The sequence below is a fragment of the Kogia breviceps genome, chromosome 3 (genome assembly GCF_026419965.1).
Source record: "Kogia breviceps isolate mKogBre1 chromosome 3, mKogBre1 haplotype 1, whole genome shotgun sequence".
NCBI lineage: Eukaryota > Metazoa > Chordata > Mammalia > Artiodactyla > Physeteridae > Kogia > Kogia breviceps.
In genome coordinates this window covers 12,848,438-13,116,506 of record NC_081312.1, presented here as the reverse complement: position 1 = coordinate 13,116,506, position 268,069 = coordinate 12,848,438, and the positions used below count along the sequence as shown (strand labels likewise).

At 50.0% G+C, this 268,069-nt stretch overlaps 3 protein-coding genes across 8 annotated transcripts; 1 reads left to right on the top strand and 2 right to left on the bottom strand.

Annotated features, from left to right (window-relative positions):
- The first annotated feature begins 24,536 nt into the window (after nucleotides 1–24,536).
- DGLUCY (D-glutamate cyclase) lies at nucleotides 24,537–78,026 on the top strand. Its single transcript, XM_067027601.1, is given in 16 exon segments — nucleotides 24,537–24,648; nucleotides 29,063–29,216; nucleotides 32,849–33,047; nucleotides 35,759–35,909; nucleotides 37,278–37,355; nucleotides 37,358–37,399; nucleotides 39,722–39,929; nucleotides 43,424–43,488; nucleotides 43,491–43,658; nucleotides 49,141–49,244; nucleotides 52,827–52,974; nucleotides 56,256–56,382; nucleotides 63,607–63,757; nucleotides 70,490–70,635; nucleotides 70,725–70,783; nucleotides 77,779–78,026. Coding segments are annotated over 16 exon segments (2,160 nt in total).
- On the bottom strand, nucleotides 75,900–103,190 carry GPR68 (G protein-coupled receptor 68). 2 transcript variants are annotated; one of them, XM_067027896.1, is made up of 2 exons: nucleotides 103,066–103,190; nucleotides 75,900–79,253 (listed from the first exon to the last, which is right to left on the bottom strand). In XM_067027896.1, exon 2 carries the CDS (start codon nucleotides 79,153–79,155, stop codon nucleotides 78,040–78,042), a length of 1,116 nt encoding a protein of 371 aa, XP_066883997.1. In that variant the 5' UTR covers nucleotides 79,156–79,253; nucleotides 103,066–103,190; the 3' UTR covers nucleotides 75,900–78,039. The 2 variants fall into 2 exon arrangements, with proteins under 2 accessions (XP_066883997.1, XP_066883996.1); XM_067027895.1 differs by lacking the exon at nucleotides 103,066–103,190 and adding an exon at nucleotides 93,801–94,022.
- A 2,546-nt stretch (nucleotides 103,191–105,736) lies between these two features.
- On the bottom strand, nucleotides 105,737–230,574 carry CCDC88C (coiled-coil domain containing 88C). Of its 5 annotated transcripts, XM_059059318.2 has the most exons (30): nucleotides 230,404–230,574; nucleotides 229,570–229,670; nucleotides 222,678–222,786; nucleotides 180,325–180,394; nucleotides 167,306–167,364; nucleotides 166,217–166,300; nucleotides 163,674–163,814; nucleotides 163,114–163,298; nucleotides 162,411–162,492; nucleotides 161,916–162,074; nucleotides 154,324–154,470; nucleotides 153,533–153,677; nucleotides 150,276–150,460; nucleotides 145,653–145,790; nucleotides 143,076–144,116; nucleotides 140,437–140,564; nucleotides 139,223–139,364; nucleotides 138,619–138,807; nucleotides 137,328–137,489; nucleotides 135,909–136,186; nucleotides 132,615–132,758; nucleotides 130,264–130,450; nucleotides 128,345–128,490; nucleotides 125,649–125,738; nucleotides 124,064–124,302; nucleotides 118,923–119,111; nucleotides 115,004–115,072; nucleotides 112,486–112,554; nucleotides 111,392–111,681; nucleotides 105,737–108,024 (listed from the first exon to the last, which is right to left on the bottom strand). In XM_059059318.2, the coding sequence occupies exons 1-30, from the start codon at nucleotides 230,461–230,463 to the stop codon at nucleotides 107,032–107,034; spliced, it is 6,021 nt and encodes a 2,006-aa protein (XP_058915301.1). In that variant the 5' UTR covers nucleotides 230,464–230,574; the 3' UTR covers nucleotides 105,737–107,031. The 5 variants fall into 5 exon arrangements, with proteins under 5 accessions (XP_058915301.1, XP_066883992.1, XP_066883993.1 ...); XM_067027891.1 differs by lacking the exon at nucleotides 105,737–108,024 and having other exon boundaries at nucleotides 111,536–111,681; nucleotides 112,452–112,554; XM_067027892.1 differs by lacking the exons at nucleotides 105,737–108,024; nucleotides 111,392–111,681 and adding an exon at nucleotides 111,992–112,023.
- Nucleotides 230,575–268,069: the final 37,495 nt, after the last annotated feature.

Sequence of the window (268,069 nt, the reverse complement as noted above, 5' to 3'; positions counted from 1 at the left end):
GCCTGGGCTCTCACATGACTGAGGATATCTGCTGGGGTCAGATACCTCACAGGATGTGCACATCAGGACCTGGGAGGTTTGCAAATGACAAAGCCGACTCAAACTGACACATGCAAAAAAGATGAATTTACTCACTCAAAAGTCTACAGGGAGATCTGCATTTAGACGTGGTTCTTTGTAGGTCCACGGGTGGCATCATTGAGACCTGTCCCTCCCCTTATACTCCTATCTCTGCTTACTTCTCTGCAAGCTCCTTCACGGGCCAGCTCTCTCCTGTGACTGTCTTAGTCTGCTTGAGCTGCTAAGACAAAAATAGCACAGACTAGGTGGCTTAAACAATAAACATTTATTTCTCACAATTCTGGAGGCTGGGAAGTCCAAGATCAACACAGTGGCTGATTTTGTGTCTGGTGAGGGCCCAGTTCCCAGTTCATAAATGGCTGTCTTGTCATTATGTCCTCACATAACGGAAGGGGAAAGAGAGTTCTCTAGGGTCTTAGAAGTGCACTAATCCCATACATGAGGGCTCCATTCTCATGACCTAGTCACCTCCCAGAGGCCCCACCTCCTCATACCATCACACTGGGGGTTAGGATTTCAATATATGAATTTTGCGGACACATAAACATTCAGTCCCTTGTAGTGATCGTCTCCAAACCAAACACTGTGATCATGCGGGTGAGGTATTTTGATTGGTCACCTAGGTCTAAGATAGTGATTGACAGCCCTGCCAGGGGAGGAACAGTCTTAAAAACGTCTGGGCATGTATCAGTCTCTTCGGGCTGCTGCAACAAATCACCACAAAATGGGTGGCTAGAAACAACAGAAGTGTATTATCTCACAGTTCTGAAGGGCAGAAGTTCGAAATCAAGGTGTCCGCAGGGCCATACTCCCACTGAAGACTCCAGGGTATAATCCTTCCTTGCCTTGTCCAGCTTCTTTGGCCCCAGGCAATCCTTGGTTTATAGCAGCATCGCTGCAAACCCTGCCTCCATCTTCACATGACTGCCCCTTCTGTGCTGTTCTGTCTCTCCCCACTGGATTAATCCATAATGATCTCATCTCGAGACCCTGTGCTTAATTATATCAGTAAAGATGCTTTTTCCATATAAGATCACATTCACGGGTGCTGGGAGTTAGGACTTGGACATATCTTTGGCCGGGGCTGCGGGGAATAGAGGCAAAATTCAACCCATTACAGGGCAGAAAGAGTAATAGATAGCCACTACACTCTGCTCCTTGACTTCCTAGCATCCATCTGTGCCCTTTTCCCATACAATTTCAGAAATGCACCCCCTGGAACATGGTACAGGCTATCCACATAAAAGCAAAGCTAGCGGATATACATTCTTCTTGACCAGGTCTGGATGTTGCTCTTAATAGTCTGTTAACTAACAGCTAAATGATCGTTTCAAACACCCCTGGCATTTAATAGTGAAGAAAAGTAAGATACTTGGAATAAAAACCACTTGCATTTAGTAAAGGGGAGAAGGGGAAACATGAGGCTCCAGTCACTTGTCCGACATCCTGCAGAAGAGGATTGACAAGGAGCCACTTCATATCCCTGAAAGATGTGAGTTCCTCAATCAGCCAGGGGTACCCAGGCCTCTATCTCTGGAAGACTCTTCCTTGCCCATGGCCCTCCATGGGTGGATCAGAGAGCATGTCCCTTCTGGAAACCGTAGACTCTAGCAGGCCACAGTTGGAGGATGTCAGTCCAGAGATCTGGGTCTGGCCCCAGTGGTTGTGCAATCTTGTGCTGCGGTTTGCTAGACTGAGACGTCTCTGGCAGTATGACTCTCTCAAACTCTTAGATAGTTGCTGGGAAGTTAGTTTTTTGATAACTCCATGAGCTGGCAACCAGAGCCAGAACCCAGACAAGTCATGCTCTGGAATCTGGACCCTGTCCTCACCACGTCAATACCCTCACAACCGTCTCTCCGCTCTGCTCTCTCCCAGCTTTCATTTAGACTTTGTCCATTTGGCCTCTGACCTGGACATACTGGGTTGGGGGAGGGGGAGGCCATTTGCCCTCAGGCTCTTTCCCAGTGCACAGCTGCCTACAGTGGTGTAAAAGGCACTTCACTCAGGCAGGGAGAGCCCATCAGGAGCTGCTGGAGGGGGAGAAGCCCTCTCCAGGGTCCCTCACCGATCTCCCGCTGTTTCCTTCTCCCAGCCTATGCTTGCACCAGCTTTAGCCTGGGGCAGGAATTTGACTGTTGCAATCCTAAAAATGATTTTCTGGCTCTCAGCTCAGTTGAATTACAGGCCACAGCAGAAAGAGTCTTTGTTTTTCTCTTTCCCTGCTTTCAGAAAGGCCCAGCTGAGACTCAAGTATATCTTTTCTTATAGACTCTCACTTAGGGCTGAAGAAATGGCTGACACACCCCAGTAACCTGGCTTTAAAATAAAAAAATAACAAGTCGTCTAAATTTCCAGCCTCACCGGATTCAACAGGAGAGAGTTTAGCAACTTTGCTCCACTTAACAGATATGGCTTACTTCCTGGTCACGAAGGGGAGGCTTCACAATGCCCTGCTCTCCACCCCAACACGGCCAAATTCCACAATCCTGCTCCTGGTCCAAAATCTGTGCTACTTAGGGCACTTGATTGCAGCTGGATCTGCAACTGTCTACTTAATGGGAATCAGGAATGGCTGGATCCAGATACTCAATGAGGACGTTGCCTCTCTCTCTTAACCCCTCTCTTTGCCTTTCTGTGATTCTCTAGTCCTCCTTTCTGCCTTTCTCTCTGCTGGCTTCATTTGCAGGCTGATTTTCATGGAGGTCTAGGCTTACCATGCACTCATTTACATATAGTAATCCCACCTCTTTCTTGATTGCTCCAACAGAAGGACAGGGATGGCTCTGATTGGGCTGGCTTGGGACCTCTGCTCATCCCTGTAGTAGCCACTGAGGCCAGACAAGTAGAAATACTCTAGCTGGCCTGAGTCATATACCCGCCATTGTTGTGCCACATGAATGACAACCCTTCTGGGTTGGGGGAAAGGCAGTTTCTGAAAGGAAAAAGGTGCTGGGGAGACAAAAATAAGTGTTGAGGGGCTAGGCCTCTGAGCAGGCTCTTGATTTGCATTTTCCAGTTAGTCAAGAGCATGCAGCCTCCCTAGTTTTTGCCTTCACCCTCAGGGGATTTGACCCTCTTCCTGCATTCTTAGCCATTAATTTTTTTAAAAAATTGTGAGATATGTCATACATACATATAAACCATATGTTCAGCTTAAGAATAGTAAAACAAACACCTGCATCCCCACCACCCAAGTTAAGAAATAGAACAGTGTCAGTTTCTTCGAAATATCTGAATTCTCCTCTCCAGGCACGTATCCTTCTATCAGGTGGAAACTATACAGAATTCTGTGTTCATCATCCCATGATTTTCTTTATAGTTTTACTACACACACACACACACACACACACACACACACACGCACGCACGCACACCTGCACACACACGCACACAAATACACTTAAATCTCTAAGCAGTATATTGTTTGGTTTGGCAGGGTACAGATGCCTATTTTTAATGCTGTATTTAAGAATACAATGTATAGGGCTTCCCTGGTGGCGCAGTGGTTGACAGTCCGCCTGCCGATGCAGGGGACACGGGTTCGCGCCCCGGTCTGGGAAGATACCACATGCCGCGGAGCAGCTGGGCCCATGAGTCATGGCCGCTGAGCCTGCGCGTCCGGAGCCTGTGCTCCACAACAGGGAGAGGCCCGAATACAGCAAAAAAAAAAAAAAAAAAAAGAATACAGTATATATTCTTCCGTGACTTCTTTTATTCAACATTATGTTTTTGAGATTCCTTTGTGTTGATGCAAGTAGCTGCAGTTCACTTTTCACTGCTGTGTAATCATCCAGTATGTGATTATCTCACATTGCATGCATCTATCCTGCTCTTTAGAGTACATACCTATGAGAAGAATTGCTAGGTTCAAATGTGCTCACATCTTCAACTCTACTGGATATTGCTAATTATCTTCCCAAAGGGACTATAACAATCTACACTTCCACTAGCAATCGATGATAGTATTTTGGCTGATCTCATTCTTGTCAACTTTAATTTTTGTCATTCCAATAGGTATGGTCTGTGTCTCATTACAGTTATAATTTGCATTTATTTGATAAGTATTGAAGTGAAGAATCTTCTCATGTTTACAAACTGTCTGTTTTTTACCTCTGCTGTGAAATGCCCATTTAAGTCTTTTCCCGTTTTCTAACGAGCTGTTGGTATTTGGCAGTTGATTCGTAAGAACTCTTTATATAGTCTGGATTATAATCCTATGTTAGTTTTTATGTGTTCAGATATCTCTCAGATATCTCCTTTCAGTTTGGGATTGCCTTTGCATTTTTTTATGGTGACTTTTGAACAGAAGCTCTTAATTTTCATGTCAAATTTACCTTGTCAAAGAAAACTTTCCCAACTTGAGGTCACAAAAATAATTCTTTTTTATTCTCTTCTAAAAACCTTTTATTTTTTCCATTATATTTAGTATTTAATCTTTCATGTTTAAGCCTTTATTCTACCTGGATTCGATTTTTGTAACTGTTATAGGATAATAGACTTCCATTTTTACTTTTCCCCTCACTTATCTGCAATGTCCTCTGTCACAAATCAAGTTCCATATACGAGTGGTTTTTTTTTCCTCTGAACTCTCAAATTTTCTGTGTTGAACTCCAGTTTTTCCCTTAATCCATTGCAGATCAATATTTTTGTAGATATAACAAAAATTAATTACTAAAAAAATTTAAAACATGCATAAAATAAAAGCCTCAATTATTTATTATTAGATTCAATGGGCATAAACTTGCTCTGTAAAATTGCTATGAAAGTTTCTAAATGCTTACTGTTCACTTCTGTACTGATCATGGGCCCATGACAAGGAATTCAAAGACGGTAACCAGTGTACAGATCACATTTGAGTCATGCTAATGTGTACTGCTCTACTGATATGTTTGTTTATTCCTGCTGTACTATCACTCAATCTTTTTTTATTGTGGTAAAATATACATAATATAAAATTTACCATCTTAACCATGTTTGGGAATACACTTCAGTGGCATTACATGCATTCACATTATTCTATAACCATCACCACCATCCATCTCCAGAACTTTTTCAGCATCCCACATGGAAACTCTTTCCCTATTAAATGATAACACCTCATTCCGCCCTCCCTCTAGCCCCTGGTAACCACCATTCTACTTTTGTCTTTATGAATTTGAGTATTCCAGGTACTTCATATAAGTGGAATCACAAAGTATTTATCCTTTTGTGTCTGGCTTATTGAACTTAGCATAATGTCTTCAAGGTTCATTCATATTGCAGTGTATATCAGAATTTCATTCCTTTTTAAAGCTAAATAATATTCCATTATATGAGTATACCACATCTTTTTTGTCCATTCATCCATTGATAGACATTTGGATTGCTTCCACCTTTGGCTGTTGTGAATAATGCTGCTGTAAACATAGGTACACAAATATCTGAGTACCTGCTTTTCATTCTTTTGGGGTATGTATTCAGAAGTGGAACTGTAGTTCAATGTTTAATTTTTTGAGAAACTATTATACTGTTTTCACAGAGGTTACACCATTTTATATTCCCACCAGCAATGAACATGGTGTTCCAGTTTCTCCACATCCTTGTCAACATTTGTTATTTTCTGGTGGTTCTTTTTTTCCTTTTTTTTTTTTTTTTTTTAAATAATAGCCATCCTTATGGGTACGAAGTGTTGTCTCATTGTGGTTTTATTTGCATTTCTGTAATGATCAGTGATGTTGAGTATCTTTTTATGTACTTTTTGGCCATTTGTATGTCTTCTTTGAAGAAATGTCTATTCAAGTCATTTGCCCATTTGTTAATTGGATTTTTTGGTGTTGTTGTTGCTGGGTTGTAGGAGTTCTTTCAATCTTAATTGCCATGGTGGTATAATATATTTTGATATCTGGTAAAGGAAATGCCCCCCCCACACACACACTCTTGTTGGTTGTTCTTTAAATATGACTTGGCATTTCTTGGCTCTTTGCTCTTCCAAATAATCAGCTTGTTGAGTTCCTTTTAAAAATCTTGTTAGGATTTTGATTGGAATTGCCTAGAATATATGTATCAATTTGGAGAGAAATGATATATTCACAATATTGTCTTTCTGTCATGAACATTTGTTTATGTCGTTTTTTAAAAACTTGCAGTAAAGTTTTTCTCTAGAAAGGGCTTTCACATGTTTTGTTATATTTATTTCTGGATATTTGATATTTATTCATGCTATTATAGGTGGTATCTTTAAAATTGTATTTTTTAGCAGTTACCGGTAAATAGAAATAGAATTTACTTTTCATTGATTTTGTATCTAGAAACCTTCCTCAGCTCTCTTACTAATTTTAATAATTTATTTGTAAATAATGTTGGGTTTTCCATGCTGACAATCACAAGACCTGCAAGTTTTTTCCCTTCCTTTCCAATCCTTACACATTTCCATTTGCTTTGTTTTTCTTGTTTTACTACACAGACTGGTATAATGTGGTGTTAATAGGATTTCTTAGGCCTTGTTTCAGCTCTTAAATGGAATGTTTTCAACATTTCACCATTAAGTATGATGTAAGTTTTTTGTCCTTTTTTTTTCTTGCTAGATGTTCTTTATCAAGTTCTAGGTCAACCTGAGTTTAAAAATTTTTAATACCATGTTAAATGCTATTAATTTTTTTCTGATTTTATTGAGGTGGTAAATTTTTTGCCTTTAATCTGGTAATATGAATTCTATTAACCACTTTTCTAATATTAAACCAACCTTTCATTCCTGGCATAATCCCAACTTGGTTATGATGTACTAACTTTTTTGATACATTGCTGGATTTAGTTTGCTAATATTATGTTTGGGATTTTTGCATCTATATTCATGAGTTAGATTAGACTGTCACTTTCCTATCCTGTTCTGTTCTTGTCTTCTTTTGGTCCTGAGGGTTTCTTTGATCCAGATAAGCTTTTTTTCCTGCCTAAATAAGGATAGTAGATCAGTGGTTTTTGCTGACTTGGTAACACACCAACAGCATATGAGAATTTGTGTTTTGATGGAGCATGATTTTGAATTATATTCAGACCATGTGCTGAAGAGTCAGCTCCTGAGTTGGCTTGATGAGGGCTCAACAAACTTTTATGCAAAGAACAATAATAAATATTTTAGGCTTTGTGCAACACTTACATCTCTGTATTAGTCATGGTTCTCCAGAGAAACAGAACCAATAAGATATGCATAGATATATAGATATATGGAATTGACTCATGGGACTATGGAGGCTATGAAGTACCACAATCTGCTGTCTGTAAGCTGGAGACCCAGGAAAGCAGTGGTGTGGTTCCAGCCCAAGTCCGAAGGCCTAAGAACCAGGAACACAGATGGTGTAAGTCCTTGCCAGAGGACAGGAGAAGACCAATGTCCCAGCTCAAATAGTTAGGGAGGGCAAAGTCTCCCTTTCTCTGCCTTTTTGCTCTATTCAGGCCCTCAATGGATTGGGTGATACCCATTCACTTTGGGGAGGGCAATCTGCTTTACTCAGTCTACTGATACTAATCTCATCTGAAAACACCCTCATAGACACACCCAGAAATAATGTGTAACCCAATATCTGGGTACCCTGTGACCCAGTCAAGCTGACGCATAAAATTAACTGCCACTCTGTTATTATTTCTCCTCCCCTTCTCCTGCTTTTTAACAACCTTAAAAAATATAAAAACCATTCTTAGCTCACAGGCTATGCCAAAAAACTTGCCAACTCTTGGTTTTTTAGACTGTCTCCCAATATCTACATCACAATTAAGTTTTGTTCTTTTCTACAACATAGTGATGCTTGTGTGGTTTCCTAAAGTAAATAATCATGAAAATCAGGAGTCAGATAGACAGCCACCACCCACAATACTAATGTACACCCACCCAGTGCGTGATCCACGCTACCAGACCTGCATCCACCAAACTTAGTATCTTTTGAAATTAGTACCAACCTGGACACACCAAGTAAATGCCCCTAACTTGTAAGCATTGTGATTCAAATAGCTACAGAGTTAGTCTCTGGCTCTCTCTTGCTGCCCTCTCCTGGCTGGCCCATTGCTGAGGTTCAGAGGAGAGTCCTGGTGGAGTTCATATGGCTCATAATACCTTCAGGTCTGGTTGCTTGTCTGTAGACTTGTCAAAACCTGCTCCAATAGAAAATACAATCAAGGATCTTAACACTGGTTGTGATGGCCAAGTTTATTATTTCTCTTAGGGTCCTAAGACTTTTTGAAGAATTATCACATAGTGAACGTTTCGTATATGCCAAGCATTGCTAAATATGTGTCATTTCATTTCATCCTTATGACAACCACATGAGCTCCATATCCCTTGACTGTTGAGCGTTCCCTTTGTACAGGTGATGAAATTGAGACCTAGAGAGGCTAAATACCCTGCCCAAGGTCCTAGAGACATTAAATACCCTGTACAGGTAGTACATAGTGGAGTTGGAGCTCGGAGTTAGTCCATATATATCTGACTCTAAAACCCATGTCCTTAACTGCTACTTAAGGTTCTCAGTCTTTCATACTGAGTCTAATTCAGTGGGAATCTATGGAGCCAGACATTTGCATGCACTCCTGGATTCTGATGCGGGTGTCCCGGAGATCTACACTTTGAGAACCCTGCCTCCCATAAATAGAAACTGAACTGCTTCCAGCAGAAGGATCTAACTATTCAACACCAGAAGCTTCATTCTTGGGTGGAACAAAATGCTGGGCCTACCCACATTCTTTGTGTAAAAGGGATGAGAAGAAGTGATAAAATGTACAGGAATCTTATCTCTTCCTGTCCCTCAACTAAGCCCCAGAGAAGTGCTGCTCCATCAAGTTTACCTGAAGAGGTGTAACAGTCACCTTTGCTAACAAGCAGCCCTGAGCAAGTATCAACTGGTTGTGTGATAACACTCAACAACTAAGGGAAGCCTGGCTCTTCTGACGAACGATTGCACATCATCATTGAAAATGTGTACTGAGCTGCCCAGCAAATCCCCTTTCCTTTCTTTAATAAGTCAGACCTGGTACTCAGCCTGTCAGATCTGGAACTGTTCATGGCTCACTAGGCAGACAAAAGGAAAAAGGCTTAGTTATAATCTAAGCACAATGAATTTGCAATGAAACAAAGCAGCCTGGGCTACAACCATTCCTGGGCATGCTCTGGCTTTCTAGCAGCAAATCTATGTTTGGCAAGGAATGGGATGGAAACTTCTCCCCACCTTGTGGCCAGTGTTTTCTTGAACTTCTATATCTCTTTGGCTCCTGGGTGGGGTTGGACACCATCCACAGAGCAGAGGTTGGGGGTACACATGGCCATGAGGGCCAGCCACTAGTTAGTGCCCAGCGAAGAAGAAATATAGTGGAGGAAAGAGCAAAACTGTGCAAGGAATTTTGCTGGGTGTTTGACTGATATGATTTAATCTTCCAACACCCCAGAGAGGTGTTGGGATTATATCAGTATCTTCATTTGACAAATGAGAAAACAGAAGCACAAAACTCAAAGTAACTTGCCCAACACCACTCAGATAACGAGAAGTAGAACCAGGAATCAAACCCATAGTCCTGTCCTTTCCACCTAGCCGTGTGCCACTGTAAGGCACCACTGCCCTCTGTGTTTATCCCTCAAAATAGGTCCTCTACTTCCAACCTAAACAGGTTCCACTCACAGGCCTTGGCGAAAGGCCACTCGCCCTTGGGTCCAAGAATAACATTAATACAATGAACCATGTTTTTAAAATGAGATTACGTATGTAAAGCACTTAGCCCAGTGCCTGGTACTTTTTAAAGTACTCAACAGACCTCCGGGCATTGTCAGGCCTGAGTCAAGTGTGTTCCAGGCTGCAAGAGTTTCCCTTGACCATTTGGTAATGAACACTTCTCAAGTTACTACAATGGATGGTCAAAATAGGAAGAAAAAATAGCCTTGGACTTAAGAACTTTGTAATCTAACTGGAGTATTGAAAGAATTGAATATTTAGAAAAAAAATCAGAACTTATTAATAGTTTACGTATCATACAGGGTTCTCATTTCTAGTTGGGATCTTACTCACTGCTGGATGTGTAGCCTTGCAGAAAATGATTTCACATCCTTTTGGACCTCAGTGTCCTCTTTGGAAAAATGGAGACACTACCAGTCTCAAAGGATTTTACTGTTAGGGGCACATATATGGTCAATACTTAATAAACAGTACACAGGGTCTGGAGATAAAGGAGGAAATAGAATTAGGTGGACTTCTTTCAAGATCTAACTTTGGAATTGAGCTCTGAATGAGGTGAAGGCCCTGAAACTATAGAGAAGAAGTAATGTTCCAGGTGCTTTTTATCCTCATGTTATAGAAAATCCGACTGAAATTGGTTTAAACACAAGTGGAATTGATTGACTCATAGAACTAAGTAATTCAGAGATAGGGCAAGTTTGAGATGCTCTAGGTGTTGATAATATCATCATGGTTGCAGCTATAGTTCTTGGCAGTGCTTTTGTTGGTACTCTTCATGTGCAGTTTTACCTAGTGTCTGACTTGACTTATGATAGTCAAGTGACTGGAGAAACAGTCCAAGCCTCGCACCTATAGCCCCTGAGGACCTTCTGTCCTCCATTCTCAGGAAGAGTGCCAAGAGCCATTCTGATTGGACCAATCTAGACCATATGAACCAATCCCTGCACACAGGAGGTTGGGATTATGTGATTGGCTCAGCTGAGGTCACATGTTCCATCCGCAGAGCCTTGGAGTAGGGACCAGTTCCTCGGAAGTACATGGCTCCTCAGATGGAAATCGGGCACTGACTGTTGAGAGGTGGGATTTGGCAGGGAGAGACACAATGCCCTCAACAGGGAAATTGCTTTTATCAAGGAAAAAGGATCGAGGGAGCTGTGGATAGAGTGAACCCACAGACTTGTTGGGGGGAGCAGAGCATTCTCCAGAGGGAGTTGTGAGAAATGGAGCATCTGAGAGGGAAGTGGGGGCCCTGCAGGAGGCCATGCCAGGCTCTGGGGCCTGGGCCCTTGTGTGAGCCTGGGAGTTTTACTGTAGCGTATCCCGGCACCACCAGCAAATTCAGGAAACGAGCCTGTTTCCTTCTATTATAAAGGCTAATCCTTTACGCATGAAACAAGAGTATTCACTCCACCTGAAAACGTTCAGTGTTGGGATTAGAAGAGAGGGAGACCGCTACATGCTGACTCTGGGTAGTGGAGTTTCCTTTGTGTTCTCCTTTAATAATGCTCCCAATCTCCCTCTGGGACAGGAGGCTTTACGGCCTTTGCAGATGGGAGAGGGAAGGGAAGTGACCTGTCCCGAGTCACTCAGCTGAGAGGTGGCAGTGGGGAACCTGGAGTCCCCAAGGCTGCTTGACTCCCAAGCCCACAGCAGGGCACCAGGCTGGGATTTTCTCCACTTCCTGAGAATTCCGCTGTCCTGTATCACAGCAGCGCCTGGGCTGATGACCCTTTTGCATGGTGACACCTGCTTCAGAGCACAAGCTTGTCCTCGGCTACACTGGTTGTGCCCGAGGACCCTACTGAATGTGGGAGTCTGGAGGCAGGGGGCTACTCATGAACAGAGTCTCTGTACCTTCCCCATCGGACCAAGGACAGGAAGTCAGGCCCAGGAGAACGGGGGGCAGAGGGGGTGCTGAGCATCCTTTCCGGAAGTCATCACTGTCCTCCTCCTCCTCACAGCCTCCCCTCCAGCAGCTATGAGTGCTCTGCTCGCTGCTTTATGTATAGCGTCTGCTCGAACATCACAGATTTTCCTAGATGAGCAAACCAAGGAACGGCCATGACAGCTGAGGTCACAGCAAGTGGCTTGTGCCTGTGGGTGTGTCTTCTCATCCCCATTTTACAGATGAGTACATTAACCTCTGGGAGGTTGCCCACCGATCTCACATGGCTGGCAGGTGACCGAGTTAGAATTTGAACTCAAGTTCTGTCTGACTCCAGAGACTGGATTAAGTGCTCTGCTGTGAAGGGTGACCTTGAACTTAGGGAAAACCTTCAGTGAAGCCGTTTGGCCTTGTGGATCCCTCCCCAAAGAGAACGTACTGCGCTCCCTGGAGAGCGTCTGATCCACGTTGTTGGAATAAGCACAGATCCTTTCTTGGGTCACCTGTGTACACTGATGTCACCATCCCTCTCCCCTACTCCCCACTTCTTCCCCCCTCCCCCAATACCTGAACAAGCCCCAGAGGAGTCACTTCCTGTGCGGGCTCCCTCCACCCCAGGAATTTTCTATCTGCAGCAGGTAGAGTGCAGACTTCCCGGAGCCTCGGGACACATCCCCCCCAAGATGATGCTGATGCTGATAGTAAGCCTTTTATTTTTTAAGGCCAACTACAACAAAAACACGGAAACTGGGAATGAGCTAAGTCCACGTGAGCAATCACAAGGTATAACAACAGCTGCGGGAGAAGGTGACTGCAGGGAAGTGGATTGCCCCCCTTTTCCTTGGGTTCTGTTTTTAGCCTGTGTTTTTCAGAGCAAGTAGGTGCCATGGTGATAGGTGCCATAGAAATAGATGGAGCACACCGCCCAGCGTGGGGCTGCCGAGCCAGCCGTTCCCATGGAAATGCACCGAGCACACGGGGAAGAGCCCAGGATTCTGCTGTGTTCTGGCTGCAGTGCGCAGCAGGCCCCCTGCAGGGCCCGGCTCCAGTCAACCACGTGACCCTGCTTCAGGATGGCCCCTTGAGGCTTCCAACTCTCTCACCAAGTTTGTCCAAGGTCCCTGATAGCACACCCTCCGTCCGAGGGCACCCATGGGAGCTTCTCTCTGAGTCATACCAGAAACTGTCACAGCAGCAGCTTTGGCTTTGCCCATCTGGGCCAATAGTAGCCTCTAACACTGCCCGCGTTCCTGTCCCCACTGTTGGGAACACCCTGTTCCCATCCTGACTAGACGTGGAACTGTCACTCGTTTTATGCGATGGTAATAAAGAGCTTTTACCACTGGGATTGAGTCCCAGACATTTGGTAACCAGGAATACTCAAAAGTGAAATCTCAGAGGATCTCAGCCTGAAAGTAGAGCCGAGGAGGGCATAATCAATCACATCTGAGGTCGTGCTTTCGGCTTGTGAGCCCTCGGACGGTGCAGCCTCAGGCCCAGCCTCGCAGCTGTTTCCGCATGCAGCTTTAATGCACTGAAAGACCCTTTGAAACAAGTGCTCTAGCTGTCCCATAGCATTTATATAACCACCTCAGCATCGCTGTCTGTAGATGTATGTAAATGATCCTGTTGGAGCTTAGCTCGTTTTTATTTGGATTTAGACCAATTACACATCTTCTGAAATATAATCCATGTGTACCCACACCCTTTAAACCTAACTGTTTTTTTTTTTTTTTTTTTTTTTTTTTTTTTTTTTTTTGCGGTATGCGGGCCTCTCACTGCTGTGGCCTCTCCCGTTGCGGAGCACAGGCTCCGGACGCGCAGGCCCAGCGGCCATGGCTCACGGGCTTAGTTGCTCCGCGGCATGTGGGATCTTCCCGGACCAGGGCACGAACCCGTGTCCCCTGCATCGGCAGGCGGACTCCCAACCACTGCGCCACCAGGGAAGCCCCTAACTGTTTTATATTAGGCCTGGCATAAGAGGGTTAAGTTTAAAGGACATATGTTATAATATCTGTTCCATCATATTTCCTTCTGCAATGGGGCTCCATTACATATACTTGTTTCCATACATTTATACTATCAGATGGCATACATCCTTCAGGGCAGCGCAAGTATAATTCTGGACTAAAGTATAGTCTTGAGACCAGTAATTCTAAGCATTGACCAATTGAAGTTAATTTTACTCTCAATTAAAGAAACACATACACACATACCCTTAACAAAGGAATTTTTTTTTTAATTAATAATCCATACCACCAGCAACTCATGAATTATTGCCCAGGTAGTTACAGGTTGGGAAAATCATAGCACTAAAAGCAATGTCTATCCTGGCATATCTGGCATTTGACATGAAGACACTGAGCCCCGAAGAGTCGAGGTGCTTTGCTGTTTAGCTCAGCGTATCTTCTGTATATGCAGGCTGTGTGTCAGGTCATTACCACACGGCCAGCCCTTTCCCAGCAGTGGAAACGCACGGAGTCTCCCACCCCTCCAACTAGCGAGTGGTGCTCACAGTGACCTTGAAGTAGGCCTGTAGGTCATGCCATTGGTGGAGCTGCGCAGTAGAAGGGTAGCCAGACATTAAAGCAACTTCCTGGTTTGTCCCTAGGACTCATCCGTGAAACCATGTCACTCCACATTTACTGTTCGTAGCATCATACACGTAACCTGCATCTGGGTTCTGTATATCATGTTTTGTGGTTACAGGAATTTGGTGTGACCGAGCATGGCAGAGCCTCTGAATTAAATAAGCAAACACGTGTGCTCTAGTTTTACAGGCGAAGCGAACTATGAAACAGAAGGGCTTGCCTTTCTTGCCCATAGCACTCTCATACCTTGGAGTTTTGCCACTTGGTTGGATTGCTTTATTTGGCCTAGTAACGAAAAGCAGATTTGCTTTGAAGAACAAGGCTCTCAAATCTTCTGTAACTCTCTAAGAATGGACGTTCACAGTCATGTTTGGCAGACAGAGTTTTCCCAGATTTTCACAGAGTCATAAAGTTAATGTTTGGCCATGCGAAGCATAAACAAAGAAACCTTCCTTTCCTAGATAAGCTCCTTTCCATGGAGTTGGAACAGGAAGCCTGAATTAGAGAATAGTTGATATTTAATTCAAGAGACACACAAACCCTTGTGTCACTTTTCCCAACAATATGAAACTAAACATTTAATGTGAATGCACCCTAACAATCACGGTTTCCTTTTTAAATTTTAATTTAAAATTTTTATCGTGGGAAAATATGTACAACACAAAATTTACCACGTTAACCAGTTTTAAGTGTACGGTTCAGTGGCGTTGAATACACACACGTTGTGCAACCGTCACCACCATCCGCCTCCAGATCTTTTTCTTCATCCTTATCTTAAAATCTGTCCCCATTAAGCACTAACTCCCTATTCCCCCCTGCCCCCCAGCCCTTGACGACCATTGTTCTATTAATATTTTCTGTCACTGTGAGTTTGGCTATTCTAGTATCTCATATAAATAGAATCATATGGCATTTGTCCTTTTGTGGCTGACTTATTTCACTGAGTATAATATCCTCAAAGTTCATCCATGTTGTCACATGTGACAGAATTTCCTTCCTTTTAAAGGCTAAATAATATTCCATTGTTTGTATATACCACATTTTGTTTATCTACCATTTAACTTTTCTATAGTTTATTTCTATTTTTTTAACATCTTTATTGGAGTATAACTGTTTTACAATAGTGTGTTAGTTTTTCCTTTACAACAAAGTGAATCAGTTATACATATACATATGTTCCCATATCTCTTCCCTCTTGCATCTCCCTCTCTCCCACCCTCCCTATCCCACCCCTCTAGATGGTCACAAAGCACAGAGGTGATCTCCCTGTGCTATGCGGCAGCTTCCCACTAGCTATCTAATTTACATTTGATAGTGTATATATGTCCCTGCCACTCTCTCACTTCGTCACAGCTTACCCTTCCCCCTCCCCATATCCTCAAGTCCATGCTCTAGTAAGTCTGTGTTTTATTCCCATCCTACCACTAATCTCTTCATGACATTTTTTTTCCCTTAGAGTCCATATATATGTGTTAGCATACGGTATTTGTTTTTCTCCTTCTGACTTACTTCACTCTGTATGACAGACTCCAGGTCCATCCACCTCACTACAAATAACTCAGTTTCATTTCTTTTTATGGCTGAGTAATATTCCATTGTATATATGTGCCACATCTTCTTTTTTTTTTTTTTTTTTGCGGTATGCGGGCCTCTCACTGCTGTGGCCTCTCCCGCTGCGGAGCACAGGCTCCGGACGCACAGGCTCAGCGGCCATGGCTCACGGGCTTAGTTGCTCCGCGGCATGTGGGATCTTCCCGGACCAGGGCACGAACCCGTGTCCCCTGCATCGGCAGGCGGACTCTCAACCACTGCGCCACCAGGGAAGCCCCCACATCTTCTTTATCCATTCATCTGTTGATGGACACTTAGGTTGCTTCCATGTCCTGGTTATTGTAAATAGAGCTGCAATGAACATTTTGGTACATGAGTCTTTTTGAATTATGGTTTTCTCAGGGTATATGCCCAGTAGTGGGATTGCTGGGTCGTATGGTAGTTCTATTTGTAGTTTTTTAAGGAACCTCCATACTGTTCTCCATAGTGGCTGTATCAATTTACATTCCCACCAGCAGTGCAAGAGGGTTCCCTTTTCTCCACACCCTCGCCAGCATTTATTGTTTCTAGAGTTTTTGATGATGGCCATTCTGACCAGTGTGAGATGATATCTCATTATAGTTTTGATTTGCATTTCTCTAATGATTAATGATGTTGAGCATTCTTTCATGTGTTTGTTGGCAAACTGTATATCTTCTTTGGAGAAATGTCTATTTAGGTCTTCTGCCCATTTTTGGATTGGGTTGTTTGTTTTTTTATTATTGAGCTGCATGAGTTGCTTATAAATTTTGGAGATTAATCCTTTGTCAGTGGCTTCATTTGCAACTATTTTCTCCCATTCTGAGGGTTGTCTTTTGGTCTTATTTATGGTTTCCTTTGCTGTGCAAAAGCTTTTAAGTTTCATTAGGTCCCATTTGTTTATTTTTGTTTTTATTTCCATTTCTCTAGGAGATGGGTCAAAAAGGATCTTGCTGTGATTTATGTCGTAGAGTGTTCTGCCTATGTTTTCCTCTAAGAGTTTGATAGTGTCTGGCCTTACATGTAGGTCTTTAACCCATTTTGAGTTTATTTTTGTGTGTGGTGTTAGGGATTGTTCTAATTTCATACTTTTACATGTAGCTGTCCAGTTTTCCCAGCACCACTTATTGAAGAGGCTGTCTTTTCTCCACTGTATATCCTTCCCTCCTTTATCAAAGATAAGGTGACCATATGTGTGTGGGTTTATCTCTGGGCTTTCTATCCTGTTCCATTGATCTATATTTCTGTTTTTGTGCCAGTACCATACTGTCTTGATTACTGTAGCCTTGTAGTAGAGTCTGACGTCAGGGAGCCTAATTCCTCCAGCTCCATTTTTCGTTCTCAAGATTGCTTTGGCTATTCGGGGTCTTTTGTGTTTCCATACAAATTGTGAAATTTTTTGTTCTAGTTCTGTAAAAAATGCCAGTGGTAATTTGATAGGGATAGCATTGAACCTGTAGATTGCTTTATAGTTTATTTCTTATCATTTTAAAATTTTGAAACAATCACAAAGTGACAGAAAAATTGCAAGGGCAGTACCAAAAAAATAAATAAACCTCTTTTTTTCTTGAACTCTTTGAGAATAAGACACCCTGATCCTCATCATTTTCCCATACTTTCCTGTGTTTTTCTATAAACAAAGACACTTTCTTACCTCACCACAATGCAACCACCAACACCAGGAAGCTGACACAGATTCATGACCACCATGGAATCCTCAGACTCTGTCCAAGGTTTGCCAATTATCGCAATAGTGTCTTTTCTCACAAAAGGCTCCAGCTCAGAATCACTCTTGCATGTACGGATGTCTTTTTGTCTCCTGCAGGCTAGAACAGCTCTTCAGTCTCTCCTTAACTTTTATGACCTTGACACTTTTGAAGATCACAGACTTTGTAGAATGTCTGTCTAAGGTTTCCTCATGGTCAGATTCAGGTGATGCATCTCTGGCAGAAATATCACAGCGGTGACACTGTGCTCTTCTTGTACCCTGCTGAGGGGTTCACCATTGTGATTTGTTTCTATACTAATGATGTGCACTTTGATCCCATGATTAAGGTGGTGTCTAGCAGGTTTCACCACTATAAAGTTAGTCTTTTCCTCCTTTCTGATTAATAGGTATTTTTATGGGGAGGTACTTTATTTATTTAGGCTGCACTGGGTCTTAGTTGCGGCACACGGGATCTTCATTGCAGCATGCAGGATCTTTTAGTTGCGTCATGTAGACTCTTAGTTGCGGCATGCATGCGGGATCTAGTTGCCCAGCCAGGGATTGAACCTGGGCCTCCTGCATTGGGAGCAAGGAGTCTAACTCACTGGACCACCATGGAAGTCCCTGGGGAGGTACTTTGAAACTAGGTAAATATCCCATGCCTCACCAACTTTAATTATTTTCTATATCCGTATAGACTTATGGATTCCTGTAGTAGTGAGTTATACTCCATTCCCGTCATTATTTAAAGCACACCTTGGCCCCGGTTTGACCAGTGAGAGCCCCTTCAATCTGTGTCCCTTCTGTATGGGCCCATCATTCTTTGAGCACATCCATGTGTTTTCTGGCATGACAAGATGTTCAAGGCTTATCTTCTGTTCTTGCCCCAGTTCTGGAAATCACCCTCTTCTCCAAGGAGTCTTAATTCATTTTAATGGAAAATGGTATTTAGAATCCAAGATCTGGGCAGTAGATGTGCTCATTCCTAGTGAGATGTTGCTGCTCCCAGGCAGGGCTAAGGAATATATGTTTCTCTGCAAACACACACATACACAGATACACTCCTTACCCTCTGAGACCATTTGCCAGGCTGCCATTCCCCAACCCTCTGAAGAATCCCCCCTTACCCTGATCAGGCTGTGACACCACAGGCCAGGCCACCCTCTGTGGGGATGTCCTCCTCATTACTTGGCTCTGACCCCCACCTTGGGCCTTCATGGCTTCCTGCCCTCCATCCCTGCCATGGACTCCTACCTCTCCGCTCCACCTAATGACTTTAAGGCCAGATTGTTTAGGAAGAGGAAGTGGAAGGGGCCACCACTGACTTTGGTTGAAAGTAGTTGTATTGCTAACAATCCTTTGCATATTGGGAACACTTGTATCTGACCTATTAAATAGGCAATTCTAATCATGACTGCCAACATTTCCCCGATCTTTTGTCTCTGTTATTGTAATAAAAAATTTTTTATGAAATATTTATACAGCCAGGATGCCTTCTTCCTTACAGCAACATCTACTTTGCAAATTCGCAGTTGTATTTAGGCTGCCACCAGCAACTTTCTTGGCAAACACTGAGCAACTCCCACCACAAAAATTAATGAGTGAAGACAAGGTCTGTACACCTACTTAATTCCATGCTTCCATTATCAAGTTATAGGACTCTGGGGAGGTGATCCAGGGGACAGCTACAGAAACCAGAAATGGAGTTTTGCGACACTGTGAACTGCCTTGTAGTGAATAATGAGATCTTCCTGGCTGGACTGTGAACATCAAGGAAATGGGCTGTGTCTTCTACTATTTTTTGTACCCCTCAAGGTCAGGTCCTAAGTATGATGTGTGTACGTACATATGTGATGCTTCCCGGGCTCGCTGGCCGAGAGAGCTGTGATGGCTTCCTCACGGTAGTGAGGGAAAAAGAGCACGCGTTACAAGATCCGACGGACGCCGGTTGGGCTTTATCTTCCCTGACCTCCGTGATCACAAATTGTTCTTTAAGACACTTGCTTCTTTGGCTGCTGAGCCGTATCTCCTGCCTCCCTGGCGGCCTCGTCTTCGTTGCCTTTGTACTGATACACCCTGTTTGCTCTGCCCATCCCCCACCTCCCCGACAGAGAACATTTATTGGGTGCCTTCCATGTGCCAGGCATTGTTACAGGTGCGGAAGATACTGCGAGGAATAAAACAGACCAAAAGGTCTGTCCTGGCAGAACGGAAGGGAAACAGAAAACCTTCTCCCTTGTGTGTGTGTGTGTGTGATCCCGTGGTCCCACTTCACAGAAGCAACTTCCGCTGAGCACTGGCTGGTCCAGCAGGGCACACGAAGGGTTAAGGCAGCCTCTCTCCTGCCAGGTTCTTTTTTTGGGAGGGAGGCTTTCTAGATGCTCATCTCTCTGGCCTGGCCTCCTATCTCATCTGCCAGCTTCCTACTTTGTCTGCCCTGCAGTCCAGTCTGCTACCTGCAGCCAGAGCCATCTTCATAAAAGGCACATCTTACCAAGTCACTCTATATATTGCTGAAAACCTTCGTGATTTTCCATTGCCCTGGGGACAAATCCAAATGCCTTTGGGAGCTGGCCTCTGCCTACCCTCCCAGCCCCTGCTCCGGACACCTCCTCCCATGCAGTGTGTACTCCAACAGCACGGGAAGCTGGTTCCCTGCACGTGCTTCCTTTGCCCTGCCTTCGCTTGTGCTGTGCCCTGGCCTAGAGCACCCTTCCTCCCCACCCTTCTACTAGCCTGACCCCTACTCTTTCTTCTAGACTCAGCCCCTTTTTCTCCTCCACCCGCAGTCCACGTGGCCCAGGAGCGCTCAGCACATGAAGTTATAGTTACCTATTTATGTTTCTGTCTCTCCCCGGGAGACACACAACGGTAATTATGTGTTTAATGTCTGTCTCCAGGGGATGGTAAACCCTCTGTGTGCGTGGGCTGTGTCTGTCTCCTTCCCACCGGATCTGCAGCACGCTGAGCTGGGCGAGGAGGAATAAACATACACAATGCTTGCACCTTGCTACCTGTGGGCCCGGCCAGGAATTGTTCTAAGAACCTCACAAGCGTCGCTAAAATCCTCACCACAACTCAATGAGGAGCAAACGGTTATTAGCCCCTGTTTGCAGGTGAGAAAAACTAGGCACAGAGCATTTAATGATTCCCTCTTAAGTGTAGAGGCGGCTTAGAATCCAGACAGTGTGCCCCCAAACTGTGCTCTGGACCACAGTGTGTGTTGCATGGATGGGTGGTGGATGCTGCCTGGACCCTGGGCAATGAGCAAGCCCTCGGTGAATGGCAGCCGTCGTTATTATCACTGTGGTGTTCCCACTCCCAGGCATCCATGCCTTTCAAATGGCACTGAGATCTGTTTTACTCACCTCCGTATATGCAGCATACCCCACATGGTTGGGACTAAATAAATATTTCCTGAAAAGGTGAAAACCAAGTGACCCAGATCCTCAGAAGTATAAGGGAGTGCCTTATTTTATCATAATGACCTGATTCTACCTTCCTAATGTGTGTTTAAATTAAATTCCATTTTTTATTAGGTAATCCTTACATGCTGTGCTATTCACAGTTGCAGAGTCCCTCTTCCACCGGGGCCACCCCGTGGCGCAGCTCCAGAGGCCGCCCTTCACATAAAACCGTGTAGCAGCCACTGCTCCTGCTAAGCCCCCACCTGCTCAGTTTCCCTTTCTACAGCCACCACTGACACCAAGCTCTTCTCCGTCCTTCCAGAGCAGGTCTCTGTGCATTTGAACTGATCGGTTGTGTGTGTGTTATTCAATACAGAATTCTTCACCTTGCCTTGTTCATTTTACATCTTAGGGAGATTTTTTTCATTTGAGGCGTATAGAGTAGGCTTATTCTTTTAATGGTTACATATTGTCTATGTATGGTTTAGATGGATGGTATGGATGTACCACAGTTTAGCTACTCCTCTACTTAACCAGTCCTCCATGTATTTAAGCAGCGTCTATTAGGTTGTTTCTAAATTGTTTCTATTATAAACAGTGCTGCCTGTGTGCTGGCACTATCTCATCCACTTTTGAACACATCTGGAGGTTATATTCCCAGAATTGGATTGCTTGGGTAAAGCAGAGGAATGACTTTCTAATGGTAGAATTTCAGTCATCTGTGACAGGCACACGTAAGACATTTTTACACTGAGGCTTTGGGTGTGTCAGATCCTGCTAAGGAATTGATTGGCCATGGGTCCTCCTCTCTGGCATATTCGATACCGGGGAATGATACTTGTGGGTCTGATAGTTTGTTATTCTCTAAAGAGAAACGAGAGACCTCACAGCAGAAAGGTGGCTTCTTAGAGTCTGACCAAGTCTTACTGACTGGATCCCACCTTACCTTACTTCTAGACAATGCAACTTCTAGACAATGCAACACCTGGGCCACTCAGCAGTGAGTTCACAGAGGTCCTGAGAAGCCTGAGTTCAGGGATCAGTCCACAGAGAAACATGTGTGAACTCTGGCCCCAGAACCACCTTGTGGGGAAAGAGACAAGGCCTCTGATGTTCCTGAGGATGTGATACCTATTAGCACCACAGGACAGATGATGGATGGGTGGGTGGATGGCTGGAAGGTTGGATGGATACATAGATACCTAGAAAATATCCATAGATAAATAGGTATTGATCAAGCAAGCATGAACTTAGACTTGCTTTTGAATTGGGGCTCTGCTACTTCCTATTTACGGAACTTCTTTGACTTCCCTGAGCCCCAGTTTCCTTGTCTATAGTGGGAATGTCTTCTCTGTGGGGCAGTGGTGAGGAGCCAGTGGTTGTAAACCAATGAGGGTGAAGGGCCTAGCACAGTGCCTGGCCCACAGTGGTCTCCCCTATGGGGTTGTAGCTGCTATCATTTATTTTATGACTGACTTGCTCTGGTTGGTTTATTGAGGGCATTTCTTTGGCAGGAGCCAATGAACATGTACTTCATGCTCTGTTTGGCCCCTGCCTTCAAGGGAACGACCCTGATGAGTGGGGGTCCTCGACCTTCTTTCCCTCCCAGCGTGCACGGCCAGTGACATTCAAGTGCCTGGCACGCTCCCCACATGCATTGCACAGGGTAGGATTTCTAGCTACGCTCATCTATCTCCAGGTTAGGGAAGTAACATTGTTATAGGAATTACCTAGATCCACTTACATTTATATTAAAACAATAAATAAATAAAGGAAAGAAAAGGCATTTACCCTCAGATTTGGGTCTTCTGGCTACAATTTATTTGCAAAACAGCATCCAGCTTGCATCTGCCACCTTATAAAGCAATAATGGGGAGCGAGGGCCCACAGATACCTGTGGGGCGTCTCATTTCATTGGGTTTGGGGTAAACTCCATTCTCTCCTCCAGATGTGAAGTGAGGTCAGTTATCAGAGGGGTCTGGCCACTGACCCACATGGTTATGGAATGGTTCTCTCTTCAAACTTTGTTGAGTGCCTGGCTGAGGTGCTAAGCCCTCCACAAACCTCAAGGGAACACAGACATCCAGGACCTTAGCTGGTACCTTGGATGCTGGGCTGAAAGGTCGGGCCTGCCAGGCCCAGCAGGGGCTTGACCTGCCAAAGCAACTGCTTTAAGCCTCAGTATCTTCAACTGGGGTATGGAATCCAATCTCACCTGACCCTCCCGGCACCCCTACCCCAGCCCATGGGGACCGACTGTCCTCTCCTCTGTGCCTCCATGGCCCTCTGTTCCTGCAGCTATGAAAGCACCTGCTTGTCAGTTTCAAATGTATCTCTACCCCTTCCAGGACAGTATCATTTATATTTTTTGTGTTAGAGATTTTATACAATCTCAAATTCTTCATGAAAAGAGCCGTGCGTTTTACATGATCTTCTGTCTGGGAGATGGGAGTTGAAAACACACATTGGTGATTTGGAATTCCACTGGGCTCGTCTCTGTAGATAGAAAGAACTGTGGAAAATCAGGCTTGTCCAGAACCTTCACTATGGACACTGCCCTTGAATCCTGCTTTCATGCAGCCTGCAGTCAGTCATTCAACAAACACGTATGAACTCCCACTTTTGTGTCAGGCCCTATGCTAGGCACGTGGTATATTTAGATGAGGAAGACATGGGCTGTGCCTTGGAGGCCAGCACAACGTGGCTATCTAGCCCTAGATTTTGCTGACATATTGATGCCTCTCTTTCTAGAGTATAAGAAGTCAATTTATAGGATTACTTTTTGAGCATATTTTCCTAGAGCTTTGAGACTATCTCTGTATTTTAAAATTTACAGTTTTTATTCATTCACCAAAAATCTGTGTAAGACACTGTGCCTATTGTAGTGGTGAGAGGAGGGGATATAAAGAAGAAAACATAAAATCTCTACCTTCTAGGTCCTAAATCTAAACAACAGAAGTCATATGTAGATAGACTATCTAGCCTATTAATTCCTTTGTGAGTTCACGTGGTATGCGTTCATTTCTTCACTTACTCGTAAGTAGGTTTGGTGTGTGCTACGTGCTTAGGCTGTGATAAGTGCTCTGGGGGCTGAGGAAGAGACCTAAGTTATGGACTTACCCTCTAGGCACTCGGGTTCTCCCTGGGAGAGAGAAAGGGGGTTCAGGGTCAAGTAGAACATCCGGCTGACTGTAACTCCAGGCTAAAATCAGTGGCTCAAAGAATGTTTTGGGGGCAAGGCAGCTCAGCGCCAGCCAGCACGAGCCTGTCGGGTACATCTTGGAGGTAGAAGATTCTGAACCAGTTGTGAGGAATGGAAAGGCCTTCTGGGAGGGAGGCAGGGAGGACATTCCAGGCCAGAGAGAGAGCATAAACAAAGCTCTTGAAGTGTCAGGAATTTCTCATTAGAAACTGAGACATGAAGGGGATAGGGCTGGGGGAGAACTTGCTGCAAATAACAGCCACCCCAGGACAGGGCCAGGAGCAGCCCTGGGCAGGTCGGGAGGTAGTCCTGATGCTGGATCTGCTGCCTTCCAGGGATCTGTGCTGTCTCATCTGTCCCTCTCTGTCCCATAATCCAGATCCTCTGTGGCCCATTCAGGGATGACCTTAACACTCCACCTGAAGTCCCGCCTTCGCTCTGCTGTGAGGAGTTTGATTCTACAGAAGAAACCAAACATCAGAAACATGTCCAGCATGGCAAGGGAGGAGTGGTGCTAAGATGTTAAAAAAATATTCCCTGGAAATACCAGCCATGTAGGGCCCAGGAACTCCTGAGACGCCTGGCTTCTGCATGGGAGACAGAAAGTAAGAGCCGAAGGAGATTCTCGCTGGCCACTAATTAACTTCCCAGAAGGAGCTGGCACCTTGGACCAGACTCAGGTGTGAAGTCCGTTACCAACCAGCTCTGCTCGGTCCCCACAGCTCCATAGGGAGAACCGCCAATGACCTCCGGTGATAGAAAGGTTTTCCCTTCTGGGAAGAGTGCCCCCATATTACTCTGCATTTTAATCTGCTTTGGATTCAGACCAAGTCTCCCTCCTTGGACTGGTCTTCTTGGACTGGTGGCACCCATCTCCCTACTACGTCCCAGGAGTGACACCCAAGGCTCTAAAAGGTCCTGCAAGAGAAAACGGATATCCAAATTGTCACTGACCTGAATCCCAGCAAAATTGCACAATGAGAAAGACTTTTCTGGTTATGGTGGAGTCACCAGCAACACAGATTAAAGTAGTAAAGCCGGACAATTTTCCTTGTTCACGGACGTGTCCGGCCTCTGTCACTATTTGTGGGCCAACAATTATCTAGTCTTGCCTAACAAACCACCTCAAACTTAGTGCTTTAAACCATAATTCTGCCCTGAGGCTGGGCTCCACGGCTGGCTCTTATGCTCCACGTGGTGTCCGCTGGGCTAGACCACCAAGATGGCTTCTTCCTCACATGTCTGGAGTGGCCACTGGGATGGCTGGAACCCCTGAGCCTAGCCTCTCATTTCTCTCTCTAGGAAGCCCTTCTAGCGGTGGAAGCCAAACTTCTTTACGGAGTAGCTCAGGCCTCCGTGGGAGATATTCCAAGAGGACAAGCCCTTAATGCACAAGCACATATCAAGCCTCTGCTTGCATCACACCTCCTAATGTCCCGTTAGCACAGCAAGTCACGTGACCCAGGCCAGCATCAAGGGGGAGGGGGCTCCCAATGATGTGAATACCGGGAAGTGTGCTTTACAGAGTCAGCAAGTTAACAGTGGACCACAACCCTTCGTACCCATGACGGACCAGCAAACCCTAGCTCAACCAGGTCGACCCTGCTCACTAGAACCTTGGGGGGGCCAAGGGCGCAGGGGGCTCCTTACTGGCTGTTGCCGTGGGCAGACTGTGTGACCTCTCTGAGCCTCATCTATTACCGAAAGTAACCACAGAATCTTCCCCACAGAGCTGATGTACATAAGGTGTGGGACCCACGTTAGCTGCTGTCTGTCGTGGATTCTCCCCAAGGAAAGCAGCTCCTTTTGTGGAACAGCTGGAGCTCTCCAGCTTGGGACTATGTCTTCCAGGGCTTTAGATCAGATTAGAAACATTTAAAGGCTTTTGCTTCTTCTTCTTCTTCTTCTTCTTTTTTTTCTCTTGTTATTAAGTTTAAAAAAAAAAAAAAAAAAAAGGAAAACATTGCTTTTTGGGTAAAAGGACTCAGAGGACTCACTTCATTTCTCTCCACGAAGAAGAAGCTGTCGTGACCTTAGATGGAGCCCGAGAGAGCAGACCGTGAAGTAGCCCCACCTCGTGTGTCCACCGCCCCTCCCAAAAGGCACCACGGAGCCTTCTATTCCACGTCCTGTTACTAAGGGGGACGAAGCGGGGACTTTCTATGACCAGCAGTGGAGATGAGCAAAACCAAAATACAGTGCCTTCTGAAGTACATTTAATTAAAAAGGAAACAGAGAAGCTTTGTGTACATAATACCTCATGATTTATGGTATTAATCCAGTTTGCTCTTGAAACAGGTTTCGGAGGTGAGAAAGGGCTGGGTAGGGGATGGGAGGCCTCTAGGCTGGCTGAATTCCCTTCCCTCACTCCAGATTATTTTTGGAGCATGCTGGGCTTGCTTGAGCCGTGCAGCCAGCTTCCTTGAGCTTTCGGCAGCGGGGGGTGTTCAGTTTGACCTCCTTTGGAAAGTCTGTAGCATTGGCAGGCTCTGTAGGGTTTGAGGTGATGAGTTCCAGGCAGTTAGAGCAGGAGCCAGTCCCAGACTTTCCCTGCAGAGGGTCACATCTGCTGCACTACCCCATGCCCAAGGAGGAAGATGCTGGAGGTGGTGGTGGACCCATCCTGGGGAGGCCCGTGCCCGCAGCCCAGTGGTGACCTCAGAGGGACACAGGGGTCATCGGTATGAGGCTTGAATCCTGGCTGTGCCACATACCAGCTGTGTAACCCTGGGAAAGTCACTCCATCTCTCTGAGCCTTACTCTCCTCTTGTATAAAATACAGATGATTGATTACACTTGTAAATTACTTGGCACAGAGATCCTGGTACATAATAAGCACTCAGAAAATATTAGCTGACAGTTATTATTGCAGAAAAGAAATGTCCACTTGTTGATAGAGCATACCTGGCATTTAGGAGATCTGTCACCAAGGTTATTTCTCCAAAAGAGTATATTTTTCTTTGGGATGATCTTTTTTTCTAAGAAAATAGTCCTTTTTTTTTTTTTTTTTTTCTTTTTTATTATGTGGTAAGTGGGCCTCCCACTACCGCGGCCTCTCCTGTTGCGGAGCACAGGCTCCGGACGCGCAGGCTCAGCGGCCGTGGCTCACGGGCCCAGCCGCTCTGCGGCACGTGGGATCTTCCCGGACCGGGGCACGAACCCGCGTCCCCTGCATCGGCAGGCGGACTCTCAACCACTGCGCCACCAGGGAAGCCCTACCATAATTTTAAATGTCTATACAAGATTCGCTGAATGAATGTAACTCCAACCCCTACTTCCCAAATACCTGTGTGTTAGGTAATTTACACACAGGAAAGGACTCAAGGAGTTCTCTTTGAGGTGGGTATGATTACTGCCATCTTATCCATGGAACAACAAAGCGCAGGGTCACAGCACTGGCCAGAGGCAGAATCAGGATTCAAACTCAGGTTTGTTTGCCTCCAAAGCCAAAGGACTTCCCTTTCCGGAAGTGGGCTGGTTGCCCCACAAGGAGATGGGGAGTCTTCCTGTAAAACTCCACTAAGACTATCTCTTTGGAGGAGAGTCGAGGAATCCAAGCCTGCTCAGTTAAGAGCCTGCCCAGACAAAAGAAGTGAACAGTCTCTTTCCCCAAAAGGATACCCAAATGGCCAATAAAGCGTACAAAAAGGCACTCATCTGCATTACTCATCAGGGGGATGCAAATGAAAACCACGGTTCGATGCCACTGGAAAGGCTGGAATGAAAAAGGCAGGCGATACCAAATGTTGAAGAGGATATAGAGCAACCAAGAACTCACACGCCACTGGTGGGAGTATACATCGGTACAACTGAGATAGGCTGGGACCTGGGACGCTTTGCTGCAGTGCTGCAATGCTTGCACCCGGACAAACGTCTCCTTGAGCTACAAAATGCAAAGAAACCATAAAGACTAAAAATAACTGTGTGCGTGCGCAGTTGGGGCAAATTCTGGACAAAAGATACAAAAAGACCGAAAAACCCAACTGCCACTTCTGAAGAGCTGGGAGCAAAAACAGGGTGTCAGGAGCAAAAGCAGGGTACTGTGCATGCCCCCTGCACTCAACGCCACCAAAAGGGTGGGCAAAACACCTAAGCCACCCTCCGGCCCAGCCCCTGGACACACCCCTACCCTCACCCCATGTAAGGAACCAGCTCACCCTGCATCGGGGAGCGAGCAAGGGAAGCCGTTACTTATTTTCGTTCCCTCCTGCGGCCGCAGGGGCCCCAGTAAAGGGGCCAACCACCAAACCCAGAATGTCTTGATTGACCTCTTATCAATTTCTATTGATTGGGGAAGGCCAAGAACCCTGGTCGATATCACAACCACTTTGGAACCTGCTTGGCGGCATCTACTAAAGCTGAGCAATCATATTTCCTACAACCATAGGTATGTGCCAAACAGAACCGTGCACACGTGTGCCCCAAAATGCATGTACTAAAATGTTCACGGAGGCACCATTTGTAACAGCCTGACACTGGAAGCGATTCAAATATCCATCAGCAATAGTTTTAGGTAAATGCATTGTAGTCATGAGTATACCACAGAGCAATGAGAATGAACCCACTATTGGTGAGAGAAGGAAGGTAGACTCAAAAGACACAGAGCTGTATGATTCCGTTCTAGGAAGAACATGTACGAAGAACAGGCAAAAGTAATCTGTGGTGTTAGAAGTCAGGGCGTGGCTATCCCTGTGTGGGGGTGTGGAGGATGATGACCAGGAGGGGCACAGGGGGTCCTGGGATGCTGGTGACACTCTGTGTCTTGACCAGGATGCCGGGTCCATGGGTGTGTTCATTTCGTGAAAGTTATCAAGCTGTACACGTACATGCGTTTTTCTGTGTGTATGTTACGCTTCAATTGAGTTAAATTAAAAAGCCTCTACAAGAAGGAACTGACTGCCTTCTTCCCTTCTCTCACCAAACCCAGGGCTCCAGCCAGCCAGTGTGGTGGCCCTGCCCAGGTCCCTTGCTCCGGCCTTGGAAAAGTTCTGCCAGGTCAACAGTGGCCCTCTGCCGCTGCTGGGCCAAAGTGAGCCAGGCAAGTGGACATTGCCTGCCCTGGATGCTGTCCCAGGTACCAGGTAAAAAAACCTGAGTTTTCGGGGGTTAAAGCTTGGGAGTGGCCAGATGCTGCAGCCAGGTGTGTCTGTCACCAGGGACCTCTTTGTCCAGCCTCGGGGAGCCCATGGTGCCTGACACGGAGCCTCACTCATGACTGTTGCTTTGGAAGGGGCTGCCGTCTTCGCATGTCCACTCCTACCCCTGTCCCCTGCCCCTGCCCTGGGAAAAATCGTTGGGACTACGGAGAAAGTCCAGCCCTGGACAGATCCCCGTCCACTTCATCACCCAAGCTAGAAATCTGACTCCACAGGATTAAGAAGGAAATAAAACCACCTGCAATTACGTCCAGAGACAGACATTGTTAATACTGTGATGAATGTTCTCCCAGACTTTTAAAATACAACATACGGAATAAATGACCCTACTGATTCTGCTTCCATAGTAGCACTTGGGGAGCCCACATTTCTCCTGCCCTCCTAGCTCAGGCTCACATCTCTCTCCTAAAATCCTGTGACGTCTTAACTGTTCTCCTTGTCCCACTCTTTCCCTCTCCTATTCTCCCACCCCATCCCCATCTTCTCTCCCACTGGAATGACTCGTTCTACATCTGATCACGTGACTCCCTCGTTTAAAGTTCTTCGGTGTAGGGACTTCACTGGTGGCGCAGTGGTTAAGATTTCGCACACCCAATGCAGGGGGCCCGGGTTCAATCCCTCGTCAGGGAAGTAGATCCCACATGCATGCCGCAACTAAGGAGCCCACGTGCCACAACTAAGGAGCTCCTGAGACCCAGCACAACCAAACACATACATAAATAATTTTTTTTTTTTTTTTTGCGGTACGCGGGCCTCTCACCGTTGTGGCCTCTCCCGTTGCGGAGCACAGGCTCCGGACGCGCAGGCCCAGCGGCCACGGCTCACGGGCCCAGCCGCTCCGTGGCACGTGGGATCCTCCCGGACCGGGGCACGAACCCGTGTCCCCTGCATCAGCAGGCAGACTCCCAACCACTGCGCCACCAGGGAAAGCCCCAAATAAAATTTTTTTTTTAAAAAAAGTTCTTTGGTGCCTTGCCGTGGCTTGTACCTTACTTGATATCAGGTCTGTAGTGACCAGGCCCTGGCTCAGTACCTACCCGCCTCCAACAGCCCAGTCATCCCCAACCGTCTCCTCAGAGAAAAAGTTCCCAGGAACATTCTTCTCTTATCATTTGTGGACTCCAAGGGTGGGAGGGTCCTTCAGAGGCCCCCCGGGTCCGAGGTCAACGCCTTTACTAGCCCCTCCCATGCTGCCCTCTCGGCGGCTTTTAGGGGCTGGATGCCTCCACGCTGTTCACATGCGGCTCCTCCTCTGCCTAGGATGCGCTGTCTTCCTTGCCCAACCGGTGAACTCCTATTCAGCCTTTAGGACCCAGCTCCAGCATCTCCCCATTTGTGGGAGAGAATGGATTTCTCCCTTCTCTGAGTCACTCCTCTAGCTAGGCAGTGAGCACTCACTGCTCTGTATTGCTAGCATCTGACTTCAATGGAGTCTCGCCTGCCGGTGTAGGATTTCCAGATTCTTAAAGGCTGGCCGTTATCCTCTCCATCACTATAGCCCATGACCTGGCCTGTGCCTGGCACGGAGGAGTGACTCAGCAAAATGGTTTTGGAGTGAATGAAGAATAGGCTTATAACTAAAGACTTTCAACCCTGTGGAGGAGTTTCTCTCAGAAAGCAGAGAAAGGCCTCTCCACTGCTAGCACTGAGAGCTTCCTTGCCCCTTTGGTCTGCAGGCCTCGCCTCGATGGCAGAGAGGGTGCCATTGTCTTTTTCTTGCTGGTTTGGCTGGTTTCCGGTTGAGGTTACAGGAAATATACTAGGGTAGAGGCAGGGGCTACAGTATATTCATGCTGGTTTGATAGTTTCCAGTCTGGAAAGGCTGAAGGATGTTGAAGGGTGCCAACCAGGCCCCCTGCCCAAAACTGTGTTCACCACCTTGGTGCTGCTTTCTGAAATTTTAGCCCCAGATGTCCTCTTCTCCCTCCCCAGTCCTTTTTTTTTTTAACATCTTTATTGGAGTATAACTGTTTTACAATGGTGTGTTAGTTTCTGCTTTACAACAAAGTGAATCAGTTATACATATACATATGTCCCCATATCTCTTCCCTCTTGTGTATCCCTCCCTCCCACCCTCCCTATCCCACCCCTCTAGGTGGTCACAAACCACCTAGCTGATCTCCCTGTGCTATGTGGCTGCTTCCCACTAGCTATCTAGTTTACATTTGGTAGTGTGTATATGTCCATGCCACTCTCTCACTTCGTCACCGCTTACCCTTCCCCCTCCCCATATCCTCAAGTCCATGCTCTAGTAGGTCTGTGTTTTATTCCCGTCCTACCCGTAGTCTCTTCAGAACATTTTTTTTCTTAGATTCCATATATATGTGTTAGCATACAGTATTTGTTTTTCTCCTTCTGACTTACTTCACTCTGTATGACAGACTCCAGGTCCATCCACCTCACTACAAATAACTCAATTTCATTTCTTTTTATGGCTGAGTAATATTCCATTGCATATATGTGCCACATCTTCTTTATCCATTCATCTGTTGATGGACACTTAGGTTGCTTCCATGTCCTGGCTATTGTAAATAGAGCTGCAATGAACATTTTGATATATGACTCTTTTTGAATTATGGTTTTCTCAGGGTATATGCCCACTACAAAGCTACAGTAATCAAGACAGTATGGTACTGGCACAAAAACAGAAATATAGATCAATGGAACAGGAGAGAAAGCCCAGAGATAAACCCCCACACATATGGTCACCTTATCTTTGATAAAGGAGGCAAGAATATACAGTGGAGAAAAGACAGCCTCTTCAATAAGTGGTGCTGGGAAAACTGGACAGCTACCTGTAAAAGTATGAAATTAGAACACTCCCTAACACCATACACAAAAATAAACCCAAAATGGGTTAAAGACCTACATGTAAGGCCAGACACTATCAAACTCTTAGAGGAAAACATAGGCAGAACACTCTATGACATAAATCACAGCAAGATCCTTTTTGACCCACCTCCTAGAGAAATGGAAATAAAAACAAAAATAAACAAATGGGACCTAATGAAACTTAAAAGCTTTTGCACAGCAAAGGATACCATAAACAAGACCAAAAGACAACCCTCAGAATGGGAGAAAATAGTTGCAAATGAAGCAACTGACAAAGGATTAATCTCCAAAATTTACAAGCAACTCATGCAGCTCAATAATAAAAAAACAAACAACCCAATCCACAAATGGGCAGAAGACCTAAATAGACATTTCTCCAAAGAAGATATACAGATTGCCAACAAACACATGAAAGAATGCTCAATATCATTAATCATTAGAGAAATGCAAATCAAAACTGTAATGAGATATCATCTCACACCGGTCAGAATGGCCATCATCAAAAACTCTAGAAACAATAAATGCTGGAGAGGGTGTGGAGAAAAGGGAACCCTCTTGCACTGCTGGTGGGAATGTAAATTGATACAGCCACTATGGAGAACAGTATGGAGGTTCCTTAAAAAACTACAAATAGAACTACCATACAACCCAGTCCTTTTAAAAAATATATTGTCAAGAGTTCATACCGAGTCTGGGGGCCTATGAGCTTTCCCTTGTGTCTCCAGGACGGGCTGTCCCCCGTTCTGGAAGTATGAGTTCGGCACCTGCACAGGCAGCCTGACCTCGCTGGAGGAGTCCTCAGAGCAGCTGAAGGACATGGTGGCCTTCCTCCTTTGCGGCAGCTTCTCCCTGGAAGGGGCCTGGGAGAAGGGGGGACTCCCCCTAAGGGACTCAGCAGGCCACAGCCACATGGGTGCATACAAGGTAGGGACGCAATCCACTGGGGCAGAAGGACTTGAGAATGTGGGTCATCTTGTATTTTCCTGCAGTGGGGAGAACAGTGGTGCAGGAGGCAAGAGACTCCTCTGGCCACTTTCTAGCTGGGCAACCCAGGACAAGCGGTTAACCTCTCTGGGCTTTTTTTCCTCATCTGGAAAATGGGACCACCACCCTCTCCCCTGCCCACCTCCGGGCATGCTCTGAGCACCCAGCATGCCCTTGGGAGTGCGAGTCAAGCCCTTCCAGACAAATCATTGTGCTGTGCGAACCAAACCCGTTTGGAATTTGGCTCCTTTAACTTCGGGCACCTCAGTGAGATTTTTGAAAAAGCTCCCTGGCAGCGGGGAGAGCGTGCCTGGCTGGGTAAACGCCCAGGGATTTGTGGCAGAGCCTTGGCCTGGCTGTTAGCTGCTAGGTCATGTCTCTGTCAGGAAAGCTGGGTCATGTTCTTGGCCAGAGGTGGCCGCTGGTGGTCACGAATGCAGAGTGGCTGCCTCTCGGGGGACGTGCCCGCCATGGGGCCGCCTCCCTGCTGTGTCTTTGAGGTTTTATTCCAGCCACTGCTTGTCACAGGTTGGGGAGATGGGGGGAATGGAGAACCAGATCCCCCATTCCTCTGACCCCTTCTGGACACTTGTGTGAAGCCTGGGAACGTACTCTGCTGGATGGATGGGCAGCCGGTGTCAACAGCCGGCCCCAGGTTTCCTTACGGAGGACGCAGATTGGAGATTTCATCTTGGGTCTGAGACACTTATTAAAACTTGCCTGGTTTGGGCTCCTGCCAGAGGGGCCCAGGCTGCCTCTGATGAGAAACAAGGCTGCCCACAGTGCGTGCTGCTTTTCATATGCGAAGTATGTGTCTGAGAGGTTTTCTTGACGGTTAGGAAGGGGGTTGCAGAACCACAGCTGCTGGCTGGGCCCCTGCAGGGCTGGCCCTGGAATACACTGCTGTCTGTGGCAGGTAGGAGCTGGGAGGGCCTCGCGGCTCATCCTGGCCAGCCTTTCATTTTAGATGCAGAAGCTGAGGTTCGAGAGAGAAAGGGACTTGCCTAAATCCCAAAGCCAGGCTGGAGCCCAGGACTCCTGGCTCCCATCTGTAAAATGCCCATAGTGGAGGTGTGACAATTACAAGATGCTTTGCACAGAGGTGCTCATCGCTGCCCAGAGGAAGTGCTCTGCAGAACCATGGTCTGGCCACACCTCACCATCCCAGTGGTTACCAGAGAGCTTTCTGTTTAACATGGACGCCTCTGCCCATTGGCTGCTGGGAGAAATGGCCAGGCTGCCATCATGGATTCAGTTGGCGGCCTTGAGGGGATGCAGGGAGTCCCCCAGAAGGAGGCGCCTTGGCCTTGAGGAGTGCTGCCGGTCTCTTGTGAGTGTCCCTGGCATATGCTCCCTCCTGAGTGCTGTTCTTCAGACATCAACCGGGCAGGCACACCAAGGTTTCATCCTGCTGCTGACAGGGTGCTAACAGCACACCCTTCAGGCAGCTGCCAAGACTGTCCCCGTGGTATATCCTCCTGGCCATGGCCTGAAGCTTTCATAAGCCCCACTACAGGGACCAGAAAACATTCGGGGTGGTGGTGGGGAAACCCCAACATAAGCAGGGAAAGTCACACAGGTCATCCTGGGCAGCTTCTACTGAGGCAGGAGGATTGAGCAGGGCTCAGTGGGGTCTGTGGACTCATGGGGCCTCCTTTGAGGTTCCCACTTCCTGGGGACCCTCTGCCTCTGATTCTCCTAGAGGTCTTCATTTGTGTTCACGGGCCCCTTGAGGTCTGCGGAGAAAATTCAGAGGGTCTATGAAATTGGGTGGGAAAACATTTGCATCTTTATTTTCATAGCCTCGAACTGAAATTGAGTGTTTCCTTCCATTATGATTGTAAAAAAAAAAAAAAAAAAAAAAAAAAAAAAAAAAAAACAGCACCACGTCAGCAGACCCTGTGATTTGGTGGCTGCCCAAAGAAATCACAGACATGCTCATGTCACACTGCAGTCCTTCCTGACACCTCAAAAATATCCTGTATGTTGATCACTACTTCAAAATTCCAAGGGTAGGTCTGCCATCTTGTTCCTTGCTTGAGTGGCTAATGAAGAAGCGTACCTATCACCGTATCGTAGTTTTTTTTTTTTTTTTTTTTTTTTTTTTGCGGTACATGGGCCTCTCACTGTTGTGGCCTCTCCCGTTGCGGAGCACAGGCTCCGGACGCGCAGGCCTAGCGGCCATGGCTCACGGGCTTAGTTGCTCCGCGGCATGTGGGATCTTCCCGGACCAGGGCACGAACCCGTGTCTCCTGCATCGGCAGGCGGATTCTCAACCACTGCGCCACCAGGGAAGCCCAGTATCGTAGTTTTTTCATCATTTGATAACTGCATTTTCAGCATAATTGGTTTCCTTTGTAATCCTATGCATTTCCTTTTACACAGCTAAAGATACTACTTCTATGCAGGTCCATAGCTGCACCAGACTTCCAAAGGGGTCCCGGGTGAGTACAAAATTAAGACTCTCTGTTTTAGACCAATAATTACCAGCAATTTTCCTCATCTCTATGTCACATAAAAGTAAAATCTGTATTTTTATGATGGCTACTTGGACTTCCTCCTTCACTGAGCTGCTTTGAACTTTTGGTCTTGAGGGCTTTGATCTGTGCGAATTCTATTTTTTAACATTTTTTCACTTCATTTCTTGGCAGGCAGAGGTGCCTTGTGCCACCACTGCTGGCTTTTGCTGCCCCCTGGTGGTCACAATGAGGCCCGTTCCCAAGGACAAACTGGAATGGCTGGTGCAGGCCTGCTGCTCCATGGGGGGTGGGCATGGACAACCGGTTCACATTGGCGACCCAGGTCAGTGTCCACTCCCGTTCATGATTCTGACAGCTGCACGTGGACTTCTGCCCGAGAAGACGGGAACTTGCTGTGTTCCTGAGTTCCCCTGACTTGACCTCATCTTTCGCAGCGGTCCCGGGGGTTAAGGCCCTGGACAAGACTCAGGTTCCTGCAGTAGCACTAGGGCTGGGTTTGCAGGTGCCCTTCAGGTTTTTTCTTTGTTTTGTTTTGTTTTTTGCTGTACGCGGGCCTCTCACTGTCGTGGCCTCTCCCGCTGCGGAGCACAGGCTCTGGACGCGCAGGCCCTGCGGCCATGGCTCACGGGCCCAGCCGCTCCGCGGCACGTGGGATCTTCCCGGACCGGGGCACGAACCCGCGTCCCCCGCATCGGCAGGCGGACTCGCAACCACTGCGCCACCAGGGAAGCCCTGCCCTTCAGGTTTGAAGGTGATGCCCTTGGCAGAATAGCCAGCCTCATCCATTAGTCTCTGTGAACTTCAAGTGAGCCGGGGGTGGGGGAAGCAGGTGTTGGAGGTTGTCAGCGGAGCTCTTTGTCTTGAAATTTGAAATCATAGTAACTGCTAATCTAGGCTATCGTTCAGTGGCATATCTGGGCAGGGGATGGCTTCCTTCCCAATGTTAACTTGAACCTAAAGCCATTGATCCCCAGTGTATGAACTCGATCTGATGGCAAGTGAGCAGATCTAAGTGTGGAAGCTTCCCAGGCCTCTTGGAGGCTCTCACAGGGCCTGATGAAAGCTTGGGATTCAGTCTTGGGTGGGAGTCAGAGTTCAGAGTAATTGAACTCACTCAGCTGCTTAACAAACAAAATCAGACAAAGCCCAGCCTTCTGTAAAAATGCAATCATCACTTGTCACCTCCCTCACAGAAAGATGGTCTCAGGACCACCCAAAGCAGAGTGTCGGCAGTTTTATCATTAGTGGAATAAATTGATTACATCCATCTCTGCTGTCTTCATGAGCCCTCTGATATCTGGCCGGGGGTAGGGATGCTGTTGGTTGTCAAGCAACAGAGTTTCTGTCTAGGTTATGTGACTCGGTCTGTACCAAGATAAACTCAAAATCGCAATCTGTATGATGACAGTGTTAGACTAAATGCCCCCTGGTCTCCTCCAGCAATCACACCAAGCATTTAAGATTCCATGCTCTGAAGCTATGCCCCTCAAAATGGACTAGAAGTCGGCAAGCATTCTGGGTTGGTAAAGTCCCGATTCCTGGTGTCCTCCCTGAACTTCTCCAATTGACAGTGGTTCTGTGACTAGAGCTGCTCTTGGAGAAAGAACCATCAACTACTCAACATGTTCAAATCAGATAGTACCAGCCAGTGCAGGACCCAGTGGAATTCACTTTCTTCTTCCATCTGCAGAACTGTTGGGTATCAAAGATCTTTCCGAACCTGACTACGGGGAAGCTGTGGTGTGTCAGCCAGGGCATGTTCCAGTGTTCTGCCTTCTCAGCTGACCAGTCTCGAAGCTGTCAGCGCCTGCAGTACGTCTGGGCTTAAGGGGGCTGGTACTCTGACCTAGGAGGGAATTGGGTGGGTTTCCAGTTCCTGAAGGCATAGGCTTATGGTGCAATGACTTAAGGAATAAAGTCATAAAACACAGGCCTGTAGCCCACAGCAAATATCCCTCTGACTGCTTTCTTTGCATCCCAGTGCTGGGTCTCACCAGAGCAGCTTGTCTTTCAGCTCAAATATGTTTTGATTAAATATATTTCTATCAGTGGAAGCCTCACAGTCCAATCTAACAGAAGCGCCAAAGTTTTGCTTGGTATTTTGAGACATCTTGGCGGTTAGTGGGGCTTTGAAAGCAAAGGTGAAGGCAAGCAGCTCAATTAAGCAAAGCATTTCACGTGGTATTTGCCAGGTGTTTGAAAGCAATGCTGTCGGTCCATTTTTTCAAAGGCTGAGGGTGATATTACACTGACGCGACACACGAGGGCCCCCTAACTAGCACACAGTAAGGTAAGGACGTGACAGAGACATTAAAAATAACTTGCAGCCCATTGTTGCAGACAGAGGAAGATTCTAGCCAGGTCAGCCCGGCTTGGACTACAAATAATAGAATTTAGTGCTGCTTTCAATTTATTTTTAAAGCATTCATGGGCGCTTAGCTATTAGAATGGCCTCATGATAGGGGAAGATTATCTCTAATATGGTGATAGGGCATAAACACCAAGATCCAGGGGATTCTATTCGTTTATTCACACAAATGTTTTGGGAGCCTGCTCTGTGCCCAGATCTTAGGAATAAAATGCTGCAGGAGACAAGATGCAGTTCTCAGGGACCTTGTGGTCATTTACAAGTGTGTGTGTGCTCACGTGTGTACACACATCCACACACCCACAGTAAATATCCTCCCGCACGATGGTCTCAGCCCTCTCCTGTCCCCTGCCCGGGGAACGCCCTGCAGAAGAGCTCTCACTTCGGCTGGGATCCCAGCACACGATAGCCCTTCAGTTCTGACTTGCGATAACATATTTGATTGTAAATGAGAACAAATGACATCATTGGTCAGGGACCACCTTGAATCGTTCTAATTTGTAAAAATCATGCTCAAACTTCAGTATTTAAACTTCTATTAGCAATAGATTAATTGCTGCACATCTCACAACAGATGGGCCAAAACCCCATGTCACACTTCGAGCTGACTGTTCTAGTGTGTGATGGCTTTAGAGTGACCAATTTTAGGTTCTGCCCCAAACACAGAAAAACAATTGCATTCATCAAAATCCTTAGTTCTTCCACTTTTTTATCACAGCTTAAAGTTAAGTTAGAATGCTTGACGCATCTGTAAGTAGGTTTTCCCTCTGAAGTGTTGGCTGACTTTGGCTTTCTGTTAGATCTGAGAAATTTTACAGTTTCCTGTGAAATCCAAGACGTTGTTACTTACTCAGTTCATGTCTACATTTATTGAGCACTTATTGTGTGCACTTGTGAGATGTGTAGGCAATGGTCCCTCTTCTCTGGGAATATACGGCTGAGTGGGGTTAAAGCACTCAAGGATCATAATGACACTGAAGAAAGCAGAAGGTCTAAATTAAGTTATAGTGAGGATTAAGCACCTAACAGGCCAGGCACAAGGACGTGAGAATGGATAAAATACAGCACCTGGTTCAATAATGCAAACCATCACTTATACCGAGGGCTTACACTAGACCAGGCACTTTCCTAAACCCTTTTATGTGCATTTTCCAGTTCAGTTCTGACAACAACCAGATGAGGCGTTATCATTATTTTACAGTTGAAGAAACAGGTTTAGAGAGGATAAAGTCACATCTCATGCTCAAGTGTGTTCACCGTGCAAAGTCATGTCTTAATAACTATGCTACAGTGCATCCGTTGCCCAGCATCTAGTGGGGGAGAACAAAGTTAGCATAAACCAAAGCCAAATACACGGGACATGAGAAAAATAGAAGCTATGTTCAGAGAGAACTATTTGTTAGCAGATCTAACAACTGCTGCAAAGTAAAGCAAGATGGCTTGATGCGTTGTAAGTACTTTCTGATATCCATGGGATTGCATTGATGGAAACTCCTAGAGCCCCAACTGTAGCTGTGGGTACCTCACTTCGTTGCCCACACTCAACCCAATCTTCACTTTCCTAAAAATCAGGGGCCCCCATTACAGTGGAACTTGATTTAGTCGTAAGCCAGCTTGTTCTGACCTGGTGCCAACAAATGGTTAAGGAGTGCCGTTGGCTAAGTCAAGGCACGGGCGCCATCTTTCCCATTAACGGTGGGCTAGATGGGCATGGACAGGGTTTGATAAAGTGGTCTGGGCTCAGACCCTCCTTTTGTGTGCCTTAGAGATGCCACTGGCTTTCACCAGCACACCGGGTTGCACAGTTATGACTGACCTGAAGGGTACAGCAGCTCCGGCCAGATGTCTCACCCCTGAGGGAATGCCAGAGGTCCATCACATTTCCCAGGATCCTTTGCACTGCAGCACGGCATCAGCTTCAGTCTCTCAGAAGATGAGAGAACTGGAGATGATAACTGCCATCGACCCAGGTAAGAAACCAAGCAGTCACACCTCAAGGACCTGGAGAAGTTCATCAGTGATGAATGTTCAGGGGAAAAAGCAGCATGCCAACTGTATCTACAGTATGGTTTTTTTTTTTTAATGCTAATACTGTGTATGAATCCGGAAAAGAAGTAAATTCACCAAAATACTAACAGTGATGATCTCTGGATAGAGTGATTGTGGATGAATTTTGTTTTCTTCATTTTTTTCCCCCAAATTTTCAACACTAAACATATGAGGGAGTTTGGGAGGTGGGCACGTTCCCATCCAGAACTAAATTGGGGTTGAGTAGGGAAGAAAAAGGGAGGAATGGTTCCTAGGTAGTCGACTGCCACCATTTAACCAAAGTCATCCGTCATTCCGTAATAATGTCCCTAATCGTCTTCTTTTGTGCCATTGCCCGGGGTTGGGCGTAGACCAGATTTTGTGTACCGGGCAGCGGAGATAGGAGTGGGGGGTTGGATTGCTCCTCCTTGGCGGATCCTTGGTGGGGCAGGACCCTGCAGAGACAGCTTCACAACAGTTTGCAGCCGACGTGTATATTGTATTTTGTGTCTCAGAGGATAGCCCTTCTGTGATTTTGAGAGCCGCTGACCTTCTAGACATGAGACAGGGCTGGTGGGGTCCAGTAGGGGTCTGCTGGTTCCAGTTAGGAGGAGGTTTGCTGAAAGCTGCTTGTCTGTTTGTTAGGTTGTTCATTCATTCACTCATTCATTCATTCATGCTGCAAAAAACACAGTTTCCTTTACATGCAAACACACAGTAAATTTGGGATATCTGCTCATTACAGATGCACCTTTCAGGACACACACATACATAGAGTCGTGGCTGTGTATACACAGAGTCTCTGACATAGTTGGTCTCCTTGGTGAATATTTTTTAAAATTCTGCAATACTTTCTGTCTCACAAACATTCTTACCCAGGCTGACGGCTCTCCTGCTCAGTACAAGCGTCATGAGGGAAGATGTATTATTAGCTCTGCCATTAGCTCGGATAAAAAAGTATCTGGGAAGTAAATTTAGTGCAGACACGGTGCTCCTGTTGTTTTAATCAGAATGATCTGGGAGGTCGTCCACTGCAGCACCCTCAGTGCTGGGGTGAACTGTGTGTCAAGGCTTGAAGCATGAGGCTCGGGGGATAGGCCGATTTATGACTTTCCAGAGGTGCCAATATTGTTTATCAAGGAACGTCTTTAACCCTCAAGAACAGCAGAGGCTTCTGATTCCCACTGTATTAAATAAGCAGGTATAAGATTGATGACCATATATTGAACACCAGTCACTGAGCATAATAATAGAGCAACTCAGTCATTTTTGAGAGGACCTCAAATGGCTGGCATTTGAGGTGCCTGCAGAAGATGAAGAAATGCAGGTTTATAATGGTAATGTTTGTGCTAATAATAACATCATCATAGATGGATGGACTGCTTTCAAGTTGACAAAGGTCTCTCTCCCCTCTTCTCTCTATCAGTGCTCACCACATCCTGTTAAATGGGATTTAAATTTTTATTAATTTTATTTATTTATTTATTTATTATTTTATTAAATGGGATTATTATTATTTGTTTTATTATTATTAAATAATAATAAATAATAATTAAATATAATATAATAATAATAAATAATAATTATTATTATTTATTTTATTAAATGGGATTCCAATTTTTTTCTTTTAAGATGTTGTTATTCTTCTCCCCACTTGTCAACAGTAATTCGTGTTTATTGTAGAAACATCAGAAAACATGAAAGAGGCAATAAAAATTACCAGGATCCCATCACAATTAACCATTATTAACAGTTTTATGTTTGCCCTTAAAGTCTCTTTCTTCAGTCTTGAACCTATAAGACTGAATGTGTGTATATATATATATATAATATATATATACACACATATATATGTATATTCCAATATATATATTGGAATCATACTGTGATACTATTTTAGGACTTGCTTCTTTCCCTTTTAAATATATTGTGAACATCCTTCTATATCATTAAATATCACCACAACATCCTTTATGGTGTTTGCGTAGAATTCTATTTTATGAATGTTCTACCATTTTATTAATAGCCTATTATTTGACACCATAAACAACGCTGCAGTGAACATCCTTATGACTACATTTGTGTACATACCCATGATCACTTTATTAGGATAAGTTCCTAGAAGTGAATGGCTGGCTCCAGGGGAGTGTACAAATCTAAGGTGCAAATCACCCTCCCGACAAATGTTCCTGTTTCCACTCCCACGAGCAGTACGTGAGGGGCCCTTACCTCACAGCCTTCCTCCACCTGGACCACCCCCAGCTCCATGTAGGAAAACTGATGTTCAGAGCAATCAAGGGACGAGGCCAAGGTCACACAGCCGTGATGTGCCAGTGCCGGGACTTGAATGTACGTTTCCGGATGCTGAATCTGGAGCTGTTCCTCCGTAACCAGAATCCACATCCTGTGTCCCTCCACGTTGTCCAGGTACCTCGAATGCAAGTTGACGCCCCCCGCGTCCCTTAGGCCCCCCCCTCTCATTTCAGCCGCAGCTGGGGTGGGAGTTCTAAGTCACATCCCCCCCTTCCACGGCACAGATACGCCCCGAGGTGGCCTGAGCATGGACAAAGGCACAATGGTATGTGATGAGAGTCCGGAGGCTGTGCTGCCTTCTGGGACTGGCTTGGCAGCCACGGTGGCATCTGTAAGATGCAGCTGGTGCCCGTCCCAACCCACCCCCCACCCCCACCTCCACCCCCACCCCCGGGTTCACTGCGGCTGCAGTGGGCGGTTCCCAGCACATCAACTTCCCACCTGGGCCTCGGGTCTCTCTGTTTCTCAAGGAAAACAGGCGCAGCCCAGAAGTGCCGGGGAGTCAACGCCCCAACGGGCAGCCTTCACCCAGTAGGGGGCAGAGCTGGTGCGTACTGCTTGCTAAACTGCTCTAACACATGACCCCAAGAGGCTTTGCTCAAATACAGCAGAAATGTGTGCCTCTCTCACACAACAGTCCAGGGCGAGTCCTCCAGCGTGAGTGTTCTAGCTCTGCGGGAAGGGGATCTGCTCCCCCGCGGTCACTCAGGGACCCAGCAGCTCCGCATCCCATCGTGAGACCCCCAGGGGGCGCTGGCTGTCAACATCCCAGCTCCCAGGAAGCGAAGAGCTTGGAGTAGAGCCTGGGGGCGTATGACCAGGCCGGGGGGGGGGGGGGGGGGGGGGGGGAGGCCACATCACCACTCCCACTCCCTTTCCACTGCTCTCCGATTGTCACATGGAGAGGACCTGGTCTCGAGGCCACACTGAAAGAGGGGCTGGTGGGCCCCTTACCCAGTGACCCTTCTCGACTGGACCGGGAGGGGTCTGCCACACCTTCAAATCCACTTCTGAAACAAAAACAAACAAACGAACAAAAAACCAAGCTACTGTCCCCATAAGATGCTACTTGAAACACAGTTACGTGATTTTGTGATTTTATTTTGTTTTTGCATAATTTTCGGCAGCCGGGGGACCGGGCACCTGCTCTGTCCAGGTGAGCTGCTGCGGGCCTCCCCGTCTCCGTCCTACGCCTGCGCAGCTTCCCCGCGCCTCTCAACCACGAGCCTCCGGAAGAGACGGACGGCCCGCCGGGAGCCGCGGCTGCCTTCCTGCAGGCCTTGGAGAAGGGGGTCTCCATGGTCGTCGACCAGAGAGCCTTGAATTTGCACAAGAAGCTTGTTGACGAGGCTGTACGGCGAGGTGAGCAGGGAGAGGAGGGGAGCCCCTTTACCCAGATGAGGCTTCGTGGGCGGAGGGTGGAGGGAATCAGCGTTTGTGGGACTTCCTCCGGGTGCCCACGCACAGTGCTATGCGCCTGACACGGGGCGTTTTCCTTAACACTCAGAACAACTCTTTGATAGAAACAGCATTATCCCCATTTTATAGATGAAGAGACTGAGGCTCTGAGAGGGCCAGGTGATTTAACCAGTTGCGGATGATGAGCTGGAATTTGAAGCCGGGTCCACCAGGCCCCGTGATCTCACCTGTGCACGTGCTCCCCCCCGTGAGAGGCAGGGGTGACCTGCAGAGGACACTGAGCCACCCGGGACAGCCCTGGACCCCCGAGTTGGGGTCGAACGGTCGAGAATAGACTGGCGAAGAGGCTGAGACAGCCGTGTCCCACAATGCCCAAATGGGCAGGATGCCCCACGCTTCCCAGGTTCCTGGAACACCCAGGTGGGCATCAGGGCCGAGAGTGCTGATCGCGCGAGCCTGGGATGCTGCTGTCAGTGTGTCAGGACCGGCCTAGGGTGCAGGGTGAACAGCTGTTCCTCATCTCTCGTCGTTCTACGGGTGTCACTCAGGCGTCAGCCGGGAGCCTGGTGACTCTACCGCGCTTCCGACTGCCTGTCTCTCTGTGTCCCTCAAAATGCATTCTTCAGGGCTTCCCTGGTGGCGCAGTGGTTGAGAGCCCGCCTGCCAATGCAGGGGTCACGGGTTCGTGCCCCGGTCCGGGAAGATCCCACATGCCGCGGAGCGGCTGGGCCCGTGAGCCATGGCCGCTGAGGCTGCGCGTCCGGAGCCTGTGCTCCGCAACGGGAGAGGCCACGACAGTGAGAGGCCCGCGTACCACAAAAAAAAAAAAAAAAAAAAAAAAAAGCATTCTTCAGAGAAGTACTTTTGTCTTCTTAGCCTCTAAAAAGGCTTCCACCTCAGGAAGGCATATCCTAAAGCGCCTGCTACGTTAGAAGTCGTGAAAAGGCTATGTCTGGACATACAGAATCCATTTCACACGATGAGTGTGTATTGAGTACCTAACATGTGCCAGGCGCTATTTAGGGCTCTTGAGATCCATCGGTGAACCAGACTGACAGCCATCCTGCCCTCATGGAGCAATGGAGACAGTAAACAGCGTAGGAAAATAATACAGTGCATCTATAGTGTGTCACGGAGGTGATACGCTATGGAATAGAGTGGCCCGGGACCAGGGGAACGGGGAGTGACGGGCCAGGCGTGAGGGGAGCGCGCGGGGGTGGGCTGCTCTCTTAAACAAGAGGGTCGGGGAAGACCTCCCGGACAGGGTGCCATGTGAGCAAGGCTTGAAGCGGGTGCAAGAGTGAGGCCTGGGCTGGCTGCGGGAAGAGTGTCCCTGGCTGTGTCAATGGCCATTAGGTGGAGTGGGGGCCCGGCAGGCTTAAGACAGGGCAGCAGCCAGCTGACCGGCCTGGAGCTGGTAAGGAGAAGAAGAGCTGGATAGAGGACAGAAGTCACAGTTAGGTTTTAAAGGATCCCCCAGGAGGCCGCAGGGACAGGCGTAGGGGGCAGGAGATGGGCCAGGTTACGGCAGGCGGGAGACGAGGCTGGTGCCCTGTGGCAAGTCCTTCTCTTCCCCCACTGATTTCAGCCACAGCTGGGGTGGAAGCTCTGAGTCACACAGACGGCCCAGGCATGGAAGTATGGGGACTAAATGCCTCCAGGGCCCCCTCAACCCATGGAGGGTGGGAGCTGCTGCCCTGCCTCCCGCCTTTTGGAGACACACAGGTCCCGGAGGAACTGAGAACCCTTTGCCTTGAAAATGCACAAACCCTGCTGCTGGCTTTTCCTCCTCCCCGCCTTCACTGTCCCTGTGCCCTCCTGGGATCATCTCCCCAAGAAACCACCTGCACCCAAGTCTTTGTCTCAGACTCTGGTTTCAGGGGACCCCAAAGAGATGAATGGTAGAGATGGCGGTTGTGAGAAGCCGCCAGATCTGTCTGTGTTTCGAAGGTAGAGTCGTGACTGCTCTCATGTTTGGGGCGGGGGCCTGAGAGAATGGAGTCGGCGTGGCCTGGGACAGGGAAGATCATGGCGGAGCAGGCCTGACCTTGCACCCTGTTGGTGGGGTTGTAACATGGGGCGGCCGCTGTGGAAAACAGTATGGCAGTTCCTCAAAACAATTAAAAATACCATATGATTCAGCAACTCCACTTCTGGGCATGTACCCAAAAGACCTGAAAGCAGGGACTCAGACAGATATTTCCACACCCGTTTGCACACCCAGCAGCATTGTTCACAGTAGGCAAAAGGTGAGAACAACTCAGGCATCCATTAACGAATGACTGGATAAACACAGTGTGGTCTATACATGCAGTGGAATGTTACTCAGCCTTAAAAAGGATGGAGATTCTGACACATGCTACAACACAGATGAACCCTGAGGACATTATGCTGAGTGAAATAAGCCAGTCACAAAAAGACAAACCTGTATGACTCCACTTATATGAGGTAGGTAGAGTAATTAAAATCATAGGGACAAAGGGTAGAATGGTGGTTGCTGGGGACTGGGGTCAGGGGAAGGGGGAGTAAGTGTTTAATGGTTACAGGGTTTCAGTTTGGGAAGATGTGGAAGTTCTGGGGATGGATGGTGGGGATACTTGCACAATGATGTGAACGTGCTTAAGGCCAGAGGACGGTACTCTTAAAGATGGATGAGGTGGTAAATCTTATGTTAGGTGTGTTCTACCACAATTACAATTTGAAAAAATTTATAAGAGTGCAAGTTTGAGCCTGGGTAACTGAAAGTGTGAGTACTTATGAGACGTGCAAGTGAGGAAGACAGCAGACAATCAGATCCACGAGTCGAGTTCAGGAGAGCCGTCTGGGCTGGAAAAGACACTGGAGAACAGTTGGCATATTGATGGCCTCAAAGTCAAGACACTGGATGACATCATGGAGGGAATAAGTGGAGACAGAGAGAAGGACCTGGATTGTGCCCTGGGACGCTCCACGCCCAGAGGTCAAGGGGAAGAGCAGGGTCCTTCGTCCAAGAAAGATCAGCCCTGAGGAAGGAGGAAAGCCAAGGACCGTGTTGTCGCCAAGGAGAAGGGACAGCCACCTGTGGCCACTGCTTCACAGGCCGGCAGTCTCTTCCATCTGGCCACCGCCCTGCTGGGTGGTTTTTTTTTTTTTTTTTTTTGCGGTACGCGGGCCTCTCACTGTTGTGGCCTCTCTCGTTGCGGAGCACAGGCTCCGGACGCACAGGCTCAGTGGCCGTGGCTCACAGGCCCAGCCGCTCCACAGCATGTGGGATCTTCCCAGACCCGGGCACGAACCCGTGTCTCCTGCATTGGCAGGCGGATTCTCAACCACTGCGCCACCAGGGAAGCCCTGCTGGGTGGTTTTTGCTGCCCACTTTCCCAGAAGTCGACCTGCCCTCCTGCTCTCCTGACCGCCGGCTCCATGCTGGACCTCAGCTCAGCACTGGGTCTTGCCCACACAGTGGCTTGGAATTTGGAATTCGCTGTATTAGATTTTGCAGAACTTTCTTTACATGTGGACAAAGAAAGTAGAAGCAATTTGGCCTTTTAATGACAATGATTTCAGGTCTCTTTATAACTGAAGCCTGGGAAATGGTTAAAGAAGAAAGCTCAGTCATTGATTCCCTGTCTTGAAGATAAATTGGTAAGTTGGTTCTTTATAGCTTAGGTGCAGGGTCTCCTCTTGCCCCGACCTCCCTTGCCCGGGATTCTTTCTCTCTGTGTGCCCCCCTTGGGGATATGCTACGTTCCCCACCCTGTGTGGCTCCCTGCTGCCCCGTCGTACTAGTATCCTGTATCCTCAATCCAATGTCAAAGAAATAAAGAGCCAGGCTTTACTCAGCACCTGCTTTGTGCCAGGCCTCCGGCTTGGTGCTTGGCAAACATCACACCATTGCGTCCACAGCAATCCTGGGAGAGGGCCTGATTAAGCCCATTCTGCAGAGGGGGAAACCAAAGCTCAGAGAGGTCTCGTGGCTTGCCCAAGGTCACACAGCCAGGAGTTGTTGTTTGGTTCTATTCAACCCCCTTGCGGGGCCAACAGCCTGCCCCTCACAGCACACAGAGGGGCTGGGTCTTTCGACCTGTCATGACTGCCCCCCATTCCCTGGGGTGTCACGTCACGCACAGAGTGTGCCTCATGAGTATCCCTTGATGGACCGACTGCCCTCCACCTGTCTTTCCCCCTAGGCGCTGGGTGGAACTGGAGAAGAGGGGTTGGGAGAGCCCCGGTAAGGTCACTTTAGGATCTGTGACAGTGATCTGGCTCCTCGCCCTCAGCTTGCCCCATCGACCCACTGGGGTGGCCGCGACAGCTCCCAAAGGGCTTGGGGTGACAACATGGGGAGGTGGGGTGGGAAGCAGCCGTCTCGAGGCCGTGTGGTTTTAACATAGACAAGGTGCTTATTTGGGTTGGCTTTATGTGAGGGGGTGAGGGGCTGATGATGGAGCGTATGGGGGTGACCAAGGCTCCCCCAGCCGCCCCTTGATACTGCTGCTGGGCCACAGAGCAGTCCAGGAGCTCCTGCAGAACCAGCGGGACCATAAGTGCTTGGTCCACCATCCCCGTCCCAGGCCCTCTATTAGCCACTGGATAAGACTTCGTCCTGGGCCGGCGAATATGCAAAGATTCTACCTCAGATGGCTCTGAGGGGGGTTAGTTAATGGAAACCAAATCAATTTTATTTTATTATGGGATTTGTGTATGTGTTCCACATATTCTACAATAATGCGTATTATTATTATTATAATTAGAAAGTGTGCTATTTTTAAGAGTCAAATTCACTTTGGAAATCACTTGATGCCAGTAATTAACTCAAGACCCAGACTCTGGGATTTTTCCTCTGTTTTCTTGAACTTGCCTGAAGATAGTCAAGGGGGTGGGGTGGGGGAGCAGATGAGAACTTAAGTTGGGAACTAGTCACGACACCAATCTACCTACTTGGCTTTGCCCAAGTCATTTAACATCTCTGAGCCTCAGTTTTCCTCCTCTGTAAAATGGGGAAATAATGGTTCTTATCACACATAATTGTTGTGAAAGTTGAGAGTCTGCATGTCACATGCTTAGCAGAGAGCTGGCTCGCCGTCACCACGGGCACCTAACCGTGTCCCCAGCACTCACGATGGGAACGGGCCAGGATAGGCCTCTGGTCACATGGTACTGCGGGCATCTGTGTGCAGCATACTTGCTCACCCACAAGACTGGTGACACTAGCCCGATTCCACTCCCATGCTGGCCAGCTCTAGGGTTTACTCAGGACTGAAAGTAAACTTCAGTATCCTCTGTGTCTAGGTCTTGGCTTACCTAGCAAAGTATTCTACGGGTAGATGTCGTTCAATAATGGTAACTAATGGATACTTTCCAAAGAAGCTCTTGAAAAGCCAAAATGAATTCCCCAAACGCGGCACTAGGGTTGATGGCTCCACCCTTTGCCTTTATTTTCAAGGTGTTCTGAAGAGGCAGATCCCAATATTAACTTACCAAGGCGGATCGGCGGAAGCTGCTCAGGCCTTTCTGTGCAGAGATGGGAACCCCAAGTCACCCAGGTATGTGTGTCCCGTCCCAGTTTAAGTGACAGTGGAGAAGCCCACGTGCCGTTAACTTTGACAACAGCATTTCTGCACACCTCAGTCCCCCAGAGAGGACAGAACCAGGAGTCCAGTGTCCTGATGGGCCAGACTCACCAATGAGGCTAGGGGGTTTCAAGGTGTCTGGGGCCTTTGCAGAGGATTTCTGGAAGTAGCAAGTCCCTGAGAGATGGCATGTCTTCCTGACAGAGGGAGCAGATCGGAAAATTATAAAATAAACAAAAACTAGCAGTTTCTCAAACTCGGTTATGACCCATTAAAGAGAAGTGAAATCATTTCAGTGGGGAGTGACCAGCATCTTTGGAAAATGAAATAGAAATAGAAATATCATTGTATTTCTTGTATAGTAATGGTAAGTACTCTCTTGTGAAACTGTGTGTGTGTGTGTGTGTGTGTGTGTGTGTGTGTATTTTTCACTGTGTGCTGTGTTCAAACGTTTTTAAAAAATACTTCTTGGGCTTCCCTGGTGACGCAGCGGTTGAGAATCCGCCTGCCGATGCAGGAGACACGGGTTCGTGCCCTGGTCCGGGAAGATCCCATATGCCGCGGAGCAACTAAGCCCGTGAGCCATGGCCACTAGGCCTGCGCGTCCGGAGCCTGTGCTCCGCAATGGGAGAGGCCACAACAGTGAGAGGCCCGCATACCGCAAAAAAAAAAAAAAAAAAAAAAAAAAAAAAAAAAATACTTCTTAATTATATGTAGGGATGTATTTCAGATCTTGTAACTTTTAAGAGTGTTTTGCAAACTTTTTTGACAACGATCCACAGTAACACATTTTGCATTGCAAACCAGTACACACATACACATAACTAAAACAGAAATTTCAAAAAACAATATTTACTCTTGCTATGTTCAATATACCCTGATATATTCTATTCTATTCTATTCTATTCTATCCTATCCTATTGTATCCTGTCCTAGTCCACTTTTCAGAAAGTGCTGACCTGGCCTAATAAGTTTTTTTCACATAAGCAGAAACACACCATTGTAAAGCAATTATACTCCAATAAAGATTTTTAAAAAAATAATGTTTATTTCACAACCACTAACAAGTATCCACTTCAAATGTTCAAACACTGCTTTAAGAGGCCTGGAGGGCATAGCTGCCCTGCAGCTCCCAGCAGAACCTGGCGCTTATAATGAGGACCCTGAGTCAACAAGGCAAAATTTGATGGGGGATCCGACATGCCATTTAAAGCTGCCAGAATGTGTGTGGCACGTATTAGAAATGTTTATTTCTCCAAAAGGTTGGCATACAAACAAGGCTGTGGCAACTCAGGGAGAAACTAGAAAATTCTCTTGGGTGGGACCCCTGCTGCCAGATAACACAGGTGTTGCTCTGTTTGCTGCAGGGAGGGGGGTGAGCCTGATCTGACTGTGCAGAGAGAGGATTCCGCTGTCTTAGGAGAAGATGCATTAACTCTTCCCGAGGCGTAGGCCTCCCAGGACTGGATTACTTCCCGCTGTAGCTCAATGGACCCTTATGGCCTAAAGCAATCAATCCACCGTCACAAGGTATGTAATGAGTTCCCCTGGGGGAAAAGTCCAGAGCAGAGGATGTATTCATCTCAACTGGAGCTCTTGTTCTGAACTGCCTTTTCGTCGCCATTGATACAGGTCTAGAGGAAATTCAGCGTCAACGCTCTTTCCACTTCCTGGTTCTGCTTCTCAGAAAAAGTGATTGCCTTTTCCTGCACTGAGCATGTAGCCTCAGGACCACATTCTAACACCTACTCCGTGGCCTGCCATCCAAGCATACGAGGTGCACCACCTCCTAGCACAACCAAATGACATGGACAGGCACGTAGATTTTGATTTTTAAAACATGTACAGCAAAAGCATTCAGAGTGAAGGGGTTTCTTTTGATATTGTGGTAAAACATGCATAACATAAATTTTACCATTTTAACCATTTTTTAGCGTGCAGTTCAGTGGTAATAAGGTATATATTCACATGCCTGTGCAACTATCACCACCATCCATCTCCTGAAATTTTTCATCTTTCCAAATGGAACTCTGTCCCCATTAAATAATAACTCCCCATCCCCCCGTCTCCCCAGCCCCTGGCAACCACTGTACTACTTCTGTCTCTAAGGATTTGACTACTCTAGTATCCCATATAAGTGAAATCATACAGTGTTTGTCCTTTTGTGACAGGCTTATTTCATTTAGCAAAATACGCTCAAAGTTCACGCATGGGGCTTCCCTGGTGGCACAGTGGTTGAGAGTCCGCCTGCCGACGCAGGGGACACGGGTTTGTGCCCCGGTCTGGGAAGATCCCACGTGCCGCGGAGCGGCTGGGCCCATGAGCCATGGCCGCTGAGCCTGCGTGTCCGGAGCCTGTGCTCCACAACAGGAGAGGCCGCGGCAGTGAGAGGCCCGCGCACCGCAAAAAAAAAAAAAAAAAAAAAAAAAAAAAAAAGTTCACGCATGTTATAAGGTGTCAGAATTTCCCTCCCCTCTAAGGCTGAATAATATTTCCTTGTATGTACAGACCACATTTTGCTTCCTTGTTCATCCGTCAGTGGACTGGTTGCTTCCACCGTCTGCCTAATGTGAATAATGCCACTATGAACATGGTTGCATAAAGACCTCTTTGGAAGCCAGCTTTCAATTCTTTTGGGTCTCTACCCAGAAGCAGAATTGTTGGATTATATGGTAATCCTATTTTAAATTTTTGAGTAACTACCGTATAGTTTTCCATAGCAGAGTTAAGATTTTAAAGAACTCCATTTTGGGGGGATTTAGAGAGATATAAAAGTACAATTTTCATGTTCTAAAATTAGATTTTCAAAACAGTATTCCTCCTAATCATGATAGCAGCCACACCAGTAACTCTTACCGAGCCCTGAGTAGGTGTGGAGCTCTGTGCTAAGTGTCTCTTGTGCATTTTCTCACTTAAGACTTTTGACACAGTATGAGACATGTACTGTGGTTAGGTCATCTGACAGATGCAGAAAATGAGGGCTAGAGGGTTTAAGAGACTCACCCAAGGCCAGCAGCATCAGGACCTGAAACTGTACACAATCTGATTCCACAACCCACCTTCTTACCACCATCCTATCCGTGCTCTTTCTCTATCTCCTGCTGTCTAAATAAGTTTATCTTGTGTTAGAGTCATTTGTCTTCTATTTCGATTCCTTTTTAGTCTGTTTTGTGTCTGTAAAGTGAACAAGATCCTGGGAGAGGGCAGCAGTGGGCCAGTAGCAGCCAACACTCAACCCACTGGGTGCTGGTGGCCCCTCTGGTTAACGGAGACCTGGGCGGGGCACCAGCAGCATCTACCTTGGTGACCCTGACCGTTGGCCTTCCTGCTCTCACAGCCTCTGTCTCTAATGTGCTGCTAAAGATTCTGATACTGTATCTTTAAATGATCTGAGAGACCAACCCCCAGCACAGGCTCCGGCACACAGTGGATGTTCAACCAAGTTCTGTAGGAAAGAAGGAAACGAAGACGGAAGGGTCCTTTACACAAACACAGGAAGGCGTGAGCCAGCCAGGCACCTGGCTCTCCATAACGACCCTGTGCCCTCACCCCTGGCAAGTTTGACCATCTGGTGGTGATCGAGCGCACAGGAAGGGCTGTCGATGGCAATTACTACAACGCAAGGAAGAGGAACATCAAGCCCTTGGTGGACCCCATTGACGATCTTTTCCTTGCAGTGCAGAAGATTCCTGGAATCTCATCAGCTGGTAAGCAAGGGGCACTGAGAATGCGACAAGAACATGTCAGCACTAAAAGCCTTTTTTATTGACTGTTGAACACATGACAAAAAGGAGTTATATGGGACCATTGTTTTCCACGTCAGAGATGGTCTTTGTTTATTCTGGTTGGTATAGACAATAACGATGCTGACACTTAGAAATCCAGCGTTCCCACGAGCAGGAAAGGGACATGACGCTTAACTGAGCATATTCTATTTGTCCAACTCTAAAACATCAAAACTAATAATAAAATAATGACAATAATAAGATCAAGCCATGGTATATTATTTTGCTCATACAGGGTGAACGTACCGTATGTATTCTGTATCATCTTATGAAGTTTATTCATTTTTAAATATATCTAGAATGTATGATCAGTGTGATATTTTGATTGCTAATAATGTGATCACTCATGTTTGTATAGAAATTTATGGTAGTCAAAGAGGTTTCACAATCATTGTATTGTTTAAGCCTCTCTTAAAACCTGTAGGTAAGGGCTTCCCTGGTGGCGCAGTGGTTGAGAGTCCGCCTGCCGATGCAGGAGACGCGGGTTCGTGCCCTGGTCCGGGAGGATCCCACATGCCGCGGGGCGACTGGGCCCGTGAGCCATGGCCGCTGAGCCTGTGCGTCCGGAGCCTGTGCTCCGCAACGGGAGAGGCCACAACAGTGAGAGGCCCGCGTAACGCAAAAAAAAAAAAAAAAAAAAAAAAAAAAACCTGTAGGTAAGGCAGGTATAGTTTCCAAAGGTGAGGCCTAGGGAGGTATCTCGAGGTTGCCTAGTTAATTAGGAGTAGAGTTCAGACTCCCAGGGCCCTACCTACTGTGCTTTTCATGGGACCGTGTTGCCTTTATGAATTTCTGAAAGGCTTGATGTGACTGGGACGCCAGCATTCCTCCCCTGGGGTGGGAACCAGAGCGTGGAGAAATGAAGGCACATTTGTCGTGTTCCATATCTACTTTTCCTGTCCATTCAAACACTTCAGAGTGTTTCCCAGGCTCATTCGTTGCCTTTGGCTTTGGGGGTTTTGATGAGACAATGAAAGCCTTCCTGGCTGAGTAGAAAATTTCTGCAAATCGCCCTGGTCTTTCCCAGAAGAGGCCCTGGGTGTGGTGCCTCCAGTGCGGCTGGCTTCATGCTTCCTGCCTCTCTGGGCTGGGGAGGCCTCCCAGGATAGAGCAGAAGGGCTTTCTGTGTCCACACGGGCCAGCAGGGTCCAAAGAAGCTGTAGAGCAAACACTCTTCCCCCACTGAATGGACCCCCGATCTGTGCTCTTCCCCCTAACGATGCCTGCAAGATCCCAGAGGAAGCAGGTGGAACCGGCTGTGCTTTCAAGCTGCCCCCTTTGTGGACCCCTGGACCCTTCTCTTGGCCTCAGGAGCCCGAGCCCCTCCAGTCCCCTGCTCAGCAGAGTTACCCCCCAAACCCTCCTTTCCCTCCTCTGCTCCATCAACACCCCTATTCCACAGTTCCACAGGCAGCTGCCTTGTCAGGGAATCACACTCAATTGAGAATCAAGACACCCATGTCCCACTCACTACCCGGGTCCTGCCCCTCTCAGAGACTCTGTAAAGTGAGGTCAAGTCCACAGACGGGACACACCTGAGGAGCGAACAAGATGAACTTCATAAAATGTTAAAGGGCAGAGACAGAAATAGACAAGATACCAGTGCTAGGTGGTGTTATTTTCTTTCATTCAGTGGACTGTCATGGATCTCGAAAGCTGTTCTGAGGAAAATCCTCAGGGTGACGACCTAGGGCATCTGGTCAACCACAATCATCCAATTCTTTTGGCCGAGACCAGGTCTCTGATGCCCAAGGTGAGTCAGCTCCAGGCCCCGCTCCACCATCACGCAATGAGTGCTTGCCTCTGGTGTAATTCTTCCACATATTTGTAGAAATAGACACAAAAACAGTCATACAACCTTTCTGTAGGCTTGAGGGGCCCAGCCCTCTGTCCTTGGGTCACTGGGATAATCCCCTTGGTGAATGGTTATCTTGAGGCAGCTGCAACCATCTTCCAGAGGCAGATTCAGCTGACCTCTAGTCTACAGAACCCTCCAGAAACACCCGGAAGCAGGACCAAATGGTGTTCCTAGGGCACCACCTCAAAGGGCACAGGCTGCAGGGCTTGTTAGAGTTTTTTTCATCTTGTTCCTGCAAGGGTGGAGTTACCTGGTAATTACTTCTAGCCAATTCACCTCTCTTGAACACCACTTATTACACCAATGAATTAAATAATTTCTGACAGGGCTTCCTTGGTGGCACAGTGATTAAGAATCCACCTGCCAATGCAGGGGACACGGGTTCGAGCCCTGGTCCGGGAGGATCCCACATGCTGCAGAGCAACTAAGCCCGTGCGCCACAATTACTGAGCCTGTGCTCTAGAGCCCGTGAGCCACAACTACTGAGCCCACATGCCACAACTACTGAAGCCCGCATGCCTAGAGTCCGTGCTCCACAAGAGAAGCCACCACAATGAGAAGCCCACATACCTCAACAGAGAGTAGCCCCCGCTCGCCACAACTAGAGAAAGCCCACTCCCAGCAATGAAGACCCAACACAGCGAAAGGTAAATAAATAAAATAAATAAATTTTTTTTAAAAATTTCGGACATTTACTTATTCTAACATATTTATTCTACATTTATTATGCTGAATAATTAACAAACCTTCTGGTGCCTAGCAGATTGGCCTTTATTCTGTGGTCTCTTTCAAATGCTAACAGGCCACCCCTGGGGTGTGAATTCCTCATTATGCTGCTTCACATATTAACCAGGTGCCTATCTGGTGTAGATTAAAATTAACTAAAATGACACACAAACATTTCACATACTTGAAACAGAAGGCTTTAAATTACAGAATTGACTTTAACAACCTATACCCGTTCCCTTCTGCCAATGGAATGCTGTCTGGTCACAGTAATGAGACTCAGGGCCTTGTGGCCCCTCCCTGAGCAGGAGTTACTGGCAAAGAGAGGAAGTCCTGGGTGTCACCATCTCTCATGGATCTGGCGCCCCATCTGTGACTGGAGAACGTGACCCAACAGTGGACACGGCCACACTCTGCTGAGTTCCAAACCTTGACTCATTTTTAACTGGAGAAGTTTTTAGAATACCTGAAGAAGTCCAGCATCTCCTGGTAGTGTGAAAATGTATCCAGAGCCAACCCCTTTCCCCACCCTGAGGCACATGTGAAGGGGCTGCTCTGCCCCATAACCACGCCACATTTTGCCTGATCCTGTGCCCTGACTCAGTTCCCTTCCCTCCAGGGGTCGGTGATGGAGGCAACGACGAGCTTGGGATGGGCAAAGTCAAGGAGGCCGTGAAGAGGCACATACGAAATGGGGACATCATTGCCTGTGACGTGGAGACTGACTTTGCGGTCATTGCTGGTGAGTGCTCAGACGGCCAGCCAATCAGGCAAGGCTGCCCGGGGGAGGGACCTGGCTTGGAGCCTGTCCAGCCAGAAACTCATCTCCTCCATGAGTGGAGTCTAGAGGGCACCAGGGTAAGAAGGGGACCTGGTTCTTAGCCTCTGGCCTCTCAGTCAGTCATTCAGCAAACATTTGCTGTGGGCCAGACATTGCTCTGTGTACTGAGGCTGGAGCAGCAAGGGCCCTGCTCCAGAGTGCCTGCTCTAGTGTTGGGAGATGGACAATGGGCTGTAACAAAGAATATACCAGATGGTACTAAACAGTGAGAAGAGCTACAGGTAGATGAGAGAGAGTGACAGGCAGCCCACTTTAGATCAGTGCTCTGAAGAGGGGTCATCTCTGCTTTTATCTATACCTCCTGTGGGGTGGAAAGGAAGAGTACAATCTGGCAAACGTTTGGAGGATGCAGGAGGCTTCACACTCTCCTTTCACTTACCTCTGCCCCAGGCTGCCCCGCCCCTCCCTGCAGCTGCCCTTCCCATCAGGACCAACCTTTCCTGTGTCTGGGTCCTTCCAGGCCCCACCCTTCCTCCCTTGACTTCATCACAAGTTTCAAGAATTTTGGCCAATACCTGAGAAAGGCCCTCTCCCTTTACATCGTCAAAGTCAAAAACAGCCACGGAGATAAGCAGAAATCTCTAAGGGTACCAGTGCCTGGGTAAGAAAACCTGAACTGTAATTGACAAGTTGCTAGAAGCTTCGTGTGGACAAGTCTGAGAGTTAGAAGCTCTAGGGGGACCTAGTCATAGGAGGCTCCCACCCTTCTGTCAGCTTTACCTTCACAGGCTCTACCAGGTCCACACTGAATATTAGAGAAAAATCTCCTCATGCTTTAGGTAGGGGAGGGGAAAGTGAACCATTTTTGAAATACACCAGAGCACCTGTTCTTCTGAACATGGCCTGCCCTCAGAAGAAACTATTTTACCACAGCCTAGCCTGCTAGGGTTTTTAACAGAGCCTAACTTACCTAGGGGAGAGAAATACCCCAAAGTGGATAACATGCAATAACAGATGGATAATGTAAGCAGAGAAATGGAAATTCTAATAAAGAATCAAAAAGAAATGCTAGAGATAAAATATACTTGTAACAGAATGAAAAATGACTTTGATGGGCCCATTAGTAGATTAGACACAGTTGAGAAAATAATCTCTGACCTTGATGATATGACAATGGGAACTCCCTAGACTAAAAAGATAAGAGAAAAAAGACTGAAAGGAACAGAAAAGAATATCCCAAGAATTGTGGGATAACTACAGAGCTGTAACCTATTTGTAATGGGAATCCAGAAGGAGAAAGAGAAAAGAAATATTTGAAGCAATAATGACTGAGGATTTTCTCCCAAATTGATGTCAGACACCAAACAATAGATCCAGGAAACTCAGAGAATACCGAGCATGATAAATGCCAAAAAAGCTACACCTAGACATATGTTCAAATTTCAGAAAATCAACAATAAAGAAAATATCTGGAAAGAAGCTGGAGGAAAAAAACTCTTTACCAACAGAGGAGCAAAGATAAGAATTATATCCAACTTCTCCTCAGAAACCACACAAGGAAGAAGAAAGTGGAGTGAAATATTTAAAGTGTTGATAGAGAAAAATCACCAACCTAGAATTATGTATCCTGGAAACTTTTCCTTTATAAGTGAAGGAGAAATAAAGAATTTCTCAGACAAACAAAAATTGGGGGAATTTGTTGCTAATAGACCTGTCTTGTAGGAAATGTTAAAAGAAATTCTAGGGACTTCCTTGATGGTGCAGTAGATAAGACTCCGTGCTCCCTGGGTTCGATCCCTGGTCAGGGAACTAGATCCCACATGCTTGCCACAACTAAGAGCTTGAGTGCCACAACTAAGGAGCCCTCCTGCTGTAACTAAGACCTGGCGCAACCAAATAAATAAATAAATATTTAAAACAAAAAAAAAGAGAAATTCTAGAGAGAGAAGGAAAATTATATTGGTCAGAAATTCGATCTACACAAGAAAGGAAGAGCATTGGAGAATGAATAAATGAAGGTAAAATTAAAATTTTTATTTCTCTTATTCTTAATTGAGCTAATGGATAACAGTTTGTTCAAAATAATAATGGCAACAATGTGTTCAATAATATGTGCTTATGTGTATATATGGGCATATATGTATTATATATATATATGAAATGAATGACAGCAATGATACAAGGGATGAGAGGGAAGAATTAGGAATATTTTATTATAACATGCTTGGCTACTTGTGAAGTGCTTACTTGAATGTGGACCTGGATTCATTGTAAACATATATTGCAAACTCTAGGGCAACCACTAAAAATTTTTTTTTAAAAAGAAGTATTATTGATATGCTAAGAAAGGAGAGAAAATAGCATCATATAAAGTGTTCAATTAAAACCATGAAATTCAGAAAAAATGTGAAAGACAAAATAGGAAAAAGATCAAGGGCAACAAATAGAAAATAGCAACAAGTATGGTAGAGAGTAATCCAACCATATCAATGATTACCTTAAACGTCAATGGTCTAAATATTCCAATTAAAAGACAGATTGTCATAGTGGATAAAAAAACGAGACCCAGGGCTTCCCTGGTGGCGCAGTGGTTGAGAATCCGCCTGCCGATGCAGGAGACACGGGTTCGTGCCCCGGTCCGGGAAGATCCCACGTGCCGCGGAGCGGCTGGGCCCGTGAGCCATGGCCGCTGAGCCTGCGCGTCCGGAGCCTGTGCTCCGCAACGGGAGAGGCCACAACAGTGAGAGGCCCGCATATCGCAAAAAAAAAAAAAAAAAAAAAACGAGACCCAAATATGGTTGTCTCAAGAAACCCACTTTAAATATAAAGAAATGTATAGATTAACAGTAAAGGTTTGGAGAAAGATATACCATGTTAACACTAGTCAAAAGAAAGTAGGAGTAGCTATATAAATTTCAGACAGAGCAGACTTCAGAACAGTTCAGGAAAGTTACCAGGGTTAAAGGGACATTACATAATGATAAAGCGGTAAATACTCCAAGAGGACATAACAATTCTTAATGTGCATACTCCTAAAGTGTCAGGCAAAAACTGATAGAACTGCAAGGAAGAATGGATGAATCCACTATCATAATTGGAGACTTTAACACAGCTCTATCAGAAATGGACATATCCAGCAGGCAGAAAATCCGTAAGGGCATAGTTGAACTCAGCAACACCATCAATCCACCGTATATAATGGACATCTTATGCCCTACTTCATCCAACAACAATAGCCTATGCATTCTTCTCAAGCTCACAGGGAACATTCACCAAGATAGACTACATTCTGGACCATAAATACCACCTTAACAAATTTTAAAGACTAGAAATCATAACACATCTGCTGTCAGATCTCTATGGAATCAAACTAGAAATCAGTAACGAAAGATAGCTGGAAAAATCCCCAAATACTTGGAGATTAAACAGCACTCTTCTAAATAACACATGAGTCAAAGAAGAAATCTGAAGAGAAATTTTAAAATATTTTGAACTCGATGAAAATACAATTTATCAAAATTTGTAGAATGCAGTGAAAGCAAGGAAATTTATTATATCAAATATGTATATTAAAATCAGTAATCTAAGTGTTCACCTTAGGAAACTAAGAAATGAAGAGAAAATTAAATCCAAAGAAGGAAATAAATAATATCAATTAAAGCAGAAATCAATGAAATTGAAAACAGGAAATCAGTAGAGAAAATTAACAAAACCACAAGCTGGTTCTTTGAAAAGATCAACAAAATTGATAAGCCTCCAGCCAGGCTAACTAAGAAAAAAAGAGAGAAGACACAAACTACTAAAAATAAATGAGGGCACATCACTAAAGATGCCATGGAAATTAAAAGAGTAATAAACGAATGCCATGAACAGCTCTGTGCCCATAAATTTGATTTAAAATGACATACTTAGGTATAAATATAACAAAATATGTACAAAATTTAGATGAAGAAAACTGCAGAACTCTGATGAAAAATATCAAAGAAGTAAACAGAAAGATATTCTATGTTCATGGATTGGAAGACTCAACATTATCAAGATGTCTGTTCTTCCCAACTTGATCTATAGACACAATGTAATCCAAATCAAAACCCCATGTTGCTCTGCCCATGCTGCAGAGCAACTAGGACCGTGCGCCGCAACTACTGAGCCTGCGCTCTAGAACCCATGAACCACAACTACTGAAGCCCACACACCTAGATCCCGTACTCAGCAACAAAGAGAAGCCACCACAATGAGAAGCCCGTGCACCGCAACAAAGAGTAGCCCCTGCTCACCGCAACTAGAGAAAGCCTGCGCACAGCAACGAAGAGCCAATGCAGCCCAAAATAAATAAATAAATAAATCTATTTTTAAAAAAAATCTGTCTCCTTGGCGTGAGGATTAATTTAGGATGATCTTTAAAAATTTTTTATTGGAGTATATTTGATTTACAATGTTGTGTTAGTTTCAGGTGTACAGAGGATGATGATTTTTAAGAAACAGAAGACTCAGGAAGTTTTTCTTTTTAGCTCCCCCTTAACTGCATAAAGAATTTAGTTAAAGGGCCTGTTCCCAGAATAGAGCTATAACCAGAGGTATCTGCAGAGAATACGGGCTAGGTGTAGTGGGGGAAACTCAGCATGGCCTAGAGATCAAAGTCCACCCTGTGTCCTGTTGTCTCTACATGACCCAGCAAACATTTATTTGCCAAACATTTGCTTTTCCATCTCCATGTGCATTGCCTTCCTCCCCTTTGAAGTCCCAAACCAGTACCCTCGACGTCCTCTTTTGTCTTTAGCTGAGGATGGTATTTAAGATGAGGGCTTTGGCCATTTGGGTGAATTTTTCGGTTCTCCTGGGCTTCTCCCATGTATACATGTTATTAAACTCCTGTTTTATTTTCTCCTGTTTATCTAACTCATGTCAATTTAATTCTTATACCAGCCAGAGGAACCTAGAAAGATGGAGGAAAATTCCTTTCTCCCGGACAGGTGGCATAATCAGCGGGATTTCCCTTTACTGGCTGGATACTACTCTCCCTGAAGCTGCTGCAGCTAAGAGATCCTGGGACAACTGACAGAAGCCACAGACGATAAGAGTTCTTACCTGTCAGTCAGTCTCCCAGATCTCTGCTTGCAGGGTCTATTGGAAGCTAGAGTGGTAAGAGCCCTTTATTGCTTTTCTAAAGTTAGATTAACAGGAGAAATATTTATGGAGCTAGTTCCTTGGACCCAGAGACTCTTGTTTTGAAAACTGGCAGAGTACTCTTGATTTGTTGATCCTTTTCCTCCCAAAGATGGTTATTGTTTTTCTTTATCTCTCTATTGTGTTGTTGGTCGGAAGCAGGAAATTCCATAGGGTAGGACGCAGGCATAGGTCCATTGAGCTTGTTGTACAGGCTGGCCCTGCAGACCGGTGAGTTTGCTAGTCTCACCAGACCACTGTCTGTTTAGGCAAACTACGCTTGGTGAGTTAATATGCATGAGATAAGAGCTACTGCTAAGGAATGTCTTGGAAGTCACAGCTGCACCACTGGTGGGCAAGCGTTGAGGATATAGGGGCCCCCAGGGCGCTCACCGCCTCAAGCAGGCACTCGTGAAAGGGTAAGTCGGTCATGGAATGGGTTAGATCAATACTAGGTCACCCACCAACCTCAAGAAAATTTCTGTATCACGAGGTACACTGTAAAATACCTCACAATCCTCAGCCCCACAGTACATCCCTCTTAGGTATTAGTTTGGCTCCAAGAAACCCAAGACTTAGCTTAAAGCTGTTAAGGTACATATAAGAAAAAAAACAAAACTGGATGAGTTTTTTTCCTTCCATCTTATTATACATCCTGAAGAGCTTGGTTTGCTGACCAGTGAGAAAACTCTCTCTGGTCTCTGCCATCAGAAGGGTACACATACTGGTATGCATTTTGCAGTCAGATAGACTGGGATTCCAAGCAGCTGTAGCCAACTGGTCAGAAGCCCAGGTAACAATCCAGGCTTCCGACTGGCGTCTCTTTGTGTGGCCATGCCAGCTCTCAGGGGAATTTGTCATAAAGGGTCCAGTCCATAAGGGGCCTTTGTTGGTCAACCTTTGTCGCTTTATTAGTGATGCAACAAAAGTCTCCACTTTCTTAGACTATTTTGGGGAGTGAAATTTCTGGATCTTGTTAGGGCTGTGTCCTTTACATTCTTGTGGCATGCCTCTTTCATCCATGGTTAAGGCATAAAAAGACTTACTGGTTTGTGTTGCTATTAAGATACTATTCATCAATAGCAGATGATGGATCCTTTGAATTGGAAAAACTTCTAAATTGGTAAATTTTTTGAGAACTCTCATTGTAAACAGCTGTTTTATTGGCACTGTGGAAAGACCAAATTAAAAGGTGGAAACCAAAAAATATAATGGCCAACCCTAAGAACTCCCTTAATTAAAAAACAAAACAAAACAAAAAAGATTTGGGAAACCTTATCAAATCTGGTGTCTCAGCTTCCCCTCATGGGTCTTACAGATGCTAATAAAAGCATTCAGTTAATTAACAAGAGAATGGGAAGAAACCAAGGGGAAAGTCAAGGTACTCTTCCCCAAAAGGTAGAAATTGTTAAAGGGTTATTAAGAAGGTAAATAAAGCAAATATTGAAAGTTGCAGAATAAAGAGGAATCAGAAAGGAACTCTGAGAAAAGTTTTGTGTGTGATCAGGACTGGCAAAGATTAGAATATATTCAATTGAGTGAATGAATTTTAATATTAAAAGTAAGCTGATACAAAATTAGAATCTTGTTTTCTCTCTGTGTTAAGAAGAAAAAAGTCTGCTCTTGATAATTTATAAAATGTTTTTCTTTACCTTTGATTAGTCTGCCTATAAAGAAGGGATTTTATGTTTTATCAAAATAATTTCCTATGTTGTTTTTATTAGGTCTCTGATTACTGGTTTGGTCCCAAACCAATGCCCCTAAAATCCTTTTTTCTTTAGCTGATGATGGTATTTAAGGTGAGGGCTTCAGCCATTTTGGTGAGTTTCTCTGTTCTCCTGGGTTTCTCCTGTGTATACGTGTTATTAAACTATTGTTTGACTTTCTCCTGTTAATCTGTCTCATGTCAATTTAATGGTTAAACCAGCCAGAAGAACCTAGAAGAGTAGAGGAAAATTTCTTCCTCCCAGGCAAATGACATGACTTTTGCGATCCTATGATGGAATCTTTTTTTTTGTTCCAGGCGTTCTAACTGGGGAGGTTATGCCTTGGTCTGTGCGCTGTACATCCTGAACTCATGTGAGGTCCACAGACATTATCTGAGGAAGGCAGTTGGGCCCTTCAGAGCACCTGGAGAACAGAACTGGACTCAGGCCCTCCCATCCATCACTAAGGTAACATAGCCCAGCAGGCAACTCTCATGGATGCAACTTTTTCCCCAGATGAGGAGTAGACACGGTATTTCAATCCATAAACCAGGGGCCAGCACCACTGCTGCCCATCAGAAGCCAGAGGCAGAGCCTGCCTTGAAACAAAGGTCTCCCATCAGGCAACCACTGGACTGGACTTTGACCTACTAGTGACTCTAAATCATTACGAAAGATCTCATACAAATGACCATTTTCCTTCTAATTTGACTTTAGGCAGGTTGCTTAACCTCTCTGAACCTCATTTTCTTCCTCTGTAAAATAGGGGCAGTCAGCATTCTTGGAAGAACGGAATACCTGACCCATGGTAGGCACTTCATAGCGGTAGCTGTAGGTGTTCTTAGCATCTCCCTCCAAGGAGTTTACAACCCAGCAAGGGCACTGAAACCTCTGCTGGCACCGGCAGCCATCCTACACGGCGCTAAGGTGTGAGGGCCCAAAGTGGGAAGAGGACCCTTTGGGCTGAAGGCTGGGAGGGATAAACCCAGTGGAAGGGGAGGCATCTGGGCAGGTGGAACGGCGGGAACAAAAGCTGGGAGATGGGGACCAGCTTAGTGCTGGTTTGGGGAGACTGCTCTTGAGGTTGGCGGTGGCAAGCCAGGGTGTGATAGGAGCAGAGGAGGGCTTCTGACCCCAGCAACCCCAAAGAGGGGGCCCACAAGTCCTCCGAAACAGTTTGCAAAATTGTTTCATACATGGATTTTCCTGGGCAAGAATCCCTAGTTTCATCAGAGTCTCCAAGTAATCTGGGGCCATTAAGAACCCCTGGCAGGGGAGGTCACATTAGCCAGATGCAAGCAAAGCACGACTCCTGACTGAGGCTTCTACCTGAAGGGTAATAGGGAGCCACGCGAGGGCTCTGAGCGAGGAACCCACCCGGTTCCCACTGGGTGGCTTTTGAGTGAGCGCCTCTGACTGCAGAGCCAACTGTGAAGGGCTGTGTGCGGTTGCAGGCGTTCCCCATAGACCAGTGCAGAGGCGGGACACCGCACACGCACACGTACACACGCACACACACGTGCACACGCATGGCTGACTTACGTGAACTCCCGTGACTTACGTGACTTACGTGAACGTGCGGGGAAAACAAAAAGAGAGAAGGCGAGCCGGCCCTTTAAGTGGTTCCAGCGTTCTGCTCCCGGTCCTGGAGCCTGAGCAGCGAGATGGCCCCTGGAGACTCGGCTGTTCCCACCTCAGGCCTCAGTTCCCGCGGCTCTCGCGACACCGACCGCAGGCTCAAACCCCCTCCCCAGCGGGCGCTTCTTGCAGAGCTGGGACCCGCCCACCCCGGAGAGAAGTTGGTGGCGCGCGTCTAAATCCCAGGTCACAGGTGACTTCACCTGTGAGCGGACAGCTTCGCCTGAGGGCAGGCAGGAGGGTGGGAGGGCTGGGGACACCTGGAGAACAGCAGAGGCAGCTGGGGTGTTTGGCCTGCTGGAGAGAGGATTTGGGGGGGGGGGCGGAGATCTCAACAGCTTCCTGGGGATACCCTCCCCGGCTGCCTGAGAGACAAAAGCAGGCCCGAAGGCAGAGGTTCTGGTTCAATGTGAAGAAGAGCTTGTTCTCCTCAGAGCTACTGCCCAAGCCCGTGAGGAGGGAGCTGTCGGACACAGGGAACGGGGCAGGGTCGGGGGAGAGGTTTCTCGAGTTCCGTCAGGCTGACCACAATGTCACTCCCAGACAGTCCAAACAGCCTCCTGAAACTTCAGGTTTCCCCAGTCTTATTTCCCCCAAAGGCATAGATTGCTAAATGGGGAAAAAACAAAGCAAAAAACCCCTCCTGGAAATCAGGAACCAGGTCTTTCGTATCTGCTTTCCCAGAAACTAGTGGAGGGAAACCCAGTACTTGGTAAATCCTTGTTGAATGAATGAGTGTATGAAAGAATGAATGAATGAATGCCGTGTTTTATTAAAGCAGTGATTCTTCCAAGTTTAGAGGCATCTAAAGGACCTTCCAGACAGCAGGAATCACCTCAGGGGCATCTTAAAGCGCACAGTGGGGCCCACCCCAGGGTTCCTGATTCAGTAGGTCTGAGATGGGCTAGAGAATCTGCATCTCTGACAAGTTCTCAGGCAGTATTGCTGCTGCTGCTGCGGGGACCACATTTGAGACCCTGGACTAGAGGGTGGGTTCTCAGCATCGTGGCAGAGGCTGGTGTGGGGAGATGGGAAGGCGATCCAGGAGACGGGAAGGTTCCTGAGCGTTGAGCCTGGAGACACCAGCTGAGATGGGGCTGGTGCTGTTGCAGGTCGCCCAGCCAGCCAGCAGCTGAGGTCCTGGGGCCCCTCGCTTGTGCGAAGCATCTCCATCCAGAGCCCCTCCTTGCCTCCTTCCTGTCCTTCGTTTACATTGTCTTGCACCCTTTCTGCTCCCTTTTTCCTTCTGCCTCCGTGTCTGTCTCCCTCCTGCGCCCGCCCCCATTTCTCTCCAACACCTCCCGGATTGGTTTGACATCCCCGCTTTACAGAGGAGGGGGGCTGAGGCTCTGAGAGGGAAGGTAGCTTGCCCAAAGCCACACAGCTAAGAGGCAGAGCTGAGTCTAGGCTCTCTGGCTCCATACTCTGAGCTCTTCCTGGTGTGGCTCAGTAGTTTCCTAGTTTCTGGCAATGCCAGCGTGCAGGAGAGGAGGGAAAAGGGGGAGTTGTGCAGCTAAAGTGACATTTTCAGGGGAAATGGTCTGCCCTAAAGGGGCCCAGAGAGCCTTCTATGCTTTCTTTACACTGGATCTGAATTGGAAAAAAACACTCAGAGGGCCGCCTCACACATGATTCCTGATTCATGCAGACACAAAAGACTGAACCCAGCCAAACAAGTTCATGCAGCCCCCCACGCTTACCCTCCGGGGATGGAAATTCTCCTTCTGCATTTTCACCCAGTCTTCATAAATATATTAATAATGTACCACCCTTATAAAGAAAATAAAAGGGAACATCATTAAACCAAAATTACAAAACACATGTTTGTATAGACCCTCCTCTGGGCCAGACCCAGGCTTGTTCTGGGAGATAGTGAGGGGTAAAGAACCCAGGGTCCACGGGGGAGGTAATTTCAGGAGCTGGGATAGAACTGTGCACACTGCTTGTGGGGACACAGAGAACAGGTGCTTGGCTCATTCAGAGAACTCAAGGAAGGCTGCCTGGAAGAGGTGGCACTGAACTGGGTCTTGGTGGGCGAGTAGGATATAAAGAGCCAGGTGAGAGAGGGTGGGAAGGACCTTCCAGACAGCAGGACTCACAGAAGCGAAGGTGCAGAGACACGAAGCAGTGAGTTGTGCAGGGGATAAGTAGAGTCGTCATACTGGTGTTCAGTAGGTCACTCCATGGAGACCCCTGGGTCATCAAGAGATGCCGGACAGAACTGTGGCCTGAGTTTTGGCGAAGTTTGGCTGGTTAGGAGCAGAGGAATGTCCCTCATCTCTGTTCTGTGTGTTGCTTATGAGAAGGGCCTCCCATATTCAGGGGACGTGATCATGACTGTAGCAGGAGTGGGTACCATGTTGAGGAGCCCAGGGAAGGTGGCCACCACCATCCAGGGCACACACTGCCCACTCTGGCCCTTGGCTGTGCCCCAGGCGTTTTACTTGAGGGCAAAACAAATTGTTGGAGGACATTTCCCAGAGCTTATCAGGAGCCAAGAGCTGATTGATGACACCTTACAGGAGGGCCTAAGGATGGATGGATGGATGGATGGATGGATGGACAGACTGCTGGTAGGCTGGCTAGCTGGATGGATGAATGAACAAATCAATGGATAGATCAATGGATAATGGTTGGATGGATGACACAGAGAGGCAGGAACGTGACTTCTGGCCTCAACCTGGCTACCATTCTCTTCCAGCACTTTCACCCCACTCCACTTTCTTTATATTTTTTAAATTGAGATATAACTAACAGAGTAAAGCACGTAAGCTTCAGTGCACAGTGGTGAATTTTTATACACGTACACATCCATGCAGCCACCACCAAGATCACAATGCAGAACAGTTCCAACTTCCCAGGAGGCCCCTTTCTCCCAGCCCACTCTGAACAGCAGCGTCACCTGAAAAATCAGCCCATTATGCTCCAAGCATGAATCAAGAGAGGCCACCCGCACACTCAGCCTGGACACCAGGACGTCATCCTGGGGCCTCTTCCCATATCCACAATGAACTAGACCCCGGGCCCTTCTCTCTCTGCACACTTCAGTCCTCTGTCCTTCTCCTCCTGCCCCCCCTCCTCCACCCCCGTCTCAGCCTGGACTGCTGTGGGAGCCCCCAGGCCCTCTGTCTCCAGCCACTCCCTGGTCAGTTCTCCTCCCCGCCCCACCACCTCCTCTTTGTGGGGCCTCCTTGAAGACGGTCTGCTCACGTAGGGATTCCTGGGAATTTGCAGGCAGTCACCGTTGGCCCAGCTGGTCCCTGTGGCTCTCGGAGGCTGAGCGCCAGCCAGTTCCTAAGCTGTTGACTGATCTCATGCCCCCTGAGGACCCCCAGGGCTCTGCGGGGACCCAGAAGGTTGTGAGTGGTGGGGGCAGGCAGTGTGCTCGTGGGAAATGGACCTGTGGTCCCAGAAGCCTCGCCCCATAAAGAGAGGATATGTCCCAGTGGAGAAGAGAAATGAGAGAATAAAGTCCAAACAATTGACGGAAGATGCCATTCTGGGCTGGGTACCCCTGGGAAGGGACTCTTGGACAAAGGGCTTGCCTGGAAATGCTCTGGGCCTCCCTCCTACCTTGGGCCCCAGGGAAGAGTGGAAATGCATGTTCTCAGGCCAAGTGCACGTAGAGGCAGGTCCTAGGTGATATTTGCCAACACTTTCTCCCTTGTTTTGAAAAGTTTTCAGTGAGTGCTCTCCATAGCCCCTGGCTCGGCTCACTCCTGCTCTTGTCACCTGTGGTCCTAGTTGCCCCTCCTCCAGAAAGTCTTTCTTGAGCCACTTCAATAAATGGGGTTGGGGGCCCCTGCTCTGTGCCGTGATCCCCATGGACTGTGCCTGCCTGATCAGTCTTCTAGAATGTGACACCCCCGGGAGTGTGGGTGGGCAGGGAGCATGTCACATTCACCACTGTATCCCTGGTTCAGGTTCTGTCACAAAGCAGGTGCTCAATAAAACTTTGATGGGTGATGGAATGAATGAGCAAATGCCCGAGCAGGAAGATGAGAACCTTTCTCTGGTCTGTCATGATCCTCCTGCTCTAGATCCTTTTGTCTCCTTCCTTTGTTTGTAGAGGAGAAGAAGGAGGTTGTGCTTGACTTCTGCCCCTCGGGCACCATCCTCTCTCCTGTGTCTTCACCTAAGACCCACCTTCCTCAGGGAGACCTGAACTGTTCAACAAGGGACAGACACGTTAGTGGCTTAGACAAGTGGTTCTTTGGCACCTTGCTTTTGGAGGGAGGTGGAAGAAAGCAAATCAGATCACTTTTAAAAAAAGAATCAGGAAGTCAAAGGAAGAAAGCTCTGGGCTGAAGACCAGGGAACCCAGACCTGCCAATAATAATCCACCTCATTTCACGAGCACCTACTGTGTGCCAAGGACCATACTAGGTGCTTTACTTGCATTTTCTCTTTTTTTAAAAAATTAACTAATTAATTTTGGTTGTGCTGTGTCTTAGTTGCGGCCTGCGGGATCTTTAGTTGCGCCATGCGGAGTCTTAGTTGCAGCATGCGGACTTCTTAGTTGTGGTGTGTGAACTCTTAGTTGCAGCATGCATGTGGGATCTAGTTCTGGGATTGAACCCAGGCCCTCTGCGTTTGGAGCACGGAGCTTTACCCACTGGACCACCAGGGAGGTCCTGCATTTTCTCATTTAATCCTCACAACAACCTTCTAAGGAGGCAATGTTATTATCATCCACCTCCCCATTATACAGATGGGGGCACTGAGGCACAGAGAGGTTAACACACCTTCCAGGAAAGACCCAAGTCAGATCTGTCTGATTCTAAACCACTCTGCCTGCTGGGCCCAGGATGGGGTTGCATTTTCTCCGTGGCTCTGCTCCCTCCAGATTCTCCCACAACCACACCGGGTAAAGTCTAGAGGGTGACTGAAGTGGGGCTAACAGAAGCTAATAGCCAGGAGGAACTCTCAGGAGGAACAGGGGCCTTCCTGGCACAGAGGCCATTGGCAGATAATGCAGAGCTGGGCAGGGCTAGGTTGGCAGGAGGTAGCCAAGCTGCCCCTGCAGAAGTGAATCTTTAGTGTCTGTTAAGAAAATGCAGATTTCCATAAAAAACATACTATTTAGTTACATGAAGCAACAGCCCAAACTGTTCAAAGTAGCAGCTTCTGGGGAGTGGATTGGGGAGCCCATGAGGTGTGATGTAGGACACTGTTACTTTTCACTATGAGTCTTCCAGTGGCGTTAGTATTTTTAACCAACATTTTATTTTTTAAAAAGAGACTATGTCGGGCTTCCCTGGTGGCGCAGTGGTTGGGAGTCCGCCTGCCGATGCAGGGGATACGGGTTCGTGCCCCGGTCTGGGAGGATCCCACATGCCGCGGAGCGGCTGGGCCCGTGGGCCATGGCCGCTGAGCCTGTGCGTCCGGAGCCTGCGCTCCGCAACGGGAGAGGCCACAGCGGTGAGAGGCCCGCGTACCACCAAAAAAAAGAAAAAAAGAGACTATGTCAAGTCAAACGTTCTTTTTCCACTTATAAATGTATGTATTTCTTTCTTTTTCCTCCCCCTCCGCTGCTTCTATCTCTGCCCCATTTCTTTCCAGGAAGAAAAAATGTTGGGCGTCCTGGTGCAGCGTGGAGGCCAGAGCGGAGTCTCGGGAACCCTAGGCCTGGAGGTGGACGGGCTGCCCTTCCGTGGCACTCACGCCCAGAGGATCCAGAAGCTGGTAGACGTCACCATGGCGCAAGGGTGCCCATGCACATTGCAGGCGTGGGGGGTGCGTACTAGAAGGATCGAGGGAGGAGTCCCCTGAGGGCCCCGGCTCTCTTGTACAACAGCCTCGCAAATAGACGCTGGCCCTGCGTGATCAACGTGCTCCTCACGGGCCTGGGTCACGGTGTGCCCACCCCCTGGGTTGGGGTTGGGGGTGGCGGGTAGTGCCGGTGATGTGGACCGAGGAAAAGAGTCCTCTGGGGTCCGCAGTTTGGGCTTTTATTCCTCGGTGCCAGGAGGCATTGATTTCAACCCCCTCACCCTGGCTTCTTCTGGCCACCCATGCGGTCTGCTCTGAGAGTCTTCTGACCAGTCACTAATGGGGACGCCAGTGAGCAATGAACTTCCAGGCAGACACAGAGGGTCCTGAATAATCCCCCAGGCTTATTAAGAAACAGCAAAATGTACAAATGTGTAGTGTATATTAGGAAGCTCTGGGGCTTCACTAAAGGTTTACTCATCACCACCACCAACAAAATATTTATACCTTCGAAGTGCTCTTTTTTTCAAACAACATTCTGTTTATTTAGGCAAAAGATTTATCTTCATCCTTACATTTATCTCCATCACTTCCCCTGTGCCCCTCCCCCTCCCTTAGCCCCTTACATCCTGATCCTCCGCCGCAGAGCCTGACACCTCTCCCACCTCCTCCCCATCTGCTCACACACACACACACACACACACACATCCGCTCCAGAGCCAGACCCTGCCCTCCTTGCATAGAAGGGCAGCCACATTCCCGGAGCCCGGGGGTGGGTCAGGACCTCCCAGGACTTAGATCACTCACGGAGTCCTCTTGGACAACTCATCAGTTTCCCCTTATCTCCTTCAGAACCTCCCACTGTACATTCCCCGACAAAATCCAAAGTGGAATCACTGACCACATCCCATTACATTCACATATTGAACCAGTACAGTATCTTGTGCTGGATCATCTAGATGGGGTAATGTAAGCAGCTTTTGGCAAGAAAAAGCTTTTGTCTTGTCACTTGAGCAAAATTATATTGTAACTAGCCTTAAACCAGGCACCCCCTCGCTCTACTCATCTCTGGCCCAAGCACACCTTTCAAATCTTTTGCTCACACAATACCATGCCTAAGCAGTTGGTTCTTTCTGTAGATCAAAGAAGTAAAAATGAAGAATAATTAACAGATGACCAGATCTCTTCTCTAGCTTCCCCTTCAGTGATCTCAAGAACAAACTATTTGAACGAGGTAGCATCTAAAGAAAGATCACAAGGAGTCAGCGAGCCTTTCATGCAGTGGGAGATGTCAATGAGTTTGATCCCCTATCTCAATGATTAACTGAGATTACTTTCCCTTTTCCCTTTAAAAACTTTCAAGGCCAAGCAGAATCTTTGGTGCTGGTTTTGGGGACACTAGTCCACCTTCTCCCCAGATAGCAGGCTTTCTGATTAAAAGCAACGTTTTTCATTTCTACCAACACTTGTCTCTCGAGTATTGATTTTTGAGCAGCGAGCAGCTGGACCTGAGTTCAGAAATAGTCGCCCTGCTTCCCAGCTATGGCCCCAAATGTTTATTGTGCCTGTTTTATTTCCTTAAGCATGTCAAGTTTGATTCTTTTAGGGGCATACGTTGTAAAGCATGGAACACATACTATAGAAATCAAATTGTACACTCAACAGCAAAACCTAAGTGTGTAGTTCAGTGATCTGGGGTTAACTTCCAGTGCTCCCTACACACGGTGTGGTGAAGCCTTTGGCCAGAAGTAGCTGGGGTGGGTGCTGTCCTGACATCCTTTTGTCATTCTGGTGGGGAGTCCCCACCTACGTGTCTGTGCTCCTGCTGGTGTGTCATCAGGGCCACTGTAATGTGCTCACCGTCCCTCTACATTTGTGACTTCTCACAGATCGGTGAACCCACCTCAGCTCTAAGCCTCACTGACCAGGTCTCCTCCAGTTACAATTTATGTCCCTGATTTGGGTCTGCAGAGCTCCACGTAATGGGGGCCTCTGATTGAGAGTGCATCCTGGCATTGCTGAAATCTTGATGGATAGAGAGAGATGAAACATCATCTGCTAAGGCTCAGGACTTTTCTGACTCATATTTTTCTGGGAATACACGCTAATGGGCCTTTGGCTTTGCAACAGTAATAGCAGAATTCTATTCTGGCATGAAGAAGTTTGAAGCCTGACTGTAATAGGCTTCAGTTACTGAAGATAACTGTAATAGGTTATCTTCCCTGTGGGCAGAAGTTTATGGGGAGAGATTTAAGTCGTTTGGGAAAGAGGCTAAGACCTGGGTGGAACCCAAAGAAGGCTGAGAGTACAGGTCCTAGTTCTGGAGCAAAGCATTCAAAGGTCCCCCTGCAGGGAGAGACTGGCCTGTGGCCCTGCGGCAGGAGCTAAGGTGCAAGAAAGGGCCAGAAGATCCTTTAGCAGGATCCAGCCCAGGGACCACTGGAGCTCTGAGTTCTAGGATCCAGTCTTATGCTTTTCTGTCTACAATATGATTCCCGCTTAGGCCTTTAGTAAAGTTATGCTCAAGTTCACTCTAGTGTTGGCTGTCCTTTGGGGAAGGCCTGTGTCCACATCTGAGGCGGCATGGTAGGCATGGCTCTAACCTCGAGAAGCTGGTTACAGGGGGACAAGAGGTGACCTACAGGAATAGTGGGGAGGCCCAGGGTGAGAGATGGGCTGGGGTATCCACCAGGATGGATTCTTGAGGCGTGTGAGCATTCCTGGGCATTTCTAGGAATATTGAGAGAGGATCCTGGTAAGCAGTACCTGGCATGCTCTGTGGGTGTTCAATGGAAGGGTGTAGACCTTGCCCCACATGTGTGGGGCACATGCCCCACAGACCCTTCAGGTGGGATTAGAAGTTAAGCGAGCCAGGAAGGGGGTCAGGGGTCCTTAGCCCCTGGCTATCCTCTGGCCAAGTGCCCCCCTCATCGCTCAGCTGGGCGAGTCAATCCTCTGAGCTCATCTCCTGCCTCTCATTGCACAGGCCCTGCTGACCGCCAACCCCACCTTAGTCCAGCCCTCTGCATTCTACTACTTCCTGCCCATTCCATGTGGCTTCCACTGGCTCCACAGAGTCTAACTCTCAGATTCAGAAGACCACTGCTCTAGGCAGGATGGAGGTGTGGCTTAGCAGCAATTCATATAAACTCAGTATATGTCAGTGACGTGATGTGCTTGCCAGAAAGGCCGTTACGTCAGTAGAAGCACAGTGAGGTAAATGGTGCCCTTCTCCCCAGCACAGGTTGGACAGATTGTCTCACTTCAGATCCAAGCACCACAATTGAAGAAGTGGGTGTTGTTCAGATGAGGTACAAGAGGGTGAATGCTCAAACACTAAGTGGAGGTGGCTTGAAGATCTGTATGTCAGAGGCTGGCTGGATGCTCACTAATTCTGCTTCCTCTTCCTGCATATATAGGAAAGCTACATTTCCCAGCCTCCCTTGTAGTTAGGTTGGGGCTATGTGACTGGGATCTGGCCAATAGAATGTGAGTAGCAGGGATAACAACTACTTCCAGACTTGGCCATAACCCCCCTGTGAGATTCTTTCTGTGCTGCTTCCCCTTCCTCTGTGGATGGAAGGGGAAGACCCCGAGATGATGGAACCTCTTGATGGACAAATCCTGAATCACTGCTATGACATGGGAAAAAGACTTGCCGGAAAGTAATTGCTCTTCGGACTCTGCATGACCAGGAGATAAACTTTTATCGTTTTAAGGCAATGTGATTTGGGGGTATATTTGTTACTGCAGTATAATCCAGCCCTGTCTAATACAAGCTTGGAGATTTAACACTGAGAAGTAGGATATGAGACTTTTCTTCAAATACCAGTACCTAAAGGGTTATGTCTTTCGCGAGGCCAGAACTAAGGCCAGTGGAAAAAGTGGTTCCACTTTGGCTCATTCGGAGTTAAGATTTTCTGCCCAACCTTGGAATAACTTGTCTTGGGTAGTAGTGAATTGGTGTCATTGGTGCTACTTGCAGAGAAACTGGGCTGTCGTTTTGGGGAGATATACAGGGGATAATTCATAGGGAAGGAATTGGAGATCATGACCTCTGCAGGACTTTCTAACACTGATATCTAATGTCTAATCTACCAACGTCTTCCTGATAGCTGTTGAATTAAAGCAAATGGAATCGACACACCATTTCCCCAGAGCACTGGGCACCATTGTGACCCCAGGGTTATTGTCATCAAAGACCATCATCTTGCCAGATGAATTCCTGGAGGCGGCAGGATCATGAGCTGCAAGAAGCACATTTTCCAGAAAAGCATTGCACCAAGGAGGTCCAGATTCTGGCTCTTTCTTGGTTGTACCAGCCAGAGAAAAGCACCAGATGGGGATGTATTCTGTGCTGAAAATTTCTCCCACACTTGTCTGGCCAAACCACAGACCAGTGTGTATAAACAGGAAGATGAGCCCTCATCTTACTAAGCAACAGTGGTGAATGAGAAAGGAATCTAATTGCTTTTGCCACCTTCAGTCCGAACCAGATGGACCTTTTCTTCCACCTTTTATCTTAGGAAAGAAAGGAGTCTTAATCCCCAATAATATCCTTATTTAGTCTGTTTGGAAGAAGGATTGATTCTTCCAGAGCACTCCAGGACTCCAGAAATCTGACTCCAGAGAAGGATTAAGTGACTAAAACCAAATTTACATTTTAACAGGATGCATTTAATCCTTCATGATAAACATGGAGGTGCCACTGCTGAGAAGATGCTCCAGCTTAAAAAGGCTGATCACTAAATGTGGGGCTCCCCAAACACAACCCAAACAGTAAGAAGAGCCCCCCAAGGGGTGGGTACAACAGGCCTTCCTGTTTTGGCAATCTTCACTAGTGATGAGGGGACTGATCAAGCCCTCCCTCTCCGTGGGGAGCAGCTATTCAGGGGGTTGAAGGGGTCCTGTGTCCAAGGACAGGGAATGATATTTTCCAAACTGCAAGGCTGAGTTCTGTCTTCAGAGGGGAGGTGGCCAAATTAAGTCCCAGAGTGGATTTGCAACAATGTGCTGCAGAGCTCAAGACACTTCACGAATCTCAAGAGGAAGAAGGCCCTACTTCTTCTGAAGGCTTCATCCTTCTTGGCCACTATTGGATAATCAAGGACAAATCCCCTAATTGCCGTTCAAGTTTTCTCTGAGAATGTCAATCCCTGGACCTTCCTGACTCTGTTGGGTATTTCATGGGCCCTCTAGATTCCCCCTGGTGTTAGAAGACCCTCCCTCCCCATAAGAACTGCAGCACACTCCAGCTGTGGCTGGTTACTTTGCTTTATTTGCAGACTCAAGTTTGCTACATAAATCCATTGCATGGTCCAACACACGTATACTTGGCATAAAAGAGAGGACAATACAAAAATACAACTCTTGATAGTAAATGGGACTGCCCTCAGCTCATGCCAGTTTATCCCAATGGGAATGTCCATGTTTAAGATCAAAACAGGAGGAAATTTGGAATGAGGAAGCATGGAGGTCTCGACCAGTGTCATTGCCCTTGTAAGATCCTGGTCTGGGGCTGGGTGGCCTTTTTTTTTGCTACCTGCAAACCTAGTCAGTTCCTCCTCCGTGAAGGGGAAGAGAACCTCCTCGGGTTATGGAAGGCCATCCAGAAGGAGTTGGAGCAAACCCTGGAACCCCACTTCCTTAGGGCACACCCACCCTGGGCTATCAGTCTCTGGACACCTCTGATGCGAGGGTTAAGAAACTCAGGGTGAATCTACCTCTGGGAGAGGGGAGGGGAGACATGAAGAGAGATTGAAAAAAATGTTCTCCCTGGCAGCCCTTTAACAGATTCCAGAAATCTTCTACTGATGCCAGCTTCTATCTTCCCATCCCTGGTCCCTCCCCGGGATTAAGCCCACCTAGCCTCTTAGCTGTGAGAGCTCAAATCCCAGGTCTTTGGGGGAAGTCAGAACAGGCTCCAGCCCACCGACCAGGAAATCTGAAGGGCTAGCATTTCGAAAAAGGTGGGCAGGTCCCTGGAGGAGCAAGAAGCTCCTCTGGTCCTTGGTATATCCCCCAGGCAGAGGCTTAATATGATTGGGTACGAAGTTGCAGGAGCCCTGTCACCAGCCTTCCAGGACAGAACAAGAGACGGCGGTCAGTACCCTGGTCTGCATGTGGCCCGTGGGCCCACTGTCACTCTCCAGGTGGGTGGGGTGGGACGTCTGGCAGAGGAGCAGTGCTGAAGGACCAAGGAGGCAAGGCGAGCCCAAGGCCCCCTCCTCTTCTTGTCACAGGGGCTATTTAAACCACAGTGGAGCTTCACCCCGGGGCTTTGGGCTGAGAGATAACAAAGCATGCATCTCCGTGTTGTTTGTTTTGTTCTAAGAACTTGGGGAGAATGTCATGCTCCTCTCTGAGACTGCTAGGCACTCCAGTCTGGGTGGCAGGGGACACTGCCAGCAGCCACATGACCCTAGCCTCAGTGGCTCGGGGCAGAGCTGTCATGGAGACCCTAGCATTTTAACCGTGGACACACACACACACACACACACACACACACACACACACACAGTTGCAGGATTCTGGGTCTGGTGCAAGGCAGATGGAAACAGAAGATGAATTGAGGCGAATCTGTGTAGGGAACTCAGTTGGACATCCTGCTTTAGGCCTCTGTCCTGATCCTTGAACTTCAGTGCTGACTTTAAAGAACCACAGACATCGCCCTGTGGAGCCCCAGGATTTGTTTTCCATCAGCTCTGGAGCTTCGGGAATCTGCTCAACTCTCCTTGCCCGTGAAACTGTGACTTGGCTGCATCTGGTGCCTCTCCTCCTCCTGTTACTCCCCCACTGTCCCCCACAAACACACACTCTCAGTGCCCCCAACCCCTCCCAGCATGCCTTCTCCCCGTCCAGCCTCCGGGCCCACTCACCTTCCTTCCCACCCCTTCACGGAGTGAGGCTCAAGTATGAATGATGACAATACACTTTCGTGTGTCACCTCCCCCGTTTACACCAGTGCACTTGGACCGGTGTCATCTGTGACAACGGCATCGGAAGGCCCTGGCAGGTGTGCCCCCAGCTAGCCACTCTCATCTCCCAGGCCCCTCTCTCCATGTCCTCACACTCTGCGTCCCCCACCCGAGCTTCCCTTTGAAAACCTCCTGGAGGTGAGCAGGCCTCCATCCCACCAGCCGCCCAGCTGGCAGCAGACGACCCCCATGCACCGTCGGGGCCTATCCCCACGCTCAACAAGCAGCCCCGTCGGACTCGGCAGCCACAGCAGTTTCCCTGGAACCGGAGAGGTTGTGCTGCGGCCCAGACCCAGGGCCCCGTGGCCCAGGTCCGTCGTCCCCTCCAGCAGCAAGAGGCACCTGCCTCGGCCAAGTGGGCAGCGGCTGTCGAGCAAGCTCAGGCCTTGCTTCGCCCCGCACCTGGGTGACGGGGCGACGCAGCTAGGCCAGTCCGCCCGCTGGGGACCCTCCCGCTCCGGGTGGTTGAGAGGTCTGGAAGGCCGGGTGGAGCTTCGTCAGCACGTTGGGCTCCTCATTCTTCCCCGAGGGCTCGGGGGTGCCCAACGGGTAGGCCTCCCGGGCCCGGCCCGTGCCGGCGCAGGTGAGGAAGGCCAGGCAGGCCCCGCGGAGGCGGGCCAGGTCCCTGTGCGTGGTCTCGCTGACGAAGCAGTAGAGCACGGGGTCGGCCACGCAGTTGAAGCTGGTGAGGAGCAGGGAGAAGTGGTAGGCGTTGAAGACGCCCTTGGCGAAGTGGCAGCTGGACTCCCAGAGGCTGCGCACAAGCAGCAGCGCGTGGTAGGGCAGGAAGCAGGCCAGGAAGATGACCACGGTGCTGAGCACGAGCCGCTGGATCTGGTCCTTGCGGCTCTTCTGGGTGCCGTGGCTGCGGCGCACGGCCCGCAGGATGCCTCGGTACGAGGCCAGTAGCAGGCAGATGGGGAAGAGGAAGCCCACCAGGAAGCGGTAGTAGTTGATGCTGCGCTGCCGGGGCTCGAGCGGGTAGTGCTCGAAGCAGACGCGGTGCCGGTCGCGGTCCTCCACCACCTCTTCGTGTATGAGGAAGTAGACGCTGGTCAGCAGCTCCTTGGCCCAGATGAGCACGCTGACTCCCACGGCGGCCTTCAGGGTGCGGAACTGATGGAAGCGGAAGGGGTGGGCCACGGCCAGGTAGCGGTCGATGGAGATGCAGCAGAGGAAGCCCACGCTGATGTAGATGTTCTCGTACAGGAGGATGCCGCACAGCTGGCAGGACAGGTCACCGTGGGACCAGTTGTCGTGCTGCAGCACGTACTGCAGCCAGAAGGGGAGCGAGCAAATGTAGAAGAGGTCGGCCACTGTCAGGTTGCACAGGTACACGCCCAGCTCATTCCGGGCCTTGATCTGCAGGTAGCCGAAGTAGAGGGACAGGCAGTTGGCTGGGAAGCCCACCACCAGCACCGTGACATAGACCACCGGCGCCAGCGTCTGGTGGATGGCGTGGTCGATGGCACAGCTCAGCGAGCCGTTGTCTCCAGTGATGTTCCCCATCTTTGGGCCTGAAGGGGCCCCGCCCCTCATGGGCTCAGGAATGCACCAGCCTCTCTACCGCCATCTCGTTTCTAGGATGTGGTTCAAGCTGTAGCAAAGGCTGGGCCTCACTGCTGATGGGTAAGGCCCTGAAAGTCAAAGGTGGAAAGGCTTAGGATAAGAGCAGCTAACATTTACATAGCACCTACTGGATGTCAGGCACCCCTCTAAGTGCCTCACTTAATTTAGAAGATGGATCCAGCCAACCAATTCCAACTCAACTGAAATGTGATTTATGTCTCCCCATCCCCCTTCCCTGGCTCCCTGTCCCTCATTTACTCTGCTGGTCCCTCAGTGCAGCAAGCAAGGCCTGGAGCTGGCTCCGGGGAAGCTCCAAGGGAAGCTCAAGGTGAAGAACAGTTCCAACCCACATAACAGCCAGTCTCTTCTGCAGCATTCAGCACCATTCACATTTTTCCTACTTGCTCACAGGAATGCACCAGGTCAGTAAACTCTGAGGCCACAGCCCCTCCTCGGGGCCTCTCCATACAGCACAATAGAGGCCCAGCCTGGTCCACATCCTGCTGTGCTCTGGCAAGAAAAAAGGCTAAGCTTCCCGCAGGGCGCTGCTACCTCACCTCCGTGGAACTGGGAACCTAGCACAGGGGGCCAGGCACCGACAGACATGAGCACCGGGCTAGGGTCAGCCGCTCACAGGCTGCGCACGTCGTTTACACTTTCTTAGCCTCAGTTTCCTCATCCATAAAATAGGGATATGGGAATTCCCTGGCAGTCCAGTGGTTAGGACTCAGCGCTTTCACTGCTGGGGCCTGGGTTCAGTCGCTGGTTGGGGAACTGAGATCCTGCAAGCCGTGCCACGAGGCCAATAAATAAATAAATAAATAAATAAATAAATAAATAAAATGAGGATGAAAACACCTGCCCTCAGGGTCAGTATCAGGGCCACATAAAATATGCCAAGACTCATGTCATTGTTTTTCCAAAGGCAATGAGGCAGAATAAAAGATGGTAGTCTTAACATTAGCGATAAGTTCACATTGTTGAGAATTTAACAAAGAAAATGCTACTGCTATATATACAAATACATTTGAACAAGACAGAATGAAAATGTTTTGTTGTAGGCCTACGTTATAAATTAATATATCAAAATGAAAGGACTGAGCTGCTCTATTGATTTAACATTTCTGGCTCAGATGAAAACTCTCACTGTGTCTAAATTAACTTTTTTGTTGTTGTTGTTGTTTGTAATCATCCTTCCAAGGAGACTTTTTAGACATTTTGTTTCCTAACCACCTGCCCCCATGAAATTTGAATATCCCAGATGTATTTCATATCTGTTTATGTATCATGGGCTTTTGGAGGATGAAAAATCACTATAATATCTAAGATTTTTTTCACCCCACCTAAGAACCAATTTTCACCCCACCTTGAGAACGCATTGTCTATCTGGCTGCAAATTCCAAATGAATGGGGTCTGCATTAACTTGTTGTGAACTTGTGGTATTAGCAGATCAATCTTGCCCTTTGCTGTCTCTTCACCATGAAGCTGGGACTCACGGACCAGACGGGAAACCCCTTCCACAACCAACAACGTCTCATCACCTGCTGACCAGGGTCCCTCCCTCCGCAGCCTCCCTCCTGCTGGCTCCTGACTGGCCCTGTAGGCACCAGAGCCCGGGCGCAGCCTGGAAGTTGGCAGAACCTTCTGGGAAGGGGCCCAGAGATATTCCAGCCCAGCAGTTCCAGTCCTGGGGTTCACGGAGGATAAACCTGAGGGCTTCCCCCGAAATCACAGGCTCAAACTTATAAATATGTAAGTATGTGCGTTTTTCCTGGAAAAGGGTCCTGTGGCTTTCATAAGAGTCTCTAAAATGGGCGAGAGATGGGTCTGGCCCAAAGCTGCCCCCTCTCACCTGGACTCCCTGTGGCTCTCTCCGGGGCCAAGCCTCCCCCCGACCCCAGTGCTCCCCCACACACGTCCCTGACCATTATCCCCCCAGGCAGCCACAGCAATCTTTCCAAAATACAAACTGGACCTCCTCTTCCTTGTTTAAAACCCACTGAGACGGTTTCACAGTGAGTTATCACACCCACAGTAAAACTCCCAGACTCTTCCAAGACCCAGCATGATCCGGGCCCGGCCCCCCCCCACCTTGTCTGCTGCCACCACGCTCCAGCCTCGCTGGCCAGCTTTCTGGGCCTCGTCACCCGGCCTCGCTGCAGTCTCTCCTGGAGCTCTGCCCCCTGCCCTCTCCCCACCTCCACCTCCACCTCAAGGCTGCTCCTTTGCGGCCAGGTCTCAGCTGAAACACCACCCCACCCCTTGTGAGGCTCTCCCCGACCACCCCACTAAGGCAGCCCCTCCCCCATCACCATCGCGCCTTCCTGTTTCATGGCTCCGCAGAGTTCCCATCAGTGTCTGAGATTTTTCTTGTTTATTTACTTGTCTGCTTGCTGGTGATCTGTCTCCTCCACGAGGATGTAAATTCCAAGGGGGCCTTGTGCACCTTGAACAGTGCCTGCCTGGCACACCACAGGCACCCCCGAGTACTTCTAGCATGAATAAGTGAATGCCACTTCCCCATTTTACAGATGAGCAAACTGAGGTTCGGAAGGGGAAGTGACTTTTGCCCAAAGCCGGTCTAAGGAAGGAAGCATGGGCATTAGAGTCCAGGTCTCCTTTCTCCAAGTCCCGCCTCCCTGCCACGTCTAGTCCCCACCTGAGCCTCCCCGCACCCTCTCGGTCCCTGGAAGACGGGGACGCCTAGGAGGGCTCACCTCCCCATCCTCTCCAGGATACAGGCCCGGATCTCAGTGTTGGTGGTGGAGGGAGGGGCTTCTTGTTGTCGTTTTCAATTATGGTTTGATGTATATAACATAAAATTTACCCCGTTAACCATGTTTAAGCGTGCGGTTCAGTGGCCTTAAGTACATTCACACCGTTGTGCAGCCATCACCTCCATCCACTTCCAGAACTTTCTCAGCTTCCGTAGCTGAAAATCTGTACTCATTAAACACTAACTCCCCATCCTCCTTCCCCCAAGCCCTTGGCAACCACCCGTCCACTTTGCGTCTCTATGAATTTGACTGCTCTAGGTACCTCATATAAATGGAGTCGCGCGGAATTTATCTTTTTGTGGCTGGCTTATTTCACTTCGCGTAACGTCCTCAAGGTTCATCCACGTAGCAGCATATATCTGAATCCTTCCTTTTTAAGGCCCAATAATATTCCATTACATGTATAGACTGCATTTTGGTTTTCCATTTATTTGTCAGTGGACATTTGGGTTGTTTCTACCTTCTGGCTGTCATGAAGAATGCTGCTGTGAACATGGGTATATACTACTTGGGTCCCTGCTTTCCGTTCTTTTGGGTGTATACCCAGAAGTAGAATTGCTGGATCATATGGCTGCTCTATTTTTAATTTTTGGAGGAACTGCATTCTGTTTTCCACAGCCGGCTGCACCATTTTACATTCCCACCAAGAGTGCACAGGGGTGTTTTCCTGTTTTTTGCTTTTTGTGTTTTTGTTTATATGTTTTGATGGTGAGAGGAAGGGGCGAAGGGGCAGCTGGGGCCTGTGACCCCTAAACTCTGCACGGCCCCGCGAGTCAAAATTTGGCCCCATTCGTCCTCCTCTTGCCAGCCCTCCTGTCCCTGGATCCAAGGCCCACACCTGAGCGGTCGCCCAGGGACACCCACCCAGGACGTCCGTGTCTCTGAGTTTACCTCGGGTTCTCCGCAGTCCACATAAAATCTACCCACAGGAAGATAAAAATTCATTCATCAGCACAGGCTCCCAGGCACTAACAAAATCAGGCAAAGGAAACCAAAGTGAAAACACGTCCTGCCAGGTCTTAGGAATTTGTTGAGAGTCACCTGGCCGAAGCCTATCGTTTGCTAGTGTTGAGTGTACGCATGTGTGAGGTGGGCTGGTGTGACCGTTTGTGGGTTCCTCTTTCCCAGGCCGATGATAAGCGAATTCCGGCCGAGCAAAGTCAGAAACACTCAAGTCTGCAGGGCAAAGAAGAAACACATACGACGTTTAGATGAAAACACCTCCTCCACACACACGGCATCGCCTCTGTGCTTTCAATGCCGTCAACACTCTGATGACTCCCAGACGTCCTCCTCACCCCCAGGTGGAAGGCTGACAGGCCCAGCTTCCTTCCGCTGCACAGGGCATGCTCTGTGAGGCCCACCCTGCTTTCATCATTTTCTCCACTAGTCCGTTCTTGGAGGTGGCGTCTCCTCCTGCCCAGTCACTTGTGTTGGATGGCTGGCCTTCAGCTTCCTCCCTCATCTTCGTCCACGGCATCCACTTGATTACTCAGTTCTACCATTTCCAGCTCCTAAATATTTCCCACATCCGTCTCCTCCTCTTTTAGCTCCCTCCCCAGTGCCCCAGATTGGCTTGGTCAAGCCTTCCTCCCCAGAATCAGTGCACGGCCTCCTATGGGATTCCCTGTCTCCGCCTCACCGCCCTCAAAGCCATCCTCTAAGGCAGGAACCTAACCTCATCACTCCTGCTTCAAACCGTTCAATGGCTCTCCAATCATCCATCCATCTGTCCGTCCATCCATCCACTCATTGACTTATTCGTTGTTACAGCCAATACTTATTGAGTGTCTGTTATTACATGGAAGGCACTGTACTAGACACTGGCCCCTGGCATAATTCAAGTTGCTTTTAGTCTCATGGGAGAAGAAAAGAGAGGATCAGCTCCCAGGGAGAGTACAGGACATTAAGGGAGCTCATAGGAGGTGAACTAACCCAGCTAGAAAAGCTTCCCTGAGCAGCACTTTACTCAAAGACCAGAAGAAGGGGTAAAGGCAGCCAGGGAAGAGGGGAGTTTCCGCCTGTGGAAATAGCGCATGCAACAGGCCAGATGCCAGAGAGAGAGAGAAAACGGGCACCCGTGTGGAACTGAGAGGAGCCTGGCACAAACAGCTAGGGGTGAGGAGGTCGTGGCCAGAGAGGGGACAACAAACAGCTGTAGAAACTGCCAACTAATGAGAAGGAGCTGGGGACAATCAGGGACAAATCTGAGATGTTCTTCAGTGCTTGGTCCTCATAATCTCCCCCGAATTATCTGTTAGATGGATGGATGTGTGAAGAGGTAGGTGGGCGGGGGAGTGGGTGGATGGATGGATGGGTAGGTGGATGAATAAGTGGAAGGATGAGGGGGTAGGGGGATAGACGGATGAGTGAACAGGTGGACAGATGGATGAATGGGTGGGTGGGTAGGGGGTTTTGAGGTTGGGTGCTGGGACAATGGAAATATTATTAATAGAAAAGTGAGAGGGAGGAATCACTGTGGCCTCCTCTCCAGCCCCCTGGCATCTGCTTAAGCTGCCGGAGCTGGTCGCAGAGGGCCCTGCTTTTTCACCCGGGCCTCAGCACAACCCGCCCTCCCTTCTGCTACTCCCTGAGGACAGGCACCCCTCCACGGAAACTACATCTTGCCAGGAATGTCCCTTCTCTACCTGCTGTCCACGGAAAGCTTGCTCCCCCAGATCAAAGGCTCAGTGGGTGCAAAGTGTTCTATAAATGGAAACACTTAGATGGGATGGAAGGACCAAGCCATACCGAGTGAGAGCCCTCCACGTTCCAGGAACGTTTTTGCACATTCATTCTCTCACCAGCACCCATTTTACAGATGAACAAACTGAGGCTGCTCAAGATTCTGAAACCAAGTGAGGCCCTGCAGGGTTCCTGGGCATGGAGGCCTTTTTTTGTCCCCTGTTTCTTGAAGGCATGACTCCAGCCTCCATGACTTTCCCTGAGTTCCAAAGGGCAGATTGGAACAGTTGCTAATCAAGGGAGGAGCAGCCAAGAAACCACCTGAGACAAAATTAAACGGACCAGAGAAGCTCATCAAGATTAGGAGACCAGGGCTTCCCTGGTGGCGCAGTGGCTGAGAATCTGCCTGCCAATGCAGGGGACACGGGTTCGTGCCCCGGTCCGGGAAGATCCCACATGCTGTGGAGCAACTAGGCCCGTGAGCCACAGCTACTGAGCCTGCGCGTCTGGAGCTTGTGCTCCGCAACAAGAGACGCCCGCACACCGTGATGAAGAGTGGCCCCCGCTCGCCGCAACTAGAGAAAGCCCACACACAGAAACGAAGACCCAACACAGCCAAAAATAAATTTAAAAAAAAAAAAAAAAGATTAGGAGACCAACCACCTGAGACAAGATTAAAGGAGTGCAGGCCCTACACCCTTATCTTGTCAGAGATCCCACCCTTGAACCATTGCTATAAAACCCTTCATCAGATCCTCTGGGATTGGAACACATAGTTTTTCGAGGTGGGACCCTCCCCCGCCCCCCGCCACCCCACCCAGGGTCCCCCTTTGCCTGGCAAAGTAATAAAGCTATCCTTTTCTACTTCACCCAAAACTCTGTCTCCAAGATTCAATTCGGCTCTGGTGTACGGAGAAGCTGAGCTTTCAGCAACAATTCCACAGCTACGACGTAGGCCAGGTTTTGAACTCAGACTGGTCCACACTTTCCTTCACACCGTGCCGTCTTTCTGTTTATCACAGTTGTTACAGGGTGACCACCCTCACCTCCAGCCTTTGCCAGGCTCCAGTCCATACATATGCCACCACGAGGCCACCAGGCTTGGGCCTGGGCCAGCCCCCTGCACCTGGCAGGTCAACCATTTCTTTCCTCATCACCCATGGAGGAAAACCTACTGTGTGCCCGGGGCTGGGATCCCCAAGGTGGAGGGGATTGGGGCAAAGAATCAAAACACAGAGCTGCTGCATCCACCTCATTGTATCATCCAGCTAAGAAACCGAGAGACTACACAGGAAGCAGCACAACACTAAGAGCAAAACTGTTAGACAAATGCCCATCAGCATAGAGGACTCCGAGGACTTGAACGTCCAAGGGCAGTTAAGCTCCCAGAGGCGTGAAGGGCCCCTGACTCAAGCTGGGAGCCGCCTGCACATTCCAAACCAGAAGGCAGAGGTGCCCAGTGCCGTTCAGCTGCCGCATAAACAGTGGTTTAACCTGTCGCCTGTCTCTCCCCAGTGGTGGCACACCGGCCCACACACACAGTTAGTCACTGGCCCGTAGGCCCTGCTCAGGGGAGCCCCCAGCATGGCTGAGCTGGGGAGTTTCCTCAGTGTGTTTAAACACCTTTTAAACGGGGCTGTTTCATTTCCTGAAAGTACCCTTTTCAGAGGCTGTTGATGTTTCCCTCTGGGGTGGGTGTAGAATCAGGCTGCATTTTCCCCTTAGTCCCCAGTTTTCCCCTAAATGGCCTCAGTCCTGCAACAGCAAGGAGACAATCTCATTTCTAAAGCCCTCATAAGGGTCTCAGAGTTCAATCCCATCTGGGCTCGCAAAGTTGCTGTGAGTCGACGGGGCTGACACTGTGAACCCATTTCACAGAATCTGAAGCCCAGAGATGCTAACCTAGTTGCTCAAGTTCATACAGTAAGTGGGGTAGATCTAAATCCAGAACCCAGGCTTCTAGGCACCAACTCGCCGCCTTTGAGCTCTTTTGACCACAGGCCACGGTGAGGAATGCACTTGTCACTGTGACCAGCACAAAGAGACACACACACACAGACACACACAGACCCAGAGCAGTACTTACCCTACCACTTGCCACGCACTCTCATCATTCTACTCTATTTTGTTTTTCTTAAGGGCGTGAGCTGCTACATTGATTTCCTGAGCCGCTCGTGGGTCATGATTCTGTTTGGAAACAGCTGGACTGACCCCCGCCTGCTCAGGGTCTGGACCCCAGGAAGGGGACTGGGGTTGCCGCCAGGTGCGGGAGGAACAGCCTCAGGGGGTCTGGGTCCTCTCTGACTCTGCCCGCCCGCCCAAGCTCTGCCCTCAAACCTCAAAGAGCCCGCTTCCTCCCAGGGCTCGCGCGCTCGCAGAGGCCTGGGGAGGAGACTGAACGCCCCTGGCCCAGCCCTGGCGGACCCCCCTCGGGTGACCCTGCAGCCAGGACCCAAGCTCCCCGTCCTGCGATCTCCCGCTGGCCACTCCTCCCAGTTCAGACTAGAAAGTCCCCGCTGGAGGCTGCCCATGAGGCAGAATCATGTGAACTCAGATCTGGTGTCAGGCTGGGTGGCTGTGAGGAACGCTCGCCAGCCAGAGGATGAGGGCGGCGGGACAGCTCCCTGCAGGCACCTCGGGCCTGCCTTCTGCACACCCCACACCTTGCGGGGAGTGCTGAAGCCTGAGTTAGGGGCAGGGACCCCAGGGACTTGGGGGATGCGGGAGGAGCGGGGTGCGCTGATTCTACCCATCCAACCACCTTTGAGCACCTCCAAGACACCAGGAGATACAGGATGTTGAACCCCTGAGCCAGGGGTCTTGACTTGAGCCAGACAGGCTGACACTCAGAGAACTAGAAAGTACCATGGACACAACAGCAATGCACACCGGCAAGGGCGGGGGGGCGTTTCCACTCCCCCCAACCCCGGGCAGTCACCCTTCAGCGGCGAGCAGCCAACATCTGGGTCAGTGGGTCACAACTATATTAGCAAATACCCGGGGAGCTTATAAAAAATAACACCATTGCCCAGGCCCCACCCCAGACGAATTAAATCACACTCTCTGGAGACAAGGTGCCAGTGCCAGTGTTTTTAAAAGCTCTCTGGGCGATTCCAGAGGGCGGCCAGGAGGAGAAGAACTGATGTGGAGGCGGGTGGATCCTGTTCTGCAGACCAACAGAGCTACTGGCATCAGCGGACTCGCATCAGAGGAATTCTCGCATCAGAGGAATTCTCTGGGTCGTGAGTAAGGCGAGCGTCAGTGTCTTTATAAACAGCGTGGTCCAGAGCCGGGGAGCAAGGATGGGGCTCTGGCCTCATGGGGTCTTCTGGCTCTCAGGACTGTTTCCTAAACTCCCTCAGCACAGCTGGGCCGGTGGGACCCCTGGAGGTTACCTGGCTCATCCTCCTCATTTTACAGATGGGGAAACTCAGGCCCAAAGGGGCAAAGGCCCTAGATAGGGTCTTACAGCTAAATGACAGAGCTGTGATTCTCCAAATCGGCTGCGGTGCTATTTCGGCGTAACCTCCTCCCTCCAAGGTGTCCCCTTGGAAGCTGACCGTGGGAACGTTGCTAGAGCCAGGAAGCCAACGTCCACCATGAGCGGGGCTCACTGAGGATGTGCATTGTCCCTATTTTGTTGGCTGATCTGTGGTTTCATCTTCTCCAGAGAGTGAATCACTACAGTCCTGACGGGGTGCTGTTTTGGTAGGGGGCCCAGGAAAAACCCCCTCTGCGGGGCCTGGGCCTCCCAGCAAATGCTCCTCAGTCACCTGCACCAGAAGCCTCTGACTTGTTACAATGCAGTGGTGCCTGTAGACACAGAGGCCATTTTTTTCTTTTTTCTTTTGGCTGTGCAGCGCGGCATGCGGGAACTTAGTTCCCCAACCAGGGATCGAACCCGTGCCCCCTGCAGTGGAAGAGCGGAGTCTTAGCCACTGAACCACCAGGGAAGCCCCAGAGGCTGTTTCCGAGCGTAGAAGTCTGTGGGCTCTCCCTGATGCCATACGAAAGGACAGGAGTCGTGCGGGGAGGAGCGCGGGATCGGTTCAGTGGTGAATGCCTGGCTACCCCCAGGACACACCGACCAGAGAGCACACCCCCGGTTCTCTGTACAGGGCGGCCCAGCCTAACAGGACTCGCACACACAGGCTGTCTACACCACCAGCAACTATACCTGTGGGAACCACTGATGGCACTGTGTCCCCCCCGCCTTTCCCCAGGGACAGGGACCCCCCCCTCCACCTCCCTTCCTATTTGGCCTTTGGAACTGCAGATGGAGAGATGAAGGTGACATTGAATCGGCTAGCCCAGGTCCTCTGTGAAACGCCCACTCAGGAAGAGAAAAGGGCACCCTTACTGTGTTCTACTTTGGTGCTAAGGTTTTTTTCTTTAATCTAAAACAGGAAGGAAGGCCTAGAAACTGGGAGGAACTAGGATGGTGGTGGCGGTGCTGGTGATGACACCACCCCCTTGGGCTAGAAGGTCCTGCCCCACCATCCGAGTCTCCCTAGACAGGGTGAAGGATGGGCAGGCCAACTTGGTAGGACGTTTGTTATGGTGTCCTACTGCACTCCCCATGGGTACTCTACTGATTTGGGGCTAGTTGGGGTGAAGGTCTTGGGGGCTCCCAAAGGGCTCTGACAAATCCAAGAAATGCCTATCCTGAGCCGTCTGCTGTTTGACTGCAGGGACCTTCACTGACTTGCACACTGAACGCTGGCCTTGGCCTTCCCAGGCCTTACACATCAGCACGCACCGCCGTCAGAGGAGCCGATGCAAAAGGCGCGCATTGCTGCAAGTTCCAAAGCGGCCAGGTGTGAATTAGGAGGCCTTTAAAAACCCAGAGGAGGGGACCAGCAGGGGACCTCCCAAAGTGCCTGGCGCTGCTGCCCTCCCTCTTGGCGTCAGAGACGAGGTGGGAGCAACTTGGGCTCAGGGGGCAAAGTCATGGCCGTTTTGGGAGTACGTGCTGAAAGCCTTCCAAACGTCTGCTGTTTTAACCCCCACCTCAACCCTATTTTGTAGGCAAGGCAACGAGACTCAGAGGGCGCCAGCATCTTGCCTAGGGTCACACAGCAGGGAAACTGCAGAGCTGTTTGACCCCAAAGACAGGGCTCTTGACTAGTTTCCTGTTGCTGTTGAAACAAATTACCACAAATTTAGCAGCTTAAGACAACACGCATTTCTTTTTTGTGTGTGTGCGTGTGGTACGCGGGCCTCTCACTGTTGTGGCCTCCGCGGCATGTGGGATCTTCCCAGACCGGGACACGAACCCATGTCCCCTGCATTGGCAGGCGGACTCTCAACCACTGCGCCACCAGGGAAGCCCTCTGCGCCACCAGGGAAGCCCCGCATTTCTTATCTTACAGTCTGGCAGTCAAAAGTGGGTCTCGCTGGGCTAAAATCAAAGCGTCAGCAGGCTGCCATTTCTTCTGGAGGGTATGGGGGGGAAATCCATTTCCCTGCCTTTTCCAGCTTCTAGATGTTTCTGTCACTCCTTGGCCTGTGGCTCCCTTCCATCTTCAAAGCCAGCAGTGGCAGACTGAGTCCATCTCACATTGTACCACTCTGACCTCTTGCTTGCATCTTGCCATCTTGGCAGCCACAGCAATCAAACACACAGGCCTCACCGCTCAGAAGCCTCAAGCTGGCCAGGGAGCTGGGACCAGGACTCTTCATACAGACTGAAGGTGGCCCGTGAGATCCGAATGACAAGTGGCACTGGACAAGGGCACAGGGGTGGGTGCTTACGTGCTGTGAGCTACCGCAACGTACAAGGCACTGTGCTTCCATAAGCTGCCCTGATGGTGCCTAATGCAATCCTGCAAGGAAATTATTATTATCCCAGCTTTACCACCGAGGAGACCAAGGGTCACCGGGCTGGCAAGTGGCAGCTCTGGGATTCAAGTCAAGGTCTGAATTGACTGTATTTTAATAATTCTCAATGCAGTGCATGGAAATTCGTATGATTGTGTGTCAGTGCCCATCTCCCCCCTCCAGACAGTAAGCTCCGTGAGGAAGGAGGAGCTGGGTCTATTTTGTTCTCTGTCAGAGAGAAGGTGGTTTGGCCCCAAATGCACAACAAAAACGTGTTGAACATTTGAACGAATAAATGAATCTAAACTCCATTGCTTTCTGCAGCCCCGCCTGGAAGGCCCGTGTGGCTGAAATTGGGAGTTAGGAGCTAACAGACTGGGGGAGGCTGTCAGGATATGGGATGAGGCAACAGGAAGAGGGTTGTTGATTCTCAGGGCATGTGGGTGGGTGGCCACGTGTGAAAATGCATTGCAGCAGAAGCCTGACAGACTTTGGTATCTCTTTGGAGACTCTGTGGTCTGTCTGAGAAGGTCTGAGCTGTCTGGGGCATCCTTCCTGCTCTGAGGCCAGGGCACGAACCACAGGCCCAAAGGTTGCCAGGGCAACCCCCCTCCCCACCTGCCACCCCCACCAGTCTCCTGCCTCCGGCCCCAGAGTGCTCCAAGCCATCCATTAATAACCGAATCACTCCAAACACCCGGGCGGTGACCCTCTTGAGAAACAGACTTCTCCAGTGAGTAAGAGCTACAGAGGTGCTTGTTACGCTCAGCCTGGGCCACCTGCTAAAATCTGGTTTTCTGAATTCAAACTACTCTCTCTGGCTTCTCCCTCTTGTTTGAAAGGCATGGGGCTCGCAGAGCTGATGACTGAAGCCTGAGGTTCCAAGAAAACCGACACTAGAGGAGCTGTCATGTAGCACGCCTGCTCCCTCAACCCGGAATCAGACCCAGAGAAACTGATCCTGACCAAACAAGCTCTGCGATAAGGCCCTAGTCATGGATATTTGTATCTCTGCTGGTCTTCTCCTAGGAGAAAACCTATGTCCTCTGCCAAGATTAATTAATTTGTTACCATGGCACCCAGGGGGAAAAAAAAAAAAAAAAGGAAAAGGAAAGGCTTTCGAGTTGTAGTGGATTCAAGATGGTTGGAAATTGTTTGCTAATCTTCTCATGGAGAGGTGGGGTATAAGTCCCCTCCCCTTGAATCTAGGTGGGCTCTGTGACTACCTGACCAATAAAATAAAGTGGAAGCCACACTGTATCAGCTTCCGAGTCCAGGTCTAAAGAGACTGCAGCTCCCAATTCCTGCCTCTTGGGATAGTTGCTCTTGAAACCTAGGTGCCACGCTGTGAGGAAGCCCAAGAAGCCTCAGAGAGGCCCACATTGAGAGGAACCTAGACCCCGGGCGACAGCCCCAGCTGCCAGCCAGGGTCCACTGGCTTACCACACGAGTGTGTGATTTTGGAGAAAGACCCTCCCGCCCCAGCTGGCTCATCTCAGCTAATGCTGAAAGCAGAGATAAGCTATCCCCACCAAGCCCTGACCAAATTGCAGATTCATGAGCAAAACAGCTGAGCTATTTTAAGCTACTATCTTTTGAAGTGGTTTGTGATGTAACAAAAGATAACTGGAACAAAAGTGGGGTTTTTTTCTCCAAAATCACATGAAGGCTTATCACTCTGTGTGAGATGAGTGTAACAGTCTCCATTTTTCCCATGCGATACTAAGGGTCCGAGAGGTAAGGTACCTTGTTTGAGACCAGCCAGATGGGAAAGATGAAACTCTCTTTTTCACTCTTTGTTTGCTGTTAGACCAGTCTTCTTTCCCTACAGTGTGTCCTGTACCCAGAAGGGTGCAACACAATAGTAATAACAAGAATACTCAGGACTAATATTTAGGGGGCACTGCAAGGCTTTTAGGGAAAGATCTTTACCTGCATGATCTCAAGCTCTAGGAGGTATACTCTATTATCATGCCCATTTCACAGATGGTGATACTGAGGCTTAAAAGAGGGTATGTGGGGCTTCCCTGGTGGCACAGTGGTTGGGAGTCCGCCTGCTGATGCAGGGGACACGGGTTCGTGCCCCGGTCCGGGAGGATCCCACATGCCGCGGAGCGGCTGGGCCCGTGAGCCATGGCCGCTGAGCCTGCGCGTCCGGAGCCTGTGCTCCGCAACGGGAGAGGCCACAACGGTGAGAGGCCCGTGTACCACAAAAAAAAAAAAGAAAAAAGAGGGTGTGTGACTTGCCCAAGGTAATAGCTCTAGGTGTTAGAGTCCAGATTTGAACCCAAGCCATCTGGTTCTGGAACTAGGCTCTTGAGTGCAGATACTCTAATCTATATAGTCTAAAGCAACCACATTGCTCCAGCCGTGCTTCCTCTGTTAGGCTCAGGAATTCTTTTCCCTCATTCCTTCTTTTGGAAGCTTATGTGTGTTGCTGGGCATGGGGGTTGAAGTCAAACCTAACCATATCATCTCAGCTTTGTAGAGTTTCAGACCATTCCCACATCTCTTGTCCCACAAGCCCTCTGTGAAGTGGCGTGGCCAGTATTAATCTCCATTTAACAGAGGCCCAGCCACAGCAAGTGACCTGCCCAAAGCCACACAGCCTCTGGCTCCAAGTCAGCGCTTTCTCCTCCGCCCTCCACTAAACCCCAAAGAGCCTTCCCCCGTGGTTCTCTGTTCTCCAGCTCCAGGATTACCTGGGCCCGCTTGATTGCAGGAGGGGCGGGGTGGGGTGGGGGGCGGCCAACCAGCCACCCCACCCGGCGCTCCTCTGTCCAATCACGGAAGCTTTCCCCTCCCTCGGTGGCAGGGGGTCTTATTCTGGCCCCTGTATCCCGCCCTGTGCCTGAGGAGCTGCCCTTCGTGTGAGAGGGACCGTGCAGATTTGGGGCAAGGAAAGGAAAGCCTGGCCCACACGGCATCTCTGGATCACCTGTGCCTTCGAGCTCTAGGAGGAGAAGCGTTAGCTGTCTGACTTTTGGGGTGGGGGTGGGGTGCGGGGAAGGGAAGTAATTACCAGGTGGCCACGGAGCCAGCCAAGGGGGTGGATGCTAAACCCGGCGGCATCCGCAGGCAGAGACATCCCGCCCGGCGCCTCGCCGCTGCCGCGCCTGCCCGCCGCCGTCACGCACCTGCGGGGCCCGCTCCCGGCGCCCGCCCGGCGCGCACCTGGAGCCCGGTGCTCGCACCCTCGCCGCGTGCCGGCGGGGCCGCGCGGGGGGAGGCGCGGAGCTGCATGCTGGGGACCAGGGCCGGCCGCTGCCCGCACCACGGTGGCGAGAGGAAGAGGACTGGCCCTGGGGATGGGGGTGGGGGGGGGCACGTACCTGCGCGGCGAGAGGCCGGGGCGCCGGCCGCGGTCACCCCGAGCGTCTCCCGCGTCCCTCCTACGGCCGGCGCGGGGCAAGCGGGGGTGGACACCGCGTCCTCGGGCTGCCGGCCGGGGTGGTCTGGGGACGCTGGCGGCCCGGTTCCCGGCCAGACTCCCCTCCTCCTCTTCGGAACACGGAGCCACAATGTGCCCCGATTCCCGCCCCCCTCCCCGCATTCCTCCCGTCCCCAGCCCCGCCCGTCAGCGCGGGCACACCCAGCCCCGCCGTCAGCGCCCTGCCTTTCGCTGTGACCACAGCCCACAGGCTAGGCGCCGGCCAGGAAGAGCCGCCGAAAGTGGCGCAGATCCGGCTTGGACGTCCAGCTCTCCCGGGTCCCGGGGACAGGCTCCGGTGCTGCCAGTGTGGGCTCACTCTGGGCGTGGCTGCAAAAGGACCAGGGTCCTTCTCCAGCCACATCAGAACCTCTAGGTAAGGAGAGTCCATGAAGCGACCTTTCTGTACCGTTCACCTCTGTGTCCCCAGCACCAGCACATCAGTAGCCACTCAGTAGATGCAGTGTCCTTTTGCTGTCAGGGCCTCTCTCCGCCTCTCCCCGTTGCTGGACCTCAGTGCCGAGCCCAGGGGTGGGGGGAGGGGGCGATGGGCAGTGAGGTGGGTCTGCACTTAGGTTCGCTGTCTCCTGGATCCCTGCTCGGGTGCCTTCCAAGGCCTGAGTGGGCCTGCAGCAGAGGTGGCCAGGGACAGCACAGGGGACCTCCTAACGGTTCTGCTGAGAATGCAAGGAGGCTTTAGGGCCCTCTGCCCCACAAGCTCACAGACAAAATCACTAACGACAGTCACAGCTCTGAGTGTTTGAGTACTTACTGTGTGCCAAGCACTGTTCTAAGCACTTAAATGCATGAACTCATTTGATCCTCAGCATACTATTCTTATCCCCATTTTACACATGGGGGAATGAGGCACAGAGAAGTCAAGTAACCTGCCCAAGGTCACACAGGTAATAAGTAGAGGCAATGAGATTCAAACCCAAGCAGGTGAGTCCAGAGCCCTCATCACCACCTGTATCCTATCCCAAGCCACCCTTTGCTCTACCCTCAGCACTTTCTACTCTTTCACATCTGCCCACCTTACCTCCTGTGTCCCTCTCCACTCAAAAGGCCTCCTGCCCCCATGTCCAAAACCCTTGCCGCAGTTTTAAGACGTCAGAGTCACCTCCCCTATCAAGCCTTCTTGGTTGTCCCAGGCAATTTGTGCTGAGCCCCCTCCCTGGTCCCTTAGCTCCCTTCTCAGCATTCTCTGCACTGCCCACTGGGGTCACTGGCCCACAGCTACCCCTCTACAGGACCCTCGTTCCGGGTCCAGTGCCGGCCTCAGAGCCAGGCGCCCTATTCCTGTTTGCGAAGCGAGTGTCTGGGACTGGGCGCTGCAGGAGTCTGCAGAAGCTTGTGTGGCTGGTTGTCAGGACAGACGGTCGGTCGGAGGTTAGGGCTGCAGGGCGGCTGGAGTGCAGGTAGGAAGGTAAAGAGGCAGGTCGATGGCTCACCTTCTGCTGACTCTTCTGGGCGCCTCAAAGCTCCACACTTTGTGACGCGGCTGCTAGGTGAGTCTCTGGAAGGAAATGGGCAGTGGGCAGACGGGCAGAAGATACCCTGGAAGGAGACGAAGAGGGAACGGGGGGCGGCAGGGCGGTTTGCTTTTCCTGCTGGGCACATGCCCGCGGCCTCCCGGCAGGCTCTTCTCAGACGCTGCATCAGCCTCTTCTGCTGGCCCTCATTTTGAAATTCCTCCTTGCAAAATCTTCACAAATGGAGTTTTCTGGATTAACTATACTCATGCCATAAAAATGCACAGATACTTTTTAAAGATTGCCATACTGAAAGTAGTTGTTGTGAGTTTGGCTTGGACCAAATCCAGAGTGCCTGAATTCCAGAGTTTGAATTTCAGCTCTGCTACCTGCCTGCCAGTAGGGTGACCTTGGACAAATCCTTTAACTTCTCTGTGCCCGGTTCTTTGTGTGTGAAATGGGGACATGGAAATACAGCTAGTGAGGAGCGGCCGCACAGCACAGGGAGATCAGCTCGGTGCTTTGTGTCCACCTAGATGGGTGGGAGGGTGGGAGGGAGGGAGACGCGAGAGGGAGGAGATAGGGGGATATATGTATATGTATAGCTGATTCACTTTGTTATACAGCAGAGACTAACACACCATTGTAAAGCGATTATACTCCAATAAAGATGTTAAAAAAAAAAAAAAGAGGTTGAGATGATTGCATAAGTTAAATCAAGTAAAGCCCTTAGCTCAACACCCAGCACTTATTAGGGTTCAACAGACGTTAGGTGTTATTATTGTACACTCCAAATACTATAGCTCTTATCTTTTGAATGTTTACTGCAGTTTTATTCTCTGCATTCCGCAGATCAGGAAACTGAGGTTCAGTGAATTGCCTAAGGCCACTCAGTTCTGAGTGTCTGAGCCAGGACTTGAACGGAGTCCCAGCCGCAAAGCTGCTTCCTGCAGCAATTATGTTCTGCCTCCTCCTATCCCTCCCGGAAAGAAGTGGGGTGTTAAAGCCCATCATCAGTTGCTAGATCCAGGATCGGACTCTCAGGGGTACAGTGCCTGCCGTGTAGAAAGTTTATTACCAAGTGACTCCTGCCAGGGCTGCCACATTGCACAGTTCCAAGGGTGGGCCTGTACACATTGTAACCTATCAGGCGGTGGCCTCTGGAGTTGGGGCCGTGTGGCAGTACTTGGTGTTCCTCTCTCCCTGCCTCTCTTTTACTAGCCTGCAGTCTCTGTTTACAGATGTCCAAACATATCTAGAACCTTCCGCAGTCTAAACAGTCTTCAATTAAAACAAACTCTATTTTGACTGACACTTCATTTGTTAGAGACGGAACAGCATGGTACCTATACCACTTACTTAAAGATTCAGAATTGGCCTGTGGAATAGAAGGTTGGCATCTCTGGCTATGTTCTTCCTAAGAAAATGCTAGATTTGGAGAAGCAAAGAGATTCATTGCACTGCCTGCAAAGTCACCTTTTGGCTAGACTTTGCTGTGTCTCTTGGTGTCAAGATGTCCAGTCCTTGCCAGGGCCAGCAGAATTTGTAACAAAATCTGGCATTGGCCATATAAACAACAAACAGCTTATTTAGTTAATGTGAAGCATGTACTGTTTTCCAGAACCTTTAGGGACCTAGAGAATGGTAAATTATGGCCCATGCTCATGGAATGCTGATTTGAAATGCTGCACTAATAACTGTCTTTCTCGCCCACAGAAATCCTCTCCCACATTCGGCTGGGCTCCGGAGACGTCAGAATTTCTCCATACCCAGCACAAGTGACAAGTATGTCCATTTCTTCTTTTCCAGTCTCTTGTGGGTTTTTGGTCTTGGCATTTGCATTTTACCAGTGTCAAGCCTGAGGAGGCACACAGCAGGGGCTCAGAAATGGCAGCTGATGGAAAGGATGGAAGAGCTTGTTGCCTGAGGCTGGAAGTGTGGGGGGCGGACTTTTTATTGCCCCATCCAGATCCACTCTTCACCCTTCCCCACCTACTCTACTGACTGTATCACAGGGTTCCTTTGCCCTCTGGCTTCTGTTGGGTTTGGCCAAGGGGAAGCACTCACTGGGATCAGGGGATGGCTGGGGAGTGGGGCTGGGGGCGTATTTATCCCCCCGCCAGTGTTGCTTCCGGCTGGCTGCCTCTCTTTACTGAAGTCGTCTGCTCCTGTTGGAATCTCTCTCCTGCTCTTCTCTCCCCGCTTCCTCCTCCAGGCCTGGGGACAGTAACAGCTCCCCAGAGATGCTAGTCCCCGAGGTGCTGCACCATTCTGCGTTGATTCCCTTAACCCTATCCACACCCTGGAAAACCATCCCTGTGTTAACCTCTCCCCAGTCACCCCGCCTGAGTGGCCTCTGCTTCCTACAGAGACCCTGACTGATGCAGAAGTGGATGTCGCCAGATGCATCTTCACAGCGAACTCACACTAATGGGAGGATGTGTGCATATTTCACAAGGCATACAGATTATCTACTTTAAAACACGACTATTTTTCCAGTTCATTCTTCCAATTAGCACAGCTGGCCAGACTCACAGGAAATCTCTCCTTATCCCCCAAACGACAGAATGAGTCCCTACTTCCTCACTCGGCTCCAGCGCCAGCTCATCTCTGGCACTGCTCAGCCCCAGGCCTCCTCTTGCAGATTCCCCTCTCCTGGACTTCCCATCACCGAGCGCTTCCTAGTTCCTCATTCAGGTGGACAATTTTCTTTTTGAGAAATACTTGCCACTGCTGAGTCAAGCAACTCCCACGATAGTTTCAGGCAACAAGGAGCTGGTTTTTCTGAAAATTATCTTTTCTGGCATCAACCACACTCCAGCAGGCTCGGGCCTGAGCTGATTAATCAGACTACTGACCTAACGCCACAATGTTTCCGCTCCCACTCAGATAATCTGTGGGCTCTCAGACAGAGTGTGACTAACGTGGACACCCAAAGGCAGGAAACTCTGAGCTCAAGTCCAGGTGAAGCATAAGCACACACACCTGGAGAGCTGGGGAACCCGTGTCGTGTTCCTGGCTAGGCTGCGGACTCCTGGAGGAGGACTTCAGGCTGGGCTTCTCAGGCTGAGGCAGTTGGGAGATGCAGTAGCATGTGAATCTCTGGGTTCATATCCCGTATCTGTTGTGCTCTGGTTGTTAGAGCTCTGGCAAGTTACTCAGCCTCTCGGAGGCTCAGTTTCTTCTTGAAAATGGCGTTAATAATGGAGATGGGTATAAGAGTGAAATATAAATCTGGTTGACACAGAAAGCAGGAGCCCAGCCTAGCGGGTGCAAAGACAGTAGGTTATGCTGGGAAGGCACAAAAGAGGGCTTGGCTGACTGAAGTTGGGTGCGCCAGGCCAGGCTGGGGTTGACCAGCCTCTTCCTTGGTTCTCTTGCTTATGGAGAATGGATCAAATCGTGGCTCTTCACACTGGCTGTGTGACCTCAGAAAGTCACGTGACCTCTCTGTGCCTCAGTTTCCTGATCTGTGAAATGGGGATAACAACAGTACCTCACAGGGTTGTTGTATTAAATGAGTTAATAAGAATAAATCTCTTACAACTATGCCTGCCTTTAGTGGGTGCTCACTAAATGTTAGGACACCCTCTTCATCCAGTGCCTGCGGAAGCCTTACGTGTGCCCCTCCGGCTCAGGTTCCCTGAACTCTCCCAGCCTTACTTGTCCGGAGCCCCTAAAAGGAACACTTGGAAGCTCCCTTCAGCTTCCCTGGATAAGCTTAGGTGCCTCTGATGGGGTGTGGGTGGTAGGATGGTGAGAAAGGGCTGAAATGAGAGATGACTGGCAAACAGTTCGTAGCCTATATGGGGTCTCACCCAGAAAATCTTAGCGAAAATTCTCCCTCTGTGTCGGGCTTCACAACTTGCCTGGCCTGCTCCCGGGCTGTTGGCTAGTGTCCTGGGGGTATAATGGTGCCAGAGAAGCCACGGAGCCTCAAAATTAGGAGATGTTCCTTGGAACCAGACAGCCTGGGTTCAAACCCCAGCTCTGCCACTTGCCAAGTGATTTAACCTCTTAGGGCCTCATCTGTGAAGTGAGGCTGCTAAGAATGGCACCTACCTCACAGAATGTTGTGTAACGTGCCCCCAACAGTTCCTGGCCCAGCGTAAGTGCTCGGGAAATGTCCGCTACTGTTAATATACCACCAGCCACAGTGCCCTCAGACTACCACGGGACAGCTGTTGTGGTAGCCAGAATAATGGTCTCTGTCAAGGATGCCCGTGTCCTAATCCTTGGAACCTGTAAATATGTTGCCTTACATGGGAAAAGGGACTTTGCAGACGTGATGGAGTTAAGGATCTGCAGATGGGGAGATTATCCTGGGCTACCCAGGTGGGCCAAATGTCGTCGCAAGGGTGAAAGATGGACGCAGATGAAGGAGAGCGTCAGAATGATGTAGGGTGAGAGACACCAGCCATTGTTGGCTTTGAAGATGGAAGTCGGCCCTGAGCCAAGAAATGCAGGCGGCTTCTAGAAGGTGAAAGAGGCAATGAAATGGATTTTCTCCTACAGCCTCCATCGAGGAACTCAGCCAGGAATCCCATTTCTGACCTCCAGAATTGTAAGATAATCAACTTGTGTTGTCTGAAGCCTCTGAGTCTGTGGTAGTTTGTTACAGCAGCAACAGGGAACTCAGTACAGCTGCTGAGACCCAACACAGCCGCATCCTTGAAGGAGGCACTATGTTGAGTCACTCCACGGTAGTTATTGAGTACCTGTGGTGTCACCCATACTGCTTTCCTTCTGGACGTGTGGGGACACACTGGACCCAGGAACCGAATGTCCCCTGGGCACAGGCACAGCCAGGGAGGGCCCATTCAGGGGCAAGAGAGCTCAGGGCAGGCTCAGTGGGTTGAACAAGGCCTCCTGGAGAAGCTGAACCCTCAGCAGGGCCTTGAAGGATGGAGGGTGTGGGGTTTGGACAGGGAGGAGGAGGAGGAAGGTAAGGCATTACTGGAAGCAGCCCCGTGGGACCAAAGTCAAGGAGGTCAGCCTAGTTATTCATTCATTATTCATTCATCTGTTCATTCAACACCTGTGCTCCAGGCCCTGCGGGGGGTACCTGGACAGTGAAGTGAGTGAGACAGACCTGGTGGAAGCCAATATGCCATTATAATAAAACACGAAAAGCCTTACAGCAGGAGGTATGGCTTGTACAAAGGGGCGCATCAGGATGGGCTTCCTGGAGGAAGTGACCCTTCATCACAGGATGAACTGAAGGTTTGTTCTCTATTGCTTTGGGCTCTGTGCGGTGCTCTGCACTCAGCAGGTGCTGACTGCTAGGAGTTTAGCCATATAAAGTTTGTTATCCCCACTCCAATTCTGTCCTAATCCATTTTATCACACTAAGGAGACAGTCTCAGGTGGGTGCCATTATGTCTCGAGCACCACTTTAATTCTTGCTAATCTCCCTTTGTAACCTAGAGAGCCAGCCTCAGGCATATTCTGCAGGCAACAGGTGCTAATTAAAGTTTCATACCATGGCTTGGTTTTTCTTGTTTTTATTTGTTTAATTACCTTCCTTTTGTGTCGGGGGCACTGATTTTCTACTTCTGGGAGTAGATCACAATTTCTATTAAAATTTTATTAAAAATAAGTGTATTTAAGTATACTAGAACCATGAGTTGGGGGTTCTTCCTCTTGCCCTGGAGTTGACCACTGGGGTCCAGTTGAAGGCAGCGTCCCTCAGCGATGGGTCTGACCACTCCTTCAGGACCTCCCCATTCTAATCCCCACCCTCAACACACACACACACACACACACACACACACACACACACACACACACACACACTCAGTACTGGGGACGGGGGAGTGGGAATTAGGATCTGAGGTGAGCACTGATTGGCTATGAGATTCTGCAGGAGAATTCTCCTAGAGCTGTGGGGGGTGGCTGCTGCAGGGAGAGGAGCCCAGGGGACAGGGTCTGCTTAGGCAAGGGATGTGTTAATCGGCTCGTGTGCCTTTTTGGACAGGAAGAAAAGCAACCTGGAGGGAGACAGGAGGCAGCCAGTGGACAGTGAGTGGCCTACACGCCCTGCAACTGTCATACAGGGTTATGTGGCTGAGGGGATGAGGAGGAAAGAGCTGACAGCTCCCGGGAGGGCTGTCCGATGGGGGTGGGAGCTGGCCAGCAGGGAACCACTGAGGAACTCTGCCTTGTGCCCCTGAGGAGCCACACAGGGGGCAGCAGGGCCAGCGCAGGCTGAACAGTGAGAAGAGATGACCCAGGGCAAGAGGACCTCAGTGGTGGCAGGCTGCATCATGGGACACAAACTCCTGTCCCTCTCCCTCCAGTCCCCAACACACCGAGGGAGCCAGGCCCTGGAGGAGTGGAGAAGAAGGAGGGGCCTTGGGCCTTGACCTCTCATTAGAATGTGGGTTCTTAGACCCTCTTTGTCTTCAGCTGGGGACCCCAGGGGTCATTCTGAGGTATCAGGGTTTGTATCCAAGGTACCAAAACAAGTGATGGACTCTGCCCAAGAAGCTGTCGAGGAGCACAGGGGAGATCGGAAAATAGTGACGGCAAGTTTCAAGTTTCTATTCCCTGAATAGAAGTTCTGCAGTAACCCAGTCTCCAAAGTAAAATATTCATAGAAAAACATCATGCATATAATAAAATGGAACTTGAATGGCTGAGTTTTTGAAACTCTGATTTAGAAGGGAAAACTGGGATTGACACAGCAATTACAATACTCCGATAACAGCTGTGATTGGAGGGTGACGCGGCAGGAGGAACCACGCTGTGGGAGTCCAGCATACAAAAGCACCTGATCAAGAGCAGGGCAGTCAGGGTAGCCTTCCTGGAAGAGGTGATTTCTCAACTGAAACCTGCAAGGGGACTAGCAAGTATCCTGGGAATCCTCCTAGTGACTGGTGTGTGGATACAGAAGGGGCCCTTTGAGCACTGATGGCGGGGGTGTAGGGGTTGCTAACTAGTCCAGGGGTGTGCTGCTGGGGGCAGGTGCTCCCAGTCAGCTTAGCCTTTTGGGGCAAGAAGGAGAAGCAAGGCGGACCTCCCCCCAGTTACTTCTTGAATTACAGTCTGCCTCCCCAGCTAGAGTGTGAGTTTTCTGGGCAGAGACAGCTCCCTCCACCTGAGGTGACCGCCGCCGAGCTGAGGGCCCATTTGCTGAAGGTCTAGAATGGATGCAGGGATCATCTGAGACAGTTCAAGGAGAGGAAGCCTGAGAAGCGCCAGGCACCACCAGGAGCTCAGTAGATAGGAGTTCCCCCTACCCTCCTCCCCCTCAGGAAAGCCAGGAAAGCACCCAGCCTGGGACTGGGTCTTTGGACTCCTCCCCCAGTGCTCTCCCCTGGACCTGCCAGCAGGTACCCAGGGGCAGGGCATGTCCCCAGGGGACCCGGACGGTGTTGGACTTGCAGATCTGCCTCCAGGGGCCCTGGGCAGGGCAGGGCAGCCCCCTCTGGCCCGCAGCGCCCCGAACGCCACCGTTGCGGCACACCCTCTGCGAGGCAGGACCCCAAAGCACTATCAATTTGGACTCTGGAATGACAGGGACTTCCCTCCCGGCCCTTCCCCCTCTCCACTCCCCACAGAGGCCTTTTTCCGAGACTGGATTTTGAATTTTCTGTCCCAGGAGGGGGCGGGCCCGGCCTTGCTGAAGGTCGGTGGTCCCCTGCGCCGCCCGCCAGCTGTCCAGGCCCCACCCGAGCCGACCGGCGCACTCACCTCTCTCGGGTCCCGGTGCCGGAGGCCAGGCCGCGGCTCCGTCCGGCCCCGCTGAGCCGGACGCCGGCGGACGGGAGGGGAGGACGGCGGAGCGGCAGCGGCGGGGACCAAGGACCGGCGGGGGCGTGGCGCGCTCCGCCTGCGCGCCGGCTCTCGCTCAGCTCGGCCCCCCGCCGCCCCGCCACCTGGAGACGTTGGAAGGGGTGGAGGCTCGCGGCGGACTCGCCGCGGAAGGAGCAAGGCGGCCTCAGCGGCCTGGGCAGGGTGCGGCTTCCAGAAGGGCTCCTAAGTGCCATTGCGCTCCCGTGGGGAACACGGAGGGGCCCGGAGGCTTCTTCTCCACCTGCTTATTTGGGGTCTTTTGGGGAAGCAGGTGGCCGGTTTGCCACGTGACTCGGTGAACTTGACCTCAGTGGGCTGGGCCCAAAAGGCAGAGCTTGGAAAGGGGAGGACATTTCTGAGTCCTGCCATGACCCCCACCTCTTCCCGGGCCTGCCAGGACCTCTCTTCCCTCCCCGCCCCTCCAGGCTCCTGCCTGACCTCTCTGCCCTGCGGAGACCTCTGCCCCCGTTACAGATGGAGAGGTTCCCCTGGCTCTCGGGTCTGTCAGCCGCCCCGGGCCCACCCCTTCTGCCCTACTCGGTGGAGAAGGGCAAACAGGGAAAGTGGAAGCAGCGAGAAGCCTGGGGCAGAGTTTCCGGCCTCCAGACTCAGCCCAAGTGGCCTCTGTGTGCCCTGTGCCGAAGAACACGGTTTGCGCACAGCAGCATCCGCTAGGCTGGTCAGCTCTGCAAACCAGCTGTTCTCTTTCACGTTCCTCCTCCTTGGCCCCTTCTCAGTTTTCTGTCTGTTTCTTTTCAGCCCATCCCTAAAAGGTGATGCTCCCAGTGGTGCGCTGGAGCCAGCCTGGACTGGCTTGTGAGAGCAGATTAGTGAATTTCCCGGAATTTCGCAAGTCAGCTGTTAAACACAGCCGTCATTAAAAATGAATTTATGTAAACGTACGAATAATTCATATGAAAAACAATGGTAAACACTCAAAACGTGCCACTTCCTAATTATTTTACTGTTACCTGTGCTCTTGAGGTTATTTACACCTGTTGCATCTGTATGGAAGCAATATTATATAACAGGGTACACTGCACATCTCCTTCCACCTCTGTGCTTAGGGACACTGGCGGCAGCTTGAACTCGACCATGGTGAGAGTGTTTATGCCACAGAAATTGGCAAGTGTTACCAGTTAGGGCTTGATTTATGTCTTCTGCAGTATCTAGAGTCTCTTGACTTAATTAAGAAAGTGATGGGGGAAATGTGAATAGTGCAGATTAAACTTAAAAGTGTGTCTTGGGTGAATATTCCAGCACGTAAACTATGTCTAGTTTTTTTTTTTTTTTTTTAAAGTGTGCTGTGTCTCAAAGCCATTACAATGTGAACAGCACAAAAAAATTGAGGAAATTTGGCCAACAATCAGAAACTGCTACCTGACTGAGCAGTCACTCGCATCATCAACAGATGAGTGAAGTTCTGATATACATCTTTGGCTTGTTTCATTTTCATCTTACTTGCTAACATAAAGAAAACATCGGGCCCGTGAGCCGTGGCCACAGAGCCTGCGCGTCCGGAGCCTGCCCTCCGCAACGGGAGAGGCCACGACAGTGAGAGGCCCGCATACCAAAAAAAAAAAAAAGAAAACATCAACCGACGTTCACATTGGAACTACGCTCATTCGTCAGTTGCAAGAATAGGTTGGCTATAAATACACAAGTGTGGCTGGAGAAGCCAGGGAGAGGAGTTGAGGAAGCCTGCCGTCCAGGCAGGGGCTCTGAGGGCCAGTCGGTACTCCGGGAGCAGGGTGGGACCAGCCCCGGAGGGGTGCAAGGAGGGAGAGGTCTCGAAGGCGCAACCTAGGACTTGGCAAACAGGACGCTTCCAATGACTGTCTGTGGAAGGAATGAGTGAATGAACGAGAGGCCGGCAAGTCTGAGGGCTGAATAGCCATCCCACAAGGGGGAGAATCACGAGGCAGAAACAGGGAGTTCCCAGGGGAGACTGGCCAGGGGTCAAATGCTGCAAAGGCCACAGGGAATGAAGCCTGCAAGGTGGCCGCCGTTCATATGCTGGAGGAGCTCTGCTGAGTGGTGAGACACCCAGATTGCAGAGGCTCGGGAAAGAACGGGTGAGGAGACAAGAGGAGACCCTCTCGAAAAAGTCTGGTGAGAAAGCAAAGGAGACGCTGAGGCAGCAGCTGGACAGAAAACTACTAGAAGAAAGATTTTGACATGTGTTGATACTTATATGCCTGCCTGCCTTCCTCCTTCCCTCCCTCCGTCTGACTTAAGCCTCCGATCTGAGGCCCCCAAGCTCTAAATTCCAGGTCTGGCACTTCCTAGTACAGTAGCCTTGGGAAAATCCAACGGACTACTTTAAGCTGAGCTCCTGCCGTGACACAAATCCCATATCAAAACAGCATTCAATTTACACTAAGTTAAAATAAATTCGAGTCTGGAAAAAAGCTGCTGTAAAGAGAAGAACCTTGCCCTCCACATTCTCTGATGACCTAGTGGCCAAGGGAGCTGTGGATTCCAGTGACTGGTGCTGAGGCAGGGACCCTGAGCCCCCAGAGCCTAGTCAACGCTGCCATAATGTGCAGTGAGGAAAACTAGGACTCAATACTGTTCCATGTCCTTTTATTACAATTGTCCTTGTGTTCCAGAATGAATGGCTATTTAATACACAACCCGAAGCACTCCTAAAATTGATCTTAGCTTCCCATTTCTTTCTTATATTGAATCAAAGGGAAAAAAAATCTTCCAAAAAAAAAAAAAATCACCAGGTTTAGTGCATCCCTGGAAGAGCACCTTTACTAAACAACAGGAAACAAAACGTGCCAGGAATCTGACCAAATACACAAAGCAGCAGGTGAGATTCCTGATAGGAAAGAGTGACTCCCCATGGAACATAAATAGACCCCCTCAAAGTACATATATTTCACATGAGTGTGTACATACATATGTAATATATTAAAAGAAATTTGGTTTCTACCACGAGAAGTTACTCAGCAATAATAAATCAACATCTCACCTGAGACAGGGAAGTGGGGACACTGCAGCCGTGTTATAAACCGAGGCGCACCTCACTCCTGCGCACACCGCCCCTCTGTACGCTGTGCACACTTGCTGGGTGGTGGGCGTCTCTCTGCCCGGCCCCCTAGGCCCAGCAGATCCAGTGTTTGTAGCAAAGCGAGTCAGGGAAGGCAGGTGGCCCTGTGGCCTCGGAGCCCACCCTACAGAGCCCAGGAGCTGGCTGCAGCGGGGAGGCAAACCACCCGAGGCCACCGCCGCCTGCCCGGAAGGCAGCTTAGGCTCTGGGGTGAAGGGAAGCGCTTGGGACCCCAGCAATGGCACAGCAGCGTGCCTGGTTTTCAACAGCGGGCCTGCCTCTGAGGTCCACCCAAGGGCCTCCAGATCTTTGTAGTTTGGCCAGTGGGGGCTTCCCCTAGGGTCAAATGGCTTTGGGGAGGGGAGTAGAGTTTCCAGAGCCACCAGGTCTCAGCCCCGTGAGTGTGTGTATGTGCGTGTGCCCACGCCCCCATACACGCGTGCCTCAGTGGAGGTCAGCAAGTTGCAAACGAGTGTTCTACAGGGGTGCGCTCAAATAGTGTCTGCTTTGGGGTCAGTTTGTCACTGAGTTCTGAGTGTCCCCATGCCAAAGTGGATTTGTTCAAAAGATACCAGTTGCTGGAGGCTACAGATACAGAAGATATGTCACACAGCGGGGGGAAGCTGCAACCCTCTCAGGGCTTGGCACGGTGTTTTAGTAACAAAACAAACAGGAGAAATGCACGGGAACCTTTTCCTCACTGTAAAGCCCTTTCCAGGCACCACAGGCTGACGGGGAAAGGCCATCACCATGAGCAGCTGCATCGGTAGCTTTCAGGTTTAGGAGCTGACAGTCCAGGAGGCAAGTCACACGCAGCCGTACTCGTACCACACGGTCTGCTGGTCCCCAGCCGGCTCGGGGGATGCCGGCGTGCTCTTCGAGCTGCTCCCACGACTGAAGTCCTCGGAGGCCCGGCTGCCGTGGGAAGCCAGGTCGGGAGACCTGCCCGGGCCCTTGGCAGGGAGGCCCTCGCCGTGGCCCTGGCCCAGGACCCCGTCCCCCTCGGAGGGGCTGAACCCCGCCCGGAGCGGGGCGACGGTGGCCGCCTCTCCCGAGTGCGGGGAGGTCTGGGGCTTAGTCCTGGCAGCCGGGGCCGCCGCGGGTGAGCAGCGCTGGAACTGGGGGTTGCCGCCACCTCCAGCGGCGATGGCTGGGCACGTGGCAGACTGCTGCAGGGGAGCCGGCCCCTCCTCCTTCGGGGGAGCCAGAGAGAAGCGCCTGGCATCCGGTGGCCGGCTTCGGGGGCCAGGGCCCTGACAGGAGCCGCCGGCCTTTCCCACAAGCGGGGTCCGCTCCCGGGCCAGGCTGTGGGAGCTGGGAGGCGTGCAGCTCTGCGGGCTGCGGCTGCCTGTGTCTGTGCCCGCCGACGCCTCGGGACCCCCCGGCTCCTGCTTGCAGGCCTCTGGCCCGCTGGCCCGGAGGAGGTCGGCGGAGGCCAGGCTGAAGGCCCGGCTCAGGGATGCACTCCGGCCAGTGGGCGTGTGGGAAGCGGGGGGCATCGCGGCCTGCCGGAGTCTGCCCAGGGACAGGCTCTGGGGCGGCTGGGCCTGCCTCTGGGGGGCACTGGGCAGGGCCTCGGCCTCAGCGGGTCTGAAGTTCGGCTTCACGTACTGCCCGGGCTTCAGCGGCTTCCCCTCGGAGGTGGTGGCGGGCATCTTGATGGTGGGGGCCACGAAGCTGGTGGGCATCTTGGCCCCTTCTTTCCTGGTAGGTGGGCCTGGCTGGCCTCCGATGGCCAGGAGATCGCTGGCCTTTCTGAAACAGTCACTTAGCAGGTCATCCCGGCAACTGGGAGCGTCCTACAGGGAAGAGAGGAAGAACTGAGTGAGGGCCAGAGGGGCCTTGGAGACCCCTCCTCCCACCCACGATGTCCCCTGTGCCGCCCGCATGGCCAGGACTGAAGTTTCCCGCTCGGCCTGTTGAAGGCCTAACTTCCCCACCATACACACTGCTCTGGTCAGGGGTTGGGGCAATACATGGCTCATCAGGGAGCGGACCCAGACGCCACTCAGTAGCCCCCTAACTCTTTTCTTCTTTTTTGGCCGCGCCTTGTGGCACGTGGGATCTTGGTTCTCCGACCAGGGATCGAACCTGTGCCCCCTGCCGTGGAAGTGCGGACTCCTAACCACTGGACCGCCTGGGAATTCTCAAATAGCCCCTTAACTTGACCAGTAAGAAAGCAGATCCAGAGAGGAGATGACTTCCCACAAGGCTCATCCACCTTATGGAAGGGTCAGGCCAACCGTTTCAACCTGGTTCCCATTTTGTCACCAAGCCGAGCAAGTGGCAGAAAGCTGACCTGCAGGACCGGACCTTCTTTGTCAGCCCACCAGGCTCAGACACACTGCAAGGGCCTTACTGTGGGCCGCAGAGAGGAAGAGAAACAAGACCAGCTCCCCCAAAGCCGGAGTCAACCACACTCAGGACCCTCACTGCCTCTCAGATGTTTCTCCTAATGTGAGAGGGGGGAAAAGGAGGCGCAGGGGTGGGGGGAGGGGGGAGGGAACCAGAAAGGTGGGCCGTCCAGGAGAAGAGGGAGGTGGCCCAGCCCTCTCGACTGGCCCCCTCAAGCGGCTGCCCCCTGCCACGGAGCTGCCACCTAGCTGGGCTTCCCCTGGCCAGGGAACTGGTGTCCTTAGCCACCATCGTGGGGACAGGGAGAGCCACCAGGGGCCAAGCCCGATGGCCGCGTTCAGGCTCACTTCAGCCTCCTGCCAACACCTCACAGCCTAGAGGAGCCACGCGGAGGTCTCTCCTGAGGCCGACGCTGCAAAACACGGAAGGGAAGTGAGTCCACGTCAGCGATGAGATCGGGGGCCGAGAGCTGCTGCAATGAGACCCCAGCCCGCTGTGACCTGTCAGGGGGCATCAGTCCGCAGCACGGGTCAGCAGCTCAGGAACCACTTGCCAACAACTCCGGGACCCTGACAACACCTGGATGCTCAGCTTGGCGGGGGTGCAATCTGTGGTTTCGTGCTAGTTTGAAGCCTCACTCTCGGCGTGTGTGTGCAGTAAGACCCTGGGTCATCAACATGGACGAGAACCATTTATCAAGTGCTTCCCACACGCCAGGTGCTGTGCTAGGAACCAGGGTATAATCGCAAAAAAACTTAGTTTAACTTTGAAAGCAACCCTTGTAAGGGTTGCTTAAGGTTGTATTAAAACAATATTTAATATGTAAGAAAACTGAGGTCACAGAGGATAGACAGCTAGAGAGTGGCAGGTCGGGCATTAGAACCCGCGGCTGTCAGACTCTGCAGCTGTTTTCAGCAGCTCCTGGTCCCTTTCTGCACACTTCTCACTTCTTTAACACCCACCTTCAGGGCCACCCAGGGAGCCCATCTTGTGACAGCCCGTCCCCCCAGCATCGTCAGTGCTTGGGGAAGGGGGGCATGCGTGGCTTCTCCAGGCCTGCTCAGAGGAGGGTAGGGGTGCCAGGTGGGGCTATGGGGGTGAGCACCTGGGCAGAGGGGGAGAGGAGGGGTGGCTCTCAGAGGGCGAGCATCAGCTTCCAGCAGGGACAGGTGAGCAGCGGTGAGTATCTGGACAGGCCTGAGCTGAGTGCGGAGGGGCCCTGCGCCTTGCCTAGGACCCACCCCCTGAGATCTGCCCAGAGAAAGGAAACTCACGGGGACCGGCACATAATCAGAAAAGGACTGAGAAGAGGAACCATCCAGTTGCAGGCACCCCTGATTTCTGGACGTTCTTGTTTATTCCATTAGATCAGTGCTTCTCAGTGCGTGATGCCTGGACCCACACTGACGGTGAGAGCGTCGTCTGCGAACTTCACAGAGATGCAAAATCTCAGGAACTCTGGGGTCCAGCTTGTGTTCTGCCAAGCCAGTCCGATGCACACTGGAGTTTAAGACCCACTGCATCAGACCGTAAACTTCTGGAGTGCAGGTTTTCTGTCTTTCCCACCTTGGGTTCTCCAGCTTCTAACACACAGTAGGTGCTTGATACATAGAAAACCACAAGACCAAGCACCCAGCAAGTATGCGATAGAAATTTGCCCATTAACGGGTTTGCTTTGTTTTTTTCGCTCAGGCACCACGCATACTGCCTCACACGCGGTAGCTGCTCAATAAATATCTCCCAAACGAATATTTTGCATTCCGTGTCACTGTGACCCATTAATGTGGGTCACAGAGTTTACTATATGGCTAGAGAAAGTTCGACTGTATTTGTTTAAGGGAAATGAGAGAGAATCACTGAAGCATTAAACCTTAAAAGGTCTCAATTGCAAGACAGTATATGTGTCATCTGTTGAATAACCCAATAGCTCATGGGACTGAATTTATTTTAGAGTGTGTAAAAGACAGACATGCAGCTTCAGAAAAGCTAAATGGAGACGCTGGAAAGGTGACAGCGGAGGGAGTCCTAATACAGGTGATGTCTGGGGGCTAGAGCTGCAGAACAGAGGTCAGCAAACCAGAGCTACGGGCCAGGTCCAGATGGCCGCCCATTTTTGTATGGCCTGCGAGCTAAGAATAGTTTTTACATTTTTAAATGATTGAAAAAAATTTTTTTTACAGAACGGTCTTCTGGGACATGTGAAAATCATATGAAATTCAAATGTCAATGTCCATAAGTAAAGTTTTACTCAAACATGGCCATGCCCACTCATTGACAGATGGTCTGTGGCTGCTTTCCCGCTTAAAGCAGCAGAGTCGAGTAGTTGCAGCAGAGACCGTCTGGACAGGAAAGCCTAAAATATTTACTATCTGGCCCTTTATAGAAAAAACTTGTTGATCTCTGCGGGTGAAGGCTCAGGGGGAGTGGGCATTCTGAGCTCTGTCGCAAAACCTAGTGAGATGCTAACGCCGTGAGTGGGGGGGCTGGTCACTCTTCTCTCGAGAAGCTCCCAGCGGGGGGCGCACAGCACCCCTGCCCTCCATGCCGGAACCACGGTCTGCCCACTCACTTCACAGATGGAGAAACAGCCTCCGAGGTCCGGGGCTGGCTGCTGGCACCCGGGCATCTGCTGGCTCGCGGGTCTGCTCCCCGCCCAAGCAGCCCTGCACCTGGGCCACGCCCCCCCACCCCCCGCCCCGCCCCGTCCCTTTCTGTGACTTTGCCGCCACGGTTTCTGCCTACCGTCCCAGTTTGGGAGATGGCCAAGGAAGAGGGATTCGCTGTGTCCCTTTGAGCCCTGGGGCCACTCACGGAGGAAGGGGAGCCCCGGTTGCTCTCCTCCAGGAACTCCTCCAGGGTGACCATCTCACTGCTCGGGGAGGCTGAGCAGGGCCGCACCCCGCCATGGGGCTGGGCTGCGCCCCGCTTCCGGGCGCCCTCTTGGGGGAGAGGCCCGTTCCGGGGTGGGGGGTACTCATGACGGCTGAGGGCAGCGCGCCCCGGGGTGCTGGCATCCCGCGGCAGAGTGGCTGTGTCCCTACTAGGGATCAGGTCTTCGCTGCTGAAGCTCTCGGACCTGCCGTGGAGCTGGTCGGAGGAACCTGGGGTCGGGGCGGGCGACACAGAGAACACACGTGAGTCCCCCTCTCTGTCTCCGGGGGGCTCTGTGCTGCCCCCAGCTCACTTAAGACAGAGAGGACGCTGCCTGAGAACCCAGGGCGCACTTCTCCCAGGCTGGGATTTTGGATGTTAAGAACACTCTGGAATGCTTAGAATTCAGAACAAAGTAACTTGAGATAAAAGTGGAAAAGCCTCTGCTAAAGTTTCAATTGTTAGGAGCTATACGGCACCACACTCATTAGCTCTCGTCTGTTCACATAGTTAAAAGTTTACTTAGCACCTGCTACGTACCAGGTGTTCTTTAGAGGCTGGTCATGTGGACTCTGGGAAGTGAAAACATTTGCGTAAGGGTTTATGGTCTTGGGACAGCAAACACATTCTTTTCAGATGTACAGGAAACACTCATTAAGACAGACCATATTCTGCACCATAAAATAAACTTCAAAAAACTTTAAAAGAATCAAAGCCATCCACTATGTTCTCTGACCACAGTGGAATGGAACTAGCATCACTCTCTCCATTCTAAAGATGAAGTAACTCGGATTCAGAGGATGGGTGACTCTCCCAGGTGCCCAGAGCCTGTCAGAGGGGATGCAGGGATTTGAACCCCAATCCATCCAAACTGCGGGCCTTCACCTGAAACCGCGTGATGTGGCCTAGGAATGCAAGTGCAGAATGCATGGAGGATCTTGGGAACTGCATTTTAAAAATTACAAATATACTATAAGCCCAGAATCAAAGATCCACATACACTGCAAAGTGCCCAGAAGGAAAGGCCGGCTCACCTTTCAGGTTAAGAGGTGAGCTGTCGCTGGATGCATTTCTACTGCTCTCCAAGCTCCCCGGCCGGGATGCTGAAAGGAAACGCCAACATATAACCTAAAGGCCGATGGTAAACCATCTAATCTGAGACAAACTACGGAACAAAGTAACTCTGTGCCAAAGTGAAGCTGAGCACCCCCAGGAAGGACGGGCTTCGGGATCCTCTGTGCTCTCCCATGAGGACAGCTAACTCCCCTGCCAGGCGTGGCACCCAGTAGACTGTCCAGAAATGACAGCCTATGGTATATATATATTTTTTATTAGGTCTAGGGCTAAAGCAATTTTGTTAACGAGGAAAATCTCGTGCAGAACTGAAAAAGCAGACAACAGAAACGGCTGCTCTGGGTGAGCCAAGGGTTGGGGTGGGAATGCCCACCCCTATTACTGCACAGAGCTTTCTGGAACATGTGTGAAAATCTCCTGCCTAGACCATGACAAGTGCAGCTCGGTGAGGGTGGGAGCCAGGAAACGGCCGTGTGTGCACATGTGTGTTATGTGTGTGTAAGGGAGTGTGTACCCGTGTGCAGGTGGCTTCAGCTCCCTGATCCCGGGAGTGGGAGCTGGGACCCTCAGCAGGAGAGGGGGCACTTGCTTTTCCCAGCTGTTTGCTGTCCTTCGGCTCATCCACGTCAAATTCACACCTGCCCCAAAGAGAAAACCTGAACTTTAAGGTGACAAATGCTGGAGGGGACCAGCCCTCCCGGCTGCTGTCTGTGCCTGAGTGGGTCTGCGGTGGTGGCTCTTGGATCCCAGGGTGAATAACCAGGTCCAGGGAGGGACCCCACCCACACGGCACAGGGCAGGCTGGGTCTTCAAGGCCTGCAGGGTACCTCTCCGGGTCCCCTCCGCCAGCAGCACTCAGCATCACAGCCCTCATCAGCCTGCCCTGTGTCAGTGTTTGTCCTGCTCGACCAGGAACCCCTGGGGGACGGGGACTGTGTCTCTGTCATCTCTGCACCCTCCCAGCACACAGCTGGTGTTAACTGCACTGAGAACTGGAGACACACTATTTACAAGCCACCTCCCCTCCTGCCTGCAAGTTTGCTTTTGTTTTTCTGGGTCCTTAGGGCACCCAGTTCCCAAGTGCTGATGTGTTCTTGCAAATAGAAGGCATCTGGAAAACACTTACTAGCAAACGGGGTTTGGGGATGAGCCAAAAAATACATGGTTTTCGTGCATGGTATAAAAGCAGAATAAGTCCTCTCTTTCAGAAGGGAATATTTGAAATTTAAAAAAGCACATCCCTGGGCTTCCCTGGTGGTGCAGTGGTTGAGAATCCGCCTGCCGATGCAGGGGACACGGGTTCGTGCCCCGGTCCAGGAAGATCCCACATGCCGCGGAGCGGCTGGGCCCGTGAGCCATGGCCGCTGAGCCTGCGCATCCAGAGCCTGTGCTCCGCAATGGGAGAGGCCCACGTACCACAAAAAATAAAATAAAATAAAAAAAAAAAAAAAAAAAAAAAAAGCACATCCCTCTTTAAAAAGGAAATAAGTTTCACTAAAAAGAAAATTGTGATAAAAATCAATGGGACCCCAAAGCACTTTTGTTTATCTAAGCATTGCATCAAAAACCCCTTTCCCTTCTTTTTCCCGATAAGAGAAGCTCAAGGAATCAGAATACTTAGGAAGAAAAGCCTTTTGGTCAGCTGACAAGCATAAATTGGGCTACTCAGGTTTACCAAATGTTGCAGGAGACCCCTTCTGTTGTGTTATCCACCACTCAATGGAAAGACATAAGGGCGCCCTGTGTCAAACTGTTTCATCACAGAGCCTGTCTTTACTCATGTCAATTGGAAATGTCTGTATTTGTATCATAATACTTTTAAGACAATGGATAGGGTAGAGATAACACTGTCGATCAGAAATAAACTGAATTCAATGTAAACTTTGAGGTTTTTTTTTTTTTTAAAGAATTACCTTCCAACCCTTCTATGACTTTTTTTTTTGCAAAAATTAAAAAAATACCCAAAGCTGTCTATGATTTTTGAGAAGGTTGGTATAATTCCTGGCTTCCCTTCTGCCTGAATTTACAATATGCCTGAATCAAATGGCAAGTGCTTCTAACAATTTCTAAGAGTAAATATAACTTGGAGCCACTCTGGGCAACTAAAATCCAAGTGAGGACAGTGAGAGATCTTCCTGAAATCAACGCTCCCTGTGTGGGTCACCAGAACTTCCTGGCAAACACGAGGGGTGCTTTAAAGCAAAAGGAATTAAAGTCTCCAGAAGTGGGATGCTTGATAAGTAGTGATTTCCCCGTCACTGGAGGTATGTAAGAAGTCACATGCTCAGGCCCCGGGGGAGGGCAAGGAAGGAACCTGGAGGAACTGTGGGCCCTCCATTCCCACTTCATAAAACAACTTCACTTTCACCTGTTTTGTGTGTTGGACTTCCATACAGGACTTAGCTTAAAGGAAAAGCACTGTTGATGAGAACAAGACTGAGAACCCAGGCGGAAGGGGACATCGCACTGACCACTCACCGTACTGCCTGTGGGGAGCGAACTCGAGCTCCAGGGACGGTTCGCAGAGGCTGTCATCAGAATTATAGCCTGTGGTGAAAATAAGGTGGTGATGCAGGGGTCCCGGAACACCCACAGGGAAACACGGGGTCCTGTGTCGGACGGCCACCTCTGACTGGCACCTGAGCCACGGCAGCGCCCAGCCCTTGGAGGCGAGGGAGGGACGCGTGGACGTGCCTCTTCCATCCCCCCCCCACTCCTCCTGCTGGCACAGCCCTCACTCCCGACTCCTGTTAGATTTAACTTCAAATCCCATTTCCACCTGTGCAGTGACAGGGACTTGAAGACTAAAGCAGTGATCTTGGCCGAAGGTTTACACAGCCAAAGGAGGTGAGTATTCAGGGCCCTGGGGAGTGCCTCCCAACCTCCAAGGCCAAGCCGTGCCAGCAGTTCTGGTCTGGAGACCACACCTGTCTTCAGGAGGCGGGAGGAAGGCAGAGGAAAGAATCCAGCACCTGAGGGGAGAGGCTGACTCCCTGGAAACAGCCCTGCCGCAGCAGCTCCTCACCCGAAATAGACCTGGAAGCACAGGCCACCCGCCAACTGCCCTCTCCCTGAGAGGGACTCAGATGCCCTCTGCCTCAAGCCTGCTAACTTCTCTCTGACAGGAGACCCTGGGTCCCACCAAATGGCAAGAGGGTTTCCACCCTGTCCCCAATTCCTATTATAAAAGTTCTGGCAGTGAGATACACCCAAAGTTAGGTATGATTTACACATAACTACGTATCAAATAGGGAACTGATAAGGACCTGCTGTATAGCACAGGGAACTCTTCTCACTAAAAAAGAGTGGATATATGTATATGTGTAACTGATTCACTTTGCTGTACAACAGAAAGGAATACACATTGTGAATCAACTCTACTCCAATAAAATTTTTTTTAAAAAAAGTTAGGTATGATCTAATTGCTTCCTTGGCAGGTTTTGTCTCCTGGAGATGAGGGCGGGACAACTCCTTTTTTTTAACTCATTGGAGGCAGGAGAATCCTACATTTTGGATTCTCCCCTAATGCCCAACTCAAAGTAGTGGCTTAATGAAAACTTGCTGCCTTGATTACTACAGTATAACATGGCTAGTGATATGGAGGTTATGGGTCGTTAAACCTGGCTAATATCAGAATTTTCTGGAAAACTTTTTAAAAATATGGAACCTTATTTAGGAAAAGCATATCTGTATTTGTCCTTTGACCCAGCAATTCTACTTCTAGGAATAAACTCTGGGGACTGGTTGGTTGAATGAACTGTCATACCACCATTTTAATTATTATGCGCCTCTTAAAAGGAGTGAGGAAGATCTCCATGACATATGGCTAAATGAAAAAAAAAAAAAATCAACGTGCATTATTTTGTTTATTTTTGCAAAAAGAAACACTGGAAGTATAAACAAGGAACCAAAAAAAAAAGGTTATCCATAGGGTGATTTTGGAATGGAATGGAGGGGAAGGGGAGAGATGTGAGACTTAGAAATCTAAGCATGCCTTCCTGCATAATGTAGCTTTAAATTACATAAATATTTTATGTACTAAAAAGCAGGATTAATTTTTTAAAAAAATCTAACACTGAGAACAGAAATAAATGAACCTTACTGTATATCAAACTGCTAATATAACCACCTAGAGAAATTCCAGTGAATTTTGAATATAAAACTCTGTGCATCCTTAGTGAGATATAATCTCAGAATTAAAAGAACTACAAGAAAACGAACATCACTTAGTAATTTTATTGTTAGTAATATAACTTTTTTACCATTATTGCATATTTTCAGGAAAAATAAGTAGATGTTTCAAGAGACAAGACTTCTGTGTAAAAAAAGGACACACGCGGGCTTCCCTGGTGGTGCAGTGGTTGAGAATCCGCCTGCCGATGCGGGGGACACGGGTTCGTGCCCCGGTCCGGGAAGATCCCACATGCCGCAGAGCGGCTGGGCCCGTGAGCCATGGCCGCTGAGCCTGCGTGTCCGGAGCCTGTGCTCCGCAATGGGAGAGGCCACAGCAGTGAGAGGCCCGCGTACCACCAAAAAAAAAAAAAAAAAGGACACACGCATATGAAATTAAAGAAAAAAATCCCTGTAATGTTCAACTGGAACTGGAAATATTGATAGGAACTCATAATATCCACGTGTCCTTTCTTTACTGAAAGGGTCTAAAAGTAATGACAACTCGGTAGTGTCCAGATCTTGACTATTAAATTCTGCTCTAAAAGGAACTAGATTTCTTGAAGAAATGCTGATTCTAAGGGCGGCGGGGGGGTTCCATTCTGAAGACGGTTACATGCCCGCTGGCGATGGCCACCCCGAGTGTGAGAGCTGGGCTGCCAGGGAATCGCCATGGCCAGTGCTGGGGCTGCAGTGTTGATGGACCCTCATGCACGCTCTGCAGACGTGTGACTGGCCAGGGATGTTTCCAGGCTGGGGGCCAGACTGAGACAGCCCAGGGTTAGCCTGGAGGGCTGGACCTTGAGCCACACAGGCCACCGGAACACCGAGGGGAGATGGCGTTCCCAGCTCTTTCCCAAGACCAGGCAGGGCCTCAGTACCCCAGAGTCCAGGACACCAGGGGAGGCTGATGACTGTGGACAACAGACACCCTTGCCACGCCGGGCTCAGAGCACGCCTGTTCCACGCAGCACACGGCGCGGCTCCACTGACCTCCAACAGTAAGTGACTGCGCCCGCAGTGTCTGGCCAGCAGCGGGGAAAGACTGTCCGGCTGCCCTGGGCCCACCCAGCTCACCTTCACCCCCACGGGGCTTCCTACCTGTAAGCAACTGGGACGAGGGCAGGGACCCTGCCTGTCTTTGCTTTGCTTTGCTTGTCAAACCAAGGTCGTGCAAGTCCCTGGTTTCAAGAGCCAAGTGGGCGGTATTATTATGAAAAATAACAACCATTTCTTGTTCTCCAATTTCTAACACCCCAGAGGCAATCACTTTCAGTTCTTTCACCTGTTTCTTTGGAGGGTTTCATATCGCTAACTTATCAGCAGAATGTCTTTTTTGGTTTTAAGCTTTATCTTTTCCCCTCTGTTGGCATATTGCAAATTTCCCAGTGCTTGCTCCACCCGCCCCTGACTGCTTTTTTGGTAGCATCCCATTCTTGTTTCACGGGTGCAACAGCTTGGCTCATCTCTGATTATGTATTAATGACGGGCATCGTAAAGCTGTCACCTCCGTGCTTCTGTTTACTCTGTTGCATCTCACACTGGTTTTGGTCTCTGGTACTGGAGGCTCTCCTCAGGTGTCCGTGGGCTTCACCTGGCCAGATCTGACGGGGACCTTCAACTGGGAATTCCTTAAGCTGATCAGATGACCGGAAGAATGTTTTAATCTCACATCTAAAGATGTGAACACACATGGTTACTGGCAACCTGGGAGACCTTCAGTTTGTAAAGCCTTCCCTGCAACCGCCTTGTTTTTCATTTGGGAAACTTGCCTTCCACTTTACTAACCGACCTCCAGTTCAGAGACCCTCTTGTGTATCCTCCGTAGAGAATAAACCTCCAGACTTCTACCAAGTTGGGCTCAGGGAGGCTGCCTGCTTTTAGCCCAAACTCGGACCTCCCTTCTGGAGCTGCTTGGGGTGCCACCAAGTCCTGCACGGTGGTGGTGAGAGAGGGTCCTGGGGCTTTCCCACCAGTGGCTTGGGATCAGGCCTCTAGACGGTCAAGTTGTCTGTCCAGAGTCACCCACCCAGCTGGCAGGCAGGGCTGAGGCCTGAACCCGTGTCTGTGGGACGCCAGAGCCAGCCCACAGCTTAAGCACTCTGCTCTCCACCTCTCGGCCTGAGACCCCTCCTGGCCCCGAGAGCCTGGGGTCTTTAGGAAGGAACCTGAGCCCCAGATGCTCGGCCCTCTCGTTTCTGGACAAGGTGAGGGGCCCACGACTCACCTTTGGCGCGGCCTGGGTGCCGCGAGATGGGGGTGGAGCTGGAAGGGGTTGTAGTGATGGCTGAGGACGAACAGGGCCGGGGGCCCGGCTCCATGGGCCAGGGCTTCATGGCTGGGTCAGCAGAGGCATCCTTGCGGTCAAGGCTGTCTCTGTGCGGGGACCCTCGCTTTGGCTTTAGGTCCCCAGGACCTGGGGCAGAGAAGGACACTGAGAAACGGGGCTGCAGAATCCTGTGCTCAGGCTGGGCTACAACACGGAGGCCTAAAAGCAGGGGTGGTGGGGCACACGGACCACAGGTACAAAAGCTGAGCTGCCCACCTCCCGGGCTGTGGTTTAAACAGGAGGGCCCTGGCTACAGGCCTGTGTCGGAGGGCCCACCTCCAATGATGGGCCAAACTGTGAGCCCTGAAATTTTGGCTGGGAGGAAATAAAGGAAAAACTCAAGAGGACGAACAAAATGTTGGTAAAAGTCCAACATATTCACTCTAGAGCACACCTGCTGCATAGCACTGTATGTAACTCAAATCCCTGATTTAAAAAGATCCTGGCCGACGTCTGCTCAGGATCACTCGGATCTGAGGCTGAGGCCCTGAAGGTCCAGGACATGCAACTTGCCAACTGGCTTCACTTATAATCTGCGAAAAACATTCACTGTCACCTTAACAACAGGGTAAGAAGTCTTTAATCTCTGTATGGTGAGACTGACTACAGGTAGGATTTTTACCTTGTATCTTATGCTTTTCTGCGGTCTCTAAATGTTCTACCATGAAGACATACTCTTGTCAAAGTTAAATAAAATCCTACATGAAAACATTAAAAAAACACAACCCTCCAACTATCTAGTAATAAGAAAGGGGATGGGCTCTCCAAATACGAGACAAAACTTAATGCAGTTGGAGTTCCTGTTAGCATTAAGACAGGGCTGTTTTGCATAACGTCTCACTCTACGCACCCCCGAGGCTGCAGACACAGAGCCACGACCACTGTCAGGATCTCGGCCCCTCTCCAGCCTCTTCCACGGACCTTACCCTGTCTACCCCTTAGCCACTCCAAGTCTGGACTCACTGTGAAGTTTTAAGCGCCTAAATCTTATGACTTGAAATCAACGTAAAATTTGGATTTTGAAAGATAACCTTGATGAGAAGCAAGACTCAAGTCTGGTGGGATGGATGGGACAGACATCCAACAGGTGAGGTTAAAACGAGGAGTAGAGGGGAGGCGGAGATGACCACACAGTTAGCACGAAGAGCAGAGAAACAGCACCATTCCAGCAGCATGCTCGGAGGACAGGCCTGGAAGGCCAGGACCACAGCAGCCCAGGGTCCCCAAGGCAGGGCGCGTGAGATGAAGTCATTGCCACGTCAGCCGACTTCAGCGGTTTAATATGTATGTATTTATTTTTTCTAGTTACCTTATTTTTACGGTACTGGTTTTTCCATTTACAGTACAGGGAATAATCTTTCCTTTTAGGATAAATTTAAGTGGAAACGGTGAGTCAATTCAAGGGAAAATATGTAAGTAACCACATAGGTGATGTAAAGATGTGGCCGAAATCATGAAGATGGTACAACAATGACTGCAGACAGAAAAGACGGCAGTAGCTAAAGGCCTCTATCGACCAGCCTTTCCCTCGCTCTGGGTGTGACTGGCGTGCTGATGTTCTTTCTGTCCACTGCTGCTTTAACTTCAGCATCCAAGATGTCAGAGAACGACAGTACAGTCATAAAACTTCATTCTGGACTGCACTCTGGCTGGGCAACATCGATGCAATCATTCAAAACGCTTGAATGGAGCACAATAGATCCTTCAAAACATACAGCACCTCTAAAAAGGACCTTATGGGCAAAAGCCAACCATTCAGGGCTCTGACAAAGAAAGAGGAGAAAAGGGCAGCGGTTTTAAATTTAGATGCTTAAAGGTAAGTCTTAAAAAAACTCACTCGACAGAGGCTGTATATTTTAGGAAGCATAGCGACAACAGACCAGCTCTGCTTTACACGCGGGCGTGACAAAAGCCTGCAGGTGCGAGAGAAGGGGGGCGGCACACGGCCCCTGGACTTACTCAGCACGGACATCCTGGCCCAAGGACCTGTGCACAGATGTCCCGAGGCTCCCCTACAGCTGTGCTGTAGCGGAGAAGCGGTCCAGAGGGTGTGACAACTCATCTTCTCTTTTGAAATCAGAATCCACGCTGGCTACTTTAAGTTTGGCTTGGAACTGGGGTTAGGAGGAGGGGTCCGCTATAGGTCATCTGGCCTTTAGGTACTGTTTTTTGTTTGTTTGTTTGTTTTCGTTTGTTTGAATTTCAGAAATGAAGGAGGATACACGATGAAGACACATGGTAAAGGAAAAGGATTAGAAATCTCCAATCTCTGAAAAAGGGAGAGGCTCATTAGAAGAGGATGGGATGTCAGAGGAAGACCAGAACCGCAGGTGTTTAGAGAGAGCCGGGTGGGCCATTGGAGACTTGTCTTTGTCCTTGCTTTTGCTTCTCAAAAAGGGACTCTTTTTGCGCTGAGTTGCTAAATCGTTATCCCCAGGATAACCCGAGAGGAAGGAAAAAAAAAAAAACAAACACAACAAATAAATGAAATGAATAATAACAAATGACTCTAAATTAGCTCAATGTACTTAGGAAATCAGAATCCTGTCCAGCCCAGGAAAGACGGAAACAATAGCCACAAGACCGGAACCAGGACTCAGTGAATCACTTATGCTCTGCCTCAATTTAATTAATTTAGCGGCATCTTAAGTGCCAACACTTTACTTACTTAGCACGTGAAGAGAATTACACATCGCTCAAGGAGCCGAAGGGCTTAGACAATTTTTCAGTTTCAAATTGTGAAATTATAAATAAGAATGTTTATTAATTTAGGACCCGTCTTCTCTTACTCATCCATTTTAATGACCGACTCCCTGACAATTTGGCTCACATGCTACACAATACGTTTCTGGCCTGCTGTAATGAAATAGTCTACCTGAAGTATTCACTAGTAATTCTTGTATATCTGAAATAACCTCTTTCGGCAGGATGAGTTTAAAAATAATGGAAGTACCTCTTTCTCATACCCCAAAGCCCTCCACACCAAGAATTATTATATGCTTTTAGATCTCCTATACATCTTCCGATTCATGACCTTTAACTCACAGAGTCTTATCAGAGCAGACAACTGGTCTAACTTTTTGAACATGTCCTACAGAAGCAATCAGTATATCCAACTTCGGATTTAGAATTAAATTTGGTACCAGAACCTCCATTATTTCTTCCTCTATAGCACCACCTGGTGGCCGATGCTCACACCACAGGATAAGGGACCGACTCTACGTGATGCTGGGGCCCATGGCTCTGCTGGGGCCCCTGGTTAGGCAGCATGTTGGTTCAGCTTTAACTGCAGGCAGTGCACTTGCTGGTGAAGAGCTCAGGCTCCAGAGTTGACAGACCTGTGTTCGAATCCAAGTTCTGCCACTTACTATATCAGCAAGTGTTTCGCCTTGTCAAGCCTCACTTTCTAAGCTCTGAAAAGGGGATGATTAATTAATCATGCCTACCTCACGGGGTAGTTAGGACTAAACCCAAGGCAGATAAAGTAAATTAGCTGACAAGGTGCTGAGCCCAAAGAAAGCACCCAATGCATGGCTGCTGTTATTGATAATCATCACTGACTTGCTCATTCATGGATGGGTACAAGCATATTTTTTCCTCTGAAAGTTCTCCTGACTCAATTAGGCTGCTTATAGTTAACTAAGTCAACTTTAATACAAATTGAGGTGATAAATGTCAAAACATTTAAATAGTCAAAGTGAAAACCTGGGGTCACAGATCCCCTCTAGATAAAAACCAATGTTAAGCTTCATTATCATTTACCTGCACAAGAGCCTTTTACCTAATCTGACCTCCTGTAAAGAACAGGAGTGCAAGCGTTAGTCCCCAAACAATGTGTGCGTGAATGCATTTTCTTCTGTGCATTTGAGAGTGACACAGCAGTACCTGAAGTGGTGAATGTGGCCTCCTGAAAGGCTTGTACACATGTCACACTCAGAGGGTGGCTTGTCACAGGCCCTTAGTGCTATAATGTCAGCCACCACCCCTGACAGTGTGTGGGTCTCAGGCATAGGCCTGATCTTCAGAAAGTCCTGATGTCTTTCATAAAAATTTAAATTATTCAGGCTGCAGTTTTGGCATAAATAATCCATGAAATGATATGTAAAAGTAATTGGAAATTTAACCTTGTTTGAAGTAACTGCTGCGGTTTAATCGATTCTAAGATGCACATCCCCACCCCCCACCCCCCCCATCTTAACATCGCGGAAACCAAGGATGCAGCTTCCACAGTGTCTTAGAGTCACCACTGGGGCCAGATGGAACAGTGACAGAACTGTCACTGCCGTGACCAATATATTTTACTCATATTTTCCTTTTATGTGTGTACACAAAAATCTGTCTAATTAAGTCTTTTAGAAGAGCTCTTCAACAAGAGTATAATAAAAATTCTAAGTGGTAAAGCATTGCATCATTTGATTGCCAGTGGTATATAAAGTAATTGGGCAGTTTATAATTGATAGCCTCTTAGAGTTTGACAGAATAAAGCACATTCAACTGGAAATCCATTTCAGAACCCCTGGCAAACTCCAAATGACAGCCCTCATGGAAAGGTAAGCCGGGCCCCCTGGCTGGTAAGACTGGAGACCAGGTCAGGCTGGAGAAGAGAACCTGACTGCCTATTTAAGTGCTAAAAAGACTGGAGTCACACGTGGACTTGCAAAAGATCGCACATATGCACATTGCCTGTTAAATGCGCCGGAGATCTCCCTACAGAAATAGTCTCCTCTAAATCTCTGACACGTACGAGGAAACCCCCAAACATATGCTACTGAGCTTGCCTCTGGTGCCTGCGTGGTTACCAGCTTTGATTTGAGTCCCTCCCACCATCTACAGGATTAGCGATGCTTCTCGCTCGACATGGGTTTGTATTTTCTTGGTCATTGACACATCTATGGAGGCAGATGTGCGTGTAAACAGCACACCCCCTTCACGCTCTTACATACACACACACGTGTGCACACCCACACGTCGTCTCCCTCTACCCGGTCCAATGAGAGGGTCCCTTAGACCACCCCCTGCAGCCAGGTCAGCCCGCCTACCTTTTCCCAGGGTCCCGTTGTGGATCTCACGCTCTTCTGCACAGCTCGAGCCCAACGGGGTGGCCTCGGGGTTCTCTGGCTGGGGTCTGAGCGGCTGAGAAGTGGATGGTGAGGTTGGGTCTGGGGACTCCAGCTGCCGGGGAGGACTGTCTGTAGTTGACTTCAATCGTTCTCTGGAACCCTCTTTCTTTGGTTTGATGAGCTTGACTAAAGCTTTGGCTCCAATCCAGTGGTTTTTCCTAGTTAGGAGTAGATTTTTAGGACGCAATGAACCCTCACTGCCCCCTCCAGCGGGTTACTATTGGGTGCCCTAATGTGGGCTGGGGTTCCCATCACCAGCCTGGGAAGCCGGCCAGTAACCACCACCATGACCACCGTATTTGCGGTTCAGGAGGTAGCACAGAATTCTCGGTCACGCGTGCGCTCGGGGATAGTTAGAAGCGTGTATCGGGTCAGAAATTCACACTAGTCTCTTGGGAAAACAGAATGTCAAGTATGCCCATTAACTCTTGATCATCTCTGGGAAATAAAGGAAGTAGTGCTCTGCTAATGTGATCTATTAGATGGCAATTTTTCTGCCAAAATGCCCTTTTCAGCGTCACATTCCTCCTCATCCTCTGCTAAAGTTCACAGCAAGCATAATAAGCTGGCATTCCTTGACCACTCCCGGCACCGAGGAATCCGGGCGAGGTGGCAGAGGGCAGGGAGGAGTGTGCCGTGTGAATTAAAAACAGGGAATTTAATGAGTAAGCGATGAGGCTGTAGCTAATGGGAAATGGAGGCTCTGCTGTTACAAAAAGAGAACCGCACCCGAGTTCTAGTCCTGCTCTGAACTGAACGGCACTGTGTTTACACAAATCACTCCGTTTCCTCGTCTGGACCTCAACTTCTCCATCTGTCAGAGAAGGCTGAGACTGAGGTTCTGAAATTCTGTAGTTGTGTGATTTCAACAGAGAGGCCTTGAAGGGTGCACAGTGATCTTGACTTTGAGGCTGGGCTGGGACAGGACCACGTGCAGGGCCGACTCCTGGGGGAAACGGTGCTGGGCAAGGCTGGCCAAGTCTTGGGGGATGGAGCCAGCCCTGAAACCCACTGCCCTCTGGAGAAGGGGACATGTCTGTGAAGCCGTCCTGGGGTTCAGTGAATCCAGAGGAATTTGCATACGGCCAAAAGGTGCCCCTGTTTGAAGACTGAGTGCTGGGCCTGGTGTCCTAGCCAAGGTTACTTCCCTAAACAGAAATATGGTTTTCTACACTCCGTTAAATCCCGAGAAGAAGCCGACAAGGCAACCCTTCCCTACCGCTTTAATGGCTCCCAAACCACGGACTCACCGCCCCCTTGAAAGGGCTGTGGCTCGGTTAAGCCTGTGTCTCGTCAGGGTCAGCCGGCATTTGCCACCCCTCACAGGACGAGCACGAGGATGGGGCCGAAAGAAATGCTAAGATTTTTCCGCTGTGGGAGGGAGGCGCACACGGCTGACCTGTCACTGTGGGAGACGCAGGCCCTCCACAAAGTTTCACCCTGAGCGCGAACCAGGAAGGTTTTCTGTTCTGTGTTCAAGTCCCTGAAACTTAAATCAACTCACTTCTTTGGAGCAGGATCGTAGAACTTGTACTGATCCATGATTTTTTCTTCCAGTTTTTCCTTATGTCTTCGTAAGGCATTTAACTTGTCTCTGTGGAGACAGGGAAAAGACAGTCAATCAAGCCAGTTTTACATAAAACAAATGAACTCACTCACCAGCTCGGCCTGGGACCTGGCGCTGCGGACACAGCAGCGCTCGCGGCCATCATGGTCGCTGAGTTGGGGATACGCGAATGGAAGCATCCGACGTAGGTCCAGGAGCCCTAACACCTCGAAGAGGCCTGCTGAAGCACCCAGGATCTAGCTGTGAGTGAACCCAAGGGAGCAAACCCATAAGCGTCTGACAACCCAAGCTCAGAAGCAAGGATTCTCTGGACAGGCTATTCAGGATGTGGGACACCCCAGGGTCAGCCGCGAGGCCAGCTCCTGGGCGTGCACAGCAACAATACCCTGGGGGTGGGAGAGGTCTGCCCTCAGGGAGTCAGGTGGGCATCAAGGTTGAAAAAGTCAGTTCAGCAAATTCAGGCCTCTGACCTGGACCCATTCCAATGCTGGGTTTCTGAGAAAACTTCCATGGGAACAAACCCCGAAGATTTTAGGGTCCAGAGAGAAGATAAGGAGCAAAGCGGGCCTGGAAAAACCAGAGCGGGTGGCGGGGACTGCGGCCCAACCGGGCCACCGCAGCAGACCGCTGCCTGGGGCGCATGTAGACCGTCCCATTTTTCAGAGCAGCCAGAAACTCAGACCGTGGAGCGAAATCTCCTGACTTGTAAATGCTGGAAACCAGTGTGTATATTCAAAAACACAGCAAAGACCAAAGAGATACCTCTTGAACCCTGGGCTGACAGAGGGCACCTCCGCTTCCCGGGAGGAAAGTTCTGGCCTTCCTGATACGAAGGGTGTGCTTTTGTTTTATCTCAGGGAGTCAGGCAGGTGGACTCCATACAACACTGCCCACAGGGCCACCAACTCCTGTCCCCTCCAGCCTCTCACCACCTGTGCTGTCTTTACAGCTCGGACCCTTGGCTTCCTCACTGGAAAACGAAGCCTCTGGGCCAGAGGCAACTTTCTGCTCAGGCTTCTTTCTGTCAAGAAGCTGCCAAGGTTCTACCCAAACTGGGGACTTTCCCAGGAGCCCCCCCCCACGAAGGGGGCACGTCATGCAAAGGGGGCAGCTTTGCGAACCACTGGGCCCCGACCCCCAAGCCCCAAACCCTCGCTGCTCCCAGCCTCCTTGACCCGACGTCTGTGATCTGTTATTCTGTCCTCACGGCCGTGCTGCCCCGCCTTAAGCTCGGAGTGCTTCGCGGCTGGGTTCGCCCCAGAGATACACACACACTCAGAGAACAGGTCCCGTGCCCCTCCTGGCCCCCAGCACAGCGCGCGGCTCAGGGCAGCCTCCGGGAAGCCTGCCAACTCCTGGCCCTCTGCAGACGCCCTGTAATGCAGAACTGTCATCCAATCATCCCCCTGGGGTCCAGGTACCTACTCTTCTACTTAGCACCTGGCCCAGTGTCTGCTGGCAATTATTATCAGCGGGATTACAGAGGGCCAACTTCAGGCAGCGGTCATTTCTATCCAAAATTACAGTGCGGTTTTCAAGGTAAACCAGCTCCTGGTAGATGGCGAGCCACCTCTGACCACGTCCCTCTGCAGCCTGTCTTCTCTTGCCTTCCCCACGCTGGCCAGCCACTCCCACCCGCGAGCAAGGACAGTTCAACCACCACAGCAGAGCGGGGGAAACCCCCCGGATCCACGGATGCATCCTGGATCGTTTAACCTCCAAACCACAAGGTTCTCAGTGCCAGGCTCTTCCTCTTGACCTCATCTCCGGCAGCTACCTAGGCCCTGCGAGACCAGCACCCTTTAAACACTTCCCGATGAATCCTGACTCGTTAGCCAGGCACGGGTGGCCTCCTCCGCTGAGGCTCCCGCACGATCCCTGCACCCAGACCCCTGCTGTGCTCCACCTTCATGTCCCCCCATCTGCCCTGCCTTCGCCCCATCCTGTGTCAGCAGCAGAACCCCAACTCTTCTTTCCACTTCTCCATGAAGCTCCTCACCCTCTGTCTGGTATGCCCACATCCCATCACCCCCACCGCAGGGGCCACAGCAAAGCCCACATAAACAAACACTGCGGCACACAGGTAACCCACCGCTCCAGATGATCAGGGAACACAGCCACAGGAGATAGAAAGAGATTGGGTATGGCACCTGTGCTCAGCCTCCGACGTGAATTCTTTCCCTTCTTTTCTCTTGCTGGCACGGCTGTATTTTTAGAAGTGCACTTAATTCCAAAAGCAGACTAAGAAGCTTCTGGCGGTGGGCAGTGCCTTTAAAATGCAAATGAAAGCCAACCCCCACCACTTGCAGAAACCCAGAAACAGTCCAGGGAAAGAGAAAGAAGGACAGGCTGTTAAGAATAGGCTCTGGGGGACTTCCCTGGTGGCGCAGCAGGGGACACGGGTTCGTGCCCCGGTCTGGGAAGATCCCACATGCTGCGGATCAGCTGGGCCCGTGAGCCGTGGCCGCTGAGCCTGTGCGTCCGGAGCCTGTGCTCCGCAACGGGAGAGGCCACAGCGGTGAGAGGCCCGTGTGAATAGGCTCCAGGGCTGTTCTTGCCCAGAACGGGGCAGCTCTTGGCCAGAGAAGCCAGGAGCACTGTGTCGACAGGCGTCCCCCACCCGGGCCTCTTACATGTACTGCTTCTGTTCCTCGTGGTACTGCTCCTTGTTCTCCAAGTTCTGTTCTAGAAGCATTTGGTTCTGCTGGCTCAACAGCTGGATCTGGCTCAAGAGGTGATGGTTTTCTTCCTCCAGGTTCCCCTTGAGGCGGGAGAGCAGCTAAAACACAGACCAACAATGTCTTAAATTCCGTGTGACCCTGTGAGTCTGCTGCTGAGAATCTAACTTTCAAAAGAAGGCAAAGGCCACGTGCGCCAAGATGTCCATCTCAGTACTATCTGCACTCGTGACAACTTGAAAGGACCCAAACGGCCGCTTCCCTTGGCAGCTACGCTGTCCAATCCGACAGCTGCGGGCAACGTATGGCCGCTGAGCACTTAAAACGCAGCTGGCCCACGATGAGGTGTGCCACAAGGGCGAATACAGCTGATCCTAAAGACTTAGCCAAAAAAAAAAAAGGATGTGAAATATCTCATTAATGAGTGCTTTGTGGTTACATGTGGAATGACATTTTAGATATACTGGCTGAACAGAATATATTACTTAGAATTAATCCCACCTGTTTCCTTTCACTTCTTTAATGTGGCTAGTAGAAAATTTTAAATTACATCTGGTGGCTACATTATTATTTCTAGCGGCCAGCTCCGTCCTAGACGAGGGTTAGCTCACTTCTCCTGTAAAGGGCCAGGGAGCCAATATTTTAGGCTTTCCAGGCCAGACGGTGATCTCTGTTGCAGCCACTCAACTGTGCTGTTACAGCAGGAAAGCAGCCAGAGACAATATGTAAATGCACAGGTGTGACCGCGTTCCAATAAAACTTGACTTATGGACACTGACATTTAAGTGTTATACCATTTGCACTTGCCACAAAACGTTTTTTTTCACTTTCTCAACCATTATAAAATGTAAAGGTCACTCTTAGTTCACGGCCGTATGCAAACAGGTTTGGGGGCTGGATTTTAGTTTCAGGCTGAGGGTGGCCAACTCTTGCTCTAGAATACATTTATCACGGTTGGTGTAGCAGGAAAACGGCAAGCTTTGGCTTCAGACAGGCTGGGCGGCAATCTCTTACGGCAGGCCCTGGCCTGAGGTCCCCTCGGAAATCCTAAAGCACCGCCCTGTGAGGCACAGCCTGTGGTGATGGCGCTCCCTCGGGCGGTGTCTGCCTGCGTCCTGGCCCCCACCTCCTCCACGGGGCCCAGACCCAGCTCAGAGGGGCCTTTGGGCATCTCAGAACCATGGCCTCTGCCTCATCTGTGACGCCCCGCAGGGCTACCGTGAGCTCAAAGGAAAAGGCTCCCCAGAATGTTTTTCAACAAACAAAGGGCAAGAGGGGTTGTGTCCGGGGTCCTGGCTGTCCCGGAGCTGGGACAGGACCCAGCTGCCCTTGCCTGTGCCATCCACTTTGACTGTCTTACTTGTCCCGGCGCCTGCTGCTTCAGAAGGTACTTTCCAACCTAGCGCACCAGAAGGCAGAGCTCTGCCCCTTCGGCAACCGGGGGATTTGTGTGCACGTTCCATCCCGACTACCCCGGGATCAGAAGCCAGTCAGCCAAACCCAAGCACGGAAAAGAATCCGTGACATTTCTCTAGAACAGTGCAGCTGCTCCATGCAAACAGATGGAAGAACCGGGTGGACACGGCCAAGAGGACGGAAATAAAAGAGCACTCAGCTGTTTCCGTGAGCCTGCCTTGACCCTTTGCAAAGAGCAACGGTCGGATGCCAAGGTGTTTCCTAATGCATCCCTAGCAGTCGTGGTGTCTGTCCCCCTCTCAAACGCCTCTGGTCTCCTCTCGGCCTCCGTACCACCTTCACACAGTCTTCGCGCACAGACGCCGAGAAGGACCCATCGCGACCCCCCCGGGCCCAAGGCTGTCCGCCCGGGGGCCTCGTCCCGCCGCCCCGAGACCCCGCCCAGCCCCAGGCCCCACCTCGCAGTGGTTGTCGAGCTTGGTCAGAGAGATGTCCATGCTCTGGTGCTGTTCCTTCAGCTCGTCGAACCGGGCCTGCCAGCGGTTCAGCTCCAGCTGTGAGCTGTTCAGCGAGGTTTTCAGCTCCTTGGTGTGGGTGTGCAGCTCCTCGTACTCCCCCTTCAGCTGATGGTGCAGGAAATTGACCCTGGCGGGGTGGAGAGCCGCAGGGCTGAGGCCTGAAGAGTGCTCCCGGGCCCTGTCACAGCTGTGCCACCTTAGACCACACCACAACCTCTCCGGGCCTCACAATGGGGGAGCTGAACAAAATCAGAGGCTTCCAAACTGGATTCTTTGGGGTTCTATGAAGGTACCTCTGCTGTGCCCACCTTGCACTGGGGGAGACAGAACAGGCAGGCTCGGCCACCCACTTCAACCGGGCATCACTGTTATGATCTCTTATGTATTGAAAGCTGTGGCATATCTGCCTACTTGGAAAAAAAGGTTCTGTTGTTAAAAAGCTTTCTTTCTGGGCTTCCCTGGTGGCGCAGCGGTTGAGAGTCTGCCTGCCGATGCAGGGGACACGGGTTCGTGCCCCGGTCCGGGAGGATCCCACGTGTCGCGGAGCGGCTGGGCCTGTGAGCCATGGCCGCCGAGCCTGTGCGTCCGGAGCCTGTGCTCCGCAACGGGAGAGGCCACAGCGGTGAGAGGCCCGCGTACCGCAAAAAAATAAAAACAAAAAACAATAAAATGCTTAAAAAAAAAATGAGATGCTGGGGTATGATGTAAATCCACTAAAATGATCACCATCGTAGTAACTATTATCCAACTGGGCTTTCTCGGGGGAAGATGTGTAACAGAAAGCTCCAAGTACCAGGGGCTCATGGACTCAATTTAGACACAGATGTGTCTTGTTTGGCTACAGTGTTTTATAAATGAATGAGTGGGTCAACATTTAAAATTCTGCAAGTTTCACATCAACATTCCAATGTCCAGCTTCTCTTAAGAGAAAAAGCATAAACAAAGGGAGCATCTGGTGGCCCCAGGCCTTCCTCCCAGCTGGCAACTGTTAGTGTATGTTCTCCACGTCACTCACGTCTGGTCTACCACTGGCACTCTTCACCCACGTGGCCTGACCTGCCCGGCCCCTGAGTCTGCAGCCCCTGGTACACATGAACACAAGCAGGTAGGGAGGAAGCGGCACCCATGGCCGTGCCAGAGACAAGGCCAGCTTCAAATCCTGACTCTGCCATTGACTACAAGCATCCACTCTGAACAAGGCCTTTAATCTCAGCCTGTTGCTTCATCTGTTTTAAAAAAAGGATAGGGCCTTCCCTGGTGGCGCAGTGGTTGGGAGTCCGCCTGCCGATGCAGGAGACACGGGTTCGTGCCCCGGTCCGGGAAGATCCCACATGCCGCGGAGTCAACTAAGCCCGTGAGCCATGGCCACTGGGCCTGTGCGTCCGGAGGCTGTGCTCCGCAACGGGAGAGGCCACAACAGTGAGAGGCCCGCATACCGCAAAAAAAAAAAAAAAAAAAAAGGATAATAATTCTGTAGATTCTCGTTACTCTTGGCAGTAACATTCTGTAAGGTCCCTGAGACACTAAATTAGCTCTTGGGGGAAACACACAGGTGGGTTCCTGTTGAGTCTGGTCACACAATTTTGTCAGCTGATCAAGACACACCTCGTTTTATGTGGCTTCTGTTTAAAGACACCTTATATGATGTACTCACCGCCGACAGCACTGCAACTCATGCCTGAAGGAAGCTTATCCACCTCACTCCTACATATTCTCCGTAATGTACATCACGGCCTCGCACTTAAGAAGACGAGACCGCACTCTGCTCGTGGGCCATTTTAAACAGCGAAATCCTCACCCCAAAGCACAAAATCACGAAAACCCATGGCACCAAACAGGCCACGAAAAGGACACTCGTTTGCAGAACGAGCTGCAGGGGTCGAACGCCTCGCTCCTCCTCAGCTGGAAATGTGTGCATCAGGCGACCCCAAATGTCTCGCCACCCAAACGTCCCTGGTAGCTCCACGAGCTCCGATTTGGGGCTTATAGATCAACGTCAGCAAGGAGGTGAATTCGCAAACAGGGAACCCATCAGATGACGAGCGTACCCGTGGCGGACACAGCCCTCGGCATCTCAGGGCAGGAGGAGAGGACCACCAGCTTAGGGGAGGCGCTTTCCCTGGGGACCACACTGGTCCTTCCAACCCAGCGCCACCCCTCTGACCTCACTACCATCCGGCTGTTAGCATGACAGGGGCCGTATTACCAGGCTGACCTCCGCTCAGCGCGGGCAGAGTGAGTGAGATGCTGCTGCCCGCGGGCAGGCGGGGCCCCTGGGCCCCGGCGTTTACCTGTCCAGCTCCTCCTGCAGCCTCTGGTTCTCGCTCGCAGCCACGGCGCTCGTCCTCTGCTCCTGCTGCAAAGCCTCCCTCTCGGCATTCAAAACCTTCTCCAGCTCATCCAGCTCTGCCCTGCGCTTCATCATGTCGCCGTGCCTGCGGGAGGGGACACACCGCTGGCAGCCCGTCCCGGGCCTCCTTTTCCCACGGGCGACGCACACCCCGGGAGACCGCGAAGCCTCCACAGAGAAAGCAGGGCTCGTCTGGCGGCTTCTCTCTGCAGAGCTGAGGGGGGGCGGGCAGGGGGCAAGGCTGCATGGCAGGGAATCGGAGGGAGGTGGCTGGGAGAGGCGCCGGGGGTGCAAGCAGCGCCTAGGCGGGAAGGCTCGGGGTCTCCTCCGGCCCCAGGGCCGGAGGCCTCTTCCTCCCACCCGACACGCCCCCACGGCCCCCTCGATTCCGTCACAGTAGCCTTCCTCCCTTGGCCCCCGGAGCACAACGTCCTCTGAACCCCACACCCTCCTCTCAGGGAGTGCAAATGACTTAACGGGGGGTTCACTCAACACAAACCGATCTAAAAGAAACCAGGGAATAAACAGCTGAATTCCACTGCACATGACAGCTAATCTCACAGCAAATCCCTGCTCACTGGGGATGGGGTGAGCCCTCCTCTTCCTCGGGAGCCCTTCCTGCTCCTGTCAGACCTCGAGTGGGGGGACCAGGCAGCTGCCGGGGGACACACGCATGCACACACACCCCCCTCCTTCCCGCCCTTTCGTTTTCCTCTTTGTGTTTCCTCCTCTGGCTCTCTGTATGGGGTACTGCACAGCTATCTCTGGAGGGCAGCAGAGCACAAGGACAGAGGCCCCGATAAGCCAGGCTGTTCCTCCCACCTGCTGGAACCTTCCAAGCTCACGATGACTCAAGAGCCCCCAAGTCCAGGGGCTTCCGGCCTTCGTCTCCAGACCTCTCCCCTGACCCCACCCGTCCCCGTGCAGCTGTACTCGCACCATCTGACTGGAACCCGGACTTGTGCTTCTGTGGGAATCAAGCTCAGAAACCTGCTCAGGCAGCTGTTTACAGACAGACAACTGTGTGGCCTTTAGCTTCAGAGCAGAGGATCCCCGACATGGTTCTGGGCGTGGGGCTCTGCCTGCCTTTCAGGGGTGACCTTTCCCATCCAGATTAATGATTCTGGGAAAAGTCATCCAAGGTCTGACAAATTAGGGCCTCTGGCTGACCATCAAGGTCCCCCGATTCCTGCTTCCGTGCTGTAACGTCCTGGAAAAGCTCACTGATCCAGCATCTCTCTGACCCTTAGTAAACTACACCACTGCAGAACAGGACCCGGGCGAGTCTGGCTCACCACCGCGCCCCAGTATGAGGCACAGTGCTCAGTAAGCATCTGTTAAGAGAACGAATGAGTCAGTGTCTGATTTAAGTGTCAAATGAAATGAATGTAGAGCCATCACCCCTGTGTTCCAGGTACCCAGACTCCTGAACGTGTAGCCCTGCCGCAGACAGACCCAAGGGGCCTCCAGCCTCTGTCCAACAAAGTACTGGGTAACACAGTGGTTCTGCGCTGTACTGAGCAAAGAATTACAGGGAAAGCCACAATGAACCCTTCCTTCAGAGCCAGCCCGAATTCCACCTGCAAAAACCTTCTCCTGCTGGGCAGACATGAAGAATATCATAAGAGGTTATTATAACACACAATAGGACACCTGAGTGCTGGTGAGTGCTGGGCGCTGTGCTAGCTTTAGAGTTGAGCGAACACTTCTCACTCCACATCATTAGTCAACTGGATGCCTCTCCTACCACAGCTAGACACGGCACCCTGTACACAGTAGGCGTTTACTAAGTGTCTCATGGATCCAGGATGGGTGCGGGAGGAAGCAGAAGATGCTCACTTGGGCTAGCAGCCCCTGAAGGACAGCGGTCCACGTGGATCAAAGGGGTGGAGGACTCCAGACAGAGGCAGAAAGGAAGCACCGGGTGAGTGGATAAATGAACGTCATCACCCCGTGCCCACAGCATCATCAGATGCCCTCACGAGGCTCTGCTGGCCCAACCACCCCCCCGGGTCTGTGATGAAAGGCCCTGCACTTCAGCTTTACTTAGCATCTTGAGGCTGAGTCAAGGAGAACACTGGCAGAAGGACCGTCTCACAGCACAGGACAAGGACAATTGCTCTTCCTTCACCTACCCACCCACCCATGCCAAGGGTTTGAGAGCCTCCCTCTCCTGCATTAGAGCCATGTGCACACCACACCTGCTCCCAGACTCTGGGTCCTGCAACCCCTGCCCGGCGGCCTGGAACAATCAAGGATCTGCCAGGGCAGGAGCTCAGGTGATGCTGGTTGACTGAATGCACACAAAACCCAGGACCCCGATTTGTCAGGAGTGCAAAGTTAAGACTTGTGCATTTCAAGGTATGTAAATTTTACCTACAAAAAAAGAAGAGTGTGGGGCTGGAGAACGGGAAGTAAAGATGAAACAAGGGTGGCAAAATAGTGATAAATGCAGAAGCCAGTCGTTGGGTATACAGGGGTTTCACTCTACCATTCTGTTTACTTTCTATATACTTAAAATTAGGGCTTCCCTGGTGGTGCAGTGGTTAAGAATCCGCCTGCCGATGCAGGGGACACGGGTTCGAGCCCCGGTCCGGGAAGATCCCACGTGCCACGGAGCAGCTAAGCCCGTGCGCCACAACTACTGAGCCTGTGCTCTAGAGCCCGTGCTCCGCAACAAGAGAAGCCACTGTAGTGAGAAGCCCGCGCGCCGCAATGAAGAGTAGCCCCCCGCTCACCACAACTAGAGAAAGCCTGCGCACAGCAACGAAGACCCAACGCAGCCAAAAGTAAATAAATAAATTTATTTTTTTAAAAAAATTAAAGGTTAAAAAAAAACGCAGCCCAGACCTTGACAGGCAAGAAAAGAACTGAGAAGCCAGGGTAAGACGTGTCATTGTAAATTGGCAGCTGTGGTGAACTTCCTCCTTATTCTTAGTTTGGAGAGAAAAGGGAGGAGAGAAGAAAATCCTTAGGGTAGCGGGGACCCCACACCAACAGCAGGTTTCCCTGAGCCAAGACTGGCCATGACGCCCCTTCTCCACCCGGAGATCCACCGACACTGGGTCTCCAGCTGCACCAACTCCAAATTGCTAAGGGCGACTTTGATTTGCTTCCCTTTGGGCAAGTTCCGGTGCCCCAGACGGTGTGAAGCTGCAGGCCAAGAGGAGACCTGAGGGGCACGGAGCAGAGGCGGGGACAGGAACCCAGGGGAGCCCGCCCCGCCCGCACGTACCTCTCCCCGAGCTCCCTGTGCTCCAGCTCCAGGTTGCGATGCAGCGTCTTCAGGCAGCCGTGCTGGCGGATGAGGGCCTCGTACTCCGCGGACTGCCGCTCGTGCAGCGCGCCCAGGCGCTCGTGATCCCGCAGCAGCGCCTGGTAGGCGGCCGCCAGCTGTTCCTGCTGCCTCTGCAGGTTCTCCAGCTCGCTCTCCTTGGCTGTCTGCTGGCTCTGGAGCAGCGCGTACTGCGCGGTGAGTGAGGCGCTCTGGGAGCCCAGAGTGGAATTCTCCACCTGCCGGGACGGAGAGGGGGCTGGAGGCTGACACCGAGGTCACAGGGACCATCGGCGCAGGCAAGACGCAGCTGGGACCAAGGACAGTTCTACCAGGACTTAAGGGACGGCTGGAGGAGGCCAGACGGCATCAAGAGCCTGTTGCGTGGCGCTTCACTCCTGAGCCCCTCTCCGTAGACGTGACCTTTTGGGGCAAATTAGGTCCTCTCTCTGAATAAGCTCCTTGTATACCCTCTTTGAATACTTCTAAAAGCCTATTTTTAAAAGATAGACCATCATTGAGGACACAAAATACCTAAACAACCTACCTTAACCTTAACCTAACAGACGCTTACAGAACATCCATCCAACATCCAAAATTATTAGAAATTTAGGAGACGGGAACACTTCCTATCTCATTCTGAGGTCAGAGTTACCTTCATATCAAGACCAGACAAAGATATGGCAACCGTAACCAAAAACCCCAACAAAAACAAAACTACAAACCAACATCCTATTTGCCTGTTTTAATAGAACAAATCCCAACCTCTTTGACAGTCTCCTATTTATTGTCTCTGACCCACACGTTTACATATTTTCAAACACCTTTCTCAGAAACTGCAATAAATGATCATTTACTTTCCCACAACCTATTAATGGTAAATAAAAGCCAACATCCTAAAATGCGTGGTCCAGAACACTCTTTCGGCTAGATGCTCTCACCAGCCCGGGGGCTACTCCATGCCTTACTTCACTCGGAGAGATCAAAAATTCACATTTGCTTCAGAAAGGCTCTGCCAGGTCCTACAGTGAAGCAACGTGCTGAACTCTGTTCAACCAAACTTATTTGATCCCAGAACCTCTTTTCCAAGTCATTCCTAACAGCATCTCAAGAAACAGATTTTGGGAAACAGACAAGACTGCAACGGAAAAGCAGGGAAATAAACTTTTTTTGCCTGGGCAGCCGTGTTCAGTCACTGGAAACCAACTTCAAAGATGCTGAGGCTAGGCACCTCGGTTTACAATGAGTCTATCAAAAATAAAACAAAACACCGAACTCTCCCATGCTTTGTCTTCCTGATTAGGAGTCGTCAGAGTGCTGGGGCCAGTCTCTAGGAGACACAGAGCGTCCTCCCCAGGGGCTGCCCAGCCATGCCCTCACCTGCAGCTTAGCCGTCTGCGTCTGTAGTGTGCTGTTGTGCTCCTGCAGGAAGGCACTCTGCTTCTGCAGCGTCAGGATCTGACTGCTGAAGGCCGTGTTCTGGGTCTCCAAGTGCTGCAGCTGTTCCTTGAGCAGCTGCTTCTCAGCCTGCAGAGCCGCGTTCTGGGGGAGGGGGAAGCATGAGACCAATCGGACACCGGCTCCGTACCTGCTAACCAGCCGCAGAGTTGTTAGGAACCCTTTGGGGGCCAAAGCCAAAATCCGCCGGATGAGAGACGTTAACATTTTCCCTCTTGGAAAGACAACAGAATTGGAAAAAAATTTTTTCGTACGCGCTTTCCCAATAGGAGTGAATACACATGACGGAGATACTGCAAAGAACCTGAGCATGTGAGTGTGAGGCAAGGGCGAGCCGGAGTTAAAGCGGCTTCACCCTTTCTGTCTTTTGTGCTCTTCTCTGTTTTCTGTTGACCACCCCGAGAAAGCACGTCTGTGAGCTTCTCGCACAGAACAGGGAGCCAGAGCGTGCCCTAAAGCCTCACCCAACTCGGGTGACAGCGGGTAGGAGAAGGCGGTTCATGCTCCATGAGACTGATAAAGGCCGAGCAAGATACTCCACCGACTGGGCCTGGACGCGTGGGGTGTGGTCTTGCGCTCTCCCTGACCAGCATGGGGCTTAGGGTCAAGTCTCTTAAACTCGGTCTCACCCGTCTCATCTGTCAAAGGAAAATCGTCACTACCCACCGCATAAGGCTGCTGGGAGACGTCAAACAAGATCAGGGGTTTAGACACGAGTGGACAAAGTTGCTCTGTAAAGGGCCAGACGGCAAATATTATTTGGGGGTTTGCCGGCCATAGGGTCTCTACCTCAACCAATGACCCCTGCCGTCGCCGTGGGAAGGCAGCCCCACACGGTATGTAAGCAAAGGGTGTGTCTGTGGGCCAATAAAACCTTATTTATGAAAACAGCGGGAGGACCGTGGTCTGTCGACCCCCAGGAGAGCACCGACACACAGCACACCGCGGAAACAGTGCGGGTGGAGATGCCCCAGACCCAGTGCAGGAGGCACAGAGCAAGTCCCCGGGGAAAAAGGGGACCTGCCCCTTCAGTCAGAAAGGTTGAAGGGACCTCAAGTGGCAAGGAGCAAACGGGACTCGCCAGGAAACTCAAGAAGAGGCCAACGAGACCTGGAGAAATCTCAACAGCTTCTGACACCCTGGGTCCTTCCCGGTAACGGGAGTTCCCGCTCCGTCTGCGGGACTGTCGGCGGGACGGCCCCTCCCCACTCACGTTGCGCTCCAGCTCGATGGCCCGGTCCTTCACGCGGAGCAGCTCCATCGTGGCCTCCTTGGGGCTGGGCCCCCAGTGCTCCTTCCCCGGGTGACCCTCGACCAATGGCCCGACAGGGTGTTTGAAAGAGTTCTGCACCTGCTTCCCCTCTTCCTGGTTCTTCCTGAGGATCTCACATTCCTTCTTCAACTGCGGGTGCGGGAACGGGAAAGCAGACTTGGGGCAGGAAGGGGCTGGGCTCGGGGCCCCGCACCAAACCCATTCTCCTCAGCATGCCCGACCCCTCGCCCGGCACTGGACCCGCCAGACTCCTCCTGCCTTTGCTCTTGGGGGGAGGGCACGGGACCTCCGTCCTGCATGTTGCCCCCTCCCTGCAGAGGTGACCGCCAGGCAGCAGCCGGGACCCAGTCCCGACTTCATAGCCACGTGACCGCGGCCAGTCTTCTCCCTCCCCTGGGCCTCAGGGGTCCAATCCATCGACACTTGCTCCAGAACACGGGCAGCCAGGCCGCCCCTCTGCTACTCAGGTGAGGGGCTGGGAAAGGCGAGGTCAGGGACCTCACAGCCAGGACCCACGGCCTGACCTTAAGGGGGCTGCTCTTACCACCTGGAGCTCGTTCTGTAGGTGGTGATTCAGGCTGGCTTTCTCTTCCATCTGTGCTTCTAAGAACACAATCTTTTCTTCTTTCCTGGCTAGTGTTGTTTTGAATGCTGATTCATTTATGCTCTCCAAAATCTTGTATTTCCTGAAAAATACAAATATACAGTAGTATTCATCTGCCTCTTCTACCCACAAGCCCCCAGTCTCCCAGCTGCCAACACATCCCTCCTCCGCTAAGCCGGCTTCCGCATCACGCTGCAAGATTTGGCCCAGAAGCACTGCAGGAGTCAAAAACCATCACCTAGAGCTGTTCCCCAGGCTGTTGGCATAGATATATGTCTGGGGTGCCGTCAATGGAACATCACTGCTATGGTTTTCCAGGCGCCGTTTCATGTATTGTTATGGCCATTTTACAGATGGGGAAACAGAGTCTCAGAAAGGTTAAGGAATCCATCCAAGACCACAGTGCTAGGTAAGCGGTAAATCTGTGTGGCCTTTTCACCACACCTAAAGGACATCACGTTGGTTACAAGTCCAACAAAAGTCCAAGATGTTGGATTTCCTTGAAAAGCGAGATGATTTAGAAAAGCACTGCTGGCAAAGGCAGCCAAGAGTTAAAATTTTAAAAAACTAAAGGGCTGGTGGAGGGAGAAGGGAACGAACAGGTGGAACACAGATGATTTTTAGGGCAGTGAAAATACTCTGTATGACGCTATGGGGGTGGATACAGGTTATCATACGTTTGTCAAAATCCACAGAACATGCAACACCGAGAATGACCCCAATGTCAACCGTGGACTCTGGGTGATGATGAGGTGTTGGTGTAGGTTCACCAAGCGTGATGCATGCACCATTCTGGTGGTGGGTGTTGACGGTGGGGGAGGGTACGCATCGGGGGCAGGGGATCTACGGGAAATCTCTGCACCTTCTCCTCACTCTTGTTGTGAAGTTAAAACTGCTCGAAAAAAGCCTAACTAGAAAAAAGAAGCCCTTTCATTGGACAAAAGAATCTCCTTCCACTCCTGCCTGGGAACGTCCAGGAAGGAGGCCTGGGATATAAGGCACCACGTGACAACAGGCCCTCTGGTGTGAAAAGTAAACTGAGCTCCGGGGCTGGGGCTGGGGCGTGGAGCCTGCAGGGTGCGGGGGGGGGGGGGGCGCTGGGACGCAGGCGTGAGCCATGAAAGCCTGCAGCCACCCAGGGAGGGGGTCCTCACGTGTCACTGTTGCTGCTGTCATCCCGCAGCAGCAGCTCCTTGTGGAGGCCGAGCTTCTCCAGTTCCTGGTTCAGTTTGTCCAGCTCACTGCTCAGCTGCTGGCTCTTCAGCTTCTCCTGCACCAGGTCCTGTGGGGACAGTGAGGACGAGTGTGGGAAAGGAGCCCAGCAGAAAGGGCAGGAGGGCCGGGCGCAGGCCAGTCTCAGGGCTGAGCGACCACCTTCTCGAGCCGCGGCCAGCCCGGGTGTCTCGAGGGCCGGGCAGGCGGTTCTATGGGGACGGTGAACCTCAGGGATGCCTCCAAAGGGAACGGATGAGCACACCTTCCCAGCCGCCGGAGTTGAAGACACCAGAGCACGCGGCAGCGTGTCCAGGAAGGATCGAACGTGCTCCAAACACATCCAGACAGGTGTCTGAAATACCACTTACGGTGACCTTTGAGGAGCGGGTTTGAATTCTGTGAATGTGGTTGCCTTTTCCGCAGAGTAATGGATCAATAACTATTTAGTTAGCTCATTGCAGAGAACTCAGAGCAAAGTATAAAGAGAAGAAAGATTTCACTTTCAACACTGGTTTTGATTTACTTCTCAAAAGTGGACGTTGACCTCATTTCGGGGTTCACTTACTCTAGTCCACACCTCTGTAGCTCTCCAGGTAGTTATGCTGCTTTTTTGCCCAGTGTCACAGCTACGTGCACACACGAGGACCCCCTACCACGCTCCAAGGGCTGGAACGGCAGTGTGACGGAGGGCGGTGCTCGCCAAACGTTCCGGGGTCGCTCCCTGGCTGCAGCGTGGAAGGGCCAGTGCGTGATCTTCCAGCTGCCTCTCCCCTGCCCTGGGAACTGCCCGAACCCCACGTTGAGATGGTGGAGCCGTGAGATCAAAGCCGCCTGGGATGCTGAGCCCCAGCACAGAGGACAGGCTCTCCAGAGAGTCACCTGGACTCTCGTGAAAGAGAAACCAGCCTTGGATATGATAAGCCCTGCGATTCTGGGGTCATTCGTTACTGCAGCATAACCTAACCTGTGCTTACGGAGGCAGGGGCTATGGGTCAGGTTGGTGTCTTGCATCTCTCCCCAAGAGTGTACCAATCTGCCTGCACTGACCGTCAGTGATCTTCTTTTTAATGTGGAGACCTCTCCGTGGTCACCAAGACTATTTATTTTTCTTCCTCGGCACACAGCTGGAACACATTTCCCAACCTCCCTGGCAGTCAGGTGCGGCTATGAGACCATATTCTGCCCCATGAAGTGCGGTCCTTCTCTTCTTCATCTAGCTGCTGCAGGCAGAGGAGCCAGAAGAGGGCTCCACCGTGGGACAGCCGGGCCACATTATGGAGGGCACCAGGTGTCTGTGAACAGTCACACGGAACTTCCACACGTGTGGACACTCGGCTTCTGTGATGGGCCACTCAAGACGCTGGAGTCGTTTACTAGAGCAGTGACTCACCCTGAGGCGCTGCAGGAAAGCCTGGAGGAGCCACGCAAAAACTACCGGGGAAAAGTAAGACACATATTTACCAAGAAACCGTAAAACAGTCATACCCTTTCATTCTGTAATTGCACTTCTAGGAACATATCCTAAGAAAATAAATACATTCGTGAAGGTGCATGTGTGCAAGGACGTCCAGTGTTTTTCTAAAATTTATTTATTTATTTATTTATTTTTGGCTATGTTGGGTCTTCATTGCTGCACGTAGGCTTTCTCTAGTTGTGATGAGCGGGGGCTACTCTTCTTTGCGGTGTGCGGGCTTCTCATTGCGGTGGCTTCTCTTGTTGTGGAGCACGCGCTCTAGGCACGTGAGCTCAGTAGTTGTGGCATGCGGGCTCAGTAGTTGTGGCACGTGGGCTCAGCAGTTGTGGCACACGGGCTTAGTTGCTCCGCGGCATGTGGGATCTTCCCGGACCAGGGCTCGAACCCGTGTCCCCTGCACTGGAAGGCGGATTCTTAACCACTGCGCCACCAGGGAAGTCCCAGTGTTATTTAAAATAGTGGGAAAAATCAGAAACAATCTAAATGTCCAGAAAGCAATCACAGTAAGTCCATAAAATCAATACCTCACTGCCATTAGAAATCATGGCTTGAAACCTATTTAATGTAATGAGAAAAAGTATAGTAATAGAGAGAAACAGAACAGGGCTAGGATGGAGAAGGTAGCGTATCAAGTGTGTGTACACACAAACGCACAAGGAAAAAGAAGAAATAAAATACGCTGGACTGGGCTTCCCTGGTGGCGCGGTGGTTGAGAGTCCACCTGCCGATGCAGGGGACGCGGGTTCGTGCCCCGGTCCGGGAAGATCCCACGTGCTGCGGAGAGGCTGGGCCCGTGAGCCATGGCCGCTGAGCCTGTGCGTCCGGAGCCTGTGCTCCGCAACGGGAGAGGCCACAGCGGTGAGAGGCCCGCGTACCACACACAAAAAAATACGCTGGACTATTAGCCCTGGTTATCTCCAGGCAGTGAGATCGTAACGGGTGATGTCTACTTCTTCTTTATGCTTCTGGGCACCATTCTGTTTAGAAGCAGGGGACAAATGCCAGGGGCCTCTCCCTGTCTCACCTCTATTCCAGAAGCACCTGCCGGGCAGCACGGTGACCCTGCCAACACCCCACTGAAGGGGCCGCCCGCCCCCGACTCACCTCCCTCAGGGTGGTCAGCGTCCTCGTGTGCATGGTGACCTGCTTGGTGAGGTCCCTGTTGCCCTTCTCCAGCTCCTTCAGCCTGCCAGCTGCGTCCCGGCAGCGGGCCAGCTCCCTGTCCAGCGCGCGGCTCTCCCTCTCGGCAGCGGACAGCTTGGCGGAGCTGTCGTCCAGGACGGCGTCCTTGAGCTCCACCTGCTGCCACAGACGCCGGGCCTCCTTCTCCAGCAGCTTCTTGTCCTTCTCCAGCTGCGCCACCTCCTGCTCCAGCGCCTTCCGGTCCTGGCCGGCCCGCTCGAGCTGCCTGTTGGCGAGCCGGAGGGCCTCCAGGTCGCGCTGCAGGGCCTGGTTCTCGGCCTCCAGCTGCCCCAGCTCCCGCTCTAGGGCCTGAGCCTTCTGGCCGCCGCTGTCCAGGCTCTGCTGCAGCCGCAGGTTCTCGGCGCTCAGGCTCTGGTAGCTGAGCTCCAGGCGCTCTGACTTCTTGCCCAGCGCCTTGAGCAGCTCCACGCTCTTCCTCAGCTCCTGCTTCTCCCGCTCCAGCTCCTGCTTCTCCCGCTCCATCTGGGCCACCTTGGCGCCCGTGAAGCGCATGGCCTCCACCATCCTGCGCAGCTCCAGGTTCTCCTCGTCCAGCTGCCTGTTGTCCAGCTCCAGGCCGGCCAGCTGCACCTGCACGTTCTGCAGGGCGTCTAGGGACTTGCGCAGCTGCCGGTTCTCCAGCGCCAGCCCGCGGCTCTCGCGCTCCATGGCGTCCGCCCGCTCGCCCGCCGCCTGCAGGGAGCTCACCCTCTGCGCCAGCCTCCCCTTCTCCTCCTCCAGCCGCCGCAGCTCCCGCTCCAGCTCCTGCGCCCGCCCGGCCTGCTCCTGCGCCCGCTCCAGCTCCAGCCTGCTCAGCCGGCCGCTGGCCTCTGTCACGGTCCCGTGCGGGGCTTTGCTCTCCTGCTCGTCCTTCGCGCGGGCCTCACTGCTGGCCTGCGACCTCTCCCGCAGCGTCCACACCGTCTGGTTGAGATGGTCCTTTTCTTGTTCAAGGTCCCTGATCTGCGGGAAGACACGACAGGAGAGACAGCGGCTGCTGCACAAACGTATTTCGGTGAGTTGGGGCTAAAGTCTGATTTAATCTGGGGGACCAAAGCATAGGCCCTAAAAGACCATCCCATCATGTACCCCCAAAACATCCTAACGGTCCTACTGTATAGCACAGGGAACTATATCCAATAACTTGTAATAATCTATAATGGAAAAGAATCTGAAAAAAGAGTATACACACACCCCTGAATTGCTTTGCTACACACACACACACACACACACACACACACACACACACACACACACACACACACACACACACACACACACCTGAACTGCTTTGCTGTACACCAGAACTGAACTATACTTCAATGAAAAAAAAAAAAAAGAAGTCCTAACGTTCCCAGGGGTTAATATGGACACAAGATGAAGAGCATGGAGACCCCTATGGAGACAGTTCAAATTGAAATGCCTTCACAGCGGCCAGGATGATTTAGAAACAAAAACCCCATCTCTCTCCCTCCCACGTAAAACGACGATAGTGATTCCGTTGGTACGTTGATCCTGGCCGCCCACTCTGTGGGCTCCCCTTACGCCACTGCCCTCCTGCCGCCCCTGCACAGGATCCTCCCTCCTCCCTGCCCCCCCCCACCGGTCTTCAGCATCACTGGCTCCCCCTCCTTCTCCAGGGCTCGGCGTGAGCAGCTCCTCAGGAAAGCCTTGCACCATGACTCCTCGGCACCTGCACCCGCAGGATTCTCTGCGTTACTCCCTCAAGAACACACGTCTGAGACTGCCTTGCCTGTCGCCTGTCCTTCTGCCTCTACGTAAGCCGCATGTGGGCAGAGGCCCTGCCTGTCTTTTCACCCAACGTGGCACCATCCCATTCCCCCCATTTTTGCTCTCCGTCAGAAGCTGAAAAACTCAAATACTGGATACCCCAGGCTCCCTCGCAGGTAGCGGTGGCCATGTGTTGGGTGTGGCCGATAAGACGTGACAGAAGGTCCCGGGAGGGTTCTCCTCTGCCCCCTGCCCTCCAGCTTCTTCTTCCCGTTCCCTGAGGGCGTGCGGCTGCCACTGCTCAGACCGGGAGGAGCAGGAGGAGAGGCCTGGCCCCTGCACGGCATCACAGAGCCTTTGCACCAGCGCTGGACTTGCCTCCTTTCCGGGAGGCAAGCGAACCTCGGGCGCTCCGTGTGACGCTACAGACGTTTGGAGCTGGATCGTTCTTTGTCACGCGGGGCTGGTCCTGTGTGCTGCAGGACGTTCAGCAGCCATCCCCGGCCTCCACCCGCCACATGCCAAGAGCATCTCCTCTCTCCTCCCCAAGTCATGACAATCAAAATCGTCCTCAGGAACTGCCAGTGTCCCCTGGGGGGCAAGTGTGCCCCCCACAGCTGACTGAGAGCTGCTGGTTTGAGCTGCAGCTAGGCTAGGTAGCTGGTAATGCACGTTTCCCCGACGGACTCCCAGGAAGTGGCTAAATCCTGGACTCTCCCTCCTGCAGGGAGGGGTTCCAGGGGAGGGACCTGCTCCGGAGGTGCCTACCTGCCGGGCTTTGTCAGCCTTCAAGGTTTCCATGTCGCTCTGCAGCTGTTCCTTCTCCCTGATCAGCTCCTCACTCAGGGTCTCCAGATCCTGGCTGCTCTGCTTCTCCCTCTCCAGCTGGGTCTGTAACTTCTCGATCTGCAGGCCCAAAAGACCCAGCGGGCAACAGCTGGCTTCACGAAGTGAACGACGTTTTAAAACAAATCCCACACTCACCAGCCCCGCAGAACACTTTAACGGGCCTTTTCTCAAGGGACAGTGTCCAGGCGTCGCTCTGAAGGGACCTCCCTGCCCACTCTACCCTCAGCTCCTAACCCACGACTTGCATCTCCAGCTCACGGGCACCATCGGTCAGCCTCCTCCCAGGCCACCTCTCCTCACCCTCACTGCCACGTGCCCAAGTGCCTCCGGGCTCCCTGCTCCCATTCTCAGGCCTCGTCTGCTTTCCCAAGGGTCAGACCACATGCCCGGGGCCACCGCCACTGGATGTCCCACGGATTTCCCTTGGTGACACTCCTATTCGCCCAGCTGCTCAGAGTGAGTGGTCTTCTGCCGTGTCCCTCCTTCCTCTCTCACCCTCCCGTGACTCTGTCCCCAAGTCCTGCCCTCTCTACCCAAGCTGCTCCACCGCCACTGCCTGGCTGGGGCCGGGCCACCTTCCCTCTGGCCTGGACAACCATCCAATCACCTCCCTGACACCGAGCTCTTCTGCTGGGGTCACCCTGCCTGACCTTCCTAAAACATGAACTAGCTTCTTCATCGCGTCTAACACCTGGATGAGGTGGTGAATCCTGACCCTCGCTCGGGAGGTCCAGGGCAGGGCCTGAGATTGGGCTCCTAGGCAACGCCCGTGCTGGCGTCTGCACTGGGAGGGCTTCAAGGCTGCTGTTCCCCTTCCCGCCAACACCAAACCCCTCAGCGTGGGGGACTGGAGTTGGGAAAGAGGCATGACTCTGGTGTCACAGGGACAGAGTTCAGAGTCCAGCCCCTCCCTACTAATGACGTCACCACGAGGAAGTCTCTGTAACTGACGCAGGACCAGCAGCAAGCATCCTTGAGAGCTTCTGTCACTGCGTCGCGCTCAGCACACGCCTGGCAGGCGGCGGGCGCAGCAATGTTCGCTGGCCCTCCCCATGAGAGCTGTGGGCCCGGCCACCCACAGAGCTCCTGACTAGCCGTTCTGAATTCTGACATGGTCCTAAATGATCCTGATGTGCTGGTTCGGGATGGCTGTTCTGAAAAAAACAGATGGCAAAGACCAGATGGTTCTCGAAGCTCTGAAAGATCTTGGACCTCGGGCCATGACCCCGAGATGCCCAACGACCCCCGTGAGCAGCAGGTCTGAGCCGAGGCCTCGTGCGGAGAGCTTTCCAAAGCTCCCGGAAGGATGGCTGCTCTAAAGCAGACTCTGAGTACTTGTCCTTGGGTGAGGGGCGGGCACGCTGCCTTCCTGGCTCACAGATCTGGGAGGCTCTCAAACCCTCACAGGAGGAAGCAGCAGGCAACACTTCTTCCCCTACCAGCGGGGAGAGCTGGGCCGAGCTCATACTCCTACCGTCCTATCACATTGTCAGCACCTCAACCCCCTGCCCCAACCCGGGGACCCCAGGACTGGGCAGCCCCACCCAGCTGGGGTCGACAGGAAAACACGCTGTAACGCGGCAAACATCTGAGTGGTTCTCAAAAGCAAGAACGTATTTCTAATCCTTCCTTATCTCTGCCCCACTTCCCGGCACAAGGCCTGGGACTCGGCGGGGCACCGGGGATCACCTCCGACGGTAGAGCCTACGCGTGAGACAACGGCCTTGAGGAATAAAGGCAACGAGCAGTTGCTATTATTAACCGAGTACGGGCCCAGAGGGGGCTCAGCGACTTGGCCGAGGCCTCGCGGTGAGGACGGGACAGAGCTGGGACACACCCCCGTGGCCGACGCCCCCAGTCCTCACTCACAGACAGGGGGACCTGCTGGCTTACCCCCAGCCTTACTGTGAATAGCCTGTCCCTGCTGCCCCTTCTCTCCCAGAGAAAGGAACATTATTCCGACCTTTGCATTTCTCGTCGCTGTTGCTTCTGGTCCAAAGATGTGATCTCCCCAGGTCCCACACCCGCGCCATCTCTCTCCTTTTCTGGTCCTTTTCGCCATGGAACCAGAGCCCATCCCTGAAGGACCTCGGTGCCCCTGGGGTGAACTCGCTGGGCTGAGATGTTGGGCTGGCTGCAGGCCTTCCAGCCCCGAGAGGTTTCCTGTCCTTCCTTCCTGAACACCTGGCTCGGGCTGCAGGTGCCACTCCGGGATCCAGAGCGTGTGGGTGCCAGGGGGGCCCGCCTCTCAGCCCCAGGCTGCTCTTTCCTTCTAGTAACAGGCCCCCGAACAGCTGCCCCCTTCCCCTGAAAATAAGGGTTCTTAACTTCTCGGCTTAAGGAGTAAACTCTTGTGACATCAACGCAGATTCACAGTCGCAGGAAGGAGGCAGCTTCTCTAAGGTCCATGGAAGTTTTGCAGGTTAGAGGGGAGGATATTAACTTCGGGGAACGAACCAGGGTTTCTACAGACATTTCGGACCTAAGGAAGCTCGCAGCCTGGGCTACGCCTGGGGTGTGGAAGAGCCAGGCTGGCACCAGTGGGACCTGGGGGTTCACTGATTGACTGAGTGTCAGCTGCAGCCCAGACAGGACACGTGGGGAGGTGCCGAGGAGGGTGGGATGGCTGAGGCTGGAGGAAGGAAACTGGGGTGAGCTGGGCTGGATTAGGGGCCGGTGAGCCCTCCAGCTGGGGCTGAGGTGTCCACCCATCCAATGTTAGGGGGCGCCGTCAGTGCTGGGCTCTGGGGGGAGAGATCAAAACCACGCCTGCCGGGCCAGGACAGGTTCGGTCAGGCCGCGGGCAGACAGAGCAGGATGGGGAGAGGCGCTCTGGCGGGCAGAGGGCCGCCTCCCAGGGGTCCCGGCACCAGACACAGGACAGCCTGGGAACTGTGGTACCTCCCTCCTGCCAGGGATTCTATGCCGAGACATGCCTCCTAAGGACCGCGGCAGGAGGGGCTGGTGTCCCACCAGGGAACTGACCCCGAGAGGAAGGAGGAGGGTGGGGGCCCACTGCCATCCTGTTCGTGCAGAGGAGGGGCCAGAGCGATTCACGAGGGCGGGGAGAAGCGCGAGCGGTCATCTCAGAGCGCTGCTGGGAGCTGGGCCAGCGCTATTACATTGCAGGCTTGCTGCCGCAGACCCGCGAGGACCCACGGAGTCAACGGCTCTCATCTTTCTAAAGGCTGGTTCTTTTTTATCTTGGCCGAGGTTGAAGTGCCACTTATAAAGACATTTCCTGGGCTAGGGCCATGTGAACCTAAAAAAACCTAAACTGTCTAGCTGCCTTCCCCATGCTGTGCTACACAGAGAGACACGGCATGAGATGGGGTGGGGTTTTCTATTGTCCCACGAAGACGGGACAAAATGCTTGTCGGCTGAAATGCCGCACGGCACACAATGCTTCAAAGGGACGAGAAGAGCGAGTCATCAAGCCTGGGAGGTCCCATGAGGGGGCTCCAGAGACCAGTTCAAAGAAGGAGGGGCCTGTCCCAAGCCTCACACAGAGATAAGGGACCAGAGCAGCCAGGACCAGCGGAGCCCAGGTTTCTCCCTGCAGCCCGTGTCCCTCCCACCGCCTGTGCAGCGGTGAATGACACTGGCAGGACTCTGGGACACCCGGAAGCACCAGGCCTGCGTGGCGGTCAGCAAGCAACGGGGCTCGTGTCCTCTTCCTCAGCTGGACTCTGGCAGCTGGTGTGCTCGGAGCCCACGATGCAACCGTGCCATCGCGATGTGGCCTAGGCGTTCTGAGGCCCTCTGACCTGGAGTGACCGAGACTTGGAGGCGATCCCTAGCCTCTCAACGGCCCCTTCCTGCACCTGAGACTGAATCCCCAGTGCAAATGGCGGGGCGGTGGGGGGGTCCTCCTAACTGTAGAAGGAAGACTGCTCTGTAAGCCTCTGTCTGTTCTCCCAGATGTCTGGGTCCTCCTGTGCTCCTGCGAAGACCCAGCAGCTGTCCTGAGAGGCAAATACAGTTCAGCCATCTCTTCTTCCCCATCTCATAAAGTGAGAGGAAGGAGTGAGCACTGACCCTGTTTTGCCACCAGCAGCGCCCTAAAATGCCCGTCTATGGTCCCTACTCCCGACACACGAAGGTATGTCTTACATCATTGCCTCCTCTCCCTTATGACCCATCTGATGCTTTTTCACAGTCCACTGGTTTCTTTTCACTGAGCCCTTACCACGTGCCAGACTCCTTACCTACACTAGCTCATACAGTGCACGCAACATGTATCAGGTGGGAAGCCCACTAACCCCATTTCACGGATGAAGACAAGGAGGCACACAGAGGTCAAGTACTGTCCGAGACATTCCCTCAAGGCAGTGCAGGCCCAAGCCACGCTGCCTCTTGACTCCTCTCACAATTTCTCTTGTTCTCCTATTATTGTATAATTAACCGCGGCTGCCCTGGCTTCTGCTTTTCTCCCAGCGGTGCATCCTCACGGACACCTGACTGCCCTGCCCGGCCACCGACTAGTCTCTATAGGGCAGACCGGGCTGGGGGAGGGGTTTCCACCCGCCTAGGCCGGGTTACCTTCTTGTTGAGCTGGCGATTCTCCTTCTCCAGCTCCCCACACTTGAGGTTGCTCTCCTCCAGCGCCAGGGACGCGTCCTGCAGCCCCTGGATGGTGCTCTGGAGGCTCTGGTTCTCCTTCTCCAGCTTCAGGATGCGGCTAGAGGAGCACTCGTTCAGCTCAAACACAAACGACTTCCTGGAGGCTGAAGCACAAAGTTGAGTCAGGCCCAGGATCCAGGAGCCTCTGCTTCTGGCCATGAGCTGGGGCCATTGGACCCCCATGCCCTGGGTTTGAGGGGCCTGGGAAGGGCTCCCATAGGTTGGGTGGGTGCCCCCCATTTCACATGCTGCCATCGCTGTTAGTGCCTGAAAGTCCCTCAGGCAGTTTCGATCCCCCTGCTGGCTCAGCTGGGCCCAGAGCTTAAGAGGAAAGCAGATTACAGTGAAGAAGCCAATGCAAAAGACTGTGTTAACTGCTGGGAACTGTTTTTTTACCAAGCTGCTAACCAAGTTGACCGACGGTACAACTCAAGGGTCTTAGAGCCTAACAGAGATGGCAAATAGGCGACATTTTCTGTGCCAGCTCTGAGAGTAGTGGGAGTCTGGGTGGCTCAGCAGGAGGGGCACGATAATCGACTAGTTATGTCTGCCACTGGTGGCAGAAGGCTCTGTGGGCACGTATGCCCAGTACTTGCCATCCCTGAATAAGGTCCTCTGGACAGAGATTTCATTTTGTAATTTCACGATTACATTGACAAAAAATGAGATAGTATATGTAAATTGCTTTAAAAATTCTAAGTGCGATGAAAATATAAGCTAAAGATAGAAAAAGGGAGATCATCTACTCTGCTTTCTTTCAAAGAGCTCGAATACAAATGGAGAAGGGGGCATGGACCTGAGAGTCAGGAATGGGAGTTCTTAGCTCCTTCCTGCCACCAGCGGGTGCATGACTTTAGGTAAGTCATGGGGCTTTTTCAGGAGGAGAAAGGAACGTGTTTGAAAGTCCTTGAAAGAAGGGGTTGGTGTTATTCCGTCCCCGCCTGTCCCATCAGTGCCACGGACTCAGCTCTGGGAGGTTTATGACACTGCTAAGAGGGCTATGCCCCGACCTGCTTCTTACTCATCACCCCAGGGGCAGGGGTACATACAGGACGACGGCTTCCATAGTGAGCCCACCAAGCTAGAAACAAGTGTGTGTGTTCAGATCCTCTGGGTGATCGTAAGGACTAAAAGGCATGTGCCACCCTCTCTGAGTTCTCATCTTCCACCGAGGATAGCAGTTCAGACCCAACAAGACTGAACGTCCTCAAGACCCCAAGCAACAACAGGCAGTGAAGCAGTGGAGGTGGACGGAGTGTCCGCCGCTCTGACCCAGCCCCAGCGCTGACGCACATAAGCACCACATGCTTGCAATATATGAAACTACGCTACAAATGAAACAAACCTCAACTAAAACTCAGCTCATTCTCAGTCTGGGATCACTGGGACAGTACCTCGGCAGCATTCATGAGAAAAGAACAATTTCTAATTGGGGTGAAATATATTTAACATAAAATGTACCATTTTAAAGTGTACAGTTCTGTGGCATTAGCTATATTCCCACTGTTGTGCAACCATCACCACTATCCACCTCCAGACTTTTTCATCATCCCAAACTGAAGCTCTGTACTCCTGGGGACTAATTCCTAAGGTCCTACAAGTTAAACAACAGCGCTGACCACAAGCTTCCTTTCTTCTTCCATAAAAGCCAGTGCTTCAAAGACTATCACTATGACACAACAGTTTACTACTGAGTGCTATGCTCATTAGCACCCCAAGCAACCAGAGTGATGGGATGTATTAGCTGTCCCTTCTTGCTGGCCGTGGGCCAGGTATGGCATCATGTTTCACTGTCTCCTCCTATGAGGCAGCTTCATTACCCCCATTTTGCGGATAAGGAAACTGAGGTCTAAAAGAAGTCACCCAGCTAACCTCCAGTGGAGGAGCCAAGACTTGAATCCAGGTCTTTCTGAATCAAGAAGGCGGCACGCCACACACGCAAAAGTATATTCAGGCTCTGCCTGCATCACGCCTTCATTCAAGTCAATGTTCGTTAGCTCCCAGCTAAGCACCGGGAGTTGGGAACACCGAGAATAAATCATGGTCACTGACCTGAAAGGGCCCACAAACTATACTGAGTAGTCATCTGAAGGGGTGAGGCTTTCTGACCCCAAAGGTCACCCTGGTTTCTAACAGAAACACTCTCATTTGGTCTGGGACTGTCCCAGGAGGCCTGCACCACTTCTCTGCTCCGCCAGGGGGCAGTGGTCCTCCCCGATGGACCTGTACTCCTCCCAGAGCCGGGAATCAGGGTGACCCCACCCTCAGCCCCCAGCACAGAGGGCGGGCACCGAAGCACAGATACGACGAACTTCCCTCACAGATGAGCAGTTTAATAAGCTGATTTTTTTGGTCTGGAACTGATGGGACCCCTCGAAGAGAAGACGTTTCCAGCTACATTCAACGACCTTGCCATTATCTGAGGGGGTGTTCATCAGAACTGAAAAAGCAGCCCCCAAACCAGCCAAAAGCCCTATCTCGCTCTGTCCAGCTCTAAGTAAACAATAACTCGCACCATCGGGGGCACGTGTGCTATTTCTGAACACAGGAACTGCCTCATTGTTTGCTGGGCGCCGAAGCTTCCTGCTGTGGTGCTGACTGCTGCCCCACCCACGTTCCCCTGGCCGACACCCCATCTGTCTGCGCAGGGGCGGCGGTGCAAGCATAGGAGGGAAGAGAAGAGGCGTGGGTCCTGTGAGAAGCAGCCTCGTAGCAGCTCCCACCCAGAGAGACAGAGGACAGACTGCATCCGTCTTGCCCAATTATGCAAATGAAAGGAGGCAAGAATGCCCAAGGTACATTTCTAGTGGGGGTTAGTGACCACCGGGGACGTCTCCTGCCACCCAGAGCTTCCAACCGTCCACAGACGGGCCTGTGATGTCCTCCGGTGTCAGCGTGCTGTAATCTGGAAGCTCCTGGGACCGTCCATATGGGAACTGGGAAACCTGGCAACACTTGATTTGTGTCTCATGTCCTGACATCAAGGCTGCCAGAGCCCTCATGTTCTCCCTGGGGAGAAGGGTAATGAAACAGTTCCAAACGGCACTTGAAGGAAATCCTACTTACTTAGGGTGAATGGATGGCCTGACGTGGAAGGTTTAGAGCCGAGGGCTCCGCTCCTTAGATGAGGAAGCGGCCTCAGCCAGGCTGGCTCCCGGGCACCGGGCGCCACCTACCGTCGGACAGGTCTGCATTCTTGGACAGCTGCTCCAGCTCCCGGCCGAGGTGGGCGGATTCATTCATGCTCTGCTTCTGGGCAATCTCGAGGACCATGTTTTCTTCCAGCAGCTCCTCTATTCGCTTCTTATCCGTGTCCCGGTCCTAGCGCGGGAAGAAGGACGGAGTGAGAACGTGGCCGGGGGGCCCCCTCTGGACAGGCCCCGGCCCCCGTGCATCCACCCTCATTCCCCGAGGATGGATGGACCCCAGGCACCTGCTCACTTCCCTGCACAGAAATGAGAGCAACACAGGGCCCAGCTGTGAGAGTGACAGCCGCCGAAAGATACCTTGACTGGCAGTGGAGGTGATAAGAGAGCCGAGGTCTCTAACTGAACGCTGTCTGAACAAAGTGACTTACGGCCCAGGGCTTTAGAGCAAGTACCATGGTGACAGGTGGCTTCGAGGCTCTAGGGCGCCTAACATGCCTTGAGAAGCCTGTGAAGAAACTCACAAACCACAGCTCGGCCCACACCGTAAAAGCCAGCAGAGACCCTTCTTGCAGAAGACACACACGTCAGCTCATCTGGACAGAAAAGCAACCCAGACGTACCATCCTATCCGTCTGTAGGCGTTCAGTGGTGCCCACCCGAGCCCGCTGAGCTGAGCGAGCTACTCTCTGCAGTCAGCGAGCCGCTGTGTCGGCAGTGGCACCAAACCCAGTGACGGGAAAGCCAGAGAGGGGCGCGGCACAAACCCGAAACCTCCCCAATCTGTTTAGACACATCCGAGTGACACCAGCCTGCCGTACCAATTCCAGGTCGTGAAGCTTTGATTTCAGCTGCAGGTTCTCTTTCTCCAGCTCGTGCACTTTATCGCCCCGGGCTCGAGCGGCAGTCAGCTGTTCCTCCAGCATGGCCTTGGTTTCAATTAAAATGATATTATCTTCTCGCAGCTCCTGGGCAGCAAAAACAGACATGAGCACCATCAGATAAAGGCAGCTGGTTCCGGACGACAGGGCTCTGAGACCAGAGCTCCCCCGGGCCTCTGGACCAAAACAAACAATCCAGGGATAAGGCGGCGGCTGCTGCCGCGAGAGTTCTGTCTCCACTTTTGAGCACCGCCACCTTTTTCCCCGGGTCAGGCCAAATGGACTTTCTCGACTGAAAGAAAATATTTAAATCCGGGAAGGTAACTTTTCCTATGCCAGCCACAGTGCAAAGGCATGTGACATCGATAACCTGGGCTGGTCGGACAAGTGGACTCCACTGACAGATCCGGGACCTCGCCGAGCCTCCGTTTCCTTAACAAGGAAGGGGTGGGGCTAAGAGGCTGTCCCAGGTTCAAGGACTGAGTCCAGTCCTCTCGATGAATGTTGATTCATTCCACTGATCAGGGTCTTGGGGGAAAAACAGCTATTCAGACAAGCTTTCGTTCAATGCGCAGCCCGTATCTGAACACTTTACACACATACTCTTGGAAAAACAAGTTCTCAGCGATGTTCTGGAAACAGGGAGTCTTTAAGACGGTGAACCTCATAAATAAGTCCCTAGGCCTCCTGGGTGCCGGGCACGTGCTGGGTGTAGAATATGATGGCTGTTCCCTTGCAGGGTCCCTCACAGGCAAGGGGTCCGAGGAACTCTTGGTCCTGTGCATGCAGCCCAGCACACACAAGGGATTCCGATCTTTCACCTCATCTCTGCTGCCCTCCCCCACCGGTTAAGGGGCTTCTTGGTTTCTCCTCTCCCCAGAGTCCTTCCAGCACCACTCAGCATCTCTGGGGGACTGAGATTCCGCGGAATGCCTTCAGCTGGTGAACATGCTCACAGGGGAACGTGTCCGTTTCTCCCGGTGGGCAGTGTTCTAAGGCTTGCCCCGCTTTGGGGTTCTAACAGCTGGGAGCCAGGCTGGGAGCTCTGCTTATCCACCACCCGTTCATTCGCCCTGCAAAGGCCAGAATCTAAGATACTTGGTAGAGAGAAAACCGCAAGCCTTCCAGTCAGCGGACACAGTTCTGATCAAAGCCGTAAAAGGTATAATCATTGAAATTCTAAATTCCCTGGGCGCCCTCTCTCTGCTGGAGATGACGTCCGCTACGTGGCTGGCCCTGCACTAGGCACTGGCCGTCCCTGCCCTACTCACTCTTCACAGTGGCCCCTGGGGGAGGTAGGAACAGTGCCTTCCTATGGAGGAAGAGGCGGATTTGGGTAAATTAAGGAATAAGCCCAAAGTCACAAAGCCAGCAAGGGGTGAAGCTGGGAATCGAACCTGGGCCAGTGTGTTCTCTCCACTGCCCTCAAGCTGCCTGCAACCCATCCTCAAGGGGCTCGTGTGGATAAGAGGCCCAGACTATCAATAACAGTGTGAGCCACAGCAAACAGAGGGGTTTCAAGCAGGAAGAAGACCTGGTCCCCCCTCTCTGGCCACCGTCCCGTCCCCACTGTTGTCACCTGGCATTCCAACAGGTCTACACACCAGCACTCCCAGCCCTGAGCTCCCACAGCACAGGCCACCCCTTCATCCTCACGACCAACTCCTATTCAACCTCCAAAGCCCAGCCTGAGTTGGCTCCTCTGAGAAGTGGTGGCAGATTCTCTCTGTCCCACCTGCTGAGTCAGGTACTTGGGCTCCCAGAGCACCCTGGGTAGGCTGTGAGGCAATGGTGAGCTGGCCTGTCCTTCTCCCCCAGACTGTGAACTCCTGGGGGCAGGATACTCCACTCCTCTTGTGGGCCTCACGGAAGTGTTCAATGAACACCGGTCAGCTGAATCATGCCGTGAGGGGGAATCGCAGGTGGCACGCGAGGTGGGCCTTGAAGGCCTCAGAGATTTCCAACAGGCAGGGCCAGACAAGGGTGACCAGGAGCAGAAAATAGCACTGGGTAGGATGACTTCTAACCATCAGTACTATTCAAAAACATCTCAACTTTCTGGTGGTATCAACTTCCACCAAATATCAGGCGACAGAAATAACCAGCCGTGCACACCTCACTGCCTCAGAAGTTAGAAGCCAGATCTGCAAGAAAGTGAGCCCAGGCTCCCGCAGCAAGCCCAGGGCTCCGCCCCCAGGGAGACGCCCGCCTCCTTGCCTCCCGACAGCTGCCTGAGGCCAGCCCGCCGCTGAGGACCTGACCCCAACTGAATCAGGTGGCTATTTAAAGGCCTGACCCAGCCCGGCAAACAGCTGAGGGGCCACGTTTAGGAAGTCACAGGCCAGGCCTGACGGCTTGTCCCCAGGTGGCTCGAGAGCTGCCCCTGCTCGTCTTCGTGCTGACCATGAGCAGTGACTGGGAAAGCGGGCCGATGGCTCCGGTCCCCCGCCCGCCACATGCGCTACCAGCCGTGGCGTCGGAAGCAAACGCATGTCTCTCAACCATCGATCCCTCGTCCTCTGCTGGGCACGAAACCAGGGCCGAGGTGGGGATCAGAGGCGATGTCGCACATGAAGTAGTCCGTGCACGGGGCCCGAGGGCCAGTAAGCAGGTTGGCTGCCGTTATCACCATCTTGTCACGCCCCCGTGAGACACCGTTCAGGGCAGCACTCACTGAGCATCGCCAAGTGACAGGCTAACAAAAGCACCAAACTCCAGGAGGTGGGGCTGAAGCAAAGAAACAGTGGGCTCCTGCGCACCGCACTGGGGACCACAGCACCCAAGCCCCCCGCTAACCTCCGTCTGGTTCCGCTGCAGCCCCTGAAGCTTCATAGAGCACCAGCCTGCTTTTAAATTTCTGATTCGAGGAGCGTGGTGGACTGAACCATAAACCAAGCATCAGGTCTGTCCTGCTCTAACGTCTTCTTCTACTGAATTCTATCAAAACTCCTTAAAAGTCATTAGGAAACACAGAGGTCTCCCTACTCAAGGTGATCTTAGTTCCCGACATCTCAACACTCTCGGCTTACAACGTGATGTCCAGGCGCTGACATGAACTGCCAGAGGCCGGGCGTCCCTCTAGCCCCCACGGCGTCTGAGGCAGTGGCCGACGTCACCCTCTCCCCCAGCTCCCCTCCGCTGCACCCCTTTTGTCTGCGTGACCCCACCCCTTTTATTTCCTCCCTCCTTGGCAAGGCTGGGGTCCCAGAGGTGGAGAGAGGCATTTCAACGCCACCTTGGTCCACCTCTTCACCCACTGCGATTCTGGGCAAGTTATTAATTTATTCTCTGTTTTGTTATCTGAGAAAAGGAGAGGACCTAACGCTGGCTGCTCAACCTCACCAGGCCACCAGGGGGCTTAAATGGGATGATACGGTTTGAGCTTAACACAGTTAGTTCCTGGTGTGCGGAAGAAGCTGCATAAACACACAGTTATTGCTGCTCATTTAAAACCTCACTGCACCTACTGTGGGCCAGATCAAGGGTCTGTAAAGGGCCAGAGAGTAAATATTTCTGGCTTCTCGGGTCCTAAGTCTGTCACGAGGACTCAGCTCTGCAGGCACAGTTCAAAAGCAGCCACGGGCTGTGTGCAGGAGCAGGCGTAGCTGTGTTCCAACAACACACTTTACTTATAAGAGCTGATGGTGGGTCGGACACCGCCCCGGGACTGATGGTAGTTTGGCCATCTCTGAGCTGGACAATGTGGGCACCAAGGACTCAGACTCAAGGTCAGGAAGGCACAGATCCTGTCTTCAAGGAGCTCCCGGTGTGGGTGGGAAACAGGGGATGCATCATGACGACCCAACACGATGAGTCTGCCTGGGGGTAAGAAGGGGCCTAAAGGAACGGGGGGGCTGGGCTGGGCATGCAGCCCGCAGAGTGTGGCCTGCCCACCCCTCACCGGCCCTCCCTGTGTCGGGGAGATGCACTGGGCCGAGGGGCCTCAGGGGGCACCAGCGGACCTGAAGGGGACTGGGTTTGGCAGGAGCAGAGAGTTCCACGGGGACCGGAGTGGGTGTCAGAAGGGGTGGAGTGTGGACTTTACCCCAAGAGCAACGGGGAGGTGCCTGAGGAGCTCTGAGAAAGGCCACGCTGGCAGCAGCCCAGGCGGATGTGAACGGGAAGAGGCAGGGGGCAGAACAGCCAACTCGGATGCTTGTGGAGGGCATTCTGGAATAAAGATAATGTCATTCCTGCGCAGGCGCTGGAATAACGTGAACAAGCAACAATGGAGAAGGCCGGCCAGGCACCGGGACTCACTCTCCAAACATCCGCCTCGGCCAGGGACAGGCTGGGAGGTGGGGAAATGGGCTCTGGAGGATGGAGAGCACCTGGGGCTGCAGGAGGAGGTGGAGAAGAAAGAAGAATCAAGGCCGAGCCGGCTCTGGCTTGAGTACCTGCCTCGGTGGATGCTGAGTCCAGTCGAGAGACGGTATGGGTGGGTTGGAGGGAGGGAGGGACACTGGATTTGGACACGCTGACCTTGAGACAGACCGAGGTCTGGAGTGCGGGAGAAGCCTAGCCCAGAGATGAAGATTTGGGACCTGTTATTCTGTACGTGCCAGCTAAAGAAGGGGCAGAGGGGCAGAATCTGCCTGCCAATGCAGGGGACACGGGTTTCAAGCCCTGGTCTGGGAAGATCCCACATGTCGCAGAGCAGCTAAGCCCGTGCGTCACAACTACCGAGCCTGCGCTCTAGAGCCCGCGAGCCACAACTACTGAAGCCCGCGCACCTAGAGGCCGCGCTCCTCAACAAGAGAAGCCACCGCAGTGAGAAAGAAGCCCGTGCGTCGCAACGAAGAGTAGCCCCCACTCACTCCAACTAGAGAAAGCTCGCGTGCAGCAAGGAAGACCCAACACAGCCAAAATAAAAAAATAAAAAAATAAAAAAATAAATAAAAGAAGGGGCAGAAGGCAGAGAAGAAAGACATCATGGAGAAAGGCCAGGGCTTCCCTGGTGGCGCAGTGGTTGAGAATCCGCCTGCCGATGCAGGAGACACGGGTTCGTGCCCTGGTCCGGGAAGATCCCACATGCCGCGGAGCAACTAAGCCCGTGAGCCATGGCCGCTAGGCCTGCGCGTCCAGAGCCTGTGCTCCGCAACGGGAGAGGCCACAACAGTGAGAGGCCCGCGTACCGCAAAAAAAAAAAAAAAAAAAAAAAAAAGAAAGGCCAGATGGTAGAAGCAGAGCAAGGTGACCGCCACCCGCATGGGCCCAAGAAGACGGAGTTCGGGACTCAGGAAAGCCAGGCGAGTGCGGGGTGGAGGGTGGCGGTGTCCGAGCCCACGGAGAGGGTGGGCAAGGGAGGCTGGGAAGTGCCCACTGGGCTGGCCCAGGAGTCGTGGACCCTGATTCGCAAGCATGGTTCCAGGTGAGTGGAGGTAGAGGCCGACCTGGAGGACTGGGTGAGAAGGTGAGGCAAGGAGGGACACAGCTGGTGGTGCTCTCTCCTTTCAAACAGGCTCGGAGAGGGACCGGGCTAGCTCGAGCGGGTCGGGGGAGAGTGGGATGGGTTTGATTTTCTTTTTAATTACAGGTGGAAAAAAAAAAAATTAAAGGTGAGAGCATCTTGAAGGATCCCAAGGATGGGACTCAAATCAACAAATGTTATCTTGAGCACCTCCCCCTGCTGAAGATGATAGAGATGCAGTTTCTGACTTCACGAACTGTATTCTGTGGGGAGAGCTGCTGGAACCCCAGAGCGCAGGTGAGCGACCCTGCCTGGGGTCGGAGGGGCTTGGCCAGGGCGCAAGTCGAGCTGGGGCCCCGTTCCCCAGGCCCAGCCGGATGGGCAGGGCAGACCAAAACATAGCCCGTCTCCCCTCCTGAACCTGGGCACCGCGGGCGGGATGTCATAAGAATGCGATGTGTGTGTGCACCGCACCCCAGGACTGACCATTAACCCAGATCCCGACTGCCTTGCCAACAACCCAGGAATCACTGCATGGATTGGTTCCAGGGGCCCCCATCTCTGTGGAGAGGGGCTTGCTAGCGTAAGCTCACTGGAAACGTGCTCCTGTGTCACGAGACGCCAGGGCACAGGGGTCTCAGAGACGCCCAGACCACTCCTCCTTTCACAGATGGGGACAAGACTTGCCCAACACCCACCAAGTTGGTGTGGCAGCTAGGACCGTGCCCTGCTATGTCTCTGCCCCTCAGACTACTGTTTCTCTCAGAGCCGGCACAGACCAGGAAGCTATAAATCCCAGTGAGGAGCGGAGACAGGCCCACCTTATCTTCAGCCAGGACGCACACGGCAACAACGCGCCTGTCCTGAGTGTTGGGAAGGAATTTCAGACAACGACGAAACATGGGACAAGAGGAATCTCCCAGGCAATCTTTCTGCCTCTGTCCTCCTCCCACGCGGCCCCCTGGACAGCGGCCCCCGTGCCCCGGCAGCAGTGAGGTGCGACCATGCTTTGCAAAAGCAAGTCAAGGACCACTCCATGCATCCACCCCACACAGTCCCACTGTACCGAGGGGTGCCCACGCCGCTTTCCTCTCCTTGCTGTTTTAATCCTTACGTAAACCGGACTAGGACCCACATGAGAGCCACCGGAAGTTTAAAAACAAAACATGGAAATTCGTGCTCCATATTATTCTAACCAAAATTAACCTCGCCCTCGCCCTGAATCCCCATCCTTTACCTTTCCTCCCACGTGGCGCTAATGCATTCTTCCTTCCATGACACGCAGCTGTTTCTCAGCGGTGAGACTGGACAGGCTCCGGGGCAGGACAGCTGCGCCGCGTGCAGAGGAGCGCCCCTGCATGGCGGCCGTCCACGGCCGCGAGCGAGCCCGAGAGCACGACCATGTAACTCACTCTGCCCTGACGCCCGTCACGCCTAACACGGTCTCGCTCCGGAAGAGACAAAAACTCATGCTTCTTCCTTGCCCTCAGGGCTCTAGGTCCACACGAAGCCCCTGGCTAAGCACGGCGGATGGCACTTCTGCAGGTGGTTTGCAAGGACAACGCGCCGACTCCAACGTGCCACTAACATTCCTCAGGGAACAAACACTCCTTAAGGAGGTCTGAGGAACTAACGGGCCCTGGAGCACAGCCTTCCCCATCCCACCTCCGCCAGCCCAGGGGCCCCAGGGCCCCGTCTACGGCAGGGGGAGCATGTCAGGGCCAAACAGCCGTCCCCACGCACGCCTGCCAGCAGCTCGGCAGGAGGCCTTGAGCAGGGAGAGGGCAACACAGGGTCCCCGCGACCTGCGTTCAACCCCTTCAACAGCCACGTAGGTGGTGAGAAGAGACTTGGGGGTTATTTCTTACCGTCAGACGGGCCACTCAGTACGTCCTGATATCCTGATCTCACCCCGCTCGTTAAAACCATCTCCAAACCCCAAGATTGGCAGAGGGTGCAAAACACCTCATTTCTCAGAAAAGAGAGTCCAGGATCCTGCAGCTGACGCGAGGCAGTCAGGATTGGTGGGCAAAGCATCAGTGACCCCACCTGGATCCTGGTCTCTGTGCCCCCTTCAGCCCCGACAGCCTCCCCTGCATCCACCCGGAGGCTGGGCGCGTACCTCCATGCGGGCCTTGTAGAAGTCCACGTCGTGCAGCTTCTCCCGGCAGCGCACCAGCTCCATCTCTAGCCTCTCCACACGGTTGGCCTTCTCCCTCAGGGAATCGAGCTCATCGCGGTAGGCCCGAGCAGACCGGGCGTCAGCCGCCAGCTGGATATTCTGGGAGACAGGCAAAGCCAGGGGAGCCTAGCTTAGGGCGCCCCTCTGGGGAGGGAGGAGAGGGCCAGGTCTCTGAAGCGCGGAGTTTCCAGGACACCTCGGGGGCCGAGGGGCTCCACGTGCAGGCCACCGCGTGGGGTCCTCGCTCGCTGTCACTAAGAAACAGTCACCCCGCTCAGCCGTTCTCAGGACAACCGGCTCTCGGGCAGTGTTACTCTGAGCGGGAGGGCAACAGAAGCCTCTGCTGGAAGAACCCCTGAGCCTCAGCGACCGGGGAGCCCCAGCCACCCCGTCCCCTCGCCACACGCAGACACACAGACAGGCCTTCCTGCTCACCTCCTGCTTGACTTTCTGCAGCTCCAGCACCAGCTGATCGACCTCGTGCCTGGTGTCCACAAGCTGCTCCGTCTTCTCCTCCCTGGGGGCGATTCGGAGCGAGTGTGGTGAAAGGGCCCACCCGGCAAGCAGCGGAGCGGCCCGCCCCCCTGCAAGCCCCCAGCAGGAAAAGGAAAGGGAACTGCGTTTCTGGGGAGGAGGAGGGGAACCGGCATGTGTGGCTTGCAGAAATGTTCCTGACTCAAAGTCCTTTCCATTTTTAACTTTGCAACGCCCACCCTCAAACTGCATCCATTGGGCAGTGGGTTTCCCTCTGGGGGTACAGAGAGGTGAGGAGACCCCGGCTGCAGTGGCACCACATCACCGCCAGGCAGGCAGCAGGGCCCACCGGTGACGAGGCGGAGGCGGGCAGCTCCCGAGGTGATGGGCAAAGTGGCATATTCACCAGCCGCGGGCAACGGGGACGGCTCACCAGACGGGGGCGAGCCACATCCTCCCGCTGCAGCCAGAAACCACACCAGCGGGTGGGCATCTAAGCCCAGACGGCCTGAGCCCTAGAGACCCGGTAGAACCCCTCCTGGCGCAGGCCCGGGGGCCCAAGTCAGAGCTCTCCCTGTTCGCTGCGCCACACGTGCTAGAGGCGGGTGTTTGTGACACGCAGCCCGAGAGCAGAACGCACAGCCCAGCCGACCGGAGGACTCACAGCTCCTGCCTGACGCGGCGCAGCCTGGCCTTGGCGTCCGCCAGCTCCACGGCCAGGTGCTGCTTGTCCTCGCTGGAGAGGCTGCTGGTGGGGCTCGGGGTGGACTCGGCGCTGGAGGACTTGAGGGGGCTGGGCGGGTGCTGGGCCTGGAGGTAGTCCCGCTCCTGGGTGAGGTCCACGATCAGCTGCAGCGGGGCGGGCGGGGGAAGGGAAGGAGCGCTTGCACCCGAACTTGGGGCACAGTGGTCAGCGGACAAGAAGAAAGTGAGAGGCGTCGGCTGAGACTGAGAAACCAGGAGGAAGCAGGAGTGATGGGATGTGAAAAGGAGCGTGTGAGCTCCACGTTCGATGAACAGCTGGCTACCTTCCCACGGGGCTCTCGGAGGAGACCGCTGGCTGCAGGCAAAGTGCCCGGCTCCCACCCCCGCCAGAAACCAGAGAGACGGGACCAGCGGGCAGCAGGCTTGAGACGAAGAGTCAGGACGAGGAGTGTGGCCGCGCGGCCAGGGCCCAGGCGTCCCTCCCGGACCTGCCAGGCCACCACCCACCCGCGGACGCACCTCCGTGCACTCGTCCCTCTCGTCGATGAGCCGCCTGAGGTGAAAGACCATGTTCCTGGACAGGGCCTCCAGCTCCTCCGGGGCCACGTCCGGGAGCTCCAACCACTGCAGGTCGAACACGTTCTCCTGGTTGTGGGTCACCTGCGGGCACAGGTCAGGCGCTGCAGAGGTGGGCAGGGCACGGCCGGGGGTTCCGGGCGCTCCCCGACCCCGCAGCCAGGGGCCGGGGTCACGGCTGACTCGGTCCCCTGACGTCATTCACCCTCATTGACAGACTTTCCGTGGAGAGCGGCGGGCTCCTCAAGCGAGCGCAGACGCCCCCTCGGCCAAGTCCCACGAGCACAAGTCAGGCTGGGCGTTAAGTCGGTCTCAACACCGGCTGCTCCAAGAGGACACGGATTTTTTTTTTAATACCAGAGAGCTCTCCTTATAATACAGTATTTCCCTAAAAATATACTGTCCTCAGATATTCTTACTGAAGCACCAAAGGTAAGTCCTAGGGATGCCACGGGTGCAGAGAAGGGACTATATGTTAAAAAAAAAAGACAGAATCTAATGGGAATATGGCAAATGTTAAACATCTTAGGTTGGAACGTTGGGTGCATAACAACAATCTTACGTTACTTTTTGGGAAATGTTTCATCGCCTAAAACGATTTTCAGGTAAAAGCCTGTATCTCATCCTCACAGGCCACAGAAGAGCTCCTGGATCTTCCCTTTCCATCAGATGTGAGCGGAGGCCCGTAGCTACGTCTACGCTGGGCAGCCTCTTCAACGACCCTGCCGTCCTGACCTTCTCAACCCGACATCCCCAGACCAGCCAGAGGAGGCGGAAGATCCATTTCGAGTCCCCATCCTTCCAGTTTGGGAAGGTATTAAGCACACTCGAGCCTCAACAGGGGAAAACGAAAAGAAACGAGGGATATCCCCTCAGAGAGGCGCACCAAAAAAAGTTCTTCAGTTTTTCAGAGCAGTAAATGGAGAGAGAGAATAGGTTAAAAACAAAGAAACAAAGACAGGGCCCTTCAGTTTCTCAAAAGACACCTGCTCTCTTACCTCTCCTCCCTTACGAAGAAAGGCTGGGATTCAGTAAGTCTCCGAGAATCAGGAGAAAACTCACCCCGTTGTACAGGGCACCCTAAAGGTTCGGAATTGGGATTGAGAGGCCGGGTTCCAGGCCTGCTCCATACCAGTGTTTGGGAAAGGCCTGTGGGGAGGGGGTTCGGGGGTGCAACCACAGCTGCACACCAGTAACTCAGGGAGCTTGTAATTAAAGGCTTACGTGCCTCCTCCGAGTTCTGACTCAGTGGGTCTCCCGTGGGGCCCGGGCACCTGAATGTTTAAGAAGCACCCAACTAATTCTGAAGTCCTGTTTCCACGGCCAGTCACCGCAGGGCTTCTTTTTCGGGTGCATGCTTTTTTAAAAAATATATATATATATCCTGATGGCAGAACAGGGAAGGGGACACAGTGAGTAGCAAAGACCTAGCTAGTCTCGAGGACCTAGTCCCCAGATACATTTTCAAAACACACAGACACACGAGGAAAGTTAAAAGGCAGAATGGTTCTTAGGCTAACAGGTCACTGACACGAACGGCTGAGAATATCTCCTACAACACTGACGGGCTTTGCTGGACCCTCTACCTGCCGGAAGCTGCACCCGTCTCCTGCTTCAAATCCTGACTCAAGAGTCTGCAACCCACAGTGCCCTAGCCAGCTGCGGAAGCCCAGCAGCCCGTCCTCAGGGCCGGCGTGGGGAGCTCTGTGTTCAGCTGCCTCTGCCAGTTACACACCTGCTCCTACGTGCTCCCGCTCATGTCTTTTTCATGCATTTATCTCATCTGTCCAATTAGATGGCAGGCTGACCCACACCTCCTAAGATAATTAAAACGTACAAGGCTTCTTTTGGAGCAGGGTGGGGTGGAGGTCAGGGAACTAACTTCCAGGTGGGTGCTTGGTTTCCAAGGGAAACTACCCCTTCAGTTGATACCACCTCTGCCAAAGTCAACGGCGGAGGGGCTGCCCTTAGTGCAGAGCCCTCCTGACCCCACCCAGGGGGCCGAGTCTCCGGATACAGCCCTTCTGGGGCTCGCTGTTTTTTTAACTTCCCGAGGGGTGGCAGTTGTTTCTCTTGCCATGTCACTGACAGAAGCAGTGAATCTCTCTCTATAAGGATCAACCATTTGAAGCAGGGTGACATTTGCCAGGATACATTTTCAGGGACTGTAAATCAAATTCTGAGCCTAAACCACTTGACAGCTCTTAAAAATAGTCTGCGTCCATATTAGGCAAGAAGAAGAGGCAAAAGAAGACTTGATTGAGGTCTTTAAAAAAATTTTTTTTCATTTTAGCCGCCCCTTTTAGCTTGCTGACAGCCACGTTTCCAAATCGAATCAATTTATCCGTAGTATCTGAAGGCTAAAATTAGCAAAATCATTAATGGGTGATGTGCTCTGTAGACTTTTCACTGGTGGAGAGGGCCTGCCTGCTGGATGCCATGGGAGCAATGGTCCACGGCTAAGCCCCACAAAGCTCCCCGCCTACCTCCTGTATATGGGCCACGATCCCGGCCTGTGTCTCGATGTCCAGCTGTTTGATTCTTTCGATAAACTCCTCTTTCCTCTCACACTGTGGAGGGTTACAAGTGTTAATGAAAGTGTTTTACAAGGGCAATCTGGGGCTGCCAGAGCCACAGAAATAGTCTCAGAAGGAGACACCTACCCCACCCCTGGCTTTTTCTTCTACAATCAAGAGTGCTCTGCCCTCCTACCAGCCAGCCTCTCACACTGAGGTTTCTCTAGAAGCGGCTCAGACTACCTATATCTCACAATCACCTGAGTGGGGGTGTGTCTTTAAAAACACCGGGGGGGGGGGTGGGACACAGACAAGCTCTTCAGGGGATTCTTTAACAAGTAAAGATCTAGAATAGCTGGGGCTTCCCTGGTGGCGCAGTGGTTGAGAGTCCGCCTGCCGGTGTGGAGGACACGGGTTCGTGCCCCGGTCCGGGAAGGTCCCACGTGCCGCGGAGCGGCTGGGCCCGTGAGCCGTGGCCGCTGAGCCTGCGCGTCCGGAGCCTGTGCTCCGCAACGGGAGAGGCCACAACACTGAGAGGCCCCCGTACCGCAAAAAAAAAAAAAAGAATAGCTGGTTTACGGCAGCAGTTGGTAAACTTCATCTGTAAAGGGCCAGATGGTAAAAAAAAAAAAAAAAAAAATCTTAGACTGGACAGGCCATGGGTCTCAGCTCTGCCGGTGTAGTGTGAAAGCAGCCACAGGTAATATGTAAAGGAATCAGCATGGCTGTGTCCCCCTAAAACATTATTTACAAAAATAGGTGGCAGGTCAAATTTGGCCCACAAGTTGTGTGCTGATCCTTGCTCTAGATGTTCCTAAACTGGGGACAATTTGCTAATGGCACCGGCCCCAGGGGTCCCCACCTGGCCTCTTGCCCAAGGTGCACTGGTGCTAGAAATGGTTGCCACCTAAGCCGGTGTCACATCTCTCGCAGGAGCCCGGCGACCTTCCACCCTATTGGGCTGAAAGCAGCTTCACTCCCACCTCACCGAAGGGGGTGTTTTATTCCCACAAACCCAAACCTAAGAGCCCTCCTCTCTGCCCCCTGCCCAATCCCTACCTGGACAGCACAGCCCAGCACCAACAGCAGCACCTTCTTAATCTCCTCCATACTCTTCCCTAAATCAAAAGAGCAACATAGTTAATTAAGCTCAACTGTTTGTAAAATTTCACCAGTGATATATACATATCTGCTGCAGGCGGGGGGAAAAAAAAATCAAATAAGCTTAAAAAAAAAAAACCCTCTCTACCCAGTGATATGCACTTAAGGTGTACACACTCCATCTGTTTTCTCCATACGGGTTTGTTTTTTTCTTAAACCAAATGAGAATGCTGTCCATAACTATTTGCGGCCCTTTTCCGTTCACGTATAACATAAAATCTTTCCATGATAATTAATGAATACGAGCGTCGCTTTTTAGTGCGTGTGGTAAGCAAAGTACAATGGATGAGAACGGTCCCCAGAGATACTCAATGGACTCTGAAATAAGAACGGACACAAACTTGCCTTCCCATCCTGCAAAATCTCAAACAGAGGGAGGAGAAGGGTAAAGTGAACCCCCATGCTCATCACCCGCTTCACGTCGCCAGCATTTTGCACATTCGTTCCATCTCCTCCCCACCGCCGCCACCTTTGTTTCTCAATGTCTGGCTGCAGCACCCCCCAAAGCAAGTCCCAGACACCACACACACATTTTTGATGGTCTCATACTTACTTTGTAAAAAGGCCACAGACGAATTCAACCCTTTCCAGAGATCTGATTTTTCAATATCTTAATCTAAACGCATGATGCTACAAAGAACATCTTACAGCTAATTCTTTATGGATCTCCTGACTCCCTCCTCCAGGATAAACTCATCTTTCACGCTTTTCCTACTTCCAAACTGCCCTGCAGAAAGGCTCTGCCATTTTTCTCTCTCACAACCAATATACCATAAGCCCCCCTTGTCCACGCCCAGACCAACGCTGTTTTAACTACTCCTTCTCAGCTTTGCCAATCAGGCCAAAAAAATCGTTATTTCATCATTTTACACTGTGTCTTTTCCATTATGCTTGAGGCCAAATGCGTCTTAATCTGTTTATCAGTTTCAGTCACTTAAATAAACAGAGTCAGGACACAGGAGCGCCAGACCTGAGCTGGTGACCAGGAGGCCTGTGACGGGAACAAGCCGTACTCTTGTTTCCCAGTCTCAGTTTCCACATCTGTGAAAGGGAGGCAGCTGGCCTGGGTGACGGGCAGGGTGCCTTTCGGGTGAGAAGCTCTACGGCTTTCTGCCCTTTTCATAATATCCTGTTCTCTCTGGGGGAGAAGGGACATGCTAGAAAAAGCATTGTTTTCCTGAATGGCTTACCAACACCCACTCACACTGCGCTAAAATGGTCCAAAGCATCATCCTGGGATGAAGAAAACCAAACGCACGTCCAAGCACTAGTGCTGCGGTTCACTTCGGGTCCTTGGGTGTCAGGCGTGTATGGAGTAACATGTGACTTCATCCTAATATCTCCCACCTGAGAAATAGCTAAAAACAGCTTTTCCTGGGGTGACATTATTATGGCCGAGTCTCAGAACTGGGGGCTTGGCATCTCCCTTCCCACCGCCTAGTCTGAAGGTGGGTGGACGGGCGGGGGGGCTGGACAAAAGGGTCCCTGCAGAGCATTCAGATTCCACACTCTTAAGAATCAATCAGGTCTGGGGTTGCAGATCAACCCGTGATGATCAAACCTTCTCTTTGCCAATAAGTGTAGAACTTCATCAATGTTTGAAACGGAAAAACTCTCAAAGACTTTAATGGATTTTTTTTTTTCCCACCTGAGGCCTTTTATTTGGCCCAAGAGGCTCTAATCTAATAAATACGTGTAACACCACAATGAGTCACTTCTCTATTAAGGCTGAGGTGGTGATCAGTCACGGTTTTAGTTCTGATAAAAAGAAAAGGACATTCCCACCAGAGTATTAAAAAAATTCCAATCAGGGGCTTCCCTGGTGGCGCAGTGGTTGAGCGTCCACCTGCCGATGCGGGGGACGCGGGTTCGTGCCCCGGTCCGGGAGGATCCCACGTGCCGCGGAGCGGCTGGGCCCGTGAGCTGTGGCCGCTGAGCCTGCGCGTCCGAAGCCTGTGCTCCGCAACGGGAGAGGCCACAACAGTGAGAGGCCCGTGTACTGCAAAAAAAAAACAAAAAAAACCCCTCCAATCAGTCTCACCAAAATCCTCCCCTGGCCACAGTGCTGATGCCAGCCCAGGTGGCTGTCCTCACCTCTGTCCCTTCACGGTCAGTCCCCAGATGACGGGCAAGGGACCCTCGTAAGCCCTCTGATGGATAGAACAAGTACGGACCCCTCCAAGCTGTCACCAGCTCCTCGTCTGCCATGATTTACCTTTCATAGGCCATGTACCTGGTGCTGTAGCCAGCAGAGCTGACACACAAGAAGAAAGCATTTTAAGGGCCTTGGATCAGCTCAAGCAGAAGTCAGAGTTCACGAAGAATCTTTATGTACTCTTCACAGTAAAGGCCCCAGAGGACCTAATGATACCACACTTTGGATAACTTAAACAACTCTGATGATCCATTCTCCCAGCCTACAGCAGATGAAAACGGCAAATTAAAAGTGGAAAGGAGCACAGGAAAGGGCCACTGTGAGTAGCAAGAGCATAAGCCGGTTATCTGATAGGAAGGAAGAGACGAGAAACGCTGCACACATGCACGAGGGCTTAAAACTACAGTCTGAGGCCGTTCAGTGAAAGAACGAAGGGCTCTGATCCCTCAGCATCCTGTACTTATACACAATAACAACCGTGAGTCATTCATTCCTTCCTTCCTTCATTCATTTACACCCATCAGACAGCAAGAAAAAACTAAATCTGATCCAGAGCACTGTTGGAAAAGTATGGAATTCCAGTTTGCTAAGTTTTGTAACAGAAGGGGAAAAAGGATTTTAAAAGTAGAGAATTAATTTTAGAAAAATGTTCAGAGAATAATTATTTAAAAAAAGCTTTTTGGTGGTGAACAGGGGACTAGGAAATTCACCTCTGCCTTCATTCACGTGCAGCAGTGCTGCCCTCATTCTCACCAAGCTAAGCGAATAAAGACATTTGCTATAACAAAGGTATCCTGTGGTTTTCACCCCTACACAAATTCCTAGGAAACTTAAAAAAGAGAGAGACAGAGAAAGAGAGAGAGAGAGAGAGAGAGAGAGAGAGAGAGAGAGAGAGAGAGAGAGAAAAGCAGAAGTTCCCTCATTTCTCATGGAAAGCTCTTGCCCAATTTCTCTCAGGATTTCTGCTATTTTCAAAATCTACCAGATTGTGGGTTTTAATAGTTCCAAAACACATCATAAGACTCTCTACTGGGTCCTTGCTGGCAAGGATGGCTCAGTGACACAGTTACACAGGCAAAGAAGGAACAACCCTACAGACAGCTCCCTCCCAAACACCTACTAGGTGCTGGGTGCTTGCTGAGAACATACCCATAATCAACACAGTCCTCTGAGCTGAGACCAAGAAAACCAGCAACTTCTATAGGAACCCAGAGGAAGGACAACTAGTTTGCAGTAAGATCAGTCAAGGCTTCCTAAAGGAAATGACTTCTGAGCTGAGACCCCAGGGTCAGGAGAGATTTGGGGGCTTTTCAGGCACAGGGAGTAGCATATGCAAAGGCCTAGACACAAGAGAACATGGTGCTTGTCAAATTATAAACGCTTTGTGCTTAAGCTTATTAAAGTGGGTTTCCATGAGAAATGGGAGGCAGGGTAGGAAGCAACGTGGATTTCTGTACCTAGTGAGTCACAAGCAACCAATGGATTGGGGGGAGGGCCGAACACATCAGACACCCTTTGCACCTACCCACAACCCCAGGCGGAATCCCATGACAGCCTGAGCTAATGGTGGAGTCTAAGAAAAATCTTACTTACTTACTTTACTACCTGCTTCCTGGAGTCCTGACACAGAGAAACTCACTCCAGCCTTTCTTAGCAGAAATGGAACGCATACAGGCTGACCTAAATTATACATAAAGCTACAGATGTTTGTAGCGATCAGCTTCCAAAACAGAAGGGAAACTGATACCGCACGTGTGATAAAGGTGGACCTGGGGATAGAAATATAGTGGGGCAATTAAAGTACACCAGCCTCTAAAATGTGAAGACTGAATCAGATCAGGATTGGAAAATTTCCTGACTTTCTCATCTTGCGTCTGTGGCAGACATAACTAGTCAATCATGACACTTTCTTACCGAGCCTGGAAGGAGGCCTCAGAATCCTTCTGAACACAGCACTCTTGATGTAGCCACTGCCTGACACGCAATGAAAGCTGGCACGTGAAACAAAACCCAGCTTCCATGCCTGGTACACAATCAGTGGGGTCCTTTTGGCTCTACTCTTTGAGTCTCTAAGATGCAGTCATTTGAATGTTCATACATTCTCTGGATACGGAAAATCAATCTTGTGTATAAGTGATCACTGGGGTGTCAAGGTGGGGATTTAGACAAAGGAAGGCAAACGGCCCTTTCCAGGAGGACCACAACCCCAGAGGCCCTGGGTCCGTGAGTCGCCAGCCAGGGGGAGGGTTTAACCCTCTCAGCCTGGAAGGACTGACCCACTGGAGTTAATCCTGCCCTCCCCAAGTACCCTTCACGTCTACAGACCATTGCAGCACTTTCATGTAACAAAGCTATCATTTGACTTCATCCCCAAAGCAATCCCCGAAGGCCAGTATTAGCTCCATGTTACAAACAAGAGGCGGCTCAGACAAGCCGAGCCACAGAACTGAGACTTGGTCACCACCTGCTCTCTGCTAACTCGCAACCATCCCCCTCCCTGAAACTGCCACTATTTATTTACATTTCCTTCCAGAGCAGGGCTCTCTCTGCTTTAGCTTCTGATCCCAGTGCCACAGTGCAGGTCCTTAGCCAGTGTCTGCTGACTGAGTGACTGATGGTAACTGTTAGCATCATGTCCCAGGGAGAAAAACAAAGAGAACATTTTCAGTTTGGGATGGAGATACACGTGTATGTGTGCACGCCTATTTTTTTTTTTTTTTCTTAATAATTCTACATTCTGCTCTCCTCTGACTTATGTGCTGGAGTCAACCACTCACTGTGCTTTCCCTGGTTTCTTAGTTAAAAACCAGCCATTTCATAAGGATGATTATGGGGCTGTCTCATTGATTTGAAAATAGCACCGCACTGAACGTGACCCTGTTTCTCCTCAATGCATGATGACATCTCAAGACTCACCCACACGGGCACAGTTCTATGGGCCCTCCTGGGGCCTCTGCTTACACTGAGAAGAGGTGTTATTATTTTAACACGGTTACCTTGGGTTCCATGAGGAACAGTGTGGACGGTAGTTCCTTGCGGGTGGGCACTTAGGGACCCTCCGTAATACCCGCTGTCCCAGGTCATGGGGTGGGAGGCAAGCACCTCTACATACCACCTCACAGCCTGGAGAGCGACTCCTAGGAAACCCTCCCTTAGATTTCTTACACCTGGAACGTTACGCGCGTGACCCCCACCAGGCACTCCCGCATTCAGCAAACGTTTATCACATGTGGGCTTCACAGGCACGAAGTCACACGTCCGTTTGAAATGATGTGGGTGGCTCCAGCCCCGTTGTCCCACCGTCTCTCCTTCACGCCCGCCCCCAGGCTGCCCCCACCCGCAGGGATCCCGAACACCACCCTGTGTGGTAACGAGAACCTCTGCCCAGACGCCACGAGGCAGCCACTCCCAGAGAGCAACTTCAACAGCCACGTCAAGCCCCTCAGACAGCGCCATCATCAAACATGACCCCTTAGCCCAGCCTGCCTAGGCCACAGAAGCTGAGAACTAATTCATTCCCCAGCGCCGAACGACTGAAGATCAGAAAAGGAGCAGCAACCCCAAGAACGCAGCTTGCGACCCAGAGTCTGCACCGGCTGGAGGTGAGACGGTGGCAGAGGCAGGAGGTGATCTGAGAAAGGGTCCCCCCCACGCACCAGGCAGACCATGCAAAGCCCCAATAGTATCGGTGAACACAGAGACCTTTGACAAATAACAGCTCATCCCTCCTCCTCAGACAGCCACGGCCACAGAGAGCAGTCCCGCTGGACGCCATGCACGGTCGTGCGGCTGGGGAACCCCCTCTCTGTGTACAGCCCATCGCTAGGAGGTGACCAAACAAAGTCTGGTTTCCAGGCAGGTCCCGCGGCTGCTCCGCAGGCTGGCATCTGGCCGGGGTCTAACGGTTGCCGTGCTTGCTGCTAACCAAGCTTTTCACGTTCCCAGAAGAGCCGAGTGCTGTCACTCAGCTCAAGGGCCAGCAACCTCCTGCGCTCTACATGGACCGCAGAATTCACTTCTCAATCCAGCAGGCAGCACAGAGGCAAAGGAGCAGGCCGCCAAGCCATGCCATGTGAAATCGCGTGTGGGTGCTTTTCTGAATGCGTTCCCTCCAGGAGAAAGCAGGAAGCACGAAGACGATCGAATGCCTGCAAGATTAGCTTTTCTTTATTTATTTACTTCTTCCCTCCTCATTTAAACGACCTAAGGTTTCTGCAAACACAAAAGTTTTATATATATATATATATATATATATATATATATATATATATATATAAACAAGATCAGAATTCAGGAGAAATGAAAAAATAGCTTAGGGTTGGGAAAAAGAACTCAAGAATCGCTCATTAACACCTAACTGCAGACCCTCGACCCACCATGTCACCTGGGAAGCAGGGCACTGGGGCGGCAGAGCCGCAGGAAGGTGGCAGGGGAGGGAAGGCAGCCCGCCCGCTTTCTGAAAGAACAATCTCAGCGGCGGGAGGGCTGTTTGCAATAAACCAGACTCAGAGCCCTCTCTCCGGTCGCCGGGGTTGGAGGTGAGCCAGCCCCTGGGTGCACTGGCCCTCAGGGGTTCCAGCTCGTCATCAAAAGGCAGAGCGGTGCAGCGAGGGAAGGTTTCCATGGGATCCGAGGAGCACTTCAAGGACGCCCTTGATAGGAGAGCAAGTAGATCCTAGGGGGTTAAATGTTAAATTCCAAGGAGTTTCAGGAGTCCCGCTTCCCTCTGGCCTCTGAACCCTGAACTTCGGCTGTGACAGAGACCTTCCTCCCTGTGCCCTGAGCTCGCTGCCCCTCACGGGACTGCCACTACACTTCCACACCTCTGAACCTGTCACACCTGGACACCTCCGTCTGCCACCCTTGTCGAGGGTTCTTCGAGGCCCTGCCACATACCACCTCCTCCAGGAAGTCTTCCTGACCTGCCCGGGCTAGAGCTGATCGCCCGCCTTGCACTCTGTGGGAAGCGGGCTCGCACCGCTTCTCGCCCTGGAACAGGCTAGTCATGGACACTTTCCTCCCCTCCTGCCCCAACGTAGACTCGGGGCTCCCTGAACAGAGACAGCCTATTCATCTCCATGGCCACTGGACCCATGGTGGGCATCTGACACAGAAAGCTGGAGGGGGCTCGGGCTGAGCTCCTCTGTAAGGAGGAGCGATGCAAGCGCGTTCCCGTCTTCTACTTGGGAGGGTCAGAAATTGGCCTTCTGGTTTCTCTGGCCAGAGCAGCAGGAGAACAGAGGTCTCCAAGAGCTGTGAGGGAAGGACGTTTACAGAATCTGGGGGCACAGAATCTCAGACTCCTCAAGGTGCCTTCTCTGTCCCTACAAGCCCCTTCTTTAACCATCACAAGACAAAAAAACTGAGGACGAGGACCAGATCACCGAACAGCAATTAACGGGAGGCTATCCTCAAAGGCTCCAGCTGTATTCAAAGACGGGACCCTGTAGGGTGCGAATATGGGATCAGCCCCTCCTCGGACCCAGGAATCTTGCCTGGCATTTAGAACTCAAGAGACACCAGGCAGAATAATGACAGTGGCTGGTCCCCCTGCTTGGAACCAGTGGCTGACTGTCCACATATATAACCATCTGCGTAACTTATGGTAATAAATACATCTTTTACCTATGGGACCACCATGCTGTGTGCCTCTGAATGAGTTCCCTCCCCTCTCTGGGCTGGGTTTCTGCACCTACATGGCTCCACCCTTTCCAGTCTAAACAACTTAGGAGTCATCAGCAATTCACAAGTCTGAAAACCACTAGTGCACTTGCATACAAACCTTGGAAGAAAAAACAGTGCTCTCTTCCAGCATGATTGCTCTATGATTCATTGAAGAAATTAATTTGCCAACACCCTGGCTTCCTGTCAGACAAATCTAGTCTTTTTTGTGTGTGTGGCACAGTGACAGGCCTGGCTGCTGAGAAACCAGAGCCTGAAGTTTGGGCCAATGCCTTCCCTCATTTTACAGATGCCGCGGGCATTGTGATCTCTTGGTTCTCATGTAGAATACACTCTTCGATAAGCCATGTAAATATGTTTAATGGATGCACAGCTGGCAAGATGGGGGTGCAGGCGGTTTTCAGTGCATCATTACTGGCCTAGGGCAGCCACACACGTGGTGTTGGGCAGAGGTCGACTCTCACTTGACCCTGACCACTGACACTTGACCGTTGTATCTGTGAGAGCATGTGGTTAACATCTGTAAGGATCACTAGCTTGATGGAAGAGGGAAGTGGGGACAGGAGAGGGAAACGACCAAGTGGGTCTCCAGCACTTATGCTCTATTTATTCAGCACCTACTATGTGCCAGGCACTGCTCCAGACACTTAGAAGACACTGGCAACAACAACAAAACCCCCCAAGATTCCTGGCCTCATGACAGATTACATCCTAGAGGGGGAAAAAGAAGCCGTGCAACAGACATGGAGAAATAAGTAAATGAGAGAGTATACTGGAGGGCATTAAGTGTTCTGAAGAAAGGGAAGGCAGAGCAGGATAAGAGGACTGGGAGTGCTGAGGAGGAGGGAGGGATGCAGCTGCAAACAGGGAGGTCCATCAGGACGGGCTGCACTGAGAAGGTGATATTCAAGCAAAGACTGGAAGGATCTGTTCCTGTGAGTATCTGGGAAAAGCGTTCCAGGCAGAGGAACAGCCAGTGCAGAGCACAGGGAGAAAAGTGACATAATCTAACTCTCTCTCTCTTTCTTTTTTTTTTTTTGCGGTACGCGGGCCTCTCACTGCCGTGGCCTCTCCTGCTGCGGAGCACAGGCTCCAGACACACAGGCTCAGCAGCCATGGCTCACGGGCCCAGCCGCTCCGCGGCACGTGGGATCTCCCCAGACCGGGGCACGAACCCGTGTCCCCCGCATCGGCAGGCGGATTCTCAACCACTGCGCCACCAGGGAAGCCCTAATCTAACTTTCTAAGAAGACCGGCTGCTGTGTTGAGAACAGACAGCAACAGACAACACGGGGCAAAGGTAGAGAGGCAAGCAGACAGAAGGCCACTCCGGTGCTAGCCAGGAGGATGGTGGTGGCCGGAACCGGCGGGCAGCGGGGCAGGAGAAGAGAAGAGCTCAGCTGTTTGGAAATTAAAGCCAGGGCACTGCCTGAGGAATGGGTGTGGGGTAGGAGAGGAGGATACGTTTTGGCCAACTGGAAACAAGACAAAGGACACCCTACAACCTCCAGTCCTGGGGGTCCACACACGGCCCTGCCACCGGGAAGGCTCTTCTGCTACACGTCACTGTATGGACGTGAGGGAGGGTTACAGCAGGGTCCTACAGGACCCCAGGCCAGGCTCCGAGAAGCGGCATCTACGGTAACGAGGCACTGGACAGACGCTTCCCCGCGGACGGGTATCTAGGGAGATGATTATAAAATCACGCACAGTCCGAGAGGAAGTCCAGAGGTCATTCGAGGTACAAACAGGAAATGTGATGGGCACTGGGGGCCAGGAGGGCAGACATTGAGGATGGATTTTTAAAGTACATGAAGGGTTTTCTCACATTCACTAAACCCTCCTTGAATCCCATCCAGGGTAGGAAAAAAGAGAACATCTTTTTGTCTGATGGGTGCAGGAGGATAGACATACAGAAAATCTTTTAATAGTATTAGTCATGACAGCTTCCATTTTTAGGTCAGAGAAAGGGGGATAAATGCTTGGTGTCTTGGGATCATTTAGTGTTACCGTGTGTGTGTGTGTGTGTGTGTGTGTGTGTGTGTGTGTGTGTGTGTGTGTGTGTGTGTGTGTGTGTGTGTGTGTGTGTGTTGTGTGTGTCCCCACTGAGGTGCATTTACCAAAAACAAAAAATAACCAAAAACTGAAATGTTATAAATAACAGTACAGTGCATGCTCCTGAGCCATGTGGCAGAATTCGTGAAAAAAAAAAAAAAAAAGCCGCCCCACAAGAAAGAAACCGACTTTGTTCTTTATTTTAAAAGAAACCCCAAATGCCTCACGCATCTATTTTTAAAATGTAAAACAGAAAACACTATTCCACAAATACGTCTCTGGCACTCATGTTTGCGTCTTCTCGCTGGTGCACCTCCCCTGCCAACCTCCTCTGCTCTCGGAGTCCCCCGACACTCCTGTCAAAACCCACGCGTGCGTGCGCCCAGCTCTCATCCCTCCAGCCCTGACTTCAGGGGAGGCGGCCCCGCCCCTCTCAGCAGAGCCCGCAGAAGCTGCTGTCAGTCAGGCCCTGCCTGCCAGGGGCCTTCGGAGCTTGCTTCAGCGGTTGGGATTCTCATCCTTAACTTTCCCAGGGCTCCCCCATCCCATCTCTCCAACTTCTCCATCAGAACTGGGGCCAGGACCTCTTCAATTGATGTGCGCCGATTCTATATGGTGCTGGGGACCAGAGGGCAGGCAATTCACCTGTCAGCTTAAAAGCGGCTTCCCCACAGTGTTCTAAAACTGGATTGTTGGGGAAGGTTGTACAACTCTGTCCATTTATGTAAAAAAATCACTAAATTGTATACTTAAAATAAGTGAATTTCATGGTATGCAAATTATACATTAATAAAGCTACTAAAAAAATCAGCGTCCACATCTCTGCAGGTGTTTCTGTCCAGCGCCAGACCCGAGGTACGACCCGGGTTCCTTGCATGTGGACAGTCTCTTGGCCCCATGTGGTTCAAAGGGGCTAGAGCAGAGACTCGGCTGGTGGTGGGGGTGGGTTGGAGCCAGGGTTCTGGCGAGTAGAGGTGCCTCCCGGAGAAGGGGTGCCCAGAGGGCAGGCTTCCAAATGGCAGCGGGTGGGGGGGGGCACTGACAAGGGGAAGGTGGCAAACTACGCAGTGTGATGGGGTGATGGGGTGACAGGTTGCCTGGGTGGGGGAGGAGGACGTGGTTAGTATTAGATTGAATCACATGCCACCGTCATTTTTGTAGGTCAAACGGTTGAACCCTGGCAATCGCCTACAGCTCAACCTAACACCTGTCCGTGTGTGATACGGACCGGAGCTCAGGCTCGTGGGTTGGATGGAGCAAATTCCCAATCGGCCCCTCTGCTCATGGGCTAAGTGACTGAGGGCTTGTCACTTCAACTCTGTGAGCTGCCGTTCTCTCATCTATAAACGGGATGGCAAGGTCACACCCCAGAAGCACATTTTCCTTTCCATCTTTAAACACGTGTCCAATGCCCAGCACACGGTAGGCTCACCAAAGGCTCAAGCAGGGAGCGTCCTTCTTTCCTGCTCTGCTGCTTCCCTCTCCTCATCTTACGATGCTGTCTCTAGCGCAGATGGAATAGTAGAACCAAGCCTGAACCACCAACCTCTCGGGCACCCCTCTTCTAACATCTGCCCCTCAAATAAGTCAGGACAAGCAGCGCAGTTCTGCTCAGCAAGGCAGACCCTCACTTTCCCGATGTTACCGCAGAAACACAAGAGTCCCAACTGTCCCTGGAGCCCAGGGCTGCATCTGAGTCCTCGACCTGGGGGAAGCATGAAATAAAGCCAGTAAACAAAGGGCCCTAAGGCAGAGCTGGGGGTGGCGTGAACCAAGGGCTCCCTGTTATTAACGCACCAAGTGGGAAGGTTGTTCACCGCCAGGGGCCACCAGGTGGGCCTGGGTGCGCTCTGCAGAGCCAATGCGTAAGGCTGGGGGCGCTCATGGGTCAGCGGCGCGGAAGATGAACAGGAGGTCAAGGAACTCCCTTCCTCTGGCTCCCGTAGAGGAAAGGGAAGTGGGGCCCAGGAGGACCCAGGAGGCCCGCCTCCACGAGCACAGTGATTAAATGCTCTCAGCTGCCCTCGACCCAGTGGCCCCAGAAGCTGCTGCTGCTCTCAGGGCCAGGGCTCCTCTACGAGAAATGTCCTTGGCGGGTCACTTGGTATACTTCTCCTTTGCTCTCCAGCCAACTGAGCTCACGTGGACAGGAGCAAGGACAGCCAGACTCCAGGGAGAGCAGGGCGGGGAGGTGCCGACAGAGGGAAGCTTCAGTTCCTTCTGCAAAAGGCTCTAATGTGTGGGATCCTTCCTGCATTCCTTGACTCCACACCTAGCCCAGGAGGCTAACAAGGTCCCCACGGGAACCAGGGAAGTTCCAGTCAGCGAGCACCTCTGTCCCTGGGGCCTGCAAGCTGTCATCCATGAGCCATGGGTACAGGTGAACGCACACAGATGTGGAGGGGAGGAGATCGATCACCCTGTGTAACCAACCCAGTGTGTTAACTGTCAGGTATGAACTAAGCTCCGGCTCTCTGGAAGGCGTCCAGGAGGACATTTCAGTCTTTCAAAGTCACACCGGGTGTCTGAGACCAGGACTTAGAACCTCGCCCACTCGGGCCTCAGAGACCAGAGGAAGACGTGAAAACGGACACACGACAGGATGTCCCGGTGAGATCTACCATGGGGGGAATAAAGCAGCACAGGATCCCAGCGGAAGGGACACTAGCTCCCTCCAAAGATTCCTTCCTGCCAATAGAGGCCACACCCCACGATGGTGTGAGGAGAGACCCCTGGGAGTCCACCATACAACTCGGGGCCCCTAAGCCCGAGGCCTCGCCTGCCTCTGTGCTCGAATCCCAGGGGTCAGAGGATATATTCTTAAGGAAGAAATGTGCTCTTGGCGTGATGCCTCAGGGTAATAAACCCACCCTTTACAATCACACCCGAATGATCATGTGCTTTCACTGTGCTGGCTCCAAGCTGGCAGCCAGAGCTCTGCCTCTGACAGCTGCCCAGGGCCGATGGCACTGCCCAGGCTCTACGGGGGGTGGGGTGGTGTGTCGGGGGGGTGGCTTTCACTCACCAGACAGCGGGTCTTTGCCAATCATCAAGACATTGGGCAAATTCATTACGATCAGCTGCTGGAGAACTTCCTACAGAAACAAAGGGAAAAGGATACCATTAAGAACAGAAAACAAAATAAAGACTGATTAAGACAATTACAGTTTTACCAAATTGCTGGATGGGTGTGACAGCCATTAAACAGTAACTAGGAAAACACTATAGAACAGGAAGGAATAGTTAAGATACCAATAAACGAAAAGTCAAAAAAGCTAACTGCGCTTCCGCCTTGATTATTACCAAATAAAAATTAGGTCTGCGTGTGTACAGAGACTTGGGGGAAAAGAAGATATATCAGATGCTAGATTAGCAAGATTAGGAGTCTCTTTTCAAAAGATGTCTTTATTTTTATGGTATGGTTTGCTTGTGCAATTAAAAAACACAGAGTAAAGATTAAAGGGATGCTACTGCGTCTTTACAAGCTGACGATTCGGGATCACAGCTTTCAGCAGGTCTTTGGTACAGGCTGTAAGTGAGACCTCTCTCTTTTCAGCAGTGACTTCCCTGTGGGAGGGATAAATCACAGCTACTCTGTGCCCGTCAGAGAGGGGGGCACACGGGAAGTGAGCTGCCTTCTGCCCTCACACCAAGGGCCTCTGAAAGAAGGCCCAGGCAGCAGCCATCGGCCACGTCCCCTTGGGGTAGGTAGGGATGGCTAACAAAGTTCTCCTTGGAGGCTGCCGACCCACCACCCGTGCTTCCCAGAGCAATTCTCAGGGCACGTTGGTCTTCCCTGCCCAGATGTGCCTTGCTTTTCACAAATCAGAAGATAAAAGAATCTAATTTCACAGAAGACAAGCAAGGTAGTAGGATTCGTACGTCTTCTTGGTCTCACAAAAGTGGTCGCTATAGAAACTCTCGACCAACAAAGCTCCTCTTATGCCTTTAAAACAAAAAAATGTTTCCATTGAGACACGACTTTTTTTTTCAGCAGTCGCCGTACTGATGACGTGATGAATCTCTGTACTCAGTACACTGCCAACCAGCACTGATAAAGAAAAAGGGGACAATTAACACAATCGGCTAATCCCACAGGGCCCAGCTGGACACCTCAGAGCTCTCTGAATCCTGAGAATGGTGGCCTAGGCAAGCGTGCCTGGAGAGGCCAATGCCTCCACAGAATGTACAAAATGATTTGAGCCACCCTCCCTATCACCTTTCCATGGCTCCTGCCACACCAGAAATTGAGGGGAGGGGATGCTAAACCAGGAGGAGTACCCCACTCCCAAACACACCGGCCCCTCTGCACTCAGTGTTGGAGGATGTCTTTCTTTACTATCTGAGGTCACGTGTCACCGCATCAGAGATGGCCAATGTTTTCTCAAACACGTCTCAGTGTTGGACAGAGTCTGAGTGGCTTTACAGCCTCAGCTCTCCTTCAGGGCTTGGAAAAGTCAACGGGGGAGAAAGCTGTTTCTCAATTGAATGAGCTCACCAAAGGATTCCACAGTCCCTCCCTGGGGGCAAAACACACACTGTGAGTAAAATCAGGTAAATCCACTTCTAGCAAAAGGAAGGACTCCCGACCAGATGGGACCATTCTGTCATGGAGTCCCTATCCAGCCTCGACACTAAACTCAAGTGCTCAGCCCAACTTCTAGAAGATTCCCTTCTTATCACTGTCCAACCAGCTACAGTCCCCTTTGAAGTCTTGGCTGGTTTCCTCTGCCATGGTCCAACTGTCTGGAGCACCAGCCCTATTTATCAGGTGCTTGAAGAAGGATGCACACGTTTATGAAGGAGATACAGAATGAGAAATTATCTTGAAGGTCTCTGCAACAATGCAAAGTGGTATTTTTATGCTTATGATCACCTAAGCAAAAGACTGCTGGAAACATTGCTAGAAAATATTGCTGGAAAATCCACGTATTCTCCTTCGAAAACAGGATGGTTAATTCTGTCTAATCAGTATTTTCTAATTTTCCCACAAGAAATATGTATCACTTGCACAATTAAGAAGTAATGCTTTATTAACAATGTTTCATTGATGTGTTCCTCTCAAAACATCATGGGCCTCCCAAAAGTTAATCCAAAATTTGGGGGCCAAAGGTACCCCCGAGACCTTAACTGCTCCCCACAAAGGACCACCAATCAATCACATTTCCAGCAAAAACAGGCTCAAGGGTGTGAGTACCAAGGTCAGAGCTGGCCAGCAGAAATACAACATGAAACACGTTAATTTCAAATGTTCTAGCAGTCACCTTAGAAAAGTAAAAAGAAACAAGTGACAACATACAAATAATATACTTTAATTAAACTAACATTTCCAAAATATTGTTTCACCACATAATCAACATAAAACCATGAATGAGATACTTCACATTCTTTTTTCACACTAAGTCTTTGAAATCCAGTGTGTAGTTTACACTCACAGCACATCGCAATTCAGAGGCTAAACTGTCGTTGGAAACATGATCTGAATAAGCAGAGTCGCATACCAAAGTTGTTCCAAACACGCTGAAAAATTTTCCAGTAACTGAATCCAGTGTCAGCTTTTAAATCTAAATAAATTAGAAATTCACTTCTTCACTCACACTAGCCACATCTGGAGGCCCCGCCAGCCACATGTGACATGCTAGTGGCTGCCGTGCTCTGCAACGCTGGTGACGAGGGGAGTCCCCGAGGAAAGCTGAGCAAAGGCGTCCCCTCAGGGTGGTGGGGCCTCCAGGGCGACAGGCCAGGTCCTCCGGCTACGTGAGGAGGCTGCTGACGAGTGGACTCTCCTGCCTGGTACTCAGAACAGAAAGCCACTGTGGAGACCGCAGCTGACACCCCGGCCGGCTCGGCGGGCACTGGTCACACCCCGGCCGGCTGCGGGAGTGGGGACAGAGAGCACAGGCCCCAAGGTGTGTTCTGTGTAGCCCCCAAATTTGCCAACAAGCCTTCCTGGTGCCACCCGGGCCTTCGCAAAGGCAGAAACAAAGGACGCTGTCACATCCCGAGGCCAGGACGAGGGATAAAGGCACACACGAGCCTTGCGGCCTCTTGTCTCATCCCATCCTTGCTGACGGCAGGAGGGAAGTCAGGCTTGGGGTGCAGCCCTCCCAGAGAGCCCTGCCCTCCACAGGGAACTGGGCTGCGGAGAGGGAGGGGCAGGGCTGGGGGTGGGTTTAAGCACCGAGATCCAGAGCAGATTCTGTACCCCCGTCCCCTCTCCTCCGTGCACCTGCTTTAGGTTTGCTCTGAGATCCTAGTATAAGATGCTGGGGAAACCCCAGATTTTCCTTTTCATAAACGGAAGTGCACTAACTGCATCCTGGAGGGACCTCATTGCTAACCACCGTAAACAAACTAAAAGAAAAGTCACAAAAGTAGGTCAGAGCAGGGTGGTGGTCCTTGGATTCTCATGTAGCAAGGGGGTCGGGGCTAGAAAGCGCTTTGCAAGTACAAGGGGAAAGAACCCACCTGACCCCACCCAGGCTGCAAATCTAAAATTTAGGATCTTATCGACTCCGAAGTTCCTCCCGGGGCTGTCCTGACACAAACAAGGCCCTTACACCTGGGGGAGGGATGGGACGGGCAGGACACTCTCCAGGAAGCGTCTGGCACCCCAGCTGGGGGTCCCAGGGGCTGCATCCGGTTTTGCACACAGTGTCAATAAGCCCAGAGACTCAGACTGCCCTCGATTGACAGCTTCCTGGTCTGGAGCCTCCAGAGGCCACCTGGAGGGGTGGGGGGGGACACGGGGAGTGCCGAGGGGCCGTCTCGAGGCCGTGGCACTGGCTCCCAGGGCTCACGGGTGGAGAGAGGCTCTCAGAACAGAACCAGGAAGCCGAGTGGAAGGAAGACGCTCCCTTCCTATTAGAATCCTCTCATGACAAGTACAAACATACCCAGTGGGGAAAATCCAGGACACGGGAGGCGGCGCCCCAGTCCAGGCTTCACAGGTGACAGAGCTCTGCCAGCGGCAGGAAGGAAGATGCAGGAGGGGGAGGGCAGATTCCAGGGGCACCAGGCCACGCGCAGAACTCACACGCGATTACAACTAAGCAAGTGGCCTTGGTGGTGGCAGGACCTCCCAGCCCCCCGAGAGTAAACGACACCAGCAGCCAGGCGCGTGGCTTCACTGAACCCGCGATACCAAACGCTCGTCCCTGCTGGTGAGCACGGCTCCCCACATGTCAGAAACCCAATATGGGGCCCAGGCTGTGATTCCCAGCTGGCTCCGGGGGTCACCTGGGCCCTCGGCATCCCTCGGGTCACCGGCCTTCACACAGGCCAGCGCTCCAGCCTAAATGTTCCTTCCCGCCCAAACTCCCTCAAACCTCACTCCTCCCAAGGAAGCTTCGAGGTTTCCCAAGTGCCCGCACGTCACGTGCAGGTGGTGCTAAGTCTTGAGATAACAAGATCTGGGGGCTCCGTCACTGCCCTCTGGAGGTGGGGCTCTGGGAGAGGCAGGGGGACAGGGGGAGGGAAGGCAGAGGCTGGGAGCCGCACAGAGGGAGCTGGGAGGGACCCCAGGACAAGCCTGGATGCCGCCCTCCGCCCGGTCTGTCCCTCGGGCCGGAGGTGACCTGCGGTTCCCGGGGCTTTTGCAGGTGAAGCTCAATTTCTGCATGTCGCCCAGCTGTCTCCATCAAATTGTTCAGTCCCTGTGGGAGATGGGCCTCCGAATTCCTTTCTAGCCAGTCTCTATCCAGGACTTATAAATAGAGCACCCACGGAGCCATGGCAGTGAACGTCCTGGAAGCCCTCAGATAAGCCGTGCTTTCTCCAGGAACTCCTCCCTTGGTTGGAACAGGAGGACTCAGCTCCGCCCCCCCCAAAACCAACCCCCTCAACTTACCTCTGAGAGTCAGTGTGTGTACCCTAAACTCCTAGCAAGCTGTCTATTTCACCACAAAACTGTCAACAGCAGAAATATTAAATGGAGGCTCTAAAACACCCACTTTCAAAATACAAATCCAAGTATGACGGGGTGTGTGTAAGGGAGCAGCACTTCAGTACTTGTGCCACAGACTGACACCGGGAGATGGTTAGGTAATGGAAGATACGGCCGCTATCCGGGTTAGGGAGAGGGCAAAAAACGCTTCAATGAATAAAAGGATACCTAACTGAATGTAGAAAATTAAAGATATGTTAAAAAAGAAGAAACCCGCAAAGGAAATATACTAAAATGAGAGAACTCTCTTTATTACAGTGATCAGGACAAGAGCAAGCTTTCCCAACATTTAAAAAAGATTCTGTAATGTGGTTCTAACACCTTAAACTATTTTAACCCTGTGGCATGGCTTCCCACAAAGAATGTCAGCAGCATCTATTTACCAGATATTGAACCGTGAACATGACAGATCCACTAAAAAAAGAAAGGAAAAAAAAAAGCCTCTCTCCTGAGACAATTCACAACGTATCGTGGATTACTGGTTCTTTTAATCACCGCCCCCCAACCCGCCCAATCAAACTGTATTCCAGCATCCCCCATCAGAAATTGCAAAGCCTCCGTCGGCCGGGAAGAAGAGATGCCAGCCAGGAGAACTGAGGGATGAGGGCAGAGGCTGGCTTACAGCCCTGGGCCCTGCGCTGGGACCTGAGGCAGGAGGCCCTGGGGGAAGGGGTGGGCTCCCAGAGCACCAGTCCCTGGAAAACGGAGGCTCAGGGATCCCGGAGAAGTTCACCCAGCGCCTGAGGCAATGTAGGGGCCTCGCTGAAAAGGCTTAAAATCGTGCCAAGGCTTATGTCAACCTTTGTGCATGCTCAAACAAGAAAGGTCACTTTCTCCGCTGGTGGAAGAAAGGAAAGGTCCCGAAAAGTTGCAGGGTGGAAACACTCTGTGTGTCTGTGGCAAAGATTATCTTCAGTTTCCATTGGAAACACTGGGATTGTTGGATTAAGCACAATGATTTCACGACGAAAAGGGAAGAAATCCTTTTCTCTTGCCAAATGAATTTTATGGCTCGACATTTTGCCAGGAAGGAAGAATAAACGCTGCTAAATGCCTTGAGTTTAGGTGCACGGAATGACCCTCCACGAGTTTGAAAAGGAGCTGTTAATACAGAGGAAATGAGAGGGCGATCCCAGAGAAGTTAAGACAAACACCCACACGAGGCATCCAGGAGGAAGATGATGCTCACGGTTGCCAAGGAGATCAGGATGGCCCAGACAGCAAAAGGTGCAGTCCACACAGCCCAAGCAACACAGAGCCCTATCCAATACTGAGAATCAGTAACACAAGTAATAAAAGCTTTGCGTGTGCACCCAGCACACCTTTAAGTCTGGGGTTCAGATACTCAAAAACACATACGAGCGGCCTAGCTGTGAGCTCAGAACTCTCAGCTGGCGGAAAAGGCAGGGAGGCAGACAGTCACAGCACAAAAGGACAGGTGTCAGAGCAGCACAGCCAAACTGCCCAGGCAAGTCTGGGAAAACGTCTCGGAGGCAGCAGCTTCTAAGCTGGGCTGCGGAGAATGCTTAGAATCCCACAGGTGAAGGAGAGAGCCAGGAAATGTATTAGCTGCTAAGCGTGGCCAGCAAGTCAAGACTTTGGTTACAGCGCACTGTACATACTCTGCATTTCCCGCTGGGGCGCTCCTTCGTCCTCACACATCACTGGCCCTGATCACCACCAGTCAGAATCCCAGCCATCCTCCGAAGTTCGGCAAAAACGTCACCTCCTCCATGAAGCCATCCTTGATGCCCTTAATCACATATGAGTTTCTTTCCCCTCAACTCCTAATGTTTCACCGGCCCACTTCTGTGGCACTTTCACATTTTGCCTCGCCAGTGACTCCCCACGCACAGGCAACAGAAAGCAGCTAAGTGACAGCTGACAAAATGAGAAAGATCAGAAAATATTCCTCAAAATTTCTACTGAGTGCGATTTTATTCTTTTCCAAGTCTCTTTTCTGGAAGTGGTGTCTTCTCTTTCTCACATGAACAAGGGGACCAAGTCCTGAAAACTAACTACTCTGCTCCACTACTACAAGTTACTTTACTCCCCTGTTAAGTTACCTCCTATTTTACCTAGCCAAATCGGCCACCATGTGCCTGAAGATCCCACAGCTTGTAGATGTTAACCAAAGTTCCAAACATCTCAAAGTGAATTTGTAATGCTGGTTTGAATATGCCAGGCTTTCCAACTGTAAAATGCCAAATGTGATAGTTTTATGAGCAAACAAAGCAAAGCAAGGGGAATTTAAAATTCCTAAACAGTAGACGTGACTCAGATGGGAAAGCCACCACACGTATGCCAATGTCCCCAGCGTCTATTCCAGTGCCCCGAGAGAGGAGGAGACACTGCAAACCCCACAGCCGTAACTTTTGCAGAAACCGCACAGCTAAGGTTCACACAGCTGAGGTGCCTCTGGGATTCTGAAAGGCTGAGACACGCACACGGACAGACCCAGAAAGTCAGGAGTGGTATTCCTGGCGGTCTCTGAGCACATCACAGGCCTTTTACTCCTGCCATCGATTAGCACTCCTCCAGACTCCCACCTCGATTTGGCCAAGAGGGGTTCCTGAACTCCCTTCCACAACACCCTGGCCCAAACAAAAACACACACCCAAACACAGGGAGGGTCCCCTCTCTCTTCCCTCCTCCAACATCATGTGAGGTGGTCAGGACAAGAATCACTAGGATTTCCAATCGGAGGGAACCACAGCACAACGCGCTGGTTAACGGGATTTAACGGCGGGATGCAGACGGAGGCCAGGTTGGGTGCTCTGGGCTGGTGAGCTTTCCCCGAGACCACAGACCGGGGCACTTTCTCGAGTTACGCCGCTTGTCTCATACCTTCCCTAGTGACAGCCTGCTGCCTCCACCCCCAACCAATCATGCCTCCCTCGATGCTACCCCATCTGAGAGCAACGGGGACTTGACCCCCAACGCAGCGACACAGCCCACGTTCTGCGATGTTACAGCCAGGAGAACGCTTTTTTTTAACTTAGCTGCTGAGCGGAGACGTAAGCCTGATGATTTATCCTCGGCCGCCTGTTCAGAGACGGGCCCACAGGCCACGTGCTTGTGATTCCATCTGGACGAGGGGCTCTCGTTTCCGCCACGTTCCCTCCAACTCGGGCAGGAAGCCCCGGCGAAATGAGTGGGTAATGAAGTGCTTTTATGTTAAGAGACTGTCACGTAAAGCTGCTGATAGACTCAGCCCATCTGTTCCACCTCGTTTCAATTAAGCCTGGGGTCCCCTGGGCCTGAAACTAGCTCAGGTCCGCACAAGCCTAGGAGCACCGGCTCCCCTAATGAGGCCACACCGAGTCTCAGAACCCCGTGATTTAAGGCCACCAACCCGGGCCATCTGCGGTTCCCAGAGAGTCAGAAAACTCCCTACCCCTGAACACTTGGGGACTGCCTCTCTTCAAGGCTGCGTTCACAGAAAGAAACCAAGCCCAGCCTTTGTTCCCAGAGAGGAAAACAAATATTTCCTTTGAGCTGACCCAGGAGGGAGAGACATGTGGGAAGGAACACCTGGAAACTCAAACACCAAGTGAGGGCAAAGCTGCCAGCTGTGTGACCTCAGACAAGCCTCGGTCCCTCTGCGAGCCACACCCTCATCCGTAACAGGAGGAGGACCATCTCTAAGGGATGTCTGGCTCCTTTAGAGGGAGGGTGGGCTGAGGGTGCTGGCACAGAGAAGCACAGCACATCTTTACAGTCGCTAAGTCAGGGCTGCCAACTCTGAAGACAGCCAAGTGCCCACACGTCCCAGAAGGGCCAGGGGAAACCCACAGGGATGGGACTGGAGGACAATTCAAATGTCCCCGAGAACACCTGCCCCCCTCCCTTTGGGTTGCTCTGATGCTAGGAAGCATCTGCGCTGAGCCCCTGGACCAAGGAAGGTGGTGGGGGCAGCTCCAGAAGCACGGGCAGGGTACCACATTCGTCTCCTCTGGGAAGAACTTCTGCCCATAGATGGTGTCTCAGGAACCATTTTCCGTGGTAAATACAAGCCTCGTCACCAGCAGCTAAAGCTGGGCTCTAGGGAAGAACGTCTGCGGTGAGGCCACCAGCAAGCAGAGGGGCAGCGGGGGGATGGCAAGCTGGACCCATACCACGCCAGCCAACAGCAGAGGGTGGTGAGAATCAGCACTCAAAGCCAGCAGAGGGGGGCTTCCCCGGTGGTCCAGTGGTTAAGAATCCGCCTTCCCACGCAGGGGACGCAGGTTCGATCCCTGGTCGGGGAACTAAGATCCCACATGCCGCGGGGCAACTAAGCCCGCGCGCCACAACTACGGAGCCCACGCGCTCTGGAGCCTGTGCGCCGCAACTACTGAGCCCGCACGTCGCAACGAAAGATCCCACGTGCCGCGACTAAGACCCGACACAGCCATAAATAAATAAATAAATATTTTAAAAAAGAAAAAAGAAAACCGGTAGCGCCTCACAGATTATCTACGGAATACAGAAACTGAGGCCTGGAGAGGAACATCACAGGGGTGCAGCGTCCCCATTTGGGTCTATGAAGCCAGGATTTCTCAGCTCTGCCTTAGGGCTCCTTTCCTCTGCCCCAAGGAGCGCACTTCTATTCAACAGTGTCTACTGAGGGCCTACTACACACCATGACCAAGCTGCAGTGGGGATCTGGGGGAGGGAGGGGGAGGGAGAAGAAGGATTCAGAGGTTTAGGCAGGATGCGGAGGGAGGGTGGTCCTATCCTCACAATTCAATGCCTAGAGGGGCTCAGGGCTGTCCTGTCCTCTCTTCCCAGCAAAGCAGCAGCATCCGAGCTTGGGGTTGATGCAAAGAACCCTATTTTATGGTGGTGAGGGATCCTGAAGCTACAAATCAGCAGCTGTAGCGTTCCCTTCCTTGGGCTCCTTGCAGAAGTTAACATTTTTGTTGATGGGCAGGCAAGGGAGGGCCCGGGGCTCACGGCCGGCACCACCTTCAGGCCAGAGCGCAGTGTGCGGGGTCACAGCAGGGTGGGGACACCCGTCATGCGGGGCTGGTGGAGCCACCACCACCACCAGGTCCACGGGACCCATCCTGCTGCCCCGCACCCTCGCCAGGCGGCGGCTCTAGCCTGGTTTCCTGGCGCCTGCAGCCCTGGGCATGCCCAGAGAGCTCAGCGGGGGGGGGGGGGGGGGGGCGGCCGTCCCCTGTCCCAGCAAGCAGCTGGGCTGGGGATCACGCGTCTCCGTAGCCACTGTGCCCCACTCTGCTCCACCCACCACACTCAGGGCGGGCGGGCAGGGCAGGGCCGCGGCGGGCGGCACACCCCGGCAGCCCTTACCCACTGCCAGACGGGGCTCCACCAGGTCCCTCCCTCCTGGGGGACACGGGGGAGCAGGAGGGTCAGACAGTGCGTGGGCGCATCAGCGGCAGGTGGCAGCCTGCCAGGACCCGTGAGGGCAGGGAGAGGCGGGCAGGGGAGCCAGCAGCCCCCACCCCCACCCCACCCCACCCCCGACCCCGACGCCACGACGGGGCGTGAGCGCCGCAGGCCTCAGGGAATCACTGCTCCCGAGTCAGCCGGGCCTGACGCCCATCGCCCCAGGGCAGGGGCCTGGCAGGCAGGGAGGGCAGAAGGGGAGCCTTTCACTTTGTTCATTACACCACAGTACTTCCCGGGCACCTACTGGGGGTCAGGTGGTGGTGGCAGATTACATAGACGAGACCTCTGTCCTCAAATCTAGGAAATGCAGAAAGACAGACCAGCTCAACAAAACCGAGAGGGAACAGTGAGGGTGTCCAGGGTGTGTGCAAGGGGCGGGGCCCTGCCCTCGGGGAGCCCACAGCCTGGCAGGGGACGGGCCTGCTGGCAAGCCTGGTGCCCTAACAGAGCGGATGTGAGGCATCTGAGCTGGGGGACGACGGGAGCACACAGGAGGACTAATCCAGAAAGGCTTCCAAGGAGGAGGGAGCGTTCAGGTAAAATGGAAACAAAGAGCAGGTGCCGTCCAGGTGGCAACAAAGGCGAAGGAAGTAAAGGAAGACCCTCCCCCACCCTGTGTCTCCCCCCACCCCACCCCCACCCACCGCAGCCCCAGAATGGAGAAAGAGAAGCCCTGCGCAGGGAGCTGGGGCCTGGCACCTGCTCTGTGCTTATCTCCACAGTGGCAGCAGTGGCTCTGGAGTCCTCTAGCCGGGTCCACCGCCAGCCTATCACTGCTTCAACCCCCCCAGGTGGCTGGGCAGGGGGGTATCACACCCAACCCACAGGAGCGCCTGGCATGTAATTAGGCCCCCAATGGGTGCTGTTCCAGACACGCTCAGGGAGAACAAGCACACCTGCCTCCCGCTTCAAGGGTCCCAACTTAGAACAGCCCCGCGGTGCACACACGCAGGAGGCCTGCAGCGACCGGAAACTGAAACCCATAAAGGAGCAGGGGCTTGTCCTGGAGATCCCCAGGCCCAGGGAAATCCTCCCCACCCCTGGGCTCAACCACACCCCTTTCCTGCTCTACCCCTCGTGGCTTCGGGCCAGGCAGGAGGAGGGGTTGTGCAGGAGCATCTCAATGTCCCTCCTGTGCTCTTGCTTTCTCTCTTCTCCCTCTGGTCTCAAGAGGAAAAGCACACATGACAGCTTCTACTGAGAAGGGTGGCAGAGGTTTCAACTCTGAAGGGCTGGCGGGGTGCTGGGCTGAGAGTTCTAAGCGCAGGTCTTGGCTCCAGGGGCAAAGTGTGCGCGGTTGATTAGCGATCCCTGCCTTGGGCGCAGCAACAGAACTTGAGCCTCAGAGAATGGTAAAGGCTGGAGAAGTGGGTCAAGTTCTGTGGGAGCACTGAGCTCCCCTTGCCCCCGCACGCCCCTCTGAAAAAGCTGCCGGTGAAACAGGTGGTACAAGCAAACAAATCCTGCAAACCAGTCACTTCTCGTCATCATGGGAGTTTGCAACAAGTGGTCGGACTTCTCCCAGAGAGCAAGAAACTCTGGAGGGTTCTTTCATTCTGTCACCAAGAACTTATTCTATAGCAGGAAACTGGGGGAGGGCAATTCAGGACACAGCTGAAAAACTGGAGAGGAGAAAGGTTAAGAAACAAGTTTGTAATAACTACCATCTCAGCAGGAAGTGAAAATCTCAACAGATGGTATCGACTTCAAGGCAGCTGTCCACGCTGGCGGGGGGTGCGGGGGGGTGCGGGGGGGGGCGGGTGGGCACCTGATGCAATCCTCTCCACCCCTCCACCCACCTCTAGCACGCCTCCTTCCCGGCCCAAACCCCTTGGCTGGAAATAATCACTTCATCTGTGCCCCCTGAGCCCCAGCGCAGTGTACCCCACATTCGAGGTGACTGGGAACCTTGGGTTCCGGGGGTAGGCACTGCAGCGTGCTCACTTCTGAATCCTCGCCCACCCCGGCCTCTGCATGTGTGGCCCGCAGCAGACGCGCTCGCCAGCTGCTGGCTAAACTGAACCAACTGACCACAGGGAGGAAGGGTGTCAACTGAACACGCCCTCCCCCTGCTAGAGTGCAAAGAACACTTTCTTTTGAACGATGCTAAAGCAGAGCCTGGGCTCCACACTTTGTATTATCTCATGTAATCCCAACTGACGGGGGGTACGCCTGGCCCACTAGGATTTGCCAACACAAGATGCACTTGATCAAATGTTTTGGATTGCTGGGGATGCCACAGTAAATGAGGGAGATAAAGAGGTAAATGAAAAGGTCATACGATGTGCCAGGAAGTAAGAAGTGCTAAGAAGAGAAATAAGGGTAGGACGACCCAAGAGTGAAGGAAAATAAAGCTATTACAGACAGGTGGTCAAAGAGGGTCCTCTGATTAAGCAACAGTTGAACCAACACAAGTGAAGAGAGAGAGAGAGAGAGCATGCCAGGTGGACATGTGCAATAAGAGACTTACAGGCAGAGGGGACAGCAAATGGGAAGGTGGCTAGAACATGCTGTGCAGTCCCACTGAGCCCAATACTGGTGGCGGCCCAGCCTAACCAGAGCCAGCAGTGCGGTGGTCCTCAAGGTCTGACAGCCCATTCTGAAGCCTTGGGAGGCACAAGGAGTGCTCACACGAGTAACTCACCACGACACCAGGGGTTATAAAGAGGGTTTAAGCCTGGGTGTCAGGCACAGGTGACTGGTAGCAGTATCTGGAGTGCTGTGTTAAGAAGGATTCTGAGGCCAGGCCTGGGCTCAGAGGCAGAGAGTGTGATGATTGATTAGTGATGTCTGCCTGAGCCAGGACTTAAGTGGCCGTGGCACACCCTTGTGTAACCCAGCGTGATAAGCACTGTAACGCGTGAGGGAGGGACCAGTAATCCTCTGCCACTAGTTATAAACCTGCGACCTGAACTTCCTCTGCTAAACCGGTTTCACTTTCCAAGTCTTCTTACCAGGCTGCAGGCTCCCCAGGGGAGACACTTGGACTATCTCCCTCCCCACTGCCCCCCAGGGCCTGGCACAAGGAGGGGCTCACTTGGCATTTGTCAGATGAGCTAATGAAGGGCCACGAGCCCCAGGCCAGTGTGTGTGTTCACAAGGTGAAGACCTTGAATGTGGATCCTGTAGGACAGGGGCAGAAACAGTGCCCCACAGTTAGATCACTGGGCCCTACTGCACAAGGCTCTGATCTGAGGACCAAAAAAAAAAAAAAAAAGCCTCCCTTTCTTTCTTTCATTTTTTAAAAAATTTTATCCTCTTTATTTAAAAAAAAATTTTCATTGTTGTTGAATTACAATGTTGTGCCCATCTCTGCTGTACAGCAGAGTGACTCAGTTATACGCACAAACGTTCTTTGCTTTTCATATTCTTTTCCATGATGGTTTATCACAGGGTATTGAATATAGTTCCCTGTGCTCTACAGTAGGATCTTGTTGTTTATCCATCCTATACATTGATATACTGGTTTACATCCGCTAACTCTCATTCTCTAAAAAAAAGAAAAGGGAGGCTTTTTTTCAGATGTGAGCAAGGTGGGTGTAAGGCCCACCAGATTTAAAGAACATTTCGGAAGAGGCAGGAGGACTAAGGCACACAGACCTGCCCCAGCACCTGGTCACAAGGCAGGCCAGCTGCCCAGCCTCCCGCGGGGCCAGCCGAGAGCCCACACTTCAAGCAAATACAGGCACCCTCACCACCTGTTCCTGAGCCCGAATTGAGCAGGATGACAAGTGTCCACCTCGCCACCGCAGCAAGTGGACTCTTCCAGGCTAAGCCGAAGAAAGTTAAAGGCTCACCTCCGCACATTAAGTGAGCACGCGGTAACGTGGAGGCTCTGTGCGGCATGTGTGAGGGACATCTCACTCTGGCCCAACCCTTTCCAGTGTGTCCACACCACCTTGTGTCCAGTGGGGCAGGTGCTTGAACTGTGGCACGGGAATAAACTGAGATGCACAGTTGGGCCTTGGGTCACATGGCGAGCGGTGACCAAGCTGGGGCTGGAACCTAGGGAGTTCACAGCATGGTTGGTGAGAAGAGACGTGAACCCAGTGAGCTTGCAGCCCACGGGCATCCTCAGAAGAGACCCCAAGGTGTTGGGAGGTGGAACGGTCCCCGCAGGCTGCAGTGGCCAGGAAAGGCTTCACGGGTCACTCAGGCCCCGGGAGAGGCTGTCAATAAACACGCCGGGCTTCTCGCCCTGAGCCACTCGTCCTGCCCTCTCAGAGCCTCAAAATACCGAAGTGCTTCTCTTAGGACATTTGTGCAGCTGGCTTTGGGGGCTACTTTGTTTGTACCTGCTTCCTCAAACTCAGCCACAGTCCTCTGTGTTCCAATAGACTGCCTCAATCTTATATTCACGCGTTCATTCCTCCATACATTCAGCAAGCACTTACTTGTTAAAACAAGCCCGGCTCTACTCCGGGCAGTGCACTAGGAGCCGGGGGTGTGATGGCAAGTGAAAGCAGACAGGACCTCTGCCCGCCTGGAACTCAGACTCATGGAGGAGACGGGCATTTGTCAACCAGCCCCACCATCAAGTGCAGAGTCGGGAACGGGGCTCCCATCGGGCATGGGACAAGCTCTAAACACACATTCCCTGAATGAATGCAAAGGAGAGGAGGAACGCTGGAAAGCCGGCAACCGGTCATCATAAATCCCCAGGAGCAGAGGGGAAAGACGCGGAAAAGCGGGATGTGCCGCCGTGCCTCCCAGCTGGGGCCACGAGCCCGGGGTAAGATGGTGGCAGCAGGATAGGCCACGGCGCTGGCTCGGGCCACGGCTGACGGCCCACAGACACGCCAGGCCTGCTGAGGTAGGAAAGGCCTCTTCTGCCAAGGGTACGCTGCCACTACCCTGGCCACTCGGACCCAGGAAAGCAAGGCCGAACGCGGCGGGACACGGTACACAACTGCTCCGGGCAGGCCTGGCTCTGGCTGCAGCTCCACGCACACATGAGCTGCCCCCTCTGTAGCTCGCCACACACCAGCACGGCCGCCAGCCCCCCTGCACAGAGCGGCTCTCACCCTGTGTCCACCGAAACAGTTTGCTAAAGAAAAATAAATAAATAAACAGAAGCTATAATACAGCTCCCCCATGTGAAAAAGCAAGCTCGTCTCATCTCACACTGTCCGCAAAGCTGAGGGGTCGCAGTGAACAGGGAGGGACAGAAGCGTCAGGCCGGGAGGGGCATCTTCAACATGGGCAGACGTGTCGTGGAGGCCACACGTCCATTCCCGGAAAGTGAGGCCGCTGCAGGGGGCGGGCCTCGAGGGCGTTCACGACTCTGCAGTGGAGCCTGCCGTGAAAATTACACTCCGAGCAAGTGAGCGCCGGGGGCACGCGGCCCTGGACGGCTGACCATCTTTGCTGCTTTACCTCTGCTGTCGCAGGCACGGTTCCCAACTTCCGGATCCGGTGGCGTTCACGGGAGTTAGGTGACCTGCCCAGGTCACCTGCAGGGGAGTGGAGCCCGGGACCCAAGGTGCTGCTGACCTTTCTAAACCACAGGACTCAGGGTGCCATCATCACGCACTCATGGCGCTCAGAGCCACGGGGGCGGGGTGGTTACACACTACATCCCTGAGAATTACACTCATCTGTGAGCCACGAAGACATGGAAACAGGGACTTACCCAGGGTTCAAGCTATTAGAAGACCAGCAGACCACGAGACCCTACCCCCCACCCCAGGGTGTCAGGGACCTGGGAGCTGCACTGCGCTCCAGGCAGCAGGAAGGGGGAAGAAAGAAAGGGATGCTGCCACCTCCTCTTAGGAAGGCTTCTCAGAAGCAGCGCTCAACACTGCCACTTACGTGTCCCTCGGCAGCACGGCCATGCCCGGCTGGAAGGGAGGCTGGGGGCTCCTTTATTGAGGAAGAAGGGGCGCGTGCACAGGAGCAGGGGAGTGATCTGCCACATAAGAGGACATAAAACGTGACCTCTGGCCTTGTGGAAATAACCATCGCGTTAGAAAGATACACACATGTGGAACCGATTAGTGGGTGAGGCCATATAAAACAAGGCACCGATTGTGTGACACAGATAGGAAGCAAGTGGTTAAAGGAGAGCAAAGCCACAAGCCGGCCGAGGTCACTCCAGCCAGCAGGCACCACCGTGGAGCAGGGAGGCCTGAGCCGGACAAAAGCAGGGAGTGGGGAGTACGGCAGGGCAGCAACGGGAACGTAGGCTCCGCCCCAGCCCAGCGAATACTGGGCCATCACAGCCTTTGCTGACACGAGTCGGGGTGGGAGTGGGGCAGTGCTGGGCCTGACATGCACAGAACTGGGTTAATTATTCATCAGAATCCTCGGCTGCTGACATTCATCTGTAGTCATACATGACTCACTTTCATTTAGTTTTTTTTCACAACGTAATAACCACCTGCAAACCCACCACCCCCAGCAAAGGCTGGGACCTCGACAATAACCTACATCTAACCAGACGGTGCCTCATTCCACACCCCGACCCCTCCCATCCCAGATGCCACCAACCTCAATCAGAAGTTCACATTCCCCTGCCTTTTTTTTTTTTTTTTTTTTTTTCCGTTTTACTGCATCTGTAAAATGTTCCTAAAAAGCACATTTATTTTAGTTACTTTTGACTTTATCAGAAAAGGATTAGTGCTGTATGTAATCTTTGGGAGCACATCCTCTTTTCACCTCCTATTTATGACACTGCTAAAATTCGTCTACATCATTGCGTGCTGCTGCAGTTAATCTGTCTGGACAGCTGTATAATATTCCATTGTATGGTCACGTCTCAGCGAATTCATCCATTCCCCCGCTGACGGGTATCTGGGCTGTTTCCAGCCTTTTGCTGCTGTGCACAGAAACGCTGTGAACACTCTTGTACAAGTCTCCTGGAGTCCACGCACAGGAGTTTCTCTCCAGTACACACGTAGGTGTGAAATCAGCTGGGCCCTGGAGGGCATGTGGACGTTGAGCTTTAGGCTTTAATGCCAGACTGTTTTCCAAAGTGCCTGCACCAATTTGCACTCCCTCCGCAGTGGATGAGAAACACCGCAGTGATCACTGGCGACACACTAGCCACCAAGCCCTTTGACCCCTCCCAACTCCCTGGGTCAGCGCCTCCTTCACAGGGAGCAAACGATGACCCAGCATCACAAACTACTCTGTGCGAAAGCTGGCTCTTGGCCCCCAGCCAACGTGCCTCTAAAACCGGGTGTCCCTCCCACCAAGGCCTCCCACTCAACAGGCCAACTCTTGCCGGAAGGGAGAGGGCTGGAAGGGCAAGGATGACACTGCAGTCAGAGGATTACATCAGGAAGTACATCCCAGTAGGGTCAAGCTTGGGGTCAAGGGCTGAAACACAGACACCCCAGGACAGTGTGTGTACAGAATCTGGCCTCTGTCTCTGGGGGCCCACGGGACGAGCCACTGCGAAGTCTGACCCCGTCTCCCAGAGCCAGCATTTTCTCAGGCCGTCATTCACTGCCCCACTCCTCACCACCTTGCGTGAAGCCCACGTGAGCAGGACGCGGACAGTGGCCCCAGAGAGAACTCCGTGAGCTCACCTCCTTCTACTCCATTCCAGCACCCACTCTCCTAGGCACCAGGCGCCAGCGATGGCCTTCCATGGCCAGGTCTGTACCCACGCCGGCACCTGGGCTTCCCACTGGAGTGCCTGACTGCTTCTTCCCCATTTCCAGTGGGCCTGCCTGAAACCAACATAAAAAAAAAAAAAAAAAATCAACTTTCTCTGCCTGTAAGAAGTTTAATTAGTGGAGAAAGAGTTTACCCTGAGAACAGGATGAGAAAACTTAAGTAAAGGCAAAGGTGTTTGGGGTTGAATATAGGTGTTACGGTCTCTTCAAAGGGAATGAGATCTTGGGGCCTGAACAAACGCACTGTGAGAAAACACCTCTGTGCTACGGGGTGGGATCCTAAAAGGACCCGCACCTCCCAGCTTCTAGTTGATCTTGAGAGTGGCAGGGCCCCTGCCCCATAGCATTCATTCCCTCACATGTGTTTTGTCTCCATACAGAGATGCTCAATCAATGTTTACCCAATAAAAACAAAACTCACATTACCATTTATGCAAGAGTATCCAAAACCTTTGTAAAATGTTATTGATAGAATTCTCGTCACGTTGGGGTGGTTGAACGTACTACAACTTTTCAGAAAACACTACGCAAAGGAGCACATCAGTCTCAACAAGCAGGAGGGAGAAGCAAGGACACAGAGCAAAGTGCTGGCGTGTCAGCCAGACACGCATCTCTAAGCGGGTTAAGGCAGCTTTATGGAAGAGCATGAAAAATTATACACACAAAGTTTTCAGTAGAATCTTATACGCTTTTAAACACTGTTAATGTGAAAATTTTCAGATGTAAATAAAAGGAGAGACAACAGTACAATAAACCCCCATGTACCCAACATGCCAATTCAACAATGTGCAAGATTTGCTTCATCCATCTTTCTTCCCTTTGTTATGAAACAAACAAACAAAAAATTTAAAGCAAACTCCAGCACCTTGTCATCTCACCCCTCCATCAGAAGGCATCTCTGAAGAATACTGGTGTTTTCTTACATAACCACAATTACACGCTTTGAAATCTTTTTCCCTATGTGCTTATTAAAATGAAGCACTCCGAACGTTTTTGGAGGACAGCCCAGAAGTGGGAGAGAAAGAAGTGCAGCGGGGAAGAGGAAGAAGGGGCGGGCGGAGCATGGATACAGGATTCCTGCTGGTGAACCTGCAGAGGCTCCAGGCAGCATTTCTGACTTGCACCCCCCTGCCTCGAGCAGGTCTCTGTGACTCCAACCACTGGCCAAGGAGACTGTGAAATTGGGGGAGTGACGACACACAAGGGTAGAGCAACGTGGTTGGTGGAAAAATCAAGCAACCCCTGTAAGGGCCAAACTGACTCCTCATCCTGCAAGAAAAATGAGCTAAAAACTGGGATGTGAGGCAGTGTATGCCTTGATCCACCCTTTGTTTAACCCGCTGACAGCAGCTGCTCCCATCACGGAACATGCCACACCTGCATCACACAACGGCTCCGAAAGAGGCACTGGCTGGGTGGAAGTTAAAGGTGCAGAGGCTACTCCGTGGGGAGCCTGTCCTACAAAGGGGGCTGCAACCCACCAGACGCATCACACGCTACCAAAGGGACCACAAGGGCTACACACCCCAAGTCTCAACACCACCAGAGCACAGGTGCTGGGCAAAGGTCAGGTGGGATAAACCAGCAGCTGGCAAACGTGGAAAGAATCTTTGGGGTCTAGGATTTTGTCTTCTCTGCCTTCTCAATGCCCAGAAAGTCACCCATTCTTCCTGCTCCTGAAAGAAGGTACTTTCAAACCTGACACACTGAGAGAGTTGAGGGTGGCAGCTTTTGCACTTTCTGCCCACAGCCTTGGTGAGGGCCCTCAAGGAGGGACGTCAGAACTGTCTTCCATCCAAATCAGGCCTTTCCTGCAAGACTCAGCTCACTCCTCTCCCCTGTCAAAGCCCATCTCCCTGCCTCCATCCCGATTTCTTCTATGGTGTATTTTCTGAATGGCCCAGTCTGGTGCTTTGTCCTCACTGCTTCACGCTTGTACGTCTGGCCTCTTGCGAGGATGGGCTCTTCGGTGTCAGGGCAGAGTGGGAAGAGCGTTGGGTTGGGAGCAGCAGCCTTAGGCTCCAGTTCCAGACCCAACACCAAACATGGAGGCAGGTCACAACTTCTCTGGGCCTCAGTTTCTTCATCTGTAAAATCAGAGATAACACACGCTGTGCAGGGAACACTATTCGCCTCCTCCGCCTGCCTGCATGGCAGACATCACTAATCGATTAAAGCACTCTTGCGGGCAAGGCCTCCTAGCTCTTCTCAACACAGCACTCCGAGCAGCCACAACGAATCCCTCCGCACCCAAGAGATGCCATCTAAACCCACCTGCCGTTCCCAGGACTAGACGGTTTCTAAGGACACCGCAAACATGGTGGTCCCACAACACAGCACCTAGGAGAAGACTCTGCAAAGAGTGGGAACAGTTAAGCCTTCCCCAGAGCATCTGGACTCTGAATTGGTTGTTAGGAATGAAGGCCCTTACAAAGCTGTGTCATCTCCAGCTCGGCCTCCACTGTATCCTGCAGTGTCTTAACCCTGAGCTCCTCCGGAGCCGGGAGGACGTCTGCTCATCTCTCCATCCCTCCTGGGGACCCAGGGCCGAGCTGATCCACGCTGGGCCCCAAGGAAGCCAACCGGCAGGTGAGAGAGAGAGAAGAAGGGAAAAGACACAGCCCCCAGGGTTGGGGAATAAAACCAAGTCTAACTTCAGTCTGAGAAGTGGGTGCAGGCATGAGCGGGAGGCCCCTGGGTCCCAGACTGCCTGGTGTTCTGCAGAAAACTCAAGGGGAGACCACAGCTTTCCTGGACACGAGGCACAGACTCAACCACCCCCTCCAAACCTGGCCCCGCCACCAGGTTTAAATCCTAACCTGTACCCACTCGGGACACGCGGCATCGTCCTGACTGTACCTCTGTGACACCGTGTGGTACAGGCCTACGGTCACCCCCAACTGCTCCAGGAGAGAAGGAGGCCCTCACTCCTGAAGTCGCCTCCCTGTCCCCGGCAAGGCTGAGGCTGTCCCCCCTCCTCACAGCTCCTCCAGGTACTGACCACAGCCTCGGAGGTAAGGTGAGATTCTGGCTGAAGATCCCAGGGGACCTGGCTCCCATGCTCCACTGCATCCCCTTCTCAGCGCCTGTCAGGCTCCCAGGCCCCAGGGCCTTCCTGCCAAACCACGTAAAAAGCTTACAAGCCCACAGCTGCCTGTAGGAGCCCCTTCTCCTCACCATCAGCTGCAGAGCTGGAGATGCGGTGAAAGATTCACCCCTGTGCCCTGGCTCTGCCAGGCCCCTGTGCCTGGAGCAGCCAGCTGGACAGAGAGGCCCATCTCCCAGGGAGTCTGTTTAAGGGCCAGGCCTGCCCTGCTCCAGTGGGGGTCTGGCCAGGAGCTTCAGGGGGCCCCAGTGGGCCCCAGGCAAGACTGGCTTTGTCTGCTGGAGCGAGCCCTCCTCCCTACTTGGAGGAGAGGGGAGGCCCTCCCTCCTGCTTTTGCCCACTCGAGTGTTAAGGAACAGGAGAGGTGACCAGCCAGGGCCATTCGGCCTCCTCAAAGGTCCGCCAGTAACTGATTAAGCCGCCCCATCCTTATTCGCCCAGGATACCGGTGGAGGTATCGGTTTACTTGGTAAAACCAGTTCTTGCTGCTTAAGGACGGCGTGGGGCTTGGTGAACGGCAGAGCGGGAAACCGGACACCCCTGGGAACAGCGCTGCTCTCGGGAAACGGAGCGCTGGGAAAAGACACAAGCGTTCCCCCAGATTGTAAACCATTTTATTGTCCCCGGCGTACTGGGGCAGGGGGCAGGAGTCGCCAACAGAGAGGACTGTACCATCGGAATGCGGTCCCGTCAGACTTAATGAGGCCCATTTTCCCGACAGTGAGGCAAACACATTTATCTGTGTGTGTAAACGTTTCCAGTAACAGGTGATGCTGTGAAACCTGCAGAAAGGCAGCATCCCTCTGTCTCCACTACGAAGGCCAATTCTGCATCCGTGTGAGGGAGAGCCACACCTGGGGACCAGGCGCCCTGTGCATCCTGGGAAGACATTCAGAGGGCATCACACCTGGGCACCACGTGCACTGGTGCGTCCAGTAAGACTGAAGTGAGGAGAATCAATGCATCAAAATCCACGCCAGGAGGGTCATCCAAATATTCTCAGGAGAAAAGACCCTGACTTTCACCGCTGTGCTGTGAAGCGTGCACTAGCACAGGGACGGTCCTCCCGCCATCAGTACTCTCTCTGCACTGTTGGACTCTGGGCCCCGAGGGCCTCACTTCCCTTGTCCAGACAGTCCCCAGGTGGACCCAGGCCCACTGGCACACCCTTGGTCACCAGAGGAGGACATGTGGTCGCATCTGAGGCTCTGAATCCTGCCCCTCAAATCCACAGCACGAGGGTGGCTCTTAGGTCACCATCCACCCAGCATCAAAGGACAATACAGCCCCTACTCTCTAAAAACAAATCTTTTCTTTGTTTTCTTTCAAAGTAGCGTCTCCCCGTAAAGCAACGCAACGTGATCACTTAGACCCCCAAGAGCCTTTTCCAACAAGCCACCTGGTGAGACCTGCACCGCCAAATCCTCCCTTCCTGACACAGGAAAGGTCCATCAGGAGCACAGCGCCCCAGGCTGGGTTTGCTCTGAGGTTTAGGTTCGCAGGTCTGCAGGACCCCGAACCTCAGAACCCCAGGTGAAAAGTGCAGGCTGTTGGCCAGGGATCTGATCTGTAGGACTCTGGATATTTCTAACAATCTAGGGAAAAAAAGAGGTCTACCAACAAATGTCATCCAGCCACTGTCAGGGTCCGACACGCCTTTCCATCTCTGCCCTACCCAGGGTTCTGCTGTCCAACCGAAGCAAGGAACTTGAATAGGGGAAAAGATGCCAGGGCCCCACTCCCTGTCACCCCCGCCCCCTGGGGCCTACGGCCCACGTCACCTCCAGTTCGGACAGACAGTGGTACCCAGGCACGCATCACGAAGGCGGGAGCCTCCCGCAGCCTCAATGAGAAAGTGAGCCAACAGGCAGGCACGAAACCTGTGCTTGGAGACAGGCTTCAGGTCACCGGGTGGCAGGTAGCTTTGAAGGCAGGAGCTGGTGCCCTTCAGCCTGGTGCGAAACAGGTGTCTGGACATTCTGGGGTTTTAAAACCCCAACTATTTTTGTCCCGGATGGGAACATGGCTCGCTGCTTAAGGCACATCTCCACCCACTTCCTCATCTCTGAAAAAACTATCCACATGTATTATTTCAGAGGCCATACGGCGCAGAAGGAAACACTGCACCAGGAGCACAAAGGCCTGGGTGCCGATTTCAGGCCTGACACCCACTAGCTGTATGTGACCCTGAGCAAGTCAGTTAACATCCCAGGGCCTTACTTCCTCATCTGACAAATGGGGGTAATAATACCTGAATCATCTACCTCGTACTTTTTATAGGCCTTTAATGACCGAGTGTTCTCTCTCCTATGACGAACCTATAATTAAAACAGTAAACGCAGCAGCAGACTTGTGCTAGAACAGGGCTTGTGTCTATTTGCACACGTGGGCACACACACAGTCCTCGTCACGGTCACATCTGGATTCCTCCCTGCTCTGGTAGCTGGCAGTTTCCATTCTAGAGGGTAACCTGTGTTTTCTGCCCACACAGCCTGTGTGGCACGTTGCAGGCCTCCCATGACACCCACATCATAGCGTGTGACATGACTGTTCAACCAGGAGGGGGTCCTCACTGATTCCCTGGCCCCTCCTCCACATGCCCAGCGCTGCGATGACCTGTGGCATCCAGGGCTCTGCTGTCGTGGGTTAGGAACCAGCCTGGTCCCCTAGACCACCTCAGGGGTCTTAGAACCTACTACGGCACCAGAGAGGGCAACCAGAGCCCACTGCAACGGGCCAGTTCTGGGCATCCTCTGCTTTCAGCTGCAACCGGAGCAGTGACTGCAAATACTGATACACTAAGTGCCAGACCCTCCTCTTTTTTTTTTTTTTTTTTTTTTTTTTTTTTTTTTGCGGTACGCGGGCCTCTCACTGTTGTGGTCTCTCCCGTTGCGGAGCACAGGCTCCGGACGCGCAGGCTCAGCGGCCATGGCTCACGGGCCCAGCCGCTCCGCGGCACGTGGGATCTTCCCGGACCGGGGCACGAACCCGTGTCCCCTGCATCGGCAGGCGGACTCTCAACCACTGCGCCACCAGGGAAGCCCGAGACCCTCCTCTTTTATTTTAAATACACTGACTTATCCTCAGCGCAACCTTGTTGTGACTCCCATACTATAAATGAGGAAACTGAGGCACAGGGAAGTAGAGAGATCAGGCCCAAGGTGGTATCAGTTTTTGGTGCAGCCATTCACATAAAAACTGCACAGCCGCTAAAGCAAGGACTTGTGTTGGAAAAGAAAATAAACCTCAGGGCTGGAAACACAAAATGTTTACACAAGTATTGTTTAATCTGTTTGTGGAATTTGCCGTCAGATAGTTTGGGCTGTGAACCTGGTAAAGGTGTTTTCGTGGCTGAACCTCTCGGTGGCCCCTCAGTTCCTGCATCCGCAGCACCTCCCGGGCTGGCCCTGGAGACGGAGGGCACACAGCAGGTGCTCAGGGGAAGGAGGGCCTTCTCAGAGGCTGCCAGCCTGGAGCGGGATGGGGTGAGGGGCACCCAGGGCTTTCTGCAAAGGACTCTCAACGGAGAAGGGGCTCAACGGGACTAGAAGCACCTGACCTTCCTGAACCACCTCTCTGGATGGCTGAAATTTAAAACAAGATTAACTACATCACATGGCAACCAAAGCAGGAGCAATGAACGCAGCTACGAACCGTCGCCGGGTCTTCAACAACGGGGTGTGCTTTCCAGCCTTACCAGTGGGGGTTTGAAGACAAGCTGGTCAGGTTCAAAGGCTCGCGTTGAGAAGGTGAGCCCCTGGGGGTGCCTGTGGATGCCTCAATGCTCTCTTGACCGTGGTGCTGGGACCCCCAGGTAGGGGCAGCCAGGCCTCAGCCCTGGGGAGGCCTGGCCCGCAGGCTGCCCCGCGTCTCCTCCCTGCAACCCGCTCAGGCCCAGCCTCCAGGGCAGCATGTGCCACTGAAGCCACACTCAGATGGCACCGAGCCTGTGAGCGCTCTCCTCGAAGTTCAAAGCCAGGTACAAACAGAAAAACCCGAGCTCTCTTGCCCCACCCTGTCACGCTGGAAACGTCACCAGGAAGCAGACTCAGGTGTTCTCTGATCCATTTGCCCACACCAGGTACCCGAGCCAGAGTCTCTCCGGAAAGCGACTTCCACAGGGCTTTCCACAGCCTCGTGGAGAACCCTGGCTGATGCCTGGATGCCTGCCGGGAAGGCAAGGCCAGGAGGGGATGAGGTGACCTCAGGGGACGGGAGCCCAGACCTCAGGTCCTGGACTCAAACTGCCTGTGACTTCAAATCGCTGAAAGGACCAAAGAAAACCACTCGATGGCCCGTGTTCCTCTTTTCCCATTTGCTGAACGAGGAGCAGGGGGAAAAGGATTAGGGGTTCCTGGCCTGGCTGCACATCAGGATCATCCAATCAGAAGCACCTAAGCGAGCCTTTAAACGATACTGATACCCAAGCCCACCGACCAGTTACATCAGAATCTCTCATCCTCCGGGGAGGGGGCTTCCACACCGTGTGGAAGGAGCTCCTCGGCATCCTGCGATGCGGCCGGCAGGGCCAGAAACACCCATGGCCACTTCCGGCTTTAACATTCCACCAGCCACACGCCATCGGGACTCATTCAAAACCCTCCATTAGAGTCACCTGAGCCTTAACAACGCAGAGGAACATTTATGAAGCCCAGGGATATCCCGACTGTGCCCCTGGCCAGCAAGAAAAAGAGAGGATGGGTGGTAATGAGCCCCAGCCAACTATGACCAGATTTCTGTCATGTCACGTGGGAACTGGCTTCCAGCTCTGCTAATAACTTGCCATGTGGCCACAACCCATCTCCCCGTTCTCCGCACCCCCACCCAATCCCCCTCCTTGCAGCTCTGGGCCTCCTCAGACCAGCTTTCCACAGCTCCTGATGCCACCTCTAACCCCCAGGCCTCCTGCCCTCTGAAGTCCGGGCAGGTACCAGGCGGCACTTGCCCTGGAAACGCCCCAGGCTAGGGGGTCTGTCCTCTCTGCCACGGGGACTCTAGATCCTGGCTGAGGGCCTCAGCCCTTCCTGTGCGACACAAGCTACCGCAACCTCGAAGAACAGACCGAGACTGCGTCTGTGCTCAGGCTCAGCTCAGATGCTCACAGTAAGCTCTCACACAGATCTGTAAACAAAAGATGCACATGGCAAAGCCGACAGCCACTTGTGGAACACAGAAGACTAAAAAAAGGAGCGCAACACGTGACATTTCAACCAAAGAAAGAGATGTGTTCTCACAGTGGGCCGTGGCCCAGAGGCATGCCTGGGGAGGAAGACGTGAAGCCCGCCCCTTTGCGCCTGGCACAGAGGACTTCCTCGGGGTATTAACAGCCATCAGCTGTCCCCATGAAAGCCACAAATTCCCTTCCCAGGGAATGGCCACAGGCTCCAAAGGACAGTGAACTATGAACCACTCTAACGTGCTGAGTTGGCAGGATGGCGGGGAACATCTGCCTTCTCTCTTCTTTGGCAAAGTTTTACTCTGATTACTATCATTTATGTGATAAAAATACAAGGTGGACAAGAAAGCATCCAGGCTCCTGAATCTGCACAGTGGGCCAAGGTCTCCCTCACAGGGGCAGGGAAAGCTCGTTCCCAGATGGAATATGACCCCTCCCCCAGTAACTGTTCACCAGCCCAAGGCAGGGTATTAGCGTGGATGCCAGACCAGCACCAAATCCAAGGAAAACCAAGCGTGCAGGGAACACTCCCGTCCTCTGCCTGGACGAGGGTCCAATTAGTTCATTTTAAGGCCTCAGCAGCTGACGGCTAAAATGGAGTGGGGCCTTTACAGGCCAGGCCGGGGTGAGTGAGGAGAAAGAAGAAGTGGCTCCATCAGCCCTCCCTCCGAGTCCAGACACTAAAATGGGAACAGCGGGTACTGTGCACCCTGACCCCTTCCACCACCTTCCTCCTCATCCTCCCCAGCTCTGTCAGGGGCAAGTCGTCAACCGCTCCTCCAGACACATGTGATTCCAAGTGCAAAGCTGACATCAGTGACCTAGACCCAAAAGACCTCAAAAAGAAAGGGATGCTTCCGTATATCCAGACAAAACTCTAATCCAGAAAGATACATGCACCCCTATGTTCATAGCAGCACGATTCACAATAGCCAAGAAGCAACCTAAATGTCCACTGACAGAGGAATGCATAAAGAAGATGTGGTACATGTATGCGACAGAATACTACTCAGCCATGAAAAAGAATGAAATAACGCCATGTTCAGCAACATGGATGCAACTAGAGATTATCATACTAAGTGAAGTAAGTCAGAAAGAGAAAGACAAATACCATATGATATCACTTACATGTGGAATCTAAAATATGACACAAATGAACCTCTTTGTGAAACAGAAACAGACTCACAGAGAACAGACTTGTGGTTGCCAACAGGGGGAGGTGGAGTGGGAGGTCAGGGTCAGCAGATGTAAGCTATTATATACGGAATGGATAAACAACAAGGTTCTACTGTATAGCACCAGGAACCATATTCAGTATCCTGTGATAAACCATAATGGACTAGAATATAAAAAACGAATGTATATTATGTGTGTGTGTACAACTGAATCACTTTGCTATACAGCAGTAATTAACACAACATTGTAAATCAACCATACTTCAGTAAATCACGGTTTGATTTAGGCATGAACTGCTAAGAAGTCCTCATATCCTAGGACTACCCACCCATCACCAACAGGAGTATCTTGGCTCTCCAGACTTAAGACTAAGTGCTTCAATGTGGAAAAAACCCCATGCTGACTCCAAGTGAAAAGGTTTTTTTCTTTAAAACAAACAAAAACGAAGTTTTTTTAAAAAAAATGGAAAGGAAAGAAATGCTGAGTGATGCTCAGCTAGCCATGTATGGTCATTTAGCCACTAAGTGGGAAAGACCCACCACTTTTAAAGCTGGGGCTGAGGTTCCACACCCTCTATGATTAACATCATGGACATTCTTACTGGATGCCCTCTTCATTCCTTCAGAAAATACTTGAGACCCAGCATCTGGCACACGGCCATACGTTCCACAAAAACCTTCTATCCTCCTCTCAATTCATGCGCCTAGCATCTCCACCTCATTACCATATCAGAGAGGGTGGGGACCCATCTAATTCAGTGCAATGCCCAAATCACGTCTCATGCTCTATGCCAAATGCAGAGATGACACAGCTGGCACCTCAGCTGCATCAGTGTTAACTTAAGCCCTGACGGTACAACCTTGGGCTGGAGCGCCCACCAGTCCAACTTCCTGGTTTTCTAACTGGCTGTTCCAAGCCCACACTGCTGGACCCTAGGAGGTAACAGCCCACGGTCACACCCACCACGTTGTCCTAAAGGTGTCCCCGAAGCCACCTTCCAGGTTCCACACGCCAAGAGCCAACAGCTCGTCTCATTCTATTCCCAGAGCCTGAACAAGTTAGAAACAAACACAAAACCCCAAATAACACAGAAGATCCCCAAGTCTACAGAATGGAGTGGAAACATCCTATTACACTCCCTTTGCCTGCATCACAGGTGCACCTATCTGAATGAGAAGATGGAGAGAACAAGGGCCTACAGAAGGAAAAAGTGTGGGTTCAGTCCCTTTTTGGGTAAAATTATGGTAGAATACACACAACAGAAAGACCACATAAAATAGACATTAACGTTTACCATCTTAACCAATTTTAAGTGTACAATTCAGTACTGTTCGGTGCATTCACACTGTGGTACCAACCTTCAGAATTCCCTTCCTCTGGCAAAAACTCAACTCCATCCCATTAAACACTTAATTTCCCATTCCCAGCATCCTTTCCCCCAGCCCCTGGCAACCACCATTATACTTTCTGTCTCTGTCAACTTGACTACTCTATAAGTACCTCATGTAACTGGAGCCTTATGGTATCTGTCTTTATGTGACTGGCTTATGTCACTCAGCAAAATGTCCTCATGGTTCATCGATGTTGGGGCATGTGTCAGAATCTCCTTTTTTAAGGCTGAATAATATTCCATTGTATGCATGTACCACATTTTCTTATTCCGTTCATCCACAGATGGACACTTGTGCTGCTTCCACCTTTGGCTTCTGTGAATAACACCACGAAAGTGGGTGTAGTTCCTTGATTTTTAAAGGTCAAAGATGACTTCCAAATCAAGCAGCCTCCTAAAAGACCAAAAGTCAAGTCCTCCTGGGCATACCATATTCTTCCTTTCTTATTTCTGGTGTACTCTAGAATAAAGTCTAGTTAGCTCTTCTCACACATTCTAAACTGTTTCCAACCACAGCTGAACGTACACTTGGATTTCAAAGCCACACGATGAACTCACCCCCCACCTCCATCTGTCTGCTCCCAAACCTCTGGGATCTCTCAGGGTGGCAGCCGCTGAGCCACCACAACAGCTGCTGCAGCTCTGGCTGTTCCCACCAACCTGGCCACCTCCAGGGGCTCAAGCTCTCCCTTCCTGAGACTGCACCGAGGAGGAGTTCAAACACAGCCTGGAATTTAAATGACCTATGAACTTAGGCACTGGATCACCCCTTCCCAAATGTGCCCCCCCACGCCCCACCCCAAACCAAACCCAGTAACTCTGGAGCTGGGGATGGTTATGGACACGGAGCTCTGAGGTCCTGACTTTGACCTTCCAGAGGAAGGGAGGAAACCTCGGTCAGAACCAGAGGAGAATACTTCCAAAGGGAAAAAAAACAGAGGAAGGCTTCACTGGTCCCACTTCCAATTACTTTCTGCTTAAAAAGCACGAGATTAAAAGGCTTATCAAAAAGTGCCTTTGCCTTTAGAAATCAATTTATCCCACCTTTTGCACCCCAGGGTCAATAAAGACCCAGAGTTTCAGTACAGGCCACGCATTAAAGTAGGAACATTTGAGAGTCCAGCCCACCACGTGAATGTGCCCCAGGGAGGACCCTCGGCCCAGGTGGGCACCAGTTGGGCCAGTCACGTCTGCTTCTTTTGGACCCAGTTCACGGGATGGAAGCAGGTATTAGGGCAGCCCACCAGCTGGCATTTACTGTGCTCCTAGACCCTCGGAGAGCAAAGGTCGCCAAAGTCCCTGCCCTGAGGGAGCCTGCAAACTCGTGCAGGACCCAGAGAAAGCAGACGAGAGGCGAAAGGTGTGATGACGGTGATAATGAAAATAATTAAACTCTGCTTCAGAGCATCTGCGTGAGCTTCACAGAGGCAGACCAAGGGAAGGTGCTCCTGCGGTAGAAGTGCCCAGGCACGATGCCTGAGTGCAGAGGGCGGGGCAGCACAGACAGCACTGCAGCCCAGGAACCGGCACAGTCCACCCTCACCAGCTCCAGCTCTACAGCAGCACCAAGCCAAGGCATCTCACACGCAGGCGCCCTCTCTGAGCTGTCAAGAGCCAGGGCTTCGAGTTTGGTTCTTATCCCCACTGGACAAAGGAGGAAACGACCTGGAGGGGTCGGGCTGATGCCCCAGGTCACAGCGCCGTGTGTGGTGTCTGGTGGGCGAGGGGAGAAGGAGGAGCCCCTGGAGAGGCTGCAGGGGGCCAGGGGTGACAGGCTCAGCTGCCGGCTGTTTCCAGAATGATGGGGAGGACACTGGCCTGAGGCTCCCCTGGGACGCAGGTGAGGGGCTGACAAAGTAAAGGCAGCCTGAGAGGAGTTTCCCTCCCAAAGGAAGAAACCAGGGTAACGGTAGGGGAGAAGAGAAGGCGGACAGACCCGAGCGCAGCCATCTTCCCAGGCGACCCACACCTCAGTCCTCCTCCGCTTTCCTCTAAAAGTCTGGACAAGCTTCAGTCTCAAGTGGCTCAAGGAGAGCTTGGAGTTATCAGAAACCACCGTTTCTTCTTTTGGCATCTCAAGCTTGGGACATCCACAGCTGAGACTCAGTCCATTCACCCTGGAAAAATCCAATTTTGTAAGCTCCACTCTGTAACATTTAAATGTCACAAATTCTCATCCAAACAACGGGGGGAGGAAGGTGTTCAGAAGACCAACTTAGCACAGACATGCCAAAACTGCTTTAGAGTTTCTGATATCTTAAGCAACCATGATTCCACCATGTAAAGGGAAATCAACTATTCTGACTGGTTCCAAGAACAGGAGGACCGCCTGTTTGGTTCCTGTGGTTTGGAGAAGGAGGCACTTGTTTTTAAAGTTTCAAAGTCATTAAGCCTAAACACTGGCAGGCTCAAGGAGCCAAGCTGGCTAGACAAAGTTGAAAACAATCAATTTAACTTCCACCCCCCCAGGGACTGAGCCTCCCGGGTACCTGACATATGGCATCTCCATCCACAAAGCAAACACCACAAGAAAAGCCTGCAGGTTGGCGTGAAAGCCGCGGGGGACCCCCTGTAAGAGTGGGATTCAAAGGCTCCAGTCGCCCCCTCACCCCACTGCACTGCATCTCCATCCTGGTTTGCCCCCCCTTGACCCCCTTAGCAGTCAGGTCCTGAGTCCCTGACATGTGTCAGGCACTCAAGGGACAGAGAATGAATAAAGGAGAGCCCTGTGCTCCGATAATTCGACTGTCTGGAAATGGGGAAGGAGTCGAGGACTTTTATAGGGTTATTTTAGCCTGGAGATAGAGATCCTGGGCCCAGGCCAGGAATATGTTCCCTGAAGGCAATGACTTTATTCTCTGACTGCCTTACTCCACTGAGTCACGGCTGCTGTGGCCCTGTATCTTGTCACTAGCACACGCTGACTGATCGCAGGCACGTTTCCATGCTGGCGCGGTAAGAGGCGAACAGAGACAGAGATGCGGTACCTACTTTCAAGGCGCGTCACTGCTGGTGGGAGAGACGTTCACGAGGCTGCCAAGAGATAATGTGCCTCAGACAGTCAGCTCACTGGAAGCGAACGTATGCTTTCAATTAAAAATTCATATAGGAGAAAAATGTGTAGGGCAAGAGTCAAGCACGTATGCGCATGCCTATTGGGCTAATCCAAGTAAATCAGAGTGTAACCTCTGGAAGGGCCCCTCCATAATCCGATCACTAACAAACGAAGGAAGCACAGCCCAGAGTGGCGGGTCTCTGTAACGACCCCCCACCTCTGCTAGACTGGCGGGCAGCTTAGTACTGCCAGCATGAACCTGTCCAAGGCCCTTCCTTAACCCTCGCTGCAATGCTTGAGGCAGGCACTATTCGCATCCCCACTTTTTGGACAAGAAAGACACTCAGAGTTGAAATTACCCAAGGCCACGACTCTGAGAGGTGAACTCGATGGAGCCCACGACTCCACCTTCTGCCTCTGCAGACAAAGGAGCTTGCAGCTGCTTTTCCTCCTCTCTTCCTATTTGGACCTGGTGTGCATCTCCCGTGTCCCCCGTCCTACACCTACCCAAGTGACGTGGCCCCTCCATCTGCAGAGCGTGAAGGCACGGGAGCAGCCCTGCAAAGTCAGCCTGCGAGGATGAGCCAGCGTTATTACTGTTCCTCACTGACTCAGAAACTAGGCAGTATTTCACCTGAGCCCCACACGACTGGTAATAGGGTGTTACCCATATTTTAGAGGTGAAACCAAACAATGCACCCCAAGTCATATGGTTAGGAACAGTTACACACAAGTTTCTAGACCCTTGAAAAAAATTAAACAACTCGCCCTTACTTCTGCCCTCTCCCCTTCCATCTCGTTCTTCCTCCTCTGGCTTCACCTTCCTGACCTTCTAGGGCCCTGGAGAAGCGAACCCACAGAGCTAGCTCATCCTCTTCCACTGGGCGGCGGCTAAGCGCCTACCCCGAGCTGAGAAAGCAAACCTGACTTCTCCCTGCAGAGCTGGAGCCGAAGCCAGGGCCGGCCCAGGGGGGGGTGGGCAGCTATGGGGGGCGACACAAGGCTCCTCCCCAAAGTTACACTGTACCCCCTTTTCCCGAGGAGAGTGGCCCCATATTTAGAGCACCGTCCCTCTTCCTTTAACCTGCTGAAACCCGATCCCAAGCCAATGGACCCCTCACAGGATTCAGCTGACAGTCTCTTTACCCTCCTGAAACCTCCACCTCCTCTCAAAACTTCAAACTCAGAACGGGGAGTACAAGCTGTGGCCTCTCCAACAATCCCAGCTGAGCCCACCAGCTTAACACAAGCGCTTCCTCATCCTCATTACTTTGTCATTCTCATTACTAGAGAAATAAGACTAAAGTGATATCGTAAAGGACCAAGGCCCTGAATGCCACAGCAAAGTCGCAGAGAAACTGCCTTTCCACAAAGAACAGTTGAGTAAGAGAAACTGTTATTAGCCCTGGATGCGAGCCACGCAGCCGGCTTTATGGAGGGCAAAGCCTGCCCAGGCAAGTTCTCCCATGAGTCCCTCTCACAAACCAGTTATAATATCAAACACGTTGATCTTGGCACTTAACACCAAAACCCAAGGCAAGGGAGAGACTCTTTTTCTTTTTAAAAACTTGAGAAATCCATTTCCCTCCTTTTCGTTACAAAAGGAATTGGGCTCGAAAACTTAACACTTTAAACGAATGGCCATGGATTAAGAGAACAGTCGAGCAAAAGATAAAAAAGTAAACACGTGGCGAGAGAACATGTATCAGAAACACTGAGGAAGTCCAGATCTGTAAACGTGAGGAGGTCTTCGGGCCGGCTATGTACTGCGCATTTGGGCTCAGCTCCGTGTAGAACAGACCAAAGCGAGACGGCAGCCCACGGGGGCTCAGAGGCCATCCCGGGTGCAAAGGGAAGACTCCAAGTGAAAGCTGCTTCCTTTCCTTCAAGGCAAAGGAGAGCCTGGCCGCTCAGAGAGAGCAGGGAAACCCCCAGCAAATTCAAGGTCTGGACTCAAGGCCAGGAGGAGGAGCCCAGAGAGACCAGAAAGATTCTGTCAACAGCTGTGCGTGTGCGCGCGCGCGCGCACACACACACACACACACACACGCACACACACACACCCCAGCTCCCACCCCCCTACCCCCGCCCCCACCCCGGGTCTCCGGGCTTGGTCAGATTCTGGCTCCGCTGATAACATCAGACCCACCTTTCAGCCCTCCCCACCCTCTGCAATTAGCCCCGATTCTCTGCTTCCTGCTGCTCTGGGGGGTGCAGCAGGGTGAAGTCTGAGGCCAGCTGCTCCCTTCGTCCCACCCACTGCCCAACCCCGGAAGTGATGGTTTCAGGAGGCGCCTGAAGCAATCGAGCCCCTTCCTCTGGGGCTCCCGGCTGGTGTGAAATCTGGTTAACAACGGGGAACCCAAGCAGGACACCCTGGGGAAGCAGCACTCCCAGCCTGGCCCACCAGACGAGGCTTCGGGCTCAGGACCCATCCCACACTGGTGCAGATAACCTGAATGGCCTGGCCCACCTTCACAGAACAGCTGGTCTGCCCACAGCAAGCCATCTCCCTACATGACTGCAGAAAGCTTCATTTTTACACGTTTCCCCAAGCAGCCGATGACCAAGAAAACTTGCAGCTCCCTGGGGCTTCCGCACCTTACTCCACGAGCCTCGTTTTCCTAATCTGTAAAATAGGGACAGCAGTTTCTCCCTCACGGTGACAGGGCTGAAAGCGCCCAGCATAGTGGGTGGCTTACAGCAGGCACCCACTTATCTCCTCTCCGCGTTCTGACTGGGGCACAGAGCTGGGTCCCAAAGTTCCTGCTTACTATTCAATACGCCTCCACAGCATTTCTTCCGAAAACAGAAAAGAGAAAAAAAGAAACCAAGTCCAACTGGCACTTGGTCTCACATCTTGCAGAAACAAACCTGCCTCTGGAAAGGCGTGGGACTGAGTGGCCCATAACCAGGTGCCCGAAGCCCTGTCCGCTCCCTCCATCCTTGGCCAGCAAGACAGGGAGGGTCACAGGTCAGGACTAAACGCCTTCTGCTGAATGTGGAGAAAGAGAATCCGAGCGGCCCTGAAAACTGCCACCCTGCTGCAGCCCCCCTCCAGCCCCTGTCGGGCTGGCCTGGAGCCGCTACCACTCAACCCCGTGGGGCCCTGCCCTAAAGCAGGGGGGCAAGCACCTTGCTGCAGGGCTCAGCTCTCCCGGGCCTGAGAAAGCACTTTATCCTCCCCCAGATGTTCGCTCTGGGCGGAGCACCTAGCAAGCTGCCGTCCACGGCCCCGCGTGGCCAACACCCCTCTCTCCTCTGAGCCTGCTTTGGTCCAGGCCGCCACGACCTGCCCTGACTCCCCACTCTCTCCTGACACCAATCCATTCTCAATACGGGTGTCAAGAGTTTTCTGTTTTAAACTTTCTCCTTTAAAAATGCTATAAAGACTCCCAAGTCCTTCAGGATGAAGTTCAAATTCATTAGCATGGCATCCACCCTCCGGAACCTCCGTATCTTTCGAGCCTCATCGTCACCACGCCTCACAGAAGCCCCAAGCTCTAGCCACTCAGAGGTGACAGCCTGCAGGCTGCTTTATGTCTCTATGTTTTGCAGGTTTTACTCTCCCAGGACACCCCCCCCACCTCTCGCCCCATGCACTCCATTTACATACAATCCACACCTTGAAACATATGTAGTAACAGACAAAAAGTCAGGAAGCATAAATACCAAAATGTTAACAATGGTATGCCTAGGTGATGAGATAGTGGGCAGATTTAATTTTCTTTATATTTCCCAATCTGCAATCAGAAATTATAATCGTTGCAAGAGGGAAGAGATATGGGGACATATGTATAACTAATTCACTTTATTACAAAGCAGAAACTAACACACCATTGTAAAGCAATTACACTCCAATAAAGATGTTAAAAAAAAGTTAAAAAGAAATTATAATCAAAAACATTACTTTTAATTTCCTCAAAACATAGATATAAGCTACAACAAGAATACCCATCTCACAGCCTTACTCTTTAACCTTTAAAGAGTGGACAACGTAATTTCTCCCCTACAAATTCAATACACTGTATTACTTATAAAGCAAAAGCCACTGGTACCTGTAGACAGGGCCTGAGCAGACTCTAATTTCCCTTGAACACTGTCTCTATCCACCAAAGCAAAGCACATCACACCCACCTAAGGAGACATCCCTTTACCTAAAAACGCTGAGACTACACGAATGAGACAGTTTACTTTGTTCCCACCAACAATGTCAAATACACATTTCCTTCCATTCTTACTTTTGACAAGTCTTGCGTTTTTTCAAACTGAGTGCGCACATTCCTAAAGATAATTCTAACTTTTAGTAGTCGGCCCATGGTTATCTAATACAAATGCCACGGAAAAGCTGACAGATCTCAAAAGCAAAAGCAAGGCTCAGTGGACAAGAGGTACAGGCAGGGTATGGAGGTTTTATCCGAAGAGATGACATAAAACAATATGTATACGCAGCGGTCCCTCCAGGGAGGGAGGGAAGGATGAGTGGATGCAGTAGAGGCCCACTGGGAACTTCAATCAGAAAAAAGATTCTTGAAAGAGAGGCCGGAAGCAAATATGAAAAATATTCACATGTGTTCATATTTATTTTGAGCAGATACACAGGTGTTCATTATAACCATTTGTACTGTTTCATTTTTAATTTTTCAAAGCAATGACGGAAAAAAGAGATCACAGAAGACAGGGCAACCCTGAACTGTTTCTTCTACTGAGAAGAAACTATTCTGAGATAAAGAACAATATTCTGGGTCCATTCTAGCCTTCCAACAATGTGAGAAACCAGAAGAGCCAAGTTCCAGGAACTCGTGATAACAGAACTACAGAGCTTCCTTGAGGTCACCTGAAACTCTAAATCTTGGTGGTCTCTGGCCATTATGCGACTGAGGAATTTCAGAACCACAAGGGCTCACCCTCTTTCGGACACATGAGAACTCAGGAGGCCCACAGAAGGAAGGCTGCCTGTCCCAGTGCTTGGCCAGTGAGGGGAGATGCTCAGAGAAACTCAGCCAATTTCCCATTTCAGAGTCAGTCCTGCAGGCGGGTCCCTACATGCACCTGAGGGTCCCAATTTCAGGATCGATATCCACATGTGAGTCAAGAATGAAGACTTACATCTCCACCAACACACACTGCACTTGTCCAGGCCGCTGTGTGAAGTGCTTCCCACCAGCAGAAAGCCAAAGAAACCTCAGAAACTTCACATGACAGTTAGGCTCTAAGTGCCGTGAGAAGGAGCTAGATCACAGGTGTCCAGGGCAGGGGACAGCAGTTGACACCACGAGCAATCCCCCAAGGATAAACATATATCGGCCATCTGCTGCACCGGGGATTTCTACGTATACCACCAGCCTTATTCTCCTACCGATTCCACGATCAAATGAACACGCATTCAATGTCCATACTCAAGGCTCTGAATGTAAACAATGAACCATTCTATAAATCCAAATTTTAACTGAAAAGGACTCAGATGGAAAAGAGTTTGGCTGTTGAATGAGTAAAACAAGCCTCATGTGGACTTCCCTGGTGGTCCAGTGGGTAAGACTCCACGCTCCCAATGCAGGGGGCCGGGGTTCGATCCCTGGTTGGGGAACTAGATCCCACATGCATGCCACAACAAAGTGTCCGCACGCCCCAGTGAAGATCCGGCACAGCCAAAATAAATAAATAAATAAAAATAAATCTTTTTTTTTTTTTTTTTTTTTTCGCGGGCCTCTCACTGTCGTGGCCTCTCCCGTTGCGGAGCACAGGCTCCGGACGCACAGGCTCAGCGGCCATGGCTCACGGGCCCAGCCGCTCCGCGGCACGTGGGATCTTCCCGGACCGGGGCTCGAACCCATGACCCCTGCATCAGCAGGCGGATTCTCAACCACTGCGCCACCAGGGAAGCCCCCAAAAAATAAATCTTAAAAAAAAAAAAAGAAGTGAATTGAAGGACCAATTTAAAAAAACAAACAAAAAAAACAAGCCTCATGAGATGCTGGGCTCGGCGCTAAGCAGCCGGGCGGCTCAAAGCAGCGTGCAGTTCTGGTCCAGGCCCGCCTTCTTTCCTCCAGGCCTCTCCGCGGATGTCCCATTTGTGGATGCTCATCCTGATCAGCCTTTCCTTCCTTAAAATGCACAGACTGAGCCGGTCCTGTCCAACTCTGGCTTCCTCTGCCCCTTTCCCAGCAGCTCCCTCAGTGACACCTGTTCACTCTGGTCACCTTCTCGTCTTTGCAGCCTCGCTCCTCAGAGCCTCTCCTCTTCCCGTCCTGGGGCAGATGAGATGTGTCCACCGTATGTGATGGAGAGGAGTTACCTGGTGAGAACCGAGCCCTCTCCGCCCCAGGAGACCTGGCTGAAGGTGCCCCCCCCCCCAGACGTCACCAGAAATGCTCTAACCCACTAGTTCCCACGGATGTGCATCAGAATCTCCCGGAGGGCCTGTTAAGATGCAGACTACGGGCCTCCACAGCAGGTCTGGGGGAGGGGCCTGACAGCCTGCATCTCTAACAGGTTCCCAGGTGACGCCGACGCCGGTGTGGGGACCACACTTTGAGAACCACCTCTCCATCTCTAGCCTGCTGATTCCCCATCCTGTCGGAAGGAAGTTAAGACTCAAACAGCTGGGGAACCTCTGAAAATGCCGGTTCCAGGCGCCAACCCCAGAACAGGCGGAGCGGCAGGTCAGAGGGAGGCCCGAGACCCTGGTGGTCAGACTGAACCTGGCCGGGCTGGCTCTCACCCACTGCCTGTCCTCGGCCCCAGAAAAATGTCAAGGACCTCTTCTGTCTCCACAGCTTTTCAGGGGCAAAACCTGAGCTGCCTTGTGAAAGAAGCCCATGTTATTCCTGAGAGGCCCCTGTCCCTGCTGACCGTCCCCGCCCCACGTGCCTCCGAAAAGAAGGGGACAGCCTGGGGTCGGCCAAACCACTGCTTTGCAAACAAGACCCGGGGCTGGACTCCATGACCTTGGTGTGTCTACTGAAAAGCCATCGCAAGAGGAAGTCCCCCTCCCGAAGGGGTGACCTCCCGCCCTCCCCAGCCACCCCAGCCAGAGTAGGAACCACGTTTGTCTCACTTCACCCCAAGCCCTTACTTCCTGCAGGGTCTCTCTCACAAGGGGATGCTGGGCAGTACTTCTTTTGGAAAACTTCCTCGAATGTCCCTTTACAATAGTAACCGATTATTGCTATTGTATGTTTATGCTACAATTGTCAGGTGGTAAGGAAAATAGGCAGGGTCTGCAATTGTATACATGGCCCGACCACAACGGTGTAAAACAAAAACTATTCAGGCGTCTGTCATACAGAGTGAAGTCAGTCAGAAAGAGAAAAACAAATACCGTAGGCTAACACATAGATATGGAATCTAAAAAAAAAAAAAAAAAAGGTCATGAAGAACCTAGGGGCAGGACAGGAATAAAGATGCAGATGTAGGGCTTCCCTGGTGGTGCAGTGGTTGAGAATCCGCCTGCTGATGCAGGGGAACGCGGGTTCGTGCCCCAGTCCGGGAGGATCCCACATGCCACGGAGCGGCTGGGCCCCTGAGCCATGGCCACTAAGCCTGCATGTCCAGAGCCTGTGCTCCGTGGCGGGAGAGGCCACAGCAGTGAGAGGCCCGCGTACCACAAAAAAAAAAAAAAAAAAAAAAAAAGATGCAGATGTAGAGAATGGACCTAAGGACACAGGGAGGGGGAAGGGTAAGCTGTGACAAAATGAGAAGAGTGGCATGGACATATATACACTACCAACGGAAACAAAATAGATAGCTAGTGGGAAGCAGTCGCATAGCACAGGGAAGTTAGCTCGGTGCTTTGTGACCACCTAGAGGGGTGGGATAGGAAGGGTGGGAGGGAGGGAGATGCAAGAGGGAGGGGATATGGGAACATATGTCTATGTATAACTGATTCACTTTGTTATACAGCAGAAACTAACACACCATTGTAAAGCAATTATACTCCAATAAAGATGTTAAAATCAAAAAACAAAACAACAACAAAAAACTCTTCAGACAAAAACTGGAAGGAAGTTCTAAAAATGTTAATAGTGATTGTCTCTGGGTGGTGGGGTTATGAGTGGTTCTTTTCTTCTTTCTACTTGTTTGTTTTCTAAGCTGTTTATTAAGAGCACATATTACTTACATAACCAGAACTTTATTTTATCGTAAGTTGGAAGGAAAAACTACACAACAGAACACTGCCCACACCTAAGCTGTGTCAGCCCAAAGGGCAGTGTCCTGCCAGCTTCCTCCAAGTGAGCAGGGCTGGCTGAGGGTCAGGGATGGCTCATGGCCTATTTGCTCCAGGCTGGAGCTGAGGCTGCCAACACACACCAGCCCTGCCCTCAAAGAGCTAACAGCACAGAAACAGAACAAGACGCAGGGTCCTCTTTTCTACCCGTTAAGTCTTTCTGGGCCCTGAGAATGGACTAGTGATCGTTTCCTTCCTGTGACTCTCCCATCTTCTGGAACTCGGCACAATGCCCTAAGAGGGGCACATTACCTCCAAGTAGAGGGTCTCAAGCCCTTTGGCCGGCCCAGACTGGACTGTCAGAGCTGCTGAGTGCCACCAGCGTGTGTCCTACTGGGCCGCCAAGCCCAGAGAGCAGCACCTGCCAAGGCCAAACAGCTTGCAGCAAGCACCTGACTGTTCCATGCTGCGTACAGAGCCAGAAACCTCACCCTCCGCTCCAGTGCTTGCAGGGAGGGTTACCACCTCCCCGCCACACCTGGGGCAGGAGACTCACCTGTCCAGAATTAGGGGTCTTGTCTCTAACGGTTAGCACCCTCTGCTTCCCCTGGCACTTAGCACACAGCATCGAAAGCACTGCTTACCATGAATGGTGCCTGCAGCCAGAGATCAAGCCCCGAGCAGCTGCTAAACAATCACCACGGCCACCAGGCAGCCCCCTCCACGCCCAGGCCCAGGTTCACTGGCAGCACCTGTTTCCCCTGACTATGGCTGTCATGAGGGAAGCACTAGCTGAGACCCACCTGCTGACAGCATGCCCAGCCCTGACAGCGGCTCTCCACAGCAAGGAAACAAACCCCCATCACCCCTATAGATCCAGTTCTCACAGGGCTCCCCCTCACCCCCGGACCCCTCCTCAGCACGGGTCTAGTGCTAAGCCTCCCAAAGGCTGCTCGGAGTGTCCACAGTGCTGTGCCACCAACGGGCCGTGGAATGAGCACAAGGGGCTTGCTGAATTGGCCACACAGGCAAAACGTCCCAGCACCCCAAGCCCCCTCTCACGTACCCCGACCCCAATGGGAGGAAAATGGAAATAATCATCTCAGAAAACCCAAGACACTGTCCACTCCCTCCTTTTCCCTCCTTTTTTTCAAATCCAGCAGCAACCACTGCCCTCTGCAGGAACTGGACCCAGCACCCAGCCTAACGCCACAGTGCAAACTCCACCTGGCCGCCTGGCCAGCGACCTCAGAACCAGCACCACTGCACGAGGGCAGAGAGGGAAGCCACAGCTGGGTGGAGGGCTTCCTCATGGTGACAGGGACCTCATGACTCTGAAGCTGCTCTCAGGCCCCAGAACCAGGACTAAGTTACAGCTCAGGAAGCTGGGTGCTAGGGGAGGTCTCAGAGGCAGAGGGCTCAGTGAAACCCCAGTATGCATCTGGAAGGGACTGGTTCTTGAGCAGTGATTCTCAAACTGTGTTCCCCGGGGTCCTGGGAACCCACAGAGATGCCCTGGAGAAAGAGGGGCTGAGCTGAGGGCGCTAGAGTCCCCGCAGCCCTCAAGTCAATCAGAGTTGCTAGGGCTTCACCTGGGGACTCAAGAAAATCATATGGGGGAAAAAGTTTCACTGCTAAGTTTGACAATCAGGGCTCTGAGGTGCAAAGTTTAAATCTGTGTCCCATCAGTGCCGGCCATCTAAAGATCATGAACATCATCAAAGATCCTCACCCAACCTTCCCGAGGCTGCGATGGGGATTTTCACAGCCCTTCCCCCTTCGGGTCCTCTTGTCTGACCCACCGACTACCTGCTAATGAGATATGGGGAGCATTTCACAAGCAGACACCCCACACTGTGAACCCAGTGCTCCTCCTGTCTGCCAGCTGGGCGCTCACTGATTATATACTTGGCCTGAACATAACCCTCCTGTGGTGCCTTCTCTCCCTCAACCCTTTGAATCACTCCTGTACAGACTCACGGAGCCGTGGGTGATAACCGTGTCGGGTTGCCCCTCCCGGAGCCCGTGCCAGCCAGTCCCCACTCGCCTGTGTGCTGGGGCCGTGGCTGCGAACCAAGGCTCGTCTCTGGGGCCCTCACAGCACCAGGCGCGATGCTTTGCACACGGCTCAAAGAACATTCCCTGGACAAAGTCAAGCAATCCCACCTCTGACCCTTCTCGCAATGCCAGAAAAAGGGATGCACGTGCAAACACACCAAGTTTCAACAAGCAGATGCCTGACCACCATTTCCTCTCGGCTTCCTGTGGGGAAACCGTTCAAAGGACGGTATTGCCGGACGCACAGAACCCGGGGAGGGCGGCGCGGGGGCGCCCGCCTTACCTGGTAGTAGGTCTTAATGTTTCTCACCAAGATGGTCAAGTTCTGAATGCGAAGGTTCACATCATTGTTGACGTGTTTGTTGATGCGTTGATTTGTTGGCCTGGGATCTCTAGGGGAAGAAAAACGAGAATGGAAAATTGCATCTTCCCAGCATTTGTCACACGCCATCCTACCCCAGCCGCTACTGAGCATTCGGTCCTCTCCAAGCCTAGGTTACTACGCAGCTGTGACAGTGTGGCTCAAGTCAAGTCCTAATACTGCCACTGCCAAGCTGTGCACCTCCGGGGAGCCACATCACCTCCTGTCCCCCTCCAAGCACCTAGCCCCCCACCGGCCCTTAAGCAATGTTATTTCTGGCCCCAGAGCACCCATGAACAACCAAGTGCCAGTGCAGACCCCAAAGTTGCACTGTGTAAACATCAATAACCTACCCCCAAATATATTTCAAGATTAAAAAGGATTCAAAGCTGACCAAAGCAAAATACGAGAAATATCAAGAAAGATGGAGAAGGGGTAAATAGTACACTTTCTGACTTCATAAACCAGTAAAATCGTTAACGTTCCACTTCAAACCGGTCTGCCTATGTCACCGAATTGCTCTTGCCTGTGATTTACATTCCAGGGGCACAATTCTATCTAAAAAAACCCACGAGTATGCGATACTATGTGGTGTACAACACACCCTACGAGAAACGTGGAGACACAAATAATTCATGTGGGAAACCCCCAAAGGGTCATTTATTTTCCAGTCTCAGGCAAAAGCCAGGTCTGCTTGTGATGAAACTAGAAATCTGAATCAAGTGATTTATAATTTCACTCATCTACATACAGGACATTTCTCCAAAATTCTCAAGTGTCAAAAATATTTCCTATTTGAAGAGAACAGACTCAATGGAACGGATTTCTCTTCCTTTTCCCCATGTACCCCACACAGCTTTTCCTAACATAGCCCTCCCTGCCATTCGACAGTCCCAAGGCACCACAAAGGATGTCTCATTCAAATGAGGGCTGTCTTCACAGTTTCTTCTGTCATCCGAGCCCTGTGTTAAGGGTGCTGAGCCTCCCAGGGGCTGCTGTGATGGAGGAGAGACAGGCCTCTTCCTCCTTCCTCGGTACTTGGGCCCCTCGATGATGATGATGACAGCACAAGAAGGGGAATTTGGGGAGTTAAGCAAATCTATTTCAATGCCATTCAGCTCATTCAAAGCCAATAATTTATACAAAGTTGACAAACAGGGAAAAAATCTAAAAATAGAAATTATTTCAAATGCCACTATAAGCACAATTTCTTAATAACACAAGCTGTTTAAAATTCAACCATTAAGTAAATAATTGATATACACACTATGAGTCCCTACACTGCATTGTGTATATGCAAACCCCTTTATGAATCACATGCAATAATCAGCCATGGACTTTATTCAATCATCCTGTATCTCCTAAAACAGGCACATGGGCTCCTTGGGACAACCAGAGGACCTCTTTTCAACTGTCCTGGGACAACGTTTCTTATTGTCCCCACACAGTACTAGAATCTGGCCAAGCCATTTACATGTTACATGTTTCTCCTGGAGCCATTCATTACTGAGAAAATAAAGGTTAACCGTTCAGTGGAAATTAATTTAGCAGCAGAAGAGGCGTTCAGAATGTAAACCACAAAGGCATTTTAGCTACAGAAGTGCACCTAGCACGACAAAGTAATTTATCTTAAGGGTGCAGTTCTCTTCCCTTTACTATAGACACCTTAAGAGATGAGAAGCAATTTCACAAAGTAACAAACGTGTTTCCTAAAATAGCAGAACTTGGAGAACACGCAGGGCTTTTTCTGTTTTGTTTTTATTGTAGTCCCAGCTTTCATTAAGTTGGACAGGGACTCCCTGAGGAGTGCCAGAAGCTGGAGGACCTTGGCAAACATGTGGACATTCACCGCACGGGCAATGGCACGACACACACCCAGGATCCAGGGTCCGGGCCTGGGAGGCTGTCAGGTGACGGGGGTCAGGAAAGGGCTTCTATATGAATAATTAGACTAATTATCATGATCATTAGCACTCTCTCCTTTAACTCAGGCTCTCAGGGTAAAGACAGATTAGGAAACAAATTGAAACAAAAGTCAATTATGGTGAAAGAAGGCCTATCCCCTCTGCCCAGCACTGTGTAACCCCGACCTGTCCCTCAGCAGGAAGTGGGTTAGGAGCTACTGATTCTGGTTTGGAAATGGGGCCAGGACTGGCCCAAGTTCTCTGGGCCCCCCTGTGCTCATCTGCAAGATGACCACAGGATCCTTCCAGCACTAAAAGGTTATCATTCTAGGGAGGCCAGGTCCGCAATGGCACACGTGCTACCTGGTTCTTGATCCCAGGAAGAGGATATCATAGAACCACTGCAAGACTGTTTCCCTGAAAGCCATCGTTAAGAATAAGGATCTTCTTTGTATGACAGCCCTAGAAAGCAAAGCCACACAGCCCCACATCAGGATGTCAGAGCACAGGAGAGAGACAAGGGTGCAACAAAGCATCTGGTAGCTTGTCTGAACTTGGAGAGATACAAGTCCAAAGTGTGGGTCCCCGGGGCTTCCTTCTGATAAAAACTTCTAACTTGAAAAAAAGAAATCAATTCTCCCTAAAATTTTAAAGAGAACTGTAATTTAGATTTATAGCAACCTTGCCTCCCTCCTTTGTGAAAAGGCCAGCCCCCAACTTTTCATCATATTCCAAAGGCTTCCTAAATTTAAAACTGAATCCAAAAAAAAAAAAAAAAAAAACCCCTGAATGGAGAAACTACGTTTGATACAGATGATGGAGATGTTGATAATCTATCATAGGTTAATAAAAAAAGGTGTCAAACAGTAGCCTGAGCCCAAATTTGTATAAGAGTACATTAGGAACATATAGTATACGTATATACCATAGACAACATCTGGGAAACACCAAAATATTAATTCTGCTACCTCAACATGGTAAAATTATAGGCAATGTTTGTTTTGCTCATCTGTATGTTCCCACCTCCCTCCAACAAACGTGAATTTTTTTGTGTAATTTTTTACAGACTCAAAGGCCCCATGAAGAGTGTCATATGCTGCAGCCATGAAAGAATATCACTCAAGTTCATGCGTAAAAATCTTTTTTGCTCCAACTCTCTAGCACCAACACAAACTCATTCAACTAATCAGTATCTGCCCCTTTACCCTCAGCTTTTACATCTGTAAAATGGGAACATAACTCCTCTTCCGGCACACTAAGGGAAAAAATTATCATTCAAATGCTTTCGAGAAGCCTAAGAAACTCTCGCATTGGTCTGAGGCTATTTCCAACTTCTGATTAACGAATATATTATCCGTAATTTTGCAGCTAGTACCAGGGGTTAGAAAGGAGTCTGAACAAAGCAAACAGTGTCGTATTTAATGCAGGCCTTGCCCAGGCACAAACTCTCAGCCCCAGCCAGTCCGAAGTTCTCAGCTGAACTCAACAGCCATTGAGTCAATTCAGGTGTCCACTCTCACGTGCACAGATGTACACCATCACACGCACGTGGGCACACACACGCAAACCCAGCTCTGGGCTTCACGCTAACAATAATGATGACTGACATGTGTTGGGCATTTCCTATACGTGCATAATGCATAATCTTATTTAATCCTCCCCAAATCCATAAAATACCATCCCCCTTATTACAAATCAGGAGATTGAGGCTTAGAGAGTTTAAGTAACTTGCCCAAGATAAGAGCACTAGTAAGTGGCAGAGAGAGGATTTGAACTTGTCTGCCTGATTCTAGAGTCAAAGCTCTTAATTTTCCTATAAGACCATGAAAAATGTGTCCAAAATGAATCAGATACCTAGTTTTTCCCTTGACTACCAGTAGGTACCCAGAGAAACTGCATTTACAGAGGAGCTATTCAGCAAGTTTTCCCAAGCATCTCCATCCACACCACTCAATGCCTCACTTTCATTCAGGAATTCTCCTAGACCTGGGCCTCCCCTGAAAGCTGAGCCCACAGGGCTTTCCAGCTTCCAGGCACTGATGTCACTAGGAGGCCAGGGCCCAGAGACTACTACCGCAGCCTTCTTCAGTTGCCAGAGACAATGCCCAGGTGCAGTCACGTGACCCCCAGCCAGCCTCCATATGGCTCTGAAGTGTCAGGTAACACATCTCTTATCTGAACTCCAGCAACAGGTTAGCACGCTGCTCTCTGCAATTTTCTCAGGTCCTACCAACTTGGAGAGAATTTATCAAAATAGGCGAACTGAACACAGTTGGGGCTACTAGCATGGGAGATAAGGCAGAACAGCCTTATCACTTACCTGCTAGTTAGCCCAACATGTCTCCACTTGGGAGAAGTGGAAACAGGTTTGGCTTAAGTAGTGTTAGACGTGGGGCTAGGATATGGGTCCCAGGGTCCAGTTTTGCCCTAGATCTTGCTGGGAGAGAGCTAAGGCTAAGAAGTATGCAGTAATCTAGGAGAAAGGTAGACAGAAAAGGGGAAAAAAAAAAAAAAAAAAAAAAAGGAACTCTTAGGGGGTGCCCCAAATCCTTTGTGGATTAAGAAGGTGGATACATAACTACATCACCAACGCCAATACCTATTAAGTGGCAGGCACTATGCTACTTACTAACATCATTTAATCCTCACAACCATCTCTTAAGGAAGGTACTTTCCTTCCCACTTTACAGGTGAGGAAACAGAGAGGTTGAGTGATGCGCCCAGCGTCACAAAGCACGCCTGAGAGAGACCTAGGGTTTGAACCCAAGCTGGCTATCTAGGCTTTCAACACTAGGGTTGAAATTCGTTTTTGTGGGTTTTTTTTGAAGTAATTTTTTACGTGGGATCTTAGTTCCCCGACCAGGGATCGAATCCGCACCCCCTACATTAGAACCACAGAGTCTGAACCACTGGACCACCCAGGAAGTCCCCTCGAGGTAACTTTTACATTTAGGGTGAAATGCATGTATCTTAAGCTACACCTTGATGAGTTTTGAAGGACGAAATATACTCCAGTCAATATACTGGAGTATATTGAGGGTGGAACATTTCTACCACCCTCAGAAGTTCACTTGTGCCCCCTTTCCAGTCAATCCTTGCCCACTTTCAAGAGCAAACAATGCTCTGATTTCTATCACCTGGAGCAGCGTCATTCCGATCACTCGGTCAGCAATCTGCGCGCTGCTCGTGCCTCTCCCTCCTTCATTTCCTCCTTCTGGAAAGCCACCCATCTTCCCCACTGTCCCCTCCTCAGTGTCCAACCCTGGCCAGAGGACCCAGAAGCACTGCTTGAGGCCTGAAGAGCTGCAAACATATCAGTTCCCACTTCCAGCACTATTACCTTGGTGAAGCACGGTAGAGAAAATAACGTTAAAACTGTCAAGGGGAAGGAAGAAGCCCCAGCCGCGAGGCGAGCCGGGTGTGAACAAGTGATGAGCTGGCATTTCTCAAAGGAATGGTCCAACAGGCTTTCCTGATTTACAAGCAAGTGGTAAACGCTTCAGGAATTCCAAAGGTCAGGGAAGAAAGAGAAACAGTCCCAGGGCTTTTGTTCTCCCCTTGCCTGGGTGTAAAAGCTGAATGAAAAGGCTGGGGGATACTGCTGGCTTTTTTTTAATTAAACAGGACAGCTCTAAGTTTCACTGGTTGCTGTACCCATGGAATCCAGCAATTTTCGGGGTCTAACAGGATGATGGGGGAAGAGTTGCCAGAACTTGAATATGCCACAAGACAACCTGAGGAAAACTCCTTCTCATCAATGTTCTCTGAGACGTGCTGCCAAAGCTGACAACACATTTGTCTCTTTAGAATCTAATCAAACTCAAGACTGGTAACAGTGGTAGTGCCTTAAAAAAAACCGTTAAGACTGAGATGTCTCTCCCGGAGCACGACATCAGGTAACTTCTTAAACCAAAGAAGCGATGTTCTCGGGAAATTTTTTAAAATAGATCTTTGTAGGTAGATGTATTTAAACCACTTTCTGAATATACCAAAGCTGACTGTTCCTCCTTCCACGCGGGCCGAAAACGAAGCTGATTCTCATCAGCTAACGTGTTCATGCTCCAGTATGACAACTTGCTTAGTTGCAGGTGAGTAGGTGAGCGTAAGGGCCTGATCCACAGAGAACATCAGCATGTTTTATTTTGCTTCAAGTGCCTGTGAATCATACTGACACTGAGTGCCAATATGTTCCCTGTAGTTCCTGAGTTAAAAACAGAATGCAGCGGCAGGAGCCAACACCTACATGTGGCAGGCTGTCAATCAGACAGGCTCTGCAGAATTCAGCAACAGGAAAGGATGTGGTCAGACCAACATGCTAGCAAGTGTAACTTCCACCAAGACCCTGTTTAAGCCTCAAGCTTCAAGACAAACAATACCACAGTATTCTGGCTCCCTGCGCCTCTTCCAACAGAGTGACTTTAAATCCAGTTCCTGAGAAGGGACTTAACCAACTGTACTTGCTCTGGGGCAACTGAAAATGGAAGATGAAGGGGAGCTCAGAAACACAGGCGTCCTGACCTCGAATGAAACTTTATAGTCACTCACGGATGCTCCGGTCCCACCCGACACTTCCTGTAACCAGACACTCTCCGTTACAGTTCCTTGCCCCCCAAAAGAAAGGGTCTTTTTCGTGTCATTACTCAAACAACAATGAAGTCCCTGAGTTCGAAGTCAATTGCACTATCTACACCATGTGGATGACAGTCACTCAATTTCAAATTCCTTTCATCAAACAAGCTGCCAACACTCCATACCCCACAAACGACGAAAAGACACGTTAATGCTGAGATACCAGTGGCCCGACGTGCAAAGAACCCTCCACTGCAACTTCACATTCCATTTCTACAACCTTAAATTTCTACTTGCTGAGGCATCATTCCCTCCTTCCTTCCTCCCCGAATATAACTTACATTTGCAACATGATTTGGTTCAAAAAGATGCCGTCCGCTAAATCCATGTACATTGTCAGGTTGTCCTGGTTGCCGCTTCCGAAGGGGCCAAAAGTTTTCACCTGCGGGGAGGGAAAGCGGAGAGAAAGTCAGGAAAAGTCACCTCCACGCGCACAGTCTAAAGCTCTTCAGGCGGGCAGAGACCCTGTGGGCAGGAGGGGGGGGTCACCCAAGACCACCCACCCTTCAACAGCACCCTTCTCCATGGCCTCGCTCCCCTCCCCGCGCCAGGCAACAGACGCGAGACAGCAGAAAGAAAACTTCCTCGCCACTTTTCTCCGGCGTGTCAGAGCGGAAAAAAAATAATAAAAGGGACTTTTCAATAAATTTCTCACGTCTCAAATCCATTGGAAATCAGTGCGCCCAGCGCAGCCTGTACACTTTCTCACTGGGAACCCCCTAAATCCCCACCGCCATCCACCCGCCGGTCTCAGGGGTTCAGAAACTACACGAGGATATTTTGGGGAATGGGTCCTTTTCTCGCATGGTCAAAGCCATGGGGGGGCCAGGGTGACCACCGGAAGCCTGTCGCAACGCCCCGGTGGGAACAGGTGTACCCGCTCAGCCCCCAGCCGGGCCGAGAGCGCGGCGGGGTCCAGCACCGGACGCGCCCGCTCCAGAGTTGGAAATACCCCCGGACTCCGGGACACTTGATGACCGGCCGGGGGCACTTGATGAATCCTCTGCGTCCAGGAGCTTTCCGGGGCCCCGGCCGGGTCGGGTCGGCTGCGACTGCAGGCGGGCGGAAGAGGGGCTAGTGCCCCAACAATGGGGCGAGGGGCCGGGCACACTCACCCAGGTCACCAGTGGGCTCTGCAGGAAGAGCTCCATGAGCTCCGAGACGGTCACGTCCATGCTGAGGCTGTGCCCGCCGGCTCCGCGCCCCGCGTCCCCCGCGCCGCGGCACAAAGCGGCTCTGGCAGCTAGCGGCGGGCGCGGGGCTGCGGCGGCTCGCGCCCGGGAGACAAAGGCGGGGCGCGAGCCCACGTTCCGCGGCTTCGGCGGCCCCGCGCCCCGCCCGGGACTGGGGGAAGGGGAGGGCCCGCCGCTCGGGGAGGAACAATGCGGGCAGCGGCCCCGCCCCTCGGCGGCCCTGGGCGGTTGGCGCGCCGCCTCGTGGTGCCGGGGCCAGGCGCCCGAGCGCGGGCGCGGCTGCGCGGGTCGCCCGGAGGGGGCGGCGGCCCGCACGTGCGTAGGGGGAGGGGGCGTCCCGACTGCCTGCACCTGGGGCGGCCGCCGCGCGCCTACGCAGAGCGCACCCTCCGTGCGCTTGGGGCCCGAGCACTTGGCTCCTCTCTGCGCGTGTGCGTCGGCCACAGGGCCCCAGCGCCAAGTGCGGGCCGGAGCGCTGGAGCGTGGGTCCCGGCCTGTGCTTCCCCCGGGAGGCGGGCGACCGGGGCGCCCTGCCCGCCGAAGTCGACCCGGGTACGCCGCACGCTGGGGGTCCAGCGGAGCCCACCAGCGCGAGACTGACGGCCCCAGGCAAGTGCAGCCTCCCAGGTGCAGCCGAGGCCCCGCCCGGCTCCGTGGCGGGTGGGCCAACCCCGCGTGCCTCAGGTGCCGGGGTCGGTCCCGCGGGCAGGTAGGGCGCAGGCCCGGAAGTCAAAGGAGGAAAGTTTGTGTTGAGTTTGGACCTTAGGAGCGCGACTTCTTGCGCCCCACCGTGCCACCTCCCAGGTTGCCCGCAGGAAAGCGGTGATGGGGCAGCCCCGACCTGGACCCGCCCCAACTGTGACACCCCTTCCTCCACCCACCAACACCACCGCCACTTTGCCGGAGGGGAGCCAAATTCCGGATCCCAACTTGGAGGACGTACCAGCAGCTTGCGGGTAGGCGACAGGAAAAAGGACAAGTGCCCCAAATGGATGGAAAGCAAGCCCTGGGCCCAGACGCAGACCTCGCTGCTGAGACATATGCAGTGGACCCCGGGTGGTCTCTGCCACCCCACCTTGGGCCGGTAATAATTTCACACTACGATTCAGTCATTGTGCAAAACACTTTATACGATTTAACTAATAGAATCCTCACGCGTTTCCCACATGAGCCCACCGGTGCGGTATTGACCTGAAAGTGCCTAGCATAATTGTCGGCGAGTATACAGTAGGCGCTAAATGGCTGCTGGTTTGCTTGTCAGTAATGTGAACCTTGACTCTGTCAAGTGTTGGGGCCGCGACATCTACCGGTGAAGTGTGGTATTGCAGCCGAGTTCTGCAGTACCTTGTTGAGCTGGTGAGAGGGGGTGAGATTGTGGCCCCAGTAGCCAAGTCGGCAAGGGGGTCCCTAAAGAGAAGTGTGGAAGTCAGGGTGGCAGAAAAGAAAGCGGGAGACTGCAGAAGAACTAAAATTTCGAGCTTATGTGGTTTTCTTATGCACCAGAAATTCATTAATTCCTTGATTGCTTAATTGCCTATATTGTAAAATCAGTTGGAAAATAGGTAAAATGTGTATCTATGCCCATCTCTGTTTAGGAGGCCCCGTTCTGTGCACGCAAAATTTTTTTCACATTGACCCCAACTCTTCTGGAAAGACAAGGAGGCGATCTTTAAAGTTATTTGATAAGCGTAATCTTTCACACTGAGAAATACATTGGACAAATGCTTCCTGACATTTGTGGTAAGACATTTCCCTTCCTGGGGAGAGAATTTGTCCAGGGGATACTGACAGTCCCTGCGCCACAAACACGTCAGGAATTTCTGGTTTGGGGTCATTTAGCTGCTGTGTTGATTCATTATCATTGATGCATCAGCAGTTCATTGACTCAACCCCATCTCACCCCATTCAGAAGGAGCTGGCTCAGCATCATTGTTCCTACATGAGGCAGGGTGTCAGGTAAACTCTATGGTGCCCAGGTTGCAGGGGTGGAAGACTTCAAAGGGCTGGATGACCTGGACGAGGCACTTCCTAGAAATCCTCTTACTCCATAAAATCAGAATAAGAACATTTTCCCTGTATGACATTACAGAGTAATTTTGAAGTTCAGGTGATGCATGTAAAAGGGTCCATAAAGGTATCTTCCTCACTGTCGTCTCATCTTTTGCCCCCTTCTACCACTACTTTAATAAGAGTTGTTTCCCCTATGTCTCCATCAGGTTGGGGCATAAGCTTCAGGAAGCAAACACACAAACCATCTACTAAACACTAAGCAGTAGCCCTCTATCCCCTGCCTGTCCCTCCAGACCTTGGCTTTCACTCCATGTGTCTGAGACAAATTTTTTTCTTGTTCATTTCTGCATGAAAAATAATTTCTTTGCTTTATACATTGCTTCTTAGACAGAAGTAGTATTTTAATTATATTCTTCATTCTGCTAAAGGAGTTTTCTCCCCTTCTCAGAAAATGCTGGCTCAGCAATGTAAGCTAATGGCATCTCTGTAATTTGATAAGAGCTTAAATAATTTGTACAACTTTGAGGAGGGGGGAGACTAGGTATTTGTTAATGCCTGTAATTACTTTTTGTTATGATGAGCATATGTTAATTTCATAATTAAATTTTTGTGTTAAAATACACATAACATAAAATTTACCATCTTAACCATTTTCAAGTGTACATACAGTTCAGTACAATTTAATTTTATTAAATACATTCACTTTGTTTTGCAGTCCTCACCACCATCCACCCCCGTAGCTCTCTTCATCTTGTAAATCTGACTCTATACCTATAATTTTCCATTCTCCCTCCCTCTAGCCCCTGGCAAACCTAATTCTATTTTCTGTCTTTATTATTTTGACTACTCTAAGTGGAATCATACAGTATTTGTCTCTTTATGACTGGTTTATTTCACTTAGCATAATGTCCTCAAGATTCAACCATGTTCTAGCATATTGCAGAATTTCCTTCCTTTTTAAAGCTGAATAATATTCTATTGTATGTATATATTGAATTTTGCTTATCCATTCATCAGTGGATGGACACTTGGGTTGCTTCCATGTTTTAGCTATTGTGAATAATGTTCCTGTGAACGTGGGTGTACAAGTATCACTTCAAGACCCTGCTTTCAGTTCTTTTGGGTATATACCCCGAGGTGGGATTGCTGGATCGTATGGTAAATCTATATATAATTTTTTAAGGAACCTCCGTACTGTTTTCAATAGCAGCTGTACCAGTTTACAGTCCCACTAACCATCCACAGGGGTCCTTTTCTTCACATCTTTGCCAACATTTGTCAACTCTTGTCTTTCTGAATCTAGCCATTCTAACAGGTGTGAAGTGATCTCTAGGGTTTTTGATTTGCATTTCCTTAATGATTATAATGATGCTGACCATCTTTTCACGCACCTGTTGGCCATTCATATATCGTCTTTGGAAAAATGTCTGTTCAGGTCCTTTGCCCATTTTTTTTTTAAACATCTTTATTGGAGTATAACTGTTTTACAATAGTGTGTTAGTTTTTCCTTTACAACAAAGTGAATCAGTTATACATATACATATGTTCCCATATCTCTTCCCTCTTGCGTCACCCTCCCTCCCACCCTCCCTATCCCACCCCTCTAGGTGGTCACAAAGCACAGAGCTGATCTCCCTGTGCTATGCGGCTGCTTCCCACTAGCTATCTAATTTACATATTTGGTAGTGTATATATGTCCCTGCCACTCTCTCACTTCGTCACAGCTTACCCTTCCCCCGCCCCATATCCTCAAGTCCATGCTCTAGTAGGTCTGTGTTTTATTCCCGTCCTACCACTAATCTCTTCATGACATTTTTTTTCCTTAGAGTCCATATATATGTGTTAGCATACAGTATTTGTTTTTCTCCTTCTGACTTACTTCACTCTGTATGACAGACTCCAGGTCTATCCACCTCATTACAAATAACTCAGTTTCATTTCTTTTTATGGCTGAGTAATATTCCATTGTATATATGTGCCACATCTTCTTTATCCATTCATCTGTTGATGGACACTTAGGTTGCTTCCATGTCCTGGCTATCGTAAGTAGAGCTGCAATGAACATTTTGGTACATGACTCTTTTTGAATTATGGTTTTCTCAGGGTATATGCCCAGTAGTGGGATTGCTGGGTCGTATGGTAGTTCTAGTTTTAGTTTTTTAAGGAAGCCCCATGCTGTTCTCCATAGTGGCTGTATCAATTTACATTCCCACCAACAGTGCAAGAGGGGTCCCTTTTCTCCACACCCTCTCCAGCATTTATTGTTTCTAGAGTTTTTGATGATGGCCAATCTGACCGGTGTGAGATGATATCTCACTGTAGTTTTGATTTGCATTTCTCTAATGATTAATGATGTTGAACATTCTTTCATGTGTTTGTTGGCAATCTGTATATCTTCTTTGGAGAAATGTCTGTTTAGTTCTTCTGTCCATTTTTGGATTGGGTTGTTTGTTTTTTTGTTATTGAGCTGCATGAGTTGCTTATAAATTTTGGAGATTAATCCTTTGTCAGTTGCTTCATTTGCAAATATTTTCTCCCATTCTGAGGGTTGTCTTTTGGTCTTATTTATGGTATCCTTTGCTGTGCAAAAGCTTTTAAGTTTCATTAGGTCCCATTTGTTTATTTTTGTTTTTATTTCCATTTCTCTAGGAGGTGGGTCAAAAAGGATCTTGCTTTCACGCACCTGTTGGCCATTCATATATCTTCTTTGGAAAAATGTCTGTTCAGGTCCTTTGCCCATTTTTAAAATTGGATTATTTGGGTTTTTTTCTGTTGAGTTGTATGAGTTTTTTAAAAACATATTTTGGATTTTAACCCCATTATCAGATATATTATTTGCAAATATTTTCTTCCATTCCATAGGTTGCCTTTCATTTTGTTGATGATTTTCTTTGCTGTACAGAACCTTTTTAGTCTGAGTTTATTTTTGCTTTTGTTGCCTTTGCTTCTGGTGTCAGATCTAGAAAGTCATTGCCAAGATTGATGTTAAGAAGCTTACTGCCTATGTTTTCTTCTAAGAATTTTATTATTTTCAGGTGTTACATTCAAATCAATCTATTTTGAGTTAGTTTTGTGTATGTTATAAGATAAGGGTCTAGTTTCATTATTTTGCAGGTAGCTGTCCAGTTTTCCCAACATCGTTTATTGAAGAGAATGTCCTTTCCCCATTGCATATTTTTGGCTCCTTTGTCATAAAATAATTGACCATATATGGGTGGGTTTATTTCTGGACTCTGTTCTGTTCCATTGACATATGTGATGTTTTTATTCAATACCATTCTATTTTGATTGCTACAGCATTGTAATATAGTTTGAAATCAGGAAGTATAATGCCTCCAGCTTTGTTCTTCTTTCTCAACATTTCTTTGGCTATTCATGGTCTTCATAGTTTCATATAAATGTTAGGATTATTTTTTCCTATTTCTGTGGAAAGTGCCATTGGAATTTTGATAGGGATTGCATTGAATCTGTATATTGTTTCGGGTAGCTTGGACATTTTAACAATATTAATTCTTCCAATCCATGAACATGGAATATCTTTCCATTTTATTTGTCTTTGATTTCTTTCATCAATGTCTTAATAGTTTTTGGTGTATAGGTCTTTCACGTACGTGGTTAAATTTAGTCCTAAGTATTTTTTTTTTTTTTGGATTCAATATTTTTTGTTTTGGTTGCATTGGGTCTTCGTTGCTGCATGTGGGCTTTCTCTAGTTGTGGTGAGCGGGGGCTACTCTTCATTGCGGTGCACGGGCTTCTCATTACGGTGGCTTCTCTTGTTGCAGAGCACGGACTCTAGGTACATGGGCTTCAGTAGCTGTGGCGCACGGGTTCAGTAGTTGTGGCTTGCAGGCTCTAGATTGCAGGCTCAGTAGTTATGGCTCACGGGCTTAGTTGCTCCGCGGCATGTGAGATCTTCCTGGACCAGGGCTCAAACCCGTGTCCCCTGCATTGGCAGGTGGATTCTTAACCACTGCACCACCAGAGAAGTCCCTTTTTTGATGCAATTTTAAATGGGATTATTTCCTTAATTTGTCTTTCTGATAGTTATTAGTGTGTAGAAATACAACAGATTTTGTATGATGATATTGTATCCTGCAACTTTACTGAATTCGTTTATTAGTTTAGTAGTTTATTTGGTGGGGTCTTTTGGATTTTCTATATATAATATGTCATCTGCCAACAGTTGCAGTTTTACTTCTTCCTTTCTGATTTGGATACCTTTTTTTTTTTTCTTGCCTAATTGTTCTGGCTAGGACTTCTAATACCATGTTGAAAAAAAAGTAGTGAGCGTAGGCATCTTTATCTTGTTTCTCATCTTAGAGAAAACGCTTTCAGCTTTTCACAATTGAGTATGATGTTAGCTGTGGCCTTGTCATAGATGGCCTTTATTATGTTGAGGTATATTTCCTCTTTACCCACTTTGTTGAGAGTTTTTACCATAAACAGATGTTGAATTTTGTCAAATGCTTTTTCTGCATGTATGATTTTTATCCTTCATTTTGTTAATATGGTGTATCACATTGATTGATTTGAAGACTTTGAACCATGATTGCATCCCTGGAATGATCCCATTTGATAATGGATATGATCATTTTAATGTATAGTTGAATTTGGCTTGCTCATATTTTATTGAGGATTTTTGCATCTGTGTTCATCAGTGATATTGGTCTGTAATTTTCTTGTGGCATCCTTATCTGGTTTTGCATTATCAGGGTAATGCTGGTCTCATAAAATGAGTTTGGAAGTGTTTCTTCCTCTTATTTCTGGAAGAGTTTGAGTGGGAATGATATTTATTCCTTGAATGTTTTGGTAGAATTCACCAGTGAAGTTGTTTTGCCCTAGACTTTTATTTGTTGGGAAGTGTTTGATTACTGATTCAGTCTCCTTATTAATGGTTGGTCTATTCAGATTTTATATTTCTTCATAATTCAGTTTTGGAAGGTTGTATGTTTCTAGGAATTTACTCATTTTTTCTAGGTTGTCCAGTTTGTTCAATAGTTGTTCATAGTAGTCTCTTACCATCCTTTGGATCAGTTGTAATGTCTCCTTTTTAATTTCTGATCTTCTTTTTTCATTCCTCTCTTTTTTTTTGGTCAGTCTGGTTGAATGTTGGCCAATTTTGTTTATCTTTTCAAAGAACCAACTTCTGGCTCTTAGTTTTATTGATCTTTTCTATTGTCTTTTTAGTCTGTATTCCATTTATTTCCACTCTGATCTTTGTTATTTCCTTCCTTCTATTAACTTTGGGCTTTGTTTTTCTTTCTCCAGTTTTCTGAGGTATAAAGTTATTTGTTTGAGATTGTTGTTGTTTCTTGAGGCAAACATTTATCACTATGTATTTCCCTCTTAGACTTGCTTTTACTGCATCCCATAAATTTTGGTATGTTGTATTTCAGTTTTCATTTGTCTCAGGTATTTTTAATTTCACTTTTGATTTCTTCATTAACCCACTGGTTTATCAGCATGTTGTTATTCTTCATATATTTGTGAATTTTCCAGTTTTCTTCTTATAATTGATTTCGTTTCATACCATTGTGGTCACAAAAGATGCTTGATATGATTTCAGTATTCTTAAATTTACTAATACTTGTTTTGTGGTGTAGCATATGATTTATCCTGAAAAATGTTGCATGTGCCCTCAAGAATTTATGTTCCGCTGCTTTTGGATGGAATGTTTTGTATATATCTGTTAATGCCGATGGTCTAAAGTGTTCTTTAAAGCTGATGTTTCCCTACTGATTTTCTCTCTGGATGATCATTGATGTAATTGAGGTATTAAAATCCCCTATTATTATTGTATTGCTGGCTATTTTTCCCTTTGGGTCTGTTAATATTTGCTTTATAAGTTTAAGTTCTCCTATGTTGGGTGCATAAATATTTACAAATGTTATATTCTCTTGTCAGATTGATTCCTTTATTATTATGTAATGCTATTCTTCTTTACAGTCTTTGTTTTAAAGTTTATTTTGTCTAATATAAGTACAGTTACCCCAGCTTTCTTTTGGTTTCCTCATTTGCATGGAATATCTTTTTCCATCTCTTCACTTTCAGTTTATACGTGTCCTTACATCCAAAGTGAGTCTCTTATAGGTAGCATATACTGGGGTGGTTTTTTTTGTTTTTTTATCCAGCTGCTCTGTCTTTTGATTGGAGAATTTAGTCCATTTACATTTAAAGTAATTATTGATAGGTATATACTTATTGCCATTTTTTAAATTGTTTTCTGGATGTTTTGTAGTTCCTCTCTCTTCCTTTCTTCATCTCTTGCTCTATTCCTTTGTGATTTGATGACTTTCTTTAGTATATGCTTAGATTCCTTTCTCACAATCTTTTGTGTATCTACTACAGGTTTTTGCTTTGTGGTTACCATGGGACTTACATATAATAACTTATATTTGTTACAGTCTATTATAAGTTGATGACTTAAGTTTGAACACGCTCTAAAGCTCTACATTTTTACTCCCTCCCAAAGTTTTTTTGTTTTTGATGTCATATTTAACATCTTTTATCTTCTGTATCCCTTGACTAATTACTGTAGTTATAGTTATTTTTACTACTTTTATGTTTTAACCTTCATATTAGCTTCGTAAGTGATTAGTCTGCTATCTTTACTATATATTTACCTTTACCAGTGAGATTTATACTTTCATGTTTTCTTGTTACTAATTAGCACCCTTTCTTTTCAGTGTAAAGCAGTCCCTTATTTCTTGTAAGCCTGGTTTAGTGGTGATAAACTCCTTTGGTTTTTTGCTTGTCTGCAAAACTCTATCTCTCCTTCAATTCTGAATATTAACTTTGCCAGGAAGTTATTTTCTTTTATCACCTTGAATATATTGTGCCACTCCCTTCTGGCCTGCAAAGGTTCTGCTGAAATATCAGATGGTCTTATGGGGGTTCCCTTATATAGACGAAGTTGTTGTTCTCTTTCTCCTTTTAAGACTCTCTTCTTGTCTTTAATGTTTGCCATTTTAAGTATAATGTGTCTTTGTGTGGGTCTCTTTATGTTTATCTTATTTGGAACTGTCTGTGCTCCCTGGACCTGTATGTCTGTTTCCTTCCCCAAGCTAGGGAAGTTTTCCGCCATTCTATCTTCAAGTAACTTTTCTGCACCTTTATTTCTCTCTCTCTTCTCCTTTTGAGACCCCTATGATGAGAATGTTAGTTTGTTTGATGTTGTCCTATAATTTCCTTAAGCTGTCTTCACTTTTTTTTTTTTTTTTTTTGGCCATGCCATGTGGTTTGTGGGATCTTAGTTCCCCGACCAGGGACTGAACCCAGGCTATGGCAGTGACAGCACTGAATCCTAAGCACTGGGTTGCCAGGGAATTCCCTGTCTTCACTTTTTAAATTCTTTTTTCTTTTTGCTGATACGATTGCATGAGTTCCACTGCCCTGTTTTCAAGTTCACAGACCTTGTCTTCTGTTTCATCTAGTCTACTGTTGAACCCCCCCTAGTGTCAGTACAGTTAGTGTATTTTTCAGCTCTGTGACTTCTATTTGCTAATTTCTATATTTTTTCTGTGTTGAAGTTCTCACTATGTTCATCTATTCTTCTCCCAAGTTTGGTGAGCATTTTTATGACCATTATTTTATTTATTTATTGTTTTTGATAAATGATGGTTGTTTCAAGCTACTTTTTTTTAAAAAAAAATTTATTTATTTATTTTTGCTGTGTTGGGTCTTCATTTCTGTGCTAGGGTTTCCTCTAGTTGTGGCAAGTGGGGGCCACTCTTCATCACGGTGCGCGGGCCTCTCAATATCGCGGCCTCTCTTGCTGGGGACTTCAGGCTCCAGACGCGCAGGCTCAGTAGTTGCGGCTCACGGGCCTAGTTGCTCCGCGGCATGTGGGATCTTCCCAGACCAGGGCTCAAACCCGTGTCCCCTGCATTAGCAGGCGGATTTTCAACCACTGCGCCACCAGGGAAGCCTGAACATTACTCTGTATCAGGTAAATTATTTATCAATTTCATTAAGGTTTTTTTTTGAGGTTTATTCCTGTTCTTTCATTTGGAACATATTCTGTTTCCTCACTTTGCTTGACTATGTGTTGGTTTCTGTGCATTAGATAAAACAGCCATCTCTCTTCATCTCGAAGGAGTGGCCACATGTAGAAGATGAACTTTGTCATTCACACTTGCCCTAGCTCTTGGTTGTCTTTCAAACCTTTATGATTGTGCAAGCAAGCTTATTTTACTTTTAATGGCTCCCAGTAGTTGAGGATGTGCCAAGACCTGTTCATGTCTCAAAGGGGAGGATCTCAGCACCTAGATTCAGGCTGATTGGAAGCCAGACCCTCAGGCAGCAGCTTTAAAATATGCAATTATAAAGTATCCAACTGTGCAGAGTTCTGTAGACTTGCAAGCATAAGCCCTGTTGGCCACCAAAGTCCGTCAGTTTGGAGGTGTCCCCTTGGTCAAAGTTGTGAAAATTGGGGCTGTAAATGAGTGTAAAGCTGTTCTCTGGGAGATACATGCAAGCTGGAACAAGACAGAGGGAGAACGTAACAGAGTCCCCTGCCCTACATTCCCTGAGAGCATCTCTGTAAGCACCTGGATGTGTGCCAGACTTGAAGCCTGCCCCTCAGGCAGAAGCTCCAGGACAAGCAAGCAGGCCTCTTTCACGGGAAGACTGGGGGTGTGTTTCAGTCTGCTGTCTGCACAGTGCCCTGGGGGTGGTGTCTATCAAGAACTGTCTCTCTAATTGTTGTTGTGCTGTGGGGCTCAGGGACACAAGCCCCCCAGGCCACCAGAGCCGGGTGATCAAGAAGCATTCCCCGGGGGAAAAACCACAAAATCCAGGGCACCAGACATATGTAAGAGCTCTCCTGGTGCTCTGGGGTTGCAGAAGAGGAAGAGCGTGAAGATGGCACCCACCCTTCTAGGTCTCTGGAAAGGCTTACAGTCAACTCCCCTCAGGCTGCAGCTATGATGATAAACTACTAGGCTGCTTTCAGAGAAAGACTGAGCTCCTGGGGTCTGTTGCTTCTTGCTGTGCTCTGAAGGTCATAACTGTTTAAGAACTCTTTCTTTATTGGTTACAGTCCTTTGGGACCTGTGAGTATAAGCCCCACTGACCACCAGAGCTAAATGATCAAGGGGTGTCCCCTGGACAGCAGCCACAAAAACCTGGGAACCAGACATAAAAAAGGGGGCACCTGACATGTAAAAGCTCCCCTCCGTGAGCTGCCAGTGCTCTGGATTACAGCAGAGCGTGAGTGTGAAGATGGCGCCCACTGAGGATGTGGGAATAAAGATGATGCCCCCCGCCTTTAGCAAGGCAGAGGGAGAGCACAGAATGGCACCCAACAGCCTCCATCCCCAGAGAGTATACCCCAGAAGACTCCTGCCCCTCTGGCTGAGGCTTTAAGGTTATCAAATGAATCTCTTTCATATAAAGTTTGGGTACTTTTCAAATAGCTGCTTCTGCACTGGGCCCTGGGGTGAGTAAGTTCACACTTGAGCCCTTTAAAAGCCATTTCTCCGTTTGCTACAGCCCTAGGGTCTCATTCATGTGAGCCCCGTTGGTTTTCAAAGCCAGATGTCTTGGGGCCTTGTCTCTCAGGTGCCGATCCTAAAAGTTGTGGTGTCCGGGGACTTCCGTGGTGGCACAGTGGATAAGAATCCGCCTGGGAGGGGATCCCCCCAATGTAGGGGACACAAGTTTGAGCCCTGGTCTGGGAAGATCCCACATGACGTGGAGCAGCTAAGCCCGGGTGCCACAACTACTGAGGCTGCACTCTAGAGCCCATGAGCCACAACTACTGAGCCCAAGTGCCACAACTGCTGAAGCCTGTGCACCTAGATCCCGTGCTCCGCAACAAGAGAAGCCACTGCAATGAGAAGCCCGCGCACCACAACAAAGAGCAGCCCCCGCTCGCTGCAACTAGAGAAAGCCCGTGCGCAGCAACTAAGACCCAACACAGCCAAAAAAAAAAAAAAAAAAAAAAAGTTGTGGTGTCCAGTGTAAGGTAGGAACCCTTTGCTCCTCAGGGAGAAGCTCCAGGTTTGTGAGTTCCCTCCCAACTGTGGGTCACTGCCCTAGGGGTGGGGGTTCTGGCAAGATTGTGTCTCAGCTTTTCCTGCCTGCTTCCGTGTTTCCTTTTTCTCATTTGCCTAATGTGAAGAGTTGCTCAGCTAGTTTGTAGGTCTTTTTCAAAGAAAATTGCTCCAAATGTAGTTGTAGATTCGGTGTGTCTGAAGGAGGAGGTGATTTCAGGATCTTCCTATGTTGTCATCTTGAACCACCTTCAAGTTAACTCTTGTAAGGTGTATGAGATAGAGATCTAGTTTCATTTTTTTACATGTGAATATCCAATTTTTCCAACACCACTTGTTGAAGAGGCTCCAGTGAGTATTCTTGGCTACCTTGTCAAATATTGGTTGACTGTTTTTGCATGGATTTATTTCTGGAGCCTCTGTTCTGTTCCATTGGTTTGTTTCCATTGTGTCTTTTTTTATGCTGATACCATACTGTTATGATTACTATAGCTTTAAAATATAGCTGGAAATCAGGATGGGTGATGCCTCCCACTTTGTTCCTTTTTTTTCAGAATTGCTTTGACTATTCAGGCTCTTTTGTGGTTCCATATAAATGTTAGGATTGTTTTTTCCACTTCTATAAAAAATGCCATTAGAATCTTGATAGATTCTATAGATGGCTTTTGTGGTATAGACATTTTAACAATATTCTTCCAATCCATGAACACAAGATACCTTTCCATTCATTTGTGTCTTCTTCAATTTCTTTCATCAGTGTCTTATAGTTTTCAGTGATTAGTTATTTCACCTCCTTGGTTAAATGTATTCCTAGGTGTTTTGTTGTTTTGGTGCTATTGTAAATGAGATCATTTTATTTCTTTTTCAGATAATTCATTGTTGGTGTATAGAAATGCTACTGATTTGTGTATGTTGATTTTGTATTCTACAACTTTACTGAATTCATTTATTCTAGCAGTTTTGGCGGGGGGAGTCTTTAGGATTTTCTATATATAAAATCATGTCATCTGCATATATGAACAATTTTTTCTTCCTTTCTAATTCTGATGCCTTTTATTTCTTTTTCTTGCCTGATTGCTCTAGCTAGGACTTCCAGTAGTATGTTGAATAGGAGTGGTGAGAGTGAGCACCCTTGTCTTGTTCCTGATTTTAGAGGAAGTGTTTCACCATAGATGTGATGTTAGTTGTGGGCTTATTATATATGACCTTTATTATGTTTAGGTACATTCGTTCTATACCTAATTTTTTAAGAGTTTCTTTAAACCATAAATGGATGTTCAGTTTTGTCAGATGCTTTTTCTGTATCTATGGACATGATCATATGTTATTTTTTTCATTCATTCTATTAACGTGATATATTACATTGATTTTGTATATGTTGAACCATCCTTGCATCCCAGGGATAAATCCCACTTCATCATGGTGAATGATATTTTTGATGTGCTTCTGAATTTGGTTTGCTAATATTTTGTTGAGAGTTTTTGCATCCATATTCTTCAGGGATATTGTCCTGTAGTTTTCTTTTCTGGTAGTGTTCTTTGTGGCTTTGGTATAAGGCCTCATAAAATGAGTATTAGAGTATTCTCTCCTCTTATATTTTTTGGAAGAGTTTGAGAAGGATTGGTGTTAATTATTCTTCTTTTTTAAAAAATATTTATTTATTTGGCTGTGCCAGGTTTTAGTTGCAGCATGCAGGATCTTCGTTGTGGCATGTGGGATCTTTAGTTGCAGCATGTGGGACCTAGGGATGGAATCTGGGCCCCCTGCATTGGGAGCGCAGAGTCTTAGCCACTGGATGACCAGGCAAGTCCCTAATTCTTCTTTAAATGTTTGTTAAAGTTCACCTGTGAAGCCATCTGACCCTGGGCTTTTCTTAGTTGGGAGATTTTGATTACTGATTCAATATCCTACTAGTGTTTGGTCTATTCAGATTTCTGGTTTTTCCTAATTCAGTCCTGGTTGGTTGCATGTTTCTAAGATCTTTTTCCATTTTTTTAGGTTATCTAGTTTGTTTTCATATAGTTGTTCATAGTAGCCTCTTATGATCCTTTCTGTTTCTGTGGTATTAGCTGTAATGTCTCCTTTTTCATTTATAATTTTGTTGATTTGGTTCTCATCTCTTTTTTCCATGGTTAGTCTAGCTAAAGGTTTGTCAATTTTCTTTATCATTTCAAAGAACCAACTCTTATTTTTTTTAACATCTTTATTGGAGTATAACTGTTTTACAATGCTCCGTTAGTTTCTGCTTTACAACAAAGTGAATCAGTTATACATATACATATGTTCCCATATCCCTTTCCTCTTGTGTCTCCCTCCCTCCCTGCCACCCTCCCTATCCCACCCCTCTAGGTGGGCACAACGCACAGAGCTGATCTCCCTGTGCTATGCAGCAGCTTCCCACTAGCTATCCACCCTACATTTATTAGTGTATATATGTCCATGCCACTCTCTCACTTCGTCACAGCTTACCCTTCCCCCTCCCCATATCCTCAAGTCCATGCTCTAGTAGGTCTGTGTTTTATTCCCATCCTACCATTAATCTCTTCATGACATTTTTTTTTCTTAGATTCCATATATATGTGTTAGCATACAGTATTTGTTTTTCTCCTTCTGATTTACTTCACTCTGTATGACAGACTCCAGGTCTATCCACCTCATTACAAATAACTCAATTTCATTTCTTTTTATGGCTGAGTAATATTCCATTGTATATATGTGCCACATCATCTTTATCCATTCATCTGTTGATGGACACTTAGGTTGCTTCCATGTCCTGGCTATCGTAAATAGAGCTGCAATGAACATTTTGGTACATGACTCTTTTTGAATTATGGTTTTCTCAGGGTATACGCCCAGTAGTGGGATTGTGGGGTCATATGGTAGTTCTATTTGTAGTTTTTTAAGGAACCTCCATACTGTTCTCCACAGTGGCTGTATCAATTTACATTCCCACCAGCAGTGCAAGAGTGTTCCCTTTTCTCCACACCCTCTCCAGCATTTATTGTTTCTTGAGTTTTTGATGATGGCCATTCTGACCGGTGTGAGATGATATCTCATTGTAGTTTTAATTTGCATTTCTCTAATGATTAATGATGTTGAGCATTCTTTCATGTGTTTGTTGACAATCTGTATATCTTCTTTGGAGAAATGTCTATTTAGTTCTTCTGCCCATTTTTGGATTGGGTTGTTTGTTTTTGAGCTGCATGAGTTGCTTATAAATTTTGGATATTAATCCTTTGTCAGTTGCTTCATTTGCAACTATTTTCTCCCATTCTGAGGGTTGTCTTTTGGTCTTGTTTATGGTATCCTTTGCTGTGCAAAAGCTTTTAAGTTTCATTAGGTCCCATTTGTTTATTTTTGTTTTTATTTCCATTTCTCTAGGAGGTGGGTCAAAAGGCATATTGCTGTGATTTATGTCATAGAGTGTTATGCCTATGTTTTCTTCTAAGAGTTTGATAGTGTCTGGCCTTACATGTAGGTCTTTAACCCATTTTGAGTTTATTTTTGTGTATGGTGTTAGGAAGTGTTCTAATTTCATACTGTTACTTGTACCTGTCCAGTTTTCCCAGCACCACTTATTGAAGAGGATGTCTTTTCTCCACTGTATATCCTTCCCTCCTTTATCAAAGATAAGGTGACCATATGTGTGTGGGTTTATCTCTGGGCTTTCTATCCTGTTCCATTGATCTATATTTCTGTTTTTGTGCTAGCACCATACTGTCTTGATTACTGTAGCTTTATAGTATAGTCTGAAGTCAGGGAGCCTGATTCCTCCAGCTCCATTTTTTGTTCTCAAGATTGCTTTGGCTATTCGGGGTCTTTTGTGTTTCCATACAAATTGTGAAATTTTTTGTTCTAGTTCTGTAAAAAATGCCAGTGGTAGTTTGATAGGGATTGCATTGAATCTGTAGGTTGCTTTGGGTAGTAGAGTCATTTTCACAATGTTGATTCTTCCAATCCAAGATCATGGTGTATTTCTCCACCTATTTGTATCATCTTTAATTTCTTTCATCAGTGTCTTATAGTTTTCTTCATACAGGTCTTTTGTCTCCTTAGGTAGGTTTATTCTTAGATATTTTATTCTTTTTGTTGCAGTGGTAAATGGGAGTGTTTTCTTAATTTCACTCTCAGATTTTTCATCATTAGTGTTAAGAATGCCAGAGATTTCTTTGCATTAATTTTGTATCCTGCTACTTTAACAAATTCATTGATTAGCTATAGTAGTTTTCTGGTAGCATCCTTAGGATTCTCTGTGTGTAGTATCATGTCATCTGCAAACAGTGACAGCTTTACTTCTTCTTTTCCGATTTGGATTCCTTTTGTTTCTTTTTCTTCTCTGATTGCTGTGGCTAGAACTTCCAAAACTATGTTGAATAAGAGTGGTGAGAGTGGGCAACCTTGTCTTGTTCCTGATCTTAGTGGAAATAGTTTCAGTTTTTCACCATTGAGAACGATGCTGGCTGTGGGTTTGTCATATATGGCCTTTATTATGTTGAGGAAAGTTCCCTCTATGCCTACTTTCTGCAGGGATTTTATCATAAATGGGTGTTGAATTTTGTCAAAAGCTTTCTCTGCATCTATTGAGATGATCATATGGTTTTTCTTCTTCAGTTTGTTGATATGGTATATCACGTTGATAGATTTGCGTATATTGAAGAATCCTTGCATTCCTGGGGTAAACCCCACTTTATCATGGTGTATGATCCTTTTAATGTGCTGTTGGATTCTGTTTGCTAGTATTTTGTTGAGGATTTTTGCATCTATGTTCATCAGTGATATTGTCGTGTAGTTTTCTTTCTTTGTGACATCGTTGTCTGGTTTTGGTATCAGGGTGATGGTGGCCTCATAGAATGAGTTTGGGAGTGTTCCTCCCTCTGCTATATTTTGGAAGATTTGAGAAGGATAGGTGTTAGCTGTTCTCTAAATGTTTGATAGAATTCGCCTGTGAAGCCATCTGGTCCTGGGCTTTTGTTGGAAGATTTTTAATCACAGTTTCAATTTCAGTGCTTGTGATTGGTCTGTTCATATTTTCTGTTTCTTCCTGGTTCAGTCTTGGCAGGTTGTGCATTTCTAAGAATTTGTCCATTTCTTCCAGGTTGTCCATTTTGTTGGCATACAGTTGCTTGTAGTAATCTCTAATAATCTTTTGTATTTCTGCAGTGTCAGTTGTTACGTCTCCTTTTTCATTTCTAATTCTATTGATTTGAGTTCTCCCTTTTTTTCTTGATGAGTCTGGCCAATGGTTTATCAATTTTATTTATCTTCTCAAAGAACCAGCTTTTAGTTTTATTGATCTTTGCTATCGTTTCCTTCATTTCTTTCTCATTTATTACTGATCTGATCTTTATGATTTCTTTCCTTCTGCTGAATTTGGGGGTGTTTTGTTCTTCTTTCTCTAATTGCTTTAGGTGCAAAGTTAGGTTGTTTATTTGAGATGTTTCCTGTTTCTTAAGGTAGGATTGTATTGCTATAAATTTCCCTCTTATAACTGCTTTTGCTGCATCCCATAGGTTTTGGGTCGTCGTGTCTCCATTGTCATTTGTTTCCAGGTATTTTTTTATTTCCTCTTTGATTTCTTCAGTGATCACTTCGTTATTAAGTAGTGTATTGTTTAGCCTCCATGTGTTTGTATTTTTTTTAGATCTTTTCCTGTAATTGATATCTAGTCTCATAGCATTGTGGTCGGAAAAGATACTTGATACGATTTCAATTTTCTTGAATTTACCAAGGGTAGATTTGTGGCCCAAGATATGATCTATCCTGGAGGATGTTCCATGAGCACTTGAGAAAAATGTGTATTCTGTTGTTTTTGGATGGAATGTCCTATAAATATCAATTAAGTCCATCTTGTGTAATGTATCATTTAAAACTTGTGTTTCCTCATTTATTTTCATTTTGGATGATCTGTCCATTGGTGAAAGTGGGGTGTTAAAGTCCCCTACTATGATTGTGTTACTGTCAATTTCCCCTTTTATGGCTCTTAGTATTTGCCTTATGTATTGAGGTGCTCCTATGTTGGGTGCATAAATATTTACAATTGTTATATCTTCTTCATGGATCAATCCCTTGATCATTATGTAGTGTCCTTCTTTGTCTCTTGTAATAGTTTTTATTTTAAAGTCTGTTTTGTCTGATATGAGAGTTGCTACTCCAGCTCTCTTTTGATTTCCATTTGCATGGAATATCTTTTTCCATCCCTTCACTTTCACTCTGTATGTGTCCCCAGGTCTGAAGTGGGTCTGTTGTAGACAGCATATATATGGGTCTTGTTTTTGTATCTATTCAGCCAGTCTATGTCTTTTGGTTGGAGCATTTAATCCATTTATATTAAAGCTAATTATTGATATATGTGTTCCTATTACCATTTACTTAATTGTTTTGAGTTTCTTCTTGTAGGTCTTTTCCTTCTCTTGTGTTTCCTGCCTAGAGAAGTTCCTTTAGCATTTGTTGTAAAGCTGGTTTGGTGGTGCTGAACTCTCTCAGCTTTTGCTTGTTTGTAAAGGTTTTAATTTCTCCATCAAATCTGAATGAGATCCTTGCTCGGTAGAGTAATCTTGGTTGTAGGTTTTTTTCCTTCATCACTTTAAATATGTCCTGCCACTCCCTTCTGGCTTGCAGAGTTTCTGCTGAAAGATCAGCTGTTAACGTTATGGGGATTCCCTTGTGTGTTATTTGTTGTTTTTCCCTTGCTGCTTTTAATATGTTTTCTTTATATTTAATTTTTGACAGTTTGATTATTATGTGTCTTGGCATGTTTCTCCTTGGATTTATCCTGTATGGGACTCTCTGTGCTTCCTGGACTTGATTGACTATTTCCTTTCCTATATTAGGGAAGTTTTCAACTATAATCTCTTCAAATATTTTCTCAGTCCCTTTCTTTTTCTCTTCTTCTTCTGGGACCCCTATAATTCGAATGTTGGTGCGTTTAATGTTGTCCCAGAGGTCTCTGAGACTGTCCTCAGTTCTTTTTACTTTATTCTGCTCTGAAGTAGTTATTTCCAGTATTTTATCTTTCAGGTCACTTATCCGTTCTTCCGCGTCAGTTATTCTGCTATTGATCTCATCTAGACTATTTTTAATTTCATTTATTGTGTTGCTCATTGTTTCTTGCTTCCTCTTTATTTCTTCTAGGTCCTTGTTAAATGTTTCTTGCAACTTGTCTATTCTATTTCCAAGATTTTGGATCATCTTTACTATCATTATTCTGAATTCTTTTTCAGGTAGACTGCCTATTTCCTCTTCATTTGTTAGGTCTGGTGGATTTTTACCTTGCTCCTTCATCTGCTGTGTGTTTTTCTGTCTTTTCATTTTGCTTACTGTGTTTGGGGTCTCCTTTTTGCAGGCTGCAGCTTCGTAGTTCCCGTTGTTTTTGGTGACTGTCCCCAGTGGCTAAGGTTGGTTCAGTGGGTTGAGTAGGTTTCCTGGTTGGGGGGACTAGTGCCTATGTTCTGGTGGATGAGGCTGGATCTTGTCTTTCTGGTGGGCATGTCCACGTCTGGTGATGTGTTTTGGGATGTTGGTAGCCTTATTATGATTTTAGGCAGCCTCTCTGCTAATGTATGGGGCTGTAGTCCTGTCTTGCTGTTTGTTGGGCATATGGTGTCCAGCACTGTACGTTGCTGGTCCTTGAGTGAAGCTGGATCTTGGTGTTGAGATGGAGATCTCTGGGAGATTTTCACCGTTTGATATTGCATGGAGCTCAGAGGTCTTTTGTGGACCAGTGTCCTGAGGTTGGTTCTCCCACCTCAGAGACACAGCCCTGATGCCTGGCTGGACCGCCAAGAGCCTTTAATCCACACGGCTCAAAATAAAAGGGAGAAAGAATAGAAAGGAAAGGAAGGAAGCAAGGAGGGAGGGAAAGAAGGAAGGGAGGAAGGAAGAGATGAAGGAAGGAAGGAAGGAAGGAAGGAAGAAATGAAGGAAGGAAGGGAGGGAGGAAGAAAGCAAGAAAGGAAGGAAGAGAGGAAGAAAAGGAGGAAGGAAGAGAGGAAGGAAGGGAGGAACGAAGGGAGGAAGGAAAGGAAGAAAGGAAGGAAGAAAGGAAGAAGACAAAGTAAAGTAGGATAAAATATAGTTATTAAAATAAAAAATAATTATTAAGAAGAAAAATTTTATTAAAAAAATACAAAACAAAAAAGACAGGTCCGTCAGAACCCTAGGACAAGTGGTGAAAGCAAAGCTATACAGACAAAATCTCACACAGCAGCACACACATACACACTCACAAAAAGAAAAAAGGGGGAAAATATTAATATATCTTGCTCCCAAAGTCCACCTCCTCAACTTGGGATATTTTGCTGTCTATTCAGGTTTTCCACAGATGCAGGGCACTTCAAGTTGATTGTGGACCTTGATTGTGGTCCTACCACTGCTTCTGAGGCTGCTGGGAGAAACCTCCCGCTCTCCTCTTTGTTCGCACAGCTCCTGGGTTTCAGCTTTGGACTTGGCCCCGCCTCTGCGCCTAGGTAGTCCAAGGGCGTCTGCTCTTTGCTCAGACAGGATGGGGTTAAAGGAGCAGCTGATTCGTGGTCTCTGGCTCACTCAGGCGGGGGTGAGGGAGGGGCACGGATGTAGGGCGAGCCTGCCGCGGCAGAGGCCGACGTGACGCTGCACCAGCCCAAGGTGTGCCACGTGTTCTCCCGGGGAAGCTGTCCCTGGATCCCGGGACCCCAGCGGTGGCGGGCTGCACAGGCTCCCAGGAGGGGAGGTGTGGAGAGTGACCTGTGCTCCCACACAGGCCTCTTGGTGGCGGCAGCAGCAACCCTAGCGTCGCACACCCGTCTCTGTTGTCCGTGCCTACAGCCGCGGCTCACTCCCGTTTCTGGAGCTCCTTTACGCGGTGCACTTAATCCCCTCTCCTCGCACCCCAGGAAGCAAAGAGGCAAGAAAAAGTCTCTTGTCTCTTCGGCAGCTCCTCACCCGTTTCTGGAGCTCCTTTAAGCCGCGTGCTTAAGCCCATCTCCTCGCACCCCAGGAAGCAAAGAGGGAAGAAACGGTCTCTTGCCTCTTCGGCAGCACCAGACTTCAACCGGACTCCTTTCCGGCTAGCCGTGGCTCACTAACCCCTTCAGGCTGTTTTCATGCTGCCAACTCCAGACCTCTCCCTGGGATCCGACTGAAGCCCGAGGCTCAGCTCTCAGCCCCTGCCCGCCCCGGCAGGAGAGCTGACAAGCCTCTCGGGCTGGTGAGTGCCGGTCGGCACCGATTCTCTGTGTGGGAATCTCTCCGCTTTGCCCTCCGCACCCTGTGGCTGCGCTCTCCTCCGCGGCTCCGGAGCTTCCCCCCTCTGCCACCCGCAGTCTCCACCTGCGAAGGGTCTTCTAGTGTGTGGAAACCTTTCCTCCTTCACAGCTGCCTCCCACTGGTGCAGGTCCCGTCCCTATTCTTTTGTCTCTGTTTATTATTTTTTCTTTTGCCCTACCCAGGTACATGGGGTGTTTCTTGCCTTTTGGGAAGTCTGAGGTCTTCTGCCAGCGTTCAGTGGGTGTTCTATAGGAGCAGTTCCACGTGTAGATGTATTTCTGATGTATCTGTGAGTAGGAAGGTGATCTCCGCGTCTTACTCTTCCGCCATCTTCTCTCTTCCCTCCCCAACTCTTATTTTTGTTATATAGTAGGTTTTGAAATCAGGAAGTGTGACTTCTTCAGGTTTATTCCTTTTCAAAATTGCTTTGACTATTTGGGGTCCCTTGAGCTTCCATATGAATTTTAGGGTGGGTTTTATATTTCTGCAAAAAAACATCATTGGGATTTGGATACGGATTGCACTGTGTCTGTAGATTGCTTTCGATAATACAGTTGACCCTTGAACAACAGGGGGTTTAGGGATGCCACCCCCCCCAACATAGTCAAAAATTCACATATAACTTTATAGTCAGCTCTCTGTAATCAAGGTTCCACATTTACAGTTTCAACCAATTTCATATCATGTAGTACTGTAATACATATGTATTGAAAAAAAATCTGCATGTAAGTGGACCCATGCAATTCAAACCCATGTTGCTCAAGTGTCAATTCTATTGACATTTTCCAAGTCTTGCAAATGCATCAACATGGGATATGGGATGTGTTTCCATTTATTTATGTCTCCTTTAACTTTTTTCAGCAATGTTTTGTTGTAGTTTCCATTATAGAAGTTTTTCACTTCCTTGGTTAATTCCTAAGTATTTATTCTTTTTGAAGCTACTGAAAATGGAATTGTCTTCCTGATTTCCTTTTCTGATTATTCATTGTTAGTGCATAGAAACACAACAGGTTCTTGAGTTTTAATTTTATATTGTTGTTTTGTTGAATTCATTTATTGGTTCTTTTTTTGCAGAATGTTTATGGTTTTCTACATTTAAGATCATATCTTCTGCAAACATAAATAATTTTATTTTATCCTTTTCAATTTGAATGTATTTTATTTCTTTTTCTTGCTTAATTGCTCTTGTTAGAACTTCCAGTACTATGTTGAATAGAAGTGGTGAAAGCTGACAGCTCTGCCTGCCAGTAGTCTGGCACTAACCCCAAGATCTGACTTCATGTGCCAGGGAGTGGGCGGCAGCCCCAGAGTCTTCAAGACCTTGACTCCACCCACCAGTGAGCCAACACTAGCCCTGGGGCCCCCTAGGATTCTGCAGCCAGCCACTTTGTGACCAGGCCCCACTAAACAGCAGCCAGTTGCATCTATACAAGGCAGGGCCTGGCAACCTATTCAGACTAGGGGTCAACCAAGCCTACCAGGCCACCCTCATAGTTAGCCTGCCACAACAGAACGACCCATGCAGCTCTCTTAAGGGGAACCCCTAGAGCATATAGCTTGGGTGATGCAAGGGGAGTGCTCTGCTGGGATGCATAGGACGCCTCCTACAGATGGCCAAGAAGAAGAACTAAGTGAAGTGGAGATAGGCAGTCTACCCAAGAAAGGGTTCAGAGTAATGGTTGTAAAGATGATCAGAGAATTCGGGAGGAGAATGGAGATACAGAGTGAGAAGTTAGAAGTTTTTAACAAAGAGTTAGAAAATATAAAGAATGAAACAGATGAAGAATGCAATAACTGGGCTTCCCTGGTGGCTCAGTGGTTGAGAGTCTGCCTGCCGGTGCAGGAGACACAGGTTCGTGCCCCGGTCCAGGAGGATCCCACATGCCGTGGAGCGGCTGGGCCCGTGAGCCATGGCCACTGAGCCTGTGCATCCGGAGCCTGTGCTCTGCAGCAGGAGAGGCCACGGCAGTGAGAGGCCCATGTACCATGAAAAAGAAAAAGAATGCAATAACTGAAATGAAAAATACACTAGAAGGAATCAATAATAGACTAAATGAGGCAGAAGAATGGATCAGTGAGCTGGAAGACAGAGTGGTGGAAATCACTGCTGCTAAACAGAAAAAAGAATGAAAAGAAATGAGGAGTGTTTAAGAGACCTCTGGGACAACATCAAATACACGGATACTCGCATTAAAGGGGTCCCAGAAGGAGAAGAGAGAAAGGGCCCAAGAAAATATTTGAAGAGATAATAGCTGAAAACTTCCCTAACCTGGGAAAGGAAATAGTTACCCAAGTCCAGTGAAGCACAGAGAGTCCTATACAGGATTAACTCAAAGAGGAACATGCCAAGACACTGTAATTAAAATAACAAAACTTAAAGAGAGAATATTAAAAGCAGCAAAGGAAAAGCAACAAATAATATACAAGGGAACTCTTATAAGGCTATCAGCTGATTTTTCAGCAGAAACTCTGCAGACCAGAAGGGAATGGCATGATATATTTAAAGTGATGAAAGGGAAAAACCTACAACCAAGATTACTCTACCCAGCAAGGCTCTCATTCAGATTTGATGGAGAAATCAAAAGCTTTACAGACAAGCAAAAGCAAAATGAATTCAGCACCACCAAATCATCTTTACATCAACTGTTAAAGGAACTTCTCTAGGTGAAAAAAAAAAGGCCACAACAAGAAACAAAAAAATTATGGAATGAAAAAGCTCACCAGTAAAGGCAGACATATAGTAAAAGTAGGAAATCATCCACACACAAAGTTAGTAGGGAGGTTAAAAGAGAAAAGTAGTAAAATCATCTATATCCATAATAAGCAGTCAGGGGATACACAAAACAATCAGATGTGAAATATGATGTGAAAAACAGTAGTCACGAGGGGAGGAGAGTACAAATGCAGGGTATTTAAAATGCATTTGAGGGCTTCCCTGGTGGCGCAGTGGTTGAGAGTCCACCTGCCGATGCAGGGGACATGGGTTCGTGCCCCGGTCCAGGAAGATCCCACATGCCGCGGAGCGGCTGGGCCCGTGAGCCATGGCCTCTGAGCCTGCGCATCCGGAGCCTGTGCTCCACAATGGGAGAGGCCACAAAGGTGAGAGGCCCACATACCACACACACAAAAATAAATAAATAAAAATAAAATGCATTTGAAATAAAGAGATCAGCAACTTAAAACAATCATGCATATACGTAGACTGCTATACAAAAGCCTCATGGTAACCACAAGCCAAAAATCTATAATAGATATACACAAAAAAAGATAAAGGAATCCAAATATACCACTAAAGATGGTCATCAAATCACAAGAGAAGAGAACAAAACTAGAAAGGGAAAAAAAGACCTACGAAAACAAATCCAGGGACTTCTCTGGTGGTCCAGTGGCTAAGATTCCACACTTCCAGTGCAGGGGGCCTGGGTTCGATCCCTGGTCAGGGAACTAGATCCCACATGCCACAACTAAGAGTTTGCATGCCACAACTGAAAGATCCCACATGCCACAGCTAAAACAACCCCTCATGCCACAATGAAGATCCTGCATGTGGCATTGAAGATCCTTCATGCCACAACTAAGACCTGGCACAGCCAAATAAATAAATAAATATTTTTTTAAAATCCAAAACAATTAACAAAGTGGCATACATATTGATAATTACCTTAAATGTAAATGGACTAAATGCTCCAACTGAAAGACACAGAATGGATGAATGGATACCAAACAAGATCAGTATATATGCCTCCTACAAGAGACTCGCTTCAGATCTACAGACACATATGTACTGAAAGTGAGGGGATGGAAACGGGTATCTACGCAAATGGAAATCAAAAGAAAGCCAGAGTAGCAATACTTACGTCAGACAAAATAGACTTTTAAATAAAGATTGTGGGCTTCTCTGGTGGTGCAGTGGTTAAGAATGTGCCTGCCAATGCAGGGGACATGGGTCAGCCCTGGTCTGGGAAGATCCCACATGTCGCAGAGCAACTAAGCCCGTAAGCCACAACTACTGAGACCATGTGCCACAACTACTGAAGCTTGTGCACCTAGAGCCCATGTTCTGCAACAAGAGAAGCCACCACAATGAGAAGCCTGCCCACCGTAATGAAGAGTAGCCCCTACTTGCCTCAACTAGAGAAAAGCCAGCGTGCAGCAACAAAGACCCAGTGCAGCCATAAATAAATAAATAAATAAATAAATAAATAATTTTTTGAAGTACAATAAAGATTGTTACAAGAGACAAAGGACACTACATAATGATCAAGGAATCAATACAAAAAGAAAGTATAACAATTGTAAATATATATACACCCAACATAGGAGCACCACAGTATATAAGGCAGATATTAACAGACATAAAAGGAGAAATCAACAGTAACACAACAATAGTAGGAAACTTTAACACCCCACTTACATCAATGGACAGATCATCCAGACAGAAAATCAATAAGGAAACACAGGCCTTAAATAACACATTAGATCACAAGGACTCAATTTATATTTATAGAGCATTCCATCCAAAAGCAAAATACACAATCTTTACAAGTACACCAGGAACATTCTCCAGGATAGATCACATGCTGGGCCACATAACAAGCCTCTGTAAATTTAAGAAAATTGAAATCTTATCAAACATTTTTTCCAACTACAATGCTATAACACTAGAAATCAACTATGTGAAAAAAAAAAACACATGGAGGCTTAAAAAAATGCTACTAAACAATCAATGGATCACTGAAGAAATCAAAGCAGAAATCAGAAAATACCTAGAGACAAATTAAAATGAAAACACAGTAATCCAAAACCTATGGGAGGCAGCAAAAGCAGGTGTAAGAGGGAGGTTTATAGCAATACAGGCTTACCTCAGGAAACAAGAAAATCTCATATAACTAGAGAAAGTAGAACAAGCAAAACCCAAAGAATGTAGAAGGAAACAAATCATAAAGATCAGAACAGAAATAAATGAAATAGAATGAAGAAAACAATAACAAAGATCAATGAAACTTAAAGCTGGTTGTTTGAAAAGGTAAACAAAACTGATAAACCTTTAGCCAGACTAATCAAGAAAAAAAGGGAGAGGGCCCAAATCAATAAAATCAGAAATGAAAAAGGAGAAGCTACAACCAACACCACAGAAATACAAAGGATCATAAGAGACTACTGTGAGCAATGATATGTCAATAAAATGGACAACCTAGAAGAAATGGAAATGCATCCCACATGCATGCCTCAACTAAGAGTTCGCATGCCACAACTAAGGAACCCATATGCTGCAGTTAAGGAGCCAGTGAGCTGCAACTATGGAACCCATGAGCTGCAACTAAGGAGGCTGTGAACTGCCAACTAAGGAGACTGCCTGCCACAACTAAGACCCAGTGCAACCAAATAAATAAATAAATATTTTTTAAAAAACAGTGACCTATCAGAAAAAGAAAAAGGAAACAATCCCACTTACCATAGCATCAAAAAGAATAAAATACCTAGAAATAAACCTACCTAAGGAGGAAAAAGACCTGTACTCTGAAAACTATGAGACACTGATGAAAGAAATTGAAGATGACACAAACAGATGGAAAGATATACCATGTCCTTGGGTTGGAAGAATCAGCATTGTTAAAATTACCATACTACCCAAGGCAATCTATAGATTCAGTGCAATCCTTGTCAAATTACCAATGGCATTTTTCACAGAACTAGAACAAAAAATATTTTAATTTATATGGAAACACAAAAGACCCCAAATAGCCAAAACAATTCTGAGAAAGAAGAATGGAGCTGGAGGTATCATGCTCCCTGGCTTCAGATTATACTATTGAATATAAAGCTACAGTAATCAAAACAACATGGTACAGGCACAAAAACAGACATGTACATCAGTGGAACAGGATAGAAAGCCCAGAAATAAATGTGCACACGGTCAATTAAACTATGACAAAGGAGGCAAGAATATACAATGGAGAAAAGACAGTCCTTTCAATAAGTGGTGCTGGGAAAACTGAATAGCTACATATAAAGAATAAAATTAGAACATTCTCTAACATCATACACAAAAATAAACTCAAAATGGATTAAAGACCTAAATGTAAGACTGGACAGGGCTTCCCTGGTGGCACAGTGGTTGAGAGTCCGCCTGCCGATGCAGGGGACATGGGTTCGTGCCCCGGTCCGGGAAGATCCCACATGCTGCAGAGCAGCTGGACCCATGAGCCACAACTACTGAGCCTGCACGTCTGGAGCCCGTGCTCCGCAGCGGGAGAGACCACAACAGTGAGAGGCCCGCGTACTGCAAAAAAAAAAAAGACTGGACACTATAAAACTCCTAGAGGAAAGCAAAAAGCAAAAGTAAACAAATGGTACCTAATTAAACTTAAAGACTTTTTCATAGCAAAGGAAACCATGAATGAAATAAAAAGGTAATCTACAGAATGGGAAAAATATTTGCAAATGATGCAACTGATGAGTGGTTAACATCCAAAATATATGAACAACTCATACAACTCAATATCTTAAAGAAACAAACAACCCAATCAAAAAATGGGCAGAAGGCCTAAATAGACACTTCTCCAAAGGAGACATACAGATGGCCAAAAAGTGCATGAAAAGATGTCCAGCATCGATAATTATTAGAGAAATGCAAATCAAAACTACCATGAGGGGCTTCCCTGGTGGCACAGTGGTTGAGAATCTGCCTGCCAATGCAGGGGACACGGGTTCGAGCCCTGGTCTGGGAAGATCCCACATGCCGCAGAGCAACTAGACCCATGAGCCACAACTACTGAGCCTGCACGTCTGGAGCCTGTGCTCCGCAACAAGAGAGACCACAACAGTGAGAGGCCCGTGCACCATGATGAAGAGTGGCCCCCACTCGCCACAACTAGAGAAAGCCCTCGCACAGAAACGAAGACCCAACACAGCCAAAAATAATTAATTAATTAATTAAAATTAAATTAAAAAAAAACTACCATGAGGTATCACTTCACACTAGTCATGTGTGAAGCTATCATCAAGATGTCTACAAATAATAAATGCTGGAGAGGGGGTGGAGAAAAGGCAACCCTCCTACACTGTTGGTGGGAATGTAAATCAGAGCAGCCACTATGGAAAACAGTATGGGGGTTCCTTCAAAACTAAAACTAGAGTTATAATCCAGCAATCCCACTCTTGGGCATATATCTGGAAAAGATGAAAACTCTAATTCAAAAAGCTACATGCGCCTCAGTGTTCATAGCAGCACTATTTACAATAGCCAAGATATGGAAGCAACATAAATACCCATTGACAGATGAATGAATAAGGAATATGTGGTATATATTGATATAGATCTAGACATACATACACACACAGTGGAATAGTAGCCATAAAAAAGAATGAAATAATGCCATTTGCAGCAACATGTATGGACCCAGAGATTGTCATACTAAGTGAAGTAAGAAAGAGAAAGACAAATATATCACTCATGTGGAATCTAAAATATGACACAAATTAACTTATTTACAAAGCAGAAATTGACTCACAGACATAGAAAACAAACTTACGGTTACCAAAGGGGGAAGTGGGGGCAGGGATTAATTAGGGATTTGGAATTAACCGCAACACACTACTGTGTATGTAATAGATAAACAATATGGACCTACTGTATAGCACAGAGATCTATATACAGTATCTTGTAATAACCTATAATGGAAAAGAATCTGAAAAGTGTATATGTATATATATTGGGTGGGCCCAAAAGTGCCTTCGGTTTTTTAAGTAAAAATAAAAGACATTTTTCATTTTCACCAAGAACTTTATTGAACAACATATTCACCCTTTTGTTCCACTACCTTCTGCCATTTTTCAGGCAACTTCATAATTCCATCTTCCCAAAACTTTTTATCTTTTTGAGCAAAGAACTGTTCCAGTTCTTTATATATATATATATATATATATATATATATATATATAATGGGGACTTCCCTGGTTGCTCAGTGGTTAAGAATCCGCCTGCCAATGCAGGGGACACGGGTTCGAGCCCTGGTCCGGGAAGATCCCACATGATGCGGAGGAACTAAGCCCGTGCACCACAACTGCTGAGCCTGCGCTCTAGGGCCCGTGAGACACAACTACTGAGCCCGTGTGCCACAACTACTGAAGCCCACGTGCCTACAGCCTGTGATCCCAACAAGAGAAGCCACTGTGATGAGAAGCCTGTGCACCGCAACAAAGAGCAGTCCCCGCTCACCGCGACTAGAGAAAGCCCATGTGCAGCAATGAAGACCCAACACAGCCAAAACTAAATAAATAAATAACTTAATTTTTTTAAAAAAAGACATGAACCTTTTCTCAACAGGGAGTAAGAAATGAACACAGGTCAAGTTAAATCTTTAGTGTTTTTAAAAGCTGCATCTAGGCCAATAAAAAAAAGTTGTCATTTGTTATGAAGCTGGATTATTAAATGAGGCACTATACCTTTATGTACTGAGAAAGCCTTACATGAAACCTGACTAGAAAATTTGGGGCCAACAAAGATTTGGGTTTGAGTCCTGGCTCTTCCACATCCTAGTGGTGTCAGTTTAAATGAGATTCTTAACTTTCCTTAACTGTGGTTTGCCTGTCTGCACGATGGGCTCCTGCTCTCTTCCTCACGCGGATGTTGTGAGGATTGGGAGCATCACTGTGAAGTGCTTGGCGTACCGAAGGTGACCAATGAGAAGTGACTGTTTTCGTTGGTAAAATTACTACAGCACTTGATATCTTTCAAAGCATTCTCACTTACGTCATTTATCATCGCATATCAGTGGAGGAGTTAGGTTAAGTGATCTGCCTAAACATGCTGGGCGTTGGCAGATTCGCGACTGAGAGCCAGGCATCCACAATGAGTCCCTTGCTCTCTCATCCTGATTACGTGGAAGCCGTGTGCCAGATCGCAAAGCTGTGTGTCCGCTCAGGACTCTGTGTTCAATGAGAACACAGTGAAGACTAAAACGTGGTTCTCGATTTGGGGAGCGTTATGGTGCATAGGAGGGAGGAGCAGCGTGTGAATAAAGTACTTTAAAAGAACATTTTAGGGCTTCCCTGGTGGCGCAGTGGTTGAGAGGCCGCCTGCCGATGCGGGGCACACGGGTTCGTGCCCTGGTCCGGGAGGATCCCACGTGCCGCGGAGCGGCTGGGCCCGTGAGTCATGGCCGCTGAGCCTGCGCGTCCAGAGCCTGTGCTCCGCAACGGGAGAGGCCACAGCGGTGAGAGGCCCGCGTACCTCAAAAATAGTACAAAGGAGAATGTGGTTAACCGTTGGCTTTGTTGAGAATGTGATCTCTGACCAGAGTTTTCAAGGGTGAACAAGAACCTCTGTCTTGCAGAGAGGTGGGCACTCCTTGTGCGGGGCATGTGGAGGGAACTGCAGGTAACCCCACGTGGCGCAGACGTAAAGGGAGGTGATGCTGGCGGGGCTGGCAGGCCCAGTTAAGGAGTTTAGACATTATCTTAAAGAAAAGGAGTCATCAAAAACTGAAGCAGGGTGGGACTTGGTTAGGCTGGCATTTTAGAAAGATCATCTCTGTGCAGTCTCAAAGAATGGATCAAAGAGGGGAAAAGGCAGGTAAATTGGGGGATTTTTGCAGTCATCCACCTGAAGGATGATTAGGGTCCAAACTAGAGCACAAGAGGTGGAGAGAAGAGTTGGTGATTCCCTGAGTGTGGGGGTAGGGAGGGACTGCATTATGCCGCCATCCCAGGGAGCCCTACCCAGACGTCTTGCACAGCCTGTTGCTTCGCAAGACCTGGTCTGTGAATCAGGGTCACTGGGGAGCTTAGTAGGGGCAAAACCTTAGACCCTCTCAAGATCAGCTTGAATCAGAATCTGCATTTTTGTTTCCCACGGTACGCGGGCCTCTCACTGTTGGGGCCTCTCCCGCTGCGGAGCACAGGCTCCGGACGCGCAGGCTCAGCGGCCATGGCTCACGGGCCCAGCCGCTCCGCGGCACGTGGGATCTTCCCGGACCGGGGCACGAACCCGTGTCCCCTGTTTCGGCAGGCGGACTCTCAACCACTGCGCCACCAGGGAAGCCCCAGAATCTGCATTTTAAGAAGATCTCTGATTGATTCTTGTGCACTTGAAAGCTGGAGAAGGAAGGCTCTAGAACGCACTGCTTCCATTCACCCTTTCATTGCCAACTGGCCTCCAGCATGAGCCTCCATTTTGGCAAAGGTAGATTTACTGTAAAGATGCAGGATTAAACGACACATCACAGTATAAACATGTTCAGTTGTGTCTGGCATCAGAAGTATGTGGGTAGTGGAGGAGAAACAAGGTTTGAAATGTACAGACCTACCCAAGTGTCACAGAGTGAGGAGAGAGATGGCAGGAAGAAGCAAAGAGGGCAGTTCTCCGAGTCCCAGACCGGGCTGGTTCACTTCAAAACTCCAGACTTGTAGTATGTTTTCATTTGGAACAGTCTATAGGTGAGACTGGTGTCTGTTGTTCAGCACTTGAGAGTGAGTATATCTTCAACAAAGGCTTACTCGTTTAAGGGGATATTTAAAAAATCAACAGGAAATCAACTTCTCCTGGCCGTTGGAAAAGTTACCTGAAAATCTCTGCTCATATGGCCAAGGCAGAACAGGACAAAGCGTTTTTAGAGCCTGTTGCAGGCTCTGACTGGTGTCTTAACTCTCAGGGTCTGAAAACACCGTTTTATGATCAAGTGTTCAGACCTAGGTACCTGTTTGCACCACCACGCCACCAGTAGAAGGTGTTGCCAAGCTTTTGAGCCTTTGCAGTCCCATCAGAGAGAAGTGGAATCTCAGTGTAGTTTGCATTTGCATTTCTCTAATTGTGAGTGAACTTGAACATCATATTCATAGGCTACCTTTGAATCTCTATTTGTGAATTACCTGTTTAAAAATCTTTTGTCCATTTTTTCTATAAGATGTCTAAAAAATTTTTTAAAGGTTCTTTGTATAAGTTTTTTTTGCCCCTTTATCTGTGATATATGTTGCACTATCTTCTGCCAGTTTATCATTTATCTTTTGACTTTGCTTATGGTGTTTGTTTTTGCCATGAAAAAATTATATGTTGTTACATAGTCAAATTTATCAATATAGTAGATTACATTAATTGATTTTCAAATGCTTCACCAGCCCTGCATTCCTGGGATACACCTTAGTTGGCCATGATGATTGGTTATTTTTATGTGTTCTTAGATTCAATTTGCTAGTAGTTTGTTGAGAATTTTCACATCTGTATTCATGAGGGATATTGATCTGGAGTTTTCTTTTTCTGTAATGTCTTCATCTGATTTTGGTGTCAAATAATGCTGACCTCATAAAATGAATTAGAACATGTTCTCTCCTCTGTGTATCCTCCAAGAGGTGTACAGTTGGCATTATTCTTGCTAAATATTTGGTAGAATTTGCCAGTGAAGACATCTTGGCCTGGAGTTCTAATCGCTGGAAGGTTTTAAACTACAAATTTAATTTCTATAATAGATATAAACTATTCAAGTTATCTATTTCTTCTTGATTAAATTTTGGTAGTTTGTGTCTTTTAAGGAATTTTTCCGTTTCATCTAAATTGTCAAATTTAGGGCAAAAAGCTGTTCATACTATTCTCTTATTATCCTTTTAATGTCTAGAGTGTCTGTATTGATGTTCCTTTTGGCTTTCAGTTTTGCTGTTTGTTATTTGTAGCTTCTCTTTTTTCTCCCTTGATAATTCTAGATAGGTGTTTATCAACTTTGATTTTTTTTGAAAGGAAAATAATTTGTCTTTTTCTATTCTCAATTTAATTGATTTCTATTCTTTATTTTCTTCTTGATTTGGGTCTCATTTCCTCTTTTTTTTCTAGCTTCTTAGAGTGGAAACTAGATCATTGTTTTGAGACTTTTTTTCTTTTTAAAAATAGCTTTATCGAGATAATTCACATACTGTACAATTTACCCATTCGAAGTGTACAACTCCGTGTATTCCTAGATATTGCAATAATCACCACAGTCAATTTTAGAACATTTTCATCACCTCAAAAAGAAACCCTGTATTCTTTAGCTGTCACATTCTTTCTCCCCCCTTCCTCTGCCTTAAATAACCACTAATCTACTTTCTGTCTCTATAGCTTTGCCTATTCTGGACATTTCATATAAATGGATTCATATAGTATGTAGTCTTTTGTTACTGGCTTCTTTTACTTTGCAAATATTTTCAAAGTTCCTTCATATGCTAATATGTATTAGTAATTCATTCCTTGTTTTTGTTGAATTTTCCATTGTATGGACATAGCACATTTTTAAAATCCATTAATCAGTTGATGGACATTTGTGTTGTTTTCCACCTTTTGACTCTTAACGAATAATGTTCCTATAAACATTTATGTATGTTTTTGTTCTCTAAGGTATATACCTAGGAGTGGAATTGCTAGTTCATGTCTTTCATTAATTTTAGAAGCTGCCAGACTGTCTTTCAAAGTGCATCATTTTACATTCCCACCAGTTATGTATGAGGGTTCTGATTTCTCTACATCCTTGCCAACACTTGTTATTATCCGACTTTTTCATTCTAGCCATCCTAGTGGGTGTGAAGTATCATCTCATTTTGGTTTTGATTTGCATTTCCCTGATGGCTAATACTGTATAGCATCTTTTCATGGCATTGGCCATTTGTATATCTCTCTTAGAGAAATGTCTATTCAGATCCTTTGACATTTTTTTAGTTGGGTCATTTGTCTTCATTTTTGAGTTGCAGGAGTTCTTAATATATTCTAGATACAAGTCTCTTATCAGGTGTATGACTTGAATATTTTTTCCCATTCTGTGTGTGGTCTTTTCACCCTCTTGATTATCCTTTGATGTAACAAAGTTTTAAACATTGATTAAATTTCAAGTCTAGATTATCTGTTTTGTCTTTTGTTACTCACGTTTTTGGTGTCATATCTAAGAATCCATTGCCAAATCCAAGATCACAAAGTTCTACCCCTATGTTTTCTTGTAAGAATTCCATGGTTTTAGCTCTTACACTTAAGGCTTTGATCCATTATGAGTTAATTTTTGTATGAGGTAAGGCACAGTTTCATTCCTTTGCGTGTGACTATCTATCATTTCAGCACCATTTGTTGAAAAGACTATCCTTTCCCCATTGAGTGATCTAGGTATCTGTATTAATCAAGGTTCTTCAGAGAAGCAAACCAATAAGATGTGTGTGTATCTGTACTTATGTCTATCTATAATATATAGAGAGAGAGACAGTGGGGAGAGAGAGAGGGAAAGAGTTATTTATTTTAAGGAATTGGCTCATGCAGTTTGGGACCTGGCAAGTCCAGGGAAGGCTAGCAGGCTTGAGACCCAGAGAAGAGTTGATGTTGCAGCTCTGGTCTAAAGACAGTCTGGAGACAGAACTCCCTCTTCCTGGGGGGACCTCAATCTGTGTTCTCTTAAGGGCTTCAACTAATTGAATGAGGCCCACCCACATTGTAGAGGGTAATCTGCTTTACTCAGGGTCCACTGATTTAAATAGTAATCTCATCCAAAAAATATTTTTACAGCAACATTCAGATGTTTAATGAAATCTCAGCATATCATGGCCTAGCTAAGTTGACACATACAATTAACCATCTCAAGTGTAACCCTTATCAACTTGGTACCCAAACACATCTCCTTAAACCATACTTGATCTCTGAATAAAGACAATAACGAGGTTATGCTGCCATCTAACATAGTAACAGATACTCTGCATACAACCAAGAATGTATTAATTCTTTCCCCAGAAAAGAATGCGAAGTCCTTGGGTGATATTCACTTTTCTCCTTGAAATCCTGTAACTTAAATACTATGATACAGTTAACAACACTTAAATATATAAAGTCAGAACATTTTATGTTATGTGATAAGGGAATGAGGAAGGGGAAAAAACAGATAGTTGTGACATATATACACACACAAACATACACATGGACACGCACGTAACAAAATAAGGAAGAAGTAAATATTAATGACCATTACAGGCCTCATTTTTGTAACTGGTCACGTGGTCAGAGCTGGTATTTATAACTTTCTTCCTCCACTACCCATTTCATATACCCTTTGCCCTCAGCAAGTGTACCTCAGATGGCCATGGCTCTTGACCTTCATTAGTTGGGTGAGGTGACTCAGACCTTCATTCCTGAAGGATCCGGGCCATTAGAAGTCCTGCCTGAATTGTGTGGTCGTAGTTTTACATTGACTTTAATCACAGGGCATGGTAATACTAAGAGACGCCCTAAGGGTTGTCCTTTACTGCAGATACACTCTTCCTTACATCCATTGTGGAGAAGTAGTCCAATTTCTCCTAGGTAATCAGGATCAATCACCCCAGCCAGCACAGAACTCCCTTCTTTGCCTGTTGATTCAGAGACATGAGGAGCCCGAAGTGGCCAAGTGGCAGGCTTGACTTACAGTTTAATGGAATCGTCCTCCCTTCCGAACTAAGACCTCTAGGCTAGCGGAGCATGAGGTTTTAGGGACAAGAAGCAAAATTTTGCTGGTGGGTCACTAGGGGTAATAGTGGTGCCATGCCCATTTCCAGCCCTTGATTGCTGGAGCCTTGAATCCTGGCTATTGGAAAAACAGCAAGCATTCAGATTCAGAGCATATATATAGCTTGCTAGAGAACCTTGCCTCATCCCTACACAGTACTGCTACCTAGCTGATGCTATAACTGAGTCTTCCAAAGGCCATTCCAACATCTTCTATCAAGCCAGCTGCCTCAGGGTGGTGGGGAACATGGTCAGGCCATGGCGTTCTATGACCACGAGCCCATGCATTTACTTCATTTGCTGTGAAGTGAGTTCCTTGATCAGAAGTAATGCTGTGTAAAGTCCCATGGTAGTTGACAAGGCATTCTACAAGAACACAGTTGGCAATTTTGGCAGACGCATTATGTGCAGGAAGGCAAATCTGTATCCAGAGTAAACGTCCATTCCAGCAGGAACAAAACATTGCCCCTTCCGTGGTGGAAGCTGTGCAGTATAATTAACCTACTACCAGGTAGGCAGCTGGCTGGTCATTCCAGAGAATGGTGCCATATCGGGGACTCTGCATTGGTCTCTGATGCTGGTGGATTGGACACTCAGCAGTGGCTGTAGCCAGGTTGACGTTGGTGAGTAGAAGTCCATGTTGCTGAACCTGTGCATAACCTCTATCCCTGCCACCGTAGCCACTTTGCTCAGGAGCCCACTGGGTGATGACAGGGTTGACTGGGGAAAGAAGCTGACCGATATCCACAGAATGGGTCATCCTGTTCCCTTGATTAAAATCTCCCTCTGCCAAGGTCACTCTTGGTGGGCGTTCACGGGGGAAACCGATATCTTTGTGGCTTTTGCCCGATCATAGAGGTCTGCCCACGTACCTCCTCCCAGACTTCCTTGTTACCAGTGCTCCAGTCACGTTCCTTCTGAGTCCCTGACCATCCAGCCACACCACTGGTTACAGCTCGTGAACTGGTCTATAATCACACACCTGGCCATTTCTCCTGCCAAGCAAAATGGACAGCTAGGTGCACTGCTTGAAGGTCTGTCCACTGTGGGCATTTCCCTTCACGTGCTGTGTGTTGGGCCCTGCCCCCCAGATCCAGTCACCCCTGTTGCACCTAGATTGCCCAATTTAATTGCAGCAGCTCCCACCAAAATTCCTGACCGACAGAAAAGAATAGTGGATCACGCAGCGCCTCCAGGCGGCTGGGACTCGGCTCACAGATTCCTTGGGTGCAGTGAAAGGTGTGTCATATCCACCCAGGATGGGTTAGCAGATCTCAAGTGATGAAGGTCCCTAACATTCCTGTCTCCCTCACCCTTCGGATCCTTCCCTCTGTAGTATCCCAACGCAGGTCTGGCATTGCAGCTTCGCTTACTGTAGTCACCTTTTGGTTCGGGTTTCAGCCAGCCAAACTGTGAGAACCCTGTTTAACCCCCTAAAGTACAACATTAAATACAGAATCTCTGCCTAGTGGCGCCCTATAAATAAATTCGGCTTGACCCACCTCCTTGTTCCTTCCACCGTTTTCCCATACTCTAATATCCATTCTCACACACATTCCCCGGATTTCTGTGTTCATTGGAAATTTTATGTGGTCCTTTTTGGAATCGTGCACCTCCTCATAGGTCACACTTTTTACCCCACCTTGAGGAGCCTGAAGGGACTTGAGTCTAGTTATAGATGTAGAAGCGAAGCGGAGGTGAGGTGTGGGCACTGAGGTGAGGCCGCGGGGTCTGGGAAGGCAGCTTCCGCAAGGGGGACCATTACAGCTTTCTCAGGCAAAGCGGGGTGATCTCCTTGGACAGGCTGGCAAAGAAGGCTCATGGGAACTCAGGGGTTCCCGGCTCCCAGATTCGTCCGGAT

What these genes read in the sequence shown, in the direction of transcription:
- GPR68 (XM_067027896.1), bottom strand. Translation starts at nt 79,155, where the DNA reads ATGAGGGGCGGGGCCCCTTCAGGCCCAAAGATGGGGAACATCACTGGA.
- CCDC88C (XM_059059318.2), bottom strand. Translation starts at nt 230,463, where the DNA reads ATGGACGTGACCGTCTCGGAGCTCATGGAGCTCTTCCTGCAGAGCCCA. An exon ending in ACATTAAGACCTACTACCAG is followed by an intron (nt 180,395 to 222,677) that starts GTAAGGCGGGCG and finishes TTGTTTCTGTAG; the next exon opens with GAAGTTCTCCAGCAGCTGAT. An exon ending in AGCTCGACAACCACTGCGAG is followed by an intron (nt 128,491 to 130,263) that starts GTGGGGCCTGGG and finishes TCTGTGTTTTAG; the next exon opens with CTGCTCTCCCGCCTCAAGGG.